Genomic DNA, 203401 nt, shown 5'->3' with positions numbered 1-203401 from the left:
TTATTTGTTGCGGATATGTTTGGCGCTTTTTGAATGAGTTGTGAGCAGATTTACTTGGTGAGTCTGGTAGCTTAGTCTTAGCTCCCACAACTTAGCTTTCCAGTGGTGGAAATGATTTTGTTTCAGAAGATTGCAGAAGGAGAGGCCACGCAATTGATCCATGCCGTTCTCTTAGACACGGTAAACCCACACACATTCACTGCATTCTATGACCAGCAAAGAGGTGACCGTGACCGTTAGTTTTAGAGTGGGATTGAATTACAGAAAACTCTTTGGCTTGAGGTTGATGATAAGTGTTGAGGGAAAGATGCATTAACATCTGGTGTGAAGTATGAGATTGATGAGAGGAACAGAGATGACCGTGGATAAACAAACTAGGTTAAACCACGAGACTTTCGTTTCGCGTGAAGTAAAATGTTTCTGATGAATTCAAACTGGGAAAAGAATAAATGTTTGTAGATAAAGCCAGCACACTTTAAAAAATATTGTTATAAGTGTTGCTGCAACTTCGTTCTGGAGTACTATGGCTTAAAGGTATTACACTCCTGAAATACCACCATAAAAACGGCAAACCAATACACACATCAACACCAACAAAACAAAAAAAAAAAAAAACCAAAAAAAAATGTTTCATACAAACTCGGAAACAGTTGTCGGAACGGAGCATGTTAGGAGTGTAGCCGGTCAACACGAGACTCATTTACGATGATCGAACTCTTCCTCTCCTGCTTCGGCATGTTTGTACCACCAAGAGACCGGCCGAACACCAAAAGTTTTATGTCTATCAGAAAAAAGGATACTTAGTGGCAGGTATTGTTATACTAATGTCCCTTCATGTCATACAGGACACCGCATATTGAAAATTAAACTACCATGCACAACTTAATTAGTCGAATTCATTGTAAAACGGAAAATGAGCCCAGCGGACATACGACATCCCGCAACTCAGCGGAAGTCCAAGGGTCGCGGTATTTGACACGGAAACGGTCAGACGAGAACCATAGGATAGTAAAAAAAAACACAGAGTAATGTATACCATACAGTAAATAGAACTGAACTTACCGATTACTCCAACCACTCGCTAATCACACAACACAGCGCAAAACAGACTCAAACTCTTTTTATCGATACAAATGAGTGCGGACATATTAACAAAATGTGATTTTCAGTTTTCTGCTTAAGAGCGTCGTGATTTATGGAAATCGGGCAGGAAGAAACAGTCCCCACAGGTCAGTTCCCGCGACTCTATAGACATGTCTTGTTCCGTTTGACCAGTACCTACATGGCTATTTCATTTCGAAGTTATTTGTCGTTACCATTACCTGCTGGATCCATGCTTGATCGAGCATCACCACAATCACCAAAGTCAACCCTCTGAGCCGGATATACCACACGAAGTAACCTACTCTCACAACAAAAGATGTCCAAAGGTTTTTCTTAACCCAACGTGCAAAGCCACCAGGAGACGCCAGACTAATAGCCAACAAGTAAAGTGGTCTTAACCAACAATCTTTCTTCCTCTTATATGACAGTCTCCTAAATGTCTCACCTCACTTTGGAGTTTGAAAGTACACCACTTTGAGGCAGTGGAGAAAAGCGTTGTTGTACACACTTCCTATAGTCTTTACATCCCCAGTGTCGGCGCTATGTGATGTCACACGGGTTTGATGACAGTAAGCAAGTCCTATCCCTGTGGTATCAAAGCGCCACAGCACACGCTTACTGCCGGATGTCACGTGATGATGATTCACGCAGTTCTTCAAGCACAACGTGCCATGCCTCTTGATGTTAGCAATACTTATGTACCCTGGAAAGGAACGCCAACAACTGTCAACAACTGTCCACTGTACACAGTCACACGGACCAATGGATCTCTTATCCTTTCCTCACAAGACTTTCTGGCTTACCAGAAGGGTCCAGTAAGTGTGGAAACAACCCCACCGCATGTTACAACTCTTCGACTGGAGAGCGACCAGGCAATGAGGGCGGTGGCTTCACATGAATTATATTCACATTTGCCCCCGCTATGAGACTGCAAACTGCCTCGGCCGTTGTGGCACAGCGTGACTTCTTGGATTGTCACCACATACCCCACGCCACTAGCCCCCTCTAATATAACTCATTCAAACAAGGAATAATCCTACCACCACAACCACCTGGAGTGCAACCTAGAGCCGGAGTGTCATGGAGGAGAGGACGAGGGACCTCACTGTCCCTACAGCAGTCCTGCGTGTAATGAGACTAGTGTTCAGCAGCGGTGACAATGCTACAAGTACACTTGAAGAAATGAAATGAATTCATGGAATTTCTGTAGATTATGAATGTATAAAGCTCGGAGGGACTTTAGGCTAGCATGAAGTCGAAGGGAAGGTGGAACGCGTTCTCTTGAATTTGTTCCATACATTTGGCAAAAGTCCCTTACAATGGCTTATGATTGGCGTTTAAAAAAAAACTTCGTAATACTAAAATTGGCCCCAACCACAATACTACAAATATATTCTAAAGTGGGCTGATGACACCATCTCTTATGGAAACTAACCACACAACGCAGGACTTTTTCTTAGATATATCTTTCGAGAAAGGTCTGTGGGCTTCTATGACTACTTACATTCCTTTGCGGGCCAGCTGTTGTTGGAATGTCCTTCACCTGGTGAACAGCTCGTGTGGTGCTGTGAATATGATGCTCATCTGTTAAAAACAAAACCAGACAAACCAACAGTACCATTTCTGAAGATTGCAGTTAGTCTTTCCCAGCATTGGATTAATATAAAAGTATTTTCTAATTACCCTTTGTTCCTTCAGTCACGTAAAACCCACTCTTTCTTGTCCTCGTGATCCAAAATGTTTTTGTTGGAGCAACTGGGCTTCCTCTCTTCCTGAGGAACTACAATTGGTTTCATATTTGTTGTGAGACCACAAATAGTATTACTTGTATGATCACCTTGCATACCACTTCCCGTACAGTCTTGTGATCGTAATTTTAGGCCCGACTTGTCCTCAGAATGGAGTCTGATGAGACACTTCTGTGAACACGACCACACACATCGCCCGAGAACAACCGCTAAGTACCGCGAACCGCCAGTCAGTAGGCATCATCTTACACAGACTCTGTGACACTGTATCAAGACTGTTGAGTATGGTTCGACGATGGATTGTACTCCATTCCGTCATTTTCACTAAATATCCTCAACAGACCAGACTGATTCCTCCGGCGAAGTGGTAGTACCTTTGAGTGCAAAGCGTGAGTTTGTACCAAGTTAGCCCTCTCGCAGCCTTCTGACCATGATCCACAAACGCCACTTCCGGTGTGAAGGCGAGGTCTGGCTTCCTGTCTGCCCTGTACGTTGCGAGCTGCTAACGGTGTGTACGACTGTGCCGTCCCACTGAGGACGAGGAGGGACTGTCAGCGAATACACGTGTTCCGGCTTCTATCGCTGGAGTCCAGTGGATCACGGTGGGTGTTTGTGTTCATTCCGACAACGGTGTGCGGACGGGTTGGCCACAGGTGTCCGCAACACGCGACGGAGCTTTCTGTGGTAGCTCTAAGTGAGCTTGTTTCTCGTCGAGGGTCTCTGGCATTGTTTGAAAGAAAAAGTTTCGTGTAGAAGATTTCCCCGATAAATGGCTACCTGACGGCACACACTCAGGTGAGCACGATGGAAGATTCTGGTAAGAGCATTCAGTATTCGTTGTGCCATACGAAGACTCATCACAGCATTATATTGTGGAATGTAACTCGTCTTTACTCAGTTAAAATACAAACCTGCAAAACTCTAGATCTAGTGAATAATTAATATATTACTGTCCCTTAGGACTTTAACTCATTTAAAAATGCCCTTGACACACAAGTTTAAAAGAACTGGTTTTAGCTAGAAAATCAACTCCTTGCTTGAATTATTGCTAACAGGCTCATCCTTATGACATAAAAAACCTGAACACATGTTGATTTAACTCAGACTTTCTATAAAGATATTTGACAGCCAAATTTTATTGCCAACTTTTCGCAACATTCAAGTCACCCCCTGACACATGTCGTTCCGGCCTACGTTGAAGCGATTAAAGAGCAGCAGATTATATCTTCCCTCCCATCACTGAGGGCTCGACTTGCAAAATAACCACCATTGGCATCGATTCCCGGGAAGTTTTTAAAGGAATGCAAAGCACGATAATAAAATTTTTACGGATATTATAAACTCTGCTGTCAGAGATCTTTCCAGACCTCTTTTGAGACCGTTCCATATTTTGTCCCCTTGTTCGATGAAATATCGTCCTCACTACCAACCCGAACCACACTCCTGCTCTGCCGTGATCTGTTGCCGATCGACGATGATCAACCGGCGTGATTCCACACTGATGGCTCCTTCTGTGTTTTGTCAATCCGTAACGGCAACAACAAAATAGGTCATAGAAACTCTCCTCCACGAACAGAAATACTCTCCAAACACCCCCACACCCACCAACAACAGAACGCGACTCAATCAGAATCCAGTTTCAACACTCGTTATTTGTTCCTACTTAATCTAAGTATAGCTTGCTTTTCCTTCAATGGGGTGTTATCTACGCCATTACTGGGAACCACGGTAGCAGACGAGACCTACCGGGCAATCTATTTATGGACACGACTCCAATGGAGATACAGCCAACGACCTGCAAAGTGGGCCGGCTTCCTGTCCTTCAATGTCAGCATGGGGTCGACTTTGAGTCATCTGTTCTTCATTACCATCGACCGTTTTATCGTTCTCCGCTATTCGTCAGTAAATTCCGCTTTGAGCGCGGCGTCCAGCCTCGTGGCGCGTGTGGACTGGCCATGACGGCTCCGTTGCGGGGGCTTTTCTTATTTTACCACAAAAAACTGGGCGCTTGTTACCTCTTCTTGCCCCTCTGTCAGGTGACTGGGAGTTCTGATGAGTCAATCAAAGCAGTCTGATGTCCTCGCTGCCAATTTTACAGGAAAAACCTTATTTCAAAGGTCGTATTATTCTTTCGGAGTTACAATTGATTTTTTAATAATGGTTCTTGTTTGTGTTTAGTAGCGCTGGCCAGATCTGCTACTATTTTCTCAGTCCCAAACGAATTCTATTTAAGGAGACGGACGACAAAGCCAAGTCAAAAGATGAATCATCATAGCTCGGCCGCCTTGCCAACTTCGTTGTGTCTGACTTCCCTGCTTTCGCTTGCCCGTTACCTCCAGTAGCGAATGGCTTTAACGCAAACCTGGCAAATTTGGGCAATCATATCCCACTTCCATAGTGAGACGTGTCTGTTGCTATGCTATTTTGTGCCCCCTCTGAACTCTGCCTTTAAATCCTGCTTTTTTGGTCAGCTATCTACCTTTAACGTTATTAGTAAGAAAAGTGGAAAATAGCAAAAGGGACGAACATAGATGCAAAAAATTAGATTTGGTAATTATGAACCGTAATTTCGAATAAAATTAACCAGTCATATATTCCAAGAGAGTCAGGCCGATTAACTTTGTCTTCACAGCTTTTCGGTAAGCTGGCTACAGCGGTGCACGAAACGCATTATCTGCTAAACTCGTCATATCAGTTGCAACACTCATCGATTGCATTTCCTATTACCTCAGAAATAAAGCAAAAAATACCTGCTCAACCTCACTGAAGTTCATATAAAACGATGCTCCGATGGTTTTTTTTTTTATGGGAAGGACATGATCATTGCTTATATTATTACACCAAACATTAAAGACTATACACACAATGCTTCAAGCGTGCTGTTGAGTAACTACACATACCAACCAAAACTCTAAATCAGGAAAAATAGTCTGGATTCAAATAGAAAGACTACCAAGAAAACAAAAAACACAAAACAGCGTTCTCCCATGATCCTTGAACCTTCTCTGCAGGAGACCGCAGCAAAGGTATCCCACACTCAGTAACAAGCTGGATTATCTCTGGACAAACCCCCAACAAAACTAAACAACTCGAAGATCCCAGCACCGAGAAACGAAACATACGGACCCGACATCGAGACCCAGCTCCCCAACGGGCTACCAACACGAAATAAACAAACAAGCGCCAACACAACTACCCAATACTACATCTACAACAAACCTACTGACCTATAACTTCCTAATGTCCCTATCCCCTGCTTGTCACGTGATTCCCCTTAACGCACAAAGGCGCCGCCATTTGGTTTTCTACGTGTATCGAGAAGGTTTCCCACTAAAAGTGCACTCCATGCCTAAAGCTACATTCAATACTTGTCTAACTATATGCAAGATGGGTTTAACCGAAGGGAGATAACCAACATGACATAAGGGCGGAAGCAAACTCGACAGGAAACATTCCCCACACTACAAACCGACTCCCGCCCATGCCCTAGAAAGGGTGTAATACACCGCTGATGACATATCCTTCCTATCGATCAGTCATCAAGCTCGGCGATCTTCAACGCTTATCATCTGAGCACAACTCTATATATCCACTTTTCCGATAACTTGTTTACTGTTGACATGACAACACACGGCACCCCTGGGCACAACGTAGCGGTTGCGGTTAGTATACTAAAACAACCAATGCTTTAGAATATAGTTTTGTTGGCCATAACTATGATATAACTTACATCAAGTAGGCATAAAATTAATAGAATAATTTACACAAAATAATTAATACGTTAATGCGTGTTGCGTAAATAATGTAAATATTATACCATTTGAGAATGAAAGAAGCCTGGCACAGCGATTTCTGTTTGTTGGACCAGCTGTCGGAAGTTAAAAACCTGCCTTGTGACAACTGCGAGCAAACAAAGCTGGAAAACGACAAAAGGCTAGTCTTCCATTCTTCTCCGCTCCCTCCCTTTTCTCCCTGCCGTCCCTCACTTTCTCCTTCCACGTCCAGTGGATTGAACAAAGGTTCACAACCTCGAAACCGCCGAACTTTACTTTGAACCACACATCCTCGCACCCAGTCATTCAATCACCCCACCGCTCAGCTATGACCACCAGCATCAAAATCTTTCTTTATTGCAGACACACCATCTCCTCTCTAACTGTCTGAAAGTGAGGCAAACCAAACGATGAAAAAAGAGAAAATCATATACTCCTTATTATAGCTATAACCCCACCGACCCCACCCACCACTCAACAGAACCAACAAACAAAAACGCCCAAAAAACAATTTAGCGGCGCCTGGAACCTTTTATATCTTTTGTTGCCGAAAGCACAAAGCAATGTAAAAGGAGAACAAGAAAACTTAAAAAACGAAAGCAAAATTGACCCAAAAAGAATAACACGTCGAAAATTGAACGAGAAACTGATGAACGGACGCGAGGAGATACATACCGGGACCAGTAATTGCAGGAGAAACAACAAAGTATTTTCAAACGCATTGGAACTGATCGATAACGATGAAGACTATGACATGAGACTAATGTGTTCTACACTAAACAAAGCACCTAAGGTGAGAGAAAATCCAAAACTACGCAAGCAATACAATCTATTAATAAATTATTTAAAATAAAACTATATATAGTGTTCTGCAGAAGTTCATAAAAACCAAACTCATAGTTGACAGCAATTTGATTTCAAAGACTAATCTATAGGCAATGGACTATCTCAAATTTTTCAAAACTTTTATGATATTCTACATAGTAATTTGTCACTTGTGTCTCAGGAATCGTAAGTATAGGCAGCTGTTATCGTCAATGATTAGGAAAATACATTTACTAAAGGTAAAACACATGTCACTCCTATTTGCCTTGTTTGTTTCATTGATGGAATTCCTTATAAAAATGAATCGCCACTGACATAATAAGACATAATAAGCAACAAATATTTCGAATCTCTAATTAACGCAAGTCCATCTTTCTTTGATTATTTCGCAGATCAATCACAATCCTAACTCTTCCTGTCAGGATTTTCTGTACCACGAAAAGCTTATGTCTACCTTTATGTTATTGTTCCGATGATTACTTGTAGGCAATCTGTCGATCTCGACTGAAATCGCATACTGGAAGATTTCAAAGGGTTCCCAAATATTAGGTCATTGTCTTCCATAAGAGACGAAAAAGTTAACCATGGTCATCCCCTCCTTCATCCAGCATCACTGTCCTACTAGTCCAACTCGCATGATGACAAGATCATCACACCATGTTTCTCCGTTGTCTTCATGGGGGCCTCGCCAGGAATTCACCTGTCTGACACTACTGACCCCTTACCACCAGGTCAGCTCTTTGGTTCTGCTTGTTGTTGCATTCTTTTCTATGACTCATATTTTGAGCCTCGTTGCTTTGGAGTTCTTTGTTCCTTCTGTGGTATATTTGAAGTGACTTGTGTAACTCACAAGTCATTGGTATCTGACCCTAAACAATATCTTCTGTAAAACTATCTTGCAATAATTAATTTAAAGGCTTTCTATCCTCTTCCTCTTTAGTTCTTCACGTGTAATCTAGCACTTTTGTCAATGTTTTGCCATTGGTGCTTATGCTTTTCTTTGGTTCTGATATTTCAAGATTGGTATTCTGTTGTGTGCGTCCAGCAACATTGTTTATTAGTGCATCAAACGAAGTGAGGTTTTATACAATTCATACAAACATATTAATAAGGAAAAAACCATATATTTTTTACTGCTGAAAGAGTTTTTTCTTTGCAGAAAATCAAAATCAAAAAGGTAAGATTATTGCTCCTTACAGTTCCATGTCAAGAGCCAGTGGCATAGACCATATGTGACAAACTATTCCAAGAAATTATCTTCTGGTCCTTTCGAAAAATCTAAACGAAAAAAAACATATTTCTTAATAAATCGTAGTGAACACAGCAGAAAGAGAAACAGTGGTTAGTATACATTTAAGAAAAGACATGCAAAGAGAGAAAAAGGACCAGAGAAGAAAAAGAAAACATCCGACGACCGGCTCTCACAATAACAATCAAAAATAGCAAAAACTGAGTGTGACTTGAAATGAAGTCTGAACATACATTGACTAAACTAGCCAAACTTTTATACGAGCTCTCGGAAGTAAAGTTTTTTTCACTATATTATCAAATGCCCGTAGTTAGAAAAGCTTTTTTTGACTTGCATTAATTAACACACCCTTTGGGGCGAGACTCATGGGAAATTCTTTAGGTTTATAAATATATGTTTATTTTACTGCACACGAAACTGACTGTCATATGATTATCTTACCCTTGTTAAACTTTATTGCAAAAATAATAGATGTGTCTCTAATAAAACTGAGTAATTAGACTGTGATATATTGACACTTACAAAATCGAGAATCAAACATTTTTTTTTAAATACCGTTTGCCTGGGAAAAGTGTTTACGTACAATAAAAATACTCAAAGGTTTTCGTGCACAAAACAAATTTTAATTCTCTTTCCTATCTGATCCTTCTATATGTTTTCAGCAATAAGGGACTTCAAATATGAATACTACAAAAAGAATATCAATATTATAGGACTCTTCTGATTATAAACAAAATCTTTCGAGTTGTTTTCACAAAACTGTTTATAACATAAAATGCTGGTCTGTGCTATTTTATAACTTCTCCAGTAGTTGTTGTGAATTTCAGATTTTATTATTGAAGTAAATATGCTCGTAATGTAATATCGTAAAACAAATTGAATATATCTATCACTGTGTTGAATATATGGAATTGATGAGAAAGTCCCAATAGAAAAAATACATTAAATACAGCTCGACCCTGTCAAAACTATTTTGTTGTTGTCTTATTTTTTCAAGTGGATGCATCCACTGTTGAAACGCGTTGTATGGGTTGTTGTGAACGCTGGCTAAAAGCGTTTTAAAGTAACTCACACACACAACACACACACACTACACACACACCACAACACACACACACACACACACAGCACACCACAACACATGTATGGACGCGAATGCACGAACTAGAAAAGTGATCGAGAATAGCGCTGCATTTTACAGAAAGGATATACAGACTGAAGGACAAACAACCATGAACACATATTAACTACCATATATCCATATTCACATATAACAGACTTCCCTTCTACAACATACACTCACTCGTCCACAAAGTAAATACAGACACACATTATACACCCTCAGGGTCAGGACAGGGTCACAGTGAAGTCATTAACCAAGCGGTCACATTGTACTTAGGCCTTGATAATAGAAATGAATCCATGTACAATCATGATGTCTGCGTTGACCTCAGTGTGTACCATGATTATGTTTTTAAGGCGAGTATCTCGAAAGTTGAAATGCTGGGGGAAGGTATCTACCCCTATCAAGAGAAATAGTATCGTGGATTAAGCTTTGAGTAATCATTCCCAAAAAAAATATACCACACTAATTCTTTAATACCGTGTTCGGTGTCTTGCTGTCATACGATGCTGGGATACGAAGCCACTAGCGGGATATTTTTAACAAAACACAAAATGCCATCTGACAGAGGCAAAACACTGAAAACCGTTAGCCTGCAGCTAACAGTAACACACTTGACCGCTTCACCTGTGGCACCCAATGGACAAAGAAGAATAAATATCCGCCTTTCCATGAACTGAGTGCTGAGCTGCTCATACATTCTTTAGTTGGCTTTTAGCTGTGATGTTGTCTTGTCACACTCAGAGTAACGTATTGTACTTATAAAAGCAAATAATAAGTCAAAGTCGGCACAACGACTTAGTAAAAGATCCCCGCCCCCCCCTCGCCACATGTAATGATATGTAATCGTGGAAAATCCCATGCTAGACAATAGTTGGATTGCCGTTGAAAAGGTAAGTAACTCTTACAGCCCTCACAGAGATAAAATGCAGTTCTTTGCCTGAATTTCCAAACTGCATCACTCACGTCTTTGTGACTATGGTAACTTTTTTCCCCTTCTGCTGATCTTCTTGATCTGCACGTCCAGATATAATTTTTAATGTTATCTGATAATATTTTTTATATCTAAAATAGCTGTTAGTAGGTAGTATGTAATTATAGATATGCCTGTACACATATCTATAATTTGACCTAAGTGGAGTGTGTAGATATACATATAATTGTACGACTATACGTATATGACTAAAGGTAAGGGATATATATTTATTCAGCCAATGTTCACTGAAGGCTATAGTAGTAGTAGAAGTAATAATAATAATCATCATCATCTTTGGATATCAAGGGATTTTTTTTTTTTAGTGGCAACATTTTAAGATGTACCAAGCTATAGTTTGGTGTTAGTTCAGTTGCTTTGTGTAGCATGTATATGCTCAGCGTGTGTGTGTGTTCCCACCCGTGTGTATGAGAGAGAAAACATCGAAGTTTCCACTCTTTTAACACTTTATCCTTTTATTCAAAACATTTTTTCCCCGTAACTACTTGTCGCGGACTTTGTCTCGCGGCTGGTCTGGCTCACCAGCTGTGCACTAGCCTAATTATTTTCACAGCTGTTTGGTGGTTTGACGGCTTCCTGGTCGCTTACGGCCGTTTGTGTCTCCAGGACTTGTACACAAGGTCCTTTTAGTTACTCAACTGCTCTCTGGCTGTAGAAGCGTCGTCTCTTTAATCTACAATGTTTGCTTACGGGGAGATAACTACCATATACATCAGAGTGGAAAGTATTTTCCAGACTTGTGTACCACTTCTTGCCGAAAACATCATTTAATCTTTCTCTATAATTCTTTAGAAAAATTTTCTCCCTCCACATCTGTTGAACATCAGAACATACCCAAAGCCGATGGAGAACAATGCCTTGTGTATTTTGATCACCCATGTTTTATGACCTTTGGAGTCCATCAGGTAGTTTACTGTGATAACTAATCATCGGAAGCTTCAACAACCGTAATCAGTTTTTAATACATCTGGTTTCTGAAACAATATGTGAGGGGACCTCCCTAAAGCTCTGTAAAATGATGCTGTGCAAAAAAACGTGGACGTGTGTGTGTGTTTGTGAAAGAAAAATGAAAAGGGGAGATTACCAATATAAATGTGTATATCGCGTAGCTAATTTTTAAAAGCAAAATGTACTTTTGTCATGTTTTCAGCAATGTTTACATCGAGCAACGAGTGTGTCATTACACTGAAAATCAACTTCTGTACTTGGTGGTCAAAGCAACTGAGGTCAGTGGTCGAATCGACTATGGATGTAGCCGAGTTGACTCAGGTTTGTGAAGGAACCGACTAAGGGATATGGTCGAATAGACTCGTGCGAGGTCAATGGTCCAGTCGACCTGTAATCACAATCACTCGACTTTCACGCCACTATATAAATGTCTAGAGGAAATAAGGACTTCAGAGAAATTTCATTGAATGTGATCAACAAGAACAAGAAGACTGGAACAGAGAATTTGTTTAAGTCTCTATATCTGTATCAGGAATATTGATAAATTAATAAAAGTAAAAACCAATATGGTCGTGAGCAGGAAAAAACAAACATTTGGTGTGTAAGTCAATCAATAAACTGCACGGACCTGCTACGGGTCGTCAGCCATGGGGAGTGTGTGAGTCCTGGCCAATGTTTACGGACTTTAATGATCGAAACAATTGTGAGAATCGGCTGAGCGATCAAGCGTTTGCCTGTCGCTGTACCTGCTGGGCTACAGGCCTCGTGTTGAATACAAAGCCATGGTTACATTGAAAACATTCTTTGTTTGGGGTCGGGGTGGCGCTGAGGGTAAGGCAAGGGGGTAATTCTTTGCATGAAACAGCGGCTTGTCAATCAGCTTCTGCAGTTTCCAACATTGTCTCTAAGAAAGATAAATTACAACGTTCTTTTGCAGAGAGTGAAAACTAGCAGATGTATCATGACTTTCCGAGCCAGTAATACTTTTATACAAAGCAGGGCTCGATCTTAAAGTCTTTGAAAAGTTGGATTAGCTAGCAGAAAGTTCACTATTACAAGAACTTAATGGTCCTGCACTGCGGTAATCGTGGATATAATATGCCCTACAGAGGGACCTTTGGCTATGATGCTCCCAAGACGACCACACTGGCTGCATGTAGGGCAGAGGTTAGATGTCTGACCGACGAGTCTGTGAACTCTAGCCATAATTTGTATTTACTTTGGTTATACTTTCGCTTTGAAATACGCCAACATCCCTGATGACACGTACGAGACTGATGTAGTACAACCACGACAGATCCAAAAGGATGAAAATAGAATGCGAGTATCTCATATCAGTAGGTAGGTATAGTGCACTTAACCTGGCAAAGCTGATAAAAAGCCTGAACAGGTAAACAAATTCTGTTACCAGCGGTTTGCTAATCAGAGTGTCTAATTAAATCAGTCACCGGTTTGCTTATGAGACACACCTAGCCCGTCACGTGCCTCGCATACGATTACAGATGGAGTCACAAATCAATCTTGAGCTGTAGCAAGTTAAAACATGTCAAACATTTCACTTTCTGGGGTAGAGCTGCACAGTAGTTGGCTGTGTCTTCAAACGTGAAACAGGTGAGAGACAGTTAGCTACGATAAGACTTTGAGCATACCTCGGACAGGCAGTATTATTAAAGCCTGTCATAACAATCAATTCAATGATTTATAAACTTCGTGTGACTAAACAGGGGTGTACACAGGTGCTATCGCTAGTGTAGATGTCAAAACGCCAACAAAAATGCACTATTTTTTTTTTTTTTTTAGGTCAGGGTGAGATTGCTTCGACCGATAAGCAGATGTTTCAGGTTGAATTAAGTGCGTTGATGACGATATAGGGCGTTATAATTTCGGAATGAGGTACTTATGGCACAGGAAAAAAATGAAACGAGACATACCTGTGGCAAGAATACACAGAGGTTAGTTTTCTGTATGCAAAGAGAGCTGTTTGTATTGTTAAAAAATAACGAAGGAACCTGTCCAGCCAGTTCCTCCAAACAACCTTTCGTGCATGACAGAGAGAAAGAAAGAAGGGATAGCGAGAGAAATAATCACAACTGAAGCATCAAGTCGCTGTTGACAATGACATCAGGTCTAATCTCGGGACTTGCGAACCCCGTGACATTTAGTGTTTGCTGGTTCTGTGTGATATTCACACTATGAGAAGATGTAAAACGGTGACAATCAATATCATCTTTGAGGAAACCGTTGCACACATGATGACGTGTTACAGGTGCCCAGTTCTTGCCAGTCGGGACAACGCCCTCCAGCGGGACGTGACACAGCAACACCTGGCATGTATACTGAGCTGTGGCTATTACACGTTTTCCGTGAGTATGAGCTTGATTTAATTTACTGGCTCGTCATTACTTACAGAGTTTGAATGAAGTCGATCCCTTGACGGTTGTTCACAGTTTTGTTATTTACAACTTTACCCTGCCCGCCATTTTTTCCTCATTAACTTTTCTTTTCCCTTAAATGAGGTTGATTTTTGTAGGACTGTTGTGTGTGTGATACTATTTTTATTCGAGTAGGATCAGTCCATAGGTAAATGTTTGTGAAGGTGTGAGTCTCGAAAGCTGACAATACATGTTTCATTAGAGTCTAAAAGGAGGTTATCGACAGTAAACTGTGAGGCCCGTCACAAGCCTTGTGTTGTGTCATGTGGAGGAAAAAAATATGCTGGAGTGAAATGCCCGGATGTGAGTTCAACAATGTTGTGACAGCCTGCTTACCACAAGACGTATATAGATGTATAGCGCATTCTCCTCCTCGTCCTCAGATCAAGTGTCAACAGCTGCATCTGTGATCGTATCAGTAATAATGTTGTGAGCAATTCGGACGAGATTAACATAATATTATAGTAGACATGTCTGCCATTGCTCATGAAGATATCGTGCTCCAGTGTGTTTTCTGACCTTTCAGTCTACAACTCCTTTACATTATTAAAAGGTAGGGTTAAGTAGAAGTGACTTTTACACCAGAAGTTACTGTGCTCTTGCTGTCTATATTTAGACCAGTACTGCTGACAAAACTGAATCAGGTAAAACCAGGGTTTATGACACGTCATTGGCAGGTGAGCACGAAGAGGGCGTTTTATGACCATCGGAAGAAGTCTCTTCTAAACCGATCTCCAGTCCTAGTGAGCTTGTCCTTCTCAACACATTTTGAACACAGCATTCTGCAAACCTTGGAGTGTGGTGGAAAGTATCGTTTCAAGAAAGCTACCAGAAGAAAAGTCGCTTGAATTGTAAGTAGTGAGATCAGATATCCATGACACATACAGTTTCTACTTTTTAATTTTTTTAATAGCTGCTGTTGTTTGTGCTACGGAGTTTCACATTCAACGTGTAATGGGATGAAACGAACTCTGTTGTTGTCATTGGTAAACAATCTGACTTGAAGACTTATTATTCTCTTTCTCTGAACTCTGTGGATCTTACTGTTTCTATCCAGTTACTTTCTAAGATATTTCTTTTTTTTCTTTATTGATATCTGATCCTTTAAGGTAATTTTATTCGTGGGTCGTCACTGTAACCACATGGTTGAATGCACGTACTTTTCAGTCCCCTTCCTTTCTTGACTTCTGCCTATTGCACTTGTTTACAGGGCCGGCTGCTTTGCCTTTATATTATAGTCATCGCTGCTGATTCGGCGTGAAGCATACTTCCTGTCATGACACCTGATGTTCCGCAACGGGGACACGACGTTTCCAGTGAAGCCGCCAAGTGATGCATTTTGATATATATTGATAGATATTGATATTAGCCTTCACTTGAGACGAGACTCTCATAGCAGACATAAACCTCTTGTAACTATACTTCTTCACAACTGCATGCTTTAAACAGATATATCACCTTTTGTTGACATTATCATCTGTGAAATATATACACCGTAACTTAATCTTAAAATCACTTACTTTACTATGGTATCATGTCAGTAGCAATGTTACACTGAAGAGCAAAGTACTCGTTAGGGGTGTTTTCTATCTGTAGCTGAGATTGTCATACTCAAGACAAATAAGAATTGTGTGCTTTCATAAGTCAAGAAGAGTTATCTATTACTTTGCCATACTTCCTGCTTTGTCATAATGGGGTTTGTTCTCAAATTACTAGGAAAACCATTATGCACAAAAGAAAAAAAAAAAAGACAGGTGAATGTGATGAGGAAAGTTTATGCAAGATGGAGACTTCGAATTACTGTTCATGGCTTTTCCAGGTGAAACAAAGGTTAGTGCTGAAAACATCTGCTAAAATCATTATTGTACATATCATGATATAACTTTGACAGATTTATTATCTTATTTGAGAGTTTGTGGAAATGTCGGCAGTTAATTTTACTCAGTGGCCATAATGCCATGTTAACACTTCCACTGGGTTTCTTTTTGTCAATATTGCAGAGCTTTAACATTTGTGAAGGAACACAAGCTTTAGTTACACGAGAATCTTTTTATCTTCTCTGCATAAAGAACACATAACTTTCTCATGAAGTGGCTTTCAAAAGCTGTTTTGTGACACTGTAATAAGTTCTGCTACCTGAGAATTATGATCTTAAATTAAAGAACATCTGTTTCCCTAAACTAATGGCAAAAGTGTGCCTCTGTGAGTGTGTGTGCCTATGTTGCATGTTGTGGATGTAAAGGGGCTATGTGCATATGCAGTGTGTATGTGACGAAGAAGAATAATTGGTGAATACATAAATGTGAGAGTCAGTTAATGTTGCCCTTTCTACAAGAGCTCATCAAGAGATGTAAAGTGCATTTTCTTGAGTTTTGAATAAAGAACTTTTACAATCACATACTTTGAAGTGACCATTTTTGGTTACAACTGAGAAACATTGCTTCTCGATTCTACCTTTCAGTTCCACAAGCATGGAATGACAACAATCATATTTGACCAAAACAACTCAGGAAAGAACCAGAAAGGTAATGTGCCTACCTATTGCTGGTGCTGATACAAAATTACCAGTCTCCTTAAAAGGAAGACTAATGCAATACTGTGCAGTTTAAAATGTCAGAAGGCATCTTTACAATATAAACATAGTTTTGATACATGAGGCATAGTTTCTTGTAAGGTTCATTATTGTCCTGCTCTTAATATGCTTGAGCATGGCAAATACAAATAGCATTGTTAATTTTTCTTCACATCTAGAAAATAAGTTTAAATAAAGCTTCAGTGAATTTTCATAAATCCCCTCCTAAGTAGCTGCTTCAAGATAATGAGTGAAATTTACTGTCGAAATGAAAAAAACCAAATTGTAACGACATTTTTGAACGACTGTTTAGCACTCCTACTTTGTTTTTATGGTTTATTTTCAATTTGTTTCTAAACAGTATTGTTTAAATCGTACAGAACTTATATAGTGAAGAAATGAGGATATGAGGTACAAAGAATGAACATATATTGATAAGTGTCAAAGTTATATAAATCTTTATTGTAAATTCTCCCAACTTATAAATAGTGTGCCATGTGTTTTCACCGACCTCGACTTTAGTTTTCAATTAAAAATTTACTATTTGAAAGTTCAAGAAAGTAATAAGAACGTTTCATGGAACTAAATTTTTAAGCACTGATATACTGCCTCGTTGGAATATGTCGTTTGTTGTTCTGTCTTCTATAGTGTGGAGCTGACAGGAGGCGGTGGTGAGCAGGCAGTAGCAAGGCCGATATGGAGTCACATTCAGGGAAGAAAAAGAAAAAAAAGTACCCAAGTCGAGATCCCACTGCGATGACCCACAATGACCCACTACGACATGAACTGCACAGCTCCGACGCTACTTCACAACCCAGTGCAGTGAACATCCGAGCTGCTCGCTGACGGGTGCGCGGACTAACGTCTCTCCTGAATAATGAGAACTGCATGTCAAGCTTAATTTTAAATCTGTACTTTCCTTACCAATACGACTAACTTGTTTACATCTCAGACCGGAAGAAAGAAACGAAAGCAACACGGTGCACAAATGAATGAGTGTAAACATGCTCCCCTGTGAAAAATTGGTCCGACCTCCCTCCCCTCTGTTTAATAGCCTCGACCAACCTATGACATAATCCGTTCTAAGAAACAAAATAGTGCCTGACATTACCAATTAATTTGTTTACAAAACAATTGTCAAATTAGAAAACTTACTAACAAATTCGTTATTTACAAGCTTGAACAAATACTAATAATCGCAACATCTTTTTGTGAGCCTGTGCTCAATGTATCTTCATATGGCATGAAAGTCGACCACTTCCAACTTGTTTTCAATATGTTAATTTCTTTCTCCTTAAAAATTTGTAGTTGTTGACAATATTAATTAAATCGTTTAAGTACATTAATTATATAATCGTTTTTATATGAAGCATTGTTAACTGTAGCTGATGCTCAATCGGTAACAATAGTTTGTGGCTGGCTGGCTGGTCGAGGGTGAAAGTGTCTCTCGGTTCACGGACGTAAATAGATGATAGAGCACGATGTGGTGTACGTGTTAATCAAAATTTCTCGTGTTTAGTCGGAATATTTACATGTTACAATGGTTCAGACTGATCTTCTTCTGGTGATCCTCTTGTTTCCAGGAGGTTGGTTATAGTAATTATTGTTTTACAGTTAAAGTAACCAATTTAACAAAGCTGAGGTATTTTTTTTTAATGGTCTTAAATTACCTCACTTCGCTAATCCAGACTCCGTTTATTTAGCATCCTCATGAGCTAATATAAATAATTGCTTTAATTGAAATATATCAAACACAACTTTAGTTAGAGTAAGGGAAGAAACATAGTCCTGTAGTTATATAACCCAACGTTCGGCAGCAGCAGCACTAGACAATGGCAATCACATAATAATCAATATAACCACCGTTTCCGAGAAGAAAACATGGCGACTGATGTAATGTTTGCACCCATTTCATACTGTAGTAGAGAAGAATCTGTAAATATATTAAGTTCTCTCTATCAAGTATAAAGTTTGTTCGATGAAGAACCTCAAAACTGCTAACAGCAAGGGTGGCTTTTCCCAAAGACCATTATAATTTATGTAACCTATTCATGGAGCTGTGATGTTAAAATGAAACTATCACAGACTCCTTTGACCCGTCTCCTCGCTATTTTCAAATGATACCTCTAGCCCCATATAAAGAAACAACTCTAAACAAAGGAAAATTTCTGTCTCTGTTGGGGACAGAATAAAGGGATATTTGTGTAGTATTGTAAGCATATTATATGACCAAAAAATCCATACTATTTTATAATTCAAGAATACTGATAATGTACTGACAATATAAATAAAAGAACTCCATCTTTTCTGTAACACACAAGATGTGCTGGCATATTTTGAAGTGTGAGGCGTTAATGGTCATAACCATTTTGAAAATACAGTGATACCTCGGTTCTCGAACATAATTCGTTCCGGGAGGACGGTCGAGAACCAAATTGTTCGAGAACCGAAGCAATGAAACCCATAGGAAATAATGGAAACTGGATTAATTCGTTCCAAGCCCCAGAAAATGCCTATTTACTGGCCTAATTTGTATATAATATGTAGAAAAACATGAGTCTCAACAAGAAATAAGAAATAAAAGTGTATTTATTAAAACAAAAAAAATAAAATGTACAGTACAGTACAGTAAATTGTGTTTCATTTACTGTACCTGTACCAAACTTTATGGCAGGAGGGAATGAATGTGGAGGGAGGAGGGAAGGGGGATGGTTATTGTTTTGAAGGGGAGTCCTCTTCAATAAAAACAGAAGGTAACTGCTCTTCGAGTGTTTCTGTTCTCTGTATCTTTTGCTGAGGAGAATCAGAATCTTGCTCTGCAGTTGCTTGTCTGATTTCTTTACGGAAGAATTTGTCAATTGTTTGCTGTTTTTTTCTCCTCTGCACTCACACTGATGACGCAAGCAAGGCGCGCTGGGCCGAATGAACGCCATTCGGCTCATCTCTGCTCATCTCGGACGTTTGGATGTTCGAGTTCCAAATATTTGTTCGGATTCCAAGACAAAATTTTCTCGAATTTCCTGGTCGAATACCGATTTGGTCGAAAGTCAAGGCGTTCGAGAACCGAGGTATCACTGTATTTATTAGTGTCTTTGAAGTCTTCAGACAATTAATAATAGACGTGGAAAATCTTTTTCATCACTCTTTTCAATAAGAACAATTAGCTTACTATTTATAAATGACAATAGTGAAAATGCTAAGTTCAGCTCAGTTATTATGTACTAATCCTTGCTTGCTGGCTGCCCTGAATACCTTCTTCGCAAATTCCAGAAAGTACAGAACTCTGTTGTACATCTTGTTCTTAGAGCTAGGAAACGGGACCATGCCACCCCTCTCCTTTGTTTTCTACACTGGCTTCCCATCCATTCTGAGATCGAGTACAAACTGTTTATGCTGTGTTTTAATTTCTTTGCTGGCACCTGCCCTGATTATTTCTCATAAGTTCCCTTACATCCCAGCTAGACAACTCCACTCCTCGTCTGATGATCATCTCCTAACTCTTCCTGTCACCAAAACAACAACAAATTGCCACAGGATTTTTAGTTATTGTGCAGCCAAACAATGGAACTCTCTCTCTTTCCATATCCGCCGCCTACACACTATTGAATCCCTTACACGTGCACTGAAAACACACCTCTTCCATAAACATGACTCCTAACAACCTTTCCCATAATGCTAGTCTTTTTTCCCACCTTGCCTTTTGTAATATCATGTTACTCTCAGCTCTTGTTCTTGTTATTTGGTTCTTTGTGTTTTCTGTATTTGATTTTATTCTTCGTTTAGTATGCTTGTTGATTATTTTATAGTTCATATGCTGTTTGTTTGTTTTCCTGTCCCTCGTATGCTGTCCATGTTACGTTCTTGTTCTTACACACTAATAGCATGCTCCTCAGGAGTGTGAGTATGCACTTTACAAATTTTGCATTATTATTATTAATGGAAACATTAAGAAGTTTGAAGACACCTTAAGAACATGCATGAATTAAAATCTTTCAAATTTCCTCAACTGATTGTTCATCTGACATCTACTGCAAGAGATATCTGTTTCTGGATTTTTTTTTTTTTAAAGTTCAGATGGTTACAAAACACAGGTAGAAAAAGTTTGTAGACTAATGCAGCAACTGTCTACTGGTAAATGATCTTGTTGAGTGTAGTGATGACGATCGCAAGTTTTGCTTTCACATAGTTTAGAGATTCTTGTGCGTAACTCTAACGTTTCAAACATATTTACACCTGTTAAAACATCAAGTCATAACCTTGTATAGAAGGTCATGTCACAACACACAGTATAACATGTCAACAAGTTTTATTAAACTTACCGTCAGCACGTTCTAGTGTCGAAATAGTTACTCTCGTAAACAAGCCGAAAACGTTTCGTACACAATGTGAGCAGAACTACGGAATAGATTGTTTACTTGTCAAATTCAAGACTAGCTTCATAAAGTTTCATGCGCGACTGGTAACACGACCACAGTGAAGACGGCGCAGCTCGCATGCCGCTGTGTAAACAAGTCACTGCGCAACGCGACAGAAAGGGGGACAACTTCCATTACTTTGGGCTAACACGACATCTTCCTTGACACAAATTCTTTAGCAAAATGTAATTGGAAAGTACACGAGTACATTATGTGTTTAAATATAGTTTGCAATTAAAAGATTTAATCCATGACTGTTGATTGACGAACGTGCAAAGACTCAAGTACAATTTAACTATTAAAAAGTTCGCGGAGTGTAGCTGCTTTTTCGTTTGTAGTCAGTGCGATCGCAACAATAATTCTTATATCGTTACGTTTTAATCCAAACCACTGAAGCAATGCGTTGTCGTCTTATTTGTTCTGTAGTAAACACTTCGAGATCTTTTTAGAGTTAAATCTGATAGTCGCGGTTATCAGTTTGATCAACTATTATAACAAGTTAAAATAATCTTCAAACGACGCATTCATATAAATTGTTAAGGGGCAAAATGACATACTTGATAAAATGACTATACAGAGCTGAGCTTCATGATATTATTTTAAAGTTCCTTGAACTTATGATATTATGCAAATTCTCTTTCAAACCCATAACATTTAATGTAAACACCAGTCTTTGTCTTCATCTAGTCTTTGCTAATAATATGGTTGCTAATGGTTTGCTAATAATATGGTTGATTACAGTTACAAAGTGGTTAAAAGTTATTTATCTAGCTGAAGACATCAAACATATAAAAATACATGATGATATTTAATATGTGCTGTACACAAACAATATCACTTGCATGCAGATATCAAATAGCCAGCATCCTATATTATAGCACTAGGACATAATGAAGAGGAAAATCAGAAAGATGTCACCAGTTTTACAGTCTAAAGTGTTTATTACTCTATAGTTCAGATTTACATATTTGATGATTTCCTGTTTCATCAGGAAAATTAGAGTAGATTATTCATTGTCTTACAAATACAGATCAAGCACAGTTCACATTTTTAAGAATAATTAGAGTTAATTATTAATAAGGATGTTTGGATAGTGTAGAGAAGGGGCGCCCAGCAGTAGTTTAGTGGTTAAAACACTTGTCATAACATTGACCCACTATAAACACCACATCAACATTACTCCTAACAAACTTTCCCATACAGCCATAATGCTAGTTCTTTTTTACACCCTTCCTTATGCAATATCATTTTACTCTCAGCTCTTGTTCTTGTTATTTGGTTCCTCTTTATGTTTTCTGTATTTTATTTTATTCTTTGTTTAGTACGGTTGTTTATATTCTTTTATAGCTCATATGTTATTTGTTTTCCTGTCCCTCGTATGCTGTCCATGTTTCGTTCTTGTTCTTAAGCGCTAAGAGCATGCTCCTTAGGAGTGTGAGCATGCACTTTACAAATTTTGCCTTTTTTTTCTGTAATTTTGAAATTAAAGTTTCTATTTGATTTTCAATGGGTTTCCTTATTAAGCTTTCCTGATAAAAAGTAGACAAAATAAATGCAACAAGTCTTGTCGTTGTTTGCTGCTGTCAATACAAGCTTTATTTACTAAATGATGAAAAAAAAATTTACATCATCATGCATAACATGCATTGACTAACAAAACCGATATCTTACTGAATCAGGTTAACAAAGTTGGTTCAGGGGAGAGAGCAACATTATGAAAGCATTGCGAAGTATCATTTTTTTATTAGACTGGGTTGTTGTAGTCAGTACATTGCCTGAGCTCCAAACCATTTTTATTCTGGCCATGGAACAGTCATAATGGATTCTGAAGAGCATGTATTCTTCTAATCTTTATTATTTCCACTTCTGTCATTCTCTTTGATGGTATGATCAGTTAAAGCACAGACAGGTATAAGTTCATGGTTCACAACCTCTCTCTGTGGTCAATCTTCTAATGATAAAACCTTTGCCTCCCATTATTTTATCTCTGTGCTGGAGCTAATCAAAAAGTCCTGTTGATCACTGATACTTCCCAACCACAAATTGGATACTATGTGTAATACCTTCCATGTCGTACTTGCTTTGTAATGACTGTATGTGAATCTTTGTGTAAAATGCTCAGTACAATCTACTACAAGGTGTCAGGGAAATGTGTGCGGAAATTGCTTTGCATGCTTTCTTTCACTGGCGCCTTACTTTACCAGTAAATCAGTAAGATTCGTCTTGAAAGATTGTTTACAATTTCTTTTATTTTTAATTTAATACCAAGTATCATAAAAATGCCGAATCCCATATAAAAATGCCGAATCCCATTGAAAATTTCTATCTTTGATATAACGAGTAGGGTTATTTTTAACTTTGTTTATCCCGATAGCCTTGGATTTATTTATCTCAAACTAAAAAAAGTTTAACACAGAAAAGTGTTTTCAGAATTTGAATGTATCAATATCTTGCGGTTTGAGTTTTAACAAAATACACTACTGTCTTCCCCTATCTGTAAGTCAAGCAAGCTGCACCATACAGCATCAGGTTATTATTATGACATTTTTCATTCTATTGTTGCAGTGAACCTTATTGGAGTGGAGTTTACTTGTCCAACATTCAGAGATGGTCACAACATTGTCAGCTGCAAGATTAACAAAACAGCTGTTGAGGCTGCGGACTGCAAATCGTTACAAAATTATGTGACACTGGCAAAGACAACATCTTCTCGTCCAAATCCACGTGTGATAGGTTTCACTGAACCATTTAATCTGTCAAATTGCAAACCAGTTCAAGAGCCTGTAGCAAACAGCTGCTGGTGTAATGAATCAAATGGAAAAATCTTTGATTACATGTGTGACTTTGTGGCCAACCGCAGTAAAGATATCGATGCAATGCTTGAATGCAAGATTTGCATTAAACCAAATAATTCTTTAGACGTGAAAATACACGATAACTGCAAACGTATGCGCTTTGGTTAGTATTATTTATATTACTGAGAGCATTAAGCTACTTATTGTTTTCACAGATTAAGGGTGAATATAAAAATTACAAGTATTTATTAACAATCATATTTGCAATTGTAGCATTATTAAATTAAAATGAGAAGAAGAAGCGATAAAAAGTTGCATCTCTTTAACATCATATACGATTTCTCTTTCAATCTACAAGGCTATTAATATTTGTGTAATTATGCTGGTGTTTTCAAATGTATTTTGATACTTGTATCATCATTGTAAACATCACAGCAGTTTTTCATTATGTTATATATAAATTATATATATTGCTGTGCACCTTTTATTTATTGTTAATGGAGTGGATAACAAAGAAATGTTTGTCTTAAAGGGATTCTAAAGGCAAAATAAAACTGCTTAGAATCACGTAAAGAGTAGGATCCACTTGAATCTCGTCGATTTTCGAGTCTGTTATTATGGGAAAAGTTGAAGGTTTTGTAGAATGTTGTGTTTAAGAAAAGAAATTACAAGGACTCTTTCGTTTACTTAGACGACGTCTCATTCTCCGTCACGTGACCTTATGACATATGACCAAGAGTACTGCTTACCAAGTGAAACAGTTTTCTATAATTTTTAAGACTGTGTTTTGAAAAGTTCACTTTAAAACCTAAATAAACTCACGAGACACCACCGATGACGACGTTAAATCGTCACAATGACCTCAGACACTTCCTGTACGTCTCTGACTGACGTCACAATGACCAGAGACACTTCCTGTACGTCTCTGACTGATGTCACGCCCAGATCGTTTGCTTGACCATCTCGGGAAGCTATCGTGGTTACTCGGCGGAATTACACAAGGTCGACTTCACTGGATTTTTTCAATTTTTATAAACATCGGCAACCGACATAGTGCTAATAAGTGGTAATTAAGTGAGAAACGAATCATTTATTTCTCCTGTATTGCTCTCGTTCTCTGTAATTGTAACTAAATATAGTTTTGAAACGTTTGACCGTCGCCACAGCCTTATCACAAGCCTTGAGTATCTCTTTAAATGTCTTGTCAATCTTTAGTTTCTCTCTTTGTTTTAGCGTCAGTCTTCTATCTTGTTTGTTTGATGGCTTAACAGGATAAGCAATTTTAAATTAAGAAAAACGTTTAACTCTAAACATGGAAAACTTTAATCGATGTCTGATACCTGCTGACGGCTGGTCGTCAGGGTTACCTGGATAGATGCAGTAGCTGTCTTCAAGTTCCTTAGCGGCGGTTTCAGAGTCTTGCATAATAAAGTCAGTCCATTCTTCTGTTTCCTAGAAAAAAAAATCTTCCTTTGTCCACCTTCACGTCATTCGCTCTACAAGGTGCCCAGAAGAGGCTCGATCATGATGGCTCTTGAGGTCAGTCATGCTCTGGGCGAATTCCTTGGTCTTGCGTTGCGTGTAGGAAATTGTCAGAGACGCACTTAGCACAAATGGATACAATGTGTCCACAATTGGACTGCCAATAGGCTCCCCGCTTCTTTATACGAGTCCAACGTTTGTTACTGCCTGGTTAGAGCCAATTTCGTAATGTTTAATACTTTTAACTTTTGTCATAATTCCTGGTCATAAAGTTAAATACTTGACAAAGAAAGAAGTTGGGACAGCATATGTCACTTTTTTTCGTTTCATTTTATGTATATCTTGACTTTCTACCTTGCTAATGTTTTACTCATTGCTTTTATTACTTTCTCTTTGGTGATCTGTTTGTCATTGGTTTCTACATTGAACACGTGTGTGAAAGAAGAGAAGGGTAAGAAATTTTCTGTGTACCTTTATGCTTAGTATGCTTTTATATATTATTTATCAAAAAATTCAGGTGGCAGTTCAGATGTCGGACCAAGTTCGGATGGTAGTTTGAACGTCGGTCTCATTGTGGGTGCCATTCTAGCAGTAGCAGCAGCAGCAGCAATTTTGTCCTAATAGCTGTCATCGTTGTTTTGAAAAGACATCATTGTCAAATGTGTAAGTTCACACTGTGGACAAGAATATTTTAGTAAGCCTTTATATAAATGTTAGCAACAATTTTTTTCAGTAAAATGTCTTTCAATGGTTGGAAAATGTTCAGTACTTACATTTCAAGTGTGAATTTTATTTTTCTAAAAGAAAAACCAAAACTCACCTAATCAGTTATAGTAGACATGTAATACATGTGCAAAAGACAGGTTTCACGGTGAAAGAAAATGTCAATGTTTCCTAGATTTATAATTCATAAATGTAAGACTAGCATAAAAGATTGCCTACAGATTACATTTAAGTAAGCTATTTGTCTGATTTTTTAGGGGTACGTAGTTTAATTAGTATATATTAATACAATTGTTGTTATTGAAGTTATTTTTAGTGTCGTTTGTTCCTATAAACAAGCGTAAGAAAATAAGTCCACGCTTTGTACTTTAATGTTCTGTTTCAGTGGACTTCAAAAGGTAAATCTCTTTGTCGCCCTCTGTTTTCTATGCTACTCACCCACCCATCTACTCCCCCCAACTCACCACCACACACACACACACGCTGGCTCGGAAAATAACTTTTATATAAAGCCAAAGATAAGGGTATTGTTATTTGCAGGTGCACGTTATCTGCTGAAAAATAATAATAATGGTTCTAATTTTCAGGAAGCAAGTATACCAGGGCACTTTTCATAAGAACCTAGCGACTTGAAAGTTGGCTACAAGCTGTTGAAGACAGATCAGGAAACTGTGTGCGTGCTTTCTCACGTGCGTGCGTGTGTGTGTGTGTGTAATATCCTTACGTGGGTGTACATTGGTGTACTTTTATTTCTATTAGATTTTTTCGGCTCGTTAGTATTGTCTGCGCTCATATGTTTATGGACATATAAACTGTGCATGTGCAGGTATGTTTTGCTGGCTCTTACCGATCGGAACCTTTGCCTCAATCCCCTACGTGACAGTACATAAGTCAGCATTTAATTTAGTCGCCTGGGTCACTAGAAAATGTAATAATAAGTTATTTCGATGAGACACATACAGTTCACATCTTTACAATTAATATCCGTTCCCAAACTAAGAAGTCGTCAATCAATCTTTCGACAGTACTACAGGCATGGACTTACGTACCTAACGAACGATCACGCTACCCTTCACATGTATGCATAACTGGTGATGCTGATAACGATGACCGAAAATAAAAATAGTGAACAATTATTGCTCAAAGAAAAAAGTTTGTTTTTTTTGCTCGTTTAGCAGGAATTTATGCACGAGAGTAGAAGTAGCTCAGTAACCACCCACGTTCCTGAACAAGACGTCCGGTTTGTTGAAGTAGAGAGTGCACCAGATGAGAAGCACACATTGAAGTGTAAAATCACAGCCAGTCATTCTTAAGAAGCCCAGAATTGTTTCCAACCCTTGGTATTCTTGCCGATATTTTTTTCCCGACACAACTGGTGTGACTAAAATTTAATAAAATTGCTGCAATTTTGAGGCCAATAATGAGACCTACAGTTAAGCTACCACTAGAGATCCGAACTGCCACCTGAGTTTGTTGTTACAAACTATTAAAAGTACTGAGTAAACAACTGTCTGAGCAGATTATAAAGGCGAAGTATACTCTTGCAGATGCTCAGCATTTGCTCAGTTGTCTTTTTCTAGTCATTTTTGTGGTAGGAGAGGATTCCAGCTTCCACGTGTAGTCCCCTAGACACAGTGAGCCAGCTACATTAACCACCCTTGCGACTGATTAGTTATAAAATTAATTACCTCTTTTATCTCTTGTGGACAAATACAGATATGAACAAAGATCTACATTGTTGAAGTTTGTTAAAGTATTCTGATGACTTTTGTCAGTTTGATATTTATTTCTTTCTCCTTCAACGTTTATAAAATATTTGCTTTATTTTGCTATCTACATCTCGATCGTTCTCGTCATAAGCTTAGGCAGCCCTTCTATTTATATGCTATATTTACATTGTTTGAATTTGTTAAGGTATTCTGATGACTTTTGTCATTTTCATATTTATTTTTGTCTCCTTAAACACTTTTTTTCTATTTGGAACCAATCACAGCTTATAGCAATGCAAATCTTACTACAAAATATGATTATTATGGTTATTTTAAACCTGATATCATTGTATGTTTTATGCATGGCACATTTTTTGCGCTTTGCTATGCCCACGTTAAAACAAAAAAATAATAATGTGCTTTTCTGACTTTCACGATATTGAAAATGGTCAATTTTTTTAAAGAAAGAACTAAAATCATTTCTGCACACATTGTTCTTGTAAAAATAATATTATTCTCTGAAATATCTGTCTGCATGACTAACACTTTGATTACTTATTTGTTATGAAGACAGCACTACAGTGGAAAAAATGTGAGTGCTGAAAAAAAACCAAGTGAACAGAATATGAAAATGTGTCCCTCGTGTACACTTCACATTTTTCTGTCATAACAAATCTTATTTCCTTACAGACAGTGAACTTAAAAATACTGGCACTGCTCAACTTTTTGCGGGAATAGTTTCAATGACAGGGTAATATGCGTATATGTATTTTTGTATACGCAACTAGGTATTTTCATTATTGAAAATATTGAGTAAATGTTAATCACTGCAATAAATATTACTGCCGCCATTTTTACCATTTTACCATTTGTCTGTTGTTGTCAGCTTTTCTGAGTTTTGAAACATTGAAAGTGGCATGAAAAGAGCCAGACCCCAACTGTGTATTACATTATCCTTTAAATGTCTCAAACGTTGGTTTACATTGGAAACGTCCAATAGCTGCTTGGTTGGGTATTGTTTACTTTTTATACACCTACGTAAAGCCGTTACAACGATGTACATTATTCCAGTTGAACATACTTGCTTTTCAGCTCTTAATTGGTGTAAATTAATTTTTCTTTAGTCTGCGTGCAAATATTTTTAAGTATTGTATTATCGGTAATTCTGTTGTTTTAGAAGGGAAACCAAGTTTTGTTTTTCTTGTACGTAAAGGATAGAAATAAGAGCAGTCCAACGCTGCTTATTTGTCCTTTTTCGCATTAAAAGAGTGCTAGTCTGTGTTTCAAAATAGTTTATAAAAAGAAATGCAACAGCTTTTTTTCAGCATAAAATCCAGCACAAGTAGCAGAGTCAGCGATTGCCATGAACTAGAGACTTACCAGTCGTTAAATTGTCTCTTTCTCATTCTCGTCTCGTGCTTGATCTGCTCGTCTGCTAGTTATTTCTTAATTTATGTGCTGAGAACTAGTCGTGTGACATCTAGAACTTTCCTAAATGTAAGTCGTTGTATAATTTATCCTTACTTTCTTGCTCTGTTCCACTAAGTTTGAAATTTTACCCATTCACCTCCTAAATTTTAAGCTGATCTTTTGCTTCTGTAAGATTCGCATCCAAATCTCTTGCACTACTTTAATGTTTATCTTATACTCTTTGTATGTCTACGCGCATGCTTATGGTAATTAATTAATGCAATTACCATGCCGTGATGAGACAATGCTGACTGGTAGCCACCATAGTCTCTTTGTTATGTGTACAGACGTATAATCTTAAATTCTCTAAAATTTACACGAAAGCATGAAAACCTAAAATGTATTTTTCAATTAAAAATTAAATGGTACACTACATGCTCATTTTTGTTGTTCAAATACAATGGAGGTAGAAGGTTCCGTAGTCAAGTGGTATTAGGTGTGAACGACGAAGCCCAACCTTTTTCTTCCGCCATCTTTGCCTCCCTTGATAGATCAGGTACACATTCTTCGACATCCACAACAGCTACTGGGTGGGCATGAGGAGTTTTCTAGAAACTTTTAAAAAAATTATTAAGCAATTAATCGGTGGGATAAATATGCCACTCTTACTGACATAAGGGGGATGATTATATTTTGAATTTAATTCTCTCCCTTTGATCATAAAAATTGACGAGATACATGCCCTTTGAAGTCTACAAATCCCTTAATATATTTTATTTTTGTGTTAGGAAGTCGGAGGTAAACTTGGCATTGAAGAATCGTGACGAATATTAAATGTAATATGACAGATGCATTTCACAGAACTAATTGACGGTTTGTATCTAAAGCTATACAGCAGTTACAAGCTAGACAGTTGAGCATGTCTTCTACTAAGTTTCTTGTAGTTTTCTATCCTAACATGCCCCAGATAGTTTGTAGACACTAGGCGAAACGCATTCCATGGTTGTTTCGCATCACCCTGCAGCAAGTTGTCGAACTGGTCATTTTTGAAGAGCTTTCGAATCTAAGGACCAATAAAACTCCTTTAATCTACTACTCTTTGGGCAAGCACATGAAAACACGAAGAAGTAAATAATGATACATTTTGAGTAAGAACACAATAAATAATTATAAATATGTACACAATGAGCAAAATTCACAGTCGTCTCAGCTGCAAAAGATGCAGTAACGAATGAGAAAGAACCCAGACACGAGTCAGTTTAGTTGGTCGCGTGAAAGGTTTTAATGTATATTTAGTACAACTGTACAAGATTGCTGTATAGTTTCTACACGGAACATTTTCACATCTGTCTTGCTGTGACTTTTTATGCGATTATCATATGAAAGTGTGTCCCTCGATTTACGACAGAGTAAAATAAAACATTTATAATGAGCAAAATTAATTTGTACCATTCCAGAAAAGACAAAAATGATACACAACACCTCTCCTATGCTACGAACTGGTAAAAACTAAAGTTCTATGATTCCGTGGTCAAATTTTATCGGCCCGCCGCATAGAATTTTGAGACTGGTCCGAGAAAAGAAAACTTTGGCAACCTCTGGTCTACTCGAGCCAATAGAACATTATTTGTTTGTGCAATGCTTAGAAATAAAGAGAAAAAAGAAATTTAATTTCTAGTAAAGTGTTTGCCCTAGTCCAAATTTAGACTCATGTTTTTCAAGTTACGAAAAGAGGTCTTTTCAAATGTCTAAATGCTGTAAAATTCTATCATTAGGTGAAGAAACATTAATCAGGGGGAAAGGGTAGATAAGCACTCAAGTAACTATAAAGAAGCGTGATCAAGTAATCATTCTTTATTTTTAAACTAAACTTAATCATTACCAATTCAACTATTCAGTGGGAGTTGATAAATCCAACATAAAAACGCACGTCGTGTTTATAGTCAGTTTCAAACAACCGTGTTAAACGTTTCATCACTATTGAGGAGAAAGTGTTAAGAAGGTTTTTGAAAGATAATCGTTTTCAATTGTTAGTAAAATATTGGAATGCAAGGACTCGTTCTTGACCCTTATTGTAGTCTCACAACTGAAACTATATATGTACGCGGAACGTCTTATAGGCGAGAGGGTTACACATTTAAATGAGACGAAGGTGACCAGGAAGCTTCTTTCTGGGGTTTGGTGTGTGTGTGTGTTTGCCATATAGCTTTCCTTCTCGTGATACGTGTGGACAGTAAGATGCACAGGGAACAAAAAGAAAGATAATTTTCCGACAGTTACAAGTTACCACAGGCACAAGACGTCGAAGCCGCAACATGTTTACAAGAAATAAGCGACACCGAGCACTTCTGCTTCTTCTTTTGGGTCTGTCATTCGTCGCGGGTAAAAACAGTTACACTTTTAATCAAATGTTATATTGTCTTGTGTTACTGTTTCTGTCTGCTGTTTAAAATGTGTGTTAATCTTTAGAAGCATTTAGCTCGAATGTGATAAACAAATGAAAGGAGGAGATTTATTCTTGTTTTCCTTGGTTTGACGTCTTGTTATCCTTGTTCTTCTGTTTGTTTGTTGTTGTTTTTTTTTAATTTCGTGTTCATTGGTGTTTATTTTCTTGTCCTTGTTCTCATTATTCAGGTCTCAGCATCTCACCATCCTGTAATGATGGTCTTTGGGAAGTATTTTATGATCAAGAAACGTATTTCAACTGCACGGCTGAGGGAGAAATGCAGTGGATATTGCGACTAAATGATGACACGGGTCCTCTCACAGTAGCTGTTTGCGATAAAAACTGTAACATGATAAATAACTTTGAGGGCCTGTACACAGCAAGAATCACTGACATTCACAAGACAACTATGATAATTAAACCTGAGAACAGCAAAAAGGTATATGATGATGTCGAGCTTGTGAACGGCCGACTGGAGTGTAGTAATGAAGATGATCTTGCTGGCTGTGGACTCAACCTTGTAGGTAAGTACACAACCTCCACTTTATTCAAGTATATTGGTATTGATCTAGTGGTGTGTATATCTTCCACAGACAGCATTTCTTTAATAAATCCTAATTACTTAAAAGTTTCCATTTCAAATACATGTACGTGCTTTTTTTGTGTCACGAATATAGTATCTCAAGCTTGTCTCTGTTCACTTTAAGATTTTCTATAAGCTAAGACATTTTAGTGGCACGTTAACTTTTCCTTTGTGAGATTCGCAGTAATCTTTAGTCACGTTTACCTGGACTCGTACTGAACAAAGAATCTTTGTTAAGCAAATGTGTTACGATAGTGACAAGATCTTTTACCATTACCAGTTTCATCACAATCTCGACTTGCTGAAAACTGCCATCATTACCAATCTATATTAGGAAAAAATATTATTTTCCAATTCTATCAGCGCCAAGACAAAAAAAACCTTTATCACTCATATTGAGGCTATCAAATCAGGATTGTTTTTTGTTACTTCTGTATGGGTGTTATTCTGTTAATTTGCGCTCCCGTCTTCTTATCTCCTTCAGCTGATCGCTCTTTCCAGCTATTGATATCTGTTTCTCTCTCTCTCTCTCTCCTATGTGTGTGTTTGTTTGTTTGTTATCACTTCATTCTTGTTCCTCTACAGATCCCCCAGCGAATGTGTCATGCAAAGCAACTAATAGCTCATGGTCCATTAATGTGTCCTGTGTCATAGGCAGTGTCTACTCCTCACGGAAAATATACACATGTTCACTGATCCGAACACAAGCGGTATGTCTTTAAAGTAAAAGATATTTCTTTTTCACTTAATGCAAAGTAAACACAACTTTGTAGGAAACAATCATAAATATATAAGTAAAATTGTACTACCAAACAACCATACAATTTCCCCAGAATGCAGTCTGTAGATTTCTTCTAATGTTTCACGCGTGCTTATGGTAATAGCGGCAGTCGTGATGATGGTGGTTGAGGAGGAAGAAAGAAGAACTTTGTTGGGTGATAAGGAAATGAATGAAATCTTTTCCCACTAGATTTTTTTAAATTAATGTTTTTGTAGAAGAGTATAGGGAAACGACATATTTTCCGTTTGTTTCTACATTTGTTTATTAAAATAAATAGTATTTTCTTTCAGTCATTTTTTTCACATACTTCTCATTTTCAGTCAAAGAATGAAACACTAGAAAATGTCACCATGGTGACATCTCAAACCAGTGAGAAGATCACTAAGAGTGAAGTGAAGGTTTCAGGTTTCTGTCACTTCAATACAACCCTCCCTACAGAAGAAGGACACTACGGATTCATCGTCTCCTTTTCACCAGGAGCTCGAAATTGTATGACTGACAACAAACAGTTTACTGTTGGTAATTATATTTTTCTTACTCCTTTTAGTTTTATCAAATTTTAAATTTCAAATCAATTCTCGGTAATCAGGTACACGAAACATCACAGCCTTTATATACTACTAATGTACATTCAAATGTAGACAAATTAACGCATTTATCACAGAGAAAGAGAAACACCGACAGAAGCGTCAGACGAAATTAGTGGTAGATGAAATTCTCATAAAAAGGAATGTCCAATGAAATTTATAAGACTACTCTGGAATCGTTGCTGGGTTTCCTCGTAGAAAAGACTGATTCGCGAAACAATAAATTTGACTGGATAAGCTAGTTTGTTATAGAGGTTGTTATATTTTTTCTAGAAAGGCCCAGATCGCCAGCAGCCTCGTGTGGTCCCCAGCCCTATGTACTTGAACACACGACCCTCACCTGTACCTGCTACACATCTAGTCTAGGGCAGCCTGAAGGTTATCTCAGGTGGGTTTCAGGTAACCAGACAAACCAAGGGACAGTAGTCAAGCAACAACAACTGCCATCAAAAGAACTTCGCTATAATCTGACCCTGTCAGATCACAATAATACTTGGTTCAGGTGTGATGTTTTCTGGGGAACTGAGGAGATTCAAGGAGAGAACTACACTGCAAGTGTGGGATGTAAGTCAAAGATTTTCTTTCAACATTACAATCTTTAGCATGTATGTTTAAGCAATACTTTAGGAGAGAGAGAGAGAGGAGACAAGCGTTCACTATGAGGAAGCATGATAAGCAGCAAATAAATGGGTAGACGAAAAAGATTTTTCAAGACACATGGCATTGGGAGCTAAATTAAAATAAAAATTCCCAAAATGATGTCGGTTAGTGCCTGTAGTCGTAGGTGAATTAAAATAAAGTTTCCTCTGGCCCTAGTTATGAAGTGGTGGTAAACTGTTATAAGGCAAATTAACCTCGCGAGACCTGGGGTAGTGTCTGTAAAAACATTCAGATAGGTAGTGACCGTCAACCTTAAATGATTATTTTAAAGGAGAAAAAATTCAGGTGATGCCCATACTGTCAGCTACTTTGCTCAAATGGCAACAGCTTCTAAAGTAGTTCTGCCCTAGCTGGGATGGTTTTTGATATTTAAGGATTTAAAGGAAGTTGTAAACAACAACTTCTGCGATCAACGCGTGTCCTTATGACATTTTGCCCGAAATATTCAGCGGGGATCGAATGAAGTGGCCGGCTTTAACATACATCAACATCGTCAGCTTACTAGTTGTTAGGTAAGTGTTCATTCTTTAAACACGAGATCAGTAATGATTGTCAAATAAATATTTACAATATCAGCTCTTCAATTAAACTCATTAAATCTTCAAAAAGTGTTTAACACTCGCTTTTTATCTATAGAAATGTCAAATGTGATTTTAAAAACAAACAAGAAATCATTACTGATAAGTGTGCATTCTTTTCGTTTTTCTAGGCATATTTCAGAGAAATCTCTGAAACCCTGGATTATAGTTGCACTAATGCATCTGCTCAATCTACCCGTTTTACGAGTATGGCAGTATTTGCTTTAACCTACAGCCACGTAGGAGTCATTCTTTTTGGATGGAAGCCTTCATTCGACTTAGGAAGGAGGCAACTCATGTTTATTTACTGCTTATTTCCAAGTTTAAAAATGGTTGACACTCAATTTTGAAAACATTAAAACTAAAGACTTACTGTCTCCGAAAGCCAGGATGGAGAACCGTAAAGGTTGCTAGCAACAGCCACCCCTTAAAGTTGCAATTGTAAACTATACAACAAATCAAGAACTGAACGCTGTTTTTTTTTGGTTCTAAATTACACCGACGACACCCGAGCTTGCAAATTTGTCAATTATTCCATAATGTGCATGTGATTTCAAGCGAAAAAGCATTAACTGTAGTTTATCTACTAGACCCAACATTGTCATTTGATGAATCATTAAAATAAGGAGAATTCATTTATGTGCCAAGTAACATTGCACTAGGAATTGTCTTGATGATGGCCACCAATTACTCGACAAATACTAATCACACTCCCCAACTCTCAATTGCACTTGCGAGTACTCGCGATATTATATGTACACAAAAACATTACTTGTCCCATGCAAATACACGTGCACGCGAGCACATACACACACCCTCCCTGAGCAGCCAAACAAGATGGTAAACTGGGCTACTTTAAAAACAGTTTTTTTTTCGTTGGAAAGAAAGCTATGCCCAAGCTAACTCCTATCTATCGGACGAGACCTAATTATCCAAAGAATGAAGAAACAACAATGATGTGACCAGTGGCCATATACCCACGGGTGGAAAAGCCCCAGCTATAAATAGAACACGCTTAAGCGCAGTAAACAAAACTCAGATGAGCAACAACGATAGCCATGACTGCAACAACCAACCGCCGAGTGTATTGGGAAACCCAACAGACCTCCAACCCGATTTCGACAATCACAGTTTTAAACAGCACTACAACTGAAGAAAAACCAGGTTTCTACACCTGACAATATGTCCAATATTCGACGAGTGTTGACAAACGGACGAACTAGCAATCACAAAAACTCCAATAAAGGAGAAGTCGCCCATAGCCACGTCACTGACATACATTGTATGAACACTTGCCTCTTAGACTTAAGGGAAGTGAAACAAGATTTCTACATCTCTTTATGTGTAAACCTGAACGCGCGAACTGGTACATCCAGCAACTGCATATCACCAACGCGTGCATTTGAAAAAAAAATTAGAAATGAAAAAAAAGTAATACGGAAGAAATAATATTTGAGAGGACCTCGAAGTAATCAACACTTTCGGTAGGAAACTACTTGACCTATATCATATATATGTGTTAGTGTTTTATTTTTAATGGTTGGAGTTTTCTCCGATGCAAAAATAGTAGCATGACTTTCAACTCACATGATTACTTGTGTGAATCGAACGATGTTTGTGAGGATCGCATATTTTTCTTGATTTTTCTTTAGTGTCTTTTGTTAACCTCAAAATATCGTTTTCTTAATCTGAGGTTTACTAAGTTCTCATCATCAGTAAATTTTTTGAGGTATTATTTGTGATACTTGTGATATTTGTCTGAATATACGATTTATTCTCATTAAAAAAAAATTACTGCACCACGATCACATATGCCGCAATTTCATTGCTCTGTTGACATAGAGAGGTATAGCTCCTTCATTTATATCACACGGGTTATTTATCTCCTTGCCACCGCTTCATAACTATGAAAACAGACGGTTGCCTTGAGCTAACCATTTTGCCCTGGGATGCTAAAATATAAGGGTCACTCCATTAACCGGTACCAATCGGATGATGCAAATAGAGTTCCTAGAAACCGACCGGCATTTACTTTCGATTCCCTAAATCCTTTTCTGTTTCTGTTAGCAAGGTCTCCGTTTTGAAACCGTGCAGAATGATCGGATTGACTAAAGACTTGTATAGCTTAAACTTAGCTACGAAGCTTATACTCCTGCTGCTCATGATCTTGTTCCGCCTCGCCATCACTGCATTCGCTGTTTATTCACCTGGTTCGCACCATACCGAGTACACAGAGATAGCGAACCGGGTGGTTTATTCAATACAGAGTGGAGAAAACGTGTACGGCAACGGCAACGGCAACAGCGCCCCTCTAGGCTTACTTGTGAGAAAGCGATTGAGATTTAAAGAAACACAAGAATAAGTTCGTTTTTGAGGACATCAGTCCTGAATCATGTTACATTCCCCTCACAACGACTAAACCTAGAGGGCGCCTTTGCCGTTGCAGTACAAGTTTTCTCAAACTCGCGAATCTCAAACTCTCTATTGTCAAATATCCACCGCGCACCTTCCGTTCTGAGAAAGCGTCGCACCCAGGTGTTTGAAACTTTACCTCCTCCAGTTGCTCACCGTTCATATTTATCTCATTGGGATAGTGACTTACCAACCTTCATAACTACCGTCCGATAAAGAATCTCTCTTACACCTGTAATATTTCAATAAATGGAACAAAGACGTAGCTTTAAACAAATGTTTATTAGTTTATTTAACGATTTAAGTTCACATTAATTTCAAGATTGTTGCCCATAATATGCTGCATGACATAGATCTGATATAAGATATTGTATTTTGAGAGAGATTAACGCATAGTGATACGTATTTTCAGACTTACCTACAATAAAACGTCTTGCTGTCAATGGCGATGAGAAAAATCAAACAGTGAAAGAAGGAGATCAAGTCAAGATTACATGTGAATCTGAGAGTCGACCTACACCAAACGTCTTCATTCGTAACATCGACAACGACACTGTTGTCGTTAACGACTCGTCTCATCTCAACTACACGTTCATCGCTCGCTGTAAAGATACGGCCACGTACCAGTGTTCCGCTTCGAATGAATTATCGCCTCAATCAGACGTGACCACGTCACCCAGAATCATGATAGATGTCAACTGTAGGTAGAACATGGGTCTAATGATTATAAAGATATCAGATTTTTATTTTGATTTTCTTTAAGTTTCAGTATCCATGTCGCATACAGACTCGTGCGAATAATCTAGTAAAGTTTCCATCCTTTTTCTTTTAAATTTGACGATGTAAGGCGTTTACATATTTAATATAAGCACAATAACACTTTTACACAGTACATTGTGAATATGTTTTTGCTGTTCCTAACAAATTAGGTAAGCCTCGAAGCTTCTCATCCACACTCCTCGGCACAGTCAAGTCTGGAAGCGAAATCCAAGAGCTGAGGTTTGATGTAATTGCTTACCCCGCACCTCACAGGTATGAAGCGTGGCTTGTTTCAAAAGTAATCAACAACAGCGAACCCTCGTTCAGGGATGTTCAAGGTTCAGAGCTAAATGTCACATGTGAAGCTTCCAAACAATATCGTTACCTGTCCAAGTGCTCTCTAACGATAATTGGCATTTCCTCCCGATCAGACGATTTCTACAAGGTTCAAGTCATCAATGAGCACGGTGGAGAGAACTTCACTGTTGAGATCAGTGATGGTCAGTGCGTTTGTAAAGCATAAGTAGTTTTAAGCTTTCATTTCAAGCCCACTTTTTAATTTTATTTAGCTTCATTCTTATCTCTACCATTCTGTGAATAGATGTATATAACCATTTTCTTTCTTGAAATTACTTTAAAAAAAACTTTTTCCTTAGATATATTTTATTGTTAAAGACTAATGTTTAACTGTCGGTGGTATTTGTAAATCCTAAGATTTGACTTAAAAAAATACAGCTCTTGTTACATGATCTTTAAATACTAACATTAATTGCATTCATTACTGCGAATAAAACCTAAGCAATTTGGTTGTTTATATTTTAACAATAATTCTTTTCTAGTTGCCCCTGGAGACTCAAAATTCTATAACCTAGCCGTTATTTATGGGGTTGTGTGTCTCATCGCTATCATCTTCGTGAGTGCGGTACTCATCGTTGTAATTAGAAAACTGAAGAAAAGTAAAGGTATGCTTAATTATCTTTTCTATTTAATTAGAAATAGACTAATGGCACTAATAATCGTTGATAAAATTTAATTACAGGAAGTTTTCCAAAACTTCAAATATCGAGAAATTTAGTGTACTTTGTTTACGCAAAGTGTTAAGTCGCATGTTGAATTGCAAGATTATTCTATTTATTAGATTATCATGAAAAATCAGAAAATTTCCATGGTGGGAAGACCTCATAATTAATTGTACATTGCTACGGGGGTAGGCTACATGAGTGTTCATATACACGGCAGTGTAAATGTCTGTGAACAGTGTATTTATATATTCATACAAATTAACTTTCACTGCTGAGTGTCATACTAGTGTTTGTTTACCCATTAACTCCTTAATCTAATAAATACAGATTTATTTATTTTCAAGGTATTCTTTTATATTTTCTTTTCCACTTTCTTGCCCTTTTTATAATAAATGAGCTTCGCGCATTTTTCAAACAACATGCTGTAACTTATACAATCATCAAATCTGAAATCTGTCATGGGGTAATCCTTTTGACATTCTACTTGGAGTAGTTCTTTAATAAATATGGCAGCGATTACACTACCACCATTGATAAAGAATTCTATCGAAAGAAAACAAGGAAATTTACATAGAAAAGTCAATGGGGAACCAAAGAAAACCAACAGCACACATCTACCAAAGTTAACGTCCCTCATGCACATGGCACTTTTTATGTTTCGTAATGCCTTCAGTCCCATTGTATTTTTCTGTGTTCTTTTACTGTACAGGGGACCAGTCAAGCCAAACACCCGGTGAAACACACCAAACTCCATTAGACAGTGGTACTTACGATTCATATTTATTGTTGAGTAAAAACTGAATCATTGACAAAATATAGTTACACATTTTTTCTAAGACATTTTTCTGATGAGTTAAGCGTTAAACCGTTGATGATTACTTTTTAATCTCGTTATTGTTGACTTTTTATTGTCTTTTTGCCCTTTGCTTTTGTTTCTTCTTTTCTCCTGATGGACAAATTTTTAGTCCTATTTAAGTTCTCTTGTGTTTGTCGCTTTGTGTTGGCCGACTCAGCCATCCACTAAAATCTAAGAAAAAACACAAAACTTAAAAACGAGCAAAACCAACAATCAAAACATTAGATTCCAGACGTTTCACGAAAGCACGAAATAGAATTCCTCCAAAGTATATGAAAACTTTTACCTCAACTGCAAAAGAATCGGAAATGCAGTTACTTTGGGGCTCGGAGACGGACCGTATATTTGCCAGAGCAGAATCGTCCTCGAATAATCACTTACCAATGGGCAGACCTTCTTTTCTTTCGTACAAATGTATTCAGACAGCTATACTGCCATCAGTTGAGGAGTATAACCTGTCCTCTGTACCGACGGAGTCAGTCTATTTACTCTATCTAAGCAGTCCAGTGGAAAAGCTATCAGTGTGTCACCGATATAGTAAGGATGTCCTGGGTTCAGATCTCGTCTCCGGCACGATGCTCTTTCTCTGTATGTGACATCTATTTACAGGCCTGGCTGCCTTGCCAGGATATAGTCTTATTGCTGGCTCGACTTCAAACATCAATTTTTCTCCTCTTCTCTATTCTAACTTAAAAAAAAAAAAACATTCAACAAAACAGCACCCAATCGTCGTGCATTATATTTGAAGTGAAAGAAGAGGTTTTATTCCAGCTCAACTAAAAGTGCAACCTTTGGAATCAAACTTTACAGCTGATACTTCGGGGCTGGTCCCCTGTCAGATGCCTGTGTACGCTGTAGTAGACAAGACAAGAAAGAAGACCGCCTGTCAACCTGAGTACATTGCTGAAGCAGCAGACGAGAGAGAAGAAGGAAGGAGAAACGCTGCACAAGGTGACGATGACACTCGTAACATCCATCGCACTCACAAGCTTACAAAACAAATTTAAATCACTTGCATGACAAAGTTGACTAGAAATATAATAGCAGGATTACTGGTGTGTGACATTTAGATGTGCGTTCTAAAGGTAAACTGAACAGTCCGTCCATATCACAACTGAACATTCACATAGAAATTCGAGACAGCAAGTCTTGAAATACTATATTCTAAAAATGTAAGCAGAGAATATAGAAATATAATTATATTGTATCTTTGCATATTAACATTATTAAATATCTTAAAATATTTGGCTACCTCTTTCTTTCAGGTGTAAGTGTTTCAAATTCAAGATTACCGGATAACACAGAATCAGAGTATGCTGTTTTGGAAATGTCCAGAGGTAAAACCTCAGCTAGACATGACAAAGACTACAAGCACAAAAAACAAGAGTTCAGAACAAACGCAATGCAAGGTAACCATGTTGTCTTTGTTAGAATCCGCTTATTTCAAACAATCAGTAACTTATACATAAAAATACTTCGTATAGAAAAATGTGCATTAAATGCAGAATTCAATTAAATACTAATGTATTCTGGCTTACATACTGAGGTATAATGACAATGATGTCAGATATAGTAATGCATGTCGATAATACTTTACAGTCCTACCATTTCATAAAGTCTCAAAGTTCTGAACATTCACTTGTATTTTATTCTCCGCAAGGTTAATAAAGTTATGCTTTTGATATATTCTTGATATATTTTTACAATAAAGTTGACAATATTTAAAACTTGTACGTAAATTTCTCTTGTCATTTATTTGGCAGGTATCTTAGCTGATGACGATGACTTCAAGATCTATGACCATTTGACTACACAGCCACTATCACCACAACAGGACTGCAATACCAGGAGGGACATACCTTGTCCAGCTTCACACTCCCACGCCGAGGATGACGGCAGTTGGGCTACTGATGATTTGATGTACCTGACATCCTCTTGTGATGTTAGTTATGATGCAAAACGTCCTCCACCTCCACGGCCCAAGGAGAGAAAATACTGAGCATCTCTCACGATGGACAAGGTTTCCTCACAAACAATTAGCTAAAAAGGAAAAGTAGACCCTGACCCTTTATTATGTTGAGGTACTGAAGACCTCACTTTTCTCAGGGTTAGCTTTAAGGGAGAGTGATCTTCATTTTAAGAAACCCTCCACAGAGTCAGGTAACAACTGAAGAAAGTTTCTCCGCAACACGGGTTATTTCCCCATGTGAGGATGAGGTGTTTGTTTTAATCGTATTTGATCCGGGAACATACCTGTGAAAACGATAGTCAATTATTTCTATATTTATTGCCTTTACTGTGCTATGAACTCAAGTTAAATTAAATGTTTCCCATAATTAATGCATTAATTTACACTGTCGTATAGATCGAGGCATCCACTTTCACATGAAAATCATCTTATTAGTTTAAGCAGGACAAATTTAGAATATTCCGCGTGTAAACAACACTTACCTTATACAGCTGTACTTAATCCTCACTGTTTAGACATTTCCGCGCAAACAAGTAAACTATTTACTTGTGATCTGGGTCATTCTCCTCCTCCCTTTACTGTGCCACTTCTAGCTTCACTGAATTAACTTCTTTGTCCATTGTCTAGATAGTTATAAATGTTTGTAATTTTCTTACTGTCAGCATTTCGTTGTCTACTTATTCAATTTGTTATGAGCTTGCTCACAGCGTGCTAGCATTGTAATTATTTGTGTGTAAGAGTGAGTGAGAGATTGTGTTTATATTGTATTCGTTCACGATTTCATGTCTTTATATTATATCATCTCGTACAAGATAAAAAAAATCCCGAACACTTTTATTAAAAAGAGAACATTATAAGTACTTAGTCACTGGTTTAATGAACCTCTAACTGGTGAACGTGTACATGGTCAAAGACACTAGAGAACCTCCTTAGGGTTATCAGCTTGTGGATCGCTATGGCTTGAACACAAATTTTTCAGAACTTTGGTAATCAAGAAAGTAGCGGACCCAGATAATAGTAATCTACATTTACCTCTTAAAATAAAGCAGGGAACTTCTAGCATTAATTAATTGCAGCTTAAGTCTAGGATTAATCAAGGGCTCATACCCCGTTCTCTAGTTACTATTACCTTCTACAGGGAGGGTTACTTAAAAGTAGTCATCTTACTGTAGTACACTCTTACCAGAACGGATACTTTTAAGTAAGCTACCCTGTATATTTCCTCGTGGATGGCCTTCCCTGAATTCAGTGATAAATATTACTGCCGCTACAGAAATTAGAAAAAAAACAACCTCAGTTCTTGTTTTCTTAGTTTGTTCTGATTTCCTTCTTCTATTTTCTATAGCTCGCCCCACTTAAACAAAATTTAATGTTTTAGAACTATAAATAACACATTACTTTAGGTCTCAATAGACAACAAGTGAGTTATTTGAAAAATTAAAAACCGCTTTTCTCACACACAGGAATAGAAGAATAAATTGCTTGTCTTCGTTACACATCCTCTCTCGATGTTCTGTCATTACTGTGACTTTCAATCTGCAATATATTTATCTCATTTTAAATCCTGACTGGCTTGACTTTTCTTCCATTCATTTTTCTTTCGTTTAATTATGTTCTCGGCAATTAAAGATGTAGTATACATGGACTAAATACCTACTCATACAAGTCAAGCCTTAAGTAGACTTAATTAAGCCTAGAGGGTTCTGAGCAGGGAACATGCAGACTTGCCAATTCGAAACCCGTCTGGCGCTCGTACTTCCCTTAAATGAGCTAGATGTTAAAAAGAGATTCTTGACCTCTGAAAAAGATTATGGATACAAAATAAGAGGAGAGTGCACTGCCTGGTGCTGAAAAACTTGCGGTCTCTAACAACTAAGCGACTAGAAAATTATGAGCCATCTTCATTATTTTATTAATAATTAAAATATTACAATGATAACCTGGAACCTAGATCGTTAAAGTACATTTCGTATCACTGATGTGTTGGTAACGTCGTTATCGAGATCATTTAATTAATAATAGGTTAATAGGTTTGACCTAGTAAGTACATTAAATTCATAGATCCCGGTTCATAACAGATTAATGCCAGACAGCATGTGCAAAGACCATTAGCTGTCTTTGGAGAAAGTCGTTATGAAGCGGAAATTTAACCCATGTCTGGTTTACACCTTCAGTTTATCAGCATCGCACGTGGCCGCTCGCCATCTCAGTGTTCCGCGTGCAGAAGGAAGATGCTCCTTGATGTGTGGTATCAGCATCTGTAAGTATTCCGCTTGACAAAGTGGATCAAAGTATCTTCTTCAGCATCAAGCACCACGTTTGGGGATATTAATTTTAATTAAGTATCCTTTTGGTAAAGAGTCTTATAATCCGTGGCTAGGGGCAGTGAATGTAAGCGGTTCACCATGTCGAGAGGATGTGAAAGTCAGAGGCCGACCCTCGCTTTCCCCTGAAAGTGTTTCAACATGAACCCCGAGTCCTGTTCCACAGTCGAGTACATTCACCTCCAAGGGGCGTATTGATGATGTTGTTGCCTTGTGACACTTGCCTCTGTTGTTCACACTTTGAACTTTGAACCCAGGGGCACCGTTTCACATTGCTTCATAACTGAGTCACGTGTCGATGCGGTCTCCCTATGTAAATGCCTCCTAAACCTAAACATTGTGTCACATATTACCACAGCTTCACATTCCACATATTCCTAGGTTCCAAAAGCAAAGACAAGACAATAAAAGCTAAAAGTTGCGAGATCACACACACACACACTTTTGCATAAGCCATACACTACTCATACTTATCAGTTCCACTGACTGCATGCATAGACACACCCAATACACATGCATTCATCCAATACTTTCACACTTTCACTACACACAGCTCAACACAAAAATTCAAAATCCAGTCCTGAAAGGCGCAACAGCGGAAATTCAATGTCATTGTTTTAACATAATAACTGTTTCTCAGGCATGATGTTCAGACTCATCTATAGATGACCCCATAGGTCATGCGACATAAAATAAATTGCCTGGGTGTAACCCTTTTGAAGTGCGCTGGGCATTGAGTTTGTAGGGTAGGTAACAGTCTAAGTTCAGCTAACTGCACGCACCGTCCGAAGTTTCAGTTTCAGGTAGTAAAGAAAGGATTCAAACGTTAAGTAGTAAAGATGAAAGAAAAATTAAATATTTTCCAGCACTTTATTCTTAGAACGCAACATCAAATAAATCATATGTGAAAGGGAGGACATGCTGTGTGGCTAAGGAAGAAGAGAGATTTTTCTGCTCCAAGGCAAAGCAGTAAGAAGTTATATGAGAAATAGAGTCATTTGAGTAGACAGCTAGCACCCTCTTCTTAATGTCACCATTGCAGTTGCTATGGCCGAAAGTGCAAGAAAATAGAAACAAGTTCTAAAACATATGAGATGTTGCTGGCTGCACTCAGTCACATCCCAATTAAACATTCAACCAATTTACCCTAGCCGCCCCTATACACAAAAAGAAGTTTCAAAGTGCAAATGTGTAAAAATTACGTAACGTATAAAACGTTTATGAATTTGCCACTCTCCCCATCTAGAAGTATGTTGTCAGCGATGGCCTCTCTTCCGTCTATCAAGAAAAAAGATCGTAAATAATGAAGTAAAAGTAAGGATGAAATGAAGGGAGTAAAAAAAGAATTATTTACATGTTTAGTACACCTATTGATGCGATAACATCTTATAATTAGGAGGCAATACATTTATTTGTAAATAGATTGCATCAAACATTTACTTAACACTTGTTTCCTAGCCTACCTAGCGATCATGTCCATCATTAAGGAATGGGAAATGGCAGTAACACCTTTTGTTCGACAGTTCCCCAGAAAAAATGTTATGACCAAGAACAATGTTCTCTTCTCCATTAATTTTACATCTAACCACATGTCTTGCCCATCAAGAACAGTCATTGTCACTCGCTGTCATGCACATAAGAGGGAAACAAGGAACACAAACGGCTGTGAATTTCCAGTTTGGTGAAGACCTAATTCTCAGCGGGACGGTCAAAGATTAAGAACAAATCAGTCATTTGCGTCGTGTAAGCTTGGTACTTCCACTCAGCACAGCCAGTCACATCCTATCTGAAACATCCAGACAATTCACGCCACCCACATCCATACAAAGGAGTTTCGAGCAGTTTTAAGTACAATCTATCGCACTAAAAATGGACAGGTTGGTGTTCCTTCATACGGTTTACTTTTGCATGTAGACAAAACTACATTTCAATCGTCTGATTCTTCCTCAAAGGCAGCAAACTTTTATATCAGGTGAAGTGTGCAGTATTCTGTCTCATCTTGCGTGGGGGGTGGGTGACACCGTAGGTCACTGCTGAGGTCAAAGTGAGGGAAGGTGTAAAGAAGACCTGCCGAGTTGAGCCATTTGCCGTCCTCGACCGTATGACAACGTGGCGCAGACGTGCGAACGTCCCACTTGCCACCATCCTGATCTTGTGCTGGAGGTGCATATATTGTATTCTGGTACTGGACCAAATCACTGTCGTTATACCTGGACTCTTCTGAAAACTGATCCTGCAAATTTGTAAATATTATGTAAGGCATAACATTGTAAAAACATTCCATCTACCCCCTCCAAAAAACAGCTCGTCGTTAGCGATTGCAGGTTTTTTTTTTTCTTTCGCAATCAAACACAAATTAATCATATACGTAGACTGCACTCATAGCATTCGTTAGCACGTAAATATAAACACGAACACGCAACCGTACAAGCTAAAACTGACCTCATTCCGTGAACCTGCACACAGAAAATGTCGCTGCAAGTTGGTCAATTGAAAACACAGATGGCAGAATGTTAATGTTAATGCAGTGTGTGTGTGTGCAGTGGAAAGAACTTTGAACTAACAATATTCATTCATGGATATTGATACTATTACATAAAATCTGTTTTAAATCTCTGCTGTGTTGAAAGCAAAAATGCTCATTACGTGGACAGTCCACACAAAGAGTTCAATGTTTGATGCCCATTAATTAAAATCAATGTCTGCTAAGTGACAAGCAGGCTAAGAATAATGAGAGGTTATTTCTAACAACTGACTCAAACGTCTAGATGTTCTAATGAGTACTTAAACAATACACATTAAAATAATTTTCTTCAAGTAAACATAAGGAAGCTTTTATAGTTTGCAACTAGACAATGTAGCTATACAAGCGCTTTATGGGTAAATTACCATTCTTTGCTTGTGAATGTCTTCTTTTTGCCAACTTTTGTGAGTTATTAACCTTGGCTGGATATCTGCTTCTTGTTTTGTCAACAACGGCATATACTACTTCACAAGCCGGTGGGAATCCAGGATCGGAAACTTCTGTAAAGATCATCGACCAACAGGTTAGCATATGGCAATATGAATTAAAATAAATCAACGAATAAACAAATAAATAATTCATGTTTGTTAATTTGATAATTTCGCTCTATTTAGTTTTTTTATCGGATCAATCTGAAATGATACAAATGCAATTTTTTCTTATGGTGTCACAGTACATCTTTTGTCAATCCCTCAATATAAGAATTGTCCTCATGCTATCCCCACAGACTAGCTTTCCACTATCATTTGTCAGAATAAATCATACTTCGATGTGATCGTAATTATTCCTGGTTTTAATTCAAATATTGTTTTAATTTCTCATTACCTTTATGCGAAAAGGTCGATTGTAATATGACATTATTTATTAATGTGCGCCAAGGACTGTACTTAAATTGTCCATATGTTATTTAACTTTGCTGATAGTTGAAGTTCCTCACGTGGTTTTGTTTTGTGTGTCTACTCACCTCGTTTCTCGGATTTTTCCGTTTGTTTTCCAGTTTCATTAATATGCTCAGGCCGACTGTTTGCTTTCTTTTTCGTCTTGTCCACTACGGCATACAGCGGTGTCTGACAGGGTTCAGGCTGTGAAATGCCGACATTTACCTCTGCTTCCTCAACGTGTAATCTTAACGGCGGTGGAATACGATTAGATCGTACGGAAGGCCCTAGGAAAACCATGACAACACACAAACACTGACGCAGAAGAATTTGCTAATGACCTCGCCGAAGTGGCTATTCAGTACGAGTGACCCTTTTACACATTGTTGCACTTATTGCACAGGTGAGATAGAGAGGTTTGCTGTAATACAGTTGGATGGAGATGTTTACACGCTTAGTTGCTGCAGAAGACACTCCCGCCAGTCAATAGGGAACAATGATGACACGAAGTCATGTTGACTCTCTACCTTTGACTCCTCGGTTCCAACGCAGGTAATCAAGATTTGTTTCAATTATCATGCACAAAGTGTTAAACCTATGATCGGAAACGGCTGACGAATTTTATGTTAGAGGTGGTCTCACTCTATCAAACTAAAAAAAAAGAAAGGTGGTAAATCAAAGCCTATCTAGATTGATTGATAGTTTTTTACAGATTAATTAAAATTACCTAGACTAAATAGACCAGAATTTACATGTTTACATGCATTTTCTCATCTTACAACCAAGTGCTAATTAGACGAGGATATTAAGAGCATACCTTTATTTTTCCTCCGATTCCAACTTACAACGAGTACAACAATCGCAGAGATGAAAAGGATGGCACACACTGCACCAACAGGGACAGCCAGGTTGATTGACTCCATATTTCTCGTGACAGCTATGAAGCAAATAAATACAATAAACTAATTGTCATCTGTATATTCCTCAATCTAGATTTCATCGCAATAATATGAAGATAAATTTAGTACGGAACAAGAAATAAAAGTGCATAAAAAGTTAGTTGATAAGCAAAAAGTTACGAGAAATAACACAATCCAAAGAGGGAATCAGGAAGGAGGCTGGAAAGATAAAGATACATAAATATATCTTGTTTGATAAACTCTTGGCTTATAGCCTTCTAGACCTCTCAGTGTCAATGATCTGCATACTGGGAACGTCTCTGTCTCGTCTCTCTCAATACATAGAGATATACTGGTCTTAGCACACCCTGTGTTTTACACACGAAGAGTTAGGCTGTTAGACTGAAGAGTTAGACACCTCTCTGGTCCTGACAAGTGCGCATGCGACAGGGTTTAGGGCACCATCGAGAAATATCAAGAAAATGTCCTCTTCTCACGACTTACAAGAGTAGAGCTGAAAACGTATAACCAACAAAAGGAAAGGAAACAGCGATAGAAATGCAGCTGCTTACAAAAGGTCAGGATGACAGTGAAGTTCTCATCACCAGCCTTATTGATGATCTGCACTTTGTACGAGCCAGGTGACAGGGAAGTCTCATTGAAGACTGTCAGAGTGCAGGTGGATAGGTAACGATGCACTTTGTCCGCCTTACAGCTGATGTTTATGAATCCTTCAATTTCTTCATCGATACTTTTATTAAAAATATCTGAAGACCTTGCCGACCACACACGATACATATGTGGTACGGGGTTTATAATGATGAGAAAGGTCATTTCTGTTCGTTGGTTTACAATGTACTCCCCAAGATGAGTAGACGAAAGACCTTGTGGCTTACCTATAAAATATTAAGCACAATGCACAAACCAGTTTAAGGAATCACAAAACAGACCAATAATAACGCGCTGAGTAGCAATAACAATTGATTGTTCACTCTTGCGTACGTAGTATTTAGAAGTACAATAAAACAATAAGTAAATGACTTTTAGTTCGCACATTTTTATTGTTGGAAGTGGGGAACAAGAATGACGCCTAAAGGAAAGGAAATAACTGATTGAAGACGAAAACAAGCCTTCACTTACACCAGACGTTGAGGTCGAGACTGACCGAGGTGGTCACGCCTGACTGACGTGAAAACTCGTTCCACGCGGAGCACGTGTAGGTGGCTGTGTCCTCACACCGAGCGGTGAACGTGTAGTTGATAATAGACAAGCCTTTAACGATAACAGAGTTGTTGTCATTGCTATAGATGGTGACATTTGGTGCGGGTCGGCCGTCGGATTCACACGAAAAGTTCACTTGATCTCCATTACTCACTGTTTGATTTTGATGAAAGCTGTTAAGTAAAAACTGTATCGGTTTGGCAGCATCTGTAAAAATATCATTAAATATTAATATATAACAGATAATAAGTAAAGAATATCTTTGGTGTGAGTCTGCTGTCTGGCTCTATAGTGTGTATTTAAATGGAAATTACTAATTAATAAACAGCTCGAACAAAAAAAAAAAAAAAAAGGGAGAAAATCCAAACCCAGACACCACTATATATATATTATCTGTTTGGAGATGTTGAGAATTTTGCAGTCAGATTTGTTATTTATTTTGTCTGATGCTATCATTTACATGAATACATACAAATACATACCATGCATAAATGTAAACGCTAACAATGTAATCATGAAGGGAAAGAATACAAAAATGCTTGTTCACATACATCCCACACTAGCCGTGTAGTTTTCTCCATGGGTCTCCTTCTCCCCTCTTATAATGTCACATCTGAACCAGGTTTTTCCATGGTCTGATAGGGTCAAGACACAGTTGTGGTGCAGTACTTGTGGTCTAATATTCTTGTCCTCTAGCCAGGCTGATGTCGTGGGTTTAATCTGGTTACTTGTAACCCATCTTAGCAACCCTTTGGGTTGTCCGAGACTAGTGGTTGTACAGGTACATGTGACGTTAGTGTTTTCTAACACGTAGGGTTGAGGACCACAGAAAATTGTTGGCGAGTGAGGCTGTTCTGTTCAGACAATAGCCAATGTTACAATCTTGTATGTTGATGAAAGTTTTTTTGAGTGTTTTTGACTTCCTGACACATTACAAACAAGAAAAATACAAAAAGGAAGAATCTAAATCAAATGAATAAATGTAATAAACTCTTTTTTTCATCTGAAATTCAAGGACATTGTGAAACTGATTTGTAAAGATTGATTGTTAAAGGTAGAGAGAGGAAAAAAAGTAAGATACAGAAAGTAAGGATAGAGAGAGAGAGAGAGAGAGAGAGAGAGAGAGAGAGAGAGAGAGAGAGAGAGAGAGAGAATGTGTGTGTTTGTAAGAATAAAAGTGACGGAAAAGAAGAAATAGTGAGACAGTTGAAACCTAGGATACTACTATTTAGATAACCATTAACAACTATATCACATGAAACAGTTTTTTTTTACAGAAGGATCCAACACACTATTATTTCCCTAGCCAACAATAACTACATGAAATCTAAATTCTATTACTGTTTTAATTTATTTTTCCCACACAATTTTTCGGCATTTGGTTTTATTTAACACCACAACAGAAAGAAGGTGAAAGGAATACCTAATCAGTTAGACACGCCCTCTGCTGGATCTAAGTAAGCAAATTTTTACCACTTTTAATCCACTTGGAACCGTTAGAAGATTTGGCTTCGTAGCTTTGTCCACCCGGTGAAACGATGACAAAAAAGCCATATCGTCCTTCCTCTGATGGAAGTGTTGTATTGAACATACAGACACCCGACACTTTCACTTCACCTTTGGTGATCACCTGTCTGGTGGGGGATGTCACCATGGTGACTGATTTTAAAGTTTCGTTTTGTGACTACAACAAAATAGATTTACGGTAAAAAAAATTTTAGCAGAAAAAGAACCAATGAGTAACTGATAGCCATCGACAGATGTATGTACACAGCGTTATTAGAATTACCTCAGGCATTATTATTTCTTAGCCAGCAAGAATTACATGAAATGTAAAATCCATTACTTTTATCAATTTTTTATTTTCTGCACAATTCTTCAGTTTTCATTTAACATCAGAATAGAAAGAAGCTCGCATTATATTCCACAGTTAACTCAGCAGCTCGCCTGAGAATCAAGAAGGAATTTGTTTTAAGTTTTATATGTAAATGCTTCAGTGGGTTAGCTGACTGCAAAGGAAACAAACCATGCATTTGTTTTACACGTTTACCTGTTTAACTAAACGACATTAATAATAGTGCACTCACTCCCTTCTTTAGACGGTAAAGCTGACACGTGTAACGTCTACGTGAGGAGTAGACAAAGTTGATGTCACAGGACACAGTTACAGACCATGAAGTATTGAAAAGGGAGCATGACACGCCCTCTGCTGGATCTGAAAAACAATTTGATGTAGGACAGAGTGACACAAAGTGAGTACTATAGATAAACCACATTTATATTATTAAACTGTTGTTTTTGTCTTACCGATATGATTAAATTAAAAGGATGCAGTTCAGATGTTGATATTTAGTGAATAAATTATCCTTTTAATGTTACCTAATAATTTTGAATCGGCGTCCGTTTTCCAAGTAAAGATCTCTATTACACACACACACACACATATCAATCATAAGCGTTTCAAGTATGGTGAACATGTGTGTATTCATTCGGCAAAATGAACGAGGACACATTTATGTCTGTACTAAAGCTTATGGATTACTAAAATACGAGCAGCACAGTGAGAAGGATATTTAGAATTGAAAAATGGGCCGAAAAATACCAAATGTAATAATTTGTCAAACTATTAATCAAAATTATATATATATACAACTTAGATGAAACAAATCTTTAATATTTTCGCATGGGAACGATTTAATGCATGAACTGGCGCGATTCTTGAAACAGACACAATTTGTGTGGTCATCTGACAAGAGAAAACAAAGGAAAAAAAGTATTGAATTTTAATATTTATATTTCTTTCAATTTACTAAGTTTAGGTTTATGTTTCTAGAACTTTTTATCATTGAAAATTCGGATGTTACAGGTGGAAAACATTCCAACAATGATTGAGTCTGACAGATCATGAATTGATTGATATTTTAAAGTCCAAAAGAAAATCGCAAATGATTTAGAAGCAAAATCCTAGTCAATTTACTCTCGTCTACAGGATTCAACCGAATAGTCCTCATACTATTAAAAATCTATCCTTCAAGATAACTGTAATCCTCCCCCCCCCCAAGTTTATGCTTTCTCAACAAAAAGGATTAAGTTTCCTTAAAGACTTTACAATATTAATAAAAATAATGTATGTTCTGTACTTCTAATGACAGCTAAAAAAATCACAACATTGCGATTAAAGGTTAGAAACATGTTACAAAAGCAATTTATAAAGTTCACAGCAAAAGATGTAAATATTAATTCAATCGAAACCTAGTGTAAACGCTTTGACAAACAAACTTTTGGCCAAAACAAGTGACGGAAAACTACTTACAAACATAGTTGAGTTCACAGCGATATGGATCTGAGTGAACTGAACTAACACACTCAAGAGTGCTGTTGATCAACATATCAATCCTTGAACGATTCGCAGCTGTAATGGTCATAGAACTTGTTTGAAAAGGATTAACTATTTTTGCCATAAACAGATTACTATAATTATAGAATTGGTGGCAAGTATCGTTGCAAATTGCAAATGAAGTAGAACTAGTGGCGCCATAACGTAGCACTCTCCAGTCCACTTCTCCCTGAGCCGTGCAGGTGAAGACAGTGTCTTGGTCAGCCAGCACTTCTCTCACGCCGTCTGTACCACAGGGAGAGATAAGTACACCTGAAAATATCGGTTTCACACAAACTATAAGTTTTTTAATTTCACATGTAACAACCAAAAAGCATAAGTAACATTTTTTCTCGCTCAAAAGCACAAACGAACGTAGCCGTGAACACATACAAAAACACATAACTCTCTCTCTCACACACACACATAAATGCACGCACACACTATCTCATTTTAATAATATTGTCACTGCGTAGATGGTTGTTTTGACAAGAAGGTCAGAGACTAGTGAAAATAAAATTTTGACATTTTTCTCAATTAGGAATGGTTTCCTTAGTCTTCTTTATCAAGAGTTATACAACAACCTTCCTGTGGCATTAAGGTTGTCATATTTGTCGCCTTACTCTGCATTTTATAAAAATCTCTTTCTCTCTCTTTGCCTCTCATGCCAATTGGTCGATGGATGATGCTGTCATTCTAACTTTTCACTTTAATCTTCCGGCATGTTGTATTACCTGGTTCCTAAGAACCTTTTCTGTGTGTAATAATAATAATCATAACTACAACAATAATAGCAAAACTTTTATACCGCATACTTACACACCTAAGGAACATGCTCTTAGCGCTTAAGAACAAGAACGAGACATGAACAGCATAGGCGAGACAGAAAAACAGACAAACAACGTATGAAAGACGATAGGGTAAACAACAATACCGGTGATGAATAAAGGTGTTAAGAGAAACGCTTAAGGAAGAAGTGTGTTTTCAGTGCACGCTTAAAGGATTCAATAGTGGGTAGGTGGAGGATATGGACAGGGAGAGAGTTCCATTGTTTCACTGTACAATAACTAAAAATCATGTGACCATATGTTGTTGGAATGGATGGGAAGCCAGTGTAGAAAACAAATGAGACGGGTGGTGTGGTCCCGTTTCCTGGCTCTAAGTACCAGACGTGCAGCAGAGTTCCGTACTTTGTGGAGTTTGTGAAGAAGGTATTCAGGGCATCCAGCAAGCAAGTTGTAGTAATCAAGTCTGGATAAAACAAACACACAGTCAGGAGTGTTGGTAGCGCGCGTAGACAAAATGTGACGGATGGCAGACTGACAGATAGCTGTGGCTTGTCTATTATAATAAACAGACTGACAGACAGCTGTCACTTGTTAAGCAAGAGTCTTGTCTGAAGTGACAATAAATCCCAGATTCCTGATGGAGGATGCAAAAGTGATGTTGGTTTTGTCCTACTTGATGCAATTTTGCGGTCAAACGAGTGAAGATCGATTTCCTCATAAAAGGATTTCCGTTTTATCGTCGTTGAGTTGAAGTTTGTTTTCTATCTAGTCTTTGACATCGCTAATATAGGCTTCTATGCTGCTGCTAGCAAAGTAAGACTCAGTAAGTGGAATGGAGCAATAGAGTTGCGTGTCATGATTGATGAGAAACCTTGTGAGACTGGATACAAGATGAAAGTGGCTTCATATACAGAATAAACAGAACTGGGCAGAGTACTGACTCTTGAGGGACGCCACAAGAAAGTGGAGCAGGGCGAGATGTTTGACCATCAAAAAACACAGTCTGGGTCCAATCAGTGAGATAGTTGAACCACACTAGTGCAGGTCCAGAAATCCCGTAGAGGGTGTGTAGTCTATGAAGGAGCAGAGAGTGGTCCATTGTGTCGAACGTAGGAATGGAGACAGGAGACAGGTCCAGTAGAGATAAAGCAGAAACATCATCATTTGTGTGTTGCTTACGTTACGCCTGTCTTCAGCACCGCCATTTCGAATAAAATCTTTAACAAGCCCTCGGCATTTGGTCTTTCCCAGACAGTCTGCTTTCTAATCTTTAACTTCCTCATCTAAATCGACCCCAAAGAGACAGAGTAAATAAATGTTCATGCAAACATTCAGCCATTGAACAGATAGACGACTTCAACTTCCTGGGAACAAGTACAGTTAGGAGAACAATGTGGCATCTCTCGTCAAGAAAGTCCATCAACGATTCTACATCTTAATCCAGCCGAAAATGTTCTGCCATAGGAGAAACATTCTGGGTTTTACCGGTGATTGAAAACTACTGGCATTCTCACTTAACCTCGTAGGTTCTGATTTAGCTTCCTTTGTTTCACAGTATAGGTGTTGCCGTCGTTTGGAATATTTAGGTCTTGTATTTTCATGTCTCTGTCTCATAAATAATATCATTAATAAAGATTTGACAGCAAGTGGATTTTCTTAACTTTTTTTATAAACATCAGTTGTAACTTCCTTTTTTTGTTTTTTGTTTGTCGTTTTAGTTTTGGATCAAATGTGATTTTCATGACAACTTGTGTATTCGTCTCATTCTACTGGTTTGATTATATTTACCTTTTTAATACCTTTTATTGGGAATCTAAGACGTATACTGCCTCTCAAAAACATTTTGCTTGCAGCCTTTTTTTTCGGGTGAAGAATAAAATAAATTTTGCTGAAGATGAGTTATTTACTCAAAAATTTCCTTTTCACTGAAATACAGAACTGGATGAGCGTGCTAAGTTTATGAGAGTAGGAAATCCCATGAAAAATGTTTAAGGCGCAGACGAGTGCTTGAAAGTGTAGAGGTGAGCACCGTGAGGTATCAGCTTGAAACCCTTTAAAGAGGCAACCTGGCAGACAGCTATGGGAGGGTAACCCAAGCAGATGGACCAGCGTATGCAAAGGCTCGCTGGTCAGCAGAACAATGTAAGAGGCATACGGAGTCAGAGTACATGGATGAAGTTGGCGGGATGGAGACTGGTGAATCTAGAAGAAAGATGATTAGGAGCAGAGTAAAGGAGACATTTATCGCAACGACAGTCCAGTTAGTGACACTGTGATACTGAAGAAGAGTGTATAGTGTGGAAACCGGGACGCCAACAAAAAGTGAGAACCGGGCGCGTTTTATTAAACTAATCTACATGTTATCTCATCTTCAATCCGTTACTATACTTTTGTACTCTTTAACGTCTGTTGATATCAAATGAAATCGACGAACAATTTTTGAGTCTCCTTTACCTCTGATTATTGATGGAAGAGAAAGAAGGAAGACACCAACTCTCCACAGGGTGCAGGACTGAGACTTCTTGGCGTGATGCATTCTTGTGCTTGGAACTGTGAAGTCTCAGAACAGCCAGTCAATATTACCCACTTGTCTATCACCTACTTTCACGAAGTATTTGAATCAAGATCTTTGCAGAAAGACACACTATTTCTTTATGGACTGTTGCAACAAAACTAGAATCATTTCCTTGTTACTAATATTTCGCTAGTCGTTTAACATAGAATATGGTTCTATACATGTGACTGCATTTAATAACTGAAAGCTTATGCATGTAAATTGGCTTAAATAGAGTACAGGACAACGGGAAATACATCCGCATTTCAGCGAGTGGATAGGCACCCACAGTTGCTGAGAGAATGAGGGAGAAGTATGTCAAAGTTCGAGGATATCTGTGGTAAAGTTTCATCTTGCAAATCTAGGCCAGAAAAATACAAAACGAAATATCAACGAGGATCATCAATATTTTAATCGATATTTTAACTCTAGTCGGTAACATGCATCCAAGCACAGCTAGCATTAAGCATGGTGAATAGGTCTAGTGTCATCTCCTCTCTGTAATATTGTTTTGATAAAAGTAAATAATCACTTATTTGTGTAAACTACATATGCTATATTACACATAATTTCCAAACGGCGCTGCAACATCTTGATTTTCTCTGGAAAATGTTAGTCCTGCAGATGAGACGCTGCTGCTCTTTCCTCAGATTGATGTAAATGCTAGTTTCTGTGAAGTGGCTTCATTACACCCACTTGACCATAAACCAAAATACTCGAATATTGTGTAGTGTCATCCTAATTGACTTTTATTGTAAAATAAGGTTAAATGCAAGCCACACGTCTGCCGGTAAAAAATCCAAAAAATAAAAACTAAGGATATCATTTCGAAAGGCACACTGTAACAGAAGTGAGGTTTTACATTGCAAAACGTATACACCTCACTCACGACTAATATAAGAGAGGAACATACAGTTTACGTATATCTAAACCAGAAAACGTGATAGATATGCCCCCCCCCCCCCCCCAAAAAAAAAAAAAAGAAAAAAAAAGCATAAAAATATACTATTAGAAAATTTTATGAATAAAACTCTATATGTGTGGTGTACAAGATGAAAGATTTTGGATTAATGCCCCAGAAGCAATGACAGACTTCCAGATAGGACAAGAAAGCATGTGCTCTAGCTTAAGTTTGTGATTACATTTTTAAATAAATGATTTTTTGGTGCTTTTTTTCATCATTTAGTTTAAAATTTGAAAGCAAACTTTTACTACTTTTTAAAATAAATATTTAATTATAAAGAAAATAATATTAATGATAAGGAGTGACAACGATGCTGTGTACCTAACGTGGAAGTGTTCATGCTTCTCTCTTGTTTCTCATTTGGTTGTAATTATAGTTGACATGCATATATATTTGTGTGTTCATCATTGACAGATACAACTTTTCATGCTAACTTTTTGTGTTTGCCTACAGGAATCACATCATCATCATCATTCCTTGCTACTCCTCGAGGAGCATAGGGCCGCAACAACACCTCGCCAGCAACAACACCAACACCAGCGGACCCGGTTTTGGGCAGCGCCCCTCAGTTGGGCCCATGTGGTTTCGGCAGCCTTTGCCTCGCTCTCTACTGATCTTCTCACAGGAATCACATAGAACATTCTAATTCAGGAATTATTCGCGGCGTTGCCATAGTCAGCCATTACTTTGTCAGCTTAACATTCCAAATGAATAGGAACGACATATACCTCTCAATGAAGTATTTTCGCCAGTCTCTATATATTTTAAATATAATTTTGTTGTACAAAATATTTCTTCTGGTTTAACTATATCCGTCCTCAACTTCGTCGTTGTTCCCAGATGTACTGTTTGTGGCTAATCTTCGCATACTTTTTCTTTGACATAATATTATGAATGTTGTGATTTCTTTCCTTATTGGCGATGTAGAGATCCAGGGTATTTCAGAGAATTATACAGGAATTTTACCCTTTTAGTATACTTAACTGCAATCTGTTTAGGTAGTAACATATCGTTATAATAGTCGGGATATTTAGTCCAGATCCATGTATTTGAAGTGTGGTGGAAATGTGAAAATGAGAAAGTTTTGGAACACTGTGAAAGTGAAAATTATTTTTAGTGAAGCTTACAATGAGCATTTAAACATGTGTGGATGAAAGATTGCAAACAACTTTGTGATCAGAGCAGTAAATTTGTGTATAAGAGTAAAAATGGATTTTTAAACTAATTGAGGGCATCTTTAGGAGAACTGTCATAATTATGTTAAAACCTAAAATCGTTTGTATAAGCTGCAGATCAGTAAAGCCTTTGTCTCTCTGTGCAGTCGCTTATTTACGGTACAAAGCAGAGGTGTCCAGTCACTTAATCCCCGGACACTTAATACCCGACATGTATGTATGTACTGTTAGTCAAAAACATTTTAAACAGTTGTTTAACCTAATGTATATATTACATTTTGTTTGTGTACATGTATGATATTAAATATTATTTTGTGTATTTCATGTTTTGTGCATTTGTGCATTGCAAAATAAATAAAGACAGACAAATAAAAAATTATGCCTTTTTCAACATTTCAAAACTTATATAAAAGTCCCCTGATAGATATTGGTGGCTCCTGCGGAGCCATTAGAAACAGATACGGGAAAAAACGATAAAAATAAAATTTATACAAAAAAAAAAAAAGAAAAATGTTTCCTTACTTAATGTCTGCATGTAAACTCAATGTATACAATAAATTCAGGCAAAATATATTTGCTATAAGACAAAATGTCTGTGCATAAACATAAACATAGTACAACTGAACATGTTTTTCATTTATCCCAATGTTTTTAGTATGTAGTAATCAAGCATAAAGATGTGAACGAGAGATGTGAGGTCAGCACGAATGACACGTGTTGATACATTAAATAGAATAGTGAATTCGAGAAGAATTTTCTGTCAACTGGGTTCCTAATTACTCCTCACTCGATTTTCATGTATATTGTTGTCTTTATAACAGTGATCAAAATGGAGGTCATGCCACCTGCAACGACATTTACAGGCATTACTTTAAGAATCAAACTTTTCTCCAGTTCGTAAAGGAGTTTGGTTTTTAGTTTTGAAGACGACAGCAACATTGTGTTTAATATTACATTTCTTGGCAGCTCCAGTCCATTCATGAAATGTAACAAAATTACATTACACTGTGCACAATAGAATGTGTCAAAAAAGTATTTAAAATATTCATTCAGGACAATTGCCCATTCACTCAGCAACAAACACAACTATTGCCTTAGGCTGACCGGAACAAGAACTTAAACGGTCATTTGCGTCAGCTTTGAAGATAAGGGTGGTTAGCATACTTACAGAGAGACTTAAATATTGTTAAATATTACAAGAACAAACAAATAAATAATAAAACAAAAAAATTAATGTAGTTAAAATGGAAGCTGATTTTAAAACACGAAGATATTGTGACAGGCAGACATATCAAGACAAGTCAAACATATCAGTTGAGTCTATTGCAGAAGCACACAGGCGCGCGCAAGCACGTACTTATTGTATCAGTGACTATAGGTATACAAGCTATTTAAATGAGTACACAACAAGCATTTGTATCTATCAACACAATCAAAGCTAAAAAAAATCTAAGCGTTAACATAATAATTAACAGGACTGGTGTTTTCATGTTAATTAGAAGCAACAATATGTTGCTCTTAACGGGTTTTTCTCCCTTATTTGTCGAAATCCGGATGAGCAAAACAAATGTTATGACTTAAAAACGCGTCTCACGCTATAATCCACACTTGCACTTTAATCACAAATAAAATCTTTCTGCTTGAAATATTTTTTCACCTCATAAATAGGAGAAGAAATATGCATACACATCCGCAAGAACTACAGCCAGCAAAGCCAATGATGCATGAAACAAATGTCCTCCTGATGCAACTGTGTCTGCAAAAAAGGAAAAAAAAATTTGACAGTGTAGTATGCCACACTACAATGTCCGCATTTCATTCTCTCTCTCAAACACGCAGGCATGCACTCAAACACACAGAAGGCTAGATATGTACGTGTTCTGTTCTTTTATGCCACAAAAAATATAATGACCTGCCACATTAAGCTCTTACGTTTTACAGTGCTGACTAAAAATATTCTATTTTCTTTTTCACCGATTAATTCTCTCACGTTGTTCGTCGCTGTTTGAGACAGGCGAGCTTTCACTGTGCAATAATATAATACGTCGTCGCTGTTGGCGAAAGATCTTTCGGTGTTTCAATTTTCCTTTTTTTAAAAACTAACCAAACGATTTTCTTCCTTTTTTAACGGTCTGTATTCTCTGTGACACGCGTTTGGACGCTAAAGGACATCATTCGCGCTCATTTGTTCATGTCATACTCAGTTTATGCAACTAGAACGAAGGAGGAAACAAACTATAGGTCGCAGCTGAGTCCGCGATATACTAACATCACACATGGTAACTCTTAAAATTATTGCTCTTTAATACGTTTTGTTTTCGGATTGTCACAGCGGTTCAGATTTCATAACTGATTACTAATGTGTCTACCATTTTTTCCATCAGACAAAAGGGTTTAGAATTCTTACCATTAGCAAGTTCAAAATCGTAGAAAAAGGTAAAGGCACACCAGTCGATGACCAGTGTTTTTTTCTTGACAATCAATCTTAAATTCCTTATAAAATAAGGAATACTGGTAACAGAAAATGTTGATATTCAATATTGTTTGTTTTCTCAAGTGGAAAATGTGATGTTTTACAAAAATTTGGTCTCTAAGAAATGACTTGAGAAGTACACTAACCAAAGGTTATATTTTTGCAGTTTCCAATGATGATCGGTTCCACATTCAGTGCTGATTCTGGACAATATCTGCATTCCAGCAGAGCTCCTGAATCGTTGCTTCGGGTGGCCACGTAGCGAAACACGTATGTAAAAATTCCTTGACTTGATTTATCACACCAACACGCAATATTTGAGTTGCTCTTTTTTTCACAAACAGGATTGTCTGCACGGCATATTGTTCGTGTTGTTCCTTTCACTGTCCGATCAAACATCACTAAGTCTGTCGATGAAGTGCAACCAAATGCCGTTTTGTTGATCCTGCAGGTGACAATGTTCTCTTTTTCCATGAAGTTTGGACACTTCAGCTCTATTTCAAATAGCTTCACTGTAACAATGCAAAAACGAACATATTATGAACAATTATGATGAATCCTTAGGTACTTGTTTATTTAGAAATAGAGGCTCAAAAAGCATCAGTTGGAAGCATCGTATCTGTCAGAGACTCGAGAAGAGATAAAGAAATGAAGAAACAGTAGGTCAGGTTCAAAGACAAAGGATACTATAAGACAAGCGAGACGGTCATGCACGTATTCTTCAAGAAACGACAATAAACCATTTGCATTACGACTGTATCGAAGTTTGTTATTGATGGGCTCGTGTGATACAAATCTGCTGGTACAAAGCAAGAAAAGAACTTTTAGGTACGACAAGTGTCACACAAGGGTGACATGAAGTTACCAAGTCGGCACTGCGTGAGTGGCGGACCCTCACCAATTGAATGAGTAATAGGGATTTTTGTTTATGTAGTGCTAGTGCATCACTTCCCAGAGAGATTTGACAAGAGCTGACATGCGTTTGGGGAAGCTGAAGCTGTAAAGGTACGATGATCATTTATTTATTTTCTTTTTTTTTTTTTTTTGTATTTCGGAATTTAGTACGTTATTTTTTTCTTGTATTTTTATTTAGTATTAGTAGTTTATTTTGTTGTAATGTCAATAGGCGCAGTCTAGGACCGGGAGATAGGCCATAGAGTATGCCGCCGGCAGTCTTGAGCCTGGCTCATCCCATGGAGAGTATTTGACAGAAAATATATTTTGCCATAGAGCATTTGACCCTAGTAACCAGCCAAGAGCTATAGTTACCCCAGAAGCAGGTGTACCGATCTCCAGCTTTACACGAGACACTACTTCTCACATTGTGCAGGCGCAAATAAATCACATAGTGTAAAAAGGCATCATATTTCCTCGATCAGCGAATCTTCCACAATTGACGATGTTGTTAACTTTAAGACATATACTGTCATTAACACATAAGCGAAACCTCTTATCGTGCTCATGCTCCTCTCACGGTCTATCAAGATTGGCTTTTTTTAACACTGTCTCCGCATGCGTCACCTGTTGACCCCTGCGCCTGCGCAATCCTGAGAAGCTGCTTCTCGTGTCAAGTAGCAAGACAGAAAGAGGCTGTGGTGGCTCGTCCCCAAGAGGCAGCGCCTAGTTGTATTAAAGTCTGTCTTGTAGTAGAAACGGCAGTGATTTTTCAGATTTGTGGTATATATATGCATATTCTCTTGAATCAGTGGAACATAAGGCTCCGGTGACTGTAATTAATAGTGTTGTTAAAAGTAGTATCAAATGTGATTGATATGGACTATAAACGCTAGTATGCTTCTGTGGACAACCTGAGAAAGACACTTTTGTTTGAAATATTTGATAATTGGAGTTGTTAAATAATTAGTAACTGTCTGGATGTGCACTAAGAATTAATTCTGTCCAACAATTATGATATATATTTTTATTAACTATTGTACCATATTTTCAAATATAATTAAATGTATACAGGGCATGCAATGAGGCAGATTTAGTTGTTCTGTTTACAACTAAAGAAAAGAACAAGCAAATGTCCAGGTGACTGCATGAGTGTGAAGGTCTGTTACAAAGTATACCTCAGCTATGGTAAATATACTTAAAGCAAAATACAGTAAACTCTAGGCTGTCATCCACCGGGATTAGCAGATGCAGAATAAATGTAGTTTCTGACTCATAGTTACCCAACTCCTCCCGTACCTCCACCCCCAATTCGGAAAACAAACAAAATATTGTTAACTGGGAATAGAAGAAACACTCCCATAAGCTTAAGAACAGCAATAAAGCTTTCACTAAGTTTTATTTACAGGAAATTGTAGTGGAACATGGTTAAATTTGCTGTTGATCTGTGAAGGTTAGATTATAGTTTCTCATATCCTGGTCTTCACTAACGCCTGCATAAAAAATTCAATGTTGATTGCATTGTTCTCCTTAAACAAAAGGGCGGACGGAAGCATACTGTTACCCATCAGTGTCAATTATACTTGTAAATGCTAGCAGTTCTTTTTTGTTAACTATACAATCACCGTAATGATTATCTCCCTTCCTTTCATGGCAATTGGCTCTTTTGTGGGCTGATTTGGCCTCCAATGCTCAGAAATGTTGAGTGGAAGTCTTTGTGTCAACGTAACATGCATTTATGTCTAGAGAAATCATTGACAATTATCTCTTGTGACTAAACAATTTATCTTTCTTTCATGTTTGCCTGTATTGATGTGCTTGTGTGGGATAAAGATTATCTTAAATCTTTTTAGCGTTTTTCTAAAGAGCTTGCAACAACTGCCACCATCACCACCACTACCTTTGACAAAAATAACAATTGTGATAATTTCTCTGTCACATTTTATCTATTCTTGCTATTCTTAGAAAAATTAACAACCTCTACTAATTTGATGAAAACAATCTTGTACCTCAATATTTCTCAAGATAATATTTATCTACCTAATCTTAGATTTTCCAAATTACAAACTTATGATAATTAAGTCACCAGTCTTTACCTTACAGGAGAAGCTTTTTATCTGTTTAATATTTCTGAAACTTCTTTTCAAATTTTTCAAGTTATCAAGCAAAGCTATCACTTACACTTAAATAAAAACGGCAAAATGAAGAGGGTGACTATTTTGTTCCACAGTATATGGAAATCCTATATCATTTAAGCAAAACTTAAAAATGCATAAAGGCAAAAGCGATGTATATTTAAATCTTAGAGAAATGGTAACATATAATTACTGAAGAATACCTGCTATAAATAAATATTAATGAATTAAAAGGTGTGCCACAAATATTTTAAATCACAATTCAAGAAATTATCCACATAACAGTGTTAAAATATATAAAAGCAATATCATACAAGAGGGAAAGATAAGTTATGGCAGGAAGGGGGAACAGGGAGGACCAAAGGTTGTATAGATCTTGTATTATGTTCCTTTCTGTCTTTAATATACTTCACACCTGCACTAAGTCATCCTTGGAATCCACATTAAAAGACCCTGCTTTTTTCAAAAGTGTGCACTTAGATGTATCATTCAGCTCCATATCAGATGGCTTCTCAGTCTGGTCATGTATACTATGTGTTTCACAATGGCTTTTGTCTGCTGTTTACCATACACAAGATGAAGCATGTTTCATTCAACTATGGAATATATATTTATATTGTTTATATGATAAAGACAAAGGTACAATACATGCTGAGTCACAAAGAGGTATATAAATTTTAAATGGATTTATTTACATTTACACATGATAAACAAGTTCTATCCTACTCTACATATATCTAGGCTACTAATACCTATCACTTATCTCTTCTAATGCCTAATTCTATTTAAGTTACTGATAACTAAGGGGAGAGAAAAGGGATGTCAAAGTACGTGAGCCAGCGGAACAGAACACCTACATGGTGCAATGGCATATCTCCTGCACTTGAAATCAGGGATAAAATGAAGGGGAAAAAGAGGAATTTTCAGGTATGTGATCCATCTAACAGTGGACCAGAAAACCTACACGGTAGTACTTCTCCCACACTCAAAATAAGGTAAACTATGCAGGTGGAAAATGTATTTTGAGATACATGAGCCACTTGACAGCAAACCAAAATACCTACAAGGTACAATGGTACTTCTCCAACACTCAAGGGAAACCAGATAGTTGGCGATTTTGAGGTTTGAGAGCAGCTTGACAGCATGCAAGAACACCTACATGGTACAAAGGTATTTCTCCCACACTCTAAGGAAAAGGAAAGGAATTACCCCTAGGCACTATGTTGTTGATTTTAGGAGTGAAAAGTGCTTCCCCCAAATAGTGATTTCCCACTGTGGCGAAAGAGGATCTGGGGTAATATGGGAAGTGGAGGGCTTTAGGGTGATGTGGGAGAAGGATCACCACTCCATGATTCCACAGGTGGTGTTTTCTCTTGCTGATGCCTTCTTTTCTTGTTGCTGTCCCTTGCTCTTGGTGTTTAGGAGGCCTGCCAAGTCCATAGTGATGATGTACTGTACTGGTTGCCATATCCCTTATGTTGCCCTATTCTAGACTTCTAGTTTTCATTTTAGAAACAATTTTAATTTTTACTGTTTAAGGACCTTGTGTTTCTTATCATCTCTGTATAGTTTTTTTCTTTATATTATGTGTTTAAACTTTTACTTTATTTATTAAGTCAGTAGCATAGGAAGAGGGTTGGCTTGGGGGGAGGGGGACAAATTCCATGACAGTGAACGTTCACATTCTTGCCTCCTCAGCATTTTTTCCTGAGGGGATAGCTGCCTCCTCACCCCATCCACTTGGCTCCTACCTTATGTGTTCTTTTGTGGATGAGTGAAGAATCCTGACATTTCTTGTTTGTCTCAAAGATATTTAAACTTTATTATATGGTTATGCTTGGGTAGTAGCCTTTATGACATTTTATTTATTTTTCCTGCTATTTATAAGCAAACACTATGTGCTACATCACCCGGTCCAGGGTCACTCATCTTGTTTACGTGGAGACCGCACGGCTCACCAAGTCATGGGAAGGGAACACTGTCAGCAGTTAACACTGCCCCAAACAAGCACTCCTGCTACACTATTTTTGCAGGTTCAGAACTATTAACACATTGACTATAGTTAATAAGTGGGCACAAGGGATACATAACTCATGCTGAGGAACATTTAAAATGATTGACAGCAATAACACCTTGACGACATGCACCTACCAAGTCATTATAGTGTTGGTTAATAATAATTTTGTATTCAAACATTAAACCTCAAATTTCAAGTCGTCTGTGTATTTTTCAGCTCTGAATATGCCAAGCAATTAATTCTGAACTTGCCATCCTTTAGCTCCATAAGTTTTGAGACACTGCCTTTATTCGCTAAAAAGACTGCGAAAATTGAAATTAAAAGCACGAGCACGTCAGCCACTAAACATTTGCATATAAAATTGAAGCTTTATTGCAGTGACTTGTAATCATTAAAGCAATAACGAAGCCAATGACAAAAACATTCGCGCTCAGGTAAAAGATAAAAATCATTAAAGATAACAGATGTGCTCAAGAAAATATGTGGCACATGCCAAATGAAAAGCACTGATGTGTTCTATTAAGTTCGTCTCAGCATGTGTCGCTGATTGTGTATCTGGAGTGTCTCTGATTTGACAGTAGGTATACGAGTAAACCTATAGTACAAACTGTAAATAAAGTTTTTGTTTCAAAATATCTCCTACCGCATAGATTAATTTCTTGAAGAGGTTAGCACCATAGATTAACGACCCGAAAATACCCACTGACGACGACATAAGCGCATGGGACTTGTGCCTCAGGCTGTAATTTTTAACACGCCCACCATCCTCTCCTGTAGCAAGGGGCAATAACAAAGCTTCTCTAATTGATATACCACAGTTGTCTTCCCTGGCACATCCCAAACTGTAAACGTCGCATTATTCCATTCAAGAGCAATAAAATGAACTTTGTTTCAAGAATTTTAAAGTTCTGCTCAACAGATGTGATCAATGATTTCCTTGTATAATTATTATGTTAATATATGATCTAGAAAATATGCAAACAAATTATTATTTAGTGATTAAAATGGTCCTATAACTGGAAGAAATCTTATCAGACGGATCGTGCATCTCCAATAATTTAAACAAAACTTAAAGATGCCGATTATATAGAGATATCACATTTTTCTTTTTGTTACCGACCTGACATCTCTGTTCTTTTCTACCCATCTTAACCAGAGATCGTAACTTGGTATCTAAAGGTAAATTTGTGAGCCTATTATTAATTTTTGGTCCCGTTAAATTCCACTCTTCTTTGAATAACCAAGCTATTTTTGAACTTAACTCTAAAATGTTCTTATTTTCATTAAGCTTTTTCATTTTCATGGGCAGATGATTTATTACAGTTGTAGTTTTTTTTTTTTACATCATATAATTCTTGACTGTATACTGTACTTGTTTATATCACAAGAGTTGTAACTACTCACTCCAAAACTTCATTGAATTAACTTTGATTTACATATTCTGCATGATGCTTTCATTGTAGTCTTTTTCTTTTTATGGCATTGTGTTTTATTTAACTGTCGGACATAGTGGCCCAAATTAGCATGGACTTTTCTTTTTCTCTGAAACAAATGTCCCGGCACCATCACTCCACCCCAACTTCCAAGCACCACCACCAAATATCTTTCTACCTGCCAATTAATCGGTCTTTGAAGGTACATAGGGGTGAACACCCTTTAGGTATTCAAAACATTTATAGACCCTCGATGACATCCTCAATTACATGTAGTTACTCTTGAAAATACAGTTGAATTTTATCCCCTTCAATTTTTTTGTTGTTGTATAAAACATGGGAATGAACAATGTTTTCCAAAGGAGGTAATCCATCAAAAGACAGAGAGTAACAAGTCTAAATATTTCTTAAGTTAATGGCCCAAAACTAGTTATGCAATAAAGGAACCTGCTGTTTAGTAATATTTTAGTAAGGCCTTTTTATTAAGAAAAAATTACCTGTACCATGTAATCCTTTGAAACAAGAAGTTTGTCCATTTGAATGTCAATCAAGCCTTATATTAACACATACAATCTGATGCTCTCAGCATGCTATCTCATTTAACTGCTCTGGCCTTTTTTGTGTCAAAAGTATAAATAGTATTACTAAAAGGATACATACATAAATAATAATCTAAACTATAAATGCATAAAGCACCATAGCTTTAATTAATCATCTATTGAAGAAACAACAAGTATATCTCCACTACAATGGGCATTAACACTGCAACCCACTAAAGTTCTAACATCTACACAATTTACTCTACAACAGACATTACAAAAATTACTGTGCAGAGTGAAAGAGATGAACTACTGTTTTTAGCCACTGTGTAAAAGCTTATTCTTTTGCTCACTGTCAGAGATGGGATCCTTCTCATCAAAAATGAGATCTGTGGCTGCTATTTTACTTAACTTTATTTCCATTGTTGTATCCGATGCAAAAAGAAGAAACAACCAAATATAATCTTTATGATATTTGAAAGTACTGAGATTCCTAAGCATTGCACATAGGTGGAAAAGGCCTAAGGTAAAGAAGAATGAATTACCGTCATGGTTTTAAAAGAATAGTAAAGTTATTTTCAATAATCTGATGGTCACTGAGGAAATAATGTGTTAGTTATCATACATTTTTCTTATTTTGGCAAGGTAATGCTGACCTCCTTTACCTCACTGACTTTCTTTCACCAGCTATCTAGGGTTGAGATCAGGCACTCATTCAACCGCAGTCAAAAATAGGACAAATATGCTGTTTTAACATGGGTATTAAACTAGTTTGTGTGCATGCTTTCTGCTACTGCTATAACACCTCAGTTATCTTCTTCTGATCTTGATGCTGCATTATAAAAGAAAAAGGTGAGAGAAAAAGAAAAGTACTTAGCTCTTGTACAGGTTCGCTGTTAGTTGATTTTTAGTGTTTCAAAAATGGGTTGAGTTATGTTTTAGCTGTATAGAAATCATCAGTTGAATAACTGAGTTAACTTAATACCTGCTGATTCAATCATTGGGATGCGGGTTGGCTAAGAAGTCTTCTCAACTGCCTGCTGCAAAAGCATAAGAAACCCCAGTGTTGCTTAGGTTGCTTGATCTAGGCAGAAGATAGTTGGAGGTGCAGTGAATAATACTCCGACATACTTCTCTCTCTGGATGTATTTACAGCACTGATCTTAGTTTTCTCCAGTTTCCTTGACCCTGTGTGTGTTATGCAATGTGTATGCATGTTTATGTGTGTATGAAGGGGCATTTATGCCATCCCAAAAATGTGCACACTCATGCATGTAAAGTGATTTGAGTTTGGCCAATGTTGGAGAAAGGAGCTATATATTAGGGCAGTGCTTCTTATTATTAATGCTGCAAGGCCGCACACTTTAACCCACTTCTCCCTCAGCTTTTTCAAAAACTTTTTTTTTAATTGTATTGATAGCAACAAAAGAGAGGCTGGTGTGCAGTGACTAAAGGTGTCATTGGTTTAAATCTGGCTCTGACATACCCCTCTCTCTCTGGATGTGACATCTGTCCATTGCTTTCAGTGGGTACTACAGGTTGCTTCTGCGTCCCTATGCTCCTTGAGGAGTAACAAGGACTGAGCTAAACAGGTTCCTTCACTTTGTGTACATATTGTACATTGTTTGCATGAATCTTTGTGCATGAAGGGGGTATTTAATGCTTATCCTGAAAAGGTTTGTGTTGTGTGCCTGTATGTAAAGTGCTTTGAGCATGAACTTTACCACTTGATTGCTGGCAGACGATTTTTTCCAGTTAACTACTAAAACAAGGCATGCTGCTACAAAGCTTCCAGTTAATTTACATTTCAGATTAACTACTAAAAAGAGGCATGCTACTACAAAGCTTCTGGTTTAGTCACATTCTTTGTTTAGGCTCACCAAGACTAACAGAAGAAAACTTTGCAAGAGGCTAAGCGATGGTCTTGGCAGACAGACAGCAATCCACCTATAAACATCCATGTTTTCAGCTTGGTTTAGGTAACTGCACTGATTATCACCCTTGTCTTCATAGTTCTTTCCCTTTTGAAGGTCACTTGCTACGATGGACTGCTTGCAGACAACTTTTTCCCATTAGCTTCTAGAACGAGGCCAAAGCACAAATTTGCTTTCAGTTTAACTATTAACATTAAAAAGAAGAGCAGAATATGTACAGGGATTCTGCTTACGCAAAAATTGTGTACAGTACGCATTAAAAGTTCGGAAGACCCCTTCAATTTTCGTCAATGTGGTCCCAGGGGAGCCCTTCAAATTTGGGCGAAGAACAGGAACCCCTTAAAAGTCTGAAGGGGTCCCTGGGACCCCAAAGAATTTAGCCTTAGCAGAAGCCCTGATGTAAATTTTTGTGTTGACAGGTGCAAAAGCTGAAGCTTTATGGTCTTTTGACCTTGTTCCAATCCTAATTTCAAGTCACTTTAAAGTGAGAAAGAATATTTATGGCTCTTGGCACCTTTCATCCCTGAATATCCTTTCTGAGTAAAGGAGCTACCTTTTTTCTCTTATGTATGCTTGTATTCATTTGCTATTTCAGTTTCGGGCTATCCTCATTTAAAACAATTGTTAGAACCACAATCATTGTAAGAATGATTTTTGTAATGCTTTCTTTTTCAAACCTTTTTTTTTTCCTGATCTTCCATGTTTAGAAATATTAAGTCCAAAATAATTTGAAGACTTTAGTCTTAGACATTTAATATTTCTTTCATATGTTACCATTTATCTAGACTTTGTTACGTTACAAACTATACAATATGATGATCAAGTTATCAAGGGTACTATCTTGTGAGATCTCTAAATTTCTCTTGCTATATCTATAAACCAATTGACTTAACAAACATCTAAACTGTGGCTACCAATGCAAACATAAATTAAAAAAAACAAACAAGTAAAGAACCCAGTGATTTAATTGTCCATTTTCTTATTCTTAATCTCTAAGACTTTTTGAATATTATTTTCCTCTTTTTTTATCATCATTTCCAACCAATATGTATGGGCCTGGGTCCTCACTACTCAGGCAACGATGTCTCTCACGCAGGCTGTTAACTGTCTTAACATGGGGACATCTATGGAATGTTTGCATACAATCGCCGCTTGTGAGATTTGATGTAAGGTTTTAGATTATATAATAGGGAGACAAAAGTAAACAATGATCAAGGAACTGGAAAACAGTCTAGTCATTCCACCACTGCTCTCATTAAAGACTATCATTACAACAGTTGAGTTTTGTGACTACTATAGTAGCTTACCTGAAGGCATGAAGAACAAAATGAGGGCCTGGCAAAATTTGTTCATATTTTGTCTTTTTATCCAAACAAGTAAATATATTCTCCTTTTGACAGATTCAGTTTCGAGTAAAATTTTAGATCGATGCACAAATTTTCCTGTCACGTGCTCATAGCATACTCTTTACAGAAATATGACATATTTTTAAAGTTTTGAACTTTTTAACTACACGTATCACAACAGAAAGAGTTCCACTCACTTTAATTGTAAATTTAATTTAACATCCCCCCCCCAAAAAAAAACAACAAAAAAACTCGCGTGCGTGGCGAGACCAGATGCGCAGAGACTGCATGGTGATTGGCTGAGCATGTAAGAGGGAGAGGAGGAAGCATGTTAGAGGATGTTTAACACAAAATGGTAGCGCGATTCAAAGCCTGGGAGAGTGAAAAGAAATAAAGAAGACTTCTATTCAGTGCAGCTGCCTTGCCTTAGTCAATCTTAGCTTGCTGCAGCGGGCGTTCACATCCCGTCGTCTGCTGCTCGCTATACAATGCAACAGGCGGGCCTAGATGTTCAAGGCAATGACTGTATAATTATAATCATATTTTCAAAAGATCTGTCAGTTCTTTTGTATCATTTTCCTACCTTGATTTCAATGAGCTTTTGAAGACTATAGGTGGGTGTACATCCATCAGATGATAAATGACGTAACACGAGATATACAATATTTTCTTACTCTCCAGAAAAAACAAGAGTCGAGATACATTTAATTCCCATCTTTCACCTTACCATCTGCTGATCCTGTGCCTTTGTAAGAGCTTTAATACTCCGGAGAAGCTGAAACAGTACAAACGTGAAACGCTTATTCTTGGCGACATCGTGAGGTGTGAAGTCCTCCAAAAAATCTTATGCATGTGACACATGGTTCATGCTGCTGCTATCGATCGAAGTTCTACAACTATTGTTTTGCTTATAGAGGGTTTTTTTTATACAAAGTCTCATCAGCTCAGCTAGAAATTTCATAATAAATATTAAATATGTTTCTATACTTACTAACTTTGTGTCGATAAACTTCCACATATGAGGAATCACAGTAAACAATCGATCGATTGCCTTTCACCGCTTTCTAGATATGCACCTGCCGGCTTCTGATTGGTCGACAGCAGCGCAGGTGCAAGTTAGGCGGCCGTCCAGCTGGCATGGAATGAATGTTTGCACAGCAGTTCATTATCTCCCTCAACACTCCCACTACCCATCTCTCCGCCTTCTCTTTCTCTCGTGATGTGACTTTTTTTTTAATGTTATATCACCCGATCACCAGAAGTGTTTTTCGTTAAGAGCTTGGCTTGTAAAGTTGACACAACTATAATGAAGTTAGTAACAATGACATATATATCACTTGTGTAAAGCCGAGATCATGACTTTTAACTAAACAGACTTCACATACATATCAAATAATTGTTACCACCTTTATAACGAAGTCCATCTGTGAATGTGTGTATAGATACCGATATTTAACCTTCATCAGCCATACATCTAGTAATATTTATAAGTATAGTTTTTCAATCGTCAAATGTATACTTTTTTAAACATCTCTTAGGACCTTCGTTTATTTGAGTTTGTGTGGAATCCCCCCCCCCTTTTTTTATTTTTGCCTTTTTACAAACAATACATATACAAAACAGAAAAAAAAACTACCGCACACATCAATTTACATAAATAGATCAACCAACGTATCCCTGACAATGTACACAAAACTTTCCTCCACCTCGTTATACCTTAGTCCAGCGGTTCTCAACCTTTTACATGTGGCGACCCCCCTGACGAACACCGGTACGTCCGCGACCCCCCTTAGCCGGCTAGGTCGGTGGAAGAGCGGGGGGGGGGGGGGGCAGCTTTAGCTAACCTCGAACGCCGCGTCGAGAGGAATCAATGCAATTCAACAACGGAAGAGCAAAGTTCGTATCTGCAAGAAGTATAACTGTTAATGAAATTTACTAAAGCTAATAAATATTATTTTATTGGACACTCACTTTGATTAATGAGAATGTTGAGCTGCTTGCTGTTGCATAAAGAAGCGAACCTGGGTGCGATGTTCGTACCCACTGCTATTCGCAGCTCAGCCTCTGCGTCCACACGATTTCTGTATTTCGACTTCAGTGCTGCCAATGCTGAAAATCCTTGCTCACACATATACGAAGTTGAAAATGGCAGCAGAACTTTCATTGCTTTCTCAGAAAGGAGAGGATATTCACCGTTGATGCTAATCCAGAATAATGTCACTGGTGTTGTTTGGAAGACCATTTTCAGGGATTGGTCACTCGAAAGGTCGATGAGCTGCTCTTCTTCTTGCGTGGACAACCCGCTTGTGCTAGGATCAGCCAGAAATGGATTACGAATCCAATCGTATTTAGTCACATCAATTTCAGCGAAATAATGCTGAAACCTTTCTTGCAGTCCGTTTAGATGGGCAATAATTACATTCTTTCACCTGATCAAGATTTCAAGTTGTCAGCCTTGCACTTACACAAGCACGGAAACATCAAAAATATTTTCTTGGCGTATCTTTTGCGTCCACAACGAAATTTTTCCGGACGAAAGCATTCATCTTGTCAGTTGTTTGTAATATGGTGGTGTAATATAGGGGAGTCAGCGATGAGAGATTGGGGGAGAAAGAGGGCAAAAGGCGAGAGGAGGGAGATTGGAGGCTTAATTGTTGAGAGGGAGATTGTGTTTTGAGTTTTGGAAGTGAGAAGTCACTGCATGCCGAGACAGTGTACTTGAATAGGAAGAAGAGATTTGGAGTTTGAGCCCCCGCACCACTCGGTTACACAATGTAAACTAATTCCACTAATACCAGTATAAGAAACTTTTTTTTAAAAAATGACCACCTTCGCGACCCCCTTGTAGGCACGGGGTCGCGACCCACAGGTTGAGAACCGCTGCCTTAGTCTATGTATGAGAGTATAGTTATATTCACAAATGCTGCATTCTAAAGTGTATGTATGTGTGTATAGAATTTAAGAATAACTGGTCTTGACATGGCTTATTTGTATTGTATGCACAGCAGTTTTAAGACGTGTAGTTATTTTCTTAAAAGCTCGCACCCTTGCTGAAGCTATGCTCTTAAAGTAATAAAGAATCAACCAATCTGATACATACTGAAATGCCTATACTTTCTTAATCTGAAATCTTACATTGTAGATTTTCACTTACCCTATAGTTAAATTATGCATTTTTTTTCATTTAGTTCATGCGGATATGTGTACATCAATCTCAATTACTGTCCATGTTCGGAGGAAAAATAATGATATTGCTGTATATCGTAGGTAACTGTACTATCGAAAGTTTGATTGTATGCTTACTTTTCACACTACAGTTTATGAAAATGTTAATGATGATGGCTACTGTTGTTCCCCTTGAAATGGGCTCAGGCCTGCTCAATAAAAAAATTGGAATGGAATCTTCGAATCAAACGACCCTTTTAATCAAAAGAAAAGAAACGGGAAAGAAAACGAAGATAAATCAGTTCATTTGGACTTTGAGATCTGTGAAGAACAATACTGGGGTTTTGCTGGCACAGAGACATTCAAATAATTGCTGTGAAGTAGCCTCAGGAGACAAATTACTTGTAAGAAAAGCAGGCTAACTGTAAATGTTTCAGTGTACCTTTGTGTTGTACACACTTGTGTTTTAAATTCCGCAGTCAAAAACAGGAGGAGTGGCATAGAAAAAGATTGAAATGACTAATGCTAAAAGATAGAGATGTTAGATAAAGCTGTGCGACACCTACATACCTCAGTTTGGTTTGATGTGTCACTCGCAAGGGCAGGCCGCGATCATAACTACACACCTGACATGTCAGCGCAGTGTCACACTCTTTCAAAACAGCGTAAGAGCGCAACTTTCTTTTTCATTTAACTGGACTGAGTTCAGTACCATGATAACATTTTCCAGAAACAGCTGAAGAGTGACGCTTGTCCAATCTAGATTTTAAACGTACATTCGTTATGTGATAACTTAAACAAATTCACTTACGTCCTGTATTCATCTTGCTGCAGACTGACATGTTGCGCCGATCTCAGGTTTTCTTTATGGTCAACAGCGGTGGTGAACCCACATTGACTGACCTGCGAGGGCTCAGTTAAAAAACAAGATGTTCCGACGTATATTTTATGAAACGACCACACCGTCTTTCTCGAATATAAATAATAAAACATTAGGTGAAATATACTTTATGTAAAGGAATTAAAAACGTAATAATAATCACAATCAACATTATCATCGTAATATAAAGGTGTAATTTATACCCTGTATACTCACGCTACTCGCTTTTGCTCATTGTGGTTCTTCACCCGGCCAAAAGGTAATGAAGGCATGATATGAAATAGAAAAGTAAAGAAATTAAGAAAATTCGCTGAGGATAAGTTCTCCATGTTATAAATTAACGCAGCATAAAGTAAAGGTTTACTTACTTCATGGCAGTAACTCCCTATTTTTACATTTGAAATGTGAAGCTTTCCCTGTCATACAATGCAAGATGATCATTGTCTCTCACATAAGTACCCCTACTTGTATTCCGTAATGTACGGCTCGCACTGCTATGTCACTTGGTGACGCTTCTGGGAAGTAAACAACAAGTGACACCGACCACGGATAAAATATAACTCAAATGAGTAACTACCATCCAAATGTCTTCTGATTTAGTACATACATTCCCTGCATATCTTCTTACTGTTAGAATGACATTATCCCTTTCGTTATGTTATCTTGACAGTAAAGGCTTGTAGATACAGACACGGCTTCCTGTCGTAAGTGGCCTAATAAATGTCAACTCGTTAAAGCAGCTACTCACGTAATCAGAGTCTGCATGAAGACACTGATTAGATATCAGCGATTAGTCAGTGTGCACTAAGCAATAATGATCTAGTTACAGAACCAGATTATCAAAGCCTTTATTTATAAATAGAAATTATATTTGGAATTCCCGACTATAACTTGGAGCGGGTAACGTCGGCACACAAAAACTGTGTCCTCGATTATTTGTGTACCTGTACCAGCATGTGCGTTTGTGCGATTAAATTCTTTTAAGCATATCTTTGTTTTTACTTACATGTCTCAAGGTGCGCTGATAAACCTATCAGCTGCCAGATGTCTCACCTGTTTCACATCAAAGGTTACAGCGCAATATGCAGCAGGGCCCCCTGCAGAAACAAGAAGTGGTACGAGCACATTGCTTCAGTGTAAGAAAATGGGGCGAGGCATGTGGCTTTACCAGAGCCCGCTGGATATACTTCAGTATTTTTTTTCAGCAGTGTGTAGACAACGTTTAATGAATATATGCCGTATGTATTTTTAGCTCCTTTGTCAGGCTGTTGATACGCAAGATATTTATTTAGTTGTTTTGTCCTATATTTACTGCACGAATATTATTTGATACTCTAGCTATTATCAGTCACAACAGAGTTAGCTCATAGCCGATGGCCTCCACCAGTCAACACATGGCTACTTTTAAGTCTATATGTGTTTATCAAGCGACGCACACAGTGTTCAGTGCTAATTAAAACTACATGCAGCTCTAAACTGGTTTGAGTACGGCGCTGTTCTGAATGGAGAATGAACTTGTCTGAACGCGTTCCAGTGCGTTTATTAACAACAAAGACGATTAAATAGAAAAAGTACACACCTCGCTCTGCAGCTAGATGGGTAGTGAATGACAAACATGCTTTTTATAAACACTTCAGCTGGTTGCGTAGCTCTCACCTTACAGAAACGAAGTGGTGTGCCGGCCAAAGCATGTACTTGTTCTGTGCGGTGCGTGTTTTCACAGAGACTCTTTTTTGCGCTGTTGACTAGACAGTATGCTACACTATACTTCGATAATCACCATGTTTTGATTGTGCTGCCGCCGCTTCTACTTATTTCCATGTTCACAAAATGTTTATTTTAAATGGGTGAGTTAGAGTATTACTTGTTGAATTTCGAAGTGAAGCAGTGTTAGTCGTGGGGCTGTGTAGGGTGATAGGTCCCACTAAACACTCGATGACATGCTGTACTGACGTAGAAAATGAAATAGAAAGCAGAAAAAAATATAGCTTCAAGGTCTCGATTCTGAACTAGGGAGCTAACTGGTATAAATCGTTAACTAAAAAAGACTACGCAGCCTAGTGACATGGCTAGTGCGCTCAGAACTGACAGAACAGAAGTTCGATCAGTGGTTCGAGGCTTTGTTTTTCGTTATTTGTTGATTGCAATGATCATGTAATTGATGTAACCATGGCTTGATCGTAAACAAGAAGCAGCGTAAAAGTGTGAAGGATACGCTTGATCGTTCAATAGATTGAGCTGTTTGTTTCCCCTACATTCCCCTACAGCTGCTGTTCATCGCGCAGGCACGGTTGGCAGCCCAAAGCCGTCTTTGTGCAGTTCATTGATTTCACTGCAATACGCTAGGATTTTTGCCTGTTTGCGGCTGTGTTTTGATAATTCGATGAGCATTTACATTTGCCCCACTTAGAATGTAAAAACGAATTTGTTTTCAATAGGTTCACAAATAATTATATATACAGAGAGAGAGAGAGGAGAGAGAGAAAAGAGAGAGAAGAGAGAGAAGAGAGAGAGAAAAGAGAGAGAGAAAGAGAGAGAAAGAGAGAGAGAGAGAGAAGAGAGAGAGAGAGAGAAAAGAGAGAGAGAAGAGAGAGAGAGAGAGAAGAGAGAGAGAGCGAGAGAGAGAGAGAAGAGAGAGAGAAGGAGAGAGAGAGAGAGAGAGAGAAAAGAGAGAGGAGAGAGAGAAAAGAGAGAGAAAAGAGAAGAGAGAGAGAAGAGAGAGAAGAGAGAGAGAAGAGAGAAGAGAGAGAGAGAGAGAGAGAAGAGAGAGAGTGAAGAGAGAGAGAGAAGAGAGAGAAGAGAGAGAAGAGAGAGAGAAGAGAGAGAGAGTTCCTCTGATCATCAAAGTTTTAAATATAGCAGCAAAACTACATTTGATGGGAAGGGCTTTGCGAAATGCAAACATTTACCATTTGCTTGAGAGGAGTACAATAAAAGGTTTTTTAAAACAATCTTAACGTTCATTCTTCAAAATGTTCATTGATGTAAATAAAGTAACACATATTTTCGTGAAGCATTCACGTGCTGTTGTGAAATGTGTAACGTGTTTCTTGGAAAGCGCCATCGTCAAAGAGAGCACAGCAATCCACGGTTGTCAATGCTGTCGTCCCTACAACACTGCGATCTTGGACACGCACCACTGTACCAAGAATCTACATCAACTGAACATGGAGAGAAAGTATGGATAGTATGCACGTGGATAAGTTAGTTCTTTATACATGAAAAGGCATACATTACAAGGTGAAAATGTAACAGGCATAATTCATAGTCGTTTGCATAACTACAAACATTATTTCAAACTATAAAGTGGGGTTACCTTTCTGTGATTTGGCAAGTCAACATGCAAGCAGTCGTCTGCCTCTTTTAGACATAATTTTTTTTTATGAATCACTGCTCATATTCGTACTAATTCCTGCCTTCCGCATGCTGGCGAATGCAGGCGTGATTGAGAAGCGGACGATCGAGCCGTGTAGAGATGTTATGTGACATTCAACCATGTGATCCTGTCATCCAACAGTTGCTGCCGTTAGAATCAGATCCTGTTAACGACCTGCCTGTCTCAGTCTTCAATGTCTTGTGCAGTCTGAGAGTCGTGGCATTTTCTCTGACCTTTGATATAAAACTGCAGATGACTCAAACACTCAGCCACCCATTCCTGTGCTCTCAGTCAACAGATGTTGGAAATGTTCCAGCTGTCACCAGTGTAAAATATAAAGCAAGTACACTCTAAAGGTAGTTTGATGTATAAGAGAGCCGATTTTTGTTAAAAAATATGTCCTCTGTCTACAGATGAAGTTCTATCCACAATACGTGTAGTGCATAATGAATGGGATTTGCCTATTAAGTACTTCTTTCATTTGCTTATAGATAAATCTTTTTACCAGCGCACGGCAGTAAATTATGTTTCATTAATGATCTTGTTGCAAAAAGTCACACATCTATAAAAACACAATTATTGTGACCTTCTGTTTGTGCTCGATTGCGACCTTTTGAAGAAATCCCGTTCGCAAATATTAATAAAATGTTTATTGTTGTCTCCCATGGTACATACAATGTATTGACTGATTGTTTGTACCTGGAGTTAGTTCGCCTATAAATCTGTATACTGCATGACAATCGCAAAATAAACAAGACCAAATGAAAGTGAAAAGGAAAAAAAAAAACAAAAACAAAACAAAACACCATAATCATGTTGTTTCTAGAGAGCACTATTTCAACATTTCTATGAATGAACTTGATTTTATAGGTGTTTGAAGAATAGTTTGTGGAATAAAAACAAACTGGTTGACCTCCCTGTCACGACCACTTTAAGTTTACGACCCGAATTTTAGTCTTAATGGGTAGGTTTTATTATATATTGGGAAATGGCTGGGAAGGCTTGGGCTCATCTGAGATTACTTATCATTTTGCCACAAATTTTGTGTTAATCTTGAGATTCTCATGTTGCCCCAGGGCAAAATGTTACCCTCGCTTTAAGCCTACCGCCCCAGGTGACAACCCACTGTTTCTCGATCTTACCTGTTTCCCAGTGCAGCGCTTTTCCCCAGAAAGAAGGAAGTAAAATATTTGAGGACGCGTGTAAACGTATCTCACCTGACGGCCTCGGAGTGTCACCCGATACTGTCATGAGCGAGCTGAAAGGGCGGGTACATTACTGGGCCGGATATAATAATACTCATTTTTTAGCAGTTACAATGTGACTGCACGTTGTAGGCTTATCAGGTATTTAGCTACACCAAGTGTGCTGTATCCTTTGTGATAAGAGACCTACTCGTCTTTTGGTTGCAAGTATTGGCAGTAACACATGAGTATTTCATTTCTTTTTTTTTTTTTTTTTTTTGATTCCCAGGTGGTGGAGTTAGTCTCTGTAACACACATGGTGCACGGTCAAGCTGATAACCTCTGTCCTACGTACTGCAACCTGTGTGTTCGTCTTGCACTCTGCTCAGCTTAAAGCCTGTATATTATAGGGCATATCGTGTCCATGAACGAGCCCTGCCTTGACATAAGCCTGCGTTCTAGATTTAACTGTTAAATTTTTCGCAACAGCAAAAATAAAGTTATTTATCTTTCTTACAGATAAACACAATGTTATGATTTATTTACAACAAAAATAATAATGAAAATGCTTGCAGAACTTGCTTTTTGGCTTTTGCGAGTGTGATGACATGTTAAATGTTTTCCACGCCACTTTTCCACGTAAAGATTTTTTATTCACACCATTTCCAACAAGAAGGCCTTTCGTTGTCTTCGGAAGTTTTGCTTTCAAGAAAATGTCTTTGAATGTAATTTGAGTCGAAAACAAATGTTCTCATTGATCTCACTTCGTGTGTAGTCAGGTAACCATGGCTTGGTAAACACGGTACAGGGATGGCAAACGACAAGCAAACGTCGATGTGACCCATTGTTTGGAGAATCGAACTGTCAACGGGTGTCCACCGACAGCGGCCAGGACCTGCGCACTACCCATGGCCGACGTCAGGAGGTCTTTGCTTCGCTTATTGATTACGATGCTAAAAAAAAAAAAAAAAAACCACCATTTTTTTCCTAAACACGATCGTGTTTATATTACTTCGATAATATTTATTGTTTTTTTTCTTTTTTTTTTCTTTTCTTTTTTCTTTTCTTTTTTCTTTTCTTTTTTCTTTTCTTTTTTCAGCTGGCAACTTTGAATACAACTTTTAACCACCCCCGTTATCTTACCGACTTTGAGTTATAAAATAATCAAGTCTGATATGAGATCAATGAGGCACGAAATTATTCTAATCATCTTTGCAATGCTGCAGAAGTAGAAATAATATGCGAAATACACTGAGCATTGGCGTTCATCTGAGTAGGATTTTTGTATACAATAAGAAATAAGAGAATGCTTGCACAGTGCTGTTAATTGTAAACACCGTTGTAATCTTTAGGATGGTAATTCCATGTTTTCGTGAAATATTTGTACACCGCAGTGGTCCTTTTTTTGTCTAAGCCAGTGCAGCTGTTATAACAGCTTTAAAAAAAATTTCCAGCTGTGCCACTAGACATGCCTGTTAAACCTGTTTAACCTGTTTTACTATTCAACATTTTTCTGGCAACACACACACCAGTCAATATCATTAAAGATGAAGGAGAAGCATACTGATGCCCTTGTTTGTTTTTTCTGGTAAAATAAAAAAAAAAAAAGTCGAGTATACCCTAGATAAGTGTTTCTCACCTACATTATGACTCACATGTGATAAGCTAATGCCATATATTGTGACACGAGCTGGCAATCGTTGTGGTATGTATGTAACGTTGTTTGATATTCACATGTAAACATTGCTTCACAAAATAACAAGTTTGTTTTCGATTTCAAATAAAAGAGATAGGCTTATATTTGAAATACAGTGATATATTACCTGCTTTGTTCTTCAACTTAATTTAAAATTTTTATCATTATTATAGCGAAGTAATTGACAAGTGAGTTGTGGCGTTTTGTGGTCTAAGGGAGACTACTCTGGCGCAGGCTGTAGTTCTTTTTTTCTTGCTAGATTGTCACTCAATACAGTCTCATAACAAAGGTCATTAATTTTATGTGTAGCCCAATTTTCTTCTCTGTCACCAATGTCACCTCCTTTCACTTCGTGTGCTAACCAGCTTCTCAGCATTTAAGGCTGGTGTTATTTCTTACTCCGTTGGTGAATCTCTCTAGTAATTATCAAATGTGCTCCTGTAATTGCTAATTATTGTTCGAATTAAAACAGGCGGAAAACTGCACTGTAACACTTCATTTTTTCCCTTTAATCTTCATTCAATCTTATTTTATCCTACACACTGACGATAAGACACTACAAGCCAGACAGGACTTGACTTTTCATGACAGGTAAAAGGGAAACAAGCGTGTAAGTTCATTTAGTTTAATTCTCGCCTTTGCACATCCAAAGTGATAGTAATTGGGTCGAATACTGAACACCTTGTCTTGAGCAAGATGAGGAATCTAATAAGTGGAATATATAAACCTTCCCTAACTCTAATCCTTCCCCAAAGGATCGAGGACACCATGAAGGTAAAACTCCGCAAAGTTTCTTAACACAGTCTTGACCTTTGACCAGATTATGTAAGGATTTGTCCATCTCTTGATGAAATGTTTTACGTGCGGTGCACGGGGCATAAAGATTCTATAGACCTGGTGAGTCTTAACTCTTATGACATTGCTAAAATGTCTTATTCTGTAGCTGTTGAACGCAAAAAAGATAAACTGCATTAGAAACAACTAAAACAAAATGCTGATTGGTTGATAATGCGGATTACAAACTATGCAAAAATAGACACAAAGGAGAGACATAAATCACAGACAGCTTTGTTATCGAATATAAAGAACAAGTCAGCAAATGTCAATGGAGATAGCTTGCTACTCTTCCTTACTTCCATTCAGGCGAAAAGCACTTCCTTCCCTTGTACACTCGTACCTAACAGCACAATATGATGGTTTATAAGCGTCTGACCTGCACTTTGACCTCTTGACGCCACGTCACCTACTTTGGATGTGAATTCTTCCTACTCGAATTTTACTTTACATCTTAACAAAATATGCAATTAGTAGGTTTATAGGTATAGGCATATTTATGTCTGATTGTAGATCGTGTAAGTCATGGTGTGTAATCGTAGGACAGGGCTTCTGCTTACGCAAAAAATTGCGTACAGTACGCATTAAAAGTTCGGAGGACCCCTTCAATTTTCGTCAATGGGGTCCCAGGGTACCCTTCAAATTTGGGCGAAGAACATACAAAATTGGGTAAGTGTAGTGTCTGACGTCCAATCTATTATTGTCGTCTGCTACAAGGCGAGAGTTACTTCCCTTGCACTGAGTTTTTTCCCCTTACCGGGAAGAGTTCCCTCATGGACAGCATGGTTAAAATCATCTCAGAAACGGAAAGAAAGTGAGCACCTCAAGTACAGTGAGCATAAGCTCATCACAGAAGCTTGCAAACTCTTCACGGCACAGAAATCTCGCTGTTTCTGACTAGACATTACAGTGCTTTGTGTGCATGAAAGGCAGTTGAACAAAGTGGTTGATTTGTTGGGGTTTTTTTTCAACTTTGTAAAGGGACCCCTTAGAGTTAGCCTGGGACCCCTTAGTAATCTGAAGAAGGGGTCCCTGGGACCCCAAAGAATGTAGCCTTAGCAGAAGCCCTGGTAGGAGTTGTGTATCGGAGACTGAAACACTAGCGAAAAATTTAAAAAACTTTAAACCAGTCACATTTATTCTCGAAGCTGTTACCTCGAACGTCTGCTTTACCTTAAAGCATCTTAAATACAGGTGCATAGACACCCTCCCCTCGCACAGGTTCCAGTAGTCTCTGACTATTCAAGAACAAAGTATGAAAATAATCAACACCAGGTTGATAACAAATATAAAATAGAAAGTGTTTTCTTCCATACCAGTTGTCCATAATCTTAAGAATGTCGAAAAAAAATGTTGGTTTTCTTGACTATAAGATAACTAATTTCATTTCATGTGTTTTCACGGTGTGGGTGATGTGTTAAGTGGTTACGAGCATGTTTGTGATTACCCTTCCAGGTTTAATATCTCTAGTGTATTTAGAGGTTTCTAAATGTATTTCTCTTTTTGAGAGAAAGAGAGAGAGAGAGAGAGAGTGTGTGTTTTCAGTCCACCCATTTTCTCAATATAAAACCGCATCTTTTCTTATATCATTGCGTGTTGGCTAGAGAGTTATCATTTTTTAAAATGGAATGTGACAAAGATTATATATACATCTTCCTTCAAATCAAGTGAGTTGCATGCACCATTACACTCATCATAATGCTTTCTTTACACAAATAAAGATCAAGTTTGGAGACACCCTCTTTCACAGGGAAGTCAATGCTGGGTAACCGGAAGTTACAGTCACGAGAAAGTTCCGATTGGAAACTACAGCACCCTCCTACGGCTTTTCTAAGGACACAATGAAGGGCTGTATCGAAACTTCCTCGAAAACCTTAATTACTTTACTAATTATTTTCCCATTCTCCCATTATATTCTTATTTCTATGTACATTATAGTTTGCGTTTTTATTTATGTTAGGGTGTGCCCATGTTCGTAAAGGTTTATATCATTGTGTAAATGTTTTACTGTTATGCGTAAAACTTCTGTGCACTCCAAGATTATTTTATCGAGTAAGGAGAGACTATTAGTTAAAACAAAATAAATACATTTCTTTCTTTACAATGCAGTCTGCTAAGCTAACATAGAACAAATTATCTTCCTTTGGCAAGATTTAAACAGATGGACTAATAACACATGACCCTTGAAGATGATCTACACAGTTAAGGTCAGTTTTTGACTCATTTGGAAGAGAGCTCCACAAACCAGGGATAAGCTTCAGAGTTAGGTGGACTGAACATCAGATATAGAAGTTCCCTATGATTGTTCACTGGTGTTTACAGCCTACCATCACAACTGTCTACAGTACTCAAAGTCAAGTACTGGTCCTAGTTTAAAGTAACCCACAGTCTTAGCTGACATAGGACTAGAAAGTTCGTGAGTTTACTGCTACCGGCATTAATCTCAGCCTTAACATATGGCTCGCAGCTTGCTTTACAATGACTAATTATCTTCGATATTTCCTGAAGGATATTAGGGGGAAATACCCGTTCATCTGAACTACAGTTGGGATGAGAAATAAGACATTTTAATGCCACTTTATAGTTCCGTGTTAGAACACACTTAAAATATAGGGATCATTTTATTTGTAAGTTTTACTTGACAATTTACTTTGATTGTTTACACTGACCAATTCTTTGAACTCCATATATAATTATATGACCATATGAAATATATATATATATAATGAACTGTGAGGTGAAATTATTCTTAACTTAATTTCTGAATTGCTACCAAGTTGAATGACAAAGTCTCCAGTTTAACAGACGAGACTAGCGTAAACAGGAAAATAATGAGATCCCAAAGTCCATTTCATGTCGGGGCAGACTAAATGCTAGACAACGTCAGCACAAATCTTCTCCTTAAGGAGATTTTCAGTGAAAACCTGTCGAAAGTAATCAAACTTCCACGTTACTTCAGGCCTGACCTGTGCACGTGACCAGTTTCCCTGCTCTGAGCTCAGGTCTGCTAAAGCTGAGTACTGCCGGTATTAGTCTTTCTAAGAGGTTGTATGATAACAAGATCAAACTTTAACATTCACTGCCATGTTTAATATATTCTCAAGTGTCTTCCTAGCTAAACTGTTTCCACAGCGCCACATTTCTGTCCCTTGTATACCACTAAGAATGTCCTGAAATGCATCAGACCAATTATGCCGAAAGACTAAATTCGATACAACATTTTTGAAAAGCCTTCTGATCTGCACGTAAATCCCACCTTCAAGAAATTTCACACAATGGTTCATTTTACTGAATTTATATCTCATGCACAGTTATCTCCCTTGTTAATAACAGTCAGGTAGTCTATTATTCACTCATATTGCACACACACCCACACGCGCGTGTATGTCTTAATCGTTTGATTTTCTGCCAATGGCAGGGAAGGCATCTGCCATCAGGCGAAGTGCGCAGTATTCTGTCTCCTCGTGTGTGGGCGGTGGGCGACACCTCACACCATTGCCGACATCAAAGGTGGGGAAGGTATAAAGAAGTCCTGCCGAGTTGAGCCACCTGCCATCATCGACTGTATGAGAACGTGAGGCAGGACTGCGAACATCCAACTGGACATAATCCTCATCTTGTGCTGAATGTGGGTCCATAATATTCTGGTAATCGCCTAAGTCATCGCTTTTACGTTTAGAGTCTTCTGTAGAGTAGCCCTGAAAATGTGTCAAATTACCAAGCATGAATTTTTTTCTCAAGTAGATGTCATCTAAAGTTATTTTAACTCCCAGATTTCAGCAGTTTTTGTCAGTTTATCAATGTGACCTCTATATTTACCCGTAATAGAAACTACATCAGGACTATGTTTTCCTCTCAGTGTCCGGGGAGAAAACCCTTGATATTTCCCCATGAATTTATTTTTGATTACTATCGGTAAAATTAACTTTTGGTTTCGGTTATAGGAAGGTACTTTTATCAGACACACACCCACACACTCAGCTTAACTAACCTCTTTCCTTCGAACTGCACACAGAAAATTCAGTTTAGTGTTGGTCATCTCCATATAGAAGACATTAAAAATACAAAATGTTCGACTGTATGCATATTACAAGTAACATTATTACATAATAATAACAGTAAGAACAACAGAAGGAATATTAATAATATTTCATTCAAATACATAGCACCTTTCTAAAATATCTAAACTACTTAGTAGCTGGACAATTTACACAGGGGCTGTATAACGCTCATCTGTCCTATGCAATGGAAATTCAACAAATAAAAAAATAAGCTCTGCCTTTTTTTTTTATTCTCTCATCAGAAACATTCACGCAATTATTCAAAGAAAGAAATATAGAAGGAAAGAAAATTAGTGACTGAATTAATGAGAGAAACAAACGAATCAAGGTAAACAGCTCATTTACAACATATTCTAATGCAGACATACAGATCGTATGACTTTCGTCTTTCATAGCAATGTAAAGTAGTGAACTGAATTTACTCTTCTTTGTTCTAAGAAGTTTATCCTTGTTCTCCTTTTGAAAGTTATCACACTTGCCTGGAGATTTGTTTCTGGTCTTGTCAACAACAGCGTATAGAACTTGACACGTTGGTGGGAGGCTCGGTTCTGGTACTTCAATACCTGTAAACATCCTCGATCGCTTGCAAAATGTATTTTTGACTGACTCACTCAACCGAAAGGGATGTATATCCTCCTTCCCTATTAATTTTCTATAACACGAACCCGAGGTGATTTAACTGTGATTTAGCCACTTACATCGCAAGACTGTAATGACTGCAGCACTTGCAAGTATCAAGTATTCAGCATCGACTACAGACTAATACTCCACTTACGACAGGTCATCGCAAACCTCTTCATCCTTGGTTTAATTTCAAATATGCTGTAAGAATGCCTCTTCGACTTTTGTTGAAGGCAAATATAATAATGTGACATTCCGTATTGTATACTGCAAGCACAGTTGTGCAAGCACAGTTTCATGCATTTTGTTATTTAATATCGCACGCAATAAAAATATTAAAGGATTACCAACTCACCTTGTTTACTTTCTTTCTCCATTTGTTCTTCTGTGTCAGCGTTAAGGGCGGGGTGAGGGTTTCTCTTCTTTTTTGTCTTGTCCACTACAGCGTACAGGGGCGTCTGACAGGGCTCTGGCTGGGTGGGGCCGGGAGTTGCCTCTGCTTCGACAGTGTGAATCCTAAGTGGGGCTGGAATTCGATCATATTGAAAAGGAGAGAACTAGGAAGCTAAGACGTCACAGAAACAGTGACGAACAAGAACTTGCTATGGGCCTCACCCAAACGCTGTTCTGTAAAAGTGAATGTTGCTGCCACTCTTCTGTCATCAGTTAGAAGTTTAAGCCCCAACAACACCACCTCAGATTTTCACACGCCTTGCTGAAGGCAGTGTAAGTTCCCGACAGGTAAAACTGCCGCCATCACTTTCAATTATTCTCATGTCAGTTTAGCGCCAACTGCCAATAAAGCTCAGCAGATTATGCGAAAGTAATATTCCCATGACCGAAAAACAGCAAATATAACTGGACACACACAATGGTAAGTAGACATCACTCTGTTATAATTAATGAGAAGGTTATTAATTGGAAGGCGAGGAACCGATTTGGAGCGGTCTCAAGTATCGAGCTATTAAGCTAATTACAAGCAATAGGAATACAGAGAACTGAGCCTGACTTTTACATTAATCAGTAAATCACTCAGCCAAATCTTTAACTAGAAAAGATAATAGATTGCCTACCTTTGCGTTCCTTCCTTTTCCTAATTATAACGATGACAACAACAATCGTAAAGATGAAAACGATAACACACACGACACCACTAGTAACTGCCGTATAATGTGTTTCCAGGTCACTGGGGACATCTAGAAGAAGAAAAGAAAAATAGAAACTAGTAAATGGCTATGTATACCTGGCATTACCACAATAAAGTGCACAGTAAGATTTAATGCGCAGAAACTAAGTAGAATGTGACGAGTGGTGTGTGTGATAGAGATTTTTATTTACATCCACACCGTTTGCTCGTTACCACCAAATTTGACAATATTATTCTTCTAAGCAAAAGTGAAAGTCTATGTCTGGTAAGTGTATGGAATATGTTTACCTATGACAGTTATTTTCTGTGTTTTAAGAAGTTACCTCTGACATCAGATAAAACAATACTATAAAGAAGAAATCGCTACATACATCTTCTACTCAGAACAAGTTTTGGCATTAGAGACAGTCCTATGTAAGTGAACGACACAGAGGTATGGGGAAGGAAGAAATGACTTGGTGTTTACATCAAATGTTAAGTGAGCGAGCGACAACGGAGCAGACAGAGAGGTAACGGAATGAAAGAGATTCAGAGAGTGTGGAAGGGTGACAGGAAGAGAGGCTGGAGGAGATTTCAGAACGAGAAGAGTGGAGGAGCGAGAGACTCACGGATAACACCAACGAGAAATATCTCGGGACAGCTCAAACGTCTGGGAAATAAGTAATTATACTAGTGATATCATCGCATATACTCACTGAAGTCTATTGTGACAGTGAAGTTCTCGTCACCAGCCTCGTTAATGACCTGCACCTTGTAGGACCCTGTTGACAGGGAATTGATGTTGACGACTCTCAGAGAGCATGTGGACAGGTAACGGCGAAATACACTAGACTGACAGGTGATGTTTACCATGGTGTCTTTACCTTCATTGTGGGCATCTTCACTGTTGTTTATTGGTGATTTTACAAACCACACGTGGTACTCGTGTGGTACGGGGTAAGCTATTATGTCAAAGTTCATTTCCGTTTGGTGGTTCATCATGTAAAACCCAAGTCGTTTAGACGAATGAACTCGAGGCTTGCCTGTCAAATACACACAGACATAAAAAAAAAATCACAAAACAATAAACATACGCACATAAGCAGAAATACAACATATATAAACAAATTAACGCACGAAAGAAAAAATTATGAACAAAAATTGACACGCAAACACAGAGAGAGAGAGAGGGAGGGATTGATGTTTTACGCCGAGCACAGTTTTACACAGAACTAAGGCTATATCATGGCAAGGCAGCCAGCCTGTAAACAGATGCCACATGCAGAAAAAGAACAGCGTGCCCGAGGCGAGAGCTGAACTCAGGGTGGCCAGCCCTGACTATATAATGACAGGCGCTAACTGTTGCGTCACCCGATCGCCTGAGAGAGAGAGAGAGCAGTCGGATAGAAAACAGTGTACATATATATATATGTGAGGTTTTTAATCGTGAGACATATGTCGCTGGAAAGTTTTGACTAAGAATCAGAAGAAACAATGACACAGATCACGTGGTGACCTACAAAAGAATCTTCCACTTACACCGGACGTTGAGGTCAAGACTGACCGAGGTGGTCACGCCTGACTGATGCGAAAACTCATTCTGCGAGGAGCACGTGTAGGTGGCCGTGTCCTCACAGCGAGCGATGAAGGTGTAGTTGACAGGAGACGTGTCTTTAAAGAGGACGGTGTCGTTGTCGTTGTTATAGATGGAGATGTTTGGTGTCGGCTGACCGTTGGATTCACACAAAAAGTTTACTAGATTTCTCTCATTCACTGTTTGATTTTCTTTGTTGCCGTTGAGTACAAACTGTGCTTGTCTGGCAGCGTCTGTACAATAAAATAAAATCACTAGAGAAATTTATTGTTTGTTGGTTCAACCAAAGTTTAATGACAGAGACAATTTATTATTGTACATATTGCGAGGGATTTTCGGAACAATTAGAACAGGGATGCCTAACCTTTTTCGGCCTGCGGGCCATACACATTTCCGACATGTGTGTCACGGGCCGCTTCACCGCAAAAACACAAAAAAAGAAGAAAAAATAGAGCAGATACCATTTTTATTACAAAGAAGTTGTACTTACCATTAATTATGTAGTAATTAGTGGAATATTTGAAGTTGTTTTCCCGAAACCAACTTCTGAATGTCCGGCTGTATCGTAGAGACACCAAGTCGGAGAACTGAATCGAAATGTTCGTCCATCGAAAAAAAGATTGAAAGACGCCCCTACGTACGTAGGGATACATACTTCTTCTTCCCTTTTTTTCGTTTTTTTCGGTCTTTTTTTATTACTAACATGCCGATTTCCTGCACTGTGGGCAGAAGTTTCGCGGGCCGGATGGCACCGTGTCGCGGGCCGGATATGGCCCGCGGGCCGTAGGTTGGGCATCCCTGAATTAGAACAATGAAGCCCCCTTCCCCATGTTATATTTTTTTCAGTGGAAAGGACTATTGAAATTTTCTTATTTATATGATGTTATAGAATGTCTATGAACATAAATAATACAAGTGTACTCATCCCAGAGTAACAATTAACAACACCACAATTGCCGCTAGGATTTTTATAGTTCTTTCACACTGCTTATTCATTTGTTAGTAATCCCTGTATATAAAAGTAGCTGCTAACCACGGACGAATAAACCGTTGAGAAATGAATAGATACCCATCTGAAAGGTGAGTATGGATTCCATTACGCAAATTCATGTAAATCCATTGGAACATATAGAGGGAATGAAGTTCAAAGAGACGTATAAAATTTAGAATAAGTATCCACATACATCCCACATTGACAGTGTAGTTTTCTCCATGTATCTTCTCCAGTCCCCAGACCACATCGCATCTGAACCAGGTTCTGCCATGGTCTGCTTGAGTGAAGAAATGCGTATGATGGAGTTCGTGTGATGCGAGATTTTGTTGGCCTTCAGTGGATGTTGTCTCCAGGTCTGTCTGGTCACCTATGATCCATATCAAGTAACCTGCAGGTTGGCCCAGAGAAGAGGTTTTGCAGGTACAGGTGGCGTTTGTATTCTCTAACACGTATTGTTGTGGACCACAAGACACCCTGGGCAAACAAGGGCGTTCTGCACAGGAAAACAAATTTTTAGTTTGTAGACTGGAAGCTCTGCTTTGCATTGATTCAAACACCCGGAAAAAAATCAGACATATGATCGTGGTTTTAAAAAGTCACCGCACTTTTAAAAAAAAACCCCACACACACACACATATAGTGAGAATCCAAGTTTTACACGTGATCGAAAAGGTGAAGGTAATTTCTTTCATGAAAACCGTGCGAGAAAAGAGGTTGAGAGCTAGAGAGACAGAGGCAGAGACAGTGAAAATGTCTTTATCTCGGATACAGCCGCTAAATATTATTTTAAAATGACTGCTCTTTTTTACCAGTTGTAATCCAGTTGTATTTATCTGTAAAGTTTGCATAGTACGTCCGTCCACCTGGCGAAACAGAGACACGGAAAGCATACTGTCCTTCCTCTGTTGGTAGTGTGGTGTTGAACTGACAGAAACCTGAAACCTTCACTTCTTTCTCTCCTATGTACTCCCTGGTTGGTGAGGTCAGCATTGCGACTGTTTCCAAACTTTTGTTTTGTGACTGTAATACAGGAACCATGACAGTATGAGCAGAGAAGCAGAGAACTATGAAAATGCAGTTTTCCCGGCAACAAGGAAACAAATCAAGAACTGATTTTATGAATGTAAAACAAAAATCTTAAATAAACATTATAAAATTGTGAAGAGTTTAAAACCTTTTTTAAAGCAAAAACTTTTAGACATTGTTGTTTAACGTTATTAAGACGTTAGTTTCAGTCCCTTTATTAATGTGTTACTGTGCAATCTTATAGTCTTTACTGACAATAATTACAATGCAGAGTGCAAGAAATGAAATGAAAATGCAAGTCGTTATGACGATATTGATTCTAATATTATTATTAACTTTTATATGAAAAAACTCAAACAGAAAGAAATACATGCTTAATAATGTAAAACATCGAACAAAGTCGATTCCACAAAGGAACGACTGGTAACAGAGATCATTCATCATTGCCATGAACTGCTGTTTTACTTTTAGAGTGAAAAAAAAAACCCGGCACTTTTTGTTGGTTCTATGTTTAGGACTTAATTTGGAGATATGTTTGAGCTCATTTTTTAAAGAACACCCAGCATCAAAACTGTACATATATTTAATTTGTATTTATCCATATCTCCTTATTTTAAATAGATTACAAAAATCCCACTAGACCTGTTCTAGCCGGTAAAGCTGACACGTGTAAAGTCCACGTGAAGAGTAAACACGTCTGACGGAACAGGACACAATCACGGCCCAGGATGTATTAACTGCTGTGCATGACACGTCCTCTGGTGGATCTGTGAAGGACTGTGATCATTTTACAAGACAAAACGACAATAAACAGATACAAGTGTAGAAAACGCATACCGTATACTAGGCTATGAGGTGGGGATGCATTACGAACAGCCATTTCTAGACTATAAAGGTGATAAGACGCTAGCATCAGACCTATCCTTTCTAGATATTTCGATTCTAACCAGAAAAATATCAACTTCCAACAACAAAAACTAAAACGTATTTCAGGGTGGGACCTCCCACATTCGTAGCACCTTTCAAGAACCTACCTTTATTTTCCTTATTTTATAAAATCTTTAATAAAGGTGACTGTATAATCTCATAGGTCTATAGTACACATAGAAACGAAATGAAAAGACTGGTGTAATCCACCCGAATGTTTTGAGGAAAACAACAGTTGTCGATGGTGAGCGGGAGAATCGAAAATCACAAGGCAGATAAATGATTATAATCGTTTTTACACTTAAGTAAATAAATTGTATCCTCCATGAAAAGCACTTATACACTGAACAACGGATATGAGATTAAATGAAGCACTTAAAATAATAATGGCTTAAGTTTTAAAGACTAAAACTTATGCAATAGATGAATAAATAACTCTAAATAAAATATACAGTAGTGCTTACACACATAGTGGAGTCCACAGCGAACTGATGCCACTTGCGCGGATCCAGCCATTAAAACACACAGAAGACTGCCGTTCAACAAATGAACGATGTTCCGATGTTTTACAGTTGTAATGGTCATAGAACTTGAATGGCGAGCTTTTACTATACTGGCTTTAAACAGATTTTTATAATTATTTAGCTCTTTGCAAGTACTTTCGCAATTTGCTAACGAAACAGTTTTATTGGAATCGTTGTATTCAAATTTCCACTCGACGTGTCCCTCAGCCGTGCAAGTGAAGACAGTGTCTTGGTCAGCTAGTACTTCTCTCACACCGTTGTCATCACATGGAGAGATATTTACACCTGAAAATAACAGCTGTACAGCAACCTCAAAGCTTAGATTTATTTCATACACATAAATTATTTTTTAAAACTTTCATTCTTGATGTCTTCCTCTCTCTCGTATATATACAATCAAAATGGATACTTGAAGCAAATTCCTTTTATTTATTAAGAAATTAATATCTCTCTATCAAGATCCGCAGTCTTCGTCATTCTTATGCTATGCACAAATGTATGAACAAATCAAGAACAATATTTTTCACAAAGTGATATAAACAAAGGGTAGTTTGTCTCTGTGCCTTCCTTTCGTGTTTCTCAAACATCTCTCCTTGGTGTTAGCACAACAGCTTTACATGTTACAATGTTGCTCATAACCTTACCTGTGACACCAAAGAATACCAAGACATGTGCTGTCCACACAATCCACATCCCTGGTTTATTCTCATGCAAATCACAGAAGTACATTCTTGTTACTGAGCAAGAAGACTAACATCAGCTGCGAGCGCTACGTCCTGGCCAATCGCCTATACAGTGTGCAAATTTCGTGAACTGCCTCTTGTTATATTAATTATATATTGGTCGAAAAGCCGTGCAATACCGAAAGTGTGACGAGGAAATGTGAACTATAGCTGTACCCAGCATGGCCTAAAAATGGTAGTGATAGAGGAAAACCAGATCACATCTTCAGTTAGCTGCTAAAAGTGGATGTGCAGGCTGATAGATGAAGCAGGATGGTAGGAGTGTAGCCGCCTATTTTCACTATACAGTCGCCCCTCGCTACATATATATATATGACAATTCACTTATTATGGCTTCTGTATTGCAGTTTTCACTATATCGCGGCAAATAAGTATTCATATAATATTTATGATTCTAATTACTTTTGCCTAAAAAATTTAAAACAATATATAAAATGTTAATTCAAACATATAAAACATAGTGCGTACAGATATTTCATCAGCGGATGAATACCGTACTGTAAACAAAGGAAACGCAACTAATACTGTCCGCCACTAGCACAAGCGCAAGTTTCCTAGCGTGAGAATAATGATAAGAGAGTAGGTAAGGTTTATGTGAGTGTATGAAGGGTTTCTAAAGCCTTTATATATATTATATATATAATTATAATAAAAATAATTTATGCAGCGATTTGGACTTTTGCTTATCGTGGGGTCTCTGGAAGGTAATCCCCGCGAAAGGTGAGGGATCACTGTAGTTAAAATATAGTCCCTCAGCTATGACAGGAACTGATCATTAGGGTGTAGTAATGTCAGCGACTTTGATGCACATTTGAGGTTTTCTACAAGTCACTATCCTGCTTTCAAATATGAAAAGGATTTTGTTGTGTGATAAGCAGAACACCTCCCTATTTCCACAAAATATGTCTTTCAGTCAAAATGTTGATCTGGTATTTTGACTTGAAATATCTTGTGCTTGCTGCCATCAACGTAGGAACTCACACTGGAACCACTTCTCACAAAGCAACTCTGAGATGATGAAGAACTCCAGCAGCTTGTCACTCAGCCCCTCGTTTGTCAGATACCTTCCACTCTCAGGGAGTCTAACGTTTGTGTCAGGACAAGCGAGTAAGACATCAGAATCAGTCTATGGGATGGATGCTAGGGATGGTTACATTGGAGTTGTCATGAAGACTTTATGCCATCATTTCTGACTAAGCAAGATTTTCGTTTACCGCGTCACTAGAAATGAAAACCGGCGTCTGTCCTGTTTACATCGTCTGACAGTGCAAATATGAAAAAAAAACCCAACATGATTTCTGGGCAGAAAAAAATTGTTCTGCTCATTTCTTTGCTGAACATTTTTACCTCAGCATGGTTGTACAAAACCCCAAATGTGTCTGTTGATCTGTTACAATTAATTGGATGACGCTACACCATGCTGATTATCCTCATTCTGTAAATAACAATTTTAGGAATTGTTCATCACCGTTGTGACTGTTTTTCTTTTAAATCAGTCACACGTTGAACCCTCTAAAGATACAGTGCTCAACACTACCCAACAGTTTTTGTACAGTACAGACGTTGTAAACCTGAGTGTAAGCTAGGCGTGAAAGTGAAGTGTCGATTTTAGTGTGTTGAATGTTAGTAGTGAAAATAGCATTGGAAAAAAAAGCCAAATTTCTCTTTAGTGTATACAGTTAAAAAATCACTGTGTATCATTTTTTCAAGCTCCATGCAAAAGACACTCAAACAAAGCTCCTCCAAGTACTATGAACATAGCTATTATCAAGCATCAGCGATTCTAAAGTATATTTTAACGAAAAGAAATAGTCAAAACCTTTGACAGATTAACACAAGGACTGATGCTACAAAAATCTAGGTCTTATCTTAGCAAATTTAACAAAAGCAAAGTAAATTAAAGATGCTCCTGACAACGTTTGTAAAGATTTTAATACTATACACACGAGAAGAATTTATCATCATTTTCATAAACCATAAAAGTTGAATGACAAGAAAACTGGAAGATGCCATGTGAGAGTCGTATAAATAATATCTGCCCTTGACGCTTGATTCTCCGAATCTGTGAGAGAGCATTAAAAGAATCAGATAGACAACTAATTATACAGTGCTTACAAGGACATATACTATCTCATTTTGTCCATTTCGCTCGTAACAAACGTATTGCTACTACTACACAGGTTTATTTCAAGTACATACCTACATCATTCTTTCTCTCTCTATATATATATCTCTCACACTCACACACATAGTCACACAAAATGAAGAAACTTGTCACACTTACCAAAGCTACTGATTTTGCAGCCAACATTGTCGTTTGTGTTGTGTGATGTTATACAATATTTACATTCCACGGATGCTCCCACATCACTCGAGGCAGCCACGTATAAAAACGTGTATGTAAAAATGTTATCCGATTCAACACACCAGCAAGGGTTAGAGGAGGTGTTGTGCGATGTTCTACAACCAGACGCTGCTGGTGGTGGTGCATAGCATAGTTTATTTTCTCCCTTTTCAAATGTCACATTTTCTTGCAGGGAGTCACATGCTTCATCATCAAATGATGTTAAATTGATCTTGCAAGTGATCTTGTTCCAGCCTTTTTGAAATGTTGGACAAGTATAGTCCATTACTGTAGACAGCACTGAAACAATACAAAAAAAGAGAGATAAAAATTAAACACATCAACAATTATGAGCGTTTGTTGTATTATACACATATATATCTTCTATGCAAAATTAGAAATGTGTGCAGTACAACAGTGACAAAGCCTGAAATATGATGAAAGTGTGCTCATGTTTATGTTGGCTGCAGGTATAAATTTGTGAACAAAACTTTCAAATAGGTCATGTGTATACAGACACAATTTTGTCTGCGCATTGAGACATTCAAGCATATTAACTATGTTCTTAGCATCTAAACTGCAGCAGCAAAATCTCATTAAAATGTATCTTTTTAGCAACTTACTTACCTTTTACCTAACAATGGAGAAGATAAGTAGTAAATCAACGTTCACACTTAGTCTGTTGACAACAGACACAACTTTAGCTTGACTGTTAAGATAGCATGAGCCAAAGCAATGAAATGAAAGGGCTGTAACCCAGTCAAGATTTCCTAATTGCTCTTGCACAGTTGTGTCCCAATTGATAAGTGGACGAAGACGATATTTAAAAAAAACAACACATCTCTTGTCATTAAAACAAACTTAACTCTTTAAGTATAATGCAATAACTTCTGAACGCTATGTATAATCAGTGCAGTGGCTTGGTCTTATGAGTATATGATAATTGTAATTTTTCCTAGTCCATTCATTAAAATCTTGAGAGTTCATTCATTATTCATAAAATCAGCAACACTTCCTCTTCTGTCCCATTTGCCTGAATTGTTTTGTCAGCAGTAACATTTTATGAGTGCCTGTTCAAAATTGTATTTCAGCAGAAGTAAAAAAAATATTACAGCCCTAACCATCTAAACACAAATAAGCAAGCAAACAAATATATGAAGATCTTACTAAAAAACCCAAAATGTCCACATAAAACAATGCACACAAACTTCTAATTACAAACATAACAATACATTTTAAGTACTGTCAGTTTTAACTCTGCAGCTCAAACTCCAATTACTTTCTCTTTGCTTAGCCAACTTAAATGTGGCAATCCACTAAACTCCTGTTACTTTACCACTGCTTAATCATCACATATTATGAACAGTTAATGTAAAATTATAAAGTAATAAAGGAAAATGTTAATATGTTTGGTTGTTTTATACAGGTAGTCCTCGACTTACGACGGGGATCCGTTCTTACGCGGCGTCGTAAACCGAATTTCGACGTAAGTCGGATCCTACGTTCATACAGTACTGTACCATAATAACAGTACAGTACTGCAAACACTTAGCCTATCCAAACACCTATCCTAACACAGCAACCTACATAATTATCAATAAACATAAGTACAGTAAAATATTGTAGTACAGTACGTTTAATAATGAAATACTGTACTGTAAGTGCTGTAACAGTAATAAACAGTGTTAGGTTAGGCAGACGTTTCCAAAACAAGCCTGTCTCATCCACGTTGAACACTTGTTGAGCACAGTAACCACCCTCCTCAATTATCTTAGCCAATGCATTAGGAAACTTAGTTGCTGCTTTCTCATCAGCACTAGCAGCTTCACCTTGCACTTTAATGTTATGGAAATTGGCACGATCCTTAAACCTCATAAACCAACCCCTATACTCGCCACAAATTCTTCACTTTCACTTCCTTCCCACTTTTCTCTTTTCAACGCCTCAAACAGTCGCCTAGCCTTCTCCTGAACAACCATAAAACTCACAGGGATACGGCATTGGTTTTTTTGTCTTCCAACCAAAGCGCCAATAATCTTTCCATCTCAATAATACGCCCACTACGTTGCTTTTGTAGCGGGAGCGCTGTTTAGGTCAGCAGGTACTGCTGACAGTGCTTAGCCCCTCCACCCCACGCGTGGTCGCGCGAGCGGCGCGCAGCGCGAGACGGGCAGCAACAGCGGGTGACGTGGTACCCAAGCTGCCCTGTACAAAAGGCGGGCGTAAAGGACCCTATTCATGTTGGCCTAACAAGAGTTGTATTGATGGCATGACATCTTTGTCAGCAAATGTTATGCCACTGCACCACAGATTGCAAGTTGTGCTTCTATACAAGCATCCTAATAACTTTCAGTTACTTTTTTAATTAGAATTTATACATATCCATGCAAAGGCTAGGTTGTAGAACACATAATATGCTGATGGCATTAACCTTTTCAACATTAGTAGCCCTACTAACTGAGAATGCAATGAATGCTTTCCTTTGAGACCAGCTTCTGTTATTATTATTATTATTACTGTTGCAATTTTTTGTAATGCAAAGCTAGCCTTTGATGATGGGGTAAAACATTATAAAAAATAAATTATTATCAAATGAGCTAATTGTAGCTAAATGATATATACATATAAGAATAAATATTAATACAATGAAGGTTGATTTTAGCCCTTCAGTAATGCAAGAGACCTAGCAAGGTTAAGCTACAGTAACTTCTTGCTTCCATTCTCCACAGCCTGACGATAAAACATAAAAAAATTCCTGCATGCATTGTTTACCCTTCACTGAAGGATGTAAAGCTGTACACCCTAACCCACTCCTCTGGTGTCCGGTCTCAGGTGTATTTGCTAGTGGTTCATACTTGTGTTAACTACAAGATAACCATAAAATGTGTCACACTTGTCTAGGGTATAGTGCAAAAGTTAGTGCCTGTCACTAATACCCAGTGTAGGTTGCCTGCCTTGGGTTTAGATCTTGTCTCAGGCATGCAGTTCTTTTTCTGCATGTTTTATCTGTTTACAGGTCTGGCTCCCTTGCTATGTTAGAACTTTAGTTGCTGATTCAGCGTACGACACAAATTACCCCCTCCCCTTGTCTTAGCCCAGCATAAAAGTATAATTATGTGATAAAACAGTGGCAGATAATTTAAGATGGTAAAGATATCAGTGGGAGATGTTTATTTTTATTTCTACCCCTCTCAGGTTAACAATAGACCAAGAAAGCTATACAGTTTCGCAAAGGAGAAAACTTGAACTTTGGAATAAAAGTAATGAAAATTGCCTACTTTCTTTCCCTCTGGTGACAACAGAAATCCAAGAAAATTCAGTTTACTATTCTTGGGTCATATGAACTGAGCCATGTTTGTGGCCCACGATGCTCAAAGGGTTAATAGGTCAACTTTGACTTTCATGGTTAGGTTATGTGCCAGTCTTTTCTTTATCTGATCATGGGCATACGTCTGTGGACTACTTAAAGACATTTTTTCGTCGTATTAACTTCTAGAATCAAAATCAAGAAGAAAAGCAGATGATGCAAACACTTCTGTTGAAGGAGGCACAAACAAATTAAACTTTATGGTCTGTTGTGTTGTCAGTTTATTTGCTCTAAGTTTTGGAAAGTGGAGAATGAGGACATTTCCCCCAAAAGACAGAAATATAAAGTCATAGATTTAGTGTAATTCTATTGTTGACTTCTAAAATATTATCACATTCCAGATATTAAACTGTTAAATGGCTTGCTAAGAAACCTGACATCCTACAACTTCACTAAAGGCTAAGAATTTGTAGTGGGAGGCAGCCAGCAGTTCAGAGATATACCTCTGTGATCTGATCTCTCTTTAAAAACTAGCTGTTTTGTAAGGTATAAACATATCCGACATTCATGTCTGAAGACAATGATTGTCTTTTGCGACTAAAGTGTTCTCCTTTCTCTCTCTCACACACACACTCATACGTGCTTGTATTTATTCACTATCTCAGCATTAAGTTATCATCATCATAAATGTTAGGCCTTTAAGATCATATGAGTAATATCTAATTCATCCCACTACCACCAATTATAGAAATCATACTTCAGATGCTTTTTCATGCATGTTTTTTCCATGATCCTCAGTGTTCAGAAATAAGGTCCTTATATAAGTAAAAGACTATGCTTGTCGAAGTAGTTCTTAAAGTGTTTAATATGTTCTAGTAATAGTTACAGACAACATTAAAACCCTGTTACAATTTATATTGAAACCTTTACCTTGCCAAACCCTGCTTCCCACTGTGATTCGCGGCAGAATGGATTTTTTTAAAAGTGAGCCACAGTTATATTTTATATACCTTCTTCATTTTGCCTCTTACTCAACACTGATGTTAGACGGTGGTGAGATATCTTATAACCTATGCCCTTCTTTTTCTTATTGCTCATTAAGAGTACTTTGCATCTAGATAGTCCTATTTACCCTAACATGCTTTACTCATTGCAGCAAACAAGTCCTTCCAAAAACCCATAAAAGTGGACAGTGTTACTACTACGTCCACAACAGAAAAACTGAAAAATATTGAAGAATCCTGATTAACAAAGGCTTAGACTATAGTTACAGTACAGTCTCTTTGATCTCATCAAATTAATGCAGAAGTACTCAGCTTTAGCCTGATGGAAATATTTGCACTGATCAAATGACAGTTTTATCACTCATGGACCTTATACACATGATTCTTCCAGTTTTCCAAAACAATGTCTTATGGACCTTGAGGAAAAATATCTGAGAGCTTCACAAAGAAAGTGAAATGGCACTGGTACTGATGTTTGTCATTCTGTGCATTGGGTAATATGTGAGTTTGGTTTCAGTTAGTTGAAGCAGACACCTATAGAGGAGTGCTATATTTGATTGGCTGTTTACAGTCAAGTGACTTTTGCATTATTAATAAAAAAACATTGAGGGTTATGGTTTAGCAGATGAGAAGATTTTTTATGGCCGTCGGTTACTACTCTATAAGAAAGCTAATCCAATTTTAGCAAATAATTTTTCTTCGTTAATTGTAAATGTAGGAAAATGGAGTGAATTCCAAACCCAGTATTGAAGACTTTTCGATTCATAGATTTATAGCTCAGTGCTCACATGTTTTAGCATTCACCTGGGGCCTCATTCTGGTTCTGCGTCTACATGAATAAGGTCCATTATAAACTGTTCGAGATCGGACTAAAACTTCTTGTTTCACATTATGTTGGATCGTTTGGTTTTGTTTTCGTTTTTACAGAGAGAGGCTTTGGTGTTGGATAAATCTTAATATGACATTCAACGCTTACGGTATGATCAGGCGTTGTGTTTGTAAGCAATTTTATGTACAGTGTAGTTATGTTTTTCTGCCACGCGGAAGTTTAGACATAAGGGTCTGACATCTTGATCGACAAGCAGGACACAGGTAGTTATACGGACTTGATCGTCGATTTTATGGACTTATTGGTCGTTGATTTAGTCAGTGATCCAGATGTTCGGCCCATAACAACCAAGTGATTCAATGAGCAGGGCCACCTGACCTAATATTATAAGTATGTTAGTATTTCTTTGTTACTATAGTACAGCACTACCATACGCTAAGGACTATTTCCTCGAATACGCATCATAATTTCCTTAGCATGCTAGGTGTGTGTGGTTACTTCAAATAAATAGTTTCTGTAATTATTACCTGACGGCAAGAAGCAGAAATGCAGAAGCAGGTGTAAAGTTGTCATTGTTTGAAGTAGATTAATTTCCAGTGTGAGGAAGCTGTGTAATGTACGAGATAATTAGCTTAGCGCAATTTCTGCTGGAGTTATCGGTCAATGGGACTATTTTTCCTCTTTCGTCGACTTAGTCGAAGTTTTCCTTCGTCACAAATCTTTTGTTTGCTTCTATACGGTGGTGGATATCATCGCTTGTTCTTCGTGTATTTTAAGCATGCTTGAATGGCAGCAATGCGCTCTTGCGGGGCATCTGTGGAGAGAAATGATTTTGTTCAAATACGTAGTTTTCCTGAAAATTGTCATTCCATGATGGTGTAACTATCCTCGCAACTGTCTAAAAATAGCCTCAGAGTCAAATAAATACAATACCACTATAGTATGGCTACGCACCACCGTTTCGGATCACGCACTTTTCTTGACATTTATTAAACAAACACGAGGCAGAGAATAGACTTGTAAAAGTTGGCTTATGGCTTCTCGCACCGTGTACGCCGATGATCGAGTTCTTGTCGTCTGCTCTACCGCGCTGTTCTGGTCATCTGCTTCGGTGTGGACTGAACTGTTCATACGTTGCTCTTCTAGTGAGTGTTTGGCTGTATAGTTGGTGCGCACCCTGTGGAGTATCAAGGTTTTAAAGACGCAAGTATTTATGGAGGTAAAAAGTAAACCTTGATGTAACCACCACTTCTGTTTGGCTTGAAAATATATTGTCTGAAACATAGAGAAACAGAGTCTTCTATAAAAATTTGAAAAAAAGATGCAGGCTCACGCGCTAGGGTTGGTGAAGATTTAAACACACGTTCAGTAAATCCATCACATTCAGTGAGAATAACGAAAGGTTAGAAACTTTGAATGTTAGAAGTAAATATAGCTAAGTTCTACCAAACTAAAGCAAAGGAGCAGGTGCACGACGAAACAGCTGTCAAAGCAACCAATCACAAGCACGCGCAATAAAGGGGTCAGCAAGTGACCCCATTTTATGTGAGAGCGGCGGTCGCGGCTCGCTGTGCCTTTGGTGAAGCAAGCGTCTCTAGCATCTCGAGTGTACCCCGCCTTTGTTCTTACCATCCTGTATCGGTAACTTTAGCACACACAGTGAAGTGCACAGACTTGCATACATGTTGTTTATACTGTATAATGTAAAACTGCCGTTTATTAAAAACAACTGCATTAATCTGCATTTGCTTTCGAATACGTGAGCGAACGTTACAGGAATCGAATATTCACTCGTTCCAGATGGGTTTCCTAAAATATAATTTTCCGTTCCTCTCTTTTAAGTGTCGACAGCCATGACAAAGAAATCTGTGAGACTCACGGTTTCCGAGATGGCATAACGCATCGTTTGGCTGCTACACTTGGTAAGGCTGTTGAACGCTGATCCATGTGTTCAAAGCAATCTGAGAGGCCTCTTCTGATAACACTCCCAGCTGCAACACTGTGACACAATCTGAGAGGCAATTTTACTCGAAGCGCTGAAAATTCTGGTAAATGTAGGTATTTTTCTGAGAGTCGTGGAGCCATTGGGATGTATACTTTTTTGGTATCTATACTGAAAAAAATCTTTTAAGTATTTCATGAATCTGCTCAAAGGCATTATAGATACTTTTTTTAATGAGATGAATCGTAGTTAAGGTAGAATTTTGAATTATGGACAAATAAGTAAGGTCTGTTTTCAGACACACCCAATCCTTCTATTTCTTTGCGGGTGTTTGAACCTTGGTCACATTTGATGACTTTCAATCCGATATCTTATATTTTCCCTGGAACTGTGTCAATAATGACTTCAGCAAGTTGCCAATAATCGGGCTAGTGGATAAAAATTATCAGACCGCTTGTTTCGAGTACTCTATAAGTCCAACAACCATGAATACTGAGGCCTGATTTGCAGCATAGCTCGATCTCTGGCTACCAAAGTCGGGGAACCCCTTAACATATTGTCCTCTTTCATGTTGTAAGATAGTTCTTCTTTGATCGTCATTTCATTAAAACGACACTACATACCTCGCCTCCTGGACGCATAGCAGACACGCTTTGCTGTAAGGTTTGCAAAACATGATTGTTAAGCACTGGGAAAATATTAACATTTTTGCGTAACTCCTCTCAGGGTTGTTATTAAGGGTAGGTTAAACAGTTGCCTGGCCCAACAGATCGCTTCTCTGGCAGTTTTGCATCCACATCTTGCATCTTTGGAAATGACAACACAAGACTAGTGAAACCTCTAAACAGCAGGATTTGTAGCAAAACCAACGATAACTGTGTCTTTTTAAATTTACTGAAGAAAGGAAATGCTGTTTACTTACATCTCTTCGTCTGTCGGAAGAGAACAACCAAAAAGCTGAGTTTTGACAACTCGGCGCAGTGCACCATGAACAACCTGACATCTTCGTGTGAAAAGTGATAGTCGGTAAATAACATTTACAGCTCACGACTTTAAAATAAACATGTGATTGGTTGTGGACTGGTTTGACATCAGGACCAAAGCTACCCCGATAACAACTTTGGTTATGAGGTGGTTTTATTTTTAAGATGCTCCAGAAAATGAAGAAGGGAGAGAGAGAGATGATTAAACTTAAAAAAGTAATACTTTCACGAGCTGGATATCCTAGATAAACCACGAGGAACAGTGCAAGACTGAGGTTAAGCTAGCATAAAGACATCTCATCCCCCTGGGGAGTAATCGCAGAGTGAATTATTTGCATCACTTCACCACGCATCGCATTTCTGCTGCTCATTTGTAGCTGAACATCACAAAGAGAGACATTTTCAATAAAGAACAGTCTGACACGCTTCTCCAGTAGCTGAAGGTGCCTTTCCGAAACCATATGCGCAGTTAAATGTAAAGTGAAAGGACGATGCATCATGCTGAAAAAAAACAAAAAAACATACGCTGTAATAAGTCTTTCGCACACTAACCCCAACATACTTACGAAGACATGTACTTTGACGAGACCCCGCACATAAAGGCAAAGTAAAGTGGAGATTGTTGATCTTCAACTATAGTTAAAATGATTGATTAAATAATAGAGACGTTTGATCTTCACACAGAGGTGGGCAACAAAGACAGTTGATGTTAGACAGAGGTCAAAATGGCTGATGTTAGACAGTCCAAAGAAGGTAAAATGTTTCAGAAGCCGCACGATGAAGTCGACAACACAACACGTCCATTAGATGGTAGAACCAGAATGATGTTCTTTCGTTATTCACAGATTTCCGACCGACCGGTCTTCTGTTTGCAGCTTCATATTCAACTGCCTCTCTGTGACGTTTACTTTCATTGGAAAATGATGTCATCCAAATGACGTACACAAAGACGTAAGACGCAGGACACCACACGTACACGAGACAATGCTACAACTCATGACACTCCATACGAGAGCTGCTACAGATCATTACACTCCCCCTGGCTACAAATGTACCTATTGTCTGACCTGAAAAAATAGCCACCGTGACTTATTTATAGTCGGCATCTTTATTAAACAATTTATCAGTGGTTGTGATGAGATCACCCATCCGCTACCACAGTGCTGTCCACTACCCCTCGCTACTTGTGACTACCACTGTGTCGATCCGGAGTAACTTTTACGAAGTCAAAATGTTTATCTCTGCCCCACCTCCACCTCACCTGCAGTAGACTTGTATCTCAAAAATGGGAGAGTAATTATTTTTTTTACAGATGTTAAGTAATAGCGTTAGGTTAAACACAGCGTTATCACACTGGTATTCCTTGACTTCAGTAGAAATAAACACCTTATGAGTTTAGTAACTTACGACAGTACTTACGTGAACAGAAGCTGCTTCTTGCGAAGGTCTCAACTTCTCAGGTCAAGATACCTGCCATTGGGACTTGAGAAAATGCATTAACAGCCACGTTGGCAGCCGGCTCTCATGATTTCAACGATGCTGTGTACAGTTTGTTGACGTTAAATGCTAAGGCAGAAGAAAACAGGTCGTTCCTCGTAGCAAATCATAAAACAAAGGTATCACACACTGATACATCTTACATCGTAAACACACAATTGAGTTAGACATTTGGTTTGTCAACATTTATACACGGAGCTGCAGCCACGTCTGCAGTTTAACACAAAAGAAAATGAAATGACTTGGAAAATTCTAATAGCGCTTTTGGCCTTATATGTATTTATATATACGCATTATAGTTTTCGTCTTTTAATTCGTTTGCACCCAGTGAAATATTGGGCTTTGGTAAAGAATAGAAGGGGTATAATTAGTAATAAAACAAGGTATTTATGTGTTTAGTCACGGCAGTGATGTAGGAAAGCCTCGCCGATCTTACTGAAGCTCGCTGCAGTCTTGTGACTTGATCATGAGACTCCTTTAGTCCCACTTAAGTTCATCAGTTCAGTCTAGCCTCATATTTCTTTCTTTAAGTACCAGTGGGTAATCAAGTGAGAGCCGCCATCACCCATCTTTGTCCTCATCTGCTGCTGTTTGAGTGAAGTGATTCTAACCGACCTGGTCCTTGTGGTGGGCTGCTCCTTCTCTGCTGCGGAGGGGAGAGCTCTCAGCATTAAGTTGGGAAAATATTCCATGCTGGACAAAAAATAAAATATACAATACTTCAACATGTCATTATTATGGTCAATGGCATCTCACACTCTGATTCTTACCAGTTACGCACACCACTGACCTGCACACGACCGAAATGACACGTGGACCCCACCAGTAAATGTTTGTAATAAAACTACAGTATTGACACTGGGCACGTGTAATGCTTAGTGTAATGCTTAACGAAAGACAAGTGAATGTGTAAAATAATGATTGATGTTATTACTTTAAAGAAGTAATTTCGCTAGACATTGCGACATTCACATTCTCCTATCGACATCTAGTCCAAGGGGTTATTATAATGGTCTAGTGCGTCTAGTCAGAATGTTTTGACAGCAGGTGTAAAATATAACTCTTATTCTTATCAAAAGATTCGTATTTTCTACGCAGAACAGGCTTAAGGCTGTTGAGATCATAAGGCTAAATGTCACCAAAGGTGGTGGTGGTGGTGGTGGTGGTGGTGTTAGTGGTGGTGGGTGGAGGTAATGATAATGTCACGTGTTTAATCGCTCTCTGCGTGAAGCCGCAGATTACTTGTCAACAAATGTCTCTCGCTCCTGACTCAACAATGCGAATCTAATCATACAGACATGGAGGACGACACAGCGTCTTAGTGCGCACCTGTACCTGTCTGCTCTCTCTTTGTGTGTGTTTGCGATCGTTGTTTAACATGAGTGTGTGCTTACGTACCCGAGTGACAAAACTTGTCTACAGACAGTGACTGTTAATCGTTATCTGAGGCAGTATATATATAAAAGCCTTGTCACCCGACCAAACCTATTGACGTAGCGCTCACGCCCTGTGTCACTGAAATGCCACGACTTGTAGGCGAGTCTGCTTCACATCTACACACTGAGGTACCCTGCTACAAGGTATTCATGTTGCATTACGACCTGAGATACTAATTGTGACATGACACAATAGTAAATATTTTGTCCTCAAATGTAGAACTCGTCATTTAGCTAGACATACATTATCCTAGGAGCTTCAAACATAGACTCAGTGGTCTATATACAATTGGCGCAGTAAAACACCGAGAGAATAAGTACTATTGACATGCTTACCTGCGAGAAAGTGATTAAAACTATATTTTTCTCATTCGTTGTTCTCCTTAAAGTGACTGGATTTTTCTCTCTTTTCCCCCTTTCAAAAATTTTGACTTCTCAACTTCATAAGATCAGTTACCACACATAAGGTGATTATTTAAAAATAAAGTTCATTAGTAAAACCTTTCAACTTCATGGCTATCTCGCTTACCACAGTTGAAATGTACAATGAAATAATCAACGGTACTCACAAAATAACGACAAAAAACGAACGGACTTCCGGGTACTTACAGCGCTAAGCACATACATCTGGTTTCACTTACCCTCTTCTCCCAGATAAGTACATTCCACCTGAATCTTGCTACATGTTGAAGGGCACAACGCACTATGCGACAGTAATCCAGCACCATGTTCAAGTGGGTGGGGTGTATCACCTGTCGGGGAGTTTCTAAACCACCACAAGGTGATTTGATCCATGCCTCGAGTTGTTGCTAACAGTTGCAGTTTGTATAACTGCAAAGCGCCTTTCATCGCTATTTTTGGTCATGCCGATTGCTCCATAATTCCTCGCGAGATGATACACTTTCACAGTTTGTAGGCCTCTTATTTCCTTTACAGTCTGTTACGTATGTACGGTATCTTATCCTGCCCGACCCACTATCAGTGATATATGACCTACCTTATTTTTACTGACATTTATAGAACTGACGGCATAGTTATTAATAGATTGTCGTGTTACAGAATCGAACAATAACACTATACATCAAATGTCTATATTTTGTAGAATTCCTTCAGAAAAGTTTAAGACTTATTTATTATTATTATTAATAAAATACTGAAAACAACTGATGCTTTGACGCTTAGCGCTATAACTATATAGTTGATGTCAAATATTTCACCGGTCTGCTTCACTTCAAACCTCTATGACAACGGTGAACACAAGTAAACTGAACCTGTAAAATATTTGTTCACTCTATTTATTTGAAAAGTGCATTTGATTGCTCCTTGTCAACAGAGAAAAATGCTGGATAACCGCTGCTAGCATGTTGCAATAAGCGCCATGGATTATTTCCCTTGGTAAAAGAGCAGTTACAAGTTGTGAAATGCCTGTTTTATTTATCAGCCTTATTGTGAAGCACAAGAGATAAACTAAAAGAATATTTTGAGCCAGTTATTGTAGTTGACACAATGAGGATGCTAGAGAAACAAGTCTTTTGAATGACTTAGCAACTTAGGCTGAGAACTACCCGGCTAGGAAAAGCTTTCAGCAAATGACATTAACATCGTATGTTGATATAAAGATCTCCCCATACAGAACTATTGACGATCTGTGGCGGTTGTTTGAAAAGACCCTTTTATTTTGCTCTTGGGGGTACAACATGCTATGTTTTGACTTGTTATTCAATGACCTCAAGGAGGGTGAAATCGATGTAACCATGGTGAGAGGTAAACTGCAAACGTTTGATCACTCAGCCCATACACCCGATTGTTTCGGTACTAACATAACTGCTGGCTGTTCATCAATACCAACCAGTCCTCATGCAAGTAGCATGGGTCATTCGAGTTCATCTTTGCGAGAGTTCTCTGATTTCACTTCAGTTCACCAAGTGTTTTGTCTGTTTATGACTATTTTCACAAGTCACTCTATATTTGCAGTTCGTTCTTTACCTTATTTGCGTAATTAAAAATCCTCAGCCAGCTCGGCCAGGTTGATATGATCAAACTTTCTACATTAATAATTTACTTTATCCTCTGGTTAATTAAATTTCTGAGGTCTCATCCTCACCTAGCGACTAAGGTTATATCACAGCAAAGCAGCCGACAATAAACATGTTCCACATGAAAAAAGCGCGCGTGAAGACAAGACTTGATCTTCATCATGTAGTGCTTAAACTATGTTTCTGTGGAATAGCTACACAAACACAGGTACGAAATTGCATATGAACAGATTATTTTTTTCATCTCGTTTTTTCTGCAGTTTTCTCTCCAGTTATTTAGTGCGTAGTATTTGTCTCGATGACTTGTGTTAAAGAAACAACTTAATGAAGTATGTAAGTCAAGTTTAACCAGATTGAACAGATTTCCGTAGCTACTCACCTGTAGGCCGCGTGTGTTGCATAATACATTGCGACGAATTAGCCATGTTTAATTGTTGTTATCGTTCTAACTGTGCCACTGGCACAGGATGCACTGAAAGTTCAGATGAGGGCAACAGAAGATACTGTGTTGACAGGTGACATGGGTTTGTAGCTCAAAGAAGTAAGTTAAACTGATTATATGTGTAAGCGCCTTTATCAAGTTCATTTCTACAGACAAATGGTGGCACATGCTATATTTCAACTTATTTTATACAATTATCTCGAAGTGAAAGTAATCGATGTAACCATGGGTGGAAGTAAACACAGTTCAGCGATGTTAATTAATCGAAACATCCGGGCACATCGGCTGAGTGAACAATAATTAAGTTTTCATCTTTCATTTCGGTTGAACTTCGTGAGACTTTGTTAAAAAATATCAGAGGCATAATGCGTAATAAAAGGAGGTATTTACGTGTTTAGTCAGGACAATAATTTTAATAATATTTCTGTCTTTACATACCAGTGGGTAATAAAGTGATAGCCGCCATCGTCCATCTTTGTCCGCATCTGTTGCTGTTTGAGTGAAGTGATTCTAACCGACCTGCTCCTTGTGGCGGGCTGCTCCTTCTCTGCTGGAGAGGGGAGAGCTCTCTCAGCATTACATTGGGAAAATATTCCATGCTGGACAAAATATAAACATAAAATATTTCAAAATGTCATTATTATGGTCAATAGCATCTCACACTCTGATTCTTCCCAGTTACGCGCACCACTGACCTGCACACCATGCGGACCGAAATGACACGTGGCCCCTGTCAGTAAATGTTTGTAACAAAACTAGTGACACGTGTAATGCTTAACATAGGACAAGTGAATGTGTAAATATAATGATTGATAGAAGTAATTGAAAATTCAAGAAGTAATCTGGCAAGACATCTCTACTTTCACGACATTACTGTCGACACCATAATAACTTAAATACTTTGAAGACAAATAGATGAGGCCTCTAGAGTCCAGAGATACCTCCCAACTCAAGGAAACTTTGTAAACATATACATATATATTTTTTTCTTAACCACCACAATTGTACATATCCACCTTCCTTAATGTTTACTATAAAATATTCTATAATACTTTATTACTTCATTCACGTAGTTAATTTTCTTTCCTGTAAATGGTGAGAGCTAAATTAAAAAAAAACATCTTCTTGCTTATTTTACCTCTCGTTAATAAAGAACTGTCATTGTCATTATCCTATCGAGGTCTAGTCAAAAGGAATACTATGCATGGTCTAATGTGTCTAGTCAAAACGTTTTGACAGCAGGTGTAAAATATAACTCTTATTATTATCAAAAGATTCGTATTTTCTACTAAGAACAGGGCTGTAAAGACCATAAGACTAAGTGTCACGAAAGGTGGTGGGGGTGGTGGGAGGAGGAAATGATATTGCGACATGTTTAATCGCTCTCTGAGTGAAGCTGCAGATTACTTGTCAACAAATGTCTCTCAATCCTAAGTCAACAATGCGAATCTTATCATACAGACATGGAGGACGGCAGTCTTAGTGCGCACCTGTACCTGTCTGCTCTCTCTTTGTGTGTGTTTGTGATCGTTGTTAAGCATGAGTGTGTGCGTACGTACCCGAGTGACAAAACGTGTAGCAATATATATATAAGGCTTGTCACCCACACAAACCTATTGAATTAGCGCTCACAGCCTGTGTCAGCGAAATGCCACGACTTGTAGGCGAGTCTTCTTTATATCTACACTCTGCTACAAGGTATTTATGCTGCAGTGTGTCATTACGACCTGAGATATTAATTGTGACATGACACAACAGTAAATATTTTGTCCCCGAATCCAGAACTCGTCATTTAGTTACACATACATTATCTTTGGAGCTGTAAACACAGTAGACTCAGTGGTCTATATACAGGTTGAAGTAAGCACCGAGAGAATAGGTACTACTGACGATGCGTACTTATGAGAATTGATTAAACTGTATTTGCTCACTTGCAGACTTCTTAAGTAATTAGAGTTTTCTCTCTTCCCTAATTCAAACATTTTTACTTCAAAATTTCATGTGTTCAGTTACGACATGTCATTGAGGTGATTATTGAAAAAAACCCACATTAGTAAACTTTATGCCATCATGGCTATCTCGCTCACCACAGTTGAGATGTGTGGTTAAATATCACGGTACTTAAAAAAAATACAACAAAAATCGATGGAATTCTGGGTGCTTTCAGCGCTATGCACATACATCATACTTACCTTCACTTTCGCTACCTCTCCTCTCCCAGGTAGATATCTGTCACTGACTCTCTCTACATTCCCGTTGAAAGGCATAACACATTACGCAAAGCACTCAAAGCAAAATGTCTTGCCAAGGAGGTGGGGTATGTTACCTGACGGGAGTTTCGAAACCACTACAAGCTGATTATGATCCGTGCTCGATTCGCTCCTAACAGTTGTAACTTGTGGACCTCCATAGGGTGTCATCGCTATTTTTGTCATGGCCATTGCTCCATATTTTCTTCGCAACATGAGCACCTTATCGGTCTCTCACTCTCTTTGCAGTTTGTCACGTACATACGTGTGTAGCTTACCCTGCCGACCCACTATCAGTGAATTATGACCTACCCGACTTTTTATGGGCATTTATAGAACTGACTGCATGTTTATTTATAGACTGTCATCTTAATACATCGTATATAGTAACACTATGTATCAAATGTCTCTATTTAGTAAATTTTCGTCTGAGAGGTCCACAAACTTTATTTACTTAAACACTTTGAAAAGGGCTGGTGCGCTTGAATGGTTGATCCAAAAATTTTATATCTTTGTAAACATTTCACCTGTCTGCTTCATGTTGAGCAGCTATGAAAACTTCTAAGACAACTAAACTGAGGTTGCAGTTGAACTAATATTGTTCTCACTCTAGTTTTTTGAAAAATGATTTTTATTGTTCATTGTCAGCAGACTGAGAAAAGTGCTGGATAACCGCTGCTAGCAAGTTGAAAAAAAGCGTCATCGATTACTTCCCTTGGCAAATAAAAACAAACAAAAAAAAAACCCAAAAAACAATCCACTTACAATGTCTAAACATACCGATGCATGATGAAGACGAAGAAAGCGGTGATGTTTGTAATCATCCGAATTAACAGCTCTTTTGATGTTTTTATAGTCTCATCGCAACCCTTCTCTAATACGGTCCACTTATATTCTTTTTTCTTTTGTTCCTTCTTCCGTTATTTTCTTCCTCCCATGGCACTTCACATACACAATACTTCAAAATTACACAAATAAACATCATGTTGTGAGCTCACAAACACTTCCCTGACAGAAAAGCTGCATGTAAATATTTATTTACCTTATTTAGCAGCCTTATTGGCTTTTAAAAGTGAAGCATAAGAGATAAACTAAAGACCTATTATTAGCCAGTGATTCTAGTTAACAGAATGTAGATGTTTGTCGAAACAAGTCTTTTGACTGAGTTAGTATCTAAGGCTGTGAACTAACCGGCTGGGAAAATTCTTTCAGCAGGTGACATTAACATGTATGCTAATATAAAGATTTCTCTCCAGTGCAGAATCATTGACATTCTGTGGCGGTTCCTTGAATAAAACCCTTCCATTTGCACTTGGAGGCAGCGCGTGCTATGTATTGACTTGTGCCATTCAATGACCTCACAGAGAATAAACTGAATGTCACTATGGTCAGAGGTAAACTCGAAGCCAAACATCTTGCAAACGCTTGGTCGTACAGACTATTCACCCGACTGTTTCAGTAACATAACGGGTGGCTGCTCATTCATGCCGGCCAGTCCTCGTGCGTAGCAGGGGTCATTAAAGTTCATTTTCAAGTTCGCTGATGTCACTGCACGACGCCAAGTGTTCTGTCTGCTTATAGTTATTTTTATGAGTTCACTATTTGCCGTTTATTCTTCATCTTATATGTGTCGTCCCGGAGAGCACAACAAAACACGGTTGGCTGGTGTTGTCTCCACCACACTGTCTGCCACCTGACCGAGGCATACACCACTGATTCAATAAAAAATGCCGCTGGTACCAAATCACCATAATGGAGAAGTGAGGTAAAGAATCTCAGGACACACATAGACGTTTGTGTACACATGATATGAATAGTGGCAACTGTATATATCAAAAGTGTAATAATGTATGAGGAGAAAAACAGGCTTTATGTGCTGTCCAGTTACAGGGTTCAAAGGCGATGTCTGCTACCAACCAACGGGAAGAGTGTAATCTCTCATTAGAGGTTAGGAAACTCTTACAGTCATTTTTACAAAAAATATTTACAGGTGTACTAGCAATAGAACAATAGGCAGTGGACTCCTGTTTGTTCAGTTCTGGTTGGTTAAATATATATATTTAACGAGTTAATTCATAAGAAGAGAGGGTGATAACGTAGCTTACCTCCCTTCACTCAAGTATATACTACATTAACAGTGTTTCAACCCAAGAATAAGCCTGTGTATAATTAGTTTAATATTTGTTTTTGTTAGAGTGCAAAATTTAGCAGATGTCAATTATTTCTCCCTTTTCAGCCGACACTTCGGACGAAGAAAATTTGTGTGTTTGTGTGTGTCTGTGTGTGCACCCACAATGACTACGCAATCAAAGAGAACATTAAAACTTTGTCAGATAGCTGACGCTACTTGTATCGTAGCAGAAAAATGGCAAGTGCAGGACTATTATTTTATATTATTTCATTCTCGACATACCGATGTACAACAATTGCCACGTTCAGAATGAAGCTCGTGACCTCCCGAGGCGTTTATTGTTTATACGTCTATGTGTGTTATATAGGTGTTAATATGTTACTTGCAATGTCTGTAGCTTGTATCTCACACAAGGGGGATGTGCACACAAATGTGGGGAAACAGCTTTTTGCCCTAAGCTTTACTCAGTATCAAGCAAGAAGAAAAATTGTGTGCCTCCGAAGCCAAGGAGTAGATATGGATCTATGTTGATTATTACGTACGGGAGTGGGGCGTAGGTGTGTAACGGGGTTGTCGCAGATGAAGGTGTGTGTGTTACCTTAATGCACTAGATTGCGACTTACTCTGTATTCTGTAATAAAATTAATAATAATAATAACAATAACAATAATAATAATAATGTTTATTTGCATAGCGCTGTTCCCCATCATAAAATACAGGCTCAAAGTGCTTTATTAAAAAAGAAACAAAAAATACACAAATGTAATAATCACGGATGGTTGTCACTCTATACACAAGATATAATTTACCGCTAGTTGTCTACACAAGATGTATGGGACCACTAGTTGTCTACGCAAGATGTATGGGACCACTTGTTGTCTACACAAGATGTATGGGACTGCTAGTTTTAGTAGTCTTGCTGTGAAGTAGACATGCAGCAGGTGAAGGCAAGAACCACAGCCCATAACCATCATGACTGTCCACAGTTCATGGCAATGGGCGAAGCTACAGTAATGTTGTAGCTGCTATGTTAATACAACTTTTTTCGGTAAACAAGAGACAAAGTTTCACTGACTTTCTTTTGGATAGACTATGAGCTAGCATTGAGGCTACTGTGACCGTGCATGTGTGTGTATATATATGAGCATTATTATTATTATTCTATTTCGTACATGGACGTTTCCATATAGTCACTGATAATACTGCTATATCTATGTTCCGACAAAACATGCTGGAGTTATAGAAGGAACACCTTTACTTTCTATCGTGCCATAGGATTGCGTTGTATGAAACGTACTCAAAGATTTTTTCTATTATTTCTGCTGTTAGGTGTAGTCACGTAGGGAGTGGCAGAAACAGATCTGAACAGCTCGATATTTACGACTGTGGGGCAGGCGAAGGGTCAGGGTAAGGGTAAGGGAGTGTGGGTTGGGGTAGTGGTTGTTGAAGTGGTAAGCTGCCTTTCAGTTGGCCAAAATATTTTGACATTTCATTCTAACGTCAGGTACACACACACGTGCCCACCAATAAATGATGATAAAGCATTAAACAAATTAAACCCGTGAACGGTATTTTCTGCGAACCGTGGAGTATGGTGCAGCAAATACCTTTATTCTTAGTTCAATGTTTATAATGCTGCCAACGTTGCCAAGGGAGCATCGATCTGTTTATCAATGACACAGTCTAGGTGAGCTGTGAGACACACCGACACCAGTGACATATCAAGCGCCCAACGGAGCAGACTTTGAGTGTTTGTTGACTGGTGACAAAATGGTGCCGAGGTACTCACAAGACTGTCTGGATATTTTTCTTGAAGAGACGTAAGTAACAAGAAACATGGAAGTTAATGTTGACGATCACATCAAGCTAATTCTAATCATAATACACTGTGTGTGGCACGTTTTTGACCTGACGTTTAGGAAAATATCAACAACCGCATTTTTGTCTACTGAACATTTATGTGCAACATTTAATAACCAAATTTCGATAGTAAACCTGCTTCTATAAGTAATACACAGCTGAACATTGGATATTGTAGAATATAATCTCGCAAAAGACATTTTTTTTGTTTAATAAGTTCGCGTCTCTAGATAATTACCAAATATAAGCAGACGACATAATCATTCGCAGTGGTTACGCGAGCCAGTCAGCGAGCCATGAGGCTCATGAATAATATAATCATGTATTTTTATACAACCAGTCATACAATATGTTGTTGATGACTTGGGTTATTGGCCTATGACCCCGACTGGGGCAAATGTCACAGGGCTTTACAAAATTCTCCTCTTTGTCTCTTACAGTCTTTAAAACAACGCTAAATTTACTTTTTTACAAGCATAAAACGTCCGTATCAAATAGACAGACCTGCTATTTTTCAATCATGATTTTCATGGAGGTAAGATTAACGACTGAAAGAAACTTGTCCTTTGTCTCGCGCTCTTACTAATCACGATAGTCATGGAAAGACAACACAATAAGCCAGAAGACTTTAACTTCATCAAATGTTGCTTTGAAACAATTAAACTGTTTAGATGTAAAACCTACTTACCTTTAGGAACTGTCACGAGGACATTTTTGTCGGCCTATTGCGTGGGTCCAAGAGAACTAAGCCATTTTCGTTTCCCCACAAGGTGGAAGTCCAAACAAACGACTCAATGTGATTACATTCCAAATGAGAATAATATATTATACCTCCAAATTAACACATTAATATTAGTTTGGTATCTAAAGACTGATTCTAGTAAGTAAAGATATTTTTTTATCTGAATAAATTTACAAATAAGACGATATTGGTGAGTTTTAACGTAGAATTCCAAGATTGGTCGATCCCCAATATTCTCGTCTTTACGCGACTTCCTTTCACAGTAACACGTGGCACAATGTCCTGGAGAGTTTTGATATTTCTCTGGTTTTTGGCCTATTCTGGTTTGTACTTTTGATTAGCATTATTTTTACAGTACTGAGTTTCCTGCTCATCCTTAAGTAGACTGTGAAGTGGCAATCGTTTAAATGCAGCTACCGGCATGGCTATCACATTTTGTCATTTCTTTCTTTTGTTATTAGTAAATGCCTTTTTTATTGTCTTAAGGTCTTTGTTGCACTTGCAAGCACATTACTCAAGTGAAGTGAAGCTAGGGAAGTAATAAGACATAACCAAGCTGTGCATAAAGTTCTGAAATACTAGTTCAACAAGCAGATATTTTACAGTTAGTCCCTCTTTCCCCTTTACCTTTGTTTCTTTCAAACTGTTTGTATTACAAACACTGTACAAAAGTTCACAAAATTCCCAAACACGTTTGCAAAAAAAACAAACAAACCAAACAAGCAAAAAAAACCCCAAAACAACAACAAAAACAACAGCAAAAAAACAATCAAACACATGCACAAGCATACACACATGCATACACAAAAAATAAACATACACGCAGATACTTTACCCCCCAATAAGTTATTTTTTCTTTGACCTAAGATTATGAAAGCCATTACTATTCCCCTGCACTGTGGATCTCTATTAATAGAAATGTTAACATCATACTTTTATTGGACAACCATGGCAGTAATGATTCCAGCGATGAAAAGAGAAAATCATCATTTCACAGAAATGATATTTGCTGTCCAAAAGCAAGCTTTGTCCTTCGAGCAGGTGCATAGTCTGCACTGCTTTCTTAGTTCTTTATTCTCTTTGTGTGGGACACAGTGGTAATAATTGTTTTCTTTATGGTCAGAGAGAAGTTAACAACACAGACACCAGGACTGCACATGGTTACACTCAGCTAGTAATGATCTTAACCAATGGGAAAGCGAGAACCACATGTTTATTAGAGGTTTTTATAGACTTTTTGTGCATGGTGGTGTTTCCACGCATGCATCTCGAGTATACCTAGGTAGGTGTTCACTGCAAATTAGAGAAGTATTACAAGGAGCTTTACCCGGTCGATAGCAGAAAACGCACCCAGCTAGACCTGTTCCGACATCCCCATGGTAGACTTAATACTTGATTGTTTCCCACCAAGAATCAGCTAATTACACATAATGGTGAGTTCCGGTCTTTGCTTCTGGCCTCTTGATGGGCTATTTCCAGGTTTTCTTTTTATCAAAGGTGACACCATTGTATGTGATCTCTGTATCGCATCTCCAGGTATGTTTCCAGATTTTACAACGCAAGCTGATTTCTTGGGGAGTATTTTTGAGGACTTGCCCATTTTTATGGACATATACACAATTTGTCTTTGAGTAGATAGCTGCACTGTATGTGTAGAAGTTGTGTCATGTTCTTTTGTGCATTGCACCAGCAAGTCATCAAAATCAAAGTGCTTGGTAGGTACCTTTGGTAGGTTAAAACAAACTGGGAAGAGGACTAGAGATTGCAAGCTATACCACTTTCTTTCTGCCGTGTTTGTCAGCTGTGACCCGTGACTTACTTTGTGGAAACAGGATCTGATCCAAAGAAGCATGCTGCTTGTCCAAGACTGCTAATTCGTCCAGCTTTGCCTGCCATTTCTTAGTTTTGTACCTAAAACTCGTTGATTATCCACCATCTGAAATCCACTGTGTTGGAGATGGTCGCTTACCCGTACTCAGGTTTAAGAAGCTTCTGTATTAACAACAGTAACGGACAGGTGAGGCGGAGTAAGAGTTCATTTTAGATAGTCGCCTTTTTTACGATCAAATTAAAAATCCGTGACAAACTTTAAACAATTAAACTAGCTTCTTTTTGATTCTGGAATAATAGTCTTTTTTTCAAACTTCAATAGCTAACGCTGGCATCTCTGTTGTCGGCATCACGGTTAATAACGATCCACCGTGTTCGCAACTGGCTCAGTGAGGCGAACATGCACACGCACAGTGCTAGGAGGTGGTTTGCATGGACCTCCGACACAAGCCAACGACATTCTGGCAATCCATGTACTTGTATCCATCACGAACCATCACTACTGGACTGCTGGCAGACGATGTTTTTTTCCTAGTTAACTACTAAAACGAGGCACGAGACTACAAAGCCTACGGTTTAGTCACATTCTTTGTTTAGGCTCACCGAGAATGACAGCGGAGAACTTCGTGGCTTTAGACAAATCCTTAACTAAGTGTTGTTCAAAGAAGTAATTTACCTACATTCAAATTCTTTGGTTATTTTAAAACAAGAAAAGCACGCTTAAAATATTTGCAGATATAATATTCCCTTCGTATACTTTTTAAATTTACACCACTTCATCACATTTTTTAAACATCCTCACATTCATTATTCTTCATTACCACAGTGGAACACGTCACCACATACTTATAACTGAATAGGTTGGAAATGAAGAAACACCCGATTTATACTTTAAAATATTGTAACTGTCACACCATGTAGAAGATGATTGGATGCCTGTGCAGACATGATGGGTGATGAACTTATCAATTAATTCTTTCTTTTTAAAGAGATTGTTAATTTTGAAGTGCTGCTGATTTACTGAGAATGTGAAAGAAGAACAGATAAAGCAGATAAACAACACCTTTCATTTCAATGTTGAAACCGTATGTCATTGTTAAAATAAAGTTTATAACATTACATTGTTTCAGTTGAACCTCTGGGAGTGAAGATCTTATGTCCAGAAAAGTTCAAAGATGGAGAAAATATTATTGTCTGCCTGATCAACAGTACAGCTGTAAAGGAAGCAGACTGCTCATCATCACAGCCTTTCGTGACATTTGAGAAAACACAAAATTCTTCTACACTAACTAAGTGCTACACACCAAGCTTCAATTCTTCAACATGCAGTCCTACTCACGAGGAAGACACTAATTGCTGGTGTAACAAGTCAGATGGAGATATCTTTAATTACACATTTGTTTACAATGCCAGTCGCTCCCAAGATGTAGGAGCTCAGCTGTGGTGCAAAGTTTGTCCATCGCCAAATCATCATTTGGATGAAGAAATAAGCGAGAGCTGCAAAAATCTACAGTTTGGTTAGTAATATAGCATAGCAAAAAGAAAAAAAACGTACCTCCTTTAAAAGGATTGCTTGCTAAATACTTTGTGTTGTATAGCATTTGTTTAGACTACAATTTAAAATGTTTGAGAATAATTCCATCTAATGACTGAAGCATTGACAACAGCAGCGTATCCTGTCACACACTTATTCGTGCAAGAGAAAAGCTTACTCTGATGTGCAGGCAGAAGACAATCCTAAAGTTTAAGTTAGTTTACTGTTTACTTTTGAGCCAGCAGACTAGTTTTTATGTCCCTGGTCGGGGGAAAGCATAAAACAAGAACTGGGGACATGGAATTTTCGAATGTATGTCCATTATTATAAAACATTCTCTCTCTTGTCCTAGATCATCCTTCATTCATTAATAATGAAACATGTCCCATGTCGTTGATTTCTTTCTTAACTATTGAATCCGACTAACAAATTGCAACAGTAGATGGGTTCCTAATTGGCAGTTTCTTTACAACTGTATGTGACTAAAGCGTTGAAGGCTCTCATTGTTTCCTTCAACCTATTCATGGCATACAAAGTAATTGTAATAATCCCTCCTCTCTCTCCCCCAACACACACACGCGTGCTCGCACCTGAACACACACACACACACAAAACATTTGGATTAGGTAACAGCTACTTACAAAGTATCTCGTGCTGTTTGCCGTCAAAGTCGCATCTTACTGTCTTAGACATAAATATCATTATTATAGTATTACCGTTTTTCTCTGTTTATTTAGGACGATGCCTACTACATTGTGCGGATTAGCTCTATGTGGATATAATGTATGCTTTCAGAAGTATTGTCTGACAAGGATTCTCTGAGTGGAAGAGATTCCCAGCACCAACCAGCCAACAGTAGAGCAGCAGCTGACCCAGTTTTCCCTACATTCATTCTGATGACGATGCTATTTTTAGCCTGGGTGATCCACTAATTGTTTACTCGTCTGTTTATATTTTGAATATGTGTGTGTAAATTACGTCATGTGACCTCCGGGTACTACATCACTGCATTCTTCATCTGCTTCTTGGACTTTCGTGAATCTATGTCTCAAGGAACTCATAAGGGACACCACTCTTTCCTTAAAGTGCCAAGAGCAACTTATCTCCCCCTTCCAGAATGCCTGCTTGGATTACTTCCTCCCATTTTCTATTACTGCTTTTATGAGATATGCTGAGGACGGTTCATTTGTTGGAAAGAATAGAAAGAAATGGTACTAATTTATTTGTACATGCGCATGCTTGCGTAAATGCGTAGAAGATCGTAGTCTAGTTGTAGGAGTTAACCTGCCATCAAGCAAGTGGACACCGTCCTACTGCACATCCTACCCCAGGAAATCACCGGAACATGTGCTACAATATTGTGCTCTCACCTGTCTGCTGCTTACAAACTGCTCGGTCCCATCTATTGGTCATGAAGCCCACAACACTTGGGTTTGTTCTACACGTCTTCTGGACTGTTACTTTCTTAACCAAAAGACAAGGTGTGTCAAAATGCAAGACAAAGTACAATGCTGCCTTTCCTCATTCCTCTTCCACATGGTATTTTTGTAATATATACATTATTTTCAAACACAAAAGTTTACTACCAGCGAACGATCGTCGAATGTACTCTTTCCATCTTACCATCATTTTGTATCTTACTATCATCTTAGAAACCCTTCCCAAGCATGTTCTATGGTACTTTGGATAAGAAAACATGTAAAGTATTAAGGCACACCCACACGTGGTTTTATTGCAATAACTCTTGCCAAAATACAGTTTAAACTGCTTTATCACTCATCTCACTCCCTCAGTCCTTCTCTCAGTCTATCATTTTCAACTTCATGTGTAGTCGTTGCAGAGACGTTTTATTCGCCTGAAGAGGAATTTCAATCAGAGATGGAGAGCTTAATTTTGGTTAATTTGGAAATAAAGTTGTTTGACTGCTTTCTTCGCTGTTTTTTGACTCTATTTTTGCAAGAAAGGGACTAGATGTAGAAAAAGTGAAGTTGCAAATTACTGACTAATCAATGCCAAGAAAGATAACTGCAGAAAACCGATTTGTCCTAACGAGTTCCGTAGTTAGTTTCTTTATTTTTATTAAAAGTGGAATTTCAAAAGATACTGAATTTTTTTTGTTTTATCAAGTGTGTTACGAAGTGACTTCAGGGCTCACACAGGCTGCAGATGATGCATACGAGTAAGAAACGGATGTTTTGAGGACGTTTGCCACAGTTGCTGTCTTCAGTTAAAATACTGTTTTTCCACATCCTTCCCTAGTAGACAAACTTTTGGACTACATGCTGAGAAACGTGTTTGTTTGGGGTCAACATAAAATTTGAGAAGTTGAAAGTCGGGGATATCATCAGCAGTCCACTCATATCCAGCAAGCTGACCTGCATTGACCTGGCAAAATTCTACAACACTGTCTGATATGTTTGATTACAAGCAATGTTCTGTGTCACATAAGGTTTATGGGAATAGTGTTATTAATCCTGACAGCAGATAAACATTGAAAAGGCATTAAACTGTGGCGAGATTTTAAACTTTTCCTGTTTTCTGTTCCTCTCGGTTCGAAGAACAGACTCGCAGTGTGCAACAGTTTGTGTACTTTCGGGTTAGAGATTCATTAAAACAGTCTGCGCCTTCACGGACCCATCGCGAACCGCGAATAAGCAGGGAAGAAGGAAATGTTTCTCTCATATGGAGAAGCTGTCTAAAAAATGTGTAGACACATTGTGAGTCTCCTGGTTGAGTTTGATATGCATGGTATCAACTGAAAGAAATGGGATCCTCATGTAGTCAGAAAGATGCGCGAGGTGTCGTAAAGCACTAACTGGAGGATGCTGTGGATTGTCGGCACTCTTCTTCTCATTCTTGATCTGCCAATCATCAAAGGTGAATCCACTACACTGCTAAGATACTGACGAGTTATGGTTCCTCTATAAATTACATAAATAGTTTTGTACAGAGCTGTGCATGTCTAATCTTGGTGTGTTACAGGTGTCCTTCTCTCACCCTGTGGTAGTGAAGGTGTGCAGGAGGTCCTGGCTGGTCACGAAACTCGTTTCACCTGCACATCTGAGGGGCCAGTAGAATGGCGACTACATTATTACGATTGGAGGACAAAGGGAGAAAACCGAATGACTTCAGCGGTGTTAGCAACAGGCGACATGTTTGTTCTGATGAACAGCTTTGATGGGCTGTTTACCGCCGCTGTCATAAATAACAACACGACATCTATCATCGTCAACACCGTGAATAACACAAGGTTGTATAACAATGTCCACTTTCTCAACGGCAGTCTGGAGTGTACTCGTCGCGATGCCGATAACATGTCAGCTGGCTGTGGGCTTGACTATGTGGGTAAGTAACACACACATAGAAAGAGATAAACAAATAGGGCAGCGGATAGTGAGTAGTTAAAATACTGGTGTCCAAAGTGAGAGGCAATCTGGTTCGATACCCGTGTAGCGCAGTAAAATTTCCTCAGTCTATCAGCCTGGAGGGAATGGATACCTGATGGATGCTTATCACCTTTGATGATTATTAGACACTTTCGATTGCTGTAGCAAAATGCTACATGATTACAATAAACTCTATATAAAACTAGAATGCACGGAATGGAAATGCAAATGTCAGTCTATTGTCTTTTAACAGACCCACCAAAGAACATTTCATGCACTGCAGTCAACTCCTCGTTCTCTGTCCATGTGTCATGTGTCATTGGCAGTGTCTACTCTTCCCGGAGACGGTACAAGTGTCAGCTAATTCGAAGTAAAAATGCGGTAAGTCCCCATTACAAAAACGGGGTCATGGCTGGTCATTCTGTCTTATTGGTATAACTTGCTCTCATATGTAAAATACGTTGTGGCTTTAAATCAGCTCACGAGTCGCTCTTTATTTAAAGCTAGAACCCCGTTCAAGTCTCTAATTTATAATATGTGCAATGCATATTTAAATATATTTGTGCTCTTAGGCTAACCCAAACAGGAAGAAATAGAGATTCTTATTTTTATTTCTGCATTCTAATTACTGAATTACTGATTAAGACTTGGACTCTTGTTGTTGTAGTGCTTTATTGTTTCTATTATTTTTTTTATATTTCGTACAGTCAGAAAACAAAACACTGGAAACCGTTACCATGGTAACATCACCTAACAATGAAAAGATTACTAAGAGTGAAGTCAAGGTCTCAAGCTTCTGTCAGTTCAACACAACACTCCCAGCAGAAGAAGGAAACTATGGGTTCTTTGTTTCTGTCTCACCAGGTGGACGAACACTAAGTGTCGAAGACAAGTTAGTGGCAATCGGTAATGAAATGTACATATTTGTCTTTAAAGTTACATTCAACAAAAATCATAAATCATCAACACAAACAAAAGCAAGTTAACCTCTCCCTCCCTCTGTCTGTATATCTGCCTCACTCTCACACACACACACACTGTTCTCTTATAAGATCTACAAACGATACACTAATATGGTTGTATTTTAATAGATATATTATGTTTATACACAAATTCTAAAAAAAATTACCTTTTTCCTTTAGAGAGGCCCAAGTCACCGATTGTATCTTGCAGTCCACAGCCCCACGTGTTAGAAAACACTAATGTCACGTGTACCTGTAAAGCTGCAAGTGTTGGACAACCTGCAGGGTACCTGGCGTGGGTCGCAGGTAAAGACACGACCCAGCAGGGGTCAATCATGAAACGACAACAATTGTCAACTCCAAACGAACTACACTATAGCCAGTCCTTCACTCTGTCAGACCATGGAAAAGCTTGGGTGAGATGCGACATCATTTGGGGACAATATGCGATACCCGGGCAGAACTATACTGCTAGTGTAGGTCGTAAGTAAAAAAAAATTCTTGATTCATTTTTAAACATTGTTAGAATACAAAGAAAGCTAATCCTGACGGCGGTTTAGCAGAGAGTAAATTCAACATCGCACTATGAGACGACTTTTGAGTAAATTTGCTCAGAAGCATAGGTCACATGATTACTTACAAAAAAATAAAATCTGCTAAGCATCAAAGTTACCATCCCTAGAAAAACTGTGACTGTTCTGTCAATGACATGCACAAATTAAAAAAAAATAATGGCCTTATAATTGTTTTATTTAAATTTTTTTGCAGTATTTTGTGCTCCAGGTGTTGTAGGGTTTGATTCCAATAATTACCAAAGAAGAAATTAATAACTCGTTGCAAATCTCTAATTCTTTCTTTTAGATATTATAGATAATACTGATCTATTTAAGATTTAAATAAATAAATAGAATTGAATGCCCTTTTCACCATGCAAGAAACTTCAAAAGCTTCCCGAAAGTGTAGATGACCGAATGCATGTATGTGCAGTTATTGTAAACTGCAATGCAATAGCCTTTGTAATGTACAAGTACTTTGTTATGAAAGAAGTTATGATCTATTCTAAAAACAAAACAAAGAAACACAAATCATTATCAATATTACACTGACTCTGATATACATTTGTTTTATTTACTCTTTATTATGCTTTTACAGATGCACCCAAGACGTCACGAATTTTTCTCAACGGTCGTGAGCGTCACGTGACAGTCATGGAGAAAGACCAAGTTCACCTGAGATGCGAATCGGACGGCCGACCCACACCTAACATCTCCATCTATAATAATGACAATGACAGGGTTATATTTAGAGGCTCGTCTGTTATCAACTACACTTTCATCGCTCGCTGTGAGGACACCGCCACTTACACGTGCTCCGCGTGGAATGAGTTTTCACATCACGTGACTACCTCGCTCAGCATCCAGCTTGATACTGGATGTAAGTAGTAGCATTTAGCTGACACATGTCAAAACATTTTTCCGAAAACGTGTTTGTTCTTTCCACACCACAACACCGATAAATGTTATTAAGTCCATCCTTTAACCCCTACTCCCTGTCAATGCATATTTCATTTACTTAACAATAACAGTTTGTGTTTATGTTTTATTAAATATTAAACAGACATTACATTTTACTGTTATCATTTACTAGTGTTTAATCAAGGAAGATACTTGATGTGAGTTTTGCCATTTTCTAATGTTGCAGGTAAACCTCGGAGCGTGTCATCCACAAATGTTATCAATATTTATGTCAAACACGAGAGAGATGAGCTGACTTTTGATGTGATCGCCTTCCCGGTACCTTCTGGGGCTGGTGTGTGGTTGGCAAAACCATTAAACCACAGCAGTATATTTTCTTATGTTCAAATTTCAGATGCAAATGTTTCCTGTAAATCTGACAGTAAGCACCGTTATATATCCAGATGTACTTTAACTGTCTTCAGCAATTACTCCCTGTCAAGGACTGGCATGTACAAGGTGCAACTCATCAATGATTATGGTATTGAGAACCTCACCATTCAGCTCAGTTAAGTATCTGTTGCTATTGAAGTGAAAGGTACAATTGCTTGACAGTGAAGGAAGAGAAAAATTACTGGTAACCTTTTAAATTCGTTTTAGTAGTAGTCCTCCTTTTGTTAACGTCTCCACGTATACTTAAAAATATTAACTGATTGACTTTTCTTATTTGTTCTGTTTGTTTTTCAGTCGAAGAAGACACTGTTTTACCACAAAACAATTTCTTCATGTTGGTGACTCTAGCTGGAGTTGTTATCTTGGCTTCTGTACTCATTGTCGTAATCAGGAACAAGATAAAAGGTAAAGAAAACTGTAAAAAGTTTAATCGTTTAAATGTAAGTTTGAAAGTCAGAAGAAAAATTCTCAAAGCTAGTGCCTTTCCATTTGTATGGTTTTCTATAATGAGAAACATTAAACCAAACTGAACTAAGCCCTTACAAGCTCTCTTCTATTTTTATCTCGCATATTATTCTCATACTTTTGTCCAACCCCTTGTCATCAAAATGCAGATTCACACTTTAGGTCCCAATATTTTATTATTTGTTTCGAATGAACAAATGTAACTCATTTAAATTTATAATGCCTACGAAATATCGTCAAAAGTTTAATTAAGATCGGTAAAGTTGTGTGTGAAGGTGACAGGAAACCAATAGTTTTGCGAACAATCAGGAGGACATGTCAACAAACGTGTTTACCACTGCAGTGGAAATGTTGGGCTCACTGGAGGCCTGAACCTTCTGCACTTTGCCTTGTTTAGACCTGCTGTAGACCTAGTAAAGGGAGACAAATACTGGCTATGCTGGTCAGTTCTGACAAATTTTTCTTGGGTGGCTCTACAATGGAACAAATATTTATATATTTTATTTATTTCAACATCGCCATTTCTGTACTTAAGGTAGAAATGTCTCGATATCGGCTTTGATACCATGTTTGTCTTTTTAGTTAGTTGCTAGCCTAGAAGATACATAAAATGATATGATCACCAGAAGACATCTTTTTAGTAATATTTGTGCTGCGGAGGCTGTGTATCACACAGAGGCGCGGAATTTTTCTACGGGTGTAGACACGTCTGATGTTTTCTGCGATTGTTGTTGGAACATACAGCCACACATTTTAAGCTTGCTCGTGGGAAGAACATTCCTCCGGTTCACACTGAAGTCTGACAAAGAGCAAGTCCCTTAAATGCTGGATGTTTATTGCTCTTTTAGTAACAAACAAAGGGCTAACCAATGCAGCCCTACAGCTTCTTACCATGTCCAACAGATGAGAACCGAAGACCCTCGGTCTGTAGGCGCTGGGTGAGAAGTGTTCACCTCTGTGGCTTCAGATGATTCACAGACGGTGTCGTCAAGATAAGTGTCACCAACTAAAGCTTACTTCATTAAGAAATGATTTTACGCCCACCACTTAGCTGTTCAATAAAAACACTTGTAAAATGTCTATATGTGTGTGTGTGTGTGAGAGAGAGAAAACTGATCAAGTACAGATACCTGTCTTTCACCAACAAAACACAAACTCACTCTCTCTCTCTCACACACACACATACAGACAGATACAAAGCACATTTTAAAGAACTTTAATGTGACATGAAAGTAGTATTTTTTAACAAGATACAGACGTAAATAAAGCTCGGCAAGGAATTTGACATTTTTATCGTTAACGGTAGATTAACTGTTGATGAAAAATAATAATGATAAATGCAAAATTTGTAGAGCTCATACTTACACGCATAAGGAGAGGATAGCAGAAGTACTGTGCATTATTTTCTCTGACCAAGCTCAATATTTAACCTAATTATGGGTCAATAAGAAGGAATCAGGCCATTTCCTCATTGTTATCACACTGTTGAAACATCCATGTACCAACTGTAGTGACATAATAAATACAACCATTAACTTAGAAGATGAGGTTAGATATACCTGGCAAGAGCAACAGGAGGCAGAATTTACTGAATAGCTGAAAACGAAAGAAAAGATTGTGCCTTAACTTGACTTTCTAAATTAACGTATTTTTTAAGAACTAATTAAATTTGCCTTATTTGCGCCTTTTATTAAAGGGATGTAATCGACCTGAAATAATTTTTTTTACGTATTTACATTCAGAAGAGCAGGGCAGAAAGGAACAGAAATGTCTTGGGCACCAAAGAAGCCATATCATGTTTATTACTCTCGACAGTGGAGCAAATGTGAACCGTTTATTATTTGGGAATGGAGACAACTACTTAGGGTGAATTTTAGGAGCAGAGAAGGTATAAACTATTCAAGATATGTAACTCCGCTTATGTCTATGCATTTGAAAAGTAGTTATGTGACTTCCCTCCCTTAGCTGCTGCTGGATGTAAAGCTGTCTGATCAGTCCTGTAGTGAATGTCTTATATCTGGCACGTGAGATATAAAAGGGTGTTGAAAATATTAAATAATACAGCAGTTAGTCAGTCAGCCCCAATTTCAAGATGAAGTCAAAGGCACTGTCATCAGTCGCAGAAGTATACAAAAAAAGAAGATTGACAATCAGAGAAATAGAAGTTGGTGAAAAATGCAAATAAGAGACACACGCAGAAGAGACATAAATCACACAAGAAAAGGAGAGAACAGCTTCTTTGTTGTAGAATGTAAACACCAAGTCAACAAATGTCAAGGGAGATGGTTTGTTACTCTTTCATACTTCCATTCCGCGAAGCGCAGTTCCTTCCCTTGTACATTCGTACCACGAACTTATAATTATTACTGAACTGCTGGCGTACGATGTTTTCCAGTAAACAACTACTAAAACGCGGCATTAGATGACAAAGCTTCCTGTTTATTCACATTCTTTGTTACGGCTCGCCGAGACTAACAGCGGGGAAACTTCTCAAGGGGCTGAGATGATCTTGGGAGGCAGACAGAAGTCCACCTATACACATCCATGGTCGTAACTAACATCCTAGCACAACATGACCTTTGACCTCTTGACTCCACGGTTCTTGAATTCTTGAGGACCTGATTGATTGATTGATGATGATGATGATGATGATGATGATGAGGAGGAGGAGGAGGAGGAGGAGTAGGAGGAGGAGAGGAAGGTCTGTTGGTGCAAAGACTCAGACCGAGGTCTTGAAGAGCAGATTCAACAAAACAAATAAAACCAGACATAGGTACACTTCTCAGATATACGATACTTGACAACATGCTTTTATTGTTATCATTGATAACTCTAAAAGTATATGATTTCTGTGATTAAGTGGTATGTAAAGCTTCTCTCTGTTTGACTGTTAACAAGAAGAGAATAATTAGATTCCAATCCTATTTCACGATGGAGCAGATAAATACCAGACACCATGAGCACAACTCATCAGCTTTAAATAATCTTAAGGAAGAACCTGAAGATTAATCCAGCATGTGACTTTAGCACGGTTTGAAAATTCACTGTACATATTCACTACTTTCGAGCCTGACCTGACAAATGAAAAGCCGACTAAAGTTGGGTTAAGCCATTCTAAAGAGGTTTTGTGATGAACTGGATCGAAAGCTTTAACATTCAGTGCCTGTTCTGTAGCAATCAAGTATTCTAAAATGTCACAGCTCACACTTCCACACTGACTGACATGCTTCTAAATAATGTCTGTCATGTGGGTCCGACTGAAAATTTGCTAAAATGCATAATAGCAATTATGTTGAATGACTAAATAGAAAACATGTTTTTTTAAAACCTGATCTGCATATAAATCTTACATGCTAGTGATTTCCTTGAATGATCATTTCCCTGAAGTAGCACCTCATGCTTAATTTTATAACTGGTTAATGACACTCAGAAAGTCTCTTATGAACTGTACTCTTACTAGTTAATGGCGCTATGACATGCAGGAACACACACACACACACAAACAGATGCATGATCACAAATGTGTTCCCATCAGGCAAATCGTGCTGTATTCTGTCTTCACGTGCGTGGGCGGTGGGCGATATCACTGACAGTCAAAGATGGGAAAGAAGTCCGGCCAAGCTGAACCATCTGCCCTCAACAAGAATATGGAAAGGTGAGACTGGACTGCGGACATCCACTTTTAGCCTCGTCATCTTGTGCTGCACAGTATTCAGGCACTCGGCTAAATGAAGGCTATTACATTGTCTGTAAAAAAATTACTTTGTGTGAATTTTCCCCCATTTACATTTCGTCAAATGTTCATTCCGTTCAGCTTGCAGTTTTTTTTGTCAGTCTATCAGTGTGAACGATTTTAAATTAACAGACAGATTTTGATGGGGAGGAAAAAAGAGATAGAAGAAAACACAAGCTGCCTAATACTACATGATCAGCAATAGACTCTCGGAGAGAGCGTTTGGAGGTTTGAAACAACTGAGAATGTCTGAAGCAAGAAATTATTCTGTCGTGTACATGTGGGTACACTGTGAACCCAGTGTGGACACCTGCTCTGAGCAAGAAAATGCGTCTGAGACTTTTTCCGATTGTGTGCAACATTGTCAAATTTAATATCTATGCATAAATACATTTTTTGATTATTTTCTTGAAAAATTAACTTTCGGTTTTGATCATAAGGATGTTCTTTTGTTCGACCCAGATGCTAGGATTCCCTCAAAGATTTATTTATTCACCTATTGTCCGTTTTCACTTACTTCTCACTGACTAAACTGTTCTCTTTCCTTCGACCTGCACGCAGAGAAATCAGTTTAAAGTTGGTCAACAAAGTATCAAAGAATGATAATTATAGTCACAATATTAACAAGGAGGTGGTTAAGACTATAAAAACCTTTCTAAAATATGTAAACTACTCTGTGGCTGTGCAGTCCACACATGGAATGTCCACCAGTTCTATGCAATGAAAGTATCAGAGAAAAAGCAACAAAGCCGTCATTTTTTACACGACCTTAATATTTTCTTTACAACACATTCACTCGCGTTTCATAAAAGGAAAGAAAGAAACGAATAAATGAATGATGCAACCAAAAAAAGAGGCAAACGACGTTCAAACATCATCTCATAAGATTTACTGATCCTGTATCCTTGTCTTTTCCAGCACGATAACATACAAAACTAAATTTACTCTTACCTGCTTTGGCACATTTGTGTCATCGTTATGGAGGGACGAGGGTTTCCCTTCTTTTTTGTCTTGTCTGACAGGGATTCGGCTGTGAAGCGTCGGAGGCTATCTCTGCTTTGAAGATGTGAATCCTGAGTATTATTGTAAGGGTTAGGTCTGGGAAGCTAGTATGTCAAAGCAGTTCTGGGGGATAAGAACTTCCTTTGGACATCATGGCAAATATTGCTCTGTACAAGTGAATGATGCTTCCCTTCTATCACCAGCAAGAAGTTTGAACCCCAACACGACTGTCTGGAGTCTTTACACGCCTGGTTGATTAAAGTCTATGTTCCGGATATTTAAAGCGATCGCCATTAATTTTTATTACTCGCTTCTCAGTTTTGCGCAGACTAGCAACAAAACTTGGCAGATTGTGACAAATAATAAAGCCATAACCAAAAAAGTCTTATAAGATATTCTCGGATATGGTTAATGTTAAGTGGACATCATCCTGTTAAGCTTTATCAGAAGGTTATACAGTGGGAGGCTAATAAAAAGCTTTAAAATATAGAATATAAAATTATAATAGAAAAATAAGCATGACATTTACATTTATCTGAGTAAATAATTCGGTAACACTTTCCTTTAATTAGAAGAGGCTATCTATAGCTTACCTTTGCTTTCCTTCTTTTTCTTAAGTAAGACAATGATAGCAGCAATCGTGAAGATAAACACGACGACACACACACTAGTAACGGCCGGGTAATATGATTCCAGGTCTTTGGCGACATCTAGAAGAAAAATATAAATTATAAACTAATAACTAATTATATTCACTTGCCATTAATGTGCACAATTATATTTACAATGCAGAAAGAAAGCAGAATGTGACGTGTGTGTTTGTGTGGCTTTTGTTCAAATCCACACCGCTTGTACGATTCACTAAGTTTTGCAGTAGTATTCCTCTAAGTAAAGGTCTCTGGAAGATAAATGTTGCTCAAGAATATGTTTGATTTTTATCGTTATTTTCTGCGTTCTTTGAAGTCACTGCTGGTCCCAGATAAAACAGTACCATGCAGAAGAAATTGTGACAGGCATCTCTTGTATTTACTCACTGAAGTCTATTGTGACAGTGAAGTTCTCGTCACCAGCCTCGTTAATGACCTGCACCTTGTAGGAGCCTGTTGTCAGGGAATTGATGTTGACGACTCTCAGAGAGCATGTGGACAGGTAACGGCGAAATACACCAGACTGACAGGTGATGTTTACCATGGTGTCTTTACCTTCAATGTGGGCATCTTCACTGTTGTTTATTGGTGATTTTATCAACCACACGTGATACTCGTGTGGTACGGGGTAAGCTATTATGTCAAAGTTCATTTCCGTTTGGTGGTTCATCATGTGAAATCCAAGTCGTGTAGACGAGTGACTTCGAGGCTTGCCTGTTAAAGACACATATAACAAAGAAAACAAAGAAATCACAAAACACAACACATACAAACAAATAAATAAATTAAATGAAAAATGAAGCCGTGTGTGAGTGTGTGTAAGGTTTATGAGAATGAGACGTATATTGCTGGAAAGTTTCGACTAGGAATCAGAAGAAACGACCTACAAAAGAATCTTCCACTTACACCGGACGTTGAGGTCAAGACTGACGGAGGAGGTCACGCCTGACTGACGTGAAAACTCGTTCCACGCGGAGCACGTGTAGGTGGCCGTGTCCTCACAGCGAGCGATGAGGGTGTAGTTGATAATAGACAAGCCTTTAACGATAACAGAGTTGTTGTCATTGCTATAGATGGAGATGTGTGGTGTGGGCCGACCGTCAGATTTACACAAAATGTTTACTTGTTGTCCTTTATTCACTGTTTGATTTTGCTTGTTGCCGTTGAGTACAAACTGTGCTGGTCTGGCAGCGTCTATAAAATAAGATCACATACCTTAGGAAATTCATAATTTGCTGTTTCACCCAAAGTTTTATGATGTAGACATTTTCTTTATTTGAATCGTTGGCAAAGAGGCGATTTATTAATGTAGATATTGCTTGAGATATTCTGAAAAATTAGAGCAACGATGACCCTCTATTTTACATCATTTACCATGGAAAGGACGTACCAAAATTTTCATATTCATATAATGATAGAAAATGATCAAGAAAATACGTGATACAGGTCTACTCATCATAGAGTAACAATCAATAACATAACAGTCAATTCTGGGATTGTTATACTTCTTTCACATTTCTTATTCATATGTCTATAATCCCTCTACTTCCAGGTCAATATTTGTCACTGCGCCATAAAAGAACATTCACAAGTTTATAAAATAGCTGCTAGCCACACACGAGTAAACAGTTGAGGAATTAATGTATACCCATGTGTTTGGATTTCATGTACGCAAATTCGTGTAAATGTATTAGGACGCATGCATACAGACTGGAAGGAGTTTCAAGTGTAGTTAGAGACTATAAAATTTGGATTAGATTGTTTACATACATCCCACATTCACAATGCAGTTTTCTCCATGTATCTTCTCCAGTCCCCAGACCACATCACATCTGAACCAGGTTCTTCCATGGTCTGCTTGAGTGAAGAAATGCGTATGATGTAGTTCGTGTGATGCGAGATTTTGTTGGCCTTCAGAGGCTGTTGTCTCCATGTATCTCTGATCACCTATGATCCATATCAAGTAACCTGCAGGATGGCCCAGAGAAGAGGTTTTACAGGTACAGGTGGCGCTTGTAGTCTCTAACAAGTATTGTTGTGGACCACAAGACACCCTGGGTAAAGAAGGGCGTTCTGCACAGGAAAACGCAGAATCTTATTTATAGACTGGAAGCTCTGCTTTGCATTGATTGAAGTACACGAAAAAGCTGGTGTGTGGATATATATATATGTTCTCGTGGTTTTAAGAAGAAGAAGATAACAAAGACGTGAACATGCTACCGCGCGTGCACACTTACACAGAAGGGCAGGATCCAAGGTTCATCGGTCATTTTAAAAAATGTACATTTCTTTCATAAACACCATGCGAGAAAAGAGGTACAGAACTAGAGAGAGAGAGAGGCAATGAGAAAAAGATAGCGAGAGTCGATCAGTGTAGCTAACAGCCACTAAATGTTCTTTTAAAATGACTGCTCTTTTTTACCAGTTGTAGTCCAGTTGTATTTATCTGGAAAGTTTGCATAGTACGTCCGTCCACCTGGCGAAACAGAGACACGGAAAGAGTAGTGTCCTTCCTCTGTTGGCAGTGTGGTGATGAACTGACAAACACCTGAAACCTTCACTTCTTTCTCTCCTATATACTCGCTGGTTGGTGAGGTCAGCATTGCGACTGTTTCCAAGCTTTTGTTTTGTGACTGTAATAGAGGAACCATGAGAGTATGAGCAGAGAAGAATAAAAATACAATTTTGACGGAAACAAGGAAACAAAACGCGAACGTATTTTGTAAATGCAAAATAAATAAATAAGTTGAAGGCAAACATCGAAAAAAGTCGATTCCACAAAGAAACGATTGCTTGGTACTTTAAACTATTGAGATTATTTAACATAGCCATAGACTACTCTTGTATTTCTAAAATAAAAAAGCTCTTTTGTTATTTCACATCAACTGTGTTTAAGGTTTTATTTGGAGATATGTTAATGCGCATTATAAATCGGACACACAGCATCCAAACTGTATTTAATTTGCGTATCTCTATTTCTCCTTATTTCAAAAAGTATCAATGTAACTCTTAACACTGACTGCCTGGTTTAGCCTGTAAAGCTGACACGTGTACAGTCTACGTGAGGAGTAGACACTGGCGACGTAGCAGGACACAGTCACGGCCCAGGACGTAGTAACTGCCGTACATGACACGTCCTCTGGTGGATCTGTAAATGACTGATTATTGTACAGGACAAAACGACAACCAAAAAGGTAGAAGTGCAGGCAACACATGCTATCTAAAAGGCTATGCGAATTTATTGAGGACATAGTTTTAAAACTGTTTGTGTTTTAGCCAGTTTTTTGTGAAACAAACAATGATATCATCCATGAAACATACTTACACAAAGAACAACAGACACGAGATCCAATAAAGCACTCCAAAATAATAGCAGCTTAACTTTGAAAGACCTAAACGAATGTCCTAGATGAATAAATAAAGAAAATCTGCAGTAGTGCTTACACACATAGTGGAGTGTACAGCGAGCTGATGCCACTTGCACTGAGCCATTCATACGATAACACAGAAGACTGCCGTTCGTCAAATGGACGATGCTCCGATGTTTACGAGCTCTGATGGTCATAGAACTTGAATGGCGAGCTTCTAATATACTGGCTTTAAACAGATTGTTGAAACTATTTAGCTCTTCGCAAGTACTTTCACATTTTGCTAACAAAACGGTTTGACTGTATAAACTGTATTCAAATCTCCACTCGACTTGTCCCTCAGCCGTGCAAGTGAAGACAGTGTCTTGGTCAACTAGTACTTCTCTCATACCGTTGTCATCACAGGGAGAAATGTTTACACCTGAAAATAACAGCTTTACAATAATCTCAAGGTTCAGATTCATTTCATACACAGAAATTATTCTTTAAAATCATTCTTTCTCTTATATATATATAGAGAGAGAGAAACCAAACTGGATACTTGAAGCAAGTTCTTTTTATTTATTAAATACATGTACTTAAATTTTTTTTCTCGAAGATCAACTTCGAAGAAACTATTCGCATATGGCTTTTTGCCATTATGGTATACACACACGTATGAAAAAAAAAAACTAGAACTATCTTTAAAGACTGTTGTCACCATGCCTTCTTTTTATGTTTCTCAAACATCTCACCTTTGTGCTAGCACAACAGCTACACATGTTATAATAATGTTGATCACACGCTTACCTGTGATAACAACAAAAAACAAGACAGGTGCTGTCCATACTGTCCACATCTGTGGTTTCACGACCTCACACAAGTCACAGAAGTACATTCTTGTTCCTGGGGCAAGAAGACTAACAGCAGCTGCTAGCGACACGTCCTGGCCAAGCGCCTATACAGTTGTATACATTTCGTAAACTGCCTCTTGTCACATTTGTTCTATACTGGTCGAAAAGCCGAGCAATACCGAAAGTGGAGCGCGCATACGAGCAAATACGCGCATACGAGGAAATGTAAACTATAGCTGTTCCCTCGTAGCTTACATACTGTAGGTAGGAGCAGAAAAACCAGATCCCATCTTCAGTTAGCTGGCAGCAAATCAGAATGAAGATTTGCACAGAAAAGATGTAATACTGCTGTCCAAGCCTGGCTACTACCTGTGCTCTGGTTATCTGGTGGACTAACAATTTATGAATGTGGCTAACAGTAATAAGCTGATTTGGTGTGCTGTGCCATCAATTTTTGACGTTCCCCGTCCACCACCACCTGCCACATCAGAAAAGATATCCTTCCAGAAAAAAAGACCTGAGATTTCAGTCAGCAAAGAATATGATAATGTGTGTATTGAATGTGTATATGCATATATGAATGTGCATATGTGTTAGTTAAATTTTTATGTAAATAAAAACAGAAATGTAGTTTCGGTTTCCATACCTATCCCAGTCTGTCTATGCCTGTAAATAGTGTTTTTATTTCTCTTTCATTTTCCATGTTATAGCACTCTTACTAATGACACACTGGGTCTACGAAGGTGTCACATAGGGATAACCGCCAACACAGCGATAGTAGCTGAGCCCACTTGCTGAATGACTTTTTATTTTTTTATTTTATAGAATGGAACAAGATAAGGGTAAGACGATTTAAATTAACTGTTGCGGGCCAGCGCTTCACTTCCCGAGGAGACACGTTGAGTGCCGAGACACTACTTGTGGGGGGGGAAAGGAGACTGCGTCTGCCGGCTGAGGTGCGGTGATTGTATTTTTGTACATCTCGGGTTTTTGGACGTTGAATTTTTTATGTATTTTTTTCGATAGATATGAATGAGTAATTTTGTTCTCGTTTGTAAATGTCAACAGGCGCAGTCTACAGTGCCGGGAGATGGGCCATGGAGTGAAAGGCCTTGAGATGGGCCGTGTTTGGGTCTGGCTAATGCCACGGACTGATGGGCCTGGCAGATGCCACGAAGAGTTTTTGTGTTGTTTTGTTTTGTGAATTGTTTATTTTATTGGTATCATGGAGCATATGGTCCAGGAAGACAACGTTTGATATGTTGAGTTGTGCTGTCACTCGTCCCCAATGACAGTGTCATTCAGTGTATAACGCCTGACGTCAGTTGTGTTTGGTTTGTGAAACTGTTAAGATAAGTTGTGAGTGTGGATGATATATATATATGGAAATTAGTCCCCAGAGACAGTTGATACAGTGAAAGCAGTGTTGTGCCGAACTCTACACTTCATTATTCTTAAGTTAAACATCACGAAAGGAACTTTCTGTCAGGACTGAGTTTAGATTTAGAGATCATTAATAAGTAATATTAATATATCTTAGATAGTAGTAATGATTAACTGATGTATGTTTACTAGGAAATCCTCTTCAACATTTATTGTGTATTGTTATTAAAGTCATTAAATATATACAGGCCTACAAAAGAGGTAGAGATGTTTGTGTAGAAAAGAACGCGCAAATGCCCTGGCGTTTGTGGGAACGCGACTGACTGTGACAGAGGGATACAAACACAAATTTTAAAAAAAAACATAATATTATAAAAAGATCAATGTAAACATTCTTCAAACATCTAGTGATGTAGGCTTGTTGCCTTTTGTTTGCTGGCATACTTAAGAAACGCTTCAAATATAATTTATACACACACAATGATAGTGTACAGATAAATCGACTGTAATTTACTTTTACTAGACGAGGAGTTAGTTTATTCCTTGTTGTACATTTGAGGAGGATAGGGCCGCAACAACACCTCGCCATCGGACCCGGTATAAGGCAGCCCCCCTCAGTTGTGGTCCCGATGTCCTTTGCCTCTCTCTACTGTTCTTTTCCAAGTCTGCTTTGGTCTCCCAACTCTCCTCTTCCCCTGAAGGTTCCAGTCAAGTGCCTGCCTGGCAATGGCGTCAGCTGGTTTGTGCAGGGTGTGTCCTATCCAGCCCCATTGGCGCTTTTTGATGTCCTGGCTAGTGGCATTCTGCTTGGTTCTTTTCCACAGGCTGCTGTTGGAGAGCTTTTCAGGCCATCTTATTCCCAGAATATGGCGTAGGCATCGGTTAGTAAAGGTTTCGAGCTTGTTGTTGATGGTGTTTGTACCAGACGAGGAAATTAAACAAAATCTCTTATCTACTTATGTAATTGTCTCCCTTGAATCAAGATATCCAGTGTTGTCCATAGGAATGTTATTACCATGGGAATCGCATGGGAAACGTCCCATGGGATGGGATGGGACAGGCATAAATTGCCATGGGATGGGATAGAAAAATATGTCCCATGGACAACCATGAAGATATCGTTCAGCGCAGCGCGATCATCGCTGTTTACACAGAAGCCGTCGTGTTAAAATCCATTTTGTTGCATTTAGTATCTTTGGTGTCACTGTGCCAGATCCTGCTCAACATGGGCTGCTGTGCTTATTGCCGATGTCGGCAATGCGGCTGCCGTCTGTAGAAAAGCTGGCTTTGAGTCCATGCAAAAGATTATTGCTAAATAAAGTATTCGATAATGATTCCTTTAATTGTACTGGGATATTAGCAAGTGAGAGAGATTCATTCGTATATATCTCTGGCTGGTGAAGATACAGCAACAGCGAAAGAGGCAAAAGCAATTTTCTGCCCACTTGATCTTTACTTGCTACTATCAAGAGGGGATTTCAGCTGACAGGAATCTCATATCAGAGACAAGCGCCATTTTTTTATATATGTTTTTACCAAATATAAATGAATGTCGCTAGCGAAAACAGCATTAACAAAAGAGAAAAGAATAGCTGCAAAATCTTTTAATAATAATATGTCACGGACCGTCCGCGGACACGCGCATTCTTTCCACAAACCAAAATATCCTGATCGCTTGAGGGTGGGCGTACCTTCTTAGAGGCACGAATAATTATTCAATTCAAATACAATGTCAAATGAAACAAAGGCAAAGTATCCACACTCATAGATTCACTCCTTCATTCGCCACACAAGATATATTACCAATATGTTATCATTCATCCCACGTACTATTAAAGTTAACAATAAAATCGACTCTCATAAATATTGTCACTGATGAAGAATAAAACAAAATGTTCGTTCTTGATGAAACATTAACCTTTTATATTAAAGTCTCTGAGTCCCTCCCAAGTCCTCTATTCTAATTAGTCCCACTGATCTTCTTTCCACGAAGTCTATTTATTATTGAAAATAAATGGTTTTTACAGTACCAACAGTTTACAAGCAGAATGTCTTGGTCTTGCGCATGCGGCCGCCTCCTAGGTGTTTGGCAGGATGATGTTAGATTAGCTGAAGGCCGGGAGGAAACCTTTCCTCCACCGGCGCTTACTCTCTGGCTGTTAAGAACTGTCCCTTCCAGGCGACAGATGGAGGTCGGTGCACCAGTCTTACACCAAGTTTTTCCGTTCTGGGACCGTTGTTTTCTCGCTCACGCCAGTGTGTGGTTTCTTGGCCCCACCAAGAAACTGTACTGCGGGATGCCCAAGCCACAGAGCTCCCCCACGGTGTGAACACGGACTACAGTGACTCACGACCTGTGAAGTACATCCACCTGTAGTTTACCCACGGTATTACTTCCCGTAATACTTTTTTCCGCTGTCGCAGCAGTTGCGAGAAAGTCCCGAGAAAAATCCACCAGCTCTCACTTCGGTTCCGCCGTTAGCTCTCTGCTTTCCGTTTTTTCTCTAACGTTATTTTCCTCTATCTTTTACGTCACCTTATTTTGACGTCCCAGTTTACGTCATTTGCTCAAGGGCAAACAACTTCCAGCCCACTACGCTAGATCAGATCAACCACGGTTGTCGATCTTCCCTCCTAACCCCCTCTACTAAGTACTTATCCGTTACATAATAAATGCAAAAATTTGTAAAGCGCATACTCACACTCCTAAGGAACATGGACAGCATACAAGGGACAGGAAAACAAATAACATATGAACTATAAAAGAATAAACAAACGTACTAAAAGAAGAATAAAATCAAACACAGAAAACACAAAGAGGAACCAAATAACAAGAACAAGCTTCCGTTTTATACATACATTTAAAATCGCTGCATATCACTCGTCCAAGTAAGAGTTAGTGTAAAAGTCTGTCAGCTGAAGTCTTAGACTGTTCATGAATATACTTTGTAATTTTTCAATTGTTGGTTCTTAAGTACTAGAGCAGCAGCAGAGGAAAACGGACCCTTCCTGAAAAAAAATGACATTATATACAGATATAAAAGTACCTGTTACAAAAGCATTTATCATAATACAAATGCGATAAAAACTTACAAGCTATGATAACTATTCCTAATAAATGTAACTATGAAAACGACTGACGGAAAATTACTGACATTATCATATAGTTATAGGCGCAACATATGTTAATAATGTTAAGAGTTGGGTGGGTTCTCATTTCTTATTCAAGTCGGAAGATATAAATACAAATGGAAAAAAACTTCTCTTTCTCTCTCTCACACAGAGCTAGAGAGATAGACTGAAAACAGAGAAAAATTTTGAACGAGAGAGGGTTTTCATAATTAGAATATTAGAGATTTAGGAACACAGTCGAAGATAAAAATTTGACGGATTAGCACAAGGACTAACGCTTTAAGCTTGGTCTCATATTTTACCTCAGAAGTCCGTGAACAAAAACATAAAGTAAATTAAAGATGCTCATGGCAATCATTTCCATAACCATCTTAACTTCATGCGACCTGTTCTTATAATAACTGCACTAACCATAAAAGTCGCTGAATGACAAGAGAACTGGAAGAAGCCATGCCGGAGTCGTATAAATCATATGTGCTCTTGACGCTTGATTTCCAGAATCTGTGAGAGACAAGTAAAGTATCAGACACTCTAATAACTAGACAGTGCATACATATTTATGTTATCTCATATGTTTCCACTTCACTTCTAACAAACGTGCATACATGCTACTACACAGGTTTATTCCAAAACAAGTAGCCGGTATATAAACACGTTCTCTCCCCCAAGCAAACACACACTCTCTCACTCTTAGGCAAACAAATTCAATAAACATGTGACACTAACCCAAGCTGTCAATTTTGCAGCCAGCAGGACCGTTCGGGTTTGGTGTTATACAATATTTGCATTCCAGAATTGCTCCCACATCACTCGAGGTGGCCACGTATGAAATCGTATACGTAAAAATGTTTTGACCTGAATCAACACACCAACAAGGGTTAGAGGATGTGTTGTGCGATGTACTACAACCAGAAGTTGATGGTCGAGGTGCAAAGCAGAGTACAGTTTCGCCCTTATCAAATGTCACATAGTTCTGCCGGGAGTGACATGCTGCATTGTCAACTGCTGTTTTATTAATCATACAGGTGACGAGGTTCACGCCTATTTGAAATTTTGGACAACTGTATTCCGTTCCTATAGACAGCACTGAAAAAATACAAAAAAATTAAACAAATTAACAATCATGAGCATTTATTGAACATCCCTTTTACGTAAGATTACAAATGCGTGCAGTACAGGTAAGAGTTTGACAAAGCCGGAAATATTATGAGACCGCTCAAGTTTAAGGGGTCTGCAAGCACAAATTTGTTAATATCAACTCATCAGGGAGGAGATCAAAGGCTGAGAGTAAACTTACAGCTCAAGTCTGTTTGATCTAATTACAGTAATGCACAAGTACTCAGATTTAGCCTGATTGCAATTTTCAAACTGTATATAGACCTTATTCACATATGACTTCTCCAGCTTCCCTAAGCAAGGTCTCATAGACCTTGAAGAATGCCTGAGAGCTTCACAAAGAAAGTCATATTGCACAGGCACTGCTGTTTGCTGTTTTGTGCAAATGATATTTGGGATATTTTTGGATTGGGTAAAAGTTTGGTTTCTATTACTTGAAGCTGACAAGGGTGTTATTTGTGATTGATCTTTTCGTGTGATGTGACTTTTGGTGGTAGTGGGGGTGGGATTTTTTTTTTTGTCTGAGGTAAGCAGACCAGAAGAGTATGCCTTCTTCTTGTTATGGTCGTCGATTAGTTTTGTAACTCTATTTGAAAGATAAATGTGAATTCCAAACCCAGCATAAAAGCTTTTTTTGATGCAAAGATCAGTGCTCACATGCTTTGGCAGCCACTACAATAACCTAATTCTGGCGCATACGTGAATAAAGTTTATTACCACTGTTGAAGATCAGACTAAAGAAAAAAGGTTTTACTTTTTTCCACATTATGGGGAATCGTTTTGTTTAATTTTCGTTTAGACAGAAAAAGACTTCGTTGGTGGATAAATCTTAATCTGATATACAGCACTTACCATGTGATCAGGCTCTGTGTTTGTAAGCAATTTTGCTTATGTATTTTACGCAAATGTGCTTTTTGCGACACGGAAGAAATTTATTTGACATGTGATCTGACAACCTAACAGATTGAGCAGACAGAATCGGTCGTGGATTTAGTCAATGTTCCTGTTATCCAGCCCATAACAACCAAAGTGATTAAATGAGCCAAGCCATCTGACCTAATATTACGAGTACTATAGTAATTATTATATATAAAAAAAACAAAACAAACCCACCATATTGTTACAACAGCACTACCCTAAGGACTACATTTCCTCGAGTAAATATCATAATCACGTTATCAAGCAAGGGGTGTATCCTTAGTTAAAATAAAAAAGTTTTTGAAACTATTACCTGACTGTAAGAAGTAGAAATTCAGAAGCAGATGAAAAGTTGTCATTGTTTTAAACATTAATTTCTAGTGTGAAGAAGCTCCGTCATGCATCAGATGAGTCGGTTTGTTGTCGACAAAACAGTCAAGTCTTCTAAACGCCTTTATCGGCAAATGGCAAATTAGTTTGGAGCATCCGCACAAAAAGGTAAAATTAATGTTTTGGAAAGATGATAAAAGCACATAACGCTAACAAAGAAAGCATGTGGTGAACCTGCCGAGTCTACCAAGCAGCCAATCACTGCATCCTATTTTCAAGCATCGCCCTCGTGCGCGGGCAACTGTACTAAAAGGCGTCAACAAGTAATGGGCGCCCGGTAACATAGTGGTTAAAACACTCCCCCACGTGTCACATTTCCTCGATGACCCCCACCCAATGACCCATCGCTATCTGCATTCTCGCCAACCTCCATCTCGCTAGCATCTTCTGTTATAGTCTCGTGTTCACTTGTATCTAATCCGCTAACCTCAGTGGGCTGTGGAGTAACGGTTAGCGCCTGTCACCAATACAGTGAAGGTTGACTGTCTTGGGTTCAGCTCTCGACTCGGGCAAGCTGTTCTTTCTCTGCAAGTAGCATTTGTTTACAAGGCTAGCTGCCTTGCCTTAGTTGCTGTCTTTAAACACCAATTCCAAACCCCCGACCCGCTAACCTCATCGCCGCTTACATCTAGCTCACTATCCTCTGTATCACTACCACCTATATCTACCTCACTATTAGAGTTCCCGACTCGTGCTGTCAGCTACTGCTCGCGACCTATGTGTCTCGTCTGGAGAGCAATGTCTTGTTATTTTTTCAAGTAAGGATTTTCTTTTACTTTTACGAAGTCAAAATGTTTATCTCTGCCCCCACCCTCACCTCATCTGCAGTAGACTTGTATCTCAAAAATGGGAGAGTAATTATTTTTTTTTACAGATGTTAAGTAAAAGTACTTTAAACTCAGCGTTGTCACACTGGTATTCATTGACTTCAGTAGAAATAAAAACCTTATGAGTTTAGTAACTTACGACAGTACTTACGTGAACAGAAGCTGCTTCTTGCGAAGGTCTCAACTTCTCAGGTCAAGATATCTGCCATTGGGAATTGAGAAAAGGCATTAACAGGCCACGTTGGCAGCCGGCTCTCATGATTTCAACGATGCTGTGTACAGTTTGTTGAGGTTAGAGGCTAAGGTGGAAGAAAACAGGTCGTTCCTCGTAGCAAATCATAAAACACAGGTATCGTATACTAATACATCTTACATCGTAAACACACAAGTGGTCCGCGGTCCGAAATACTTTGAGACCCACTGGGGTAGGTCATGTATCACTGATAGTGGGTCGGGCAGGATAATTCTAACCACGATGTCAACGACATCTTTGAAATAAGTTAAATAAGCTGCACCTGGTGGTGGAGAGGAGAGGATGTATGAAAGTATGAATGCCTCAGATGCCATCATTCAAGAGGAAGTTCTCGACCGTAACCTGGCAATTAATAAGTTAGTGAGAACTAGAGTTGTAAGAAACATCAACGAGAGGTGGCACGTTGCTAAATGTATAAAAGTTGGGATAAAAGAAACTGGTGCAAGGTAGAAAAGCGAACCTCGGCATGACGTGGCGCCCACAGCTCAGTGACATTCAGTGGATTCTGAATGTTACGTAAATCATGAGATGAAGGGGATCGAAGGTGTTTGAAACTGTACAAATAAATTAAACGAGTTTCAGTTGCAAACTATATTTAGCAATAAAACGCCTTTCTCAGCCGACTAGTACTTGATGTAGGGTCTAAGAAAAAGTGAGTCGAAACGGCTTCTATCTGAACATACTGTCTTTCCTTACATCTTTCTTTACTCATAAGAGGGGATAATAATATTTAATATTTTCAGTTCATTCCTCCTGATGACTGACCTAAAGTACACCTCGGTTTGAGTCCAATCTTTGAACTTTTACAAATGGCCAACAATTCACGCTGCAACATAGTGCCCCCACTGTGTTTTTCTTCGCTTATCTAACCCGACCATTATGCGATCAATTCAGTTGTTTTTATGTTTGTGTCATTTGCGCTGTTCATTCTTCTCTCCTTTATAAATTCTAGTTTTGTTTGTTTGTGGAGAATACAGTCAGTCCTAACCCCGACAGAATGTTCAGATAGAAGTCGTTTCGCATCAGCGCTCAGACCCTACCGCAAGTACTGGGTGAGGGAGACGATTTATTGCCATGCTAGTCGGCAGTGCCTGTGATGTCCACCCCGCCTTTTGTCCGGGTAGTAATTGAAGACGACTGGCCGATGGCAGTCCACACCTCGTGTACTCCTACCTTCCCTTGCACGGACGATACCCCTCATTTCCCCCCGGTGGGAAGATATCGGCCTTTAATGGAACTCTTCTTGGTAAGGGAAAACAAACTCCGTGCAAGGGAAGTTACTCTCGCCTTGCAGCAGACGACAACAATCGATTGGGCTACAATGTCAGACACTACACTTACCCGATTTTGTATCTGTTCTTCGCCCAAATTTGAAGGGGTCCCCTGGGACCCCACTGACAAAAATTGAAGGGGTCCTCCGAACTTTTAATGCGTACCGTACGCAATTTTTTGCTTAAGCAGAAGCCCTGATATAGGTGTGCGTGTGCGTGTTTTGTACTCACGTGACCTATTGTAAAATGCAGACGATATTTACCCCTCCCTGGGCTGTCATAGTTGTACATATTTTAACCTTTTCATGTTTAAGTGTCATTGTCAACCATACAGTTTAAGTCTAAATACAGCGTTGTCAATAGTGATTGATTTCTTCAACTTCTCACTCTTTCTTCTCTTTCTCTCTGTGTTCACGCGCGCGAACATCTGAAATCTGACGATGACAGACTCTCAAGATTTTCTGCCTCAGCTTGACTCCAGTTATAAAACTTAGACAATAATTTTAAATACGAACACTGTACACCTGTTACGAGTACTACACTTTCTGGTACTTGTCTATTAAAGTTTGTAAGACGAGCGAGTTACAAACTCATTGACACGTACTGACTTGCACACTCTTAGAAAGCGACGGTTTTATACACTCACTCAGTGGTCGGGTGTTGTAAAAATTAGAGGTTGCACACCTGACGAGAATACCTATTGAGGTAATTTTATTGCAGCTTTTAGGTCTCTGATACTTTTCACAACTATAAAACATAAACAAATATATAAAAGGCATCTTATTTTACGTACTCACTCTCATACAAGAGAGAGAAGAGAAAGAATAGGCAGAGCAATGTTGTGTTTTGTCGTCTGTTTGAAGATCGTTTTTCTTTTTTTTTTTTTTTGAACTAGTACCAAAGGGAAGTATAATAGCTTTACAGTACCTGGTGTTTTTTTTTTTTAAATCATGTCCAAGGAGTAGACGTGGCACACTCTTTTTTAAATACACTTATTTCCTTGTCACACAGCAATAACCTACATACTTCACCTTTAAGATAAGAAATTTGTACCTGGGTTACTTATCTTGTCATGAAATTAATTTGCTTTTTCCCATATACACATCTGTTTAGGAAACTTAGTACTTGTTTGTTATCATATATTATATATAATGTTATAAAATTATAAACATAAAATATTGCAATATTTTTAAATTTTTGTCCGAGTTGATGCTTTTCTCAATTCTTTTTTTTTCATCTGCCGAAAGGTAAACTAGAAACAAGGAGCATAACTATCAATAAAATTTGATAACATCTAGCTGTTATTAGCTGCTGTCGTGGTGACTAGTAGTCTATGGGAAGCAACCCGTCTATTAACAGCAGTCTCGCACAGTATTTAACCTGCTTTATTTTTTCCTTTTATGATAAAACAACTTAGGCACGTCATCTCCTCCAATAAATTTAATTGTCGACAATAACTTTGTTTTTCACATGGATCAAACTTCAAGATATTTTCTTTATAATTTAATACCATACTGAAAATAGCCCCTCGGAACCTGATCTCGAACCGACGTGGTATACACATTTTATTTATATTCATATATATTTTTCTCTCGTAAATTAAGAAATAATCGATAATGTTTGAAATAAACAAACAATAAATAGTTTTTTTCTAAATTTGGAGATTGTAATATTGTTCTTTTAGTTTTTCGCAAATATTTTAGTTTCATTTTTATATTTCCACCATGATGGTGCACGTCACCAGGAAACGGGTGCTTCTACTCGTCGTTTTCAGTTTATTCTCTACAGGTTTGGTCTTGATTGTTAATAAGATATGCTTAAAACATTATAAATCCTAGTTTAAAAAGTAAATTTCATGAAACTTGTTTGATCTCACGTAGTTTCTATGACATAGGGAATGTTTTTTACGAATAGGTCAATACACTAAACTGTGATTCAGCGGAATGGAACGTATTTATCAAAATGAAATTTTAACAGACTTTGATATATGTAGTTTGGTGTTCTTACTTATAGTTTTGTATCAAGGTTTGTGCTAGCATGACAACGGTTTGATTTGTTTATTGGTTCTTAGCAAAGTTGTTTAGTGTTTGTATTATTTGTTACTAGTCTGCTGACTCAGAACAATTCTTTACTTCATCCCTCTCTTTACTGTCATTTCTCATTAAATTTATTGTTATTATGCTTTTGCATGTTTCGCCTATGTTTATAACAAGTTTGGTATTTGTGCAGTTATATTTAGTCCATGTGTTGTCTGTATAGTGTATGTCATCATCTATACAATTTAAATGTTCCAGTTCTGAGGTAAATGTCCAGCAGGTTCTTATTGCGTTTCTTGCTCATGAATGACTTTGTTGTTACAAAATATTACTTATTTATTTGTTTTTGTATTAGAGCCTAGAAAATCTTCTTTACCATTCATTTCTTGTGTTCACTGGAGGTTGAGAGGTCTAGAGCTTTTGGTCCAAAATGAATAGGTTACCAAAAGGCCAGTCTTCAAGAAGGAGGGTTCAAACTCATGCACGTTTCGCGGCGATGGTAAAACTGAGTATACATAGATTACATCTCCTGCAAATTAACCTGTGCCCTGTTGGTTGATTGGTATAAAGAACCAAAAACCTTGACATGGGGCTATGGATGGATAGACACGCTAAAGAAATCCTAGGCTAGAGAAGTTAAGCTCTAACAACGACCACGTGCCTGATGAAAATCTCCATGGTGGCCAGCAAAAGTTTACAAGCACCAAACAAATAAAAATGAGTTTCTACTGATATTGGAATGCCAGGACAGTATGCCATGTGAAGAACTCTCTCTTGAACTAGAAAGTACCGGTCGGACATTGGACAAAGAGGTGGCTGGAGCCATAAAAAATGTAGACTCATTTACAAAAGTTTGTTTACATCTCTGCCAGACCGCACTCACAACCTGTCAAAGTGTAGTATAAGAGTTTTGAAACAGCTGGAAAGGGTCATAGGGCAGTCCTAAGAAAGGATGTCTTCGAATAACAAGGTGATTGTAATGTCAAGTTCGCCCAGAGGCTTTCACAAATGGGCATGAAGGGCAGGTGAATTTGGTCTAGGTGTACCCAGCTACTTGGGAGTAAGAATTCTTCAGTTTCTGCAAAGTCACTGACACTGTAGCCCAGCGGTTCTCAACCTGTGGGGCGCGACCCCTGGGGGTCGCGACGTGCCTACAAGGGGTCGCGAAGGTGGTCATTTTTAAAAAGTTTCTTATACTGTATTAGTGAAATTAGTTTACATTGTGTAACGAGTGGTGAGGGCGATCAAACTCCAAATCTCTTTCCCTATTCAAGTACACTGTCTCGGCAATGCAGTGACTTCTCACTTCCAAACTCAAAACACAATCCCCCTCCTCAACAATTAAGCCTCAAGCTCCTCCTTCACCTTTTGCCCTCTCTTCCCAATCTCTCATCGCTGACTCCCTCTCCTCTCCAGTCACCTCTCTTTTTTTTTAACATCTAAAAGGCACGCATTCAGGAAACGTCATCATTCACACCCTTTCATTCGCACGTGCTCAGTCCTAGTACTCTATAGGTCCCTGACAGAAGCATGACAGACAATGCGCTGCGACTGGATAAAGACAGCAGTTTTAATCCAAATTTTGGATGCAAAGTACACGTGTTTGTCCTGAAGAAGATAGCATGGATAATTTGTGCTGCGAAAAGGAACTGATTGCGTGGTTTTTTGAAAGAAAAAGTGAAGAAACGAGCGATGTGCAAGTTTCGGGTGCTGGAGCCGATGAAAAACCAGAAAGCCTGCTACGAAAGTAAGAAAGTATGACAATGAATACTTGAAAACTGTTTTACAAACATTTATGTTGATGGTAAGAACGGCCACAGTGTGTTGTTTGCCTCGCCAATATTAGCTCCAGATAGTATGAAGCCAAACAAACTACGGCGCCATTTGGAAACTCGGCATGCGGAGTTAGCTTGCAAACCTCTCGAATTTTTTGAACGAAAATTGCAAGAATACAAAAGAGACAAAAAACATTTTGTCTCACATACATCAATTCATAAGAAAGCTTTGATGGCTTCGTATCAAGTTTCCTATCGCATTGCTCAAAACAAAAAGCACATACGATCGGAGAGTCATTAATACTGCCTGCAGCAATGGACATTGTACGGCCATGATAGGAGAAGATGCTGCTACGCAACTGCAAGCCATTCCTTTGTCAAATGACACAGTTCGCCGAAGAATAACTGAGATATCTGAAGACGTGTCTGACCAGTTGATCAGTCGTATAAAAAGCCAAAATTTTGCTTTGCAGTTAGATGAAGCTACTGACACTGCAGGTGACTCACATTTGATTGCTTACATTCGTTACGTGTGGGAAAATAATCTTCTGGAAGACTTTTTATTTGCAAGAAAATTGAACGCAGAGCAACAGCCCAAGATTTTTTTGGGATTGTCGATGACTTCCTTAAGGACGAAGGCATTTCTGGAGTTCCTGCGTCGGCTTGTGCACAGATGGCGCCCTGCAATGGCTGGAAAGAAACAAGGGTTGCAATCTCTTATTAAAAAGGTTGCTCCAGACGTAGTTTGGACTCACTGCATGATCACCGTGAAGTTCTAGCTTCAAAGATTTGAGTGTTGAGTTGAACACAGTGCTAACAGATGTCATAAAAATGGTGAACTTTGTAAAGAACAGTTCTGCCAGATCTCGCCTGTTTGCTCTGATATGTCAAGACATGGGAGCCGACTATGACACCTTGCTCTATTACTGCGAATCAAGGTGGTTGTCGCGTGGAAAAGCTCTCGCAAGAGTCTTTGAATTGCGGGAAGAATTGTGGGTGTTTCTGAAGGAGAACTCTTTCAACAAGGCTGACCTGCTTAAGAACGACCGATGGCTGCTGCTAATGGCATATTTATCGGACATATTTGAGAAGCTGAACGTTGTGAATACTTCTATGCAAGGAAGGACACCACCATATTACAAACAACTGACAAGATGATGCTTTCGTCCGAAAAATTTCGTTGTGGACGCAAAAGATACGCCAAGAAAATATTTTTGATATGTTTCCGTGCTTGTGTAAGTGCAAGGCTGACGTTAACTTGAATCTTGATCAGGTGAAGAATGTAATTATTGCCCATCTAAACGGACTGCAAGAAAGGTTTCAGCATTATTTCGCTGAAATTGATGTGACTAAATACGATTGGATTCGTAATCCATTTCTGCTGATCCTAGCACAAGCGGGTTGTCCACGCAAGAAGAAGAGCAGCTCATCGACCTTTCGAGTGACCAATCCCTGAAAATGGTCTTCCAAACAACACCAGTGACAACTTGTGGATTAGCATCAACGGTGAATATCTCTCCTTTCTGAGAAAGCAATGAAAGTTCTGCTGCCATTTTCAACTTCGTATATGTGTGAGCAAGGATTTTCAGCATTGCAGCACTGAAGTCGAATACAGAAATCGTGGTGGACGCAAAGGCTGAGCTGCGAATAGCAGTGGGTACGAACATAGCACCCAGGTTCGCTTCTCTATGCAACAGCAAGCAGGCTCAACCTTCTCATTAATCAAAGTGAGTGTCCAATAAAATAATATTTATTAGCTTTAGTAAAATTTCATTAACAGTTATACTTCTTGCAGATACCAACTTTGTTCTTCCGTTGTTGAATTGCATTGATTTCCTCGACGCGGCGTTCGAGGTTAGCTAAAGCTCCCCCGCTCTTCCACCGACGTAGCTGGTTAAGGGGGTCGCGGACGTACCGGTGTTCGTCAGGGGGGTCGCCACATGTACAAGGTTGAGAACCGCTGCTGTAGCCATTACCCTCCATGCCTGTTGTGACTGAAAAATTGAAAGCCGACATTTCCCAGATAATTTTAATTTTGTTCATAACAAATCGATTTCAACCTTTTTCCAAACCGTTTCAAATGCAGAATGATCAAGGCTCAAACAATCCAGAAGCAGACAGTGGCAGTGATCACAGCCTTGTCTTAATGAGCCTTCAGTTGAATCTGAAGGGGAAGTACACTTCAACCAACCCTTAACCTGGCTGGACCTAATTGTCAGTGAACATTTTCAAAGCTCAAATTGGAGACAGGGTCGCTGTTCTGAACGTAGGGGAATGTGATGTGTGCATCCTCTATAAAAAACATCAAAATGGTGCTACTTTCAACAGCCCATTCAGTGGTAGAGCGATCAAGGAACAAAAAACAGCCCCTATCAAAGGACGGCCTTGTAGAAAGAAAGAAGAAGAAGCTTCCAAGTACAAAGCAGTGAGTTTTGACCTCAGGAGATAGATGAAAGCAGCTAAAGAGAACTGGGTCTAGGGCTAATGCCAGACAATAGAGAAGGGTATAGCGCGAGGTGACAGCAAAATTATCCACCAACTACTCCAGACCCTCACCAAGAAATAAATCAGGGGATGTGGTTAGGTCTCCTGTTTAAAAAGCGCTGCTTTTGCAAACTGAAACCTGAATGCACTAAATATTGCAAGGACTTAACAACTTTCAGCAGAGGACAGATACTAACATCCCTCAAATCAACCAGACTATATTAACAACCTTGCAAAACTACCAGTACTACGGGAAGAGGTCGAGAGAGTGGGACAGTCTTTAGGGATCGAAGCCTAGCATTGACAGTATCCATGCTGAGCTGCTTGACCAGGGTGAGGAAAAAATGCTAAAGGATGTTAGTGGTCTTTGTAAAGGAATCTGGGGATGTGTGAAACGGCAGTTAATAGATATATCACTTCCAAGAACTGGACGCAGCAATGAGTGTCAAAACTACAGAACCTAATCAGTCACCCAAGTAAAATTATGCTGAAAGTAATCCAGATTTGACCGAACACCACTTCCGAGGAACTGCCAGGAAACCAACAGGCTGGCTTCAGATCAGGAAGGAGCAGAGTTGAACAGATCTTTAACTGTCACATTCTGAAAAGAAAAGAATATTTGTAGTAAAAGTTCTAGTAGTAGTGATATATATATATCCAAAATAAGTCAGACAAATTAGATACATTGACCAAGTCGGAACTATTTAGAGATAAAGAATGTTCACCGAAGGCGACAAGGTACATCCCTGTCTTTGAACTTACTGCGTAAAAATTTCAAAAAAAAAATAATTGAAAAACTGCTTTCTTGACTTTTTTTCTATAGCTTACGCGTTGTATATGTCTTGTGACATGAAATACACACCAACAAATTTTCTATATTAGATATTATCCTCTGGTTACGAAAAAAACATCTTTTGAAGGTTTCATGCGATTTCATATGCCATAAATCATCGAATAATCCACTGAGTCAAATAGGCTTTGATATCAGACAAATAATACATTTTTCATTAGTGTGGATTTGTTCATCATTTTGTTTTAATAAAAAGAGCTATGAGCATTGCACTTCACTCACAGAGTAGTTGCAGTTTCTGTAAAAGTTTAGCATTACAACTGTGACACAATGACAGTCCATCTTCAAACCCCTCTCAGTTCTTGTTACTCAATTCCTTTTTGTATTTTCGATACTTTATATGTTTAATCATCAGTGCTGTTGTTGATCCTTCCTTTCTTTGTATGTTGTCCACGAGTCTCAAGCGGTAAGAGCACGCTCCTTACAAGCGTGAGAATGCGCTTCATATTTCACTCGATTATCAACATCAAACATCATCATCAATCATCATCATCAACAAACTAGGCAGGCATAATTTTCCATGATAACTCACGGTGTATACTGCCAAATACTTTCTCAAAGTATATGAACATGGTGTAGTTGGGGTTGTTGTTTGTGCTATAATCTTCTTTAAATGTCTAACCATCCATTTTCTAAAGCCTGATGCTGACGAAAACAGTGCTGAGCTTTTTCAAAATGTTTCAAATAAAGAATTTGCTTGTCTGTGACAACAGGGTTATGCCTTGCCAGTTACTACAATCTCCTAAGTCACCATTCCTTGACAGTCTGAAGTTTATACGCTTTTTCCATTCCATGGTGCTTGTTCGGTGTCATCTGTTATATTAGTTATAACACTGAACTTATACTTCAATGCTAATAAACATTTCCGCTAAACCTCTGAGTCTTTAAGCTAATTCCATGTCAAAGTGTGGATGCCTTTGTTCTCTCACTTTATCTTTTCTGAGCTTTACGTCTTGCCATAAAGTGAATCTTCTTATATTGAAAAATTGTTCCCCCATTTACAAGATCGTTTTCTTCACAAAAATCATTCAACCTGCCGTCGTTGTCATATACTCTATATCTTTCGTTCTCATGAGCTGCAATGATTATTTCAAATAAACAAAAGAAGAAGATTAGAGTAGAAGCCAATCGGCAAGCTCCTTCTGTATAGTAGCCACATCTCCAGATTCATCAAGCTTTCCATTTTGACCTGTTTTGCACTTACGAATGAGTCAGAGGAAGAGAACAACAGACTTCTACAACAGTTTACAGACAGCAATCGAAAACATTCCTAGCTATGACAATACTAAAGCAGAAGACTGCGTTCTGGGGTTAATCATTGCAACCCCTTCTTTGTAATGGGTTTGTAATGTAATCATTTTAACTTTAATGATCTTAGGAAATCCAAAAGGTATGGGATTCAGATTTGATGTGTCTGTGACCAACCCAAAGTACGAGCTGAGCTCTGTTAGGATTAATGTGCAGAATTTAGAAAAGTTCACTTGGAAAATGTTGTGTTCAGTTTTGGGATATATAAAAGCAAATTTTATATGGTGTAAAACACACGCTAAAATGTTTCCTAGTTACCCAAACATAACACTTCTGACATTTTTTAAAGGAAGCAGTATGTTACAGGCTATTGCTGAGATTAATTTTTAGTGTTATACTTACTTGTCAGAAGTTTAAAATGCGTGATTAAGTCTGCAAATATTTAGTCAAATAAAAGCCAAAACATCTTATCAGTGTTCAGTTGCAAATATTCCTTATGAAATGTTTAAAATCCTGTATTACTTTCAGAAATCAGGAAGAAATTATAAGGAACATCAATGTGTCATAAGCCTATATTTGGTTTTTAATTACGGACAAAATCACAGATATTTCTGATATCTATAGATAGGGCTTATGTGTCTGTGGACTGTTCCACGTATTTAACCAATCATGTGAAATATTTTTTTTTTCTATTCGATATATTGAAGATATTTCTCCAGTTGGTAATTATCTTTCTCCTTTCTTAGATTTGGACTATTTTCATAACTTCATGTGACAGTGCCTTTTGTTGTGATGTAAAAAATGGACGAACATCTAAAGGAGATAAATCACTACACAATTGTAAACTAATTAATCCTATTCTTTTTCAGCAGACTCCTTTTTTAGTTTGGAATTTCAGATCATAAAATATTATTCAAAAATATTTTTATTGTTGCAGTATTTGCATCAAACTCAGATACGTGCTGCGCCCAACGTATACACGACAAGATAAATGCAACCTGCACCTTCGACGAGACCAACTCTGATGGCTCAACTGCTCGGACAAACCCTTTAATTGAGGTCACCGTCATTAACAAAACGACAGTTTCTGTGATATGTCCACTTAATTTCCAAAATTACACAAATGGAGTAGGGAGCTGCAGCTGTACCAGACCATCTTCATCATCAGCTTTTCGCTGCAGTGCATTGCTTGCGAACAACAAAAATGATGTCCAAAATGTAGTTTGGAAAAGTGTTAGTGGGCAGGAGATGGATGTCTCAAGACTAAACGAGACCTGTGACACTGCATCATTGAGTAAGTATAAATCAACATTCAAATAAGAAAGAATTTCGTTTAGAACAACAACAACAACAGCAACAACCACAGAAATTTGCTAACACATCTTGCAGGTGTCTCGATTGGTCTTAATTTGTCTCCTTGTCAAGCAAGGCTCTAGTGGAAGTCACATAAAAGTTTATAGTTTATACCACTATACGACTACAACTACCATCACTTCTAAAACACAAACTCCTCTGCTGACGTATTATAAATGAACATGGAAATGGCATAAACTGTGTTGGTGTGATTGTGTGTTGCTGGCTGGCTGTCTGCACGTGCACACGGAATGTGTTTATTGTAAAACTTCATGTGTATACATACTTACAGATAAACAATGTGGTTAATTCTACGTTTTTCTCCATATTGTCCAGCAGATAATAATCGCTCTACTTCCAATGCTCCTTATGGACCCGCTGTGGTATTCATAGTTATTGTAGCTGTGTTGGCTCTATGGTGCTAACCAAGACAGTTGGTGAGTGGAAATTTTTAGGCTTTTTTCTCCTAACGTGTCTTATTTTAAAAATATTTACTCCGTATTATAAGCGTACAAGAAAAAAGTATTCATTTATTTCTAGTGATACACAGAGTAATGACAACTGTTTCTAGACAAGTTGTGTGACTCAAAGCTCAAGAAAATATTGCAACTTCCAGATAGGATTCCTTGACTTTATTAAAAGACAAAACACATTTTCCTTTGACATACATCATTTTTTGTTGTTGTTGAAATCAGTCACGTAACTTGGACAGCCTCTATCATGTGTCAGGTCAGGTCAATCCCATGCCCGGTCCGGGCGTAGGGGGGACCGTCTGGCAGCAGCAACAGACAGAATTTTCCACCCGGTCCTGTCTTGAGCAGATGAGAGCAGGTCTGGCATCTCGCGTTCGGTCCATTCTTTGATGTTGGTGACCCAGCTTTTCCTCGGACGACCACGACGACGGCTCCCTTCGAGGGTTCCTTGTAGGATCGTCTTGGACAGGGTGTTGTGGCGGGTGACGTGACCGAACCAGGCGAGCTTGCGCCGCTTCACTGTTGCCAGAAGGGGTTCTTGTGGGCCCACGAGAGAGGTTACGGTGCTCCGTACGTATGAGTTGGTCTTGTGTTCGCGGTACGAGATGCGGAGCAGCTTTCTCAGGCACTTGTTCTCAAAGGCCTGGAGTTTCTTCTCCGTTGCGGCAAGCAGCGTCCAAGTCTCGCAGCCGTAGAGAAGGATTGACACTACGAGGGACTTGTACAGCCTGTGCTTGGTACTGAAGCTGATTGAGTTACTTCGCCAGATCCTATCCAGCCTGGACATTGCGGATGTTGCCATACCAATCCTGATACGGATCTCTGCTGTACAGCAACCATCTCTAGTCAGGGTGGCACCAAGTACTTGAAGCTGTTGACCTCCTCCAGTTTCTGGCCGTTCATGACGATGTTGCTGCTGTTGTCGGTGGTGGAAATAATCATTACTTTGCTTTTTTCTGAGCTTATTTCCATGCCATAGGCCCCGCTCGCCTGGAGAGTCTGTCCGTCAAATCCTGAAGTTCGTTGTTACTGCCTGCCATGAGGTCAATGTCATCTGCAAAGCGTAGGTTGCACAGGGGTCTGCCACCAATGGAGATTGAGGTAAGGTGGTTGTGGAGGGTTTCTTGCATGATTTTTTTCAAGGAAGATGTTAAAAAGGATGGGAGAGAGTAGGCACCCTTGACGGACCCGATCGTCATCGCGAAGAACTCGCCTAGCTGGTTGTTGAGTAGCACCGCGCTGGAGGCGTTCTTGTAGAGTGCTGCTACCATCTGGATCAGTCCCTCCTCTATGTTGAATGATCTCATGACCTGCAGAGTCCATCGTGCCAGACACGATCAAATGCTTTTTTGAAATCGATGAAGTTATGGTATAGTTCACGATGATGCTCCAGGTGTTTTCTATCATAACACGGCAGTTAAAGATCTGTTCTACCGTGCTTCTTCCAGCCCTGAAGCCAGCCTGTTCTTCTGCCAGCAGTTCCTCTGCAATAGGTTTTAAGCGGTTGAGGATGATTCTGAGCATGACTTTGCTTGGGTGACTTATCAGACTGATGGTTCTGTAGTTCTGGCACTGCTTCAGGTTCCTTTCTTAGGGAGTGGGATGATGATAGACTGAGCCCATTCTTCTGGCCATTTCTTTTCTTCCATATCTTTTGACACAGTGTGGTGAAGGCCTTGGTTGTTGCGTCTCCTCCATGCTTCAGCAGCTCAGCGGGTACGTTGTCCACACCAGGTGACTTTCCTCCCTTCAGACTGTGCATAGCTTCTCTCACCTCATCAGTGAGGACTGGCAGGTCTTCAGTCTCTCTTGTCCCAGTCTGGTGATGCTGGAGAATGCTGGTGTCTGGTTCGATCTTGTAGTTGTACAAGTCTTGGCAGTATTCAGTCCAACGGCTTAGTACAGCAGCTTTCTCCGTAAGGAGCTGTCCGGCGCTGTCTTCGATGACTGTGGCTGGTCGCTGCTGAGTCTTGGTGAGGGCCTTCAATGTTTCATATGCCTTCTTGCTGTCTCCGCTTGCCATGCCTATTTCCACGCTGCAACACTGGTCTTCGATCCAATCTTCTTTTGCCTCCTTCATCCTTGTTCTGATCTGCTGGTTGACAAGTCTGTACTTGTCTGCTGACGTCGGGTCTCGACCTCTCTCTTTCTTCAAGGCTCTCCTTACGTCGCAAAGATCAAGGATGTCGTCTGTCACCCAGGGTTGTTTGCGCTTCCTCTGCTTCCCCAGCACTTCGTCTGCAGTAGAGAGTAGCACTTCTTTGATACTTCCAGCAAGGGTGTCTATGTCGCAGTCTAAAGTAGTCTTAGCTATACCACAATTACGTTACAGGTGCAACTAAAATCTGGTATGAACACATTTTTAAAAAATAAAACACGCCTGAAATTTAGGAAATTGTGTCTGTCCTTTCCCTCTCTTTGTTATCTCAGCGCTGCTTCGTGTTCTTATAGTGTTTTGAGAAGTGCTTGTGATTGTAAGATATAGGGAGAATGAGATATGCATCTCTATTTTGCTCAGATGTATTGTTGGGAATCGCTTTCATCCGCCATTGAGATGGCATAAAGACGATGCGCAGTGGTTAAACGTGTAACTCAATATGCGCAGTAAATGGATCATGTTCTCGTTTTATCAGCTATTTAGCCGCGCAAATCATACTAAATCTAAAATATTTAAGTTCCTCAAACAAAAAAAGGAAGCAAAAACACATACGCAAATATTACTCTTCACTGTGTTGATTCCTGCTTGAGTCAGAAATGGTTTCCCACGGCTGTCAAGGGTTGGGATCGGGCATAGCTGAGATTTCTGAACGTGTTGTCAAAGTTCTCTCAGCCTCGAGTTTAGACTGCGACTGGTTTATACTTGCACGGTGTACACAGGACCACACAGTTTAGCACGCAATACCTATCAAGCGATCTCTCTACGCCAGCGGTTTTCAACCTGTGGGGCGCCCCCCCCCCCTCCAGGGGGGCGCCAGGTGCTTACAAGGGGGGCGCGAAGGTGGTCATTTTTTAAGTTTCTTATACCGGTGTTAGTGAAATTAGCTTACATTGCTGGCTAAGTGGGGGGGGGGTGCGGACGGACGTACCTTTGTTCGTCAGGGGGGCATCACAAGTAAAAGGACTTAATTGTCGGTGCCTATGGTGGATTCTCGACCTACTCACAAGCACGTGTTTACGCCTTGAAACGTCGCATTACTCTTTCGCGTCTGAAAGCTCATAAGCCCTACTGCAGTTATTTTTATGGTACACGCAAAGTGCGCATTTTGACGGTGATCTGGGGGTTCTCTCTATCGAAAGTAACGAATGGAATAAAAGGAACTGGTGGTTGAGTAACAAACAAAAGTATTGATGGCACAGTGAACTTCATGTGTTGTGTGTTCGAGTCTCGGCTCCGACATACCTGTCTCTGGATTTCACATCTGTTTAAAGGGCTGTCCATAAGCGATTTTTTTTTTTCTGGATACTCCATCGTGTGTGTGAAAAGAGTAATGCTGACAGATGCTGTACGTGTTAAATATTACCTTCTATTTTCTGGTAATTCGCAGTTGTTTGAGTACAAATCCATGTCGAATTGAGTAACCCTCAACTATTACAAACATGGCGCTGGGTCAACTCAACCATAACAAATGACCTGATTGGCTGACTTTTTTTAAGCTTTTAAAGGGAAGTAATCTGTGCTAGAACAATTTCTGAATGTACAGGAGTTTTCTCTCTTTTGATTTTATTTACAGTACTGTGTTGTACGACACTACCCTAGCAGGACAGCTTCACTGAAACGGAACGAACACAGTACAACGAGCTGTAAAGCAGCGCTCTCCCCCAAAAATAAGAATGGGTTAAAACTTGGCTCACCACGGTATGTCACTCGACAAACTGAGAGGACCAGTTATATATGACTAGATCGGTGAATTGTCTTTATTTGTGTAAGTGCTGCAGTGACATAGGAGTATTTTATTTTTGACTTCCAGGAGATCGAATTAATTTCTGTAACACACTGGTTGCACGGTGAAGCCGATAACCTCTGACCTACGTACTGTAACCTGTGTTCTTGCACGCTTTTCAGCTGAAGGCCTGCATATAGAGTCCATCTTGTTCATGATTATTTACACTGATTATTACGACTGTCACGACTGTGTAAAGTGCGTTAAGTGATAACTATTGTATGGTTGGTTTATTTGGTAGAAAAATACTTCCACCTTGCAGTTATTTCGAAATGTAGGGGATGGATAATTTGAAATACCAGGAAAAAAGGCCCGACGTCCAGCCCGGCGGATTGTAGGTTTCACATACAGAGAGCTTCTCGATACGAGGTCTGAATCCTGATCGAGTTTCCCACTGCAGTGGTGACAAGAGAGTATTTTATCCGCTACACTGCCGCGCGTTCCTGAACTACAGTAATCTTTTGTTTGCTGACTCAGACTGCAAACGATTGTGAGAACGAGCCTTGTATTGCCTAAAACCCGCGTTCTATATTTAACCGGTGATGTTTTTCACAACAGCACGAATATAAATTTTTTTATCTTACAGTTAAACCCAATGCTTCAAATTTTTGTGATTTATGTTTAACCAAAAAAAAAAAAAAACCAAAAAACATTGTTATCAGAACTTGTTAGAGTGTAGTGAGATATTAAATGTTAAACTGGTAGTTTTTCCACGCCTCTTTTCCATGTAAAGATTTTCCTAAAAGAAGTATGTGTGTATTTAAATTACAGTGATATATTACCTTTTTTTAAAACTTAATTTAAATTCATATTATTAATATTAATAAGAAAGTAATGATTTAATGAGATGTGCCGTTTTGTGGTACAAGGGAGACTACTACGCTGCAAGCCGTAGTTCCTTTTTCCTGCTGGACTGTCGCTCACTACAGCCTCATAGTCAAACACACATTAATTTTATGTGTTGCTCATTTTCCTTCTCTATCCTCAGTGTCTTGATTGTGTTACTCCTGTAACTTCGTATGCTAACCAGCTTCTCATCGTCAATACTGACAGTGAATGATAAAGGCTGTCTTCTCAGTGTCATTGTTTAACAGATTCCAGTATACAGATGTGAGATATTTGAGATATGTGAGATATTTCTCCGAGCAATGATCACATCAATTCGTGCGCAGCTGTTTTTCTCCCTGTCACTTTATTTTTCCCCTTTAAAGCATCGGAGATTTGTGTCTTGGTTGATATTGTGGATTAAAAACCACGCAAATCTAGACACACAGGAGAGACATAATTAATCACACAGTTTCTTTGTTATCGAATGTAAAGACCAAGTCAGCAAATGTCAATGGAGATAGTTTGCTACTCTTCCTTACTTCGATTCAGGCGAAAAGTACTTCCTTCCCTTGTACACTCGTACCTAACAGCACAATATGATGGTTAATAATCGTCTGACCTGCACTTTGACCTCTTGACGCCATGTCACCTTTTTTGGATGTGAATGCTTCCTACTTAAATTTTACTTTACGTCCAAAAAAGTATGCAATTAGTAGTTTTATAGGTATCTTTATTTTTGCTTGCAGATCGTATAGGCCATGGTATGTAATCGTAGGAGTAGTGTATCTCGAGCAGACTGAAACACTAGCGAACTCTAAAAAAAAAAAAAAAAAATAAAACATTAAACCAGTCGCATTTATCCTCATAGCCGTTACCTCGAACGTCTGCTTCACCTCAAAGCATACTAAGTACAGGTTGATAGACACCCTGACCTCCCACAGGTTCCAGTAGTCTCTGACTATTCAAGAACAAAGTATGACAATAAAAGTACCAGGTTGAGAACAAATATAAAATAAAAAGTGTTCTCTTTCAAACCATCAAAATTGAGATTTGTCCATAATGTTAAGAATGTCGATAAAAAATGTTGGTTTTGTTGACAATAAGATAACTAATTTCCTTTCATGCATTTTCACGGTGTGAGTCATGCGTGAAGTGGTTCCAATTACGAGTATGTTTGCGATTACCTTTACAGGATTAATATCTCTAGTGTGTATTTATATGTTTCTCTGTGTATTTCTTTTCTTCAGAGAGGAGTGTTTTAAGTCCACCCATTGTCACAATATAAAACTGCATTTTTATATCATTGCGTGTTGGCTAGAGAGCTATCATTTTTTAAAGTGGAATGCGACAAAGATTATACAGTATATCTTTATTCACATCAAGTGAGTATGGTTATTCTAAATCGTAGACTTATCTGAGTTTCAGGCATCATTACCTAAAGTGCTAATTTTCATCTGTCATCAGAATGCTTTCTTTACACAAATATAAGTCAAGATTGGAGCCACCCACCTTCACAGGGAAGTCAATGCTGGGTAACCGAAAGTTACAGCTACGACAAACTTCCGATTGGAAACTACAGCACCCTCCTACGGCTTTTCTAAGGACACAATGAAGGGCTGTATCAAAACTTCCTCGAAAACCTTAATTACTTTACTAATTATTCTCCCATTTTGTTCTTATTTCTATGTACATTATATTTTGCGTTTTTATTTATGTTAGGGTGTGCCTATGTTCGTAAAGGTTGCACTCGCAAGTATTCTACTATCTGTGTGTGTGTGTGTGTGATCGTGTTCACACGACGTAGTCTTTACTGTTTGTGAGCTCTATTGATGTTAGCTTATGTTTACATATCCAATATCCTTTTATATCATTGTGTAAATGTTTTACTGTTATGTGTAAAACTTTTGTGCACTCCAAGATTATTTCCTCGAGTAAGGGGAGACTATTAGTAAAAACAAAATACATTTCTTTCTTTGTATTGCAATCTGCAAACCTAACAAAGAACAAATTATTTTCCACAGGCAAGATTTAAACAGATGGACTAATGATTTGAGCGAATAACACGGGACCCTTGAAGATGATCTATATAATTAACGTCAGTTTGTGACTCATTTGGAAGAGACCTCCACAAAGCAGGGATAAGCTTCAGAGTAGGGCGGACTGAACATCAGATATAGAAGTTCCCTATGATCGTTCACTGGTGTTTACAGCCCACCATCAAAACTGTCTACAGTACTCAAAGTCAAGTACTGATCCTAGTTTAAAGTAACCTACAGTCTTAGCTGACATAGGACTAGCAAGTTCGTGAGTTTATTACTACCGGGATTAATCTCAGATTTAACATATGGCTCGCAGCTTGCTTTACAATGACTAATTATCTTCGATATTTCCTGAAGGGTATTCGGGGGAAATACCCGTACATCTGGGCTACAATTAGGATGAGAAATAGGACATTTTAATGCCACTTTATGGTTCCGTATTAGAACACACTTAAAATATAGGGAACATTTTATTTGTAAGTTTTACTTCATTAAATTTAGTATAGTTTCTGTTCTTCTTTTTTATTTCATGTCTTTGTTGCAAACAAAAGTGTAAATTGATGAATTGCCTTCAGCCCTGGTTACTTTCGGGAGCCACACAATAAGCCATTCATAGTTTCTTTATCTAATTCTCTCTCCTTTCATACTTCTATCTCTCACACAGTCCTTCACTCCAGCTCTTGTCATTTCTTATCAACATTCTTTGTGTCAACATTATCTCAACCATCATCATCAACAAAGCACAATAGAAGTGAAGAGGGTTGGTTTTTAGGACACATTTTTATGCATGAAAGGAAGTTGGCTAGTTTTAACAATGCCTTACTGTTTAGAGAAAAAAGTTTTCGAAATTTGCAGGCGTAACAATGCAATACAAAGGTGCAACTGTTTTACTTCAATAGTGTATTGAAAGACCTGAAAGTTTATTTCCTCCTTACTGTCACCTGAGATAGTAGATATTATTATTTAGTATCTTTGCTATCACATAGCTACAAAGAGTTTCATATCTCGAATTGTTTTCTTTTTTCTTGTTTACATTGACCAGTTCTTTGAACTCCATATGTAATTATATGAGCATATGAAATATATATAAATAATGAACTTTGAGATGAAATTATTCTTAATCTCTGAATTCCTAGCAAGCTGAGTGACAAAGTCTCCAGTTTAACATACGAGACTGGCGTAAACAGGAAAATAATGACAATCCATATTCCATTTCCTGTTGGAGCAGATTAAGTGCTAGACAACAGCAGCACAAATCTTCTCCTTATGGTAATCTTCAGTGAAAACCTGTCGAAAGTGAAGGTCAAACTCCCACGTTAATTCAGGCCTGACCTGTGCACGTGACCTGTCTCCCGGCTTTGAGCTCAGGTCAGCTAAAGCTGATTAATGTCGGTATTAGTCTTTCTAAGAGGTTGTATGATAACAGGATCAAACTTCCTTAATATTCACTGCCATGTTTAATATATTCTCAAGTGTCTTCCTCGCTAAACTGTTTCCACAGCCTCACATGTCTGTCACTTGTATACCACTAAGAATTCCTGAAATGTATCATACCAATAATACCAAAAGACTAAATTAGATACAAACATTTTGAAAAGCCTTTTGGTTCGCACGTAAATCCCACCTTCAAGTAATTTCACACAATGGTTCATTTTACTGAAGTAAATATGAATATATCTCATGCACAGTTATCTCCCTTGTTAATAACACTCAGGTTGCCTCTTATTCACTCGTACGCGCGCGCACACACACGCCTATGTCTTAATCGTTTGATTTTCTATCAATGACAGGGAAAGCATCTGCCATCAGGCGAAGTGTGCAGTACTCTGTCTCCTCGTGTGTGGGCGGTGGGCGACACCTCACACCATTGCCGACATCAAAGGTGGGGAAGGTATAAAGAAGTCCGGCTGAGTTGAGCCACCTGCCATCATCGGCTGTATGAGAACGTGAGGCAGGACTGCGAGCATCCAACTGGACATAATCCTCATCTTGTTCTGAATGTGGGCCCATAATATTCTGGTAATCGCCTAAGTCATCGCTTTTACACTTGGAGTCTTCTGTAGAGTAAACCTGAAAATGTGTCAAATTATCGCGTTTGAATTTTTTCCCAAGGTAGATGTCATCTAAAGTTTTTTTCCTCAGATTTCAGCATTTTTCTGTCAGTCTTTCAATGTAAACTAAATTTAGAATTAACAGACCAAGATTTGGAGGGCAATGAAAACAGTGATATGTCAGAAACAGCATTAGCTGCTTGCTTAGTGCATGAATTAGCCATGTACTGACCAGGAAAGAAAGACTGGAAGTTTGAAACAGCTGCTTTGTGCCTGTTCCAACAAATTCTTTGTTTTATTATGTACTTTCTGGCACATTATGTCAATGTGTGGCCACTTCTGCTTACTGAACTCTATGCCCGTAATAGAAACTACATCAGGGCTATGTCTCCTAAGTGTTCCGGGAAAAAAAAAACAGCTTTTGTCCATGAATTTATTTTTGATTACTTCCGGTAAAATTAACTTTTGGTTTCGATTATGGGGTCGTACTTTTATTGAAGAGAGACCTTAGGATTTACTAACAGACTTAGTCCTGTACCCTCAGTTTTATTCATGCACCCATATTCATACTCGCGCAAACCAACCAACCCACATAAAGTTTAACTAACCTCTTTCCTTCGACCTGCACACAGAAAATTCCGTTTTGTGTTGGTCAACTCCGTATAGAAGACATTAAAAATACAAAATACTCCACTGTATGCACAGCACAAGTAACATTACTATATAATAACAACAACAGCAGAGATATTGATAATATTACATTTAAATACATAACACCTTTCTAAAATTCCTTAACTACTTTTGCAGCTGGAGAATAATGCTCAACAATCCTATTCAATGGAAAGCATCATAATTAAGCTGATTAAAAAATAAACTCTACATAACTTTTAGTTTCTCATTCGACCACCTATTCAAAGAGAGAAGGAAGAAAAGAAAAAAATGTCTGAGTGACTGAATGAAAGAAATGAGAGAAACAAACAAACGAAGTGGCAAACAACTAACAGTCAACATACACTAATACAAACATACAGATCGTATTGCTTTTGTCTTTTATAGCAAGATAAGGTATAGAACTAAATTTACCATTCTCTGTTTTGGGACGTTTATCCATGCCCACCGTTTGAAAGTTATCACACTTGCCTGCAGATTTGTTTTTGGTCTTGTCAACAACAGCGTATACTACTTGACACGTAGGTGGGAGGCTCGGTTCTGAACCTTCAATACCTGTAAACATCCTCGATCGATTGCAAAATGTATTTTTGACCGACTGCTCATTCACTCAACCGAAAGGGATAACCTTTTCCCTCTTAATTCTGTATAACATGAACCCAAGGTGACTTAACTGTGGTGTAGCCACTTACATCGCAAGAATGTATTGATAACAGCACTTGTAAGTATTCTATTCAGCATTGACTACAGAGTTGAATTCCACTTACGACAGGTCATCGCAAACCTCTTGATCCTTGCTTTAATTCGGAATATGCTGTAGGGATACCGTTTAAATTATTATTATTATTATTTTTTTTTTGATAAGAGACCCATACTAATGGGAAATTCCTTAGTACAACTTGCAAGCACAGTTGTAAGACATTCCCAATTTCATAGTTTTCTTATTTACCTTAGCACATAATTAAAATGTAATGCGATCGGTTGATGATAACCAATTCACCTTGTTTGATTTCTTTCTCCATTTGTTTTTCTTTGTCAACGATGCTGGTGGGGCGCTGGTTTCTTTTCTTTTTTGTCTTGTCCACTACAGCGTACAGGGGCGTCTCACAGGGCTCCGGTTGTGAAGCGCCGGTAGTTACCTCCGCTTCGAAGATATGAGTCTTAAGTGGGGCTGGAATTCAATCATTATAAGGAGGAGGGCTAGGAACCAAAGACATCACAGCAGTACTGATGGACAATAACTTGTTATGGGGCTCACCAAAATGCTGTTCTGTATAAGTGAATGCTGCTGTCACTCTTCTCACCAGCAAGAACTTTGCCCCCTTAACGCGAGTTTCTTGCGGCATTGACATGCCTGGCTGATGGCAGTCTACATTCACGACATTTAAAACGATCATCATTGCTTTTTATTACTCTCTCGGCACTTTAGCACGCACAACCAATAAATGTCGGAAGATTGTGCGAACCAATATGAGGATGGCCGCAAAAAGCTGATAAGATATGACCGGAAGCGGTTGACGAACCCTGATGCTTAAGAAGCATCATGCTGTTAAATTTTATCAGTTATCAAGTAGAAGGTAAGACGCCTATCTGGAGTGGTCTATAACCCTGAGGTATTAAGCTAATAATAAGCTTATTATATTACAATAAATTACTCCGACATCTACAATGAACAAAATATCATTCGACCAAGTTTTATTTAAGCTAGAAAGAGTTGTTAATGGCCTACCATTCTTTTTCCTCCTTTTTTTAAGTGTAATGATGACAACAATAAATATGAAGACGACCACGATGCCACTTACAACACCAACAATAGCAAATGAATTATGTTGTTCCAGTTCATCTACGACACCTAGAAGACAAAGTTAAAATAATGGATAAAGAATTTTTATGTTTATTTGGCTTTAACCTCATAAATGTTAGGAATAATAATAGTAGGCACATAATACAAGAACTAACTTTAACAGTAGACCTATATTATTACAGTCAGAAACACCGTTAGCATACCGCGAGAAAGAACGAGAATAGTCCTCGTGCCAACTATAACAGCTGAACAGTAATAAACTTATTAGTGATATATTTGAAATCGCTTACTGAAGTCTATTCTGATGGTGAAGTTTCCATCGCCAACCTCGTTGATGATTTGAACCTTGTACAGACCAGCTGACTGGGATGTTAAGTTGACGAATGTCAGAATGCATGTAGATAGGTAACGATTTACTTTTCCAGCCCTACAAGTTATATTTAACATGTGGTCTTTGATGTTATCGATGTTCATTGTATTGCTGCTCTTTGATGATCTTACCAACCACATATGATACTCGTACGGCACAGGGTAAGCAATGATATCAAACGTTACTTCCTCATGTGTATATATTTTGTAGTCACCAATATGCGTAGACAGCTGACCTCGAGGTTTGCCTTTAAAACAAAAAGCATACCCACACACACATAAAGACATACAATAACCCAATAACCCACGCATAATCACAATAATGATTGTCTGTAGTGATAAATTCAAAGTGATATATGTACAGCTGTACAGACGTATTATTCGTACTCAAGTACAGTATAATGTTTGGAGAGAAGGCTGTCCAAATGTTATACTGATGAAAATTTCCACTTACACAAAACACCGAGTTCGAGACGGAGGGAGGTGGTCACGTGATGTGAAAACTCGTTCCTGGCAGAGCACAAGTACATTGCTGTGTCTTCACAGCGAGCGATGAAAGTGTAGTTGGCAACATTCGAGCCGTTAAATATAACAGTGTTGTTATTACGATAGATGGAGATGTGTGGTGAAGGTAGGCCATCTGACTCACACAAAAAGTCCACTTGGTCTCCATCATTCACTGTCTGATTTCGTCCAGAACCGTTCAGCGAAAACCGACTGACTTTTGCAGCATCTGTAAAACAGAAGCTATCAAATTTATTATTTTGTACAGCAGCTAGGACAACTCCTGTTCACACTATTTGGAAACAGTCTTTGAGGACTTTAAAAATCTTTTTTTTTTCGTCCTATTTTGTCATAGGGGTTAATGGATGTTAAATAAAATTTACGAACAACTCTGTAAGAGTCTTGTTAGTAGAATGATCTCAAAAGAGGACCATCAGCATCTTCCAAAAGCATTACTGTGATAATCAAGATGATACGCAAAAGGATTTTGATAATGCCATACTATAAAACTATTCATAAAACATTAATTAGAAAATAAATCATATTTCTTCCACGGCACTACACTTAACTGTGCACAGAGTTAGATAACACATTTCTCTCAAATATATCTGCAAAACAAAAATATAAATCAATATAATCCACGAAATAGTGAATAATTTTTATGATAGAGTAAGGATAATTAGTTAATAAATCGATGGGTGAACTTTTAGGAAGGTTGAATGCATTAAGGGAGATAGAATCAATTTGAAATCACATTAAGGGAGATAGAATCAATTTGAAATCACACTCAAATTTGTTTCTATTATTGTCCGATGGTTCTTTAAAAAATATCACACCCAATAGTAAATGCATAGTCTAAACATACATGTATGAATTGATACAAATTATCACATAGACAATGACAATGACAATTCTTTATTTTCACGCGTGCTAGAATAAGCAGAACGCTTTTTAGATGAAATCTTTGTTCTGAAAAGGCAAATGAAAGAGCAGCAAGAAAAAGAAGAAATAATGAAAACAGATTAGCTATCAAAGAATATATTAGCGTTCAAACATCGATAAAGAGGTGAAAGGCGATAGGATTGTTTACTTACACCCAACATTAGCTGTGTAGATGTTCCCACGGGTCTCATTTCCTCTTCTGATGACGTCACACCTGAACCGGGTTCTCTCATGATCCGAGAGAGTCAAGCGATGAGTAAAGTTCATTTCGTGTGATCTCACGGACAGGTACTCTTGCCTAGCTGGTTGTCCTTGGTTTGTCTGGTTACCAATGACCCACCTCAGGTAGCCAGCAGGTTGTCCTAGACTATTGGTCCTACAGGTACAGGTGACATTAGTGTTTTCTAACACGTAGGGATGTGGGCTACATGACACTGTTGGCATGCGAGGTCCTTCTGCACAAATAATAGGTAGTTTTAGAGTCTTACTTGTGCATAACATCTTGTTCTTCTATGATGTTTAGACTCCATGCTTCGTTTTTGCGAAACAATTCAAGATAGTAAGATTTCAATTTTGATAAATAAAAAAAAAGAGAAGCAAAGGCACAAACTGAGCGGAAATATGATGTACTGTCATTTGTTTCACTGGTTTTTCTTGTTCTTTATAAAAATGAAGTTTCTATCTGTACCCGACAGCGCGTGTGCGAAAGTTCAGACGTCAGTGTGTGGGGGAGAATGGGTGTACTAAACTAATTGTGGAAATGTGCACACGACTGCGCGGTCACTAGACTAGTACTTAAAAAATGCAGGTGATGATTACTGTGGTGTGTGTGTGTGGAGAGAGGTTGGTAGAGAATGGGCCAAACAGATAAAAGTGTGGGTTAGTAAGGGAAACGTTGAAATATAATACATTGAAAGAGATCCCCATATTCTTTCCTTCATTTTAAGTCATTTTTATCTTACCATTTGTAATCCACTCGAAACCACCAGCCAATTTTGCATTGTAAGTTCGTCCACCAGGGTAGATGACAACATAAAAACCATAACGTCCTGTTTCTACTGGGAGAGTTGTGTTGAACAGACAGGAGCCTGACACTTTCACTTCACCCTGGGTGCTCTCGCTGGTTGGAAACGTCACCATCTTGACCATTTCTACAGTTTCATTTCTTGACTGCAGTAACAAAAACATAGGGAGGGGGGCAAAATTCAATATCATAATCATCATCGTCGTCGTCGTAGTCGCCATCATCATCAAACGATATACTTAGACAATGTGGCTTCACACCTTACCAGATAAGAACTAAAAGTAGGCAAGCAAACGTCAACATAGAGAGTAATTAATTTTTTTTTTATCGTTATTCAAGATTTAGTTATTCTCGTAAAGAAAAGCCAGATAAGAAGCCATTCAAAACTGATTTCTTTACAATAAAAGATTTGCTACGAAACTGCATCGTTTGTTTCAATGGAAAAAAAATTATGTATTCGTAAAACAAAGTTAACTCGTCAACAAAAAAATCACTTGGATTTATTTGTTTTGTGGGTAACTAACTGTAGTTAGCATTTTATCTATAATTTTTAGATTAATGATTGTCAGAGGTTTGGGAAAATTCTAGAAATAAACTTGGATCACTAATATTTGTAAATGTTTAAGCTGTCTCTGCTGGAAATACGCATACAAACTATACACGTGCATAGAGCCACCAGAGAATAGCATTGCTTTTCAGACACGCAGTCCCTAACTGAAAAAAATAGTGAATCTCACACAGATTACCCACATCGTGGTTTCTCCTATACAACTGACACAAGTAACGTCCACGGGAGGAGTAGACACTGCCGATGTCACATGATACATTCACGATCCATGACGTATTAATTGCGGTGCATGAAACGCCCTCTGGAGGATCTAAAATAGTTGAAATAAGTTACTGTACGGACGATTGGACAGAAAGACAAAACTAAATTTATATATATACACATATATATGTATAAAAGAGACAAATTTTCTTAAATGTAGTTTCTTTATCTTACTGACACGAGGTACATAAAGGTCTGGCCGAACAAAATTTCAGACTTTTTCCAATTATTTTCAGACGATAAACTTTCCACTTGAAAGCACATACAAAGGCGGTCTGGCGGAGCTGTAAGTATGGATGACCTTATGCAAAAGGTTATTTAACCAACAGAGCAGAGTATGGACAGCGTGCAGTGTTTGAGCTACTGAACGAAGTGGGAATGGAGTCAGCAGGGTGAGGAGGGAAGACAGGAAATCAGGCGCACAATGATGGAGACATTTATAATATAATCATATGTAATGGAACATAAATAATATTAACCTACAGTAGTTTTATAATATAATAATTTTAAAACCAGAGGACAAAGTGCTTACACACTAAGTTGAGTTCACAATGACTCGAGTTCACAGTTGATATTCCATCTGTAAGAACACACTGAAGACTAGCGTTTAACAAAAGACCGATGTCTGAACGATTTGAAGCTTTGATGGTCATGGAACTTGAATGACGAGAATTCACTACATTGGCAATAAACAGTTTCTTGAAATCATCCGTCTTATTGCAAGTATCAGCGCATGTTGATAACAAATCAGAACTATCGGCGCCCTGGCGTTGCAGTCTCCAGTCCACTTGTCCCTGAGCCGTGCAGTTGAAGACAGTGTCTTGGCCAGCCAGCACTTCTCTCACGCCGTCTTTATCACAGGGGAATATAAGTACACCTGAAACTTCATGTTTTACACAAGCCACAATCCACCGTTAATTCATGACAGAAAATTGTAAAGTAGTTCTTTTTTCTTTCTTTTTCTTATTTTCCTATATTTTTCTTCTTCGTCTTCGCTGTCTCACACACGCAGAAATAACCATCCATGCAGTCATACATTTCAAAATATTGTCTTTTCCCGGCGGTTGAATATCATATTACTCATGATGATTAAAGCCGGAGTGACAAACATACGTTTTATCTCTTCTTACGCCATCTACATAGATACATGTAGTCTGACCTTCTGTTTAATGCACGGTCTCAGACAACTATTCGTATTGTGTCTCTTGATGGACATTAAATATCCATTTCTTGAATCTTTATGCTTCGATTTCCCACAACTAGTCAGATGAAAATATTACGGATGTCTAAATATTTGTAAATTTTTTTTACCTCTGTCTACTGAAGAGCGAAGAGAAAGCAAGAGAGCTGCTACCCACAAGCACCATTGCTTTTTCCCATGCTGATGTAAGGCGCAGATGTACATTCCTCTGACTGGTTTCAAGAAAGGTTTCGCAGAAAATGTTCGTGCTGTCTTTCAGCCTCTTTTCTATATTGTAGATTATTTCATAACCCGGAATGTAAAGTGGACTTTAGTACATACTGTTATTACAAGAACTCTTGCTTTAACACATAAAATATATATGATCCTGGAATACCAAGGCAGAGAAAGTTCCTCCTTTTGCCTAGTGATGGACGTCTTAGTAAAGTTTAACGATGGAGTCCTCAAGTTGTTCATACATCAGCGGCTGGCTGAGTCCCGGTAAATGAAAGCTAATGAACGATGCCTCGGCTTAGCCTAAATGCTGTTGAACGTGGAAGGAAATGCTTCCGCAGTCAAGTGAGGGGACAGACAGCGAATGCTGTAAAGGTGGGAGGCAGACGAAGACCACGAACATGTGATGGAGGCGTGGCTATCATGCAAATATGCTACTCAAAACAATGGAAAGGCCATCTTCATATTTTTTACATTTTTATTGTCTCTGTGCAAACAGTTAACAATTCCTTCAAAATCTTTTTGAATGAATCTGTTGTCTTGATGAATAGTCAACATAAATTTGATGACAATCCAGTATGGTCTTCAGAATGCCCAGGTCAGCAGTCAAGCAAAAAAAAGGTCATTGAACCTACACAAAATGCGTGCAATTGCAGCATATCCAAATGAATAGGCAGAATTGAACTGTAGAAAACATGCAGTTGTCTACACAACAAATGTGCCTTGTTAATAGTGCCTCAGAAAAGACGATTAAGTACTGTCGAACAAGGAAGGGTCATTTCTTGGCTGCAAGAGGGCAAAGGTGTTTGAGAAAATGGCCAACGATTGCGAGTTCCTCACTCTGTCATTCAAATTCTACGAGACCGCTACAATGCAACGGGAAGTGTAACAGAACGTATAGAAACCCAGTCAACTATCAGACAGCAGGACAGGTTCATTGTTCTATTGGCTCTAAGTCAGAGAACAGTCACTGCCAGCACACTCAGGAGACAACTGCAAGTTGCGGCCTACGTGTCAGTGATCAGACAGTTCGCAATCGACTCAGGGAGAGCAATCTTCAGTCAAAGCGATGTCCGACTTGTCTCTGTGCTGCTCGTCTTGCATGGACACGAGACCATCTGGCATGGACAAGGCAACAGTGGGCCTCAGCCCTCTTCACTGATGAATCTCGCTTTGCCAGGTCCTTTCACGATGGCCTAATCCGCGTCTGGAAACGACAGGGAGAGTGTTACTAAATTATTGCTATGGTGGTTAATCCATCATGGGGTCGGCATACAGAACTCCCCTCTACCTGGTGCAAGGCAAGCTGACAAGAGATACCACTTTACAACCTCTAGTACTGCCAGTACTGAATGACTTTGGATCAGGCGCTGCTTTTCAAGATGACAACTCCAGACCGCGTAGGGCAAGGGTCGCCAATGATTTCCTGCGGCACCACCGTCAACCGCATAAACTGGCCGGTGTTCCCCAGATATAAATCCCATTGTGTATATGTCATGGCCCAGCGGCTTTCATACCTCAACCCAACAGTTGGCCCCAATCAGCCGTGCCAGTTTCTTCAGTAAGAGTGGCAGGCAATTCCTCAAAGGACTCTGAGACAAAGGTTCCTTACATGTATTAATGCCAATGGTGGACACACACAATATTGACTTTTTTCTCTGATACCACTTTTTCTGAACTTCGAAACCATTGGTCAGGTCAGACCAAGCTCAGTTTTGGTTGTTAAAAAAGATTTTATTTCAATAAAATTGGCTGATTCAGGTTTCGTTTAATGAATAAAAAAAGCTTCGAATTAAAATGATTGTATTATTTTTGGCCCGAAACGATGAATTACTCTACAATAATACAGGTGCTCGTTCGATTGTTTCGAGCAGTATGCAAGCCACAAGACATCTATACTGGACTTCAAGCTGTAGCCGCTTTCCTTATCTTGCGAAGTCTTTAGAAACTGCTCTGCTGTTTAAATGCATCCATTTCGTATGAGTTGGAATGAAAACGGTTTTTTTTTCTTCCAATGAACTCATTGATTGAAGTTTCGTCAGTAGATTGTAAGATTTACTCTTCATTATTTATAAATTTATGACGTCTCTGACTGTAAGTCATTATATGTATTATGATGAATAAATAAATGACTTAGATGTCTGTGAGAAAAGTAATCTGGAACCAACTGCTATTCACTTTTTCATGACGACGCTCTTGTCTATTAGTCGGGGCCTCGTCGATCTGGTTATTACATTTGCGTGCAATTACTCGTTTCTGTGCAATATTTCGTTACACCTATTTGAGTATATCAGAGATGTGACATGTTATGTCTGTCTTTTAAAAATGCTTAATGTATTTCACACAGAGTAGAAACAATATGACCTTATTTGATCATATAAAAGAACGGTATGCAGGAACGACCCTTAGATGGCAAGATCATCCTATGATCAAAAGAAAACACCTAAGCTTTTCCCAAAACATAAAAAAGTGGCTGGTTGGAATTCTGATATCCTATACCAAAAACAGACCATCACTCGCACATTCTTCCCACATAGCACAAACAGTTGCCTTTAGGCTGCGCATAAAAAATTAATTACCAAATAAAAGACAAATATTAATACACATTAACATATACACATACACTACCCAAAACCTTAGGGGTCACGGCCACATAAAAGCACGTCAGGCATGACGAGCTGGAGGGGTGGAAACAGGTGGGTATGGTGTAATAGGACCAACCAGTTTAGCGCTCTTAAGTGTAATTAGAGCCTACTAATTTCAGCATACTGTTGGGGACGACACACAAGCCACACACCTGACTGCCGACGATACACTTCATTTCGACTTTCCTTCTCGGGATAATTCCTGAAATCCTTACTTGGCTATGAATATTCATATTGAACTTTAACTACCACTGTTACAACAACAACAAAACAATAATAACTCTTTCCATTATCATGACTTCCAACCAAATATTAAATTTTCACACCATTCTTTCACCGATATGGAGGTGGCTAAAGCAATAAAAACAATTAACTCGTCTCATAACTTGACTAAGCAAGGAATTCCCCGGTCTCTTTCGCTCATAAATTCGCTACAGTGTCTCTTTTCTTCGGGGACTGGCGAGGGAATAAACTCAGTTATTTCCCCAACTACAGGGGTTCGGTGAACCTTTCGCTCACTCATGCACACTACCATGCATTCCAACTAGTACACAGTTAAGGGGGGTAATCTCTGCTTCCCAAAAGACAAGGGCGACAACCCCTCCCCCGTTCATAACACATAGAGGCGAGCCATATGGGCGGTAGCGCTTTGAAAAATATGGAGTTATGGTTTAATCAATTAGGCATAGATCAAGCCGGCTAGCTCAAACAGAAGACTAAAATTTTAATTACAAACAAGGATCGTTAAAGATGATCCGAGATCAGCTTGTGCTTATAACCGAGAAGCATATAAACAATGCACAACAAATCAACTCAAGGTTCTTTCACATGAAATTTGTGTCATTGAATTCCATCCTTCCTTGTTTTTTCCTTGTTTTCTGTTTTATTCTTCTTCTCAGCCATAGTACTGACTAAACCTGTGAAAAAATAGACAATTTGCATGAAGTACAGAAATGAAAAGTTCTTGTTTAAGAAGTGATTAACATCTGCAACAGAACAAACTTCAAAGCAATATCTTATGAAAATAACCTAAACAAAAAAGACTGTTACATTTTCTTCAAAACTAGTGACAAGTGATCCCCCAAAAGTGGATGCTGCTTCAGTTTAGCAGATGACGTTGCCTTGAATGCATTTATTTCTGCATCAGACACATAGTTTTGAAATTATTTTGTGTATGCTGAAACATTCTGACTTTTTGTTCAAGAATGAGATAAATCCATCAAAGCAGAAAATCTTGCTGTTAAAATGAATTTTATCAATAAATTATGTTCGAACAATAAAGGTAAAGGTCATCCCAGGACCTTTTCAGGTCATTAGGAAGTAAGGTGTTAGACACCTCACTTTTCTATGGGCAGTGCAAATCTCCATGGCTAGCCTTTAGGTTTGGACGCCAATGCTCTAACCACTCGATCCCCCTAAAAATTGTGTTTACATTCTTGTTATTACTTTGCAACTGATATTTGTAACTAACGAGTGGTATATTTGTTAGATTGAAACAAACTCTAGCTCTCAAACTCTTTTTAGCAGGGATTGGTGACAAAAAAACATGTTAGATTCAATACATCTAGGGTAGTGAATTTTACCTTAAGGGTATGGCTTGAAATGCTCTGCTTCATCCAAAAGTTTGACATCAAGGAAACCACAGTGAGTAATACCAACGTTCCACGAATCACATATGCTCCTGATGTCCCTGTATCTGCTGAAACTAGCAATAGAGTTACAACAATATTAGGACACACAAAACCGTTTTTGCTCTTTGAGAAGACATCTTCTATGATTTTCCCATAGATGAAAGAAGAATGATTAATCTGGTCAAGGTGAAACAAGCGTTGTAGCTCCGAATAACTAATAACTTCTGTCCAACACAAACATCTGTTTTGTTTATAAGATTTCACCTAAGATATTGCAGGTGGCTCGGGAAAAAAGTACTATTCAAAGATAATGTTGAAAATGATGTTATTAAGATGGTATAAGTAAGGGAATGGGACAGTGAGTGGGGGACATATTTTAATAGAGATAGATACACAGTAGAGAAAGCAGCCCACGAAACCATATTGTTTTTCTCTTCTTGTCTAGAAACATATCAGGCGACTTTCGCTTAATCTACTCCTTTGAGCACTGAAAAAAATCTCAAGCAAAGGAACATCAACCAGGCAATGCAGTGTACTGGTGTTAGTATGTGTTCGCGTGCACATGCAATTCATTTAATGAAAATGTATAAGAGAAATATTAAGGAACACTGACAAGAAAAAAAAGTTGAGGGTAATTTACACAATAACATCCCCAACAACCACTACCATTGGCTTATACTTTGGCTTGCTTTCTCAAACATTTCCCTTAAGTTCACCTAATCTATCTGGCAACAATAATTTTGACTATTTGTGTCATCTAAATATGTAATGGAAGGCATAATGAATGGCTGTCTTTCAGAGTTAGAACGAGTCATTCAACTTTATCTCAAGGGAACACTTACCGAAGCTTATATTTTTGCAGACGTTTACCTTCAAAGGATTTTTTGGTATTGCACAATATTTGCATTCTAGCAGTGCTCCATTATCTTGGCTTATATTGGCCCAGTAAACAAATATATATGTAAAGATATCTTGGGTGGAATCATCACACCAGCAGCTGTTAGGAAGTGAGCTATTCTGTTTTTTACAATTAGAAGGTTCTGGTAAAGGTGCTCGGCATGGTGTTGATGTGATTTTATCAACTGTGCGATCCAATCTCACATATTCTGGTGATGATAAGCATCCTGCATTATCAACTGCTGTTTTGTTGATCTTGCATATGAGTTTGTTCTGTCCTTCCTTGAATTGTGGGCATGTCAACTCCACATCAGAAAGGTCCACTGTAACAGTGCGTGATAAATATATTAACAATTATGAGGAGTCATTTTGTATTCCTGTCTACTTAATTCATCTATTGGAATTATTTTTCTTGACAAATTCTGAGAATATTAGAAGCTGTAAATAAAGTTCAAAAATCGAAAAATTTTCAATACGAATTTAACTGACACAAACAGAAAACCAATCAAAGTATCTCTAAATCTATACTTTGAGAAACGACTTCAGATAAATGTGTCTAATGCACTCAAACACAAAAATTTGTACATACATCCAAGACTTATAGTTAATTCGAATCCTATAGTGCCCTCAACAATCCCATAATAATTCATGTGGTTAGATCTTCATTCTCACAGTGCAGGAACTACCATCACTATTATTTTAGGTGTGAGAAAAAAGTGAAAAAAGAAGTAATTATATAATTACCTCCAAAGTTAACTTATTTGTGAATACAGTTTTTTTAAAATAACAACATTACTAATGTTCTATACTCAGACACTGAATAAAATAAAGTTATATGAGCCACTAAAAACTGTCCATACTTTCAGCCTCATAAACCTTCAAGACTTTCACCTGCTCTTTTGTTGGGTTCAAAATACCAACTTTAGCTCTTCTCTTCAGGCAGCATTTTTCTTTCTTTACCCAAAAAGAGTTGTACTCGTTCAGTAACATAGAAAGGTACACTAATGCTAAACTGGAAAAATGAGCTCAGAGGTAGTTCTCTCCCCTACTACAATGTGGTATGTAACAAAGCACAGAAGAGTTTTCCACTGCAATACTTTACCAGTCCATGTTAAAAATGTCTTATACAAAATTATTCCCACTAAAAGTATCAATTTTCATGTCAGGTAAAATTTGTTTTCCAGGAACTGAAGTTTGCTGGCTTCAAATCCAAGAATGTTAAATCACTAATATTAGATTGTATTGTGTATTTATTGTGTGGATTTGTGTGTTTATTGTTACTCATTAAGAATATATATAAGTAGTTATTCATCAGCTGTACTTGGTTTTACAGGTATGGCATAACAAAGTCTAATGCTCATAGTGAATATTATTATGTTTATTTTACATCTTGAAAAGAAAAAGCATTTCTATCTTTAAATTCTAATCCTAACCCTGCAAAATCTTGCTTAAAATTACTTAATAAACTACTTATCTCATAAGTATATATATGCAAATATCATCTAAAACTTATTGAAAACAGACTTTTGATACAAGGATTACACTAATACAGCCATATGCAACAAGTAAATGGTTCTTCATGCTCTTGTTTCACAAGTGCTTACAAGAAAACAAAATGCATAATACTCTGCTTTACAAAATTAATAATCAGAGAAGCTCCTTATGTCTGATTTGTTAAAAAAAAAAATTGTTGCTTAGCCTGATATGCTAAATGAAGATGGATTTCTCCTTGGGTAGGTGGAATAGCTAGCATTTCTCTTCTTCCCATGCCATCCAGCATCTCATATGTTGTCAAAGGCTACAAACTCCAAGTCTATGCTTGTTTCTTTTTTTCTAGCTTCAGAATGTCTATGTTAAGCTTTGCATTCTTTCATAACTGACATTTTGCACAAGTGAATTTTACTAAAAATATGCTAATCTGTTCGAAAAAAGTAAACAATCAAAATTAAAAAAAAACAAAAAAACAAAGAGAAACAAAATTCCTATCCAAATATCTGAAATCAGTAATTCTGGCACTATAAGTCGAAAAGGTTTCACAGTAAGGTTTAGTTTTTATTAACCATCTTTTTAAAATCTTAGCAGTACTTAATATTTAATATTTTTCTAAGCATGTTTCAATTGTATCTAACGTGCAGGAATTTATAGTTTGTGACATCTCTCTATAATAAGCAGTAGAATTGTTGTGGTTTAAATTGCATTACAAAATTATCACAAATTATTTCTTGCACTTCTTGAAGAAGAATAATTTAAAACATTCTGTAATCAATGTAAAATAAAAACTTTTTATAGTCGAAATATACTAATTTCAAAATGCTAATCTTTCTGCTTCTCATTTTTCTAAATATAAAATTACTTTTGTTCGGTTGGCTGCTTTAGCAGGAAAGTGCTTCAACATTCAGGCAATTTTGCACTATGGAAAACGGGAATGGTGAAGGGAGAAAGAAACCAGAATTAAAAGAGAACCCCCACCCCACCCCCCCCCAAAAAAAAAAATGGCAAGGCCTGTAAACAAATAAGGAGTGTCCCGAAAAAATATCTGAATCGTACCTTTACACTCCAGCTGTGACAAACAAGACTGCACAAACTCCTGACTTCACGCGCAAATTTCACAAATCGCAGAGCAGTTAGAAAGAGTAAGAGCTTAGCAAGAATCAAATAACACCTTATGCATATGTCATCTATGAAAATGATCCCCCTTTCTTCATGCTTTTCTCAAGTGTTTTAAAAAGTTGAAGCTTCCTTGATGGTCATGATCACAGTTATTTCCCTTGATATCCATAAATGGATATGAAGCCATCTTGCTATGAGTGTGATGTCTTTTTCTTAAATATAAAGCAACAAATGTAGGCTTCAAATAAAATAAAAAAATTAGAGGCTCTGTTGAATGATCAGTTACTTAATGATAGTGACCTATAAAACCTGTTGCTGAATAATAAGAATATGTTAATAACTGACGTAAAAATAAACAAGAAAGAATTAACTCCATGATGAACTGTATTAAAAAAAACATAGAGATCTCCAATTCCTTCTATAATTTTTTCTGAGACCTTTTTATTAAGGAAAACTCATCTACAAGCATCGACATAATTTACGTAATGTTAAATACAGAGAGAGGAATATATTATTATGTTAAGCTTATGTTTAAAGGGTTTAAATCTGTGGCAGCTGGATATATGATTCTTTTTTATGGATGGCAAACCATCATTGAAGAGGGAATTTTGTGACAAGACAGCTTATTATACACTATCTCATTGCCATTAAAGTATCTGATAAAAGAGAAGAAATATACAACCATTACTGTCATGTAAAAAGACAACCATCTAGGTGGATGGAGGGGAATTGCTATTTCAGCCAGAGAGGTTGTATGCCCCAGGGCCTGTACTGGCTCTTTGCAGCCCTGTGTACATGCGCAAATAATTCATCTTTTGTTGTAATTTTTATTGTTTTATTGTTTGGTCTGCTCAGTTCAATAAATAAAACTATTCTTTGTTCATTTGTATGTAGGGTCATTACTGAGCTCTTTTCAAGTAACGACAAGTTGAATAGCTCCATATGTTCCAATTCATATTAATAGGATTCAATTGTTTGTACACGCTTTCAAAACTTTAATTATACACTCCAATGTAACACATGTAACCTTTTCGGTTGACTTAGCTGTACAATAATAATATTTCAAGGTAATAATCATCGTTGTTCTTTATCTTGAATGGCATTAATGCATCAGACTCGCAAAAATGAACAATAAAGAAAAATATTTCGCAATTTCACTTGGTATACAATGTTCAGCAGATGGAAGAATTATACAGTTACGTTAATGATACTATACTTTCAATTTAGGCCAAAATACTATCTTATACGACTTCATAAAATTATTTAGATTACTGACATCCATTTTACAAATTTTGAGTTTTCTATAATACAATTAAATAAAATAATACATAACCTATATACATGTTCACCTGAGGAACACTACAATTTTTTTCATTAACTAGTAATGATTTGTTCAGTGTCATAGCTCATTTTTATTATTTACAAGTAATCATTGCAAACAACGAGAACGTACTACAAACTGGAAAGGGAATCCAGATGCAAACGAGAGAAACACGGATGCAGACTAAGTAACAGGGAAGTTTAATATTTGCGAATGCGAGGAGCAGGGCAAGTAACGAACAGATCATGAACGTATATAGGGATATTCCTGAACAGACGATGACTCATTTCAAGAGTTACATAATTAAGAAACACGAATAATTTATTTTTTCGACCCGTTAAAGTGATAGCTTACCTGATGGCAAGAAGTATAAAAGCTGAGTAAAGAGAAATATCCACATTGTTTTAAACAGAACGAAGGCGACCTTTGGAATTTCCGTAAGGAAAAACTTGTAGCTGATCAAGCGCGCGAACTAATACAATCATGAACGTGTATTTATGAACTGATGTCTGCACGCCGAGACTCACTCTTGGCCTCTTGCGAAGTGAGTCTCGGCGAGCCGTACCAACAAAATAATGTAAATAAACCGGAAGCTATGTTGTCTAATACCTCGTTTAAGTAGTTTATCAGAAATGTGAATAAATCCAAAGCTTTGTCATCTAATGCCTCGTTTTAGCTGTTCACTGAAAAAAAAATCTTCTGCCAGCAGTCCAGAGATATTCGTGATATAAGCGCTACTTTGTCGTTCATTGTCAATCCTCATGCACCTGCAGGGCTGCAACCTATATATAGACATGCACCTGCTGTATTTAACCAATCATACCACGAAAAAGCACTGGAAAGCATTTTGTTAATAGGAGTTAGATGCCAAAGGCTTTAACAGATCAACACTCGGTAAATACACATAAGAAACCGACAAATATTCGTAAAAATCGAATCTTGTGTACAGAGAATCGAAAAATCAAGCATTCATATGTAACAGGCATAGACAATATATATATATGTCTCTGGGTGAGGCTCACAACCCACAGTTTTCTCAAGCTGAAGTTTGTGTTGCAGGCACCTGCTTAAAGAGAATGTTTGATTGTTACCTCAATTGGCTTTATAAAATACATTAACTACCACTGAGCTATGTTGATAAAACGATTTTGATTAAATCCTTGTCATCAATATTATCACAAAACTTAAAAAAACAGTAGATATACAGGTAGGCCTCGACTTACGACGGTGATCCGTTCTTGCGCGGCGTCGTAAACCGAATTTCGACGTAAGTCGGATCATACGTTCATACAGTACTGTACCATAATAACAGCACAGTACTACAAACACTTAGCCTATCCAAACACCTGTCCTAACACAGTACCCTACATAATTATCAATAAACATAAGTACAGTAAAATATTGTGCAGTACACTACGCTTTGCTATCACTGTCGCTGTAATAGGAGCAGATCCTGTCACGTGTTCAAGGATGCGATCTTTATCCTTGATAATCGTAGCGACAGTCGAACGACTAAGTCCTAATAACTGTACTGGACTCTATGACTTCCGCCGCACGTGGGAATGAGGCGCATGTACAGTTCGACTTACGATGCTAAACCTCGTAAGTCGGAATGAGCGTCGTTTAAAGCGTCGTAACCACGAAACGAGGTAACTCGAGACCGTCGTAACCCGAGGACTACCTGTACTTAATTTTAAAATATTTAAAACTTGAAATGATTTGTCAAATAATAGATAACTTGTATTTGCTACAGTACAGAACCGAAAGGCTGTACGTGCTACATGTACATGAAATGTCCATGGATCTGACCACCTGCGTGCGTGTGTGCATACTTAAATGAAGGGCTCTGATAGATTTGTTAAAGCTTTTGCACAGGTGTCGAAGGCAGTGGACTTTCAAAGATTTTATGTCTAAGAAGTATTAACATATATTAACGCCTTTTGCTAAAAACAGTATGCGTAATCAAGGATTAAGTGGAATGTCATGAAGACCTGTCAAAGCTATAGAGAGTAATATTTTCTCCCTGATTTATCTTACCATCTTAGGCCTTCTCAAGGAACGATTGGGAAAGAGCCTCCAATGCGGCAAGGATCGAGAAACTGAAAAAGTATTAAAATGAAAATATTGGTAATTTTGTAAACATAGATATCTAAGTATGCCTTATATTTTTTAGTTCTGGGTTCTCTGTTGTCACCACGGTTGTTCGTGTTTATGATTATTTGTTGTTTTCTTTAAGTCTGCTTTTCGTATTCCTTACACATGCTTTTGTTTCTTCCCTAATGTGGACGGATTATCAAAAGTACACTTGCCGCAGATGTGCTACCAAATAATCTTACTGCTTCGAGTTCTGATGCCAAGAGTTTCCAGGGAACCAGTCCTTCTGGAGGTCTTTAGCCTGAAGATGATACAGTCATAACAATTCAGACAGACCTGTACAAATGCACAGATATTTCCTTATTTTGTTCAGTTAATTAAGCAATTGATTGAGACTGAGATTTTGATTAGAATGAAGACCCATAACATTATTCTTAGCTAACGGGGGTGAAGAAAGTTTACTGGGTGAGTTAACCTCAAGAGCAGTTAGAAACCTCTTCAGCCCGTCGTGTATTATCTTTTGTGAACTCGCCTTTGGGTAGCCTCGACGTTAACTTCAAGGCGTGCCAGCTACGACTGTGGTTGAAAAGAAATCTAACATGCAAGCAAAGAAAGTTGCTACCTTTATGCTAATTAAGATATTCAGCAGTACTCGTAAAATAGTTTGTCTTCCACTACGTTTACGTTATGATAGAAAAGACGATACGCATCAACACAATAAGTACAATCTGTACTGGTTCTTAAGAACGTTATTATCGATGATGTGGAAGACAGACTCAGAAATGTAAGCAGGTAAGTATTGCAAAAAACCCCCAAAAAAAAAAAAAAAAAAAAAAAAAAAATCCCCACAATAATATCGTGGTATGCTTTCATTTGGGACAACAGGCTGATCATATTTTGTCATTACACTTTGCAAAATATTTACTTAGTACTTAAAGTTCTAAATTTAAGCACTAGCTTAATTATGACCTTTGATCCATTTATGGATAAGTTTGTAATATGATAACAACATCACATTGAAAACCTACAGATATATCAATATTTCCACAAACAGCTAAGAATTGGTTTCTGTTCGTCATTTAACTATTGTAACGTTAATTTCCTTCTAGTTTCATCATCCTGGTCATTAAACATACCAGACGATTCAGCCATTGAGAATCGACATCATCCGTTTTCTGTTTTTGCTTGAAAGGGCCGTGACTCCAATCCTATCTGGCTCTTGCTTGGTGAGTAGTTGTCTCAGCATTACACTAATAAAAACACATGTTAGAACCAACATGAAACTTTGCACTTCTTCAAACTGTTTATCATCCATCCCTCTTTACACCCTGACTCGCCTAGTACTTAAAAAAAGTTATTGTTTCTTATCAGTATTGCAGAGTCATAAGGTGCATTCTGCATTAATGTGCTTCCGTTGAACCCCAGTGTATCATGCCCCTCACATTCTTATGTATTCGAAATATTGTTCGAATGTTACAAAACAGAGGAAGCCAATCGAATACACAGATTATTGGCGTACTTTGTAACTGTAAATCATCGGTGGTATTAATTCTTATCTCTCAGAAAGAGCCTTAATTAGCGTCAACCTCTTCCCTACTTCGCCCAATCTAGTTTTAAAAGGAGGCTTTCACAAGTCTTAAAAAAAAGGAGTAAAATGTGGCTTCCGATAGTCTCGGAAAGTTTATATTTCTTAAGATATAAAACGTTGAGGGATGAGAATTCCAAGAGTGTAGCTCCTTCGATGATCATCCCCTTATTGTCAAAAAAATTTGTTGTTGTTGTTGTTGTTGTTGTTGTTGTTGTTTCTATGACTGTCGAAATTACCACGTTTCCTGAGAAGAAATGAGAATTTTGTGCCCTGATGCTACGTGTCAAAACACGAAGGGGTTGAAGTGAAGGGCCGGAAGGGTAGCCGATTGTTAATTTTTAATCGCTCTCTGCGTGAAGCCAGCGATTAAGTGTCTCCGCCGATGTTGAAGCAGCAGGAACATCTAATCATAGAAGCTGCCAAACCTTTTAGACATGCGTGTCCTTGTCAACCAGCCAACGATACTGACACAGTACTCACCCCTAGTGTCACCCGAGCCGTCACGGCTTGTAGGCGAATGTACTTTCCAATTACCCTAGCACCAGGTATTCATAAGCAGTGAGTCATGACGATCTGGGATATTAGCTGCGACGTGACAAGACAATAATCGTCCAGAATTTTTCATACATATGTACATACACTTTCTTTAGGGATGTACTTACAATTAATATTCTATGACTGGTGCAGTGAAACCTTGATAAACTATATAGATATTATGGACGTATTTATTTAAGAAAACGACGATGAAACTGAATAAGACTAAATTGTGCCCTTCGCTTATTGCATCGGAGCCATTAGATTTTTCTCTCTTCACCAAATTCACACACAGATATGTTGACTTATCTATTTCACGCGATGAAATAATGGCATGTTTAGTACGGTCATTATTTTAGAAACATAAATTAGTTAAAACTACAAACCTTGGCTGAGATAGAGCGATATGCTCACCATAGTAGAAATGTATGGTTTAATCATCGACGGTAGAAGCAAAATCATAAACACCAACACCAACAACAAAATCGAGTGGAATTTCTGTAGCTTTCAACGTGAAGTACATATGTCTGCAGTTGTTTTCGCTTACCTTTCTTCCAGGTAGGTACATGTCACCTGACAGTGTCACCCTTGCTTCACGTTGAAAGGCACAGCGGCACTACTTTAGCTTCCTTGTGCTGGGGCATGTGCCCAGTCGGTAAGTTCGATAAACCAATCAAAGACGATGATGATGAAATTCATATTGTTCGATTTGCTGCTGACGGCAGTAGTCTGCGTACCTGCAACGGGGCCTTATCGCTGTTTCCATCATGCATCTTGCTACTTATTTTCCTAGCTCGGTTCACTGCCTTTAAAATGTCGGGCATGCGCTGTGTTCTTCTTATCTGCCCCACCTACTTTCCGGTGACAATAATAGATATTTATATTGCTTACATAGTGGGTCTATATAAAGTTACTGCACACTGAGCATTGGTTCAACGAATATGTAAAATAACCACACTAGCTTCTAGTATATCTCGCACAGATGCACTAAAATCTTCATTGGCTTAAAGCAGACCTGGGCAAAGGCCGGCCCGCGGGCCGGATCCGGCCCACCTCCTGTCTCTGACCGGCCGGCCCGCTTGCCCGCTGGCCCGCTGGCCCGCTGGCCCGCCCGCCAGTATATATACTATATACATACAGTATTGGGTAAAACTGAGTTAACTATATTAGTCCGGCCCTCTAAAAACATTCCAATTTCTCATGCGGCCCCTTGGGAAAATTAAGTTTTAAAACGACTAGTGCGCTATGAAAATGCAAAGTATTTAATACTTTCAAAAACATTTAATCAGTCTCTTCTGAAATAAATCAAGAAAAGAAACAAATAATTTTCTATGAACTTGCAAGAATTTTATTTGTCAAGTATTTGATTATTTGTCGTATCCAAAGACTGAGAAATGTTTAGGTAACTGCTACTAGCATATTGCCAAAAAGTCGTCATGGATTACTTCCCTTTAAAACCGACATTTTCTTTTATTATTTTATCTTCCTTTTGTTCCTGTCTGGATTTTCCTTCTTTCTGTAGCTGCTTATCTTTTTTATTTATTTTTTCTTCTCTCTTTCAACCCTATTTTATACACATAATACAATATTGTTATATGAACAAAGAGAAGCATTATCCTGAGAGCTTACAAAGCACTACACTAAGAAAAAAAAAAACAACCCGACGATACGCACAAAAGACCCTTCTGTTTTATTTATCAGCTTTGCTGGTTTTTAAGAACGACGGATAAGATGTAAACTAAATCAATATCCTTTCTTAATAGACACATTGTACACGTGAAAGTTTAAACAATCTTCCTGCTTGTCAAAATGGTTCTTTTGACTGAGTGAGCATCAAAGGCTGTGAAATAGCTGGCTAGACGAACCTTTCGTCTAGATGTCACAAACATCACATGTACACGTATTATTTTTTTCCCTACACAGAGCCACTGGCGATCAGTGGAGGTTGTGTGAATGGACCCTTTTGTTTGCTCTTGAAGGCAGCACAAACTATGTTTTGGCTTGTGTCATTGAAAGACCTCACGTCGAGTGAAATCGATGTAACCATGGCTAGAAGTAAACTCGGAGCATAAAAAGTAAACAACGTAGTTCAGCCGATTCACCCGACTGTTTGGGTATTAACAGAACTGGTGGCAGTTCATCAATAACGACCAGTCTTCATGTGTGTAGTATGGGGCATTCAAGTTTGTCATTGTGCAGTGGGACAAGTGCTTTGTTTATGATTAGTTTTATGAGTTCGTTCACTCTTTGGAGCTTGTTCTTTACCTTATTTGTGTAATAAAAAAATTAGTTAGCCTCCTCGACCAGGGTTGTATAAAATAATAATGTGCTTATATCCTCTGATCAATAAAATTTCATTTTTAAGTGCAAAACGAAAGTAGAGACGAATAGTTATGAGAAAAATGCAGGGTTTTCATGTAAGCAATGTGAGCACAAATGGATAAATATAGACGTGACGTCACAGCAATGTTAATTTTGGAATTTTCGAAGTACCTAAATATTGTAAGTGAAATTCGATGGAGTTTTTATTTTCGGAAAAAACTGCCTCGTTCTTAAAAAAGACAGCAAAGTATAGTTGTCACATTGATGTCGCCACAACACTGCTTGTCACCCCAGCGATCAAGCACCCGTTGAAGCAGGCAAAATCTCTACTGAAACCGTGCATGTGTGTCTACCAGACAGAGCGAAGTATCTTATCTCTGTGATTAAATGGTATTTAGAGCTTCTCTCTGTTTGACTGTTAACAAGGTCTTCAGTTTAACAAAGAAGACTTGCCTTAACAGGAAAATAATTAGATTCCAATCCCATTTCACGATGGAACAGATAAACACCAGACACCATGAGCACAACTCATCATCTTTAAGTGATCTTAAGGAAAAGCCTGACTGAAGTGAAGATTAATCCAAAGTGTGACTTTAGCACCGTTTTAAATTCGTTGTACATGTTCATATGTTCACTATTTTCGAGCCTGACTTGACAAATGAAAAGCCGATTAAAGGCGGGTTAAACCCTTTTAAAGAGGTTTTATGATGAACTGGATCGAAAGCTCTAACATTCAGTGCCTGTTCTGTAGCAATCAAGTATTCTAAAATGTCACAGCTCCACACTTTCACACTGACTGACATGCTCCAAAATAATGTCTGTCATGTGGGTCCGACTGAAAATTTGCTAAAATGCATAAGAGCAATTATGATGAATGACTAAATAAGAAACTTTCTTTTTCAAAACTTGATCTGCACATAAATCTCATATACTAGTGATTTCCATGAATAAATCATTTCACTGAAGAAGTACCTCATGAGCAATTTTGTTACTGTTTAATGACACTCAGCAAATCTCTTATGCACTGTACTCTTATTAGTCAATGGCGCTATGACACGCACGAACACACACACACAGATGCATGATCACAAATGTTTTCCCATCAAGCAAATCGTGCTGTATTCTGTCTTCACGTGCGTGGGCGATATCACTGACAGTCAAAGATGGAAGCTGAACCATCTGCCCTCATCAAGAGTATGGAAAGATGAGGCTGGACTGCGGACATCCACTTTTAGCATCTTCATGTGGTGCTGAACACAGTATTCGGACACTCGCCCAAATGATGGCTATTCTGTAAAAAAAATTACCGTGTGTGAATTTTTCTCACTGTTTTCCTCACATTAACTTTCTGTATCTGTCAAAGGGATATTTCTTTTATTCGACCCAGATGCTAGGATATACTCAGAGATTTATTCATGTATTATCCGTTTTCACACGCACTCATGCGTGAACTTACTAAACTGTTCTCTTTCCTTTGACCTGCACGCAGAGAAATCAGTTTAAAGCTGCTCAACAAAGTACTATAGAATGATATACTCGATTGTTTGTGCATCACCACACATGATGCTACATAGTCACAAAATTAACAGGGAGATAGTTAACGCTATATAAATCTTTCAAAAATACATAAACTACTCAGAGGGTGTGCACTCCACACATGGAATGTTCACCAATGCTATGCAATGGCAAGTATCAGAAGTAAAAAAATGCAACAAAGCGTTGCTTTTTGTAGAATTCTCGTTACAAATCATTCACTTGCGTATTCATTAAAGTAAAGAAGGAAACGACGCTCAGACAACATCTCTTAAGATATACTTATCTTATATCCTTTGTCTTTGCCAGCATGATAACATACAAAACTAAATTTACTCTTACCTGCATGAGCACGTTAGTCATCGTTATGGAGGGACGAGGGTTTTCTTTCTTTTTTTGTCTTGTCCACTAAAGCACACAGGGGCGTCTGACAGGACTCCGGCTATGAAGCTTCGCTGCTTTGAAGATGTGAATCCTCAGTATTATTGTAAGGGTAAGGTCTGGGAAGCTAGTATGTCACAGAGGTTCTGACGGACAAGAACTTCCCTTGGGCATCATAGCAAATGTTGCTCTGTACAAGTGAATGATGCTTCCATTCTTCTATCACCAGAAAGAAGTTTCAACCCCAACACGACTGTCTGGAGTCTTTACACTGATTGACTGAAGTCTATGTTCCGGATATTTAAAGCGATCGCCATCACTTTTATTACTCGCTTCTCAGTTTAGTGCAGACTACCAATAAAGCTTGGCAGATCGTGCGAAATAATACGGCCATAACAAAAATGTCTTCTAAAATCTTATCGGATATAGTTGACGAACATAATGTTAAGTAGACATCACCCAGGAAAGCTTTATTAGAAGGTTATAAAGTGGGAGAAGAGAGTTCGGTTTGGGGTGGTCTATAAAATCGAGCTATGAGGCTAATAAAAACTATGGTAATACAGAAAGAATAGCATGACATTTACATTTATCCGAGTAAATCATTCGATACCACTTTCTTTTAATTAGAAGAGGCTATCTATAACTTACCTTTGCTTCCCTTCCTTTTCTTAAGTAAGACAATGATAGCAGCAATCGTGAAGATAAAGACGACGACACACACACACTAGTAACGGCCGGGTAATATGATTCCAGGTATTTCGGGACATCTAGTAAAAAAGATAAACTATAAACTAATAACTTATTTTATTTACTTGGCATTAATGTGCACAATTATATTACTATGCAGAAAAATAGTAGAATGTGACGTGTGTGTTTGTGTGGCTTTTGTTCAAATCCGCACCGTTCGCACGATTCCATTTAATTTGGCAGACGTATACCTCTAAGTGAAGGTCTCTGGAAGATATATGTTGCTCCAGAACATGTTTAACATTTATATTTATTTTTCTGCGTTCTGAGAAGTTACTGCTAGTCCCAGATAAAACAGTACTGTGCAAAAGAAATTTAACAGGCATCTCTTACACAGAAAAAAATGGCATCAGAGTTTGATTTCGGGTCCTATGAAAGCTAAAGAGATAGAGCTGGCATCAGATAGAGGAAAAAGAAGAAAGGGAACGAGAGACGAAGAAGCACACAGATAGGTAAACAAAACCAAAGAGACTGAGAGAGTTTTTTTAGCCACTTGACTTTTCACTTCTCTACCATGTTAAGACTTCTAGAAAACTTCACATCCCCTCTGTTCTGAGACTTCTGACAAGCGCGCACTTATGAACAAACCCGAGAAAGAAGGAGAATTCTGACAGCTAAAATACCTGAGCAATAAATAAATATACCAGTGATCTCATCGCATGTACTCACTGAAGTCTATTGTGACAGTGAAGTTCTCGTCACCAGCCTCGTTAATGACCTGCACCTTGTAGGAGCCTGTTGACAGGGAATTGATGTTGACGACTCTCAGAGAGCATGTGGACAGGTAACGGCGAAATACAGACTGACAGGTGATGTTTACCTGGAGGTCTTTATCGTCATTGTGGGCACTTTCACTGTTGTTTATTGGTGATTTTACCAACCACAGGTGATACTCGTGTGGTACGGGGTAAGCTATTATGTCAAAGTTCATTTCCGCTTGCTGGTACATCATGTGAAACCCAAGTCGTGTAGACGAGTGACTTCGAGGCTTGCCTGTTAAAGACACATAATAAAGAAAACAAATAAATCACAAAACACCACATCCACACAAATAAATACACGAAAGCAAAAACGAAGCCATGTATGTGTGTTTGTAAGGTTTTTGAATGTGAGACGTATATTGCTGGAAAGTTTCGACTAGGAATCAGAAGAAAGGACAGCACAGATCACGTGGTGACCTACAAAAGAATCTTCCACTTACACCGGACGTTGAGGTCAAGACTGACCGAGGAGGTCACGCCTGACTGACGTGAAAACTCGTTCCACGCGGAGCACGTGTAGGTGGCCGTGTCCTCACAGCGAGCGATGAAGGTGTAGATGACAGGAGACACATCTCTAATGATGACGGTGTCGTTGTCGTTGTTGTAGATGGAGATGTTTGGTGTGGGCCGACCGTCAGATTCACACAAAATGTTCACTTGTTGTCCCTCATTTACTGTTTGATTTTGTTTGTAGCCGTTGAGCAAAAACTCAGGTAGTCTGGGAGCGTCTGTACAAAGTATCAGTTAAATTTAGTTTATTTACTTATTTTGCTTGCAGTTTGAACTAAAATGAACTAATTAAAATTTTATGACATAGACGATTTTTTTAGTCTGAATCGTTAGCTAAGACCTGATCCATTAGTGCAGGTATAGCATAAAATTGACAGCAATGAAGAAATAGTATATCTTAAAGGAGTAGGTATCAACATGTTTTTTTTATTTATATGATGAAAGAGAATGATCAAGAAGATAAGTAATGCATTTCTACTTAGCCTAGAGTAACAATAACAAAACAGTTAGTGCAGGGATTATTATTTGTATGTTATATCACTTATTCATATGTGTGTAATTCCCGTACTACCAAATTAATTATTGTCACTGCGCCGTAAAAGAACTTTTCACAAATTTATAAAAGCAGCTGCTACCCACGGACGATTAAGCAGTTGTGGTATGAATATATACCCTTGTGTAGGGATTTCATGTACTTAAATTTATGTAAATCTATTACAACATTTGCAGATAAACTGGAAGAAGTTGAAAGTGTAGTCAGAGATGTGTAAAATTTAGAATAAATTGTTTACATACATCCCACATTGACAATGTAGTTTTCTCCATGTATCTTCTCCAGTCCCCAGACCACATCGCATCTGAACCAGGTTCTGCCATGGTCTGCTTGAGTGAAGAAATGCTTATGATGTAGTTCGTGTGATGGGAGTTTGTATTGGCCTTCAGTGGCTGCTGTCTCCAGGTCTGTCTGGTCACCTATGATCCATATCAAGTAACCTGCAGGTTGGCCCAGAGAAGAGGTATTGCAGGTACAGGTGGCGCTTGTCTTCTCTAACACATAGTGCTGAGGACCACACGACACACTGGGCAAAGAAGGGCGTTCTGCACAGGAAAACTTAGAATCTTAATAGGTATGTATGTTCCTAGTTTTAAAAAGAAGATGATATAGAATGAACCTATTACTCCAAATTTTAGAAAAAAAAAAACAACAGAAAAAGAGAGAGAGAGAGGTAAAGGACATTTCAATCATGAACACGGTGCGAGAAAAACGGTAGAGAACTAGAAGGACAGAGACAGATAAGATGAGAAAAAGTTGGTTAGAGGCGATCTCAGTATCTCAGAGAAAGCCAGTACTCTTTTCAAACCACGGCTGTATGTTACCAGTTGTAATCCAGTTGTATTTATCTGTAAAGTTTGCATAGTACGTCCGTCCACCTGGTGAAACAGAGACATGAAAGGCATACTGTCCTTCCTCTGTTGGCAGTGTGGTGTTGAACTGACAAAAACTTGAAACCTTCACTTCTTTCTCTCCTATGTACTCGCTGGTTGGTGAGGTCAGCATTGCGACTGTTTCCAAGATTTTGATTTGTGACTGCAATAGAGGAACCATGAAAGCATGAAGAGAAAACTATGAAAATTCAATTTGCACGAGAACATGGAAGAAAACAAGCAAAAGCTTATTTTACAAATGCAAAACAATTTAAATGGATATTAAAACATTAGATATGCACTGACAGTGAATTAAAAATTAAACAATTGATTTTCATAAAATTGAGCTATCACTTTTAAAAGGAGTTTACAAACTTTTTTAACGAATCGGACACAGCTGTGTAAGATTATTAATCACGTTAGTTTGATTCCCTTTATTAATCTTTTACTCTGAAATTGTTTAGTTTTTATTTGGACACTATTTAAAATGCAGAGTGCAAGAAATGAAAACAAAGGAACGAAAATGTAAGTCGTTTAAATAATGAATATAATATTATTATTTATATGAATTGTAACATGAAAGAATAGGAAATATGTTTAAGGCAAACATCAAACAAAGTTGATTCAGCAAAGGAACTGTTGCTTGGTACTTTAAATTATCGAGATCATTCAACACAGCCATGAATTTGCTGTTGCATGTTTAGAGTAAAAACTATCGCACTCTTATCATTTCACATGAGCTATGTATATAAGATTTAATTTAGAGATATGTTTGCGTGTATTATAAATCGAGCACCAAAGACAACTGCTTGCATATAGCTACATGTATTTCATTTTTTTCGAAGAGAATCAATGTGACACTAAACACTGACTGCCTGGTTTAGCCGGTAAAGCTGACACGTGTAAAGTCCACGTGAAGAGTAGACACGTCCGACGTGGCAGGACACAGTCACGGTCCAGGACGTAGTAACTGCTGTGCATGACACGTCCTCGGGTGGATCTGTAAATGTTTGTTTATTGTACAGGACAAAACGACAATAAACTGATACAGGTGCAGGCAACGCATTCCATATATATATAATAGGCTATGATAATCTGTTTAGCACAGAGCTTTAATATTGTTTGTGTTTTAGCGAGACTTTGTTTTTGTGCGGATGTATACTTCCACGCACAGGAGAGATCATAAATGGAGAGAAATGGATATGTTAGAAATGGAAGAAAGTGGTGATGAATGCTTCACTTTTTTTACACTTTTAGGATGGCACAATGCCTTTCTTTGTAGGATTTTTTTTTATTATTGTTATCCTTGATTTTTTTTTCTGGCGTTGCGGTAATGATGGTAGTAGAGATGTTACAGACATTTGCTGACAATAAAGTTGACAAGGTGCATGCGTCAGACCTATCCTCTCTAGATTTTCTTATTCTAACCAGAAGAAATGCCTTTTAACAGCAGAAGCTGACACGCATTTCAGGGAGGGACCTTACGCAAGTTTGTAGCACCTTTAACAAACAAATGAATTTACATTTACCTTCATTTTCCTTATTTTCTAACATTTTTCATATAAAAGTTTCTATAATATCACAAAGCTTATAGGTCTACAGTACATAAAGAAACAAGATGAAAAGGCTGATGTTACCCTCGAGAAGAGCAACCGTTGAAAAGGGTGAGCGTGAGAATCGAGAATCACGAAGTAGAAGAATGATTATGGTCTAACACTTAAAGTTATAAATAATATCTTCTGTGAAAATACTTATACATAGAACAAAGGATATGAGATGCAAGGAAGCACTTACAAATAATAACGGCTTATGTTTGAAAGACTTAAGCGTGAATAAATAAATATAAAGAAAATCGTCGGTTGTGCTTACACACATAGTGGAGTCCACAGAGTGCTGATGCCACTTGCACTGAGCCATTCATACGATAACACAGAAGACTGCCGTTTGTCAAATGGACGATGTTCCGATGTTTTACAGCTCTAATGGTCAGAGAACTTGAATGGCGAGCTTTAACTATACTGGCTTTAAACAGATTGTTGAAATCATTTAGCTCTTCGCAAGTACTTTCGCATGTCGCTAACGAAACGAAACGACTGGAATAGTTGTACCCAAACCTCCACTCGACTTGTCCCTCAGCCGTGCAAGTGAAGACAGTGTCTTGGTCAGCTAGGACTTCTCTCACACCGTTGTCATCACATGGAGAGATGTTTACACCTGAAAATAACAGCTTTACAACAACCTCAAGGTTCAAATTTATTTTCAACACAGACATTATTTTGGAACATCTCTTTCATTCTTGTTTTCTTCCTCTTTCATATATAAGCAAAATTGATACTCCCTTTCATGATTCTCAAACATCTTACCTTGATGTTAGCATAACAGCTTAACATATTATAGTGTTCCTCATAACCTTACCTGTGACAACAAAAAATACCAAGACAGGTGCTGTCCACACAATCCTCATCCGTGGTTTGACGACCTCACGCAAGTCACAGAGGAACATTCTTGCTCCTGGGGCGAGAACACATTAGCTTCTAGCGAAGCCGAGCGCCTATATAGTGTAAACCTTTCCGCTTAAACTGGGTCTTCTTACATTAGAAAATCAGTGCAAGGAGTATGACTGCACACGAGGAAGTGTAAACTAGCTGTACCCATCATAGTCTAATTACTGTACATGGAAGAACAACAACAGATTCCATCTTTAGTCAACTACAAATTCTGGTTGTGCAGGCTGATAGCTGAAGAAGGATTGTAGGAGTGTAGCGACATCTTTTCACAATAGTTAAATTGTAATCCCAAAGTTATTACAGGAATTGATCATGGTCATTCGGTGAATAAGCTGTTTAAGAATTATTCATCATCATGGTTGTGACATTTTTTTTAAAAAGCCACATGCAAAACCCTGTATAGACAAAGTCCTCAACACTAGCCAACTGTTTTCGTACAGTACTGATGTTCCAAACGTGAGTTGTAAGCTAGGCAATGAAGCGGAGTAAGTAGGCGTTTGTGTGTTGAATTTTTGAGAATGCATGATAGTCTGACTACATTTGCAAAATTTTCTGTTTCTTTTCTTGACTATAAACCCTAATGGGCATTAGTAGTTATAATACAATGGTACATACAAACCAAAACGAATTTCGTTAGAAAGCGGACTTGCCTGTGTGAGTAAATTAGTATGAACTGTAAATTTTAAGAAAACTATTCTGTGTCTATAGTGTCTAAGCTGAATGAAAGTCGTTGTATACGGCTATTTCTATTTGTCTCACTTTCTGAATTAGGCTGCTAGCAACTTTTAAAATTCACTCATTCTTTAAGGACGGATTACATGGCCGAACCTGATCCACCAGTGGTTTCTGATGTCACACAAGGATACCGACAGTGCTCCATATAAAGTCATTGGGTTTTGTGTTCCTTGTAAGAGACTCGGAGCAGTCCCCTCTCGCATGTAGTTTCGAATGTTTCTATTCACCCTCTGTATCAGCAAGAGAAGTCCAGCAGGATGGGGGATACGAGAGGCTTGTACGGTCTGTGCTTGGTAGTAAACCTGAGGGTATTATCATGACTTGTATTAATGGACTGCTTGCAGATGATTTTTTTCAGTTAACTACTAAAACGAAGCTGGTGTGCACAAAGCTTCCGGTTTAGTCACATTCATGGTTTAAAGGCGGGCGTTGTGGTTTCACCCATGCGAGGAAAAGTAGAACTAAACGACTTCTATCTGAATGGACTGTCAGGATTAGGACTTAAAGTATTCTCCAAAAATGAAGATAGAATATAAAGGAGAGAAGGATGGACAACGCAGATGACACAAACGTAAAGGCGATTGAATTTTTTAAACTTTATTTTTATTGTATTTAAAAATTTTTTTTTTACTCATAAGAGGGGATATCACTATTCAACATTTTCAGTTCATTCCTCTGATGACCGTCAACTGAAAACAAAGTCCAACGTGGAGAAGGCTATGTAGGAACGGCTTGATACTGACCAGCACTGGTTATAGGGGAAATGCGTTTATAATTTCTTAAGACAGTTTATTAATAACATGCAAGAAAATTATGGAGCTACATGCATCACCTTGTTTAACGCCCTTTGTTTAGTTTAGTCCTTGTTACTCCTCAAGGAGCGAACGGCCGCCACACCACCTCGCCAGCGGACCTTGTATAGGGCAGCTCCCCTCAGTGGAGCCCATGTGGTTCCGATGTCCATTGCCTCGCTCTCTACTGTTCCTTTCCAAGTCTGCTTTGGCCTCCCAACTCGCCTCTTCCCCTGAGGATTCCAGTCAAGTGCCTGCCTGGAAATGATGTCAGCTGGTTTGCGCAGGGCGTGTCCTGTCCACCTCCATTTTGGTGTTTTCGTAAACATCTCAGTGAAAGCCAAAACTTCAGGAGCGTGACGTCAGCGTCCTTGACAGTCTGCGCTGAGGGAAACATTGGTTTCAATCTTTCAAGCTAGGCAAACTTGTTATGGGGCTAGGCTGAACAACGTTTGCAAACTATCAAGGGCTGCATAAAGTCAATGATGACAGAATACATCAAAAAAGAGAAAAAAATATTACCCAAACAAAGCAAAAATTGCACACTTAAGCTTTGAACGCAATACGTCTAAAACAAACAGCACCGCGTGTAACCATTACATTACAGAAACATTACTCACAAGACTGTCTAAGCTAACTTAATCGACTTATATTATCACGGTTGTTTTGAGCCTTAATTTAATTTACCTGTCATCAGTTGTCGGCCTTGAGTTATCTTTGCATGTGTCAAGGCACGGAAGCTTCAAGAACACACTCGCACCAGACAATGGCGCGTTCTTTCAAGATAACGATTGCCTGAGGCTGCCTATTTCTTGTTAATTTCGTTATCGAGTGGCTGAGGACTTTACAGACAACGGCACATATACTTATTTGTAAACAACCAGCCTCAACAGAGCGTTCTCAAGGCGACGAAAATCTAAACGATGTATGCAATGTTCACATCCGGGGCATTCCCCACGAACAGCCTCAGCATAGACACATCTTGAGATCAAAGATGGAGATTTTACGCTCCTTGCACTCTCTCCTACAGTTTAGAAATAAGGTTCAATAATCTGTCTCATAACAGCTCTAGAAATCATTGTGTACGTTACTCACAGTTCAACATCCCAATATCTTAGCGTTGTCACCCTTCGCATCTTCAACCAACTAGAATCCAAATAACACATTACACTTCACATAGAATCAGTTGATCTTTCCCCCATGGGGGGAATCGGGGTGGAAAAGAAACTCTTTGGTCGCTCTGCGTAACTCAGCTGTTGATGACACGCGAAGGCACTACACACTGCCTTGTCGGTGAGGAGGTTACCGGGGTCACAGCAGAGGTGGACTGGCCTATTCACAAATCCTCGATAGGCCCACGTAAAACGTTCGTAAACAATTTTACTACTGTCACTCTCTTTCCTAACCATAAAAGCCCTTGAATGACAAGAAAACTGGAAGAAGCCATGCCGGAGTTGTATAAATCATATGTGCCCTTGGGGCTTGGTTATCAGAATCTGTGAGAGAACATTACAGTATCAGACAAATAACTTGATAGTTCATACAAGGACATATTTATAAAACTACCTTATATTGTCCGTTTCACTCAAAACAAACGTGCATACATGCTACTATACAAGTTTATTCTAAAAGATGTAGCATATACATACCTACATTATTTCTATTACACGCACACACAGTCAAACAAACTGAAGGAACCTGTGGCACTTACCAAAGCTACTAATGTTGCAGCCAACGATGTCGTTTGTGGTTGATGAAGTTATGCAATATTTGCATTCTACGACTGCTCCCAGATCCCTCGAAGTAGCCATGAATAAAAATGTGTAAGTAAAAATGTTATCCGATTCAACACACCAACAAGGATTAGAGGACGTGTTTTGCGATGCATTACAACCAGAAGCTGCTGGTGACGGTGCATAGCAAAGTTTAGTATCTCCCTTTTCAAAGGTCACATTCTTCTGCAAGGAGTCACATGCTTCATTATCAAATGCTGTTGTATTGATCTTGCAGGTGATCTTGTTCAAGCCTTGTTGAAATTTAGGACAAATATATTCCACTCCTATAGGCACCACTAAAACAATACATAGAGAGAGAAGAAAATTGAATACATCATCGAAGTAATAGAATGAATTTTCCTCAAAGTTAGCTCTAGTTATATATAATATACCTTCTTAATATTGCTTCTTACCCAACACTGATGTTCAATGGTGGTGAGATATCTCGTAACATATACCTCTATTTTTTTTATGGCTCTTTGAGAGTATTTCAATTCTACAGAGGCTTATTTAACGTATATATCTTAGTGATAACTTACTCACAAATTGCACCCAACAAGTCCTTTAAAAGGCCACTAAAAATGGGCAAACAGTGTTTTGACTAAGTCCCTAACAGAAAAACAACGAAAACTATTGAGAATCATGATGTTAATCGAAAGCTTAGTATATACAGTTAAAATTTCTGTTATCTCATTTAAGAAATGCACAAGTACTCAGATTTCGCATTATGGCAACCTTTGTACTGTACAGATGACAACTCGAAATCCAGTATTACAGACTTTTTTATACATAGATCTGTGCTTATATGTTTTGGTTGCCTGTATACCGGCCCGTGAGGCCCTGTTCTGGTTTCACGATGCCTCTTGCGTGAATTAAGGTCTCTCACCAACTGTTTGATATCGGACTAAAGAAAGGTCTTCTTTTTTGACAGTATGGAGGATCGTTTTATTTTGTTTTCGTTGTGTTTGAAAAATACTCAATCTCAATATGATATTCAGATTATAGCTTATAAGCAGATGTTGTTTTTGTAAGCAATTTTATGTATGAACTGCTATGCTAACATGTCTGCCACGCAGAAGAAAGTTAGACATAATGATCTGACAACCAGACAAGCTAGGACAGCAGATTGAACACAATTGTATAGACGTGGTCGTCGATTTAGTCAATGTTCCAGTTGTCCGGCCCATAAGAACCAATTGATTAAATGATCTAGGCCACCTGCCCTAATATTACAAGAACGATGATACATATATATAATTAAATTATTCTTAATACATTACAACATTACAATGCCCTGAGAACTGTTTCCTCGTATAAACATCATTATCTCATTTTCAAGCATGTGGCGTATTGTTGGTTAAAATAGTTTGTTATGTAATTACTACCTGGCGGGAAGAAGCAGAAATACAGAAGCAGATGAAAAGTTGCCATTGTTTTGTGCAGATTAATTTTCCAAATACGCTGCATTGGTATCAAAGTCCTGCCACGAGTCTTCTTTCAGTGTGGTCGCTGAATGGAGCAAATCGTTTCAATGCCTTTCATGGAGTGATGTAAACACATTCTACATTTTATTTTCCAAATATTGCGGTTGATGCTTCAAGACCTGTTTAAAAATGCCTTTGGTAAATTGTGTATCTTTTGATTCTTTGAAGTATAACTCTGTAACATAAGAACATAATATCAGTTTAAAGCCTACATATGTATGAATAGTTGTGCACTCATCTAAGAAACAGTTTTTGAACATAATGTAGTTAATACAGCCATAATTTAGTTATTCCCATCATAAGTTCAGTCTAGCCGTCATAATTTGTCTTTACATACCATTCGATAATCGAGTGAGAGCCGCCATCACCCAACTTTGTCCGCCTTCTGTTGCTGTTAGAGTGATCCGGCCCTAGTCAGTTGTTCTTTCTCTTCTGCGGAGGGGAGTGCTCTCTCAGCATTAAGCTTTGAAAGTATGCCATTCTGGATAAAAAAATGAAGTATACATTATTTAAATACTTAACTATTATATGGTAAATAGTATCTCACAATCGGATATTTCCCAACTGCTGGCATAGGGCGCACAACTGACCTGCACGCCATGCAGACTGAAATGACACGTGGCCTCTGCCAGAAAATGCTTTGTAAAAAAACTAGCGACACTGGACACGTGGAATGTTAACATAAGAGGAGTGAACGTGTAAATATAATGATTGGTGTCATTAGTACCAAGAAGTAATTTGGCAAGACACCTCAGCTTTCACATTCTCTTATCGAAGTCTAGTCTAAGGGGAGACTATACATGGTCTAGTGTGTCTCTAGTCAGAACGCTTTCACACGTATGTGAAAACAAACGAATAGCAGGTGTAAAACTAGCTGTAACTCTTAATATTATCAAAAGATTTGTACTTTACTACACAGAACCCGCTAAGGGCTGCTCAGACCCTGAGGCTACGTGCCCCTGGTGGTGGTGGTGGTGGGGGGTTAGTGGTATTGTCACATGTTTAATCGCTGTCTGCGTGAAGCCGCAGATTACTTGTCAACAAATCTCTCATTCGCTCTTCCCTCAGCAATGCGAATCTAGTCATACAGAACTGGTTAATGAAAACCTCTTAGGTGAGCACCTGTACCTGTCTACTCCCTCTATCTCTTTCTGTGTGTTTGTTTGCGATCGTTGTTTAACATGTGTGTGTATGTGTGTGCCCGAGTGACAAAACGTGTCTGCAGACAGTGACTGTTAATTGTTACCTGAGGCAGTGTATATATATATATAAAAGCCTTGTCACCCGATCCAACGTATTGACGTAGCGCTCACGCCATGTGTCACCGAAATGTCACGAAGTGTTGGCAAGTCTGCTTCACATCTGCACACTGAGGTACCCTGCTACAAGGTATTCATGTTGCAGTGTGTCATAACGACCTGAGATACTAATTGTGACATGACGCAATAGTAAATATTTTGTCCTCGAATCAAGAACTCGACATTTAGCTAGACATACATTTCTTAGGAACTGAAGATTCAAGTGTCTATAATTAGCGCAGTGAACACCGAGTGACTAATATATTGACAGCTTACCTGCGAGAAAATTGATTAAACTATATTTACTCACTCGCTGTTTTCCTTAAAGTAACTGGATTTTCTCTCTTTTCCCTAATTCAAAAATTTTGACTTCTCAATTTCATATGGTCAGTTACCACACACTAGGTGATCATTTTCGAAAAATACATTGGCAAAAGCTTTCAACTTCATGGCTATCTCGCTCACCACAGTTGAAATCTGTGATTAAATAATCAACGGTACTCACAAAATGACAACAAAAATCTAACGGAATTCCGGGTGCTTGCATAAGCACATACATATCTAGGTTTCATTTACACTCCTCTCCCTCTAACCCTGACTCGCTTACACGTTGAAGGGCACACCGCATTACGCAGCAGTTCTCCAGCGCCATGTTTAATTCCACAAGGAGGCGAGATATGTGACCTGTCAGGGAGTTCATAAACCACTACAAGGTGATTATGATCCATACCTCGATTTGCTGCCGACAGTTGTAGTTTGTGTACCTGCAAAGGGCCTTGCATCGCTGTTTGGTCATGCCGATTACTCCACATTTTCCTCGCCAGATGATACACTTTCACAGTTTATAGGCGTCTTACTCCCTTTACGGTCTGTCACGTATGTACGGCGTGTATCTTCACCAGCCCTACCCACAATCGATGATGTATAACCTACCCAATTTTTGAAGAAGATTTATACAATTGAGGCCTGGTTATGCATATATCATCGCGTTGTAGCATCGTATACAATAATTCTATACATCAAATGTCTCTATCTTGAAAAATTCCTTCTGCAAAATCTAAAACTTGTCTTATTATTTATTTAAACACTTCAAAAACGTCCGATGCGCTATAACTGGATGGTTGATGCAAAACATTTTCTGTCTTCATAAAAATTACACCTGCCTGCTTCACATCACCGCTATAAAAACTTGTAACACAACTAAACTGAACCCTTAAAATATTTTTTAAACTCTATTTCT

General features: G+C 38.3%; 8 protein-coding genes and 2 long non-coding RNA genes across 33 annotated transcripts; 4 read left to right on the top strand and 6 right to left on the bottom strand.

Moving 5' to 3' along the window:
- Nucleotides 1-13273: 13273 nt before the first annotated feature.
- On the top strand, nucleotides 13274-27571 carry LOC112568823. 6 transcript variants are annotated; one of them, XR_003100195.1, is made up of 10 exons: nucleotides 13571-13716; nucleotides 14031-14127; nucleotides 14874-15047; nucleotides 15407-15525; nucleotides 15913-16026; nucleotides 16658-16721; nucleotides 17417-18354; nucleotides 23749-24141; nucleotides 25978-26123; nucleotides 26771-27571. It is a non-coding gene; the product is annotated as an uncharacterized LOC112568823 (long non-coding RNA). The 6 variants fall into 6 exon arrangements; XR_003100194.1 differs by lacking the exon at nucleotides 13571-13716 and adding an exon at nucleotides 13274-13375 and having other exon boundaries at nucleotides 15407-16026; XR_003100198.1 differs by lacking the exon at nucleotides 13571-13716 and adding an exon at nucleotides 13274-13375 and having other exon boundaries at nucleotides 14813-15047; nucleotides 15407-16026.
- A 4526-nt stretch (nucleotides 27572-32097) lies between these two features.
- LOC112568526 lies at nucleotides 32098-41985 on the top strand. The gene is made up of 11 exons (XM_025245839.1): nucleotides 32098-32272; nucleotides 32917-33041; nucleotides 33433-33631; nucleotides 33973-34263; nucleotides 37762-38049; nucleotides 38279-38608; nucleotides 38948-39070; nucleotides 39840-39893; nucleotides 40797-40937; nucleotides 41252-41395; nucleotides 41750-41985. Exons 1-11 carry the CDS (start codon nucleotides 32098-32100, stop codon nucleotides 41983-41985), a joined length of 2106 nt encoding a protein of 701 aa, XP_025101624.1.
- A 1994-nt stretch (nucleotides 41986-43979) lies between these two features.
- LOC112568154 lies at nucleotides 43980-77416 on the bottom strand. Of its 5 annotated transcripts, XM_025245288.1 has the most exons (18): nucleotides 77054-77416; nucleotides 76481-76571; nucleotides 75406-75716; nucleotides 72421-72561; nucleotides 71391-72204; nucleotides 61278-61643; nucleotides 56420-60414; nucleotides 53115-53450; nucleotides 51889-52016; nucleotides 51275-51485; nucleotides 50353-50655; nucleotides 49721-50008; nucleotides 49153-49476; nucleotides 48499-48618; nucleotides 47768-47968; nucleotides 47169-47303; nucleotides 46722-46735; nucleotides 43980-46512 (listed from the first exon to the last, which is right to left on the bottom strand). In XM_025245288.1, the coding sequence occupies exons 7-18, from the start codon at nucleotides 56499-56501 to the stop codon at nucleotides 46243-46245; spliced, it is 2412 nt and encodes an 803-aa protein (XP_025101073.1). In that variant the 5' UTR covers nucleotides 56502-60414; nucleotides 61278-61643; nucleotides 71391-72204; nucleotides 72421-72561; nucleotides 75406-75716; nucleotides 76481-76571; nucleotides 77054-77416; the 3' UTR covers nucleotides 43980-46242. The 5 variants fall into 5 exon arrangements, with proteins under 5 accessions (XP_025101073.1, XP_025101074.1, XP_025101076.1 ...); XM_025245289.1 differs by lacking the exons at nucleotides 76481-76571; nucleotides 77054-77416 and adding an exon at nucleotides 75843-76423; XM_025245291.1 differs by lacking the exons at nucleotides 71391-72204; nucleotides 72421-72561; nucleotides 76481-76571; nucleotides 77054-77416 and having other exon boundaries at nucleotides 75406-75506; nucleotides 75691-76422.
- A 6198-nt stretch (nucleotides 77417-83614) lies between these two features.
- LOC112568157 lies at nucleotides 83615-112438 on the bottom strand. Of its 4 annotated transcripts, XM_025245297.1 has the most exons (20): nucleotides 112327-112438; nucleotides 110439-110599; nucleotides 106523-106779; nucleotides 103544-106155; nucleotides 102712-102939; nucleotides 102192-102478; nucleotides 96465-96824; nucleotides 94082-96242; nucleotides 93382-93722; nucleotides 92629-92763; nucleotides 91770-91980; nucleotides 91151-91453; nucleotides 89912-90199; nucleotides 89257-89415; nucleotides 89089-89154; nucleotides 88320-88442; nucleotides 87602-87772; nucleotides 87105-87188; nucleotides 86556-86569; nucleotides 83615-86262 (listed from the first exon to the last, which is right to left on the bottom strand). In XM_025245297.1, exons 8-20 carry the CDS (start codon nucleotides 94164-94166, stop codon nucleotides 85954-85956), a joined length of 2289 nt encoding a protein of 762 aa, XP_025101082.1. In that variant the 5' UTR covers nucleotides 94167-96242; nucleotides 96465-96824; nucleotides 102192-102478; nucleotides 102712-102939; nucleotides 103544-106155; nucleotides 106523-106779; nucleotides 110439-110599; nucleotides 112327-112438; the 3' UTR covers nucleotides 83615-85953. The 4 variants fall into 4 exon arrangements, with proteins under 4 accessions (XP_025101082.1, XP_025101081.1, XP_025101080.1 ...); XM_025245296.1 differs by having other exon boundaries at nucleotides 83617-86262; nucleotides 89089-89415; nucleotides 92629-92753; nucleotides 93378-93722; XM_025245295.1 differs by lacking the exons at nucleotides 110439-110599; nucleotides 112327-112438 and adding an exon at nucleotides 108164-108462 and having other exon boundaries at nucleotides 83617-86262; nucleotides 89089-89415.
- Nucleotides 112439-116079: 3641 nt separating this feature from the next.
- LOC112568603 lies at nucleotides 116080-122249 on the top strand. Its single transcript, XR_003100125.1, has 3 exons — nucleotides 116080-116200; nucleotides 119943-120329; nucleotides 121142-122249. It is a non-coding gene; the product is annotated as an uncharacterized LOC112568603 (long non-coding RNA).
- Nucleotides 122250-122504: 255 nt separating this feature from the next.
- LOC112569509 lies at nucleotides 122505-128140 on the top strand. Its single transcript, XM_025247314.1, has 8 exons — nucleotides 122505-123223; nucleotides 123329-123691; nucleotides 123986-124113; nucleotides 124440-124638; nucleotides 124875-125177; nucleotides 125847-126128; nucleotides 126396-126716; nucleotides 126896-128140. Exons 1-8 carry the CDS (start codon nucleotides 123169-123171, stop codon nucleotides 127129-127131), a joined length of 1887 nt encoding a protein of 628 aa, XP_025103099.1. The 5' UTR covers nucleotides 122505-123168; the 3' UTR covers nucleotides 127132-128140.
- A 1715-nt stretch (nucleotides 128141-129855) lies between these two features.
- LOC112569511 lies at nucleotides 129856-136871 on the bottom strand. The gene is made up of 9 exons (XM_025247317.1): nucleotides 136606-136871; nucleotides 135893-136237; nucleotides 135469-135596; nucleotides 134871-135081; nucleotides 134219-134521; nucleotides 133355-133642; nucleotides 132836-133162; nucleotides 131317-132511; nucleotides 129856-130767 (listed from the first exon to the last, which is right to left on the bottom strand). Exons 1-8 carry the CDS (start codon nucleotides 136691-136693, stop codon nucleotides 132384-132386), a joined length of 1818 nt encoding a protein of 605 aa, XP_025103102.1. The 5' UTR covers nucleotides 136694-136871; the 3' UTR covers nucleotides 129856-130767; nucleotides 131317-132383.
- Nucleotides 136872-140874: 4003 nt separating this feature from the next.
- On the bottom strand, nucleotides 140875-143661 carry LOC112568228. The gene is made up of 4 exons (XM_025245427.1): nucleotides 143512-143661; nucleotides 141891-142250; nucleotides 141576-141665; nucleotides 140875-141041 (listed from the first exon to the last, which is right to left on the bottom strand). The coding sequence occupies exons 1-4, from the start codon at nucleotides 143567-143569 to the stop codon at nucleotides 141010-141012; spliced, it is 540 nt and encodes a 179-aa protein (XP_025101212.1). The 5' UTR covers nucleotides 143570-143661; the 3' UTR covers nucleotides 140875-141009.
- Nucleotides 143662-163727: 20066 nt separating this feature from the next.
- On the bottom strand, nucleotides 163728-186814 carry LOC112568358. 10 transcript variants are annotated; one of them, XM_025245629.1, is made up of 20 exons: nucleotides 186279-186414; nucleotides 185839-185943; nucleotides 184907-185020; nucleotides 184013-184071; nucleotides 183714-183775; nucleotides 182031-182739; nucleotides 177691-178068; nucleotides 176801-176922; nucleotides 172470-176134; nucleotides 171691-172041; nucleotides 171080-171207; nucleotides 170268-170475; nucleotides 169458-169760; nucleotides 168314-168592; nucleotides 167781-168107; nucleotides 167416-167538; nucleotides 166687-166857; nucleotides 166101-166241; nucleotides 165626-165639; nucleotides 163728-165036 (listed from the first exon to the last, which is right to left on the bottom strand). In XM_025245629.1, the coding sequence occupies exons 9-20, from the start codon at nucleotides 172561-172563 to the stop codon at nucleotides 164728-164730; spliced, it is 2448 nt and encodes an 815-aa protein (XP_025101414.1). In that variant the 5' UTR covers nucleotides 172564-176134; nucleotides 176801-176922; nucleotides 177691-178068; nucleotides 182031-182739; nucleotides 183714-183775; nucleotides 184013-184071; nucleotides 184907-185020; nucleotides 185839-185943; nucleotides 186279-186414; the 3' UTR covers nucleotides 163728-164727. The 10 variants fall into 10 exon arrangements, with proteins under 10 accessions (XP_025101414.1, XP_025101417.1, XP_025101420.1 ...); XM_025245632.1 differs by lacking the exons at nucleotides 185839-185943; nucleotides 186279-186414 and adding an exon at nucleotides 186440-186814 and having other exon boundaries at nucleotides 177950-178068; XM_025245635.1 differs by lacking the exons at nucleotides 185839-185943; nucleotides 186279-186414 and adding an exon at nucleotides 186440-186807 and having other exon boundaries at nucleotides 166158-166241.
- A 1924-nt stretch (nucleotides 186815-188738) lies between these two features.
- Nucleotides 188739-203062, bottom strand: LOC112568784. Of its 3 annotated transcripts, none has more exons than XR_003100184.1 (16): nucleotides 202892-203061; nucleotides 201201-201344; nucleotides 200765-201038; nucleotides 199316-199675; nucleotides 198292-199100; nucleotides 197646-197988; nucleotides 196907-197115; nucleotides 195987-196082; nucleotides 195441-195785; nucleotides 194444-194571; nucleotides 193524-193734; nucleotides 192942-193244; nucleotides 192077-192364; nucleotides 191545-191868; nucleotides 189671-190895; nucleotides 188739-189505 (listed from the first exon to the last, which is right to left on the bottom strand). XR_003100184.1 is itself a non-coding variant. In XM_025246260.1 (16 exons), the coding sequence occupies exons 7-16, from the start codon at nucleotides 196956-196958 to the stop codon at nucleotides 189455-189457; spliced, it is 1917 nt and encodes a 638-aa protein (XP_025102045.1). In that variant the 5' UTR covers nucleotides 196959-197115; nucleotides 197646-197988; nucleotides 198292-199100; nucleotides 199316-199675; nucleotides 200765-201038; nucleotides 201201-201344; nucleotides 202892-203062; the 3' UTR covers nucleotides 188739-189454. The 3 variants fall into 3 exon arrangements, 2 of the variants coding, with proteins under 2 accessions (XP_025102045.1, XP_025102046.1); XM_025246260.1 differs by having other exon boundaries at nucleotides 190777-190895; nucleotides 202892-203062; XM_025246261.1 differs by lacking the exon at nucleotides 188739-189505 and having other exon boundaries at nucleotides 190757-190895; nucleotides 191545-191610; nucleotides 191696-191868; nucleotides 202892-203062.
- Between the last annotated feature and the right edge of the window lie 339 nt (nucleotides 203063-203401).

Source organism: Pomacea canaliculata, linkage group LG7 (assembly GCF_003073045.1).
Source record: "Pomacea canaliculata isolate SZHN2017 linkage group LG7, ASM307304v1, whole genome shotgun sequence".
Classification (NCBI taxonomy): Eukaryota; Metazoa; Mollusca; class Gastropoda; order Architaenioglossa; family Ampullariidae; genus Pomacea; species Pomacea canaliculata.
This window is presented reverse-complemented; position numbering and strand designations above follow the sequence as displayed.

What these genes read in the sequence shown, in the direction of transcription:
- LOC112568358 (XM_025245632.1), bottom strand. Translation starts at nt 172,563, where the DNA reads ATGTACATCTGCGCCTTACATCAGCATGGGAAAAAGCAATGGTGCTTG. An exon ending in TTGTGAACTCAACTTAGTGT is followed by an intron (nt 171,208 to 171,690) that starts GTAAGCACTTTG and finishes CAACTATTTTAG; the next exon opens with ATCCTCCAGAGGGCGTTTCA. An exon ending in CACCATCAGAATAGACTTCA is followed by an intron (nt 167,539 to 167,780) that starts GTAAGCGATTTC and finishes TTTGTCTTCTAG; the next exon opens with GTGTCGTAGATGAACTGGAA.
- LOC112569509 (XM_025247314.1), top strand. Translation starts at nt 123,169, where the DNA reads ATGCTGTGGATTGTCGGCACTCTTCTTCTCATTCTTGATCTGCCAATC. An exon ending in TGATCTGCCAATCATCAAAG is followed by an intron (nt 123,224 to 123,328) that starts GTGAATCCACTA and finishes GGTGTGTTACAG; the next exon opens with GTGTCCTTCTCTCACCCTGT. An exon ending in CTATACTGCTAGTGTAGGTC is followed by an intron (nt 125,178 to 125,846) that starts GTAAGTAAAAAA and finishes ATGCTTTTACAG; the next exon opens with ATGCACCCAAGACGTCACGA.
- LOC112568154 (XM_025245288.1), bottom strand. Translation starts at nt 56,501, where the DNA reads ATGCATCACGCCAAGAAGTCTCAGTCCTGCACCCTGTGGAGAGTTGGT. An exon ending in TCTCGACCTCAACGTCTGGT is followed by an intron (nt 49,477 to 49,720) that starts GTAAGTGAAGGC and finishes AATATTTTATAG; the next exon opens with GTAAGCCACAAGGTCTTTCG. An exon ending in CACTGTCATCCTGACCTTTT is followed by an intron (nt 48,619 to 49,152) that starts GTAAGCAGCTGC and finishes TTTGCTTCATAG; the next exon opens with CTGTCACGAGAAATATGGAG.
- LOC112569511 (XM_025247317.1), bottom strand. Translation starts at nt 136,693, where the DNA reads ATGTACTTCTGTGACTTGTGTGAGGTCGTGAAACCACAGATGTGGACA. An exon ending in TTTACAGGCTAAACCAGGCA is followed by an intron (nt 135,082 to 135,468) that starts GTCAGTGTTAAG and finishes CCTCTATTACAG; the next exon opens with TCACAAAACAAAAGCTTGGA. An exon ending in ATACAACTGGACTACAACTG is followed by an intron (nt 134,522 to 134,870) that starts GTAAAAAAGAGC and finishes TTTCCTGTGCAG; the next exon opens with AACGCCCTTCTTTACCCAGG.
- LOC112568784 (XM_025246260.1), bottom strand. Translation starts at nt 196,958, where the DNA reads ATGGAGCACTGTCGGTATCCTTGTGTGACATCAGAAACCACTGGTGGA. An exon ending in GGTATTTTTTGTTGTCACAG is followed by an intron (nt 195,786 to 195,986) that starts GTAAGGTTATGA and finishes TGTTATTTTCAG; the next exon opens with GTGTAAACATCTCTCCATGT. An exon ending in GAAAAGGAAGGGAAGCAAAG is followed by an intron (nt 189,506 to 190,776) that starts GTAAGTTATAGA and finishes TTTTTTTTACAG; the next exon opens with AATAGCCATCATTTGGGCGA.
- LOC112568526 (XM_025245839.1), top strand. Translation starts at nt 32,098, where the DNA reads ATGATAAATAACTTTGAGGGCCTGTACACAGCAAGAATCACTGACATT. An exon ending in CACTGTTGAGATCAGTGATG is followed by an intron (nt 38,609 to 38,947) that starts GTCAGTGCGTTT and finishes ATTCTTTTCTAG; the next exon opens with TTGCCCCTGGAGACTCAAAA. An exon ending in CCAAACTCCATTAGACAGTG is followed by an intron (nt 39,894 to 40,796) that starts GTACTTACGATT and finishes CAAACTTTACAG; the next exon opens with CTGATACTTCGGGGCTGGTC.
- LOC112568228 (XM_025245427.1), bottom strand. Translation starts at nt 143,569, where the DNA reads ATGTTTAAAACAATGACAACTTTTCATCTGCTTCTGAATTTCTACTTC. An exon ending in CTGCAAAATTGACAGCTTGG is followed by an intron (nt 141,666 to 141,890) that starts GTTAGTGTCACA and finishes TGTCTCTCACAG; the next exon opens with ATTCTGGAAATCAAGCGTCA. An exon ending in GTCATTCAGCGACTTTTATG is followed by an intron (nt 141,042 to 141,575) that starts GTTAGTGCAGTT and finishes ATTTTTTTTCAG; the next exon opens with GAAGGGTCCGTTTTCCTCTG.
- LOC112568157 (XM_025245295.1), bottom strand. Translation starts at nt 94,166, where the DNA reads ATGTACTTCTGTGATTTGCATGAGAATAAACCAGGGATGTGGATTGTG. An exon ending in GGTATTCTTTGGTGTCACAG is followed by an intron (nt 93,723 to 94,081) that starts GTAAGGTTATGA and finishes TGTTATTTTCAG; the next exon opens with GTGTAAATATCTCTCCATGT. An exon ending in GGAGAAAGAAAGTAAACAAG is followed by an intron (nt 87,189 to 87,601) that starts GTGAGTTGGTAA and finishes GGATGTTTACAG; the next exon opens with GTATTGAAGTACCAGAACCG.